We start from the raw sequence: 282,768 nt of genomic DNA on the forward strand, positions 1-282,768 counted from the left end.
AAAAAAGAAAGAAAAAAAAGAAAAGAAAAAGAAAAAAAAAAAGAGCCTGTACCTCTCGGTCATCTCAGAGGCTGTTATCTCCCCCAAAAAGAAAGAACTGAGGATGGAAAAAGTCTTGTGTCATGCAAAGAACTCCTGCCTAGCAGGGTTTAGTCCCCAGAGTTCTGGGCTTTGGCCCTTTATCCAAACACATGCCAGAAGACGTGTAACACATCAAACTAACAGGTTTGGTTCACGTCAGAAACACTAGTTTACAATCTTCCAGTGAAGCATTTCCTTTCTAGGGGGTAGAAAAAACTGGAAGAACACAAATCACTCCTTAAGTATTAGTGAAGTGACTTCATGCATTTGTGCTTAAATCTTGAAAGAGGCTGCAATTTCAGGATGCTTTATGCCTTCTCATGATGTGCAAGGCCTTCCCATCCAGCCCCGTGGCCAACTCTTGCCACTTCCACCTCCCCTCCGTGCTCCACGGGCTCCTCCATCCAGAGGAGAATCTTCGGCCGTTCCCAGAAGACACCATATTCTTACCCAGCCTTGCCTTAACGTACACAGTTCTGCTCCCTCTGCCTGGAACACCCTCTTTTTCTTAGTTAATGCCCATCCCTCTTTTAAGACTCTTCTGTGAAGCCCTCTCCTGGCTCCCCACAGTCTGAATTAGATGCCCACCCCCCCCTCCACCAACATACTGTGGGTTCTCAGAGCAACCTGGCCTTGTGTCTTCTCGTGCATCATGTGCTCACCACAACTTTTTCCTTCTGAGCGGACAGCTAGACCACATTTCCCAGTCTCCATTGCAGCTAACTGTTGTCATCTGAGCTCTGGGAAATGAAGTATGAAGAGAAGTGATGCATACCATTTCTGTGAAGAGAAACTGTATCCTCTCTACAGTGTCTTTTTTTTCTCCACACACTGGCTAAAAGGAGAAAACTCTCTAGCCCTATAGGAAGACCAAAGTGCATGTGAAAGGAGTCTGGGTCCCTGCATAATCACAGAGAAAAGGATGCAACTAAAAACATCCACTCTGCACTGTAAGGGGAGAAATACACTTCCATTGTGTCAAGCCACTCAACTCCTGGGGTTGTTATAGCAGTCAGCCTACCCTCATACATCTTAGTAACTGTCCCACACTGCACTACAATTCCTTTGTCAGTGTCTGTGAGCTCCTGAGGGAAGGGATCCTGTACTGTTGGTCTCACTTCCAGCTCCCAACACAGTCCTTGGTACCCAGCAACTATCTGTGGGGAGAAGGTCAGGAGAGGGAACAAACTCATGACTGGATACTGTAGCACAGAAGAAAGTCTGCCCTGGGAACATTTTGATCCTTTGCTGTCAATTAACTGAGACCGGGATGAATCCACGTTGCCACTCTGCACCGCTCTCTTCAGCTGTAAAATGAAGTTAGCTACACCAGGAGTTCAATTTTAGTGAGCATCAGTATCACATGGAGGGCTTGTTAACACAAACACTGCCAGGCTCACACCCGGAGTCCCTGATTCAATTGTTCTCCAGTGTAAGTTCCCTAAAGATGAGGATATCGCCAGTCCGGGGGCCACATTTTGGGAACCACTTGCCTAGATGATCTCAGATGTCTTTTATCTCTAAAGTGAGGGACACAGTGATTTTCACCAGTGCTTGGAAAAGGCCAGGGTCAGGTGACCTCCAGTGTCCAAGCTTATGAGCCAAATCATGGATGATTTTTTTGCAGAGTTTTTTTGGTATTTAGAACTCATAGATTAGAAATATCCCATGTGTAGCCCACCATTTGCATTCACAAAGCAGAATACAACTCCCAGCTGATAGGACAATGATAGACTCCTAAAATTATTCAAATTTTATTTCATTTCATTATTTTGAGAGACAGTGCGTGTGCACACAAACAGGGGAGGGGCAGAGAGAGAGGGAGAGAGAGAATCTCCAGAAGGCACCATGCTGTCAGTGCAGAGCCCAGCTTGGGGCTTGATCTCTCAATCCGGGAGATCATGACCTGAGCTTTAATCGAGTCAGGCACTTAGCCAACTGAGCCACCCAGGTGCCCCAAATGATTCAAATCCTGCAGGTAAGAAACTGCAACTGGGATGCCAGATTACTGGGTCGGGCTTTCAAGCCCACTCTCCTTGACCTCTCCCCCACTTCACCCCTACTCTAGCTAAGGATAGGATGCTGGGAACATTTTCGAACAAAAAGAATACTGACAGGATGAAGCAAATAACCTGGACCCCACAGTAAGCCAAGTTTTCAATGCAGTAGATCTTTAAAATGCACTGTGAGTTAGGCAAGATAGCCCATGATCACCCAGTGTTCACCGTGTCCAGATATTTAAGGACCTAGCTCAGATCACCAGGAGGTAAAAATAATCAAATCTCAGACTCGATTGGGAAGACCTCCAACTCTTTTCCCACAGCACTTCCATTAAATGCACAAAACCAAATGCAGGCCACAATACATCGACACCAAGACTCCATAAAAACACTTAGTTATCGTACATTTATTTTTAACATAGCACCCCAGTTTCACATCATGTACATCTTCCAAAGTTGGAGATTTTTAACCTACTACGTTCTTCACAGACTTTCCAACAAGTGTGAAAAAGAGGCAGTAAGGTTAGTTTGAGTCTACAAGTCACAATCCAAATATAGGTTACCCTATATTTATTTATGCTTAAGACCAATATACTTTATGTTCCCAAGGCCTAGCAAATGAACAAAACTCTGGCTAAGTAAAATGCTAACACAACTTGTTAGCACATTATCATGAGGAGACAGAAGGCATCAAATATATATATACTCTGCTGTTACTCATTTTACTGTTCAATGTACCTGCAGTGACAAAACACACACTCTTACTGTCGAGATTAAAATAGACCATCAGCTCATTCTCTCTCCCGGCCCACTGTCGTGAAGACTAACACGGCTCTTCCTGTCTCTGGCTTTCTGGAACATATCTGTGCTGAAGACAAACAGAATGGCAGAATGCCGAAGAAAAGGGAACGCCCGGTTCCCAAGATGGGTACAGTTGAAGCCCTCACACAAGCTGCCTTAAAACAAAACGAAAACAACACAACTCGGCTGATCCAATCGCCATGCAATGGGGCTCTTGCATCAGCTGCACCATTCCGAGGGCAGAGCTCCAGAGCTCCGGGAAGGCCCTTTAGGGTCCAGTCCTGTCAGGCAACGGAGTACTGGAGTAGGCCGGAACTGGCCCCTGAATTTCCCTAGTGTCGAACTTGCCCTCGAATTCCAATTCAAGCCCTCTTAAAAGTCCCCGTCCTCTGGTCTCCAGAGTCATAAGCCCATTTTCTCCAGCTTCCCACAGCCGTGAACTTAGCTTAGAGCAAGACAGGAAAACTCACAAAACACAAAAACACTTTCCCATTATTAAGAACAGAGCAAGGTTTCTGTAAGTAGAACAAGTCCTCTCAACCGAAACCCCGCGATGCCTTTTAGAAAAGTTTCTTTCGTCATCGTGTATGTCGGCAAATGCAGAAAATAACTATATAAGCCTAACAGGAGCCGTGTGCCTGGGATGTCTTGCTCGCAGCAACACACTGGCTGTTCCAGGGAGCACTTGAAAGGCAACCTCTGAAGGCCGATCTTGGAGGAGGGCAGCAGCCCCCGGACTGACTATGCGCGGCTTTTGAAGTCCGGTCCCCCACGTCTGTTCTTTTGCTCTTGGAAGGGTCGCAAAACTAGATGCATTTCTCATTGCAAACAAGCAAAGCAGGGTGGCTCACAGAGCAAGACTCACACGCTCACTGCTGCCCACGGCCGAGCCGCTGGTACTGGCGAGCAGTAGCCCTTAGCCTGTGCCTAAAGACAAGATGCCGCCTCGGAATTCCAAAAACCCAAATCCCCACCCCTTACTAGGGAACTCGAACCACATCAAGTCATGATGCAAAAAAAGAACATAATAAAACACCCATAGCTAATGTGTAAATTCAAAAGATCCTTGGAAATCGGAGTTTTAAAAGAGTACACTTAAAAGGGAGTAAGCCGGTTGGAAAGGGAAACCAAAGTCACCTCTGTTCTACTTAACGAGAGGAGAAAAAGACCTTTCAACCGATACTACATTCTGTTCACATTCATAATGTTCAAACCACAACCTACTAAGCCCTACTTGTCAATAATATGGGAAGATCTGGTCGCTCTGATATTTGAAATTCTTTTTTTTCATACTTTTAAAATCACATTCCTTTGGTGATGTCTAGTCAGGAGGTGTGACTGAAGTTTGTGTTGAACAAATGTTTTTAGCTGTTAGGTGTTATACTGTAACTGAGACCTTTCCAACTACTGCTTAGGAGAAGACTTTTGTAAATGCCTGTCTTAATTGCAAGAAAAACATCCGTTCCAGGTTATTTTCTTATTGATCTTCTGAGTGCACATCTCTTATTACCATGGTTGTGAGATCGTTTAAGAAACAAATTATCATTTATAAACAGACTATAGAATCAAGTCACATATGAAGAGTGCTTTATGATAGTTCAGACATTGGTAGGAAATCAGAGGACAATTCTTGTTTTTTACTACTCCCCCTAAAATATGCTGAAATCGAACATTTGCAACCCACATAACTGAAGATACAGCGAAGAAAACTGTAACTTACTACATATTGAATTCATTTCAATCGCAGTAGTCTATTTTAAAAACAAACTCCCATAAGGAATACAGGAATGGAATCCATTCAGAGCAACAGCTGTCAAAAGTTCTGCCAAGAAACTCAGAGTAATTTATTGCATCATGAAAGGTGAGGTGTTCAGAAGAACAAATAGTTCAATCATACTCTTTCCCTTCAAATTTTATTTTTTGCTTCAATCTAAGAGAAATATCTAGATCTAAAACTCACTGAAACGTGTTTTCATACTTTAAAACTTACTAAGTAAATAAAATTCAACATGGTAAATAGAAGAAACCCTTCTAATCTATTTTTAGTATTGCTAGAGGCTGGAGGACTTGACTTAGAATCCCTAAGATCAGCTGGCATCCCAGCTCTGCCACTAGTTACCTCCTTCTATGGATTCTCGGGCTAGAAAGTGTGGCTTCCCCAAGAGTAAACTGCAGGAGACGGGTCCAAGTCCTCTCCGCTCAGACATCCCATCCTCCAATGAGAGTAAAATGGGCTTCCAGCCAAGATGTCTCCTCTCCCGATCAGGCCCGAAGCACCTAATATTTATAAAGTGGTTAGATCTTTCCAACTAAAGCGAATCCAAGTATCTGCCTTGATCACAACATGCACTTCCATTCCAGATATCCACCTTCTGCTTTGGCTTCATGTCTAATGGACAGGGAGGGGGCAAAAGCAGTAGGCCACATACAAGGCACATGAGGGTACCTGGAAGCCTGCTGTAAATTCCTGCTGCGCTTCCCGCTTTGGGGCACCAGGACCCTATGGAGGAGGACCACTCAACAAGCAGCTTATTAAACCTCCATGGACGGGGGGGCAACACCGACCTTCTGTCCATTGAATTCTGCCCAACGAGCAGGTCTAATTTGGGAGTGGTTTTATAGAAGAGGGCTAACGGTGACTTCACCAACTCAGCCTTCCTACAAGTCACATTAAAGGCTCACAGGAACATTAACAGGAGTTATAGTCCTACATTAAAAGTGCATATCCTAAGAAAACAGAGGAACAGAAGATGAGCACTAGTCGGGTAATCATAATAGTGTGTACTGGTTTTCTCTTTTAAAATCCACTTCTGAGCAACTAATAAACTGTGGTCACTGTTAAGTGCAGTCAAGAAAGCTGGGCGTAGACATTACTGATGTGGGCTTTAATGCGGCGCTCATCTTAAAATACGGGTGACGCTATGTGACTCACGGGGCTTTAACTGTCCAACGCGAGTTTGTTCCTTTAATGAAAACCAAGCCAAGTAAACAAAACCTGAACATCCTAATTTGTCTCACTGCGGCATGGACTGATCGGGGAAAAACATCTCAATATTTCTTAAATGTGGAATAGTGACTAACATTCTTTCATTTGTGTGCCTGCTCAATGGCTATGTGGCACTATCTTGAGTGAGTGTGTATGTCCTGGAAGATTATGAGATGAAGTGCCAATGTCAGTCTTTCCTGGATGGAACATAACAAACGGTAATCTTGCTGTCAAATGTGTGCAACGAGGACACTTGATAAAATTCCTTACAGCCCCCAGGTCTCAGAACATGGGAAAGGAGGTTATCTAAAAAATTTGCACCGCCCATTTATAATCTTAGGAAGGGTTTTAAATGACTCCAAACCCCTCCCCGAGGGGCAGAAAAGGCAACCAAAAGGGAAGGGAGAACAGAGAAATAGTTCAAGTTTTTTGATTTTCAAAATCAAATCAATTCCAAATCATCCTTTAATACACACAGAATAGAACCACCAACTTATTTTTCTTCGGGAAAACATCATCTGTTTGAGCCTTTCTCTTCTGTTATTAAGCTATTGATAAAGCTGGCAAGTAAAATAAGGAAGCATTAAATAAACACCCACTTATTCTAAGAGCCGTCAACCTACTGAAACCGGAGGCTTGATCCCACATACTGCAAACCCATCCTAAAGCACTTCAGAAAGGACCGTAGGCACACCCCACCCGTCTACTCTAAGAATGGGTAAATTAGTAAAATGCACAAGAGACGGTATTTCTTATAATCAGTCTCTCAAAGTGATGTTAAAGCAGGCATGCCCTGACCCCTGTGAGGGTCGATCGATACCCACTTTGAACTTGAGCTTTCAGGGGGAGCAGGTGATCAAAGTTTCTACACCATGCTGGCTTCTGCAATTTGAGCTCATGGTTTTACATCACACACGCTGGAGTCAGCTGGGCTCCGCTGGGCTGTACATAAACCAATCACTTCCCCAGGGTGCACTTCACACAGAACGAACAGTTGTACCCCCAGAGTGAAGATGGGGTTTCTTTCATTATTTCTTTGTACTCAATACAATCACAATTCAGGTTAAAATAACAGGGACAGAAATAACTCCCAGAGTTGTTGGAGTGCTGGTAACAACCAGTTCCCCTTATTCCCCAGGTTGAATACCTGGGTTCAAGCAACAAATATTTATCAGTCCAAACAATCTCTTCGGCCTTTTGCATCTGACGGGCGGTTTCCAAATACATGCATTTACAGGTATGTTATCCCATGCAGGATAAAAGTAGAGATCTGGCAACTATTTGTTCAATTTAAGCAGGTGAGGCAGTTAAAAAAGCAGATTGCTCTTGCACAAAAATTTACATGAAAGGACCGAGTTCTGTGAGCTGATGGCCTGGCTGGGCCAAGTTAAATAGATCACTGACAAAACTTACACTTTACAGAGGTGCAAAGACCCAATAAATCTCTGCCATCCAACGGAAAACAATAGTTATGTATTATTTATAGCTAGATATAATGTCAAAATGGCACTAAGAAGCAGTTTTGGCATATGGTGGCAGAGGGCACAGCGCCAGTCTAAATCTGATGCTCTTGTTTTAGTTTTTGTTTTTATTATCATCATGCCAAAGACTATCCAGTTGGAATCCCAATTATTCAGGAAACCAACCTACTGTATTTGATATACATACAAAAATAAAACAAGCATCCTGAAGGTACTAGGTTATGAGGTTTTATACAAATCATAAATTCTTTAAATAAATAATGCTCTAACGTGTTTTCATTTGCTAGAAGATTGGTTTTTGGTAAGGAGAAACATCTAACAACTTGAGGAAGTACTTAAGAATGTGAGATAAATTCCACTGATAATTATAATTTCAAGTGTGATAACTGGTTGTATTTTTTCCACCAGAGTAAAAGGTACAAGTGAACTACAAGAGAAAAGGAAATATGGATTATATTCTGCCGCTCACAGCTTTTCACACAGTCTTGGACATCTATGACAAGTAGTTGGGTTGAAACATTCAAAGGAAAGATCTTGGAAGAAAGAGTCGCCCACTGTTACTTGAATCTTGGGGATTACAACACAGTGACTGGACGAAGTTGTTCCAATTGGTTTTCCAATGCAATCCGTTCTTGATGAACCTCCTGATTTGTACAAAACAGAGAGAAGAAAACAAAAAGCAAAGGGGTCATTTCCTGGGTTCATCCCTACTTCATCAGATATTAAACAGAAACTCATAAGTAGACCCCAAAACACTGAAGTCCCACATGACTCAAGGACAAGTAGACTGTAAGGCATCATATTTAAAGCTGGTGATCAGACCAAGGCGGCTTCACAATTTGTCATCTCTCAACTCCCTTCTGAAGATGAGGAAGTGAAATTGACTGACACGACCCCCGCCTTAATCTCACCAGCAGTTTTAATAGGATTAGTGACTGGCAGAAGATGATGTTAAAAATCAACAGACAGGGGCGCCTGGGTGGCGCAGTCGGTTAAGCGTCCGACTTCAGCCAGGTCACGATCTCGCGGTCCGTGAGTTCGAGCCCCGCGTCAGGCTCTGGGCTGATGGCTCGGAGCCTGGAGCCTGTTTCCGATTCTGTGTCTCCCTCTCTCTCTGCCCCTCCCCCGTTCATGCTCTGTCTCTCTCTGTCCCAAAAATAAATTTAAAAAAAAAAAAAAAATCAACAGACAGACTGGGAGAGAGCAGAAAAGCAAAAGCAGACTGCTACTACTGAGAGGTAAGCCAGCAGGACCCAATTTCTAGCTTCAATCTCTCGTTCCTAATCCAGCACCACACTCCACAGGTCTGACGGATGAGCAAATGCACTGACTATCTGCCAAAATCTCATCTTGGCTCCTGCACAAAATACAACTTAAGGTGTGACTGCATGGCTAATGGCAGGGAGAAAGAAAGAGAGGATCATCCATCTGCTATTTGGGAATTCAAACTTTCAGCCCTAAAACAGATTTATTGGCAGGAAGAGAGGGGGACACGCAAAGGCATTCTTAAGTACAATCAGTCGAGATGGGAAAGACCTCTGTATAAAGGCTCAATTCTGAGATGCCCCAGAAGAACCAACATACTAACAGTCCAAACAGAACTCAACAAGCGTTTGTTCACCCTCCCCTCCTACCCAGCCATCCAACAGTTCTTTGAGTATCTATCTACTATGGGCCAGATTCTGCTCTAGGTATGATAGTACCAGCAAAGAACAAGACAGATCAGACCAATGCCCTCACAGGGCCTGCACTCAAATGGCTAGAGAAAGACAATAAAGAACAAGATACCTTCAAAAGGAAATAAATAAGATGACGTAATAGAGGAATCTGGAAGAAAGGTGGAGTGGGTGGTCAGGAAAGGCTTCACAGAGGTGACGCTATCTGACCAGAGACTTGAATGAACTGAGGGGTGAGCCATATGAAGACATGGGGGAAGGATCCTTAAGGAGACAAAATGGCAACTATAAAGGCCCCAAAGTGGGGCGGGACAAGTTTGCTGTGTTTGGTAACAGAAAGGCCTGTGTGACCAGAGGAGAGGGAGCAAGGAAGGCACTGGCAGGAGCTGTAGTCTGAGAATTAGGCAGAGACCTTGTGGACAGAGTAAAGAGCGTGGACATCATTCACAGTACAGGGGGATAGCACTGTGGGTTTTGAACCAGGGAATGCATGTGGCTTAACTTAGAATTCAAAATATTCACTCTGGCTACTGTGTAGATAGTGGATTGGACAGCAGGGCAAAAGCACAGGCAGGGAGTAGTTGCAAGGTTACTGCATGGACCGAGGTGAGAAATGAAATGGCTTTGATCAGGGTAGCAGCCATGAAGATGGGGAAAACTGGATGAATTCTGGATACATTTTGAATTTAGAACTGATAGGACTTGCTGATAATGTAGGAAAGAAGGAAGGGGATTTGGGATTGAGCAAGTGGGTAGCTAGTAGTGGTATTAATTGAGAACAAGATTAGATGAGAAATCGGCATTTCAAAGGGAAGGTTGGGAAGGAAGCGTCTGACATGTGTACTGGATGTATTAAGAGAAAATGGTGAGTAAGCAGTTGTGATAGTACTTCCAGGGTCAGAGGTAAGAGAAGGAGAGCTGGAGACATACATTTAGGATCACCAGCCTATGGATGATCTTCAAAGCCTTGAGACTGTATAATACCATCTAGCAAAAGAATACAGACAGGTTGAAGGTAAAGATGCAACTGAACACACATACCACACTCATTCCCTACTGGAACCCCACCAAGACAATAAAAAGAAGTTTTTGAAGTCACAGACGCACAAGAACAAGTGATACAAATAAAATTTGTAAGCTGGAAGGCCAACAGATGACTTAGCAAATCCAAGAAAAATAAATGTGGGCATTCCACGGCTGCATGGTGGGGTCCTTCCATAAGGTGACCCAAACACCCCTCTGTTCAAGGGATTCTGCATCTGTAAACTGAGTCAGTCCAGAATGGACTGAGAGGCTGGGACTAAAGCTCCATTTTGATGGTTCTTCAGATTTCTGTTCACTAGGGCTGGTACGTTTCCACTCCTACAAATCAAGTACAGAAAACTGAAATGCAAGCTAAGCATAGGCACAAAACAAGAAGCAACCTGATTTTACAAAGAAGAATCCCTGAAAGACTCAAACTGGCAGCACCAGACTCCTGCGTAGGTGCAAGTGAAGGGAGGAGGAGGACCGCCTATGTAAGTGCTGGTTCCAAGTCTGCTTCGCAAACAGTTAGCTCCCTACAGCGTTCCAGCTACCAGGCCAGAACCTTAAGATTTATTTCTTGCAAAGGGACAACATAAGGCCTCTTGACTAGCAGTACAAAGACCCAGTTGAGGACAAGATACTGGACTGGAACCAGGGAGAATAAATGAATGAATATCCAGGATACAGAGACCCAGAGCCCTCTCTCTCCAATGAACCAAGTCTTTCCCTCCATGTAGGAGACAAAAAAAAAGTCTCTTCTCTGGAAACTCCAATCAGATTAAACTGAAAGAGCCAATGATACTGCCTTAGGAGGCTCCCCAACTATGCAGCCCAACCAGACTGAAGACTGAAGCTCAAAGTTGACAAGCCTCACAACATGCTATGTGTTTCCAGTGAGCATTTTCATCCTCCTCCTAAATCTAAGCAAAGGACCATCAGATACTGAAGGAAAGCATCTAATGAGAAATAGCTAATAAAACAGAAAAGCAAGTATTCAGGAAGAAGAAAACTACTACCATTAATAGAAGATATTACAATAATGAAATGAAAATAGGATACCTTTATCTTTTTTTAACATTTATTTTTGAGAGACAGAGTGAAAGGAGAGGAGGGGCAGAGAGAGGGGGAGACACAGAATCCAAAGCAGGCTCCAGGCTCTGAGCTGTTGGCACAGAGCCCGGTGCAGGGCTTGAACCCACGAACCCCACGAACTGTGAGATCATAACCAGAGTAAAGTCGGATGCTTAACCAAGTGAGCCACCCAGGTGCCCCAAGAATAGGATACCTTTAAAGAGACAATCAGAGTATAAAAACTGAACTCTTGTTATTAAACAACAGACTGAATATTTAAAATTAAGTAAGTTTCCAGAAATGGACAAAGAGACAAAAATAAAGAAGAACAGAAAGAAAACAGATGAGAAAATATGAGAAAATTAGAGGACCAAGCTAAGAGTTCCAATGTCTGAAAAATACCAAGCGAGAAGAGAGAAAATGGACAGGGGAGTGGGATGAAAACACATGGAGGAAATGTGCAACAATAACAAAAACCAAGAAAACTCCCAGAACTGAAGAATATGGGTTTCCAAATCAAAAGGGCTTACCGAGTACAGAGAACAAGTAGACAAAAATCATCTACACTTTCAAAGCAAAGTAAGAGAGAAAAACAGCAAATAAAACACAAAACAAAAACAAGGTCACATACAAAGATTCATAAAACAGAGTGAAGTCTGACATTTTAAAAAATTATTTTTTATTACATGGCAAAAGTGACTTTTTTAGTGTACAGTTCTATAAATTTCAACACATGTATGTATTAGTGTAACTACCACCACAAACAGGGTACGTTACAGTTCCAACCAGAAAGCTCCCTGGTACTACTCCCTTATCTATAAACCCTCACCTTCATGCACAACCCCTGGCAACTACCAGTCTGTTTCCCAGCACCTATGGTTTTGTCTTTTCTTTTTTTTTTTTTTTTTTTTTTTTTAATTTTTTTTTTTCAACGTTTTTTATTTATTTTTGGGACAGAGAGAGACAGAGCATGAACAGGGGAGGGTCAGAGAGAGAGGGAGACACAGAATCGGAAACAGGCTCCAGGCTACGAGCCATCAGCCCAGAGCCTGACGCGGGGCTCGAACTCACGGACCGCGAGATCGTGACCTGGCTGAAGTCGGACGCTTAACCGACTGCGCCACCCAGGCGCCCCTGGTTTTGTCTTTTCAAGAATGTCAAATACAAGGGACCAAGCAGTGTATAACCTTGATACTGGCTTGTCTCACTCAGCATAATGTCTGAGCTTCACCCAACTTGTGGTGTGTGTCACTACTTTTTAATGCTGAGTACTACTTCGTTGTATGAATGTACCACACTTGATGCATTCATCCTTTGAAGTACATCTGGGCTGTTTCCAGGTTTGGGCCATCACATAAAACTGTTACGAACATTCGTGTACAGATTTTTGAGTGAACACAAGTTTTCAGTTCATTAAGGTGGATACCCAAGAGTAGAACTGTTGGGTCACATTGTCGGTGTATATATAACTTCATAAGAAACGTCCAAGGGTGCCTGGGTGGCTCAGTCGGTTAAGCATCTAACTTGGCTTGGGTCATGATCTCACGGTTCGTGGTTCGTGAGCTTGAGCCCTATATCAGGCTCTGCACTGACAGCTCAGAGTCTGGAGCTTGCTTTGAATTCTGTGTCTCCCTCTCTCTCTGCCCCTCCCCCACTTGTTCGCTCACTCTCTCTCAAAAATAAAAAAACATAAAAAAAAAAAAAAAGAAAAAGAAACTGCCAAATGATTTTTCAGAGTAGGGTACCATTTTGCATTCCCACCAGTGCATGAGAGTCCCAGTTGCCAGCACTTGGTATTGTCATGATTTTCTGTTTTAGCGATTCTAATATGTGTGTAGTGGTATGTGATCATGGTTTCAATTAGCGTTTCCCTACAGCTAATGACACTGAGTATCTTCTCATATGTTTATCTGCTATCCTTATATCCTCTTTGGTGAAGTGTCTGTTCAAGTCCTTTGCCCATTTTTAAGTTGAGTTTTTGTAGTTTTGAGAGCTGTTATTGAGTTTGGAGTTCTTCAGGTAATCTGGATACAACTCCTTTGTCAAGCATGTGGGTTGCAAATATTTTATCCCAGTCTGTAGTAGCTTGTCTCTTAACTCTCCTGACAGTCTTTAAGGCAGAGCACAAGTTTTTAATTTTGATGAAGTACAATTTATTAATATTTTTCTGTTCTAGATTATGTTTTTGGCATCATTTCTAATACCAGGTCATGAAGATTTTTCCCTATGTTTTCTTCCAAAAAATTTTATGTCTTTATGTTTTATGTTTCCACCCATAACCCACTTCATGTTCATCTTCGTAGAAGAACTGAAGTTTTGATCAAGGTTCGTTTTTTTCCCCAAAGGGAAAGGACCCATTGTTAGAAGACAATTGTTGAAAAGACTATCCCCTTTCTTAATGAATTGATTTTGCACCTTTGTCAAAGATTGAATGGCTATATTCATGTAGTCTACTTTATGACCCTCTAACCTGCTCCACTGATCTATGCATCAATCCCTCCACCAAGGCCATACTGTCTTGATTACCAAAGCCTGATACTAAAGTGATTCCTGGGGCATATGTGTGGCTCAGTCAGTTAAACATCCAACTTCAGCTCAGGTCATGATCTCATGGTTTGTGGGATCGAGCTCTATGTTGGGCTCTGCATTGACAGCAGAGAGCCCGCTTCAGATCCTCTGTCTCCCTCTCTCTCTCTCCCCCAAAAACACAAAAACATTAACAAGTGATTCCTCCAACTTTGCTCTTCTTTTCCAAATTTGCTTTAGCTATTCCAGTTTCTTGCTCCTTACATACAAAGTATAGGATTAGCTGATCTACACCTACAAAAAGTCCTGCTGACATTTTGATTGGCATTGTAGTGAATCTATAGATCACTTTGGAGAAAAATGACAGCACTACTCTGTTAAGTCTTCCAATCCACAAAAAGCAAATGTGTCTCTCCATTTATTTAGGTCTTGGCACTTTATAGTTTACAGTATTCAGATCCTATGTGTTTTTGATGAATTTGTACCTAAGTATTTCCTTTAGAGGAGGGGGGGGGCAAGATATTGTGAATGGTAGGGTTTTTCACATTTCTGTTGCCAATTATTTATTGCTTACGTATAAGAATATGATTGGTTTGTGTATGCTGACCTCGCATTCTGTAACCTTAAGAAACTCAATGAGACAATGAAAATTTAAAAACCAATTCAGTTTGCAATAGTGTCACAAAATATTGGGAATAAATTTCACAAAACACATGTAAATACCTGTACACTCAGAACTGCTAAGAAAAGTTTACAAGACGTAAATAATTAGAAAGATGTACTCTATCAGCAGATTGGCAGACTCAACACTGGATTTTGATCCTCTTTAAACTGATCTATATATTCAAACAAGTCTAATCATAATCCTAGCAGGCTATTTTGTAGCAAATGACATGCTGATTCTAAAACTTATATGAAACAAAGGGTCCAGAATATCCACAGGAATCTTGAAAAAGAAGAACAGGCTAAAAAAATACATGCTACCTGATTTTCTTACTCTAAAGCAACAGTGATCAAGATTGTGTGGTACTAGTATAAGAATCAACAAATAGATTAATGCAACAGAATAAGAACCTAGAAATAAATCTATATTTATATGGTCATGAGACTTTTTAACAAGGGAACCAAAGTCATCCACGGAGGAAAAGAAATGCTTTTCAACAAATGGTGCTAGATTAGATACTGACATGGGGAAAAATAAGCCTTGACCCTAATCTCAAACTATACACAAAACGTAATTCAAGGTATATAATAGACATTGGTGCAACTGCTAGGGAAAACACTATGAAAGTTTATCAAAAAATGCCAAAACTACCAGGAGTGACATCAGCATCATGGCTGTATAAGACATGTCCCCCTTGCAACAACAATTTGGCACTCATTCATGGCAAAGTGTCTTTGTGGGAACTGTGGGACCCAGCACCGTACACTAAGAGATCCAGGAGGAGTCTCACCCAGCCACGCATTGGGTAATAGGCACACATGTTTGTCTGCTTGGTCCCAGCTCTGGACCCTGAGCTGGCCCATGAGCCAGCTCTAACCCCTCTTAGCCACAGTCTGGGAGTCTCTGGAAAACTGTTTTAGACAATCACCCAGAGATGACAGAGCCTTTGTAGAAGTCTGATTTTCTAGCAGGTAAGTTCTAGAACAATGCTAGAGAAAAAAAGAGTTTGGATGCACTGGAGAGAAGGAACTGTTAGATTTTACTCACATCACCCTCCTCCACAGTTTGGGGCCAAGAGAGATCTTCTCAGCCCATGATTTCTCCCTTGGGGGAAATAGGTGTGTGAGTACACACCCAGTTTCCCCAGCTATGTGGAACACTGCCAAAGAGGCTCAATTCTCTCTTGCCCCATTCAGAGTACTGAATTGTGAACAACATGACTGGGAGATGGAAAGTAGCTGGGAGAATGGCAGATAGGACCCTCAAAAGGCACTAAAGGAAACACGGATCCTACAAAATGTGTTGTGGGATTCCATCAAGAAGCCCACCCATGAGTCTCTGGGGATCCTCCAACTGCCCATATGGTACTTCCCAGCACACCTCTAGCCTTACTGACACACATACCCCTATCCTATAGGCAGACCCCTGTTCACGCTCCCTAGGCAGCAAACTCTGGCAGGTGGCTAGCGAGCACATACAGAAAGGCTGTGCTGGCCCAAATCTGTGGGTCAGGGAGAGACCACAAAATTGAGCTTTAGCGCCACCTTTGAGAAAACAAAAGAGAGGCTGCTAGCACTTGACCTGGTGTTTTGTAGGATCAGGAGGAGACGGCATACAAGCTTAATAATTCTGCCACAAGAGGGAGCAAGAAATGTCAGGCAGATACATCCATAAAGGTCTAAGAAAGCCTCAGAATCCCTAGCAGGACTGATGAAACATATTTCTTTCCTGAAGGCAGTTCATAAAGACTGGAAGAAGGGACTGCTACTTCAAATATGAATACAGCAATGCAAAATTTCAAGGAACATGAAAAACCGAGGAAACCTGACACCACCAAAATATTGCAGCAATTTCCAGTAACCAATCCCAGAGACATGGAGATGTGTGGTTTACCTGATAAAGAATTTAAAATAGCTGTTTTAAGAAAACTCAGTGAGCTACAAGGAAACACAAAAAGACAAAATCAGGAAAACTACATTATACAAACAAAAGGAGAAGTTTAACAAAGAGAAATCATAAAAAAAGAACCAAACAGGAATTCTGGAGCTGAAGAATGAATGAAATGAACATTGCAATAGAGAGTAAAAACATCAGAATGGATCAAACAGAAAAAAGAATCTATGAGACTGAAGACAGAAACTTTAAAATTGTACAGTCAGAAGAGGAAAAAAAAAGAATCAACAAGAGTGAAGAAAGCAAACATTATAGGGTACCATCAAAAGAAATAACTTATGATTTGCTAGACTTCCAGAAGTTGAAAAGAGATGGGGACAGAAAGCTTACTTAAATAAATAAAGGCTGAGAACTTCCCCAAACTAGGGAGAGATATGGATCCAACTTCACAAAGCTCATAGATCACCAGACTCAAAGAGATCCTCTTCAAGACTCATTATGATAAAACTATCAAATATCAAAGAAAGACCATCTTAAAAGCAGCAAAAAATAAGAAGTCTGTAACTTACAAGTGAACCCACAAAAGGCTATCTCAGCAAGCACCTTACAGACAGGCCAGGCCAGAGTGGAAAGGAAAAAAACCTGCCAACCAAGAATACTCTATTTGGCAAAGTAATCCTTCAGAAATGAAGAAGAATTCAACACTTTCCCAGAAAAACAAAAGCTGAATGTGTTCATCAACACTAGACCAGTGTTGCCAAGAAAGGTAGAAAGGAGTCCTTCAAGCTGAAACGAAAGAATGCTAATCAGCAACATGAAAACATAAAAAAATTAAACATACTGGTAAAGATAAGAATAAAACTGGTAAGATTCAGAATATTCTAATGCTGTAATATGAAGGGGTTAACCACTTAACTCTATTACAAGGTAAAAGGACAAAAGAATTAAAAATATCTGTAGCTACTTACAAATCAATGTGATACATCATACATTAAACAAGAGGAAGGATAAAAACCATATGATTTTCTCAATAGATGCAAAAAACAGATTTGACAAAGGACAACATCCATTCATGATAAAAACTCCCAACAAAGTGGGTTTAGAGGGAACATACCTCAAAATAATAAAGGCGATATATGAAAAACCCACAGCTAACATCATACACAATGGTGACAAACTGAAAGCATTACCTCTAAGATCAGGAACAAGACAAGGATGTCTACTCTAGCCACTTTTATTCAACATAGTACTGGAAGTCTTAGCTGCATCACTCAGACAAAAAGAAATAAAAGGCATCCAAAGTGGTAAAAATGAAGCAAAACTGCCACTATTTGCAGATAAGTATACTATACATAGAAGACCCTAAAGACAACACCAAAAAAATGTTAGAATAAATGAATTCAGCAAATTTCAGAATACAAAATTGATATACAGAAATCTCTTGCATTTCTAAATATTAACAATGAAGTAGCAGAAAGAAAAATTAAGAAAACAACCCCACTGACATTTGCATAAGAATAAAATACCTAGGAATGAAATTAGCCAAAGAGGTGAAAAACCTATACTCTGAAAACTATAAGACACTGATGAAAGAAATTGAAGATGACAAAAATAAATGGAGGGATATTCCATGCTCATGGATTGGGTGAACAAATATTGCTAAAATGTCCAAACTACCCAAAGCAATCTACAGATTCAATGCAATCTCTATCAAAATACCAACAGCATTAAAAAAATTTTTTTTAACGTTTATTTATTTTTGAGAGAGAGAGACAGCGTGAGCAGGGGAGGGGCAAAGAAAGAGGAAGACATAGAATTTGAAGCAGGTTCCAGGCTTTGAGCTGTCAGTACACAGCCTGATGCGGGGTTCAAACTCACAAACCGCAAGATTATGACCTGAGCTGAAGCTGGACACTTAACTGACTAAGCCACCCAGGCGCCCCCCAACAGCATTTTTCAAAGAACTAGAACAAATAATCCAAAATTCACATGGAATCACAGAAGATCTTGACTAACAAAAGCAAACTTGACAAAGAAGAACAAAGCCGGGGGTATCACAATCCCAGATTTCAAGATACACTACAAAACTGTAGTAATCAAAACAGTATGGTACAGGCACAAAAGCAGACACATAGATCAATGACCAGAATAGAGAGCCCCGAAATAAACGCATGCTTATACAGTCAATTAATTTATGACAAAGGAGGCAAGAATATCCAATGGGAAAACGTCTCTTCAATAAATGATGTTGGGAAAACGGGACAGCTACATGCCAAAGAATGAAACTGGACCACTTTCTTACACTATACACAAAAATAAATAAAAAATGTACTAAGACCTCAATGTGGGACCTGAAACCATAAAATTCCTCAAAGAAAACATAGGCAGTAATCTCTTGGATATTAGCAAGATGATGCTAGCAACATTTATGGATATATCTCTGCAGACAAGGGAAACAAAAGCAAAAATAAACTATTAGGACTATATCAAAATAAAAAGCTTTTGCACAGCAAAGAAAACCATCAACAAGACAAAAAGGCAACCTACTGAGTAAGAGAGGATATTTGCAAATGATTTATCTGATGAGGGGTTAATATTCAAAATATATAAAGAACTTATACAACTCAATGCCAAACAAAACAAAATCCAATCCAATTAAAAAAATGGACAGAGGACCTAAATAGACATTTTTTAAAAAAAAGACATACAAATGACCATCAGACACATTAAAAGATGTTCAACACCACTAATCATCTGAGATAGGCAAGTCAAAACCACAATGAGATATCACCTTACACCTGTCAGAATGGCTACAATCAAAAAGAAAAAACAAGTGCTGCCGAAGACGTGAAGAAAAAGGAACGCTCACGCACTGTTAGTGAGAATGTAAACTGGTGCAGCCACTATGCAAAACAATATGAAGGTTCCTCAAAAAATGTAAAATTGTAAGTCAGAGAGAGACAAATACGGTTATGATTTTACTCTTATGTGGAATTTAAGAAATAAAATAGATGAATATAGGGGAAGGGAAGAAAAATAAAGTAAGACAAAAACAGAAAGGCAAACCATAAGAGACTCTTAAATATAGAGAACTGAGGGTTGCTAGAGGGGAAATGGGTGGAGGGATGGGCTAAATGGGTGATGGGCCTTAAGGAGGGCACTTGCTGGGATGAGCGCTGGGTGCTGTATGTAAGTGATGAAGCACTGGGTTCTACTCCTGAAACTAATATGACACTGTATGTTAACTAACTTGAATTTAAAATGAATGAATTAGGGGTGCCTGGGTGGCTCAGTCGGTTGAACAACCAACTTCAGCTCAGGTCATGACCTCATGGTTTTTGAGTTCGAGCCCCGCGTCAGGTTCTGTGCTGACAGCTTGGAGCCTGGAGCCTGCTTCGGATTCTGTGTCTCCTTCTCTCTCTGCCCCTCCCCCACTTGTGCTCTGTCTCTATCTCAGAAATAAATAAACATTAATTAATTAATTAATTAAAATGAATAAGAAATAGAACTACCATACAATCCAGTAATTCCAATATTCAATATTTACCCAAAGTAAATAAAAAACACTAATTTGAAAAGTTATATAAGCACCCCTAAGTTTACTGCAGCATTATTTACAATAGCCAAGATATAGAAGCAACTCAAATGTCCATTGATAGATGAATGGATAAAGATGTAAGATACACACACACACACACACACACACACACACACACACACACACAGGAATATTACACAGTCATAAAAAATGAATGAAATCCTGCCATTTGCAACATGGATGGACCTAGAGGGTATAATGCTAAGTGAAATAAGTCAGATAGAGAATGACAAATACCATATGATACTACTTATATGTGAAATCTAAAAAATAAAACAAATGAACAAACGAAAAAACAGATCCTTAAATACACAGAATAAACTGGTGATTGCCAGAGAGGAGGTGAGTAGAAGGATGGGCAAAATAGGTGAAATGGGTTAAGAGGTACAAAATTCCAGTTATAAAATAAATAAGTCATGGAGATGAAAAGTACAGCATAGGCAATACAGTCAATAATACTATAATAGCACGGTATGGGGCCAGATGGTGACTACACTTGTGGTGGTGAGTGCTGAGTAATATATAGAATTGTAAAATCACTATGCTATACACCTGAAACTAATATAACATTGTATGTCAGTTATACTTCAACAATAAAAAAATAAAAAGCAAATCAGTATCTTATGGGGAAGCAGAGTGCCAAAGGTGCTGGAGACTTGGTGTTACTCCTCCTCTGCTCTGTCCTGTGGTAACTAAGTGACCGGGGGCCAGTCACACAGATTTCAAGGGCCTTTCTATGCCCATCTGTCAAAGGAGGGTGTCCAGGCTCCCTTAAAGCTCTGAAATTCTGATTTAGAATGCTAAAAATCAGGACCTAAGACATTAATAGCCACAACTTTAGAGAGACTAGCATCCAGTTAATACTTTAAGAAAATAAAGTGAGATAGTAACTTTTAACATGAACCACAGGAAGAGTATCTCTATAATTAAGGCAATAAAAAAACTTTTTTTACAAAAATGCTACAGCTACAATAATTTGCTAATGGATACACAATATAAAAAGAAGTTGTGACATCAAAAATGCAAATGGGGAGAGTAAAAGGGTGGAGTCTTTATATGCAAGTTGTTAAGTTGTTATCAGCATAAAACAGACTGTTATAGCTGTGAGACGTTTTATATAAGCCTCACAGTCATTGCAAAGTGAAAACTTATAGTAAATTCACAAAGATAAATAGAAGACAATCCAAGCATACCAATGGAGAAAAATCATCAATTCACAAAAGAAGGCAGTAAGTGAGGAAAAAGGAACTAGGAAACAGCCAGAAAAAAAATAAGATGGCATTAGTAAGTCCTTACCTATCAATAATTACTTTTAATGTAAATGAATTAAATCCTCCAATCAAAAGGTATAAAGTGGCTAAAAAACAAACCCAACTATATGTTATCTACAAGAGACTCACTTCAGCTTTATGGTCACACACAAGGCTCAAAGTGAAGGGATGAGAAAGGGTAATTCATGCAAATGAAAAACCCAGAGAGCAGGGTGGCTATACTTAAATTAGACAAAACAGACTTTAAGCCAAAAACCGTAACAAGAGGCAAAGAAGGTCATTATTTAATGTTTAGGGGTTAATTCATCAAGAAAATATAACAATCGTAAATACATATGTATCCAACATCAGAGCACCTAAATATATTAAGCAAATAACAGATCTGAAGGGAGAAATCGATGCATATATCATCCAGACAGAAAATCAGTAAGGAAATGTTGAACTTGAGCTATACTTTAGACCAAATGGACCTAACAGACATATAAAGAACATTCTATCCAGCAGCAGCAGCAGCAGCAGCAGCAGCAGCAGCAGCAGCAGCAGCATACATATTCTTTTCAAGTGCCACTCTCCAGGATAGATCATGATAGGTCACAAAACAAGCCCTAGAAAACTTAAAAAGATTGAAATCATACGAAGTATTGTTTCTGATCACAATGTTATGAAACTAGAAATCAATTAACAGGAAGAAAGCTGGAAAATTCATAAATATGTGGAAATTAACACTCTTGAATAACCAATAGGTCAAAGAAGAAATCAAAAGTTATCTTGGGGCGCCTGGGTGGCGCAGTCGGTTAAGCGTCCGACTTCAGCCAGGTCACGATCTCGCGGTCTGTGAGTTCGAGCCCCGCGTCAGGCTCTGGGCTGATGGCTCAGAGCCTGGAGCCTGTTTCCGATTCTGTGTCTCCCTCTCTCTCTGCCCCTCCCCCGTTCATGCTCTGTCTCTCTCTGTCCCAAAAATAAATAAAAAACGTTGAAAAAAAAATTAAAAAAAAAAAAAAAAGTTATCTTGAAACAAATGAAAATGGAAATACAACATACCAAAAGAAATGACCAACAGATACATAAAAAGATGCCCAACATCAGCAATCACCAAGGAAATGTAAATCAAAACCACAATAGGAGATCCCCTCACACCTGTCAAAATGACTATTATCAAAAAGGTAAGAGATAAGTGTTGGCAAAAATGTGGAGAAAAGGGAATCCTTGTGCACTGTTGGTAGGACTGTAAATTGGCCACCATGGAAAAAACAGTATGGAGGTTCCTCAATATTAAAAGAACCATCATCTGATCCAGCAATCCCACTTCTGGGTATCCAAATGAAAAAAAAAAAAAATCAGGATTTCTAAGGGGTATCTGCATGTTCACCACAGCGTTATTTACAATAGGCAAGATATGGGAACATTAGGGTCTGTCTACAAATGAATGGATAAAGATGCAGTATATACATACAGTGGAGTCTTACTCAGCCATAAGAAAGAAGGAAACCCTACCCTTTGTGACAGAGATGGACCCTGTGGGCACTACACCAGGGGAAATAAGTCAGACAGAGAAAGGTAAATATTATATGATATCACCTGTGTGTGGAATGTAAAAGCCAAATTCATAGAAACAGAGAATAGAATGGCAGTTGCCAGGGACCTGGGGGAAATGGAGAGATGTTGATCAAGGGTGCAAACTTCCAATTGTAAGATGAGTAAGTTCTAGGGATCTAATGTACACACGATGACTACAATTAACACTACTGTATTACATACCTGAAAGTTGCCAAAAGAGTAAATCTTAAATGTTCTCACCACAGAAAAGAACTAATAATTATGTGAGGTGATAAAAGCATTAATTAACGATACCATGATAATCATATTTCAGTATGTCAATGTATCAAATCAACATGTTGTATACCTTAAAACTACACAGTGGTATATGTCAATTATATCTCAATAAAGCTGAAAAAAACCAGAACTACCATATGATCCAGCTTCTGGGTATATATCCAAAGGAGTTAAAATCAGTACCTTGAAGACACATCTGTACTCTCATGCTCATGGTAGCATTATTCACAGTAGCCAAGACATGGAAGGAACCTAAATGTCTACCAATGGACAAATGGATAAAGAAAATGTATATATGTACAATGGAATATTACTGAGCCTTAAAAAAGAAAGAAATTCAGCCATTTGCAACAACATAGATAAACCTGCAGGACATTATGGTAAGGGAAATAAGCCAGACACAGAAGGGCAAATGCTAACTGACACCATTCATATGAGCAATCTATAATAGTCAGACTCCGAAAAGGAGTGCAGAATGGTGGTGGTCAGGGACTGGGGGAAATGCAGAGACACTATTCAAAGGGTACAAAGTTTCAGTCATACAGGATGAGTAAAGCCTAGAGATCTATACAGCATAGTGCCTACAATTAATTATACTGTAGTGTATAATTAAAAATTTGCTAAGAGGGTAGATCTTACGTTAAACATTCTTATCACATACACAAAATAATAAGAGAGAAAGAGAGAGAGAGAGGAGGGAACTTGTAAAGGTGATGGATAGTTTTATGGCATAAATTGTAGTGATGGGTCCATGGATATATAATTATCTCCAAACTGTATGTATCATGTTGCATACATTAAATATTCACAGCTTTTGGTGTGTCAATCATACCTCAGTAGTTTAAATAATTGTCTTAAGACCTAAAAGTAAAAACTAAAACAATAAAGCCTTTAAGAGAAAACATAAGAGACTAGATTCATTATTTAGATGTAGGCAGTTTCCTTATATAGGAAAAAAATAACCAAAAAAAATGATAAATTAGACGTTATGGAAATTAAAAACTTATGTTCAGGAAAAGATACAGTTAAGAAAATGAATAAGCAAAACAAAGACTGCAAGAAAACATTTATAAAACAGATATCTGACAAAGGACTAGTAGTAACCAAGATAATATAAAAAGCATCTGCCTAGGGGCGCCTGGGTGGCTCAGTCGGTTGAGTGTCCAACTTTGGCTCAGGTCATAATCTCGCAGTTTGTGAGTTCGAGGCCTGCAGTGGGCTCTGCGCTGATGGCGCAGAGCCTGCTTCGGATCATCTGTCTCCCTCTCTCTCTGCCCCTCCCCCACTTCTTCTCTCCCTCTCACTCAAAAATAAACATTAAAAAAAATCTACCTACAACTCCACAAAAACAGTTTTTAAAATGGGCAAATACAGTACAACCTTGGGTTGCAAGTAACTTGTTCTACGAGTGTTCCTCAAAACGAGCAAACATTTCTAATAAATTTTAACTTGATAAATGAGCGATGTCTTGCAATACAACTAGTATGTGACGCCCAATGTCACATGATCAGAACTGAGCCAATGGTTCTTCTCTCTCTCTCTGGCTAGCTTGGTGTGGATTGTAGATGATCATCTCCCATCTTGGATGCTCAGATGTTCTGTCTTAGGCCACAGTGTTTGGCAGAAATCAGTGATTTTTCAGAACACTGGAAGGAGCCCACAACTGGCACTAGTGTATTTTTTGTCGCTTCAAAGCACCCATGGCCAGTCCTTTGCTTTTCCAGACAAGAGTAAGCTTAGGAATGCTCTGCTTCATTCTAGGTCAGGCTGCCTGCAGATACAGACCCTTTCCTCTGCTGCCTTCCTGTCAATTACATTAACTACAGTCTATGACAAGAGTTTATTAATACTGTACTGTAGTCAACATCTGTTAGTAATAGTAAAAGTCGTCCTACTCAATAACCCTCCTCTCTCTGGTCTCCCTCACACCAGCCATGAAGGTTTTCAAAGGTAAGTGAAGGTTAACTTCTTTATTTTTCTTTATATTTTGTGTTTTATTTATTATTTTGTATTATATTACAGTATTGCAATAATTTTTATATGAATATTTTTGTGTTGTGGAATAAATCATCTGAGTTTTCATTATTTCTTATGGGGAAATGTGCTCTGATATATAAGTGCTTTGGATCACAAGCATGTTTCCAGAACAAATTATGCTCACAAACCAAGGTTTTTACTGTATTTTGAAAAGACACTTTATAAAATAAAATACATGAAAGGTAAATAATTGCAATAAAAAAGTGCTCGGCAAAATTATGCATCAAGGAGACACAAAATAAAAACTACATAACCACAGGATCAAATAAAATTAAAAGAACAACACTGGGGCACCTGGGTGGCTCAGTTTGTTGAGAGTCCAACTCTGGATTTGAGCTCAGGTCATGATCCCAGGGTTGTGGGATCAAGCCCCGCATTGGGCTCAGCACTGAGTATTGAGCCTACTTAAGATTCTCTCCCTCTCTCCCTCTGCCCCCTCCCCCACTCGTGCTCGCTCGCTCTCTAAAAAGAAAAAGACCGCCACCAAATGTCAGCAAGGATGTGGAACAACGGGAACTCTCATGCTCTACATGGGACGAGTACAAAATGCTTCAACCACTTTGGGAAAAGCTCTATTAGTTTCTAATAAAACTAATCACATACACGTACCACATTACCTACTAATCCAAATCTTGGGGATTTCCTCGAGAGAAATGAGAATATATTTCCACACAAACACTCCAGAGTGTCATTTTCTTCAAAATAGCCAAAAACTGGAAACAGCTCAGGTGTCCATTAATAGGATAACTCATTAATAACTGATAACCAAATTGTGACACCATCACTGAATGGAATACTATCCATCAGTAAAAAGGAACGGACAAGCAATATAAATCAATCTCAAAAATGTAATACTAAGTGAAATAAGCTTTACACAAAAGTACACATTGGAGGACACCATTTATATAAAGTTACAGAATAAGCAACACTATGGCATAACAAAGTAAGAACTGTGTGAGTGGCAGGAATTGACTGGGAAGGAGCATGAGGCAGCCCCCTGGGGTAATGATAATGTTCTAAATCTCAATAGGGGTTTGGGTTCCGTAAGTATATGCATTTGTAAAAAACTGAGCAAATACACATTTAAGATTCCTGCATTCATTTCATGGAAAACTTACATCATCAGAAAAACCTGTAAAAATACTGAATTCTAGTTAATGATATGCATGTTGCAAGCTAGGGGATGCAAACAGATGTCTGCAATGTACTTAGAAATAACGTTAAAAACAGGGCCATCTGGGTGGCTCAGTCAGTTACGTGTCCGGCTCTTGATCGGCTCAGGTCATGATCTCATGGTTTGTGAGACTGAGCCCCACGTGGGGCTATGCAGAACCTCTCTCTCTCCCTCCTTCTCTGCCCCTCCCCTGCTCGTGCTCGCTCTCTCTCAAAATAAATAAACACTTAAAAAATGTTAGACATAAGATAGACTGAGGGAAAGAGGCGTAGATACATGATAAAACAAGTATACTAAAATGTTAAAAAGAGGTGGCTATGAAAGTATTTACCACAGGATTCTTCCAACTTTCCTGTAAGCTTGAAAATGTTCATAATAAAATACTGGGGCAAAGGGAAGAATAATACAACAGAAATCAAAGAAGGAAGAAATAGCAGAGAATGCTAAGGAAGAAACACCAGGAAGGGAAGGAATAGAAAGAACATGAGAAAAGTATTAAACCCCAAAACCAGTGAGAAAAGCAATGCCAGAGAAGGCAATAGTCCATTGTGTAGAATTCTTCTGAAAATTCAAGTAGTACTGAAACAGCCCATTGGATTTGGTCATAGGAGGGGTGTGAATGGAGGAGAGTGAAGCCACACTGAAGCGGAGAGAGAGAAAGCTGTTGGTGAGGAAGTAGAGTAAGAAGAAACCTAGCTGGGAAGGAGACCAGGGAGCTGGGGCTGCAGCTGGAGAAGGATGCGAGAAGACCAAGGACAATACTAGTGCGTGTGGATGTGGATGGCAACGACGCAGTAGAGAATCAGGGCACGTAGGAGGTAGAACCGTGTCCCCCAAAACGATATGCTTCAGTCCTAACCCCCAGCACCTGTAAATGTGACCTTATAGGACCTTTGTGGATGTGATTTAATTAAAATGAGGTTATGCTAAATTAGAGAAGGCCCTAATTCAAGGACTGGTGTCCCTATAAGAAGAGAACACAGTAAGAGGAGGAATTTGGACACAGATCCAGAGACAACGTCATGTGGCAGTAGAAACAGATATTGGAGTGATACATCTAGAAGCCAAGGAATGCCCAGGATTGCCAGCAACTACCAGAAGCTAGGAAGCAAGAAGGATTCTCCCCTAGAGCCTGCAGATAGAGCATGGCCCTGCTGACACCTGGACTTCAGACTTCGAGCCTCCAGAGTTGTGAGAAGTGATTTCTGTGACTTTAAGCCACCGAGTTTGTAGTACTTCGTTAGGACGGTGCTGGGAAACTAACACAGGAGAGATGAAGGGAAAAGAGCAAGTGGTGATAAGGACAGGGATCATGTCCTTGAGAAGGTGCCATGGAACCACTTCCAAAGTGCTCAGGGGAGGGGTTGGGCCTTTGATAGTTATCAGGGCCACCCTCTTCGGCCTAAAGAAGTATAGAATCATTCAGGGAGGATCTAAATGATCAAGGGTTTATCCAGAAGCTTTGGACAAAGAAGAATGCTTCAGACAGCCTTTGTAATAGATTTTCTGTCCGTTTAACGAACACACGATATGCAGCCTGCACATTCAAGTGACTAGTCTTCCTCTAAACATACGAGAATCAACCCATGAAACTTAAGTGCAGCGATTCTCTGCCTTCCAAAAGAAGTTTGAGAACAAAGATGAAAGTCTTACCAACAGGAACAGAAGTCAGTGCGCGGCCAAGGGGCAAAACAAAACCACCACACAGAAAGCTTGGTGATCCACATTCGGGAAGCCCCTTACCTTGAGCTGCTGCTGGAGTTCACTGTTCAACCGGGCCAGCACCGCGTTTGCCTCTTTATTTTTGCGGATAGCAGTTTGAATAGCCTTCTTCTGTTTGGAAGACTGTCTATAAAAAAGTACAAACAGTTCGGTGAACTAGAACCCAGAGGTCCAGACCCTTGTGGGTCCAAACACTCGGATTCATGGGAAGTGCTAAACGAACAAGGGACCAATGTCACAGGGCTCCAAAAATAAAATCATACATTCACAGACAGGCAGCAGGCAGGTGCACACCAAATGAAACAAATTTGTCGGGATCAATTATTTACACCTGAAGTAATTCCCATTTTATAACTTGAAGAAAAGCTGTGAATTGGACCTTTTCAAACCTCGCATTCCATTTATTCCCAGACAATTTAATAAGTATTTCTTCCTGACAAACCACATTAACTAGAATGCCCTTTTTGTGTAAGCATTAATGGCATTTAAAAGACCTGCAGGTGGCCCCTGTGGACAAGTCTGAAGGAGATGAATAGAAGAACATTCTCTTTAGCAAAAATCCTACATTAACTTAGCCAGCCTGTATAACTCTCCTTCATTTCTTCATTGTTAGGCATAAACGCTTGAGTGTATGTGAGCATGCTCACATGTGTGCATTCACCAGCACACATCTGTGGCACTGAGAAAAACAGAAATGTTTTAATACCAGTATCCCCAAATTAAGTCAATAGTAAATTCACAGAGCAGGTATAACTAGGGTGACCACATGTTCCACTCTGCCCACTACAGTCTCTGCTTACACTGCTTGTCTGGCCCTAATTATTCTTAGAACCCTCTTTCTCTTTCAAAGCTGTCTACAGTTGGGATGATAAATCAATGTGACTGCATAACCTATAGCCCTATATCCCACAGCAAAAAATACTGAATTCTCAGAGGAAAAAAAAAAAACCCAGACATATTTGTAATCAGTGAGAGGTGGATTCTAGGTGAGAGCAACTCAGCCAGAGTTGCTGGCTGTGGAGACAGTGACCACTGTGGAGATCTGATTAATATTCGCTAAGAATGTACACTATGGTACCCACTCTGCTACAATCTGCAGAAGGCATACTCCCTTCCCCAACAAGTTTAAAGATGAATTTTTTTCCATCCATAAATAGGCATGGAAGAGGCTTTAAAATCTACGTTTAGAAAGATAAGGATTGACCTTCCGGTTTCAGGACAACATAGAGTAGAAACACTTCTCTCTACCCACCAAGTACAGTTAAAATCCTGGACATGATATATAAAACAAACATAAGATTACTTGAAAAAGGGGCACCTGGGTGGCTCAGTCAGTTAAGCGTCTGACTCTTGATTTTGGCTCAGGTCATGATCTCACAGTTGTCAGATTGAACCCCACGTTGGGCTCTGCACTGACCACACAGAGCCTACTTGGGATTCTCTCTCTCTCCCTCTCCCTCTGCCCCTCCTTCTCTCTCCCTCTCTTTCTACTCCACCCTCTCCCCTCCCCCACCCCTCCCCCTCTCCCTCAAAATAAATAAACTTAAAAAAAAAAAAAAGATTACTCCAAAAAGTGAAGGCGGCAAACCAGCTAGGGAACTTGGTACCCAGGGAAATACATAGCAGTGAATTTCCTGAGTTTTCTTTTTTGCTTCATATATTCCAGACTAGATAGTGGAGAAGTCAGAAATCCATAAATGCCAATAAGGGCAGACATAAAAAAGCACCTTCCACCAAGCCCAAATGCTGCTCTCTCTAGTGAAATGACTTGGAAGGGGGCAGCCTAGCAAGACATAAATTAGGCAAAGTATCTCTCCTGGAGATAGATGCAAAATCTTTTAATAAAATATTAACAAATTGAATTTATCAATATATTTAAATACTATACATCATGACCAAGAGAGTTTTATTCCAGAGATGCAAGACTGATTTAATATTCAAAAGTCAATCAGTATAATCCACCATCCCGACAGTTGAAAGAAAAAACTCACATGATTGTATCAACCGATATAGAAAAAGCACCGGTTAAAACTCAATACCCATTTCAGGATAAAAACTCTCAGAAAACTGTGAATAGAGGCCAAACTGCTCAACTTGATGAAGAATTTCTACCAAAAAAGCCACAGCTAACATCATACATAATAAAAAACTGAATGCTTTCCCCCTAAGATGAAGAACAAAGCAAGGATTTCTACTCTCATTATTATTTTCAACACAGTGCTAGAAGTCCTAGCTAGCACAATAATTCAAGAAAAAGAAATAAAAGGCACACATATTGGAAAGAATGAAACTGTCACTATCTGCCGATGACATGATGACCTATATAGAAAATTCCACGGAATCTATAAAAAAAAATTCTCAGAACTATTATTTCAGCAAGAATAGAAGTGTGTTTGGAGGACAGAAGATTAACATACAAAAATCAATAGAGTTTTGATACAGTAACAATGAATACTTGGGGAAAAATACAGTATCACTTACAAAGATTCAAACAGAAATTCTTAGATATATCAAAACAGATACAAGATTTACATACTGACTTTATTCCACTGGATATTCTTTCCTGCTTTGTCAAAGTCTAGTTGGCCATATGTTTGTGGGTCCATTTCTGGGTTCTCTATTCTGTTCCATTGATCTGAGTATCTGTTTTTGTGCCATTACCATACTGTCTTGATGACTACAGCTTTGGAATACAGCTTGAAGTCCGGGATTGTGATGTCTCCTCCTTTGGTTTTCTTTTTCAAGATTGCTTTGGCTATTCTGGGTCTTTTCTGGTTCCATACAGATTTTAGGATTGTTTGTTCTAGCTCTGTGAAGAATGCTGGTGTTATTTTGATAAGTATTGCATTGAATATGTAGATTGCTTTGGGTAGTATTAACATTTTAATAATATTTGTTCTTCCTATCCAGGAGCATGGATCTTGCCATTCGCAACTATGTGGATGGAACTAGAGGGTATTATTGCTAAGCAAAATTGGTCAGAGAAAGACAAATATCATAGGACTTCACTCATATGAGGACTTCAAGATACAAAACAGATGAACATAAGGGAAGGGAAGCAAAAATCATATAAAAACAGGGAGGGGGACAAAACCTAAGAGACTCTTATGTCCAACCAAACATGGAGAACAAACAGAGGGTTATTGGAGGGGTTGTGGGAGGGGGGATGGGCTAAAATGGGTAAGGGGCATTAAGAAATATACTCCTGAAATCATTATGGGTCTATTTGCTAACTTGGATATAAATTAAATAAATAAAATGGTAAAAAAAAAAAAGATTTACATGCTGAAAACTATGCAACACTAATGAAAAATTAGAATCAAAATAAATACAGAAATATTTATCATGTTCATGGATTGGATGACTCAACATAGTAAAGATATCAACTTCTCCCCGGGTTGATACAAAGGTTACCACAATTCCTACTGAAATCTCAGCAAGATTTTTGTAGATCAATACAAAATTACTCTAAAACTTACATGGAAGGTCAGAGGAATCAGAATAGCTAAAACAATTCTAAAAAATCCTAATAAAGTGGGAGAAATAGACATTTTATTATAGAGCTATAGTAATCAAGTAAATAAGTAATGAAGACAGGAATCAGTACCGTGTGGTATTGACAAGAGGAAAGACACACAGATCAGCCAAACAGAACAGAGAACCCAGAAACAGATTCACTTTGGTACAACTTAGTTTTGACAGATGTGCAAATGTAAGTCAATGGAGCAAGTCTTTTCAACCAACAGTGCTGAAGCAGTTCAACATCCACAAGCCAAAAAAAAAAAAAAGGAAAAGAACCCTGACCTAATGGATCCAGCAAGTTAAATATAAAGTGTAAAATTGCAAAACTTTTAGAAGAAAACACACGAGAAAATCTTTAGGACCTAGGGCTTGGTGAAGAGTTTTAGATGCGACAAAAAAAGCACGACCCATACAAGAAAAAAAAAATCAATAAGCTGGACTTCTTCGAAATTTTAAGAGCTTTCACACTACAAAAGACTGTTAAAGAGGATGAAGTGACAAGCTACAGACTGAGAGAAAATATATTCAAAACACGTATCTGACCATATATATGTATTTAAAACACATAAGGAACTCTCAAATCTCAACAACAAAAAACAATTCAATTAGAAAAGGGGCAAAGGACTTCAAGAGACGTTACCAAAGAGGATATATGATGGCAAATACACACATGAAAAGACGCTCAACATCACTAGCCATTAGGGAAATGCAAATTAAGACCACAATAGGATAGAACTACACACCTATTTGAACAGCTAAAGTGAAAAAAAATAGTGACAATACCAAATGCTGGTGAGGATGTGGACACACTGCACCTGCCATACATTGCCGGTGGAAATGTAAAATGGTAGAGCCATTTTGGAAAACAGCGTGGCAGGTTCTTTAAAAACTAAACATATACTCAACACACAACCCAGCAGTCACATTCTTGGACATTTATACCAGAGAAATCAAAAGTTATGTACACATGAGAACCTGTACACAAGATGCTCATAGTAGCTTTATTTACAATTCTGAACAACTAGACACAACCAAAACGTCTCTCGCCAGGCAAATGGCTCAACAGACTGTAGTACATCCATACCACAGAATACAGCTTAGCAGTGTGGACTGAGATACATAACTTGGATGTCAAGGGACTGTGCCAAGTGAAAAAAAGCCAAACTCACAAGGTCACATGCTGTGCGATTCTATTTATATAATATTCTCAAAATGACAAAACTATAGATAGGGGAAACAGATCAGTCGTTGCCAGGGGTAAGGAATGGTGAGGAGGACGGGGTAGGTCTGACTTCTGTACCTTGATTACAGTGGTGGTTACAAGACTCTACACATGGGATTAAATGACACAGAACTACACATACATTGCCCCAATGCCAGTTTCCTGGTTTTGATATTATACTACAGTTGGGTAAAATGTTATCCATTAGGAGAAACTAGGCGAAAGAACACAGGACTGGGGCACCTGGATGGCTCAGTCGGTTAAGCATCTGAGCTTGGCTCAGGTCATGATCTCGTGGTTTGAGAGTTTGAGCCCCGCATCGGGCTTGCTGCTGTCAGCACAGAGCCTACTTCGGATCCTGTGTCCCCCTCTCTCTGCCCCTCACCTACTTGCACGTGCGTTCGCTCTGTCTTGCTCTCTCTCTCAAAAATAAAACATTAAAAAAGAAGAAAATAGATTAAAAAAGAAAGATACACAGGACTGCTCTGTACAGTTTTTGTAATTTCTTGTGAATCTGTAATTATTTCAAAATAAAAAGTTTAAAAAAAGATGTTGATCAGAACTTGATGTCCCTCCTTAAACTACCACATTATGTGTGCTCAGTTCCTAACAGTTTCCTCCTTCTTTGGGAACTGTCTCCATCTCCTCCCACCTCCTCCACTGGGATGGGCCCCTGGCAGGCAGTCATATTTGTCTTAAGAAAACCTTCACCTCTATTTTGACCCTTGAGTGGATGCTGGCCCATGCTGAGCTGACCAAATTTTCCCTCCAAAGGATCTGGGTTATAGCTAATAGTTCAGTTCAGCCTGGGCCCAGCACAGAGAGAAAGTAATCTCTGGAGTTGTAGGTGCTTGAGGAGTCTTCACAGATAAAAATGTCAAAAACACCCTAAGAAAATTGAAAGGAATGAGAAGGCACCCCAAAGGGTTTGCAATCTTCTCTTCCAACCCACTCCTAATCCTGCCGCGGATTTCTATGAGTCACCCCTATATCCTTATAATAAAGAGAATGGTTTTGCTACCTCAAGTTGCTTTTTATCATTTGCTACAAAGGAGGCCTAAATAACACCAAGATAGGATCAAGCCCAGAATACCTATGAAGAGGTCAGCAAAGCATTTAACTTGCCCCATCCTCTTAAGAGTTGCTTCTGCAGTTTGTCTCTTCAGGTTCTTGTAATATTTTCACTCACTGTTCCAGGCCAGGCTCTAACTGGCCTGGTTTCCACGGAGGAAAATGAAGGAGTAACAGTTAAGCAGACATTTACTTTGTCTGGTTCTACTGTGTGTCATGCTATCTATCAATTAAGAACTGCAGCACTGTGAGGCACTGTCCACTCAAGGTTTTGCGGCTGACTATCCTCCAAAACCTATTCCTGTGCCCTCTTGTTTGCAGTAGCCAGCCTATCATCTGCAGTTGAATGAGGTACACGCCATCCAACCAAAAAACTCTATTTCCCTGTCTCTACTGCAGGTAGGTAAGGCTATATGTCTAACTCTGGGCCAAAGGGATCAGAGAGAAGTGATGTGTGCCACTTCTGAGTCATGTCCTTAAAAGTAATCTCTTTTCTCTCCATTTTTCCTTTCTCCTCTCTGGGGCCCAGAATATGAACATGCTAGTGAGCCATCTGCAACCACAGGGATAAAGGGAACCCCCATGGGGATCTAGAACAAGAACACAGGAAGGCACCTGGGTTCCTGGGCAGAGCTACTCTATGCTTTGACTACTCACCATCTCAGATTTTTACACAGGAAAGAAGGCAATTTCTACGTTAGCTGAGTGGCTGTTACCTGGGTTTCAATCAAACAGCTGAATCAATATTTGAAAGAATATAAACTAGGGTCTCGTGATGAGAAAAATCTTCTTGGCCTCCAACCTGAGCCCTGATTTCTCCCAAGGAATTATGAGTACAGCTTCTAAGAAATGAAGTTGTATTGCCTTTTCTCTACTTGGAAATGGTAGATTTCATTAGGGATGACACTCATCAGCCCCACAGACATTCCAGTGCTGCCAAATATGAAGCAGGAAGAAAAACAGAATCCCAACCACATTGAGAGTGTCATGCAGGCAAGCAGACACTGCCACACTGGCTTCTGGGTATGCCCTGGGGTGGTCCAGGACGCTGTGGCCACTGGCACAGTTTCAGTCATAGTACTGTTACACAACATCCTCTCTCTCCAAACTGTTCAAACAATTCTATTTTCCCAAAGTTCATCTTTACTAGATAGGCGAGATGTGAGGCAAAACCAAGTAAACCAAAGTATTTCTTTAAAAAACCCATTTTTGTCCTTAGGAGCAGCTCATTAATGATGACACAATACAAGAGGTGTTTATTAGTTATAACCTGGACTCAGCAGCTTGCGTGGAGACAATATTTTATTTTTCTTTTGCCCTAAATGGAGTAGACGATGATATCTGAAGAAGAATTTGTTTCTTACAATAGGTCAGTGCTGATGTTGATTTCCCAAAGAGCTGATGACCACTTTCCAACTAGTCTTTTTTTTTTTTTTTTTTAGCCTTTCTTAACCAGGGTTCTGTTAGGTAATTAAGAAAATGATTTGTGACTCTCTTCTCATTTTTCCCCAAACAATACATAGTAAAGACCACTCCAGATGCATGAGAGAGATTAATTTCCTACAGACAAGAGATGTCTAAGCGCATGAGAATTTAATTCTTTCCCCAAAAAACCATGGGTGAATAAGAACTATACATCATGTTTCTGGCTGTCTCTCTCTCCAGGGCTTAAAAAATTATGAATGCTGGGGTGCTTGGGTGGCTCAGTCGGTTAAGTGTCTGACTCTTGGTTTCGGCTCAGGTCATGATCTCGTGGTTCATGAGTTCATTGGCTGTGTGCATTGTGAGTGCGTTGGGCTCTGCGTGGACAGTGAGGAACCTGCTTGGGACTCTCTCTGCTCCTCCTCTGCTCGTTCTCTCTCAAAATAAATAAATTAAAACAACTTTTTTCATAAAAATAAAATAAATTATGAATGCTAAGTTGCTTCTTATCACTCCAAAATAAACTGGTCTAGGAACTAAAACAAGCTGTATGAAATTCATCCCTGCCATTTACAGCACTATTTGTGTTGCTGGTGGCCAGGAGACTCTCTCAGCCTGACACCACATGTGTCATCTAACTAGTGAGAGAGTATCACAATGAGGGACAGTCCCTAAACAGGTAGATAAAAGAAAAAAGGATCTCCTTTCAACAAACGGTACGGGAACAACAGGATATCCACATGCAAAAGAATGAAGCTGGGGCCCTTCCTCACACTATACACAAACATGAACTCAAAATTAACCATGGATTTCGATGTAAGAGCTAAAACTACAAAATCTGTAGAAGCAAACACAGGAAAAAATCTTTATGAACTTGGGTTAGGCAATGGCTCCTAGCTATGACACTAAAAGCACAAGTAACAAAAGGAAGAAAAATAGATAAACTGGACATCATCAATATTACAAACTTTTGCACTGCAAAGGACACCTTGAAGAAAGTGAAAAGACAACCTACAGAATGGGAAAGAATACTTGCAAGTCATACATCTGACAAGGGACTTGTATCCAGAATAGGCCAAGAACCCATTACTCAGAATAAAAAAAAAATCTGAGGGGCGCCTGGGTGGCTCAGTCGGTTAAGCGGCCGACTTCGGCTCAGGTCATGATCTCGCGGTCCGTGAGTTCGAGCCCCGCGTCGGGCTCTGTGCTGACAGCTCAGAGCCTGGAGCCTGTTTCGGATTCTGTGTCTCCCTCTCTCTGACCCTCCCCCATTCATGCTCTGTCTCTCTCTGTCTCAAAAATAAACAAATGTTAAAAAAAAAAAAAAAAAATCTGAGCAAAAAAGGGCAAAGGATCTGAGTAGACATTTCACTGAAGAAGATACACAAATGGCCAATAAATATATGAAAAGATGTTCAACCTCATTAGGCAAGAGGGAAATGCAAATCAAAAGCACAATAAGATACCCCTTCACACCCACTACGATGGTTGTAAAAATTAAAAAAAAAAAAACAAAAACAGATAACAACAAGTGTTGGAAGAAACTGGAGAAACTGGAACTCTCGTTTGTTACCCGCCAAACTGTAAAATGCTGCAGTCACAGTGGAAAACAGTTTGGCAGGTCCTCAAAATACTAAATAGAGAGCTGCCATATGACCCAGAAATTCCACTCCTAAGTACATACTGCAGACAAATGAAAACGTAAGACCACACAAAAACTTGTACACAAAGAGTGTACCAGTGACGTTCTTTCTAGCTTCAAAGTGGCAACAACCCACATGTCCATCAAGTGAGAAATGGATAAATACAATGGGGTCTATCCATGTAACGGAACATTACTGAGCAATAAAAAAAGAAGTACCCATTTGTGCCACAACACAGATAAACCTTGGACACGCAATGGTAACTGGGAAAAAAGCCAGCCACAAAAGACCACATGTTGCATGATTCCATTTACATGACATGGCCAGAACAGGCAAATTTATAAAAAAAAAAAAAAAAAAAGAAAGTAGATTAGTGGTTGCCTGGGACGCAGGATGGGGAATGGAAAGTGACTGCTAACGGGAATGGAATTTCTTTTGGGGGCAATGAAAATGTTCTAAAATTAGATTGCGGCAACAGCTGCACAACTCTGTGGATATACTGAACACCACCGAACTGTACATGGAAAAGGGTGAATTGTATGCTATGTGAATTATACCTCAATAAAGCTGTTTAAAAAAACAGACGAAGGAAAAAAAATGAAAAAGATCTCTGCGTGAGAGCCCCACCAGCCACCGTCTGTGCGCTCTGGAAGATGCCGCGGCCACCCCTGACCGGCGGGAATGTGAAACAGAGACTAAAGCGGAAAGCTGGGGGAGCACTCGGAAGCGAGTTTAGCCATCTCTGTCCCTGACGGGGATCCGTCCCCTAGGCCTGAGGGTGACAGGAAGATGGTCGAGGCTGTCAGCGGCCAGTAAGGACAAAACACACTTCCTTTATGCACTGACACCGTTAGGAAATGATCCATTTGGAAAAACAGATACAGACACCATCCTGTGAAGAATAGTGCCACACAAATTCAGAACGGGGTTTGGGCTCCAAAGGCAAGTTGCACCCCCAGAGTCTGTTGCTTCTCCTTCCACAACAGCGGAAATGGGAGAAGCCCACAGCAGCCCCTGGGCTCTGCGAGGCCTCAAGAGCAGTGTCAGGGCACATCTTGAGCACTGACATTAGTGACCAGTCCAGCTCACTTGCAAAGTCATGCACAGCAGCAGGTTTCTGCCCTCAACACCTCACTCGATTTCACTAGTGGGAAACTGAGGCAAGTGACAGCCTTCCTTAAAGCCAAAGCCTTCTGGAGAAAAATGGTTTGTCCAAGAGCACTGTTCTCTCGGCTCCCGGCCATGTCCACAGGTGTGCCCCCCTCCCTCCAATGTCTGTTACAGCCAGTCACATGGGCATTTTGGATGCTCCACATGCAACCATTCTGTGCCGAGATGAGTGAAAACAGGCAATTTTCATGGGGACTGAGAAGAAATCACAAGCCACATCTACTGAAAGCTGGGTCTAAGGGTCATGAAGCTAACCATTCGCCCTGGGGCAACAGAAGACAGGTCAAGAGGGAAGACTGGCATCTCTATCACTGTCTTCCTCCTCGGAAAATGTGGGCCCCCATAAGAAGAGGGGTGGGAAGGAGACAAAGAGGAGGGAAGGAAGGAATCAAACCAAAATGCTACAGCTTTGTACTCGCTCGCCCCTTGGGGTGGTGGTCTCTTTCTAGGGGACTGGCAGGTTGTAACAGTACCACAGAGATGACTAAGACGAAATACAACCGTAAAATCACACTCTTCTATGGCCATGAATATAAATGTAAACATATTTACATTTACACGTGCGTGAAGATTTAAAAGGTAGTCTCCGACCTCACTGATCTGATGGACTTACTTTTGGACTGCCGCGTGGGGTTTCACAGTCGCTGCCGATGCTGGCCCGCCAACAGCGGTAGAAGTGTCTTGGTTTTCTGTAGCTGGGTTTTCAGGTCGGAATTTCCTTCGGATGGGCTTTGATGGAGGCTGAGAATACGGTATGTCCTGCGGATTAAATACAAAACAATAAAACCCAAAAGTTAAAAACCGAAATGCTCCCCCATTATGCCAAAGCCCCATGTTCCTCTAGGTCAGGCGTGTGCTCTGTTCCAACTCCACACCCGAGGATAAAAGGCAAATTCGTGGCTTGGCAAGAACTGGAGGGACACAGGCATCAGGTTCCACCCTCCCTCTCCTCCTCTTCTGAACGCTGTGTGCATCTCACACCACGAGGCCTTTTCTAACTGAAGACAAAGCTCACTCTTGCCTCACTTTGGGGCTTTGGGAATATGTTAGACGTTTTGAAGTTTGTGATGGTCTCAGTCATCTGCTCCTCATTCTTCCATTCCCAATTCCTACATGAAGTCAAGCTCAAGGTCCACAATGTCGTCTTCTAAATTTTTTAATGTTTATTCATTTTTTTGAGAGACAGAGACAGAGCACAAGTGGGGGAGGGGCAGAGAGCTAGAGGGAGACACAGAATCCGAAGCAGGATCGAGGCTCTCAGCACAGAGCCCAATGCGGGGCTCGAACCAGCGAACCGTGAGATCATGACCTGAGCTGAAGTCGATGCTTAACCGACTCAGCCACCCAGGTGCCCCAGCAAGAGCCACAATGTCTTCTGGGAGGAGACAGCCAGCCTGCTTCCTGGGAGGCCCCTCCTCACCCATGCTCCTGAGCCCAAGGCCAGTGTTCTGACCAGAGAAGGGTCTGAGAAAAATGGGACCAGTAAGAAGAGGATGAGGTGAACAGAGAACACAACGAGTGAGTGATGCCTACTGAGCAAAATGACCTGGGACTCAGAGACACGGAGGAGGGGGGTGAGGCTAAAGTGAAGACACCAGGACTCAAGAGGGCACCATGGCACACAAAGAGCAGACTGCCCTCCCCCAGAGGCACTCCCAGAGGCTCAGCAGCACGCAGGGTTCTGCTAAAGGCACCTGGCCCTCCCCACCAAACCGCCTGAACTTGCCAAAAGCAAGGCCGCCATATTTAACTGGGGTGTTGAAGAGGGAAGTGCAAACTGTCAGTGGCATCAAGGTCAGGCCCAAGAATCATCAGCACCCTAATCTTCACAAAGAACCCACATCCTAGGAAACCCGAATCATTAACATTCACCTCAGGACACAAAAACCATGAAAGAGATTTGCAAACAAAGACAAGAAGGGGCGGGGGGGGGGGGGGGGGGGGCGGGGCGGCTCATAATGCCATGACAGTAGCACCTTCCCCTTGGCCTTACTTACCTTCTTTGCTGGACTGCTCTCTGCAGCTTGGGAGGGGGCTCTGTTCAGCTGGGGGTGTAGTTCAGCCTCAGGCGCTTGCTCAGACTGTAGCAAAATATCACACAGAAGATAAAAATGCAGAAACATAACCACCTAAATATATAATGAAGAAAACTTAGAAAAAGTCGCTAAGTGGAAGTTGATTTAGACCAACTTACAGCCAAGCATGGTCAGGTCTTCAGATCCTTGAGAAAAAGTTCCCTACACCCTGTCATTCCCTCCCATGCTCCCTTCCAGCATTATTCAATCTTAAGAAAAGAAGTCACGGTTATGTCTGTAACTGGACATACATATTGCAAAACACTAATGCCTTATAAGTGCAAACAAAAAAAATTAGGATTATCAGAAAAAAAAGGCACTGGGAAAGGAGTCAAAATTTTAACCCAAGCACTAACAAAAACAATAACCATAATAATAATAAAAAAACACTTTAAAAATATTTTTTAAATGTATTAAATTCCTAAGAAAACCAGATAGGACTCTTTACCTTTAAAAAGGTAGGGATGGGAGAGCATGATGAAAGGAGTCAACAGAAGGGTTGAGGCCACGGAGTGGTATGGAATCAATGAATAAATGCACCAAGATTGGCAAGTAATGCTCCCAAAGCCCGTCAAGGCACAGCAGGTGCCAGAGAGCCAAGCAGCAGAGCACAGGAAGACGAGGCACCACTGCTGTGCCCCCATCTCCAGGAGGCTTGCTACATTCAGCTGCTATTAGCCGGCAATGCAAAGTGTTAACGTGCTGAGAAAAACCCTCCATGTAAACGAACTAACGGGACTTCGTGATAGTGACAACAGTCCTCTACCCACAAATTAAAATGCATTACAGGAACACACACTGCAGCACAACCATCAGCCTTAGTGTGTCCAGTCTGTCCCTAACCCGGCCTTCTGCAACCTCTTGCATGGCTTCTTCCTTCCTCTGCGTCCACTGAAACAGACAAGGGCACCAATACTTCCCCATTTATCAGATTCTTCCTGCCTCTTCCAGTTTTGTCACAGGCCTTTTGTCCAACACAGCACCCTTGACTATCTTTTTAAAACTCCCATCCCTGGCATTTGAAGAACCGCAAAGTCCTACGGATCATCATTATCTTTCTTTCCTGTTTTGATTCCTCTCATCCCTCACCTGTAGGATTTCTCAAGTCTCCGTCTTTGGTTCTCCCACCCTATACCTCCCACTGCCATTCATTCTTTCCCAGAGTAATCCCATCCGCTCCCACATTTGCACGGCCCTAGCCAGAAACCTCGGTTCCCAACCACCTCTGCACCTCTTTCAAACCCACTATGCAGGCTTTTGGTGCCTGATTTCTCGTTCCAAGTTTTGCTTATAGCCTTCTCCTTTCCATCAAGGATAACTGTATTGTTGTTGTCGATAGATATCTGAAACACCAAACACTGTGTCACACGGTTCTCTGGGTGTTCCGCAGGGATGAAAGCGTTTCCTCATCACAGCCCTAGGAAGTAGTCATTCCCCCCATCTTATTAGTGAAGAAACTGATGATCAAGAAGTTGAGGAACTCACCCAAGATCACACAAACAGCCGAGTCTGAACCCAGGCCTCAGGTTCCGATGCTGGGCTTGTGACGACTATGCAATACAGCCTCAGGTACTCTCGGGCCTGACTGGTAAGTCATTCAAGAAATATGTATTGAACAGCTACTGCAGGCAAGTCTTGTGCTAGAGCTGGTATTCAAGATAAATGATACCCAGACCTTTCTTACAAGGAGCTTGAAGTCTAATGGAAAAGGCACAGAAACGACTGGGCAAGCATGCTTCGGTGGAATTCCAGACTATGGTGAGGAAGTATGGGGGCTCCAGGCACACCCAGGCCTTGCGGGTCAACAAAGACTTGGGTGAGACCTGAGTCTCAGGGTGCTGCCAGCTACTGGGGCAATGCACGGGGATGGTAAGAAAGGAGGCTCCGGAACCCAGAACACCAGCTTAGCATGCCACGAGAACACCAGAGGCCTGTCCCCAAGACAGGAACTGTGAGAGAAGCAGGTGTAAGGCAAGCTCATTTTTAGCCATACCGGGTTTAAAACACCCAGGCAACATCTGAGCAAAGCCATCCGGGAGCCATTCCTTGTCAGGAGCACGGGGATTCCAAGCGTTCACCCGCCTTCCTTGGGTTCTGACAAATAATGTCCTGCTTCAACATCCGCGAGCCTGATGTCAGCTTCATTAAGGGGTGAGTGAGGGCCCAATAACCTCCCAAATGCAGGGCTTCCCGTGACCTGTGCAGAAGAACACAACTTGGACCTGAGGTCCCTTCTTGCCCTCCACCCGCAGATCTATTGCTTGGAACGTGAATGTCCTGGCCTCAAGCGAACGCACACAAGCCCCTGCAGGAGCGCAGGTACGCATTGGCACGTCCCTCCAGGGAAAAGGAGCCAGAGGCCAGTCTCCTCACCTTTCAACTGCTCAGGTCCCCTCCATTATCAGGCAAAGGAGTGCTCGCCCTAATGCTCCCTTTCCTGGGGAGATGAGCAGTCTCCCTCTTGTAGTAACATTGAGGGAAATGATAAATCGAACCCTCTTTTCAACAAAAATAAGGATTCTGAGCACAGCAAAAGGAGTAGAACGTCACTGTCACTGCCTCCACACTCTCTTAAACATCTCTAAAAACAGGAATGTTGTGGGAGTTGGGAAGGATGAAAGAACAGTTTTAAGCGTCTGACAATTTTTTCCATTCACGGGTTTACCTTCTGAAATTGTATACAAAGACTAGGTCTTCTAGCTCTACCACAGGGAACAAACCACTCCTGGGTGTCACGTCGGGCACAATCTAACCACCGATCTCCTTAGGAGGAACACCAAGAGGGCCCGTCACCACTCCATGACTGATTCTAAATGGGTCCATCTACTGAACATTCAGGGGAGTGAAATCTTGTGAGGAGCCTGGAACACGGGGATCAAGAAAGTCCTGGAAAGGCAGAGGTTCACCAGAGCCAGAAATTATCCCAGGAAAAGAGACGAGGAAAGAAAACAAGCTTTGTGATAAAAACAAACAAACAAAAACAAAGATGGGATTTAGAGGTACAAAAGCCCCTCTTCACAATAAACAATTTCACTTGCATTCAAGAAAACAGGGTAAGGCTTAGCAGCTGGAAAGCAGAACAAACCTGGAAGATTTCGTTGCTATTTCTTCAGACTTTTCTAAGGTAACAACTTGGAGAGAATGATAACCCATGAAAACAGGGGGACCTCAGCAGCTCCCCTTTTCCTGCACATATTGAAGAAAGTAGGGAACAACTCTATCAATATGGAAAATAGGCCCTTGTCTGAAAGTTTTGAAGGTCTGAACTGAAACCCAACGCCTGAATCTTGTAAAAGAGACAAGTATTTGGATTACAATTACTAGTACAAATGGCAGTCCTTCCCTCACGGTTCACTGTGTAACACGTACCCAGCCAGGATGTGGCAAGGCAGGAAAATGTACTTTTCGCCAAGAGCTCGCTGAAACTCAAGCTTAGGTTCCTTTTAAAAATATATATCTCATATTTTAATTTCGATACTGCCCTATCCACAAATGAGACATATATTTTCTTTCTCATCTTGCAATGAAAAGCCTGTTTAAGTCATGTGCACTTGGAAGGTACTGCCACTCAGGACATGGAGATCTGTTCTGGGGCTTTGCCCATTCCTATGGCGGATAGGACAGTATAGACCCTGCTCAGCTGGCCCCCCAGAAATGGACACAGGGCCAGGAAGGCTAAGCATTGTCCACCAGAAGTAGCATTTGTTTAGCTATTTAATTACACAGATATTTATTTTGTATACATCATGTATCACTTTCAAAATAACACTCATGTTCTACTTCTAGGGAACTAGACCTGAGACACCAGACAAACTGCTCCCAGAATAGGAGAGTTAAAGCCTTCTGATGTGCTCCTCCTTGGTTTCTCTCTCAGATCACTTGTTCTGGAAAAAGTCAGCCGCCATGTTGTGAGAACACTCAAGCAGTCTTAACAAGGGGCCCATGTAGCAAGGAATTAAGGCCTCCCACCGACAGCCATGTGGGAGAGCCATCTTAGAGGTAGATCTTCCAGCCCCAGTCGAGCCTTCAGTTAACTGCAGTCCTGGCTGACATCTTGACTGCAGCCTAATGAGACCCCATAAGCCAGAACCACCAGATTACTTTCTCCTTAATCTCTAACCCACAGAAACTACGAGACAATAAATGTCACCTGTTTTAGGCTCCAAAAACACCCATTCTCATAAGTCTGAAATGTGGAGTCTAGTAGGGAGGAATAAGGGTGAACAGTAGAGAAGAAGGAGAGCACTACAGCTGGAGAACAACAGTGCAGTGGATCGCACGTGGTCTTAGAGATCACTGTCCCAGATGGTCTAGTAGCTACTCAGCACCATTCCCCCACTTGCGTCGTCTTCCCTATGTTGCAGGGGTAGAAGCCTGGGAACAATATTTATAAAATCCCCTTTCAATAATGCTCCTTGTTGACTCTGAGAGTCACTCATGTTAAACCGAGAAGGTGAAAGAAAAGAAGCTGTGTTACTGCTCCTCTGGCAGTGGTGGAAAGAAAAGCATGGGGCTCAGCCGCCGGAAGATCTTGTAGTGGCCTCAGGCATTTCCCCACAAACCGTTACTTAGATGCTGCGGGCAGCCTGAGCATCTCCAGCTGTTTCCTTTAGTTCTTGCAAAGTCTTAAGGTTCAGAAAATTCTGGCCAACCTGACTGGTGGTCTTCCCTCATCTTTGCTCCTCTAGCAATCTAATTCTTTAAGTATCTAATTCCTTAAATGAAATCTCTTCCAGGGTGACATACCTAGAATGGTTTCTGTTTTCCCCACCAGATCTTGGCTGATACATCCATGTTGAGGATTTGGAGCTTATCCAGAGAGCCATAGGTGGAAGGGGGCATGGAAAGATTTTAAGTAGGGAAGTGATGAGACTAGATTTGCATTTTAGAAAGATTACTCTGAATTCAGTGAGTAAAATGGATTAAAAGGAACCCATCTTGGGGCAATTCACTTAAAAGCCCAAAAATGAAAACAAGACAAGAGATGACGGTCACTTAAAGCAATCTGGTGGGAGTGGGGATGGGCAGATTTGAGAGCTATTTAGCTTGAGATTGAATACATCCTTGGTGACTGATGGAATGTGATAACTCAAAGGAAAGAACAATGACACATGGGAGCCAGATTTTGATCTTCAACAGTGGATAATGGTTGAGAGAAAATAGTTTAAAGCGAGGAAAAGATAGATGGCAGCATAAAAGCTGAATAAAATTAAGCAGACTCATCACAAGCAGTGCTAGAACAACCCACCTATATCTTAAGGCAGTATCTCTCAAATAGGGGTTCCAGGGAACACCAGTTCTATCAGTTGCCTGGACGGGGATAGGAAAAGTTTTTCTGTAAGGAGCAAGGTAATAAATATTTTCAGTTGTACAGGCCATTTGGTCTCTGTGTCTCCAATGCAAATGTGCAACTCTGCTCTCCAGTGCTAAAGCAGCTAAAGACAACACAATGAATGGGTGTGACCCTGTTCCAATAAACTTTACAAAAACATGTGGGTGGGATACATTTAGCCTGTGGGCCAGTCTGTCAGCCCCTGGCAGAGAGGAAAAAGAATCTACAAAAAAGTTTAGGGAACACTGCACAGTCTCTCTCCCTCCTAGAAATTCACAGAGCACACTGCACATCACACACACTCTGAGATCCCATGAGGTAAAGGAAGCCACTGCTTTGGCTTACTTAACCCAGCAGTTCCCAAACTTATTGGGCTTCGACTTCTTATTCTCATGTAACTCCTATTAACATCCAGCGGAACTAACATTCTGTGGAACACACCTTGGGAAACAATGACCTACAGGTTGGGTTTTAGAGAACAAAGGAAAACTATTCCATTTGACCTCAAGGCCAAATGCCACATTCCACACCTAATCCTTTGAGAGGGGCATTCTGCCCCGCTGTGGTCGTCTTCGTTGTGGTCAGCAGGTCTAGCTCTGGGGCATTTCCCCAAGAGTGTAGAGGCAGGGTGAGGATGGGGTTGCTGCCTGGCAGGAAAGGCCCACCTTCATTTCTCCCTTCCTCCCGCCTTCCTCGCAACAGCAGCTCTGGCTGCTGCCAACTCCTTCTCTGTAGGAATTAATTTACTGGGCTTCCTTTAAAAGCTCCTGGACACAAACACAACAAAACCACTCCTTATAAGAGCTAAAGCAGATGAACACAACACTGATAAATTACCGGTTTGTTTAAAGTAGCTTAAAACAACATGTCCCAGATTCCTGCCTGGACCGGGCAGGCTAGCATTGCGAAGGTCCTACAGCTCCCATCTGAGTCCACGTGCTGACTCCACCTCCTACCTGGGCCGCTGCAAAAACTGTACTGGGTCTTTTTCTAGCCTTCAGTTTTTTCTCAGTCCAGTGTACCCCACACACACTGAGGAACTAATTTTGTGAAACACCTTCTCTCATCAAAACACTTTTTCCTAAAAGCCTTTCAATTGGTCTGTAAGGTCTATGGCATAGCACCACAGGCCTTAGGGACACTTGGCCAGTTAAAAGACCCTCCATCATCCGGCTCCAATTTACCTCTGCATCATAACTGCATTAGTTTGCCCATATGGAACCGGCTCCAGGCACGTAAGTATTACCTGAATCTTCAAACACACCAGAAATTTCTTCCCAACTCAATTCTGTTTGTTCTAGACCTTCTATGTCCAGTGGTTCCCAAATGTAGCTGCACAGGAGAATTATTAGGGAATTTTTTATAAATTACAGACTTTTAGATACTACTCCAGACTTCCCTAATTAGAATCTCCTAGGGGTGGAGCATTAGAAACTTCTTTTTTTTTTTTTAATTATTTTTTTAATGTTTATTTATTTTTGAGACAGAGAGAGACAGAGCATGAGCAGGGGAGGGGCAGAGAGAAAGGGAGACACAGAATCTGAAACAGGCTCCAGGCTCCGAGCCATCAGCACAGAGCCATCAGCACAGAGCCCGACGCGGGGCTCGAACTCATGAACTGTGAGATCATGACCTGAGCCGAAGTCGGACGCTTAACCGACTGAGCCACCCAGGCATCCCAGAAACTTCTATTTTAACAAGCTCCCTGGGTAATTTTTATGTAGCCAGCCCAGACCAACTGGGGACCATCGATGGCCCAAACTCTTCTAAGTCTCCAAGGTCCTAGTGTGAAAAAGGCCACAGGTGCTGCCTCAAAAACGAACTAGGCTAAAGTGTTTTCTTGTCCATTTACCATGAAGGAAATAGGGCTGTCTGCCATATGATTTCATAAATAAATAATGAAAGGTGGGCAAAATCTTCAGCAATAAGATTTTTACTTACTGCAAATTTGCAGGGTGCCTGGCTGGCTCACTTTGTGGAACATGCAACTCTTGATCTCAGGGTTATGAGTTTGAACCCCATGTTGGATGTAGAGATTACTTTAAAATAATAAAATCTTAAATAAATGTCAAATTTGCAACAAAACAAAATCGGGGGAAGGGGGAGAAAGGGAATTAGAGAAAGGTGATCGAGAGGCACCAACTTCCAGTTCTAAGAGAAGAGGGATGTGTTGCACAGCATGGTGACCACAGCTAATGCTGCTGTACGATGTATAGGAAGTTATTAAGAGAGTAAATCCTAAGAGGTCTCATCATAAGGAGAAAACTTCTTCCTTTCTTTTCTTCTTTGTTTTTATTTTATCTATATGAGAAGATGGATGTTAGCTGAACCTATTGTGGTAATCTTTCACAATATATGTTTATCAAACCATCACACTATACATCTTAAACTTACACAGTGATATTACTTCTCAATAAAACTGAGAAAATAAATCAAATCTTTTTAAAAAGTAGTCTAATTGCAGAATTCGTCGCTAAGGTGGGGTAATTGGCGAAGTTATTTTATAAGCTTTGTAATATTCATGCTACTGACAGATTAGAAAAAGAAACTCAAATTTCATTTATTCCCCAAGAATCCAGGCAGCTTCCAAGACTGGGAATCACAAAGGCAGCAGCTAAGTTCTAGGCAGATAAGCAGACGATTGTGCCATGGCCTCTAGGGAATCCCCAGCATCCCACTGGTATTCATTCGGTGCCTACCTTTCACTGGACCTCCATCTCTGCTAGGTAAGGGCACATTAGAAAAGCCACATGGTCACACCCAGAAATAGAAGATGCAGAACCAGTGGCCAGGAGCACACTGGCCACAGCAAACCCCGTCATTCCACAATCGGTTTCAGAGAGAGGGTCCAAAAAACTGAATTTCTCTGCAAGAATGATTACTAAAATCCACAACCCCAGCCACCTATAAGAGACAGAAATGGGGCTGATGCATACGCATGTGGAAGGCAGGATCTGTGCTTTGCTTCACTATCCTTCTCCCAGTGCCTAAGCAGAGTGGCAGCACACAGCAGGTCCTCGGATCAATGTGTGGAATGAGCTAGTAATGAACTCAATACTGTTTTGTGTTCCACTGGACAAGTCAAGAATTCATCCTACAGTAACTGGAGCCATGGAGCACATCGGTTACAGGGCAGAGGCTTTGGAATCGATCCAGGGTTTGCACTTGCTGGTTATATAACCCCCCGGGCATGCACTTAACCTCTCTGGGCCACAGTTTCTTCATCTGCACTAGGGGATAATCCACCTAACTCCTAGCATTTGTAAGATTAAGCAAAATAGCTATCTAGAGTGCTAAGCACAGTAACATAATAACTGCTCAGTAATGGCAGCTACTATCATAATTAAGAGTAAATATACAATTGGTTTCCCACTCAAAGATTCCGCAACCTGCAAATAGCAGCCAATTCAACATAAAGGACTCTTACTCTCTTGCCAAAAGATGAAAACTTACACTGAGAAAGTGCTGACTCCAGTTTAGATTATACACAGATCCCATAGAGCAGGCTACCCACAATCCAAATTTGTGCCACTGGATGTTGCTGCTACCAATAGTGAAGGGAAGAAGTTTTTAAAAATAAAAGCCTTTACAGATTTCATGGCTGCTTCAGCACAGACATCTCGGGCAGCTTACACTGAACATCTCTGGTGGCCCCTAGAGCTGGCCAACCCAACACCAGGGACACACCCAGATGAACACTGACAGAGGAGCTCAGGGACAACTACTCTAGAAGTGGATAATCAGTAACCAGAATGGGCAACTAGTCCCTGGATACAGCAGTCACATAGCACAGTCTCTTGGGAATTTTTGGAATCCACTGGATTACAGACAACGCCATAAAACAGACTTACTGTTAGAACTAAAGGACCATGGGTGCTTTATTTTGGTCTAAAAGACAAATATCTTGACTACGCCTGGGGTTTCGGTCTTCTATTTCCAATTTCTAGTAATAGAACAGAAATCTGAGTCAAGTCTGAGCCTCACTCCCTATTCATCACACTCCTAAAGCCATATATGACAATGCGATCTGCAGAGTTGACAACACGGACCACATAGGTAAGGTGATCTACACGACAGGGTTCTCTTGAGATTCATGGTTCCCAATGACTAAGGGTGACAAAAGATGCCATATGCATACCTCTTGCCATACTAAACAGATGCTTACTTAAACGGGCAGCACCACCATCACAATTCAAAGGCGTCTAGATAGTAGGCCTTTAGAAATTCCTTTTGCTGGTTCCCCAGCCCTGACATAATAGGTCCGGGAAACAATACAAAAAGCATATAAAAATTCCAAAGTGCCTCAAAGCCCTAGCCTCACTTGATATTTTACCACACTTAAAATTTTGAATACCACTCCCAGTTCTACTGTTCTGTATTAGTAATCGAGTGTGTGAACCACTTCTCTTCTAACTAGTGAGAGCTCATAGTTAGATTGTGATTAATGTCCTCTTTTGGGTTGACATAGCTCTTCCTGCATGAGCTATGTCCATCAGAAGAAGGTGGCTTTTAAAAATTTCAATTAGAAATAGCTGGCGAGAGAGGGAACTATAAAAATTATATAAGAGTTAGGAGCCAGTCATAAAATAAACTCAGTATTGATGAGAATGTAGGAACTGGAACAGGCACACTGTTGATAGAGCATAAATCAGTACAAACACTTTATAAAACTGTTCAGCAGTACCCACGAAGGCTGAACATAGGCCTAACCTATGACCCAGCAATTCTACTGTAGGCATACATCCAAGAGAAATGAAAACATACATCCACTCAAAAACTTGTACGTGAATGTGCACAGCATTATTCATAAGTGCCAAAATCTGAACACTACCCAAATGTCCATCAACAGTAGAAAATAGTGATACCTTTGCACACATAATGGAATACTATACAGCAGTGATTTAAAATTACACACAACAATGTGAATGAATCACACATCTTTTAAGCCAAAGAAGCCTGACACAAGAGTATATACTGCATGGTTCCACTTATATAAGGTAAAAAATAGGTAAAACTGATCTATGCTGTTAGAAGTCAGAATAGCGGTAACCCTACAAAGGACTGGTAACTGGAAAAATAGCCTAAGATAGGCTTTCTGGGGTCCTAGTAATATTTTGTTTCTTGATTTGAATGCTGATTATACACATGTGTTCAGCTTGTGAAAATTCATTCAGCTGCACACTCAATGGGCACTTTTCAATATGCATGTTATACTTCAATAAAAAAGTTAAAAAATAAATCCAGTAGAGACAATTTCCTATAATGTCCTTAAAGTGCCACCTAGTGGCACAAGTTAAATGTAAAACAAGAGGGAAGCGCCATCTCTAGCGACTTCAAAAATATTGTCCCATTTCTAACAGCACATTTTACGACTGGGCTGAAACAGTGCCCTAGACTAAAAACAAACAAACAAACAGCTCTTGTCTGGCGCAGAGAATCCCTAATACAAGGATTCAGCAGCAAGTGACGCTGTCGACTATGCAGCGCGCTAGTACCAGCAAGCTGATGACACACGTCACCTCCCAACCCCACCTGTGATCAGTCACAGTGGGAGTATTTACAACACAGACTGTGGAGTAGAGATTTTTCTTTTTTTCAGAGAGAAGGCTTACCAACACATCAGGAGGTGATACCTACAGAACTTGCTGAACAGAACAGCGTATTCAGGAAGAGATGGGGGAAAAAAAGAAACTCTTTATCCTGTTTCTCCTGGACAGGCTCTTTCCTTCCCTCTTTCTCACCTTAAAGGTACACCCTTACTCTGGTTTCTTCTAGTGAGGACTGAGAAACATAAAGTTATGAAAGCCCATCCATAGCAAGTCTCCGAAGCTGCCAGATGAATAAAGAATATTTTCTCCAGGTTTTGCTAGTAAACTCTGAAAGAGCATCTTGGTTGATAAAAGTCCTCAAGGCAAAGCTGCAAACTATAAATATAGGCATCATGACCCTTGAGTTAGGAGATAGTGGGTTAAAAGGCTTATGAGGACCTGTCTTTGCATCGATTCTTCTCCTTCATGTTTCCATGATTTACAGAAAAAGGCAATGATCTAGATTTGGCCTGCAGGGTATAGTCTGCTGACCCCTGACCTAGGCAGAGGGCCAGCCCATGAGAGGTCACAGAAGTGGGCAAGAATGCCATTCTACTATAAGTGGTTTTGTAAGCCAGTTTAGCACTCATTCTGTGCTAAGGACTGGCCACTAATTTCTGGTTACCCTGAGTCTGTTTCTCCGTTTGCCAACTAGAACCTGCTTCTGCTTTGCTGGGCCTGGAGTGATAATAATCATAACGGCTACTTGTCAATGAGACCTGACTATATGCCAGGCACCACTCTGAGTGCTTCACGGATACGACCTCATTTAATCGTTTTAACAACCCTATGAAAGCAGACACTACCACTGTCTCCACTTTACACATGATGAAACTGAGACAGAGAGACTCAATAACTTGCCCAAAGATACACAGCCAGTAAGATGCAGAGATAAGATTTGAACCCGAGCCCATGTTCTTAACTACTCTGTCTACTGGCTCCCCGGGCCTGACTCCTAGTTGTCTTCCACTGTCCTTTCCTATTAACACCATAGCACATCTGGACACCCTTCCATCCTGCCCCACTTCCATACCCGCTCCTTCCCTGACACACAGCACAGAGGAATGCTTCTTGGTTTTTGTCACTGTGTGGTAAGGAGGACAGAGAAAAGAAATAAGGATTCCATTGTTTAGGAACCTAGAAACCAACCATAACTGACCCCCAGGGGAAAACTGGGCTAGCTTGTTAGTTCAAGGAAATATGGCACTCAGCTATCGCTTGACAATACAGCATGAGAAAATGGATTTAAAAGGATACATATACCCATCAGGAGAGACCATAAAATGGATGGTGTTAGGCATGACTGCCTTCAAACGGTGAGGAAAGATGAAGGAGTTACAGGATAAGAAGCCTATCGCAATTTTTGTGTCGTCATAGTACTCGGCAAAGCATGGGCCTACTGTAAGCATATTCCATCAACACCTGACGAACTGACTAGATGAACTCATGGCATCTCCAGAGGAATGATGCCAGCAAAGAAAGCTTTACACAACAATACCATGAGCACAATACAGTAAAGGGGGGGGGGGGGGGGCTAAGAAAGGACACAAGCTCCTAGAGGTGTGGTAAACCTAATTCGGTAAGAGGGTTCATAATATAAAGTGTATCCCTGATAAAGATAACTGTCAACTCAATTGTTAAGAAGAGATAGGTTAATGGGCGCCTGGCTGGTTCAGGTGGAAAAGCGTGCAACTCTCGGTCTCGGGGTTGTGAGTTCTAGCCCCATGTTGGGTGCAGAGATTACTAAAAGAAAGAAACTTTAAACAACAACAAAAAAAGAAAAGATAGGTTAAGAAAATAATTCTGAGATACGGTTGGATAGTATAGCACAGTAGGAGGAACCGGTACACTGAGGCAAGATAGCCAGGGTTAGAATCACCGCATTAATTCCTACTTGCTGTGCATACCTTGAAGAAATCCTCAAGTTCTGCACACCTTGGTTTACTTATCTGCAAAACGAGAACAGCAACAGACCCCATCACACACGGTTGTTATGAAGATTAAGTGAGTGAATGTCGAGCACTTAAAAGAGCATCTGACATATAGCCACTATATATAATTATTCATTATGCAGAAGTTCTGCCTTTTTGTTTCCTTTTAAAAAGCAGAATAAGCTACACTTGGCCTTTTGCTACCCCAAAAATAGTCCACTGACCAAAGTGTGAAGGCTATTTTGGCCAAGATAAATGTAAGTCTGCACTAAGAAAGGCACTTCAGCATTTTCACTGAGTGTATGGAAATACTTCATTTTTAGAAAATTATTCGAGGGTGCCTGGATGGCTCAGGTGGTTAAGCATCCAACTTTGGCTCAGGTCATGATCTCACGGTTTGTGGGTTCACGCCCCACATCAGGCTCTGTGCTGACAGCTCAGAGCCTGGAGCCTGCTTCGGATTCTGTGTCTCCCTCTCTCTCTGCCCCTCCCCCGCTTGTGCTTTGTCTCTGTCTCAAAAATAAAATAAAATCACTTTCTAAAAAACTTAAAAAAAAGAAAAAAGAAAATTATTCGTGGGCATGGAGAGTGGAGACTCTCACTAACTTTTGCTTAGCAAATCTATAGTTAATTTTTGTGATGTGCAATGAGTGATTTTTCTCTCTCTCTAAACATTTATCATTAAATTTCTAGTACGTCCTCAGAAACCCTTCCCAGCTCCACTCTTCACAATAGCTACCTAGCTCTGTCACTCACTAGCTGTGAGGCTCCAAGGAACTCGCTTTCACTTTCTGAATCTCAACTTCTTATGCTGTAAAATTACATGCAAGGACAGATGTGAGTGCATGAGCATAAAAAGTGTTAAAATTAAAAAAGACTTAGGGGCGCCTGGGTGGCTCAGTCGGTTGAGCATCCGACTTTAGCTCAGGTCATGATCTCACAGTTTGTGAGTTCAAGCCCCGTGCCAGGCTCTCAGAGCCTGGAGCCTGCTTCAGATTCTGTGTCTCCCTCTCTCTCTGCTCCTCCCCCGCTCATGCTCTTTCTCTGTCTCTAAAAAAATAAATGTTTAAAAAAAAAAAAAAGACTCAGACACACTCAGAAGCAAGGTCAAGATCCCTATGGGGCCAAATCACAAAGCGGTTGGCCAGGCTGAGTGTTCGGAAGCAGGTAGAGGCAACTGAGAGCTCACAGGTATTTAAATGTCCTCTATGAGGCAAAGGACTGGCGCCAAGTTCATTTCCTGAAGCCAGAGGCTAAGGTGGCGCTTTGCTACCTGTAAAGCTGCAAAACCAGGATGAAGTCTGCGAAGGTGCTCCGTACTGCCTCCTTAGGAAAGGGAGCGGAAGCACATATAGCATCGCAGCCTGGTCTCAGGCTAAGCCACCGCCTGGTGCCATCTGCACCATCTCTGACATCTGCACCAGACGCAAGTGCTGAGCATCGAGTATAAGAACTGGCCTTACACTGGAGGCCCACGAGTGCAGGACCACGGGGTGTGGTTGGCCAACGAACTGCTGGACGCCAATGAACTGCTGGACGGGGAGGAGCTCCAAGAACTGAGAATGAAATTTAAATTTAAACTCCAATTCAAAATAAGACTGCTAAACAAATTTCCAAAAGCATGAAGAAAAAACCCAATAGTAAGAAGAAGAGCCGAAAGAGAGAAAGAGAAAGAGAAAGAGAGAGAGAGAGAGAGAGAGAGAGAGAGAGACAGAGGGAGGGAGGGAGGGGATGAATTTGCCTCTTGACAAAAAAGAAAACAAATCAAGTAGAAAATAACTTCAAAATAATCATGCTTAAATCCTTTCCCAGTTAAAAGTAGAAAATGCATCCTTAAAAAAACCAGACAAGTATGAAACAGAAATTGGGAGAAGTGAAACAAGAACAGATATAAATAAGAATGGACTATAAAACTTGGAATCATACACAGTTACACAAAAGAATGATTAATTTGGAAGATGAAGGTTTCATCCAGGGCCTAGAGGGATCATGACATAAAAAGATAAAAGAGACATTACTAGAAATAAAAGGTGTATTGACAGACAAAGAAACCTAGCTAACCGGACTTCAAGAAGAAAACAGAGTAAGCATAGAATCATAACCTGCAGTGATATGACTAAGAATATTCCAAATTTGAATACATGGTTTTCCAGATGGAAAATGCACACAAAGAGTCACCTGGAATAAATAAATTTAAATCTATGCTTAGACACATCACAGTGAAATTAACACAGAATATTGAAAATAAAGTTTTAAAAGCCATCCTAGAGAAAAAACAGTCAATCCAAAGGAAACAATAGATTAACAGAATTCTCAGCAGCAATAACAATAAACACCAGAAAAGGAGGAGGTAATACATTCAAAACACTGAAGGAAAATGAACTTCAACCTGGAATTCTGCACAATGCAAAATTATCATTTAAGAGAAAGGGCAATTAGAGTATACTCTCCAGAGAACATGGATAAAAAAAAAATTGAAGGTGGGGGGAAAAAAGAAAAAGAAAAAACTACTACAAGCTAGATTTCAGCAAACAGTTTATTTGAAGCTCACAACTATATGATTATGCAGTATTACTTGTCTTAAAAGTTCTGACAGCATGGTGTGTAAAAGTAGCTTCCAAGAGTCATTTGATTCTGATATAGCTTTGAGTGACTTCTTCAAATTCTAGTTGTCCTTTAAGAATGTTTTTCCCTTTTTCCTAAACCTCAATTGAAAGAGAAACTCTTTAAAAGAAAACCTACATAATTTTCCCACCAAAAACAGCTATCTAAACTATTAGCAATTACTTAGCAGTTTACCTCCACATGCTTAGCAGTAAACACTTGACATTTTAAGTTTATTTATTTTGAGACAGCAAGCGAACGCGAGTACATGTGGGCAGGGGTGGGGCAGAGAGAGAGAGAGAGAGAGAGAGCGCGCGAGCAAGCGAGAGAGAATCCCAAGCAGGCTCTGCACTGCCAGCACAGAGGCTCGAACTCACAAACCATGACATCATGCATGACCTGAGCCAAAATCAAGGGTCAGATGCTCAACTGACTGAACCACCCAGGCACCCCAATACCTGACAGTTTAGAGTGAAATGTCTGGAGACCTTCACAGACACCCTAATTCACACATTTACCACTCATGTAGAGTCTCCCCCAAAAGAGAGAATGTATTTCTATAAACAAGTTATCATAAGGTGAGATAGGTAAATTATAAATGAATTACTTAAGTGACCCCTTTAGACCCTCAATAAGCGTAGAGATTCACTGAGGAGTTAAAAACCTCAAAAGCCCACTGGGAAGAGAACACGGACCAGTAACGCTGAGAAAAGAATTCAAAATCCAACCATGGCAAAGGTGATCCAGAGGTGTTCCAGCTTACCCTGAGAAGGCAGAACACCTTATTATCAAAGGACCACTAAATATTTTTATGTGGTACAATCAGGAAACATTTCTGTATTCAGCTGCTGTCCCTCTTACCCAGTATTTTCCGTGTAATCATTTTAATAGATGTCTAATATCCTATTAAGCAGATATATAACCCTGAACCAGAGGCGTCTTCTTGAACATTTATGTTGTCTGTATTGGTTTTTATTTTTATTAATACTAAAATAAATGTCATCATAGAACTTTTCCTTTCTTTTGAACTAGTTAACAGGATAAATGTTGATGGCATTTGTTGATAGCTGGCAAAACGATGCATGCTCTTTTAAACAGGGGGGATTTATCCTTAATCTTTCCTCCACTATCACAATGTGAGTACTTCATCACTATTTCTCTTCTCCTTGAACTTATCACTATGGCAATTTCCTTTGCCTTTCTAATTTCTCATTCAATGCCAACTGTTTTGATAATAGCTTTCAAATTCCCTTTAATAAATCCCTATTAAGAGGACCTGCAGAACTCTCGAGATTCCATCAACAGAGGCTGGTTTAAACCACAACTGTGTCTTCATGTTACACCATCCTGGAGCTCTGGCTGGCAATTTGAGTAATCTATAAACCAATCCTACAAACAGGGAACATACAGCAAAATGTACTGTGCCAAAGTTAATACAGGGGAAAAAAGCACCTTACGCAAAACAGAGTCATTCTACGGGGATACTCAACCTTGATAAATTCAAAACAACACTACCTACAGCGAGAGATAAATTTATGAGAATCTGATTTTAATTTCAAAGAAAGCCTTTTATTTTTAACTAGAGGCCACAAAAAACCAATTTCAAGTTTCAATGATGTTGCTATTGTTTTCCTTTCTCTATTTCATTCATCGCAACTCTCCTCTTCATCATTTCCTTCCTTCTGCCATCTTTGGGTTTAGCTTGCTCTCCTTTTTCTCATTTCTTATAGTGTAAAGTTACCTTATTGATTTTCGATCCCTCTTTTTAATGTAAGTGGTTATAGCTATAAATTTCCTCCAGAGTACTATTAGTACTATTATTCCTGCATCTCATAGGTTTTGGCAGGTTTTCCTTTTCATTCATCTCAAGGTGTTTTCTAACTTCACTTACAATTTCTTCTTTAACCCACTGGTTTTTTAAGAGCATGTTGCCTAATTTCTACATGTTAGTGAATCTTCCAGTGTTACTTCTGTTATTGAGTTCTAGTTTCATTCCCCCGTGGTCACTTACTATGATTTCACTCTCCTTAAATTTATTGAGACTTGTTTTGTGGCCTAACATATGGTCTATCCTGGAGCATGTTCCATGTGCACTTGAGGAAAATGTGTACTGTGCTGTTGTTGGGTGGAGCATTCTATAGATAGATGTCTGTTAGGTCTAGTTGACTTACAGCATTATTCAAATCTTCTATTTCTTTTTTTAAAATTTTTTTAACATTTATTTTTGAGAGAGACAGACAAAGCATGAGCAGGGGAGGGTCAGAGAGAGAGGGAGACACAGAATCCGAAGCAGGCTCCAGGCTCTGAGCTGTCAGCACAGAGCCCGACACGGGGATTGAACCCGCCAACTGTGACATCATGACCTGAGCCGAAGTCAGACGCTTAACCGACTGTGCCACGCAGGTGCCCCTCAAGTCCTCTATTTCCTTACTGGTCTTCCATCTAGTTGTTCTATCCATTATTAGAAGTGAGATTGTATAGAACTATGTGTAACTCCCTTTAATTCTGTTGGGTTTTGCTTTGTATATTTGAGGGGCTCTGTCATTAGGTGTGTATATTCTTCTAAATTTTTTGCCATCTTAATGGAGTGACCCTTTTTTATCAATATGTAATGTCCTTCTAGGTCTCATAACAGTTTTTTATCTTTAAGTCTATTTAGTCTGAAGTGACTACAGCCACCCGGGCTCTCTTTTGGTTACTATTTGCACGAAGTATCTTTTTCCATTCTTCCATTTTCAACCTATGTGTATCACTGGATCTAAATGAAGTCTCTGGTAGACAGCATATAGATGAATTATTTTTTAAATCCATCTCCTTCTGCCTTTTATTTGGAGATTTTTATCCATTTAAAGTAATTACTAATAAGGAAAGATTTACTTTTGCCATTTGCTGTTTGTTTTCTATGTCTTACACCTGTTTGGTCCCTCAGTTCCTCCATCACTTCTCTTTTTATGATTAACTGATTTTTTTTCTAGTATACCATTTTTATTACCTTCTCACTTTCATACTTTTTTATATGTTTTAGGTTTTTTTTCCTAAGGATTAATGTCTTAACTTTATAACAATCAAGTTTGAATTAATAGCAACTTAGTGTCAAAAGTATACCAACACTCTACTCCTTTATAGCCCTGCTGCCCCTTATATTATTATTGTCACAAATTATATCTTTATATATGTGGGCCCATTGACATAGATCTGTAATTATTGTTTTAAGCACTTTTCTTTTAACTCGCAAGGAAAAAAGACGAGCTACAAATCAACACTACTGGGTTTTCTATTCACCAATGTAGCTACCTTCACCATTCTTCATTTCTTTTTATGGCTTCGAGGTACTGTCTAGTGTCCTTTCATTTCAGCCTGGAGGACTCTTCAGTATTCATTATAGGGCAGGTCTACTAGTCACAAACTCCTTGAGTTTTTGCCTATCTGGGAATGTCTGTCTATAATGACATTGTCTGGGGAGCGGGGGTTATAAAGTGCCTCCCCCAGGCCACCTGATGCCATCAGATCAGGGTTAGGAGACCCCTTTGGTCTCTGCTGAAACCATGTTTGCCAGCTAGAAAAGTATCAACCCAGGCTGTCTGGCGAGGGACAAGAGACCAAACTCCGAGATCGGTCTCTGATGACACCAGAGGGAGGGGCACCCATGGTGTCTGGCTGGGGTAGGGCAGGTATTGTCAAAAAGGTTTCTATCTAGCTTGGCTACCCCTTTCCCAGTCCTTTGGCTAGACAGTAGACTTTTCTCAAGGCTTTGTTTTCTTTTGGTCTACACTTGTTGGCAATTCCAGGCTACAGGCTTCTCTAGTACCCAGTGCAGGACACATGGGAGACTTTTTTCTTTAACTCAGGCAACTCACACCACCATGCCATTCCTCAAGTCCTAAGGCCCTCAACCAGTCCACTTTCCTGTTTACATCTTTCAAAGTCCTCTGTTTATTACGTCCAGGGCCTTCCATTGTATTCAGCAGTGTGGGCAAGCAGGGAGAAATTAGTCTAAACTATCTTGTCCTCAATTGCGTTTTATGATGTTCCGACTATATTTGCAACAAAATTTTTCTTGGACAAAGGAATACAACCAGAATCTAAGACCTTAAGAATGAGAAGGATCTATCTACTTTAATCTTCACATTTTACAGAAGAGGCAATGGTAGGTCTGTGAGACGAATGTGCTTACTCCCACAAGGCTACCAAGCTACAGAGTAGTCAGGCAAAGAATAAGACCACAGACATATTCATGCAGTGTTCTACAGCTTTCACTATGTCCTTCCATCATCACAGATGAAGAGAAATCCTGGGCCTAGATCTTTTCTTAATTACAGAAATACTCATTAACATACTGTGATTTTCACCTCATCTGCAGCGTGCACCCTAAGACGGAACAGAGTAACACTCTGAAAGAAAGTGAAAGTGGCATCTTAGGTGATAGGCTTGTAAATTCAGAATAATTACTAAGTTTCTAATACATGAATACATAGAAAAATACCTCTTGACATATACTAAACTTATATATTGATGAGTAAAAATGATGATGCTATAATCTTTGAAAGCTCACAAATATGCTTTATCTAAATAGCCAATATATTAAGGTGATTCGATGACTAACGTACATTGTATGAGATCATGTGCATGTATTATAGCAAAAGATCTTGTGATATTTGATGCATGCCCACTGAGTTTTAACTTGATAAAGAAAAAAGCCATGAGGGGCGCCTGGGTGGCTCAGTCGGTTAAGTGTCCAACTCTTGGTTTCGGTTCAGGTCATGATCTCATGGTTTGTGAGTTTGATTCCCACATCCAGCTCCTCGCTGACTGTGCAGAGCCTGGTTGGGATTCTCTCTCTCTCTCTCCCTCTCTCTTTGCCCCTCCCCTGCTCATTCTCATTCTCATTCTCTCTCTCTTTCTTTCTCTCTATCTCAAAATAAATAAACTTCAAAGAAAAAAAGAACTCAGGGCATACCAGCAACAAATCCCCTAGATTCTCAACTTCTTCCTTGAACATTCCTTCTCTTGCCTTAATTCGGTGTTTCTCAATCCTGGCTGCACTTCAGAACCATGTGGGGAGCTTCTTAAAACTCCCAATGCCTGAGCCTCCTCCCTGGGGGTGGGACCCAGACATCAGTAGGTTTAAAGCTCACCCAGATGATTTCACTGTGCATAAGGGTGAGTACCCCTGGACTGACACCCTATGTTCTCCCTTCAGGGACTGCTCCTCCAACAGAACTCTCTTGTCAGGGGGCCTTTCTTCTCCCCTAGCTCTGGTACCACCGGGACTCAAGTGGGCAGGCCGCTGGTCCTCATTCCCACCTCTAAACACTAAATCTCTCTCCCCCAAAATCTAGCTTTCTACATTTCAGACAGTTCCTCAAACAAATGGGGATCTCTTGCATGCGTGTTTCTTTGCATTTGCTTTTTCTCTACAGTAATAGTCTGCATCCTTCGGCCATCAGAAAAGCAAAGTTCTCATTTAAAACTCACTTCACTGGTCATCTCAGCCCTTCCACGAAGCCCTCTCGGTCTAAGCTTAAGAGTATTGATCAAATGCTTCCTTCACAGTGCATCCATTCTGCAGTGCTATTTTAGTATTCATTACATTGCCAACGAGAAGCACCTGCCGTTGTAAGAAATTCGTAGTATAAACAGGAAAATTGTGAGCACGTTAGTCTACAAAGAGCCCCAATTCATCAAATGTGGTGCTAATATAAAACTGGAAAGATTACCCCATGTACCAAAAAACCTCTTTTCTTTAGAAAGATTACTGCCATAAGAAATGTAGCATGGCATCAATACTATGAAACAGATTTAATTATTGGAGTACCAATCAGGCCCTTAGCAGAGAAGCAACCTACAGGGCAAGCCACTCCGCAGATGGCATTTTATTCAGTTTCTATGCAAAGCATGAGGTACCAAGTTTAACTCTCATTTTAACGCTGCTCCATATGAAACAGTTCACTCTAATTGCTGTTTAGTCATTTATGTTATGAATCAGTCTTTTAAAAAATTAATAAATAAACGTGTCACCTCCTCTGAGCAGAGCCAAAATACCATGCCCTGTCTCTAGCCCGTCCCCAGGAAAACACAGAACACAAACCATTTGATTCTTTATATAGTCACATGGTCCCTCTTGATCTTACCTATAGTACGAAAAATAAAAAGATCTGTTTCTTTGAATTTATTCCTTTTCTTAACTCCAGAGCCCCATTTGTATAACTTAATCCACATGTTCATATCATGATGGTGCTTAGTAGAAATAGGAGCCAGCGAAACTGCATTTTATGCTAAAAACCTATACCTTCTCCCTCTCACTTGACAAAAGACACACTTTTAGTGTATGTAGAAATGATCTATATATACCTTTGTGGGCACAGTTGCAAACATACAAGCGCTTTTCTCTTACATACTTAAAACCTCAAAGGGCATCACTGGCCACGAAGTTTTTTAAACAGTGTTCCTTTTTAGGGAACAGAATGTTTTCGTGTTTATTATAATCTAGTCTTGCCCATTTATCAAGTTAAATAATATGAAATTTTTAAATCAAAACCTTTCTATCTTATAAAATCTCTTCTCAGAGCTACCAATAAATAAAAGATTTAAAATATAACCAAGCTTCCTTGTTTTCTCCCCTAGGTACTACAGTTTAAGCCTCATAAAAATGAGTCTGTAGTTAAGTACTGTATATATATTTTTTCCCAAAATCAAGCCAATTGTCCATATATAACAAGGAACACTCAAAAAATGTGTTTAACAGAGCAAAAGACAAATTCAGAGTGCTTAAGATTTGCTGTAATAAAGCTTGCTGCGAAGTGGTAAAAATGACCTCATGAGAGAGTAAGCAAGAAGGAACAGAAAAGCAAATAAGAAAACACAACAAAGTGAAAACATGACAATCTGAAACCCGAAGCTAATGTGTAGTAAACTTTATTTTGCATTTTCAATTCCTCTAGGGAAAACTATTCACCTAAGTATAAAAATTTAACTTCAATCACATAATATAGAGAGGAGGTGACAGATTAAAGAGGTTTGGAAATGTTCTTACCACTACTCTAAGGCTGGTGTATGTTTCCTAACAACCAAGCCCTCAGGATATTGATAAGTATTTTATAAATAAAGAGGTGAATGGTCACAATCACTAGGAAATCGCAAGCTTTACCAAATTTGACCAGGTTTCTTTACTGTAGAATTTCAAACCCTTCAATGAGCCCATTCGCACCGCGAACCTCCCTAAGCGGGTACCGAGGCCACATCCTGCAAATCTGTCTTACCACAGAGCCCTATGAACGTCTCCCAGAAGACTACTTTATCACAAGCAGTTCGGGAAAGACTAGAATATACAGGTGCCCCATCCAAGTGGTTAGGGGACTCTCTCCCAGGGCCATTAGGAATTTGACACTGCACAAAGACTAAATACAATCATGTGTTCAGTACCCAGGATTTCCTCTGTTGAATGTGTGTGTCCCACTTACAGAGGAGGACAGGGGGAGAGCAGGGGGAGGTCAGTAGCGAAGGGATTTTCTGCCTGCATTTCTTACACACCTGTTTCTGCAGTCTGAAATCTCCATAGTTAGGCAGCTGAGTTGGAGGCCTGGGCTGAGCACTGCGCTTACTGTTTACCCTGAGATGGGAAATCTGGTAGACAAAGAAGCAGTCTCGTTCATTAACAGTGACTTGAGAATTCCCAGCCCCCCATCAGATCCTCAGTCACTAAGCCCCAAGGCAGGCAGGAAGCCCACTCAAGCAGGTCAGGTGAGGCCCGATGATAGCAGCAACACATTTCACAACCGGGAAATAACTGCTGTCACATGTGCGGTAGAAGATAAGGAGGTTGGTCACAAAAGCCCTTTCAGACAAGTCTTCCACACATTCATCCAGGCGGCTCCCAAGCCCCAGTTTGAAACCAGCAGCTGGTGGGTAACCGCCTCCAGAATGCCCACTCTTCTGTTTTGACAAAGTGCCGGTTTGCTATTGGTGCCAATCAGGAGCTTGATCTCATCTACGTCCTCCACAGGAAGACGGGGTGAAGGCCTTACCTGCCAATGCAACAGATCACCGTCTTACTGTATACGTACACATCGGCTTCAAGGATGGGGAGGACAGGGACGTTTAGGAGATGGACTCTGACCGGGGAGCTGACTCTACCTATTCACTAACTATGTCACCTTAGCTGACTTGCTTAACCCCTGTATGTTTCAATTTCCTCACCTGTATAAAAATAAAGCATATTAGCACCTACTTCATAGGAGTTTTGTGAAGATTAAATAATGCGCTGAGAGCACTTAGCACAATAGGTGCTCGATAAACGGAACTAATAATTTAAATGAGCAGAAATTGTAAGCAGGGAAAAGCTCGGAATGGAACTAAAGCTTGCTATTAGATCTAAATGAGTATTTGTTGGCTGATTAATCAACAGGTCTTAGAGCCAATCCTGGAGCGTTGGAAAGGGGGTTCTCATTCGTTTCTATGTGAGTCAGGAAGAACAGGGCTTTTTATTACCCTTCAGACTGAGGCAGGAAAGCAGGACCTCACTGTATTTGCACCTCAAGGTTGAGTGGATGCTAAAGATGATCTAATTCTCTAAAAGAAGGACACGCAAATGTTAAAAGTGGCTTCAGAGACTCAGCGAATCCTAAGATGTGGCATACGGAAAGATATGCTCTGGGCAGCATTTTCTGCCGAAAGTTAGAGAGGGCCTTTAAAGGCAGAAAGTTTCTTCAGCAGCAGTTAACAAAAAGGAAGGACCCGTGGTGCCCTTTACCGCATTCCGCAGATTTGCTGCTTCCTTCTCATTTCCAATTCTACGAGCAGTGTTGATGAATAAGGCCATAGCAGCACATAAAAATAAGGCAGAATGAATTCACAGGCGAAACAGATTTTGGTGACACACTCTCCCAACTCCTGATGTTTCAGCTTATTATTCCAAAGGAAGATACCAACCTAACGAAAGCACTGTAGGCTCAAACCACAGCTCTAACACCACGGTGATGGCCATTTATTTTTAGTTTATGCAGAATTCACACAGCTCCTAAAACATGATGAAAATATACACACCCAGACTGTACATACTATACAGAAAAACCATGTCCCCCACCCCCAAAGCCAAAGGTGAACCAATACACATTTGTTTGGTTGCCTATTGAGGGAACTTCCACTTTTCTACATGAGGTTGAGGGACTGGCTAGATAAGAAGAAATTCAACCGCTCTCTCCTCTCTTTGTCCAGATGTCATCTTGGGAATGTGACCAGCCAGTTCTGTGGCTATCAACCCTTGCCAAGGAAGCACAGTGATAGGACCACTTCCCTAGTACCGAACAGTTCACAGAAATCAACTTCTGTCTCCTACCTGTGATGGACAAGGTCTTGGAGGGAGCGCAGGCGGCGGAGGTAACAATCCTGACTTAGTAGCTGAAAAGAAAAACACATACTGTTAAGAATTCCCAAACACAAAACAAATACCCCTCCACTTCTTAACTAGGAATAGCAATTGCAGTTAACATGTTTAAGTTATTAAAATCCATCTGAAGGCTTAATTTAAAAAAAAGCACATGCTATTTCTAATCCCTTTTTCATGTGGATCCTACCTTCTCCAAATCCAATTATTTATATAGGCTGTTGCGATTAAGACCATATAAAACAGTAAGGAAAAGACACCTTTTGATCAAAGCACTGGAACCCAGCACGGGAAAGGCGGTCAATCCCTCATTATTCTGATGTTAATTATTTAGTTTCAAATCATCTAGGCCCTTAGGTTTCTCTAACATGTCTCCCTCTCTCCCGGCCATTACACTGCTCATTAGCTCAGCAAGGAGGCTACAGAAACGAAGGGAGCCAGAGTTCCCGTGATGCAGCTCTACTGCCCTGTAAACGAGTAGGTCTGACAGCAGCAGGGGACGCTGGAAGAGACGGACTAAAATGATGTTTACAGACCCTTCAAAGATCTCAATTGCCTTTTCTCTCCCTGATCCTTATTAGCAGAAATAAGAAAATCTGTTTCTAAAATAATCTGGCCCCATTTGAAGGATGTTTTGAACGGAAGTTTCAGTCTAATTTTTTTTTAATTTTGTGAGATCTAGAGAAAATTTGAGTTAAGCCAAGAATGTCTGAATTATAACTTAACAATGAAAATAAACATCTGCTAGTGAATTATAAATCAAGTCCATAATCACACACAAGAAATAACTTTATTATCACACACTGGCAAGTTAAACCATATTCTTTACAAACTCCTTTAAAAAGCACACTGTGTTCTATATAACCGTACACAGCTTATTGGCAATTCTATATGTGTGCTAATATTTGGACAATTTTCTGTGACTTAAAAATAAATCATAGCAATGTGCCAAGAACATAAAAGTTTTTTGTAAATCACTTTTGATCTGACCTAGCTAGACCAGACATGCCCAAAGATGGAGTTTGGGGCTTTCCACAAAGGTAACTTAAGAGTAATTTCACAGAGATTTGCATTCTGAGCCAGGGCAGAGATATGGTACAACCATGTGGGTCCACCAATGACCTCTCTCAATCTGTCTCTCATTAAAATTTATGAAACACATCAGCGGGTCAAAACTCCAGTGGTGGTAAGACCTTGGACAGTCTTCAATAACAAAGCGTGTAGCAGCAGAAAAACAAAAGCCTCAGGAATTATCCATCTCAGGGTCCCAACTCTAAAGGTCCTCAGGATTGGGCCTTTAAATTACCAGTTTCTTTTAAAACAAAACTTGAAAAATCTACACGTGCTTTTAAAGGAAAAGCCTTGCACCAGAACAAACTGTGTGTTAAAAATCACCCTTTATTAACAAAAGAGGCCTAAGAATCGATAAGCCGCTTAATTAAACTTCTGCTTCCAGCCAAGAGGGAGTAACAAAGACCAGATTTATCCTCCCATTTGAAACAGCCAAAAACAAACACGTTTTTTATATGAAACAACAGTTTTCAACACTAGAACAAAACACAGAAAACGACAGTTTTCAAGACACTAGGAAACCAAGCAACAAAAGACAGTGATCCCTGAGAGGCAGGAAACCAAGCAGGTGAGTTGTGGGTCTCACTGTTCCCGCTTAGTGTACTCGGATACAGGACCTACACATCATATTCAGGTCTGGTGCAGTTCATTTGTGCTATTTTTTAATTAAAAAAACAAATGCCCTATCTTTAAAAAAGATGGTATGAGGGTGTTTCTGCATATACTTTTGGATAAAATCGTATCACCTACAAACATGAACAGTAATTCTGTTGCCTCTTTTCAGTACCTTTACCTATTTTGTGTTTTTTATCTTACCTGGCAAGAACATCTACTATAAAGTTGACTTGTAATGATCATATGGGCATTCTTACCTTCTTTTGATCTCAAAGGTAAGGCTGTCACTATTTCACCATTAGTATGGTACTTTCCATAGGTTTCTTGTAGAAATGCTACAACGAATTATGAAAATTCCCACCTGTTGAGATTTTTTTATAATTTGTTGATGATTTTTAACCAAAGTTGCATCTCCATCCACTGAGATGATGGTATGATTTTTCCCCTGATAATTAGTTAATATGATAAATTACATTATACATGTTTAAATGCGAAAGCACCCTTGCCAACCTACGATAATCCCAACTTGGTCAGGTTTTTAGATCTGCTAGATTTAGTTGGCTAATATTGTGCTTAGGATTTTTGCCAACCATATTCATAAATGAGACTGTGATCAGTAAGTCTCCTTTCTCATGTAGTTGTCTGTTAGGCCTGATTCAGCCAGAAAATGTTCCCCATGTGTGCTCGGGAACAGGCTGTGTAAGATTGAAGATTGTTTTTGTTGCTAATGTTGGATGTCAGGTACAACTTGCCAGCAGAACTATCTGGGCCTGAAGTTTTGTTTGAAACAAGATTTTTAATGATTTCATTTCTTTAATTGTTACAGGATTATTCAGACTTTATAATTCTTAAGTCAGTTTTGAGAAATTTTATTTTTCTAGACATTTATTGTCTAAATGCTCATATTTATTGCCATAAAGGAACTCTTACGCCCTCCTCTACTCATCTTTTTTTTAACGTTTTATTTATTTTTGAGACAGAGAGAGACAGAGCATGAACGGGGGAGGGGCAGAGAGAGAGGGAGACACAGAATCGGAAGCAGGCTCCAGGCTCTGAGCCATCAGCCCAGAGCCCGACGCGGGGCTCGAACTCACGGACCGCGAGATCATGACCTGAGCTGAAGTCGGACGCTTAACCGACTGAGCCACCCAGGCGCCCCAACTCATCTTAATCTCCGTGCACCTAACTTTTGTTTTTGATTCCTCATACTATTTGTATCATCACTCTACTTTCCCTTCACTGAGCTCACTTGACATTTGACCATTTTATTACTCTTTAAAAAAAAAAAAAAAAACTTGGGGCACCTGGGTGGCTCAGTCGGTTAAGCGTCTGACTTTGGCTCAGGTCATGATCTCGCAGTTTGTGAGTTCAAGCCCCGTGTCGGGCTCTGTGCTGACAGCTCAGAGCCTGGAGCCTGCTTCAGATTCTGTGTCTCCCTCCCCCTCTGCCCCTCCCCCTCCCCCACTCTCTCTGTCTCTCAATAATAAATAAACGTTAAAAAAATTAAAAAAAAACTTTCCTGAGCCTCTGTATTGCCTGCCTTCTTTGTTTCATTAATGTCTGTTCATCTTGCATTTTCTTTCTTTAGGCTTATCCTATTGTTCTTTTTCTAGCGTAAAAACAGTTGCCGAGCTCAATTTCCAGTGTTTCTTCTTTTCTAACATAAGCATTTAGCGTTACAAATTTTCTTCCAAGAATCACAGGTTTTTGATATGTTCTCATTCAGTTTTACAACTTTCCTAATTTCCATTACAATCTCTTTTATGATAGTACCTTCCGTTTGAAATTCATCCTTTAGAATTTCTTTCATTGAGCGTCTGTTAGTAGCAAGCTTACTCCGTTTGTGGGACTGAAAGTCTTTACTTCACCCTCATTCTTAAGAGATTATTTCCCTGGGTCTAGATTCTAGATAGACAGCTACTTTCTCACAGCACATTAAAAATAACATTTCGCGGTCTTCCGGCCTCCATTGCTGCTGCTGAGGAGTCAGGTGTCCATAGAATCGTTTTTTGCTAAGTAGTCGGTCTTCTCTGCTTGTGGTGCTCTGCAGTACTGAACCTGACGCTGAGTCTGCCTAGTTCTTCATCTTCTTTTTCTTTCAACACCTACTGAGCTTCACTGGAATTTCTAAACCATGTGGCATCCCGTTCATTCTGGGAAACTCTGAGTGATTCCTCAAATACTGTCTTTCTGCCAGTTTCTCTACCTCTCCTTCTGGAGCTCTTTGTCTAAACTGTGCTGTGTTCTGGATAATTTTCTAATATCTACTGTTCCATTGACCAATTCCCTCTTCAGCTGCGCTTAATGTCCTGTTAATCCTGTCTTTAGGTTTATTTCAATGACTGTTTCATTTCTAGTTCTATTTGATCTTTTTTCAAAGGGGTTTTTTTCATTTTTATAATTTCTTGGCTATGTACTCATTTTCTCCATCTCCTTTTTTCCCCAAATTATTAAACATATTTATGTAACAGTGTGTGTCTGATAATCCCACAATCTGAGGCCCTTGTATTTGCTACTATTTTGCTGCTCCTGCTATCTATTTCTCCTACTGGTCTATTTCCTAGAGTGCCTGGCAACCTTTGACTCTAAATGCATATCCCTTGAAACTCTACCTGAAGAAATACTTTGGGCTCTGTGTGGAAAGTGGGTTCCTTCTCTACCATCTGCCAGAACCAGAAACTTGAAGGCACTTACCAACTTGGGATCACTTTAAACTATAATCTTGGCCTGATACTGTGTAAGATTCCTAGTTTCTTTACTATCCTGAAATTTATTAAATGCCCCATATAAGACTTTTGAGTATAGATAGTAGCTTGAATATGTACAACTAATCTCACTCTTACCTCATTAACAGTGAAAAGAACTGTTTAAACTTTCTTGTTTAAATTTGAAACTAGGAAAAGAGATGAGTGGCTGATGCCTAAATCAGCAGTAGAGAAAGCAGAGACTAATCAATTTGTACCACACAAGCCCTTCAGTTTTCAAGAATCAGTGACATCAAACTCCTCAGGAAGTAGGGGTAAAATGAAGAAAGCAATAAAAAATAAACAAAATTAACTAACAGTTGAATCCTACTTCCTACCCTTTAGAAGGGCATACCTTCACAATACCCTTGAAGATCAGGTTCCAGCTATACCTCATGCAGCTTTTGGCTTCAGCATCCCTGCTCCTGTGGTCCCCTCTACCTGTAGTATCCATGCCCTACCCCTACTTCACCTTAATAGCTCAGAATATAGTAGGTATCCAACAAATATCTATTTGAACTAATCTAAGAACTACAGGACCATGATCCATCAGAGCAGTTAGATCCTAAGATATTTCTCCCACATTCTGCATATTTGCAGCATGTTTCCCACTCCAGCAAAAGGCTAGAAATATTTTTCTTCTCCAGGGAGGACACCTGGCCGAGATGAAGGCATGAAGCCATACTGAAAACAGGGGGATCTAATAAATATATGAATTCTGGATGCTGAGACTTCCAACCCAATTCCTCTCTGCTCTCAAACTTCTGTATCCAGAGACTGAAAGAAGTGCTCCAGGGAACTGGACCAGCCAAGAAGGAAGATCTAGATACCAACATTCAGAGATCTCCAACAAGTCATATCATTCTACCATGAAACCCAAAGGTGGCAAGTCCTATCCATTTACCCGTATAGTCCAATGAGCTTTTTCACCACCTTTATTTTGTCTTTAAGTTTATTTATTTTGAGAGAGAGGGAGAAAGAGAGAATCCCAAGTAGGCTCCACATTGGCAGTGCAGAGCCCGATGTGGGGTTCAATCCCACAAATCGTGAGATCATGACCTGGGCCAAAACCAAGTGTCAGACACTTAACCAACTGAGCCACCCAGACACCCCTACCCCTTTTCTTAAATAGAAACAGATGATGAAGTATTATCAGATAGCTGCAGAAAATTTCTAATCTAAGAGCAGTAAGAATAGAAAAAGTTAATCTAAAGAGACAGAGTAGATCTATATTAGGAGAAAAAATTTAATGTATATTAGTATCATCATAACAATCATTCAGTTTATTCCAGAAATATTTAAACATTTACTATGTGTCAGGCATTGTTCAGAGTGCTGGGAAAACATCAGTGAAAAAAAAACAGGAAAAAAGGCCTACCCTCATGAATCTTTATTCTACTGAGAAGACAGATAATGGGGTGGAAGTAAGGAATGAAATTTCTAAGAGTCATTAGGGAAATCCTCAGTAAAAGGTAAGAGAGATTATTTGCAAAGACGAAATACTCAGATGCTATTGAAAAAAAAAAACCAGTCAAATAATTAAAAAGAGCACCTGGAAATTAAAAACGTGAGAGCAGAAATGGAAAGCTTAATAGAAAGGTTCAAAGATAATATAAGGATATCTTAAAGAAAGTAGGATAACATCCAAATAAAAGTTCCACAAAAAGAGAGTAAATAGCTGGCATAAAAAGAGACACTCAGATCAATGGAACAGAATAGAGAACCCAGAAATGGACCCACAAACGTATGGCCAACTAATCTTTGACAAAGCAGGAAAGAATATCCAATGGAATAAAGACAGTCACTTTAGCAAGTGGTGCTTGGAAAACTGGACAGCAACATGCAGAAAAATGAACCTGGACCACTTTCTTACACCATACACAAAAATAAACTCAAAATGGATGAAAGACCTAAAGGTAAGACAAGAAGCCATCAAAATTCTCAAGGAGAAAGCAGGCAAAATCCTCTTTGATCTTGGCCGCAGCAACTTCTTACTCAAGACGTCTCTGGAGGCAAGGGAAACAAAAGCAAAAATGAACTACTGGGACCTCATCAAAATAAAAAGCTTCTGCACAGTGAAGGAAACCATCAGCAAAACTAAAAGGCAACTGACAGAATGGGAGAAGATATTTGCAAATGACATACCGGATAAAGGGTTAGTATCCAAAATCTACAAAGAACTTATCAAACTCAACACCCAAAAAAACAAATAGTCCAGTGAAGAAATGGGCAAAAGACATGAATAGACACTTCTCCAAAGAAGACATCCAGATGGCCAACCGACACAGGAAAAAAGGCTCAACATCACTCATCATCAGGGAAATACAAATCAAAACCACATTGAGATACCACCTTACACCTGTCAGAATGGCTAACATTAACAACGCAGGCAACAACAGATGTTGGCAAGGATGAGGAGAAGAGAATCTCTTTTGCATTGCTGGTGGGAATGCAAACTGGTGTAGCCACTCTGGAACACAGCACGGAGGTGCCTCAAAAAATTAAAAATAGAACTACCCTACGACCCAGGAATTGCACTACTAGGTATTTATCCAAGGGATACAGGTGTGCTGTTTCGAAGGGGCACATGCACCCTCATGTTTATAGCAGTACTATCGACAATAGCCAAAGTATGGAAAGAGCTCAAATGTCCATCGATGGATGAACAGATAAAGAAGTTGTGAGATATATATATATATACACACATACACACACAATGGAGTATTACTTGGCAATCAAAAGGAATGAAACCTTGCCATTTGCAACTATGTGGATGGAACTAGAGGGCATTATGTGAAACAAAATTAGTCAAAGACAAGTATCATATGACTTCACTCATATGAGAACTTTAAGACACAGAACAGATGAACATAAGGGAAGGGAAGGAAAAATAATATAAAAACAGGGAGGGGGACAAAACATAAGAGACAAATATGGAGAATAAACAGAGGGCTCCTGGGGGGGTTGTGGGAGGGGGGATGGACTAAACGGGTAAAGGGAATTAAGGAATCTACTCCTGAAATCATTGTTGCACTATATGCTAACTAATTTGGATGTAAATTTAAAAAATAAAATTAAAAGAAAGAGAGAGAGAGAGAGAGAGAGTAAATAGCAGGAAAAAAAAATCACCTAGTCCAAGAAAACTTCCTAGAAATGAAGAATACGAGTTTCTAAATTAAAAGAGCCCAGAGTGCCCAGGACAACAGAAGAAAACAGACCCAGGGCAAGGCACATGGATATGAAATTTCAAAATAAAAGATTCTACAAGTTTCCTGCAGGGGGTGGAAGAGGAGGGGAGGCTGCATCCAAAGGATCAAGAGTCCAAAAGGTTTTAGACTTTTAAGATACCACTGGAAGCTAGAATTCATTGGAACAATGCCATGAAAATTCTGAAGAAAACTGATTTCCATCTGATGGCTTTCCCCAAAAGAGCAGCCTGCATGATGGTTCAAGTAAAGGTATTTTTAGACATTCAGGGTCTTATATTGAGCTCCATGCACCCTTTCCAAGAAACTACTCAAGGATGTGTTCTACCAAAGCAAGAGAGTAAACCAAGAAAGAGCAAAAGATGAGAACAGGATAAAAGAGATCCAACATGGGAGAAAGAAGAAAATCCTTGGATGACACAGATGGGGGATGCCATGATGAAAACTAAGTATGAGGCACAGAAGACAATCACTCTACATTTCTTCAAACAGATGAAACTAATACCTGTGTCAGAATTTCATAAAAGGAACTTTAGAAAATTGAGAGAGTCTGCAGTTGATTCAGGGCCAAGTACATTGAAAAGAAACAAGTTGATTATTCACTCCAAAGCCAACAAAAATCTGTCCAAGTAAGAAAAGTCAGTAATTTACTATATGGCTTACATAGCCATAATACTACCCTAAATACTACTGATCTAACCAAAATTCTAATATAACTGTACTGGGAAGGTGAAAGAGGAGAAAGATGCTAGAAAGGGAAGGCAGTAGATGATGACTAAAACTGGAAAGTCAACAAGAGGTTATACAAATATGTTATTTTGCAGTGTGAATACCAAAAGAATATAAAAAACTCTGTAGCAGAGTATATTCTCTCAAGTCTTGAGATTCATCAATAGCCTTGGAGGTACTTCCCAGACTTCAGTGTGTCCCCTCAATTCAGCACGGAGCCCTGGGCCTTCCCTTCCACCATATCAGGATACCAGCTGAGATTATTCACTTTTCCAGCTTTTTCCCTCTCTTTCCAGAAGTCATGTCCACTGACCCTCGATCAAGAGAAGGTGAAACTAAGAGCACCCACTCACTTTACTTCACTCCAGATTTGGAGTATCAATAAGAAATCTCAAGATTTGCCTACTTGCACACACAACTTCTAGAAGGAGGCAGGCAGAGTCAAGAGTGCGCCCAAAGCCTCGGGTTTCCCCTTAGCTGCCACTCTTTCAAAAAAAAAAAAAAAAAAAAGGCATGAGCTCCTGCATCTTTGCCTATTTGGTTCCTGCTGAAAAATCTCTTCTTCATGTTTATGACCGTGTTCATTTCCTTTAACAATAAGTGATATTAATCTAGGTTCATTGTACCAATTTTAAATCCAGTTCATCTTTTTATCTCCCACAGCACCTAAACACACTGCCTTGTGCATAGTAAGTATTCACATGGTGCATGAATAACTGAAACTGAATTTAGTAAAATAATCTCCTCTTATAATAGTTTCAGTCCATTCATGACCTTAAATTGGATTCAAGTATTTTATCCAGCATGTCCTAATCAATTTTAAAGAGAGAAAATGTATACCTTCATGCAAAGTGAAACTGGAAAAATACTTTGGCTGAGTAATCTAGCACACACATGCAAAAGATGACAACGTACCTGTTAAGAGTAACACCTGCTTGCCCGGAAGGGAAGAGAAGGAAAGAAGAGGGGAGGAGAACACTTTTGATGCATACATTAAAAGCTACCATCCTCATGAAGCAACTGCAGGTTTATTCCTAAAATCTCACAGTTAACAGGTCGAACACCAGGTATCAGCAAGGCTCTGTCAAATCAAAAATTTTTTATAAGTTGGGGGGTGCCTGGCTGGCTCCGTCAGTTAAGCGTCCAACTCTTGATTTGGACTCTGGTCATGATCTCGCAGTCGTGGGATTGAGACCCACACCAGGCTCTGCGCTGGGCATGGAGACTGCTTAAGATTTTCTCTCTCCTTCTCCCTCTGCCCCTCTCCAGCTTGTGCGTGCTCTCTCCATCTCCCCCCAAAAAATAATTTTTGCATGTGTAATCAGAAAAAAAAATGATACCCAAATCCTGAAAACAAGATTTAAAAGTTCATAAAAGAAACTGCTATTTAATCCTAAACTCAAAAAACACATTAATAATTTCTGGTGTTTATTAATTTATTGAAAGATGTGCATTTTCTAACACTGATCTGCTGAATCTCAGGTTTCTAGTGTCTTCATCCCAAACTCTAACCTCTAAAATTCATCCTTTTATTATGCTAAGAAATTCCCAGACAGGGGCACCTGGGTGGCTCAGGTGGTTAAGTGTCTGACTTTGGCTCAGGTCACTATCTTGCAGTTCGTGAGTTCGAGACCCACTTGGGGCTCTGCGCTGATGGCTCAGAGCCTGGAGCCTGCTTCGGATTCTGTGTCTCACTCTCTCTCTCTGCCCTCCCCTGCTCACGCTCTGTGTCTCTCTCTTAAAAAGAAAAAAAGAAAAAGAAATTTCCAGACAAAATATTATTCATATATGTTACTATCTATATACTAATTTCCTTCAGATTTTTACAAAGCCCCAAATCAATGACTTAATGAAAACGTGTTCCAAATTACTAAGTGCAAATAAAGCAGATGTGGCGTTGGATAGCTGCAAGGAACAGAAAGTCAATTCTTCAGGGGAGTGAAACTTGGAATAAGTTCAGCTGTGAAAAGGCCTCCCATCCCCCCAAACTAGGAATATTTTATGAAGAAAATAAAAGCATTCAAATGCCAAAGAAAAAGAAAACACTTAAAGGATGGAAAATGTTGAAAGGAGTCTACCAGTGGGACCAACACTTTTAAGTATCAATCAAGTAGAGTTAGCCATAAGCAAAGCTTCAAGGATTTCATCAGGAAGGACCATTCCTCTTCTTGGAGTCCATTAAAATGGCTATTTCTTTGTAATAGACAATGTACTTCCTTTCCTTTCTAATCATAAAAGCACGTGTGAGTCTATGCCTATCTCCTAATCACCCAGTTACACACAGTGATGGGTTCGTAGGTCACACACACCTATGAGTATGACCAAATATTTGCCAGGAGTACTCTTCCAACAAAATAGCTGCCTCGATCCACTGACGAGGCCCCATTTCCCCCTGAACACACAAGCTTATTAAATTCTCTATTCAACACAATTATCTTTCACCAATTCAAAGACAGGAATTTACACATGACTTGGAATTTTTCAACAGGGAAAATATTAATGACTGAGTTGGTTAAAAAGTAATGAGGTCAAATTCAATTCTTCCACTTTGCAGATGAGAAAATTAAGGACCAGAGAAGTAAAAGGCCATCATGAAGGCTACTATGATGCAGCAATCAGTATCACATTTTGAACCCATAGGATAGGTAATGGTAAAGAGCACAAAGGTCACTGGGATAGGGGATAAACAGCTGGACAAGTGTTACTGTATATCCAGGGAACAAGCACGTCAGAAAGTTGTAAAGTAAGAAAAGTACCGCAACTTCAAGGAACTAAAAGGATGCTTCTGAATATGCAATATACCACAAACTCAGATAAATGTTAGACACGATCTAAAAATGTGTCACTGTAGCAAATATTTAGCCTCCTGAGTCATGTGATTACCTCTACACAAGACTACATATGACTCCCTTGCTTTAAAAAATATTCAGGGGCACCTGGGTGGGTGAGTCGGTTGAGTGTCTGACTCAGGATTTCAGCTCGGGTCATAACGCATGGTTAGTGGGATCGATCCCCACACTGGGCTCTGGACTGAGCTTGGAGCCTGCTTGAGATGCTCTCTCCCTCTCCTTTTGCCCCTCCCCCACTTTCACGTGCACGCACATGCTCTAAAATAAAAAATATTCAGTGGAGTACTGTCATAAGGACATACAGATCAATAAAGAAAATGCAGAGTCCACAAACAAACCCTTATATTTACAGTCAAATGATTTTAAACAAAGGAGCCAAGGCAATTCAATAGGGAGAGATTTTCAGCAAATAGTGCTGGATATCCACGTACGGACAAATGAACTTCTACCCTTACCTCATATTACATACAAAAATTAAATCAAAATGAATCAGAGATAGAAGCGCTAACACTGTAACATTTTTAGGAAGGATGAGTAGAAATGCTTCAAGACCTGGGGTGAGGCAAAGATTCCTTAGATATAGGACACCAAAAGCATAATCTGAACAGGACAAAATTGATAAATTGTACTTTACTGAAATGTACAACATTTTTGCTTCAAAATATACCATTAAGAAAATGCAAAGACAAGTCACAAAATGAGAAAATGTATTTGCAAATCATGTATCTAATAAATGGCTTGTATGCAGAATATACAAAGAACTCCAGAATACAGAATTCAACAAGAAGAAGACAAACACCCAATTTAAAAATGGATAAATGATTTTAGCAGACATTTCACCAAAGAAGATATAGGAATCATTAGTAAGCACATGGAAAGATGCTCAACATCGTTAGTCATCGGGGAAAAAGAAATCAAGAAATCAAAACCAAATGAAATACCACTTCCCATCTACTGAGATAGCTATAATTTTAAAAAATAGTAAGGTATTGGTGAAAATGTGAAGAAACAATAACTCTCGTACACCGGCTGGTGGAAATGTAAAATGGTATGGCCACTTTAAAAAATAGTTTAGCAGTTTCTTAAATTCACCATACACCAAGTAATTCCACTTGTAGGTACTATGCCAAGAGAAATGAAAACATATGTTCCCACAAAGACTTGCATGCAAGTGTTCATGGCAGCCTTATTCATAAAAGGTAAAAAGTATAAACTCAAATGTCCATCAAACTGAAGAATGGATAGACAAAATGTGGTATATCCATACAACGGAAAACTGTTCCACAATAAAAAAAATGAAATACTGATACATGCTACAACTTCGATGAACCTCAAAAACATCATACAAAATACAGAAAGCTAGACACAAAAGACCCCATAGTGTTATGATTTTATTTATATGAAATGTCCAGAAAAGGCAAGTCTATGGAAACTGGAGGTAGATTACCGGTTATCTGGGGCTGGGCATGGGTATTGACTGTAAACATGCATGAGGAATATTACTGGGGTGCTGAAAAGATTCTAAAACTGGAGTATAGTAACATCACAATTTGATAAATTTACCGGAAATCATGGAGCTGTACACTGTAAAACAGATGAACTTTATGGTCTGAAAATTACATCTCAATAGTTTTTTTAAAGCTAAGGGTGGGGGAAAAAAGTATAATTAATCATATGGGAGAGAGAACATAAACAAAATGGGCCATAGTTGACCACTGTTGAGACCAGGGATTCAGTACACTATTCCTTTCCTTTTTTATATATATTTAAAGTTGTTAGGATGCCTAGGTGGTTCTGTTGGTTAAGGTCAGACTCTTGCTTTCAGCTTAGGTCATGATCTGAGAAATCATGTGAAATTGGGCCCCATGTTGGATTCTGTGCTGAGAGTGCAGAGCCTGCTTGGGATTCTCTCTCTCCCTCTCTGCCCTTCACCCCCACCCCCACCACCACACGCACGCTCTCTCTCTCAAATAAATTTTAAAAAATAAAGTTGTTGATACTATATATGAGATATAAGATCTCCAAGTATTTATGAAGGCAAAACTTTTCTTTCCTGTCTAGCTAAACAACCTCAGGAAATTGGCCCAACACTGTAAATCACATAAAAGAAAACACAGGAAAATACTATTAGTTTCTTGCATATAGTGGGCACCATATCTATTCTTCAATGTATCTCTTAACTTTAGGTGTATTATTACCTATAGAAAAATAATAAGGTGTGCTACCCAAATTAAATTAATATAGACTGCTTTCTCTGACACCAAATCTGCTACAACAAAGACCTGAACAAAGAGAATTCTGATGAAGAACAAAGCAATTACATTTCTGGATCTCAGCATCACTGCCTATAGTATGTGAGAGTTGGCCAAGATAACATTTAAGTTCTCTTTTAGCATTGACACTTTCTGATTCCAGAATTTGTTTGCCAGTTTTTTCCAGTAACTCCTTCTTACACCATGGGGTATGTGATACAGGTTAACTAGGTCCCAGATGAAAACACAGGAAGAGTTACGCAACAAAAACGCATGAGAATTAACTAAGCGGTAAAGATCAAGTTTCATTTCTTGAAACTTTGTGACAAGGTGTGACAAGGTGTGACAAGGTGAAAAAGGCCTTATTCATTAGAGATACATACAATGTATATATGAAAGTATACAATATCTGGCACTTGATCTGGGGATGGGGATTTTCTACTTTTACATAAATTTGAAGTTTTCCTTAATACAGTTTTTAACAGAGTAACCAGTATACAGAATATATACAAAAGAATGACAAAATTACCAGTACTGACAGGGATATATCTCCAAGAAATAATGACTTGCCTAAAAGCATTGGGGAAATATGTACAGTGTGATACCAATTATTTTAATGACAAAAAACATTAAATTGATATTATGAGTGGACTAGAAAATGTCAGAGGGATAGCGGGCTTGGTGGAGATGAGGTTAAGGAACAGATCTGTCTGCACTGTACACAGAACAAAAAATGTGTCTATTACTCAAATGAGTTTTATAAGCATTTTAACGTATATTTATTTTTGAGAGACAGATGGCAGGCAGGGGAGGGGCAGAGAGCGAGGAAGACACAAAATCTGAAGCAGGCTCCAGGCTCTGAGCTGTCAGCCCAGAGCCCGATGCGGAGCTTGAACCCACAGACCACGAAATCATGACCTGAGCCGAAGCCAGACACTTAACTGACTGAGCCACACAGGCGCCTCAATAAGCATTTTAAAAATAAAGGTCATACCTTTATCCGCATCCTCCAGGTATTCTAGTCCTGTTCTTTCCCACAGTCCCTTGTTCAAGCACTCAGCCAGCCAGGGAAAGCTGTAAAACCAGAGAGTCGATAGAAAAGAGAATGCATCCTGCCTAATTGCAGCACTAGCTGCCCCCTCACCTTGGCAAGCCTTTGTAAACCCTCTACAGGCACAAATCACAGCACTATGCTAGTAGAGAAACTTTCACATAACTATTGGAAAAGAAAAAAAAAACCTATATATAGCGGAAGGAACAGGAAACAGGAAAAAGAAGGACCAAGTGACACTATAGTGCAGCCAACACCTTTTACCTATCAACTACTGAGAAGTTCAAAAGGAAACCTTAATGCTGTCACTACAAATTCTTTCTTTTTAAGTTTACTTATTTTGGGGGGGGGGGGCAAGAGAAAGACAGGGAGAGAATCCCAAGCAGGCTCCATGCCACCAGCACAGAGCCCAATGGAGGGCTCGAACTCATGAACCATGAGAGCTCGAACTCACGAACCATGAGATCATGACCTGAACCAAAATCAAGAGTTGGATGCTTAACCAAATGAGCCACCCAGGTGCCCCTGTCACTACAAACTCTGAGTGTTACTTCTAATTTTTTTAAATGTTTTATTCATTTTTGAAAGGAGAGAGAGAGAGAGAGAGAGAGAGAGAGAGAGAGAGAGAGAGACCCATGAGTGGAGGAGGGAGAGGGGCAGAGAGAGAGGAAGCAACAGAATACAAAGCAGGCTCCAGGCTCTGCGCTGTCAGCACAGAGCCTGACGCGGGACTCGAACCCATGGACCATGAGATAATGACCTGAGCCAAAGTCAGATGCTTCACTAACTGAGCCAGTCAGAGAAAAAGTACAATTGTATGCAAGCAGCCAGTTAATGATTCTTTAAATGTTTTCCAAACACTAAAAGGGATTTCCTCCATAATTTGTGGTAGCTGCAGGATTGCTTAAGCATTTAAAAGTCCAATAATGAGTATGCTGCCAAACTCATCATCTAAGTCAAGGATGTGTCCAGACAACTAAGAGACCAGTTAACAAGGTTACAAGATAGATCAATATGTAAAAACCCATTATATTTTGGGGCACGTAAGTGGCTCAGTCAGTTAAGCATCCGACTTAGGCTCAGGTCATGATCTCACGGTTTGTAAGTTCAAGCCCCACACTGAGCTCCACAGTGGGCTTCACGCTGACAGTATGGAGTCTGCTTGGGATTCTCGCTCTCTCCTGTTCTCTCCCTGCCCCTTCACCACCTGCACATGCTCTCTCTCTCTCTCTCAAAATAAATAAACTTAAAAAAATTATATTTCTATACACCAGCAATGAAGACTGAAAAAATGAAATTAAGAAAACAATTCCCTTTAAACTAACATCAAAATAAACAAAATACTTAACAATAAATTTTTTAAGTGTGAAACTTATATGTGAAAACTACAAAATACTGTTGAAAGAAATTAAAGACTTACATAAATGGAAATATATCCTGTGCTCATGAACTGTTAAGACTTAATACTGTTAAGATGGAAAACATCATGTTGTAGACCATAAATGTGTACAATTTTTGTCAATTACTCTCATTATAAAGTTGGGGGAAAATATTGTTGAGACAGCAATACTAACCAAACTGATCTACAGAGTCAATGCAATCCCTACCAGATGCCCAGCTGCCTTTAATATAAATTGACAACCTGATCATAAATTTCATATGGAAATGCAAGGAACCCAGAATAACCAAAACAATCTTGAAAAAGAATAAAGTGGGCAGATTCACATGTCCCAATTGCAAAACTTACTACAATTCTGCAACAATCAAGACAGTATGGTGCTAGCTTAATGGAATAGAATTGAGAATCCAGAAATAAACCTTTATGGTCATGATCAGTTGATTTTTCAACAAGGGTGCCAGGAAAATTAAACAGGTAATTAATAGTTTTCTCAACAAATGGTACTGGAACAACTGGGTAGCCACATGCAAAAAAACAAAAAACAAAAAACAAAATTTGAACCCCTGCCTCATACCACATACAAAAAATCAACTCAAAATTGATCAGAGACCTAAATGTAAAAGTGAAAAATATCAAACTCTTAGAAGAAAAGAGTATTTGTGACCTTGAATTAAGCAATGATTTCTAAGATATGATACCAAAAGCACAAATGACAAAAGAAAAAATAAACTGGACTTCATCAAAATTAAAAGTTTCTGCACTTCAAAGGATACCATCAAAAGGTTGAAAGGACAACCCACAAACTGAGAAAATATTTGTAAATCATATATCTGAAAAGGGACTTGTATCCAGAATATATAAAGAACACTTACAAACTCAACAATAAGAAGACAAACAGCCCAATTTAAAAATGCGCAAAGATTTTGAAGAGACATTTCCCTAAAAATGGCGCAAATATGGCCAATAAGCACATGAAAAGATGTTCATCATTAGTCGTTAGAAAAATGCAAATAAAGGGGTGCCTGGCTGGCTCAGTCGGTAGAGCATCTGACTCTTGATCTTGTGATCATGGGTTCAAGCCCCATGTTGGGTATAGAGATTACTTTAAAATAATAGTAAAAAAAAAATGGAAATCAAAACCATGATAAGATAAAATTTCATGATGGCTAAAATAAAAACGACAGGCAATAACAAGAGCTTCAAGAATAAACTGCGGTCCTCACAGATTGCTAGTGAGATGGTAAACTGGTGCAACTACTTCGGTAGTTCCTTGAGATGTCCAACTTACAGTTACCATACAACCCAGAAAGTTCACTCCCATGGATATCCATGAACTGATAAATGAATAAAATGTGCCATATTCATGGAATATAATATTATTCATCCATAAAAGGAATGAAGTTGTCCTATATGCTACAACATGCATGAACCTCGCAACCATTATATTAAATGAAAGAAGCCAGTTACAAAAGACCATATATTGCGTGATGCCACTAATATGGAATGTCCAGAACAGGCAAATTCATACAAACGGAAAGTATGTTAGAGGATGCCAAAAGCTGGGGAAAGAGGAAAGGGGAATGAAAAGGGGCTCCTAGTGAGCATGGGGTTTCTTTTTAGAGTGAGGAAAATGTTCTAAAACTGGATAATGCTGGTGGTTGCACAACAGTGTAAATCTACTACAAGCCACTGAATTGTATACTTTAAAAAGGGAGAATCTTAGGGGTGCCTGGGTGGCTCAGTCGGTTAAGCATTGAACTTTGGCTCAGGTCATGATCTCACTGTTTGTGAATTTGAGCCCTGCGTCGGGCTCTGTGCTGACAGCCCAGAGCCTGTAGCCTGCTTTGGATTCTGTGTCTTCCTCTTTCTCTGCCCCTCCCCTGCTCACGCGCTGTCTCTGCCTCTCTCTCAAAATAAAAAATATTTAAAAAAACTTTTTTAAAAAGGCGAATTTTATAGTGTGTGGATTTTATCTCAATAAAGCTTTGATTAAAAAAAATTGTCCAGACTGCCAAACTGAACCATTAAGCTGGATGTGTACTGCAGACCCAAAAGTTTGGGGGTGGGGCAGGAATCCCATACTCCTACTAGATTTTAAAAGAGAACCAAGGAGCACTCACATGAATGATACAATAAGGAAATCTATAAGGTCAAAGCTGTCTGTGTGAGCAAATTCATCCTTTGGAGAACTTGAACGGTTAAGTTGGTAAGACATATTGTATCTCTTCTTCCCAAGATGTTTACCTATTTCTCAAGTTGCAGAAAAATGTATTTGTTTGTAGGAAACCCCAGACAGACTCTTCTCAGATTGCCAACTAAAAAATACACCCCCATTCCAAGGTAAGAGAGAGCCATTATCACACTTTGCCCATCCGTAGATCTCACAATGGAGGCTAGAGGAAGTCCTCTAAAACTATTCCTCACTATTGGAAAGGCACTCAAAAGGAATCTGAAGAACCTATCAGAACCTTAAAGAATGACCTAAAATGCTTCTGTTATTTCAGGTGCATTCTAGGAAGTGGCAACAGATTGGTCATAAAAATACCCTGGATAGAGAATAGTAGGCAAGTTTGAGACAGGTAAACTCAGCCAGGAAGGACATTTCTGGTGCTCTCAGGTACCATCTGGTCACTGTGACTACGGAGTGAAAAGTAAAATTTTTAAATTATCGGGGTGCCTAGGTGGCTCAGTTAGTTGGACAGTCAGAAGTCCAACTTCAGCTCAGATCATGATCTTACGGTTCAGTTCATGAGTTTAAGCCCTGCATCGGGGCTTGCTGCTGTCAGTGCAGAGCCTGCTTTGGATCTTCTATCCCCCTCTCTCTCTGTGCCTCCTCCACTCATAACGCTCTCTCAAAAATAAATAAAACATTAAAAATAATAACATCTATATATGAGGCAAAATTTAAAAGATACAAGTGCAAAGGGGCACGTAGGTGGCTCAGTCAGTTAAGCATCCAACTCTTGATCTTGGCTCAGGTCACGATCTCACAGTTCTTGAGTTCAAGCCCCACATCAGGCTCTGTGCTGATATCGTGAAGCCTGGTTGGGATTCTTTCTCTCCTTCCTTCTGCCCCTCCCCCACTTCTTCTTGCTTGCTCTCTCTCTCTCTCACTTAAAAACCAAGATACAAGTGGGTATTCAATGAAAAGTGAGTTTCTCTCTCACTTCTGTTCCCAGTCATCCCATTCTCTTCCCCAGAGGCAACCACTGTTACCACTTTTCTAAGTATCCTTCCGGAAACTGTCTATACATTTAAAAAGAACATACATATTCTGCACTGTGCCTTCTTCACTTAGATAGGTCTCCACTTAGTACACATACCTTATTCTTTTTAACTGCTTCGTAAGTATTCATAATATGGATGTACTATAACTTCCTAGCCCTGGAATGGATTTTTATTATCAGGATGTCTAAAGCAGAGATAAAACATTAGCAACCCATGGGTAGTATCTACCCATGGATGTGTTTTGTTCAGCCATCACAATGGTTTGAACACGTGGATCTCAATGTATTTGACCATACGGGATGTAGTGGAAAGAGCTGTCCACCAACATCCACTCTCCTCTTTTATAGTAAGAGGGATGTCAGCGGGAAATGGCTACCCTACCAGGAGCTACACTGCCCAGCTGCCTGCAGCCAGCTATCTCCACAGGACTAGCTTTCCCCAGTTAAAAGTTGAGTGGAAGTGATGAAGGTTTCTGGTCTGCAGCTTTAAAGGGATAGCTGTGTTTCCTACACACAGTCCCTGCCCCTCCTGCCAGGCTGACGCCCAATGACTGGAAGAGGGCTCTCCGTGGCCTGAAGGGGGTTCACCAGCACCGTCCTCTGGTTGCAAGCTTTAGGCATGGCTTTGGAGCAGGTCACTGTTGAGAGTGGAAGGAGGGTAGTGGAACAAAAGATACCCCTGTTATGAAAAATATTTGCTTTATGAAAACAACTGTTTCGATGAGCAACAGGAGGTTAGGTTCTAAAAAGTACCACCTTCGCAGTGTGGTTTTTCTTACAGGAATTTCAGTAATAAAATGTTTTGTGGCTATAAGCATAGAACTATAAAATCTAAACATCACTGAACAAGTCCCAGGTTTGACTACATCTAGGTTTTGTACACTTGCATCACCACAGAGACTTTCTTACACGTTTTTATTTTCTCTCAAACACAGCAGCTGTTCAAGCCTTGAGAGGATGGCTCCGCAACCTGGATCAGCTATTACAAAGGTGATCTGATCTCTCTTTTACACACGGCATTCGTGTCATACCAATGCCTGCCTATGAAAGCATACACCTTTAGGTCTAATACCAGCACCTACCTATCTAGAGCCCTGGGAGAATCTAGACTCCTGTGAATATAAGTTGAGACTGTTTTACAGGTATCAAAGTAAAGCCAATTGTCCCTGACTGCCAAGTGGCCTTGTTCATTTTTATAGATGTACATTCTATACCAGCCCTTTGCGGGGCACCTGGCTGGCTCAGTCGGTAGAGCATGCGACTCTTGATCTCCAGGTTGTGAGTGCGAACCTGATGTTGGGTGTAGAGATTACTTTAAAAAAATAAAATATTCAAATCAGCCCTTTGTTATCCTTCCCCATATCATGTTACCTATCTGCATAAATGTGAAGGCATTAATGCCACCCTCTTCTAAGCTCTTCCCTTAAATCCCACCCAAATCCGACACCGAGTCTGTGGGCTCTCCTCCCTTTGGTAGCTACAGTCTTTTATTCTATATCCTTCTCCTCCCTTTATATAAACATCAGCCCTCCTATGTAACAACCACCTCATCACTTTCTTCACTTCCCTCTTTCATTCCTGCTTCTTGGCATCATCTCTCCATCCTGTTTCTTCTCCACACAGTCAGTCCACCGTAGGCCACTCTGACTCAGCAATCTAGCCTCACTTCCCCTGTTTTTCACAATCCTGTGTTTCTACCACAGCAGGCGACTGGGGCTCGGTCCCTCTGTGAGCCCACCAAGGAACTATCCCACGGGAGATCAAGGGAGTCAGGGGACTTTATCCTCAGACTCCCTTTCCTCAATGATCTTCTGTGCAAATGAGTGCGTATGGATCAAACGTGCTGCTATTAGGATCATGTTTATCATCTCACCAAAACCCTACAACTCTGCGGACAGTTGGCCCTATTTTACAGATTAAAAATCTGAAATGCAGAAAGATTAAGCCACTTGCTGAAAATTAAACAGTTAATAAGCAGCTGAGCTGGACTCCAAATCCAGCCTCGTCTCTTCCATTCTATGATGCAATGTCGGAAGAGCCACAGCACATCCATTCCCCAGCACGGTCGGCACTCGTGGGCTTGCACAGCCAGAGAGATGCTTGCACGCTTCCAGCCTCTCCTCCCAAGGAAAACGTATTAAGATAGCTGCCCAGATTGTTTTAATCTTCTTGCATGCATAGGAAAACCTTCTAGGTCATAATCCACCAGCCATGTGAAATTTTTATAGCATCATCATCCGTGGCTACTCCCACCTCAAATACCAGTTACTATGAAATTATGCCAGAATTTGGATCAAAGTATGGGGGAAAATGCAAGGCAAATTTTTATCTGATGAACTCATGGCAGAGAATCAAATTTCATAGAGAGTTCCAGACTCTAGTATATTAAAAAACAATCTGTAACTTTACTGTGAGGAGACTACTTTATTAGAACAACTAAAACATGCTGAGCTTTGCTGGGACACAGGGGTCATGCTAATGTGTGAGCCAAAGAGAGTCTTTTCTTGCTTTAGTAGAAAATATAATCATCTGCAAATCACTAGCATCTGAGGCTGGCTTGATTTAAAATGCACACAGATATAGAAAAAGTTCCAGGAAATCACTGAATTTATAGCTTGCCTACATTAGTCACCGGAACGGCCCTCGCTGCTCCCAAAATAACACTTGGGAAGGCGCTGCATCCTAGCACCTTCACTAAAGCCAAGGCATGGTTCTCATCTGCTGCTCTATAAGTTCCCTAGGAGGACTTCTCCCCCTTCCCAGGGAGCCAGGCAAGCAGACAGGGCCCTCCAACCTCCCTCACCACCCTCCCAGCTGTACAGTGGCTGCCTCAAGGAAGTCCCAGCCCCAGAAGGCCCCCAGCAGGCTACCTAGAGGAGCCCTGGTCTTAATCCCCTCCACCAACCAGCTAACCATCAGTCAGATTTAGAAAGCAGAGCCCCCTTAGCATTAAACCCTCCAGGACACAGGATCTTCACCACACGGGTAAGACACAGGAGAAGATTCTGGCCGGGTGTTGGTCACCAAGGATCTTTCACAAAAGAACCGCGTAAGCGTTGGGGAAATAACAGACAGTAATCCCATATATAAATTACCATAATGCAGCAGAGAACAAGACCCCAGCCATGCACACTCAGTGGGCTATGTGGGGTTAAAGTATTTTAATCCTCTTGGTACAGAATTTCTTAATTCCTGGTCCATAGCAAGTGTGGGCAAGGCTCCAGACACATGGGAGATCTATCTGCCTAGAACTGCTTTCCCTCCCAGGAATACCATAGCAACACGAAGACCTTCCCAGGATGGGAAACGGCCAGGTCTGCTCGTCCCGTGAACTCACAAAGACCTCTGTGGCAGACACACATCCACGGACTCCCACAGGAAAAGGAAAGACTGGGGTGCAGAGGGGCACTTCACCTGGCACACTGGGCTGGAAGACTTTATTCAGATCCAAGGAGGAGGCTCTGGAGTGGGTTTTCTGTGGCCGCGGTGGCGGGGTGGGAGGGTCCTCGCCCCTTTTCATGGCCTCTTCTATGGAGGTGCTAGAGTAAGATCTGCAGCAAAATAAGGAGAGGTCGGAAGGGAGACAGCAAAGCTTTAGTCTCTGAAGTAGGGTTGGAATGGAAACACCCACTACAAAGGACTGACCAGTTCCCATCTCGAAGCAACAATGAATTCTACTGTCCCTTGGGTGCCAGTATCCGCAGTAACTGCCCACACCCAACCCGTGAATCAGAAACTTTTTTCACCTCTTTGTTCATATTATATCTTAGACCTAAATTTACCCAAAGGAAAAGCTAAATTCAAACCAGTTTCTACTGGTACTGTTAATAAGAATAACATGTAAACCTTCTGCTTAGGTACTTCCATATTGTAACAGAAGGGCTTCATGGGTTAACAGACTGCAGAAGTTACCTCCTGTTTACATGCAAACGTGATGACAGGCACATATGGAAGTGGGACAGATAACCTGAGAGTAAGTATCCGATGCTCAGGGGAATATGCCACAAGTGAAATTCAGGAAAGGAAAACACACATCAGTCAGATGGAGGGGTCGAGGCTGTCTCACCATGACAAAGACCAGTTTGGGGGTAAAACTTTCAAAGCAAAAGCATCCTCTTAACCTTCTCCCTCCCTCGGTAACAAGTCAGTAGCTAACTAACTAGGCAACTTCTGAGACTGTAACTCCAATAATGACATTTAAAGAAATAGGAAATAAATAACTTGCCAAGGGTTGCATAGCTAGAAAGTTACATAGGTTCGATTCAAACTCCAATCTCTTTCTAAATTCCATTTTTAAAATATTCTGATACTGCCTATGAGCCAGGAAAGAAATCTCTTGGTAGCAGCGGCTAAACTACTTAGAGACGTAATTATTTTCTAAATTAATTCAACTCAGTCTATTGCTTAGAAATAGCTTTGTGGATGAGTTCCCAATATGATTTTCTAAAAAGCGGATGTGTATATCCGTTCTGCTCAGCTTCTCGGCTAAGTTCATGTCAAAGAAGAAAATGACCTTTGAGTCAGAGATAGGTTCTAGGGACAAATTAACCTCAGGAAACTGCTATCAGTATTTAGCTATTAGAGAGGCATTTATAAAATCAGAATCTATCTATTACTATTAAGCAATTTCAATTCTTGGTAAAGCTGGTTTGGGCATAGCAAGATTTTACCTTCCTGAATCATTCCCTCAGGGGTTTCCTTGTGGTGGCTGAAGAGTTTTGTTTGTCAAGCAAGGTTGCAATCTTTAATAAAACCACCATAATGGCATGTGACGTGCTCTGGGGTGGTCCCTGTAAAATAAGTGGCATGACGGGCAAGGCAAAGGCATGTAGGAACCAGCACGAAGAACGCTCTAGTACTTTCAACCAGAGTCAGAGGAAATCGATAAGAAAGAACATTTTCAAATGGGAACTCTTGATTTGAAAAGGAAATGGGAGACTCCTGCTAGAAATTAAAAGAACTTTCAAGTATTTGACTTCGGCTCAGGTCATGATCTCACAGTTCTTGAGTTCAAGCCCCGCATCAGGCTCTGTGCGGACAGCTTAGAGCCTGGAGCCTGCTTCGGTTTTTGTGTCTCCCTCTCTCTCTGCCCCACCCCTGCTCATACTCTGTGTCTCTCAAAAAATGAATAAATGGTAAAAAAATAAAAAGATTTAGGGGCGCCTGGATGGCTCAGTCGATTGGGCGACTGACTTCACTCAGGTCATTATCTCACAGATTGTGAGTTCGAGCCCCATGTCAGGCTCTGTGCTAACAGCTCAGAGCCTGGAGTCTGCATCAGATTCTACGTCTCCCTCTCTCTCTGCCCCTCTCCCGCTCACGTTCTGTCTTTCTCCTTTAAAAATAAACATTAAAAAAAATTAAAGAAAAAAAAAAGAACTTTCTACGCCAGACAGAGCTTTAGTGACGTTTTTCAGTCAAGAAAGAAAAAATAATATGTGTGCGTGTGTACACTAACACATATATATAGTTAGGCACACCATCCCGTCCCACATACCTCATTCCATTTTATTCCCATATGTAACCTGTATACTTGTATTTCCATATGGAAAGTTAACTGAGTATCAAATAAGTGATACTGGAAAACTAGGACTACAACCAATTTCAATTAAATGTGCAGGGAATCAACACAATAATGAATATAAGTAATGTCAGAATGGGGATTTTCCCTCTTCCCCTCACATTTCTACAAAGTTTTATTATTCTAAAAAGGAAAATAAAAATAATTTGACTCTCTCAGTCTCAGTAAAGACCCAGTGGGTTGTAGTGAAAATAAAAAGGTCCAAATTAGACCAGGAGACCAATCCTTAAAAGAACATATAAAATTTGGCCATAGAGGGGTGCCTGGGTGGCTCAGTCAGTTGAGCATCCGACTTCAGCTCAGGTCATGATCTCACAGTTGGTGGGTTCAATCTCAGTGTCGGGCTCTGTGCTGACAGCTCAGAGCCTGGAGCCTGCTTCGGATTCTGTGTCTCCCTCTCTCTCTGCCCTCCCCCACTCACTCTGTCTCTGTCTCTCTCTCTCTCAAAAATAGATAAACATTAAAAAATAAAATGAAATAAAAAATAAAATAAAATTTGGCAGAGATATTAATAATAGAATATGTGACTATGAAGTTTTGTACTTTCACTCGCTTTGAGAAAAAGAGGAAGTCAACAGAAGAAAAATGTGAGGCTCAAATTATAGTTAATATAGCACACCTAAGCAGCTTCCTGCAAGTCAAAGGTTTTTCCTACTATGAGGTCAGATAAATGTTACTATTCCTACATCCTAAAGTCAGTACAGACTAATTTGCAAAAGAGCCATTCATCCTTAAAAAAACAACAACAACAACAAAGGATGAGTAAATGTGGCAGCCACAGAGAAAAACGGTGACTGTATCTTTTCTTCTGGCCAAAAAGAATTCCTGTATCTATTGTTTCAAAAAACATGACTATAGGTATCTGTACCTTCTATAAACAAGAAAACAAATCCCCAATATAGAAAATCCAGATATACAAGTTAGACTAAGGGATAACTCTCAGATTTACACAAAGACGAGATTTCCTTAAATGTCGGTATTTCAAGCATATAAAGTATTATCAGATTTAATTTCACTTTTTCAGGGACGTGTCTAAGTAGCCAAAGGAAGAAAAAAGTCACTAAGAGCCAAAGCAAACATTGGAAGCCACAAACGTACTGTCCTATCTTCCACTGTATTCCTACCACTGAAAAGTGCTCCCAATACCATCTCCCCTCTCTGATGTTCTATTCATGTTCATGTATTTCTCCTCCATCTGCCATTCTGATGTCCAATGCCGCAACTCTGCCTTCCTGGCTCTCCCTCTTCTACCAATCTAAAAACTGTGACTCCAAAAAGAGGCTCTAAGATAGGATAAAACAGACCATAAGCACCGCTTACCCGAAGCTTCAAGCCTCATTTTAAAATGACTGTGAGTATTTGTTTTTCCTACTCTAGATTTTATCCCTCAGGTGTCTGTTTGGTGTCGACCTTGTCACAACAGTAAATTTCAGGGTTAGTCACCTCTTAACCACTTTTCCTTCTCTGCAAAGCCACTGCCCTCTATTCCTTATCATCCTGCAACAAGGGGGCCACGTCACACAAGCCACTTCTTGTCAGTCGACCAGCCAGCAGCAGCCACCACATTCTACCACTAAGAGACACAGAAATTAAGAGTCTCCCAGCAGCACTGCAAGCTCCGATCAGGCCCCTCATGACAAAGGAACTCACCCATTGTCTAAGCTGCAAATCTAAAGGAAAAGGAGATCGTGGGTTGGGCTTTGGGTTGTGGGACTTTATTTCTAGTCAAAGAAAGGGTACGAAGGGCATTAAAGCAGAAATTAAACGAACACTACCTGGATCTTGGTCTTGCTTTGAGGCTGTTGGAATCCTTAGAAGTGGCTGAAACAAAGACCGGTTGTTGTTTACTTGGCTTTCATTTCTGCAGTTGAACAGGTTTATAAGCAATACCTGGGCTACTAGAGAACATATATCTCAACAGGTAAATATGAGGTGCAGGCATCCCTGTGGAGAACTTAACCGCCTCCACATCTTCATTATTTTCTCATTTCATTTCTAAAGCTAAAGGCACAGTTCAAAGGAAAGAAAATCCAACATTTTTCTTCCTTCTGTCAGAGCACTAAGGAGCTATTCTCAAATCTACGCTGATGAATAAATTCCAACCTAAAAAGACAACCCTCTCATGGGGTTATCTACTTATATGAGGGGTTCTGATGTGTGGTTTCCTTGGTCTATCATGATAGCCTAGTAACTGATTTTGAACCAGGCTCCCCTGAAGGCTAGGAAGAACTCTATCAGGTTACATATTTTAAGAATTTCTTAAGAGACACTGCCAGAGTAGCATGACCACAAGAAATCAAAGCTCCCACAAGCTAAGTTGAAACGAGCAACACAGCTTTTCCTACAAGAAAATATTCTTGTGTCCTATGTCCCTGTGACCAAATCACACAGACGATAGTACGGAATGAAATCATTAAGATATTTTACCAACCATATGAGACTTTTCCTTATCAAATTTAAATCATTAACAACTTGCTCACTATCAACACCCATGGACCCTAACTTTCCCATCACAAGTTGTTGGGAATAATTAGAAACATTTACAAAAACATTGATCCTTTTTTATATTTTCAGTACCCTATGGAAGACAACTTTAGAAACCACCAGTTATGCTAAGGTTTTGCAAACACTGCAAATCTTTCATCATAAAATCTCATAAAAATTCATAGAAAAAGTGCTACTAACTAGGAACAAGGAGAATATCGTTTGTATATTGTTTGCAGAAATTCTTCCAGAGAGAAAATGTCTCAATGCATCATCCCACCTTTTTTTACATTGCTCTAAAGATAAAAACCCTCCTTGGTATGAAGGAGCCTAGATTTATGATGGTCGTTAAAATCTATGAGTTAGATAAGCAGGAGAGAAAGAGGAGTTAAAAATGCTAACAAGGCACAAAGCAAAGAAGCAATATGTATTCCCTTAGATATGGTCAGCTGTAGAAAAGACACATTTCTCTCAAAACAAGCATTGTGGCTTGTTGTAGTGAGAACACAGGCATGTTTCAACTTCAACCCATCGAAATGCTCTCGGAGCTCTGGAAAGCACTGGACGCCTGAGGAGTCTGAGCCCTGTCTTGCCCATTATCACGCACCCCCACCCACATGTACATGGAAAACTACCTCTTCCCACCCCACAAACTCCAGGCAGCAGAGGAAAGCGGCCTAAGGGGAGCTGCTCCTGCAGCCAAGCAGGCCGCCTTGGGGCTGAGTGGACAGTGCGACCAGACTCACCACAAATCTGGGGGCCGTCCTCCGGGCAGGCTGCCCACAGCTGGCTCTGACCCCTCTTCTCCCTCAGGCTACACTACTTTCCAGAAATAGTGTGGGCCCGGGGACACCTGGGCAGCTCAGTCGCTTAAGCATCTGACTCCTGATTTAACCCTAGGTCATGATCAAGCCCTGCTGTCAGTGCAGAGCCTGCTCGGGATTCTCTCTCTCCCCCTCTCTCTCTCTTCCCCTCGTCTGCTCTCTCTCTCAAAAATAAATAAACATTAGAAAAAGAGAAATATGTGGGTTGGGAAAGTCTTAGTCATTTTAAAATAAAAGTCTGGTTCCCCAAACCAGACTGTAGTGACCGTTAAATTCCTTTGTCAAGTGCCATTATCTCTTTCTCCTAGGTAAGAATGGGTGTGGAAGGGTGAACCCTGCTGGTGAGAGATAGACACACAGACAGATGGGGTGAGGGGTATGGATAAGCAGTGGGGACGAGGACAGGAGTCCTAAGGCCTACGTGTTCCTCCTGGACACAATACCAACTGTTGCATCTCTGAACCTCAGTTTCCTCACCTACAGAATGAAGAAAATAAAAATGCAGCCCCTTTCTCCTGGGGAGAGAGAAGGCAAAGGTACTTGGAAAACAATCTATTTTTGAACTGTAAAATATTACTGTTGTAGAGTGCTAATTTTTCAAGCTGAGAAATCTGGATTCTAAATGTAGTTCCCTCTAGGACAGCAAAGGAGGTGCAGGTGGGAACAGGTAATGAAAGGAGAAAATTGCTCTACCCCATAAGGCCATGGGGTGAGAGCTAGTAAACGGGGAAGCTGCTAGAATCACTAACAGCTGTCTGAAGACTACAGTGTGGGGACAAACAGGCCTAATCCACTCAGCATAGCCTAGAGACATCAAGAAAAAGATCACCATTGTGCAGCTTGCTCTGAGGAATGAGGCTGCAGTATGTTAGCTAAGAAATCTACTTTCAGCAATGAAAAGGATAAGGGCATATTAAAAAACCACGTGACAAGGAATACCCCCCCCCCCCGCCTTCCCTGACAGCAGTCCTACCACAACATCCTCCTCCTCACCATTACTATTATCATTATTATCAACACTACCAGCCACTGTGGAAGAACAGGGCAGGGAGAGACTTCTCCTGCCACCTGCAACAATATACCACAGGCAGGGCTTGGTGAGTCCCCACAGGTTTCAGATCACAAAAAGCTGGAGAACACTATTCCGGTTCAGTCGTCCATCAGCTTCCAAGCTCCTGAAAGTCAGACTGAGCATTTGGGGCATATGAGCATCTGCAAAAATGGCAAGGTCGTGTTGTACTGGAATCCAGGCCGAAGCCAGCAGGTAGGTCATAGCTTCTCATTTAGCTAGGAAGAGGGAAGAAGGACAACTTCCCAGAACATTGCAGGCATGTCATCGTTCCAGAAGATTGAAAGAGGATAAAAAGGCAAGCCTAAAGTTTAATTCTCTAAAAAGCAGCAACTCAACTGAGGTGAACTGCCCGTGTGGCATGGACAACCACCACCTTGAAATTCTACAGCGTCTCGCACTGGAAATTCAAACATTCCCCAGGAAAGGGGGTATTAAATACGTTTCAGATGAGGGATTCCCTCATATCCACTCCAGATAGGGCAGCAGTGGGAAAAATGAATCAGAAACCACATAGCATGTTCCTAGGCAGAATGTGAAACAAATTCAGATGTACTTCACGCACTGTCGCACACCCTGATAGGATTTGTCTGGTGACTCCGTGCCCCATTCAATAAAGAAATCTTAAAAATGACATCTACAGTTCAGGCTCCAGAGAACACATGATGCTCATGGAAAAAATAGGAAGTTATGAGCCTCAAAGACTGTTGGAAAAGCACCAATTTAACTCTCCAAAATCAAATAGCTTTTATTAATACTGTCAACACGAAGTTTACAAAACCTGAGGTACATCCACTCTGGCTCCAGAAATTAAAGCTGGAAAGAACCTACCTCACGCATTTGTCCTAAAATGGGTTTAGAGGGCAAGCGTAAAGTTTAATTCTCTAACAGGCCAGCCAGCCATTTGTCTTTACACAAACTGAGCATCTCTCTTTCTGACGAAAGAACCCAAATCAGTTTCAAAAGCCCAAACTAGGCTTGAGAATTCCTACCACTTTGGGAGTCATGGTTGATCTATAAACTCAGTTTTCTATTTCTTTTTTATTTTTTTTTTTGATGTTTTATTTTATTTTTGAGAGAGAGACAGAATGTGAGTGGGAGGGGGGGCAGAGAGCAAGGGAGACACAGAATCCGGAGCAGGCTCCAGGCTCTGAGCTGTCAGCACAGAGCCCGAAGCAGGGCTTGAACCCACAAACCGTGAGATCATGACGTGAGCCAAAGTCAGATGCTTAACTGACTCAGCCACCCAGGTGCCCCAACAATTTTCTATTTCTTAATATCATCTTCTAGAGGCAAAGGTTCCAAAAATAGGCTACACACCGGAACTGCCTGGCAGACGATCTAAAAACACAGATTCTTAGACCTCTTCACTAAAATCAATCATATATTCTCATTTGTATTCATTCTCACTCTCTCCCCTCCTCCTCCTCTCTCCCCCACTCCCTTCTCTCCCTCCATCCCTCTTTTTATTAATTTGTTAAATATTTATCATTTTTGAGAGAGAGAGACAGAGTACGAGTGGGGGAGAGGCAGAGAGAGAGGGAGACAAAGAATCCGAAGCAGGCTCCAGGCTCTGAGCTGTCAGCACAAAGCCCAATGTGGGGCTCAAACTCACAAACTGTGAGATCATGACCTGACCTGAAGTTGGACGCCCAACCAACTGAGCCACCCAGGCGCCCCTATCCCTCTCTCTTTTAAACCTCAAATGAACTTGGTGTCTGGGGAAAACTGTACTATAGCATAAGCCTCAATGTTCTATCGACTCCTTTGTTCCAACTTTAAACAAATAAGCTTGGGATGATAGCTAACTAACCCAAACAAACATGATTTACTTATTAAATATTATGAGAGAGAACAATAAGAATGCAGCAACCTCTTTCATGTCCTCATAACCGCAGCTCCAAATAGTAACGCCCTCCCTAGCCAGTTTGTTTTTAACTAGGTTCATCTTAGTTCAGTGATGGCTCCCATCAAGAGAGCTGAGGACACAGGCCTGGCCATCTCCCTGGTTCACAGACCCAGTGCTGACTCTCCAAGAACGTGGGCAAACACACCTTTTCTTTTTCTCCTTGGAATCTCCTCCATGTAGAAGCACATTTACTTACTTGCCTTCCTGGTGGTGAATTTTCATGAAAACATTGGAGATTTCTGCTTTGGAAATGGAGAAGTTCAACTGTGGGCCTCCACTTGATCTACCTCATTAGCTCCTTACTCCACAGAAACCACAATGGCTTACTGAAATCTTCTCAACTCCAAGTCTTTCCAATTTTACAGTAAAAGTAACAATGAGACTCTAACTTCAAACTGAGTGCTCCTATTGGTGAAACCTAAATTCAGAACTTAAAAATAAAAAACCGGGGTGCCTGGGTGGCTCAGTCGGTTAAGCGTCCGACTTCGGCTCAGGTCATGATCTCACGGTCCGTGAGTTCGAGCCCCGCGTCGGGCTCTGTGCTGATGGCTCAGAGCCTGAAGCCTGTTTCAGATTCTGTGTCTCCCTATCTCTCTGACCCTCCCCCGTTCATGCTCTGTCTCTCTCTGTCTCAAAAATAAATAAACATTAAAAAAAATTTTTTTTAATAAATAAATAAACAGATAAATAAATAAATAAAATTTAAAAACCACCCTCTTTTCAGGTATAAAAAGCAACCAAAGGTTTCATTACAATAAAACCCAAGGCAAATATTTAGAGAGAAACATACACAACCATCAATTTTCTACTCACTGACACTGTTAGGTTTTTTAAATTAGAAAACAATTACACAAAAATGTATTAAAATTGTTTTCTCCTACCTGGATCCTCAGACACGTCCTTTGGTAAGGCTTCATCCGCAGTACTTTTCAAACCTAGACGTATTTTGTTTTTAAGGAACAAGAGAAAGGAGGAGAAAAGAAAACAAAACTGTAAAATTTTATTTCTTAGGCACATTATATTAAAGCAAAGAATCCCTAGTCATCACTTATGAAAATGGTGTTACAAACCTCTGTAAGTTGCTACAGCACCCAAACAATAGAGACCCCTTGAAGTAGGGAAATAGGTTCTCATCCCACAAAGAACATAGCCGAATTACCAACTTTCAACCGAGCGCGCCTCTAGTGGCTAGGAGGAGTATTACCAGGAAGCGCCAGAAATCTCCTCCTTTCATTCTTGACATCCAGACCAATGACATCAGAATCTCTCCAGGAGTGAGATGCGGGCTTTAGTACTTTCAGACCCGTCATTCCAACGCACAATCAAGGCTAAGACCCACTAGGAAAGAACGTGATCAGAGTACACACTGCTACAAAAAATGTCTAGTTCTGCCTGCCTCTCCTGAGCAAAGATTTAAATAGAGAGCAAGCGATCATTGCTTCCTAATGGAAAACTTACTTTTCATGTTTAACTCCTGTACAAGGTTGCATCGGTGGCAGGTCTCGACAACAAAACTTGAAATAGCTTCACTGATTTTTAGTCCCTTCTGATAAGCCTCTCATTCATGGGTAGTAAATCAGTATCAGCTAATAAAAGGAATACTAGCCTGAGACTCAGAAAATCTTTATTCTTACCTCCACTCTTTTTATTATTAAGCAAATGACTCCTACTGCCTGAATTTCAGTTTACTCATCTCTAAATTTTAGGTGATAAAACATACTAGCCTCTGTTTGGCTTTGTGAGAACTGAGTAAGGCAGTAAATGAGGAAGGACCTGGTAGATTATAAAGCATTATATGGAGTGGTGGGAGTGGGGAGAGGTCCTCCTGTTCTAAATATTCCCAGGCCAACTCATCTCTGTGCTTAATGGTAGCGCTAACATGGAAAACTGAGCTGCGCTGCTTCTCACTCGCCCGGTAAGATAGACAAATTACCGCTGGCTTCCCGACACAGCTTCACATCCACAAAGTAACAGAAGATAAATCCAAAGGACAGAAACTCTCTCCAGAAAGATAACTTCCTCAAGGATTAGACCTGTATACAAATGTGCGTTTGTACTGATGTTCTGGGATCACCTCTGCCAACCCAAGATGTTACGCTCTCAATTCTTTCAGCTTCCAGTCATTTCCTAATCAGTATGACCAAATTCCAAGTAAAGGGTCAGGACAGGTGAGTAAGGGGCCAATGAGTTGAGGGGCTTTGGAAGTTCCTGTTACCACATGCTCCCGAAATCAGCCATTCCAAGAGAAGTGGATGAAGAAACACAGGTAGAATGTCCCTGAAGGAAGAAAACTCATTCTTTTCATACCTTGTTTGTCATCACTAGTCACATCTTGAGTTGGGACAGGAAAGTCAGCCATGTCTTTAACAGATAGCTTCTTGGAAAAGAAAAGTAAATACATTATACAAGTTGAAATGGAAATTACATTATGTGTACATATGATGAAATTGCTTTAAAAGCTACACATCTTGCCAATATTTTGGCTTCAGTAAACCCTGACATTTAATACTTTTTTATTTTGGGGGGTTCCTAGGGAGGTATAAGTTAATTTGTATTGAAGGTTTACATGTGGGGCGCCTGGCTGGCTCAGTCAGTAGAGCCCATGACTCTTGATCTCAGGGTTTTGAGTTTGAGCCCCACCCTGCGTGAAGAGATTATTTTTTTTTAATTTTTTAAAGAAATTTACATGTGCAGAGGAAAAAAATGATTCAGATTTAGGCAGATGTATAGAATGCACATTAAATCTGAACCCGGTTTGGGATTCAGCCAGAGAACTGTGTAGCATTTGCCCATTCTGTCCAAAAACAAACCTGCACTTTCTGTACTGTTTCACTTGTCAAGGAATAAGGTAATTTTATTGATGACCAGAACAAAATTTTCTCCTAACTCACTTAGGGGAAGTCTTCAGTAATACTAATGAGATAGAATACCCAAATTGATCAAGTACTGATTCCTTTAAATTTTTGTTTAAAATCTACTTGCTATGAATTTATTTCTTACAAAGTCTAAATATGCACTCTGTGACCTTAGATAAGATTACAGAATAATATTTATTAGTATTTACTATATATAAACAAATTCTGGAAAGATACATAAAAATCGAAGGGTGACTCAGTAGATGGGGAACAGAATGGGAGGAAGACTTGTCACTATCTGCCTTTTGATATTCTTTTTATTTTAAACATATTCAGAAAAATCAAATAAAACTTATAGGAAGCAGAGTAAATCTTGGAGCAATCTGGTGCTCCAGAAGGTTCACTGGTTTGCCTTTCAGAATCTGAACAACCCCAGTGAGATAAGCAATACTTGTGTTTTTCAACTGCTTTAAAGAATGCAGTTCAGTGCTGCTTGGCGGTAACCTGATCTAGGATTTAACAATCCTCAGGCAGGTCATTCTTGGCATTACCATGAAGCCTCCAGATAGAATTTCCTATTCAAAGTCTACTGTCTCCAACAGAACAGAGAATGTATCTTAACAGTGCCTTTCTTTCATTTTCTTCTCCCACCTGGATTATAAACTAGATACCTAGGTAGAAGAAAATGATTTAGGAGTAGAACATATAAAAAGTTCTCCAAAACAACCACCTTTGAAAGAAATTTTTAAAGCCTAAAGAAATGGAAAGACATCCCATGCTCACAGGTCAGAAGACTCGATATTGTTAAGATGGCAATACTCCCCAAATTCATCTACAGATTCAGTGCAATCCTTCTTCGCTTTTTTGCAGAATTTGAACAGCTTGTCCTAAATTTCATACAGAAATGCAAGGGACCCAAAAGAGCAAAAATATTCTTTAAAAGGAAGAACAACAAAAGAAGAAAACTGAAAGACTGAGACTTCTCAATTTCCAAACTTAACACAAAGTTACAGTCATCAAGACAGTGTGGTACTAGCATTACGACATCCATGTAGCTCAATGGAACAGAACCGAGAATCCATAAATAAACCCTCACATTTGTCAACTGATTTTCAACAAAGGTACAAAACAATTGGGGGCGGGGGAGTTGTCTTTTTAATAAGTGATGCGAAAAGAATATACAAAAGAATGAAGGTGGACCTCTTCCTCACGGCATATGCAATAATGAACTCGGACTGGATCACGAACCTGAATGTGAGACCTAGAACTATACAACTCCTGGAAGGCCACATATAGGACTAAGTCTTTGTGAGCTTCTGCTAGGCAGTGGTTTCTTAGCTAGGACACCAAAAGCACAAGCAACAAAAGAAAAAAACAAACAAACTGGACCTCATTAAAATAAAAAACACTTGTGTTGCAGAGGACACTCTCAAGAAAAGAAAAAAAACAAAGAAATACTACCTCACACCTGTCAGAATAGCTAACATTAACAACTCAGGAAAACAACCGATGTTGGCGAGGATGCAGAAAAAGGCAAACCCTTTTGTACTGCTGGTGGGAAGACACACAGGTAGGTGTCACCACTCTGGAAAACAGGATGAAGGTTCCTCAAAAAATTATAAATAGAACTACCCTACCACCCATCAATTGCACTACTAAGTATTTATCCAAAGGATATAAAAATGCTGATTCGAAGGGGCACATGCACCCCAATGTTTAAAGCAGCGTTTTCAACAACAGCCAAAGTATGGAAAGAGCCCAAATGTCCATTGACAGATGAATGGATAAAGAAGATGTGGTTTATATATACAATGGAATACTACTCAGCAATGAAAAAGAATGAAATCTTGCCATTTGCAACAACGTGGATGGAACTAGAGGGTATTATGCTAAGTGAAATAAATAAGTCAGGCAGAGAAAAACAAGTATCATAGGACTTCACTCATCTGTGGAATTTGAGAAACAAAATAGATGACCATAGGGGAAGGGAAGGAAAAATAAGATAAAAACAGAGAGGGAGGCAAACCATAAGAGACTCTAAAATACAGAGAACAAACTAAAGGTTGCTGGAGGGGTGGGGGTGTGTTAAATGAATGAAGGCACTGTTGGGATGAGAGCACTGGGTGTCGTAGGTAAGAGATGAATCACTGGGTTCTACTCCTGAAACCAATACTACACTATATGTTAACTAACTTGAATTTAAAAAAAGAAAGAAAGAAAGAACAACCAAAGACAGAAAATACTTGCCAATTATGTATCTAATAAGGGACCTACATTCAGAATGTACAAACACAACTCAATAATAACCAAATTTATAAATGGACAAAGGATCTGAATAGACATTTCACCAAGGAAGATATACAAATAACTAATAAGCACAAGAAAAGATGCTCAGCATCAGTAGTCATCAGGAAATTTAAACCAAAAGCACGAAAAATCAATACCACTTCACTCCCACTAAGGTGGCAAAAATAAAAAAGGCAATAAAAAGCGTTAGCAGGGACATAGAGCAATAGGACGCCTCACACATTACTGGTAGATGAATGTAAAATACCGTAGGTGCTTGGGAAAGCATTTTGGCAGTATCTCAAAAAGTTGAACACAAGTTACAATATGACACACAGTTCCACTCCTAGGTAAGCACCCAAGGGAACTCCAAACATCACGTTCACACAAAAATTGGTCCATGAATGTTCACAGTAGCATTTTTTCCTCACAGCCCCAAGGTGGAAACAAGCCAAACGTCCATGAGCTGAAGAATGGACAAACGTGGCAGATCCACACGATGGACTACTACTCAGCAATGAAAAGGAATGAAGCGCTGATACACGCTACGACATGAACTTTAAAACATACTACAAGAGGGGCGCCTGGGTGGCTCGGTCGGTTAAGCAGCCGACTTCGGCTCAGGTCACGATCTTGTGGTCCATGAGTTGGAGCCCCGCGTCAGGCTCTGTGCTGACAGCTCAGAGCCTGGAGCCTGTTTCAGATTCTGTGTCTCCCTCTCTCTCTGCTCCTCCCCTGTTCATGCTCTGTCTCTCTCTGTCTCAAAAATAAATTAAAAAAAAACTTAAAAAAAATAATAATAATAAAATAAAACATACTACAGGAAAGAAGGCAGTACCAGAAAAACCAGATATTGTATGACTCTATATGAAATGTCCACAACAGGCAAACTCAGAGACAGAAAAGAGATTACTCATTACCAAAGGCTGGGGGAGGAGGGAATAGTGAGTGACTGCTAATGAGTATGGGCTTTCTTTTCTGAGGTGATGAAAAATGTTCTAAAATTAGACTGTACTGATGGCTGCACAACTCTGTTAATACAGTAAAAACCATCGGATTGTACAGTTTAGATAAGTATATTATGTGAACTGTATTTTAGTAAAGCTGCTTAGAAGAGAAAAATCCAGTAATCTAAGAAGCACTGCTATGGGGTGCCTGGGTGGCTCAGTCGATTAAGCATCCAACTTTCACTCAGGTCATCATCTTGCAGTCCATGGGTTCGAAGCCCACGTCGGGCTCCGTGCTGACAGTCTGGAGCCTGCTTGAGATTCTGCCTGTCCCTCCCTCTCTCTCTCTCTCTCTCTCTGCCCCTCCCCCCTCACACTTTTTCTATCTCTCAAAAATAAAAAAAAATTAATAATAATAATAAAATAAAACTTTAAGAAGCATACTAAAGAGGACTTTATCTGAAATTTATCTTTAATTCCTGAAGGAAACGAGTACATGGTTACAGCTCTGCTGTTTGGAGATCTGATCTGTACTACTGAGCAAACTTCTCACGACCTGAATCAGTTACAGCTTTCTCCATGGCACCAACACCTGTATGGACCCATTCCTCACAGGGCTAGTCCCAAGAGCTATTTAAATCCCACGCATGCATTCATGAGAGATTAAAAAAACTGGTAGAAAGAACAATGAATGAAATAGAAGAAACTGGAATATTTAATCATTAGCTACTTAAATTTGACGTATACTTCTTGAATGGCCAAAGCATCTATTAACCTCATTACTTTGGCCGTGAATTCTGTATATTACGTCATTATCTAAAAGCACTCCACTCTGGAATATAACGATTTTGTTGGGAAAGAGTTTTTGTTGTTGTTGGTTTGCTCTCGTTTGGACACGGCAAAGCAAAGACTTTTTAATCACCCCCACCCCCACCAAAAGAGCCAGTTAAAGTATAGAAAAGTATGTAACATAAAACTAGCTGCACATCACGTCCATAAAGTTGAACATCAAAAATGTCATCAAGGACATCAGAGTGTGTGTGAAAGCATCTGCATTTATAGACTTCACAGCTAACTGTATATTTGCTCCTTTCCTTTTAGAAAGATGATAAATGACTACGTGGGGGAAAGCAACACGAGCCAGTAATTAATTTCTCTAAAACACAGCATTATTTCTGTTGGAAGGGCAGAGACCACCTGAGTGCATTCTAGAAATAATAAGAGCTTACGACATTTTTTAATAAAACACCTAACAACCTCATAAGTTTACACAAGCAGGGGGACCCATAGCCAACAAACAAAAGCAAGGCAACTACACAAGCCTCCGGACACTGCCAGCAGCCCCCGAGTTCACAGACGCCGTGAAAAGTGGCTAACTAGTCTACTTGCTTCTCCGTCATATGCATTCTGCAAAATAAGAAATGTAAAAAGCTAAAACTCTTCAAATGCACATCTATCACTCCTGATACCACTTTATACCTTTTTCCCTCGAGTAGAGATCTGTTGAGGAAAGTAACAGAGGCCATGACTTGAATAAAGAGTAGCAGAGAGGCCAAGAGAGGTGTTATCAGAGGAAGCACTGCAGAAGCAGGCCAGTTCCCTCACAGAGGAGCAGAGGATGCCAATGCAGCACAGATTTTTGCCTGAGAGCCCCACGGAAAAGAAGAAATAATCACACACAGTTGCAAGAAATTAAACAAATGGTCCTGCATCCTGCCTCTGACTTCCATCATCTTGCAACACTTTTAACCGGGGTCTGAGGACGATAGCAGCCTATGAATAAACCTCCATTTATTACACATTTCCAGAGTTGTTTTTTTTAGGATGGGAACAGATGTCATAAGCTGTCATCACAGCAATCATAATGGCGATGATGATGATGATGATGAAGACTGTGCTGATATTAACAATAACAACGATGACTCCTACTTATTGATGCATACCTAAGGACCACTATGCATGTGGCTAGGCCCCAACAACATCAAGGCCCAACATTGTAGGAATTCTACAGGTTTCTCTTGAGATAATCCAAACCAGTCTTCATTTGGTCTAAACGCTAAAAACTCTGAGGGAGAAGGTAGCTTTAAATGTGACTTGGGGTCCTTTTACACAGTTCTCAAACTTCCTCTCAAAACTGTTCTGGTCCGTTAGATCTTGTTCATACTCAACTACTAAAAATACAACTTTACAATGTTTACTTCAAAATTAAAGCTTGGGTGACTCAGTCAGTTAAGCGTCCGACTTCAGCTCAGGTCATGATTTCATGGTTCGTGGGTTCGAGCCCCATGTCGGGCTCTGTGCTGACAGCTCAGAGCCTGGACCCTGCTTTGGATTCTGTGTCTCCCTCTCTCTCTGCTCCTCCCCCACTCACTCATGCTCTCTTTCTCAAAAATAAATAAACATCAAAATTAAAGCTTGGTTAAAATAAACAACTTGGCTCGCATTCTTCTGGCTTAGTTTTTCTATACCTAAATTTCACCCCTAGAAGGTCAAGAGATTACTTTGCTTATTTCACTAAATCTAGTTCTAGGGAGAAAAGAAAACAAATAATTATAAGCTATATCTGGTGTCTAGATTTGAAAGGTTGAGCCTCAACGTAAGTACACAGCATGATGAGAAAATGTTATGAAAGTGGATTTTCAGGAGTTTATAAAGAACATACGCTTATGGATTTAATTCCACACACACCCTTATTTATTAACATATGAGGACCTTTTACCTCCATCCGATTCAAGTCACGGGGTTGTTGGTTTGCAGGCATTGACTCAGAATAAGAATCAAATAATGCACACTCCCGCTTGGGCTTAGGAAAAGCTAAGAAAAAGCAAAAAGAATACATAAGAACATATACTATATTCATAGCAGGCATTGTTTCTTATCAGCTTTTCCGTGCCTGTTAAATATTACAATAAATCAGCCAGCACTGACATACTAGTTATGGCACTAATCACGAGGAGGTAGTATTTTAAGTTCCTTACATATACAACATACTATTTCTGCCTCCCCATTTTACATGTGATGCATCTGAGGAGCAGGGAAGCTAAGCAACTTACTCAAGGTCATATAGCTGGTAAATGGAAGAGCAGGAACTTGAACTGCCAGCAGTCCTGCTGGAAGGTACATGCTTTTAGCATTTACGTTGTAACATAGCAGTGACCCTCGCTATCACAATACTGAAGTTTTAACTATGCTACCAGCACAATTTTTAAATGGCACCAACTATGGGGAGAGTCAACGCTATAAACATTAACTATGGAAATACTTCATTTTAGCTATTGTTGTTGGAAATAGACAAGATCTTGCAATGACAGGTGCCCCAGAAGACTTTCTAAAATATCCATTTCTTTCGTTTAGCAGAATAACAAAAATAAGAGCACAAGTTCTTGCTGAGTTACAAGGAAAGAAGAATCACATTATGGGCTTCTTCGAACACAGAACAGTGACAGAGGCTGTTAGGTTAGCTGGAGAGCTGAGTGGATCGTGCTACTTGGTAAACTGATACTCAACACACCAATTCTGGAAAGCAGATTCTGTTTCACCACTTTGTCACCAAGTAATTAGGAAGGAAATGTCTCAACCAGAAAATTGGTCAATATCCCAAGGAGGAAAAGAAGATCATGGCAGACAATGGCCAGAAGCTACAAATTTGTCAAGACCAGCTGTTAAGAAATCAAAATTTTAATGCTGTGTTTAAAAAAATTTTTGACTCAAACATCAAAATGGATTGACATTGTTTTTAATCCTTTCTCACCCTCCCACCTCCACCAGCGTCTGAAATGCCAACTTCCCTCTGCAGTAAAGTACTGGCCATGACTAACAGCTACTCAACTTGTACAGTTGAGTACAAGCACCTTAAATTGTTCATTTTCTTACTCTGGTTTGAATTTCACTGATATCAGGTAGGGCAAACCGTGGGCCCTGGCGATTTGTCTGACTAAACTAGGGGGTCTCATTTCCTTGGTAAAAACTCAGCAAAACAACTTTCCAAGTACCATTCTGCTATCTGGCCACAAGAGCAGGTTTAACCAAGATGAGATTTCTGTTTCTAGCTTACCAATCAGTGATCTGAGTAGAATTACACGACTAAAGCTTTATCATGAGCGGGTCTTGCTATGTAAAAAGGTAACGCTTTCAAAAACTACAAATGCCATCATTAACTACTAAATCTCTTTCTAGCCTGTCCCTATCTCTCCAACTCCACTTGTCACCTCCCTAGTGACAGGCCCTGGGGTCCTGGCTGGACTGCTCCAGTAACCTGGTCTTTCAGTTTGCACCCTTGCTCCTCAAAACCTGCTCTCCAGTCAGCAACCAGCACGATCATTTCCAACAGCAAATCTGATTGGGGCACTTCCCTGCTTAAAACCCATCAACGTCATTGCCAGTGATTTGTTCCCTACCTGCCCTTTCAGCCTCATCCTCAGCCCCTCCAGGCCCGACTCCTTGCACTCCAGCCACTGTGGCCTCAAGTCTCCATGCCTCCGACGCTCCAAGCCGCCTCTCAGGGCCTGTGCAGTAGATCTGTTGTCCCCTCTGCCCACAGCCTACTCTTCCCCCTCCTTCACCTACACAGCCCTTAGCTCACCCTTCACATGTCAGCTCAAATATTTAAGGAAGCCTTCCCTGAGGTGACGCACCCTCTTGCTGCAGCTGAACTTCCCCTTCACAGCACCTACCACTGCCTCCAATTTACAAGTATGTGAGTTTATTTAACATCGATCCTCTAACTGCCAGCAAGTTCCATGACAGTAGGAACACTCTTCTGAATGCAGCATTCTGACCACAAAGAATAACACAGTGCCTCTCACATAATTATTTTTAACAAACTCTACAGTAAAAATCTATACCAGAATCCACCCAGTCACCCAGACAGGAAAATATCAAAAGGCCCACGGGTAAGCTATCAAATAACCAACTTTTCCTTCCAACGGTGCCCTTTCATTTTCACTGTTAGGGAAAAACTCAGACACAACAGTTTGTTTCATTATTTTACTGAAAACAAGCTTGTGTAATTGTAAATGCATGATGGTATCAACCAAATTTATACTCTTCACCAACCTTGTTGAAAACTGGATTACATTTTTGTAAAAGACTGAATGTAGGCTAATCAGAAAAAAAGTTGGAACAGGAACTAAGCTTTTAAAAAAGCCAGGTGGGATGGGGCCCCTGGGTGGCTCAGTCGGTTGGGCGGCCAGCTACAGCTCAGATCATGATATTGCGGTCTGTGAGTTCGAGCCCCACGTCGAGCTCTGTGTTGACAGCTCAGAGCCTGGAGCTTGCTTCAGATTCTGTGTCTCCCTCTCTCTCTGCCCCTTCGCCGCTTGCTGTCTGTCTCTTTCTCTTTCTCTTTCTCTCTCTCTCTCTCAAAAATAATAAACATTAAAAAGAAACAGGTGGGATACCATAAAAATGAACCACCAAAATGAACAGAATCCCTCATATTTTGCAAAGTCTAAAAGCACAGAGAAAACCTAGACAGTTCTGGCCATTTTCTTGAGCTGTATATAAAGATAAGCATGAGTGATAAAGCATTAAAAAGTTAACTGCTAAAACCCTCAGGGTTTGCCTAAAATATACCATCACTGAGCCTGATGAGGCTTTAAGAGATCTCTCAGGTTTTTTGTTAGAACTATATAATTATTATTTATGATTAATCCCACAAGCCCTGGAAATGATGTGAAGTCTTTGTTTAATTAAAGGGTATGTCATGGATTCCTCAGTTGTTGCTGTATAAATATGTGTTGACAGCCTCCACCAAAGACCAGGAACAAACAAGGGGCTTCATTCCAAACGAAAGGAAGGTGCCTCTTGACTGGCACTCTATTTTACAGACTCCACCCCCCCCCCCATAAGCAAGACAAAAGCAGTCATTTGCAGCAATAAAGGAATCAAAATGCTACTTGACTTCCGTTAACACATTTTTTGCTCAGGGCTTTCAGATTTTTTTAATTTTTATTAGTGATTCCCACCACCAGGGCAGGAGGGTTCCCGTTTCTTCACATCCTCACCAGCACCTGTTGTTTGCTGAGTTGTTAATTTTAGCCACTCGGGGGAGAGGGGAAAATGGGAGATGGGCATGGAGGAGGGCACTTGTTGGGATGAGCACTGGCTGTGGTATGTAAGCGATGAGTCACGGGAATCTACCCCTGAAACCAAGAGCACACTGTATACACTGTATGTTACCCAACTTGACAATTAATTAATTAATTAAAGGTGGGCCAAACAATAAATAAAATAAAATAAAATAAAATAAAATAAAATAAAATAAAATAAAATATTTTTGTACCTGGGGGTAGGGGGGCGAGGTAAAAAAAATTTTTTTATTAGTGACTTTTGAAACAGTCTGTGAAACACTTGGTTATCTACAAAGTGACTTGTCAAACAAGGAGTCCCGACACCTGGCATAGGTTCCATGGCCAGAGGGCATCACAACAATACAACAGCATTAATCAAGACCCAAAAACAGAAAGCTAAGTGTGGGCACGGGAGATAAAGCTACCCAGGACTCTCCCCAGGGCTGACAATAGGCAACAGTGATGTATTAAATATAACTAAATAGCCCTGGAGCAGACCTTGGCCCTCTGGTTAGCTGTTCACATTAGAGAGAGACAAAGTCCCATGTGGCCCTGCTCTCAGGAGAAGGGGCTCCTGGATGACCCTGTACTGACTTGGTTATGAAACTTGTGCAGTTGCCGAGATTGTTAGTGCTTCTTTGCCTCAATCCAAAAGAAACAAAGAGAAAAAGGAAAAGAGAGAGAGAGAGAGAGAGAGACACCAAAGAGGAAATGGAGCAGCGTGTCACGGTGCCCAGCTGCAAACTAGTTCCTGGGGACCCATGAGGGTCTCCCCCAGCCTGGAAGGAAGGGTATACGGCCTGCTGCGGTCAGAAAGCAGCTGCTATTAGCAAAGTCTAAGCTCTTAAATGAGTAGTAGTCTCTACTCTTTGAACGCTCCCGTGCATACATTTTATGAGGCATTTGGGAAAGATCCCAGAATAATGGGTCACTCTTCCCCCACATGTTTACGTGCCATTGGCACCAGCCACATACTTGCTCTCTTCCCTTTGGTTGGGCCTTGACCCCCTCACTACCAAATACAGAAAATGACAAACTTTTTATTTAAAAGTCAGAGAACCCAAGACTGACTTAGATTAGTCATTGGCCACTTTGAATATAGTGTTGTTATGAGGGGACAAGACATGATAATCTAGGGCCTTTACTAGATCTAACCACAAAATTTACACTCTATTAATGACTAATCACAGTTTCTTTAGACATTGCTCCTTCCTGCCAATAATCATCCATGACTAGCTCTCATGTGTTTAAGAGACCTTCCCTAAAGAAAGGTTACTGACAGTACCAGTTGTTTCTGGACCCTTTCAATGGAAGCTATACTTCTCTGAGTAACAGAAATTGTATCATTGCCCACTGCCTTTGAAAAGGGCAAGAGACACTTAATTTTCCAGTCTTCCAAAAGAATGGATAAAAATGTTAGACTCACCATGACTCTTTCTTATCAAAAGGGTTTGGGGGTAATAGCTTTATTAAGGAGAAAGACAAAGAGCTCTATTCCAACCTTGTGGTGTGGTGGGATTTTCTATCTTTATCTGATTGCAGCTACATGGGTATATGCAGATGTAAAACTTCATCAAGAGTACATTGAGATTACGGCACTCGGCACATTTCATGGCATGTAATTTTTAACTTCTTCATTAGGTATAAGAGTTCTATTCCATTGCCCCAAGCCACTTGGGGACACTGGGGTGTACCTAAAGATGCCAAATCAGAACTTGGCTCTACAGGAAGATGTTCCTGTTCATTTTGTATCAGCTGAGAGGTTTAGTGCTTGCCTACTCGGTAATTTTCACAAAAGGGTAAGGGACTGATTCAAATCCACCCAGAGAGCACCAGAATAGGAGTAACAGATAACTCACACTTTACCCACATCCTCCCTATTACTCATATTATAAGATGTGAGAGTCTAATATCAGTTAAAGGACAGTTACTTTAGATACAAAGGACTCTGCAAAGTACCTGGATACCACCTTAAGGCACAAAAGGTTCTTATAACGTCTGGATGGAAAATGCCCAAGGTTTAGGATTTATGACGAGGCCTTACCTGCTTGCAGGTACTCTGTCTGCAGAGTTGGAGGCAGGCCCTCTGGCAGCGGGTAGCCGTTTTTCCGGGCCACAATGAGATGAAACGCAGCACAGAACTCAGGCAGGGTCAGGGCTCCATCACAGTCAGCATCACTCAGTTCCCTAAATACAACATGTCACAAGTACCTAACACGGGGCTTAGAGGAAAAGTTACTCAGCCTCGTACATGCAAACACAACTCCCAAGGTCGCTGGGGGTGGCCCTGCAAAGTCCCCAAACTCCTATGAAATCTCAGGGGGCACTTGGAGGACAAATGCTGATCAAGAGCGCTGGCACCAGTGGCCCTTTGTAAACAAGACTTTACACTCCTTGGGTTCTGCGGGAGGTCTGTTTTACAACACCGAGCACATGAGACAAGACACTAGAGCACGAAAAGGAAAATGAGGCCAGTTGGTTGAGAGTCGTTCGATAACCGGGCAGCATGAAGAGCTCCAGACCCGGTGCCCACAGTAGTCGAAGGAAGGGCTGACCTCGGCCTGTGTCGTTGTCCCAGACGTTATACACGTACCCGGGCCCACAAATAAGCACTTGGGTTTCCAGCTTTAAGGAAAAACCTTAAAGTTTTCAAGTCACATAAATGTTGTACCAAAAAATTTGCTTGAGAATTCCCTCCTGGGAAAATACAAGTAAGTTCAATAAACACTGGTTAAATTAGGTTTTCAGATAAAACTAGCAACTTGGGAAGGCTGGAAGCAGATAAGACAGCAAGGCAGAAAGGAAGAGTCTTGAAAAGGCTTATCTCTGCTTCAGTCATTGTTTCCCACTGAAAGGCACAGACCTATTTACTCAGCCCAAAACAAACCCATTTGCCAAAGTAAGACACCATAAGCTCAACTAGTCTCGTAGATGTACAGAGATGCCATATTTGTGCTGGGACAAGTAAAGAGATAGGATATAAACCTGCGCTGGCAAGGTGTCACTATTCCAAACAAGTACAGAAGGTAAGCTCCCTAACTTTCCTTTGGACCATTCACAGCCTCCTCCCCTCAAATATTTAGAATGAGCCAGCCCTGAAGGAGCAGCCCCCACCCCCACCCCAGGTGAGAAGTCAGGGAACTGTTTCAAACGCTGGGTGGAGAGAATACCATTCAGCTTTTGCAGATATGTTTCAACAAAAAGATAGGAGGCCTCATGCCAATAATGTTAAAACTGGGAATTCTGCCAAAAACAGAGTGTATTCTTTTCAAAATGATAATTTCTTTTTTTCCCCTAGCTTTAAAATCTAATATAAGGCTTGTCGTAAAAAAGAAAAATTATGCTAGAATATACCGCTGAAGAACCTAAATCCAGCTCAGGATCCCAGATACATTGGCATGCACAAATGTTATTGTAATAGTTTTCCAATAAAACGCACAAAACACGACCGGCAATTTTAAGTCCTACCACGATTTCTATAAATCCTCATGAAAAAAGTCTTACATAAATATTCCAGTGTTTTAATTATATATCTACAGCAGCACGGTCTCCCACCCAGGCTTGAGGAAGAAGAGCCCACACACAGCTGGGAGTTTAGACAGGCAGCAAGCGTTTTCGTCCACGCAAACCGGCCATCTGGACCGTCCCCACACGGCCCTTCCGGAGCCCGGCTGCGGCCTGCGTGGCAGCAAGGTGCAGGGCACACCACAGCCGCACATCTGAATGGGGGCCCAGCTGATACACACCAGCCAAATTTGTGAAGCTCGGAGGCAGCTAGAAGAGCCAAATTTGACTTAATTCCAAAACATTTGTGGGCCTTCTGTTCACCTGGCCTCAGAAGATATCATTAAGAATAGCTTTTCGAGATCCTCTGGTTACTTGCATCATATTGAACAGAAACATCCAGAAATACAATTCACGAGACGGAAATGCTCATGGGCCCACACAATTGTTTAGACAGGAAAGGCATCTAGAGGAGGATAATTGGGAAATTCATTTTTAAATAACAGCTAATAGTTACAATGCAGACTATGTGCCAGACACTGATCATTATGCTTCTCATACAAGTTAATCTTCACAGCAACAAAAATCTTAAGTTCCATTCACTCTCTAAGTCTGTTGAAAAAAAACATGCAAGGATAAAGAAGACATGGTATATAAATGATGGAATATTACTCGGCAATCGAAAAGAATGAAATCTTGCCATTTGCAACAACGTTGATGGAATTAGTGTGTTATGCTAAGCAAAACTAGTCAGAGAAAGATAAATATCCTGTGACTTCACTCATATGTGGAATTTAAGTTACAAAACAGATGCACATAAGGAAAAGGAAGCAAAAATAATATAAAAACAGGGAGGGGGACAAAACAGAAGAGACTCTAAAATACAGAGAACTGAGGGTTGCTGGAAGGGTTCTGGATGGGGAGATGGGCTAAATGGGCAAGAGGCATTAGGGAGGGTACTTGTTGGGATGAGCAGTGGGTGTTATGCATAGGGGATGAATCACTGGGTTCTACTCCTGAAATTATTACTGCACTATGTGCTAACTAACTTGGATGTAAATTAAAATAAATAAATAAGTAAGTAAATAAATAGGAATGGGAATTGGTGAAACACCCCAAGGGAAGATGCTCTTTAAAATAAATTCATTTAGGGGCGCCTGGGTGGCTCAGTCGGTTGAGCGTCCGACTTCAGCTCAGGTCACGATCTCACAGTCTGTGAGTTCGAGCCCCGCGTCGGGCTCCGGGCTGACAGCTCGGAGCCTGGAGCCTGGAGTCTGCTTCGGATTCTGTGTCTCCCTCTCTCTCTGCCCCTCCCCCGTTCATGCTCTCTCTCTGTCTCAAAAATAAATAAACGTTAAAAATAATTTTTTTTTAAATAAAATAAATTCATTTAAAAAATACATAAAAATAAAAAATAAAAAATATTCAAAAGATAAGACTTTCCAAATGCAAAAGTAGAAACTAAGGGATGGGTATGTAATGACAGTATGATACTATATGGCATTAATTGTACTTACCATATGTAGGAGAGTTCTGGAATGGAAAGCTTTGATTTGGTGAAGAAGTTCTTGGCCACAGAACCTGCCAAGAAAGCCACTGTTTAAATAAATCATTAATTACTCATCTAGAGCAGCTTTTATAGTTACATGTAAATGAATCACCACTGTTTCATTCAGCAATTCCTACCATATAACAACAAACATAACACTTATTCATCAAAGCAACTATAAATCATATGACTAAAAACAACATATTAACAGCTTTTAAAAGAACATATAAATTAGGGGCGCCCTGGTCGCTCAGTTTGTTAAGTGTCCGGCTCTCGATTTCAGCTCAGGTCAGAATCTCACAGTTCATGAGATGGAGCCCTGTGTCGGTCTCTGCACTGACAGCGCAAAGCCTGCTTGGGATACTTCCTCTCTCTCTTTCTCTCCTCTCCTCTCCTCTTCTCTCTCTCCCCGCTCCACCCTCCCTCTCAAAATAAATAAACTTAAAAAAAATAAAACAGAGCAAAAAGAAGAAAATTAACACCATTAATCTCATCACACAAAGATAAAACAGACATTTTGGTAAAGACTTTGGTGAGATTTAAGATCTCTTGGTGGCTCTTTGAGAAACTTCCAGGAACCTCTTGCTACTTTCTTTATTCATCACAAATTTACCAGTATCAGTTGAAATCGGGTAATTCCATTTTACATGTTATACTGCTCCAGGTCCCAACTGCACTTAATGTTAGACGCATCCTTATTGAGACAGAAATTTTTATGGTTTCAGCTCTCAGACCAGTTTCAAAATTCAAAGGCCTCAATTCTAACACAAAGAACAGTTAAATCAAAGCCTCAAGCTCTAAGCCAATAAAGTCAAAAGTCCTTGGCAATCTCAAGGCTTCTAATTGGCCTTAAAACAATGGATTATAGGGGCGCCTGGGTGGCGCAGTCGGTTAAGCGTCCGACTTCAGCCAGGTCACGATCTCACGGTCTGTGAGTTCGAGCCCCGCATCAGGCTCTGGGCTGATGGCTCAGAGCCTGGAGCCTGTTTCCGATTCTGTGTCTCCCTCTCTCTCTGCCCCTCCCCCGTTCATGCTCTGTCTCTCTCTGTCCCAAAAATAAATAAACGTTGAAAAAAAAAATTTTTAAAAACAATGGATTATAATGTACCCTAAAGCAGACTTATTTTCCTTTGATAGATTATTATGGATCAAAGGCAAAGTGCCCTACTAACCAATGAGCTTTCTCCCCAAAAGCATCCTGGAAATAATGCTGACATAGGATTGTTGGCCATCGACGTAGCCACCTTGTGTCAAACATTTGCAAGAAATGTCTTGAAAGCCTATTTACCAGCTATTTTATAGATATAAAGACATTCTCCCCTCAACTCATTCTTCTTTTTCCCCCTTAAAATCCTTTCTTCAAATCACACTAGGTCCAAACCCAAACAAGAGACTTGGCCTGGCCTTCAGACAGTACAGAGGGTGTTCTGCCATGGTGTCCCGAAGAGATTAGGTAGGGCCCACCGGGAAGCTGACAGCTAACAAGTTCAGTTGTGCCCTGGCTGCCGCCTGCCAGAGGAGGAAACTGATGAGAGCCCACGTGCTCCCTTCTTTTGGTGCTAAGAGAAGTTCCATCAGTGAACCAGAACCCTCACCCCAGCCCCACTCCCAGCCAACTTAGAAACCCCAAGCCAGCTTCCTTTCCTTGCCCTTTCCAGCCATTTTCAGACCTGCTGTGAAGCCTGATATGGCGCAAAAGAGAGAGAGGTGAGGCTTTAAAAAGCTGTCAGCAACCAAACATCAAAATGTGGATTCAGACTTTTTACTGCAAGGAGTCTCTAAGCCCAGTTAAAACACACACACACACACACACACACACACACACACACACACACACAGCTATATATAGCATTGATATATCAGTGATAAAATGTTAACATACTGAATAGATACACACCTTTAAAAAATAAAGACCAATAACACAATGTAAAAACAGGTAGAGCTATGACAGTTCACAGAAATAGAATCTAATTGGCTCTTTTTTTTTTTTTTTTAAGTAAACTCTACCCCAAGATGGGGCTTGAACTCACGGCCCCAAGATCAAGTCACACACTCTACCAACTAAGCCAGCCAGGCATCCCAATTGACTCTTAACCATATTTTTAAAAATTCAATATTCTTCATAAGAGTTCTATAAATTTGAACCAAACACAGGATTTCTTGTCTATCAAATGGAGGGAAAATACAAAAGTAGGTAAACATGTTGTGATAACAAGACTGGGAAAACGAGCATCTTGTACGATGTTGGTGCAATGACAACATGGCACAAGCCTAATGAAGGAGTGTTTTCCAATGTCTAGTAAAATCACACTATCCAAAGATACACTGACAAAAATAACAAAAATGAAGAAAGACATGTGCAGAGGGCTATTCACAATGGAAATATGTATCATAGCAAAAGACTACAAATAATCCCAAAAGAGGACCAGTTAAATAAATGATTGCATATCACACAATCTAATAGTACACGACTATAAAAGGGGATGGGAAATATCTCTACATGCAACTATGGAATAATCAGCAGGACATAGAGTTAAGTGGAACAAGCAAGGTGGAGAGAAGTACAAATACTATGCTATCATTTAACAAAAGATGAGAGATAAGAATATACACATACACGTACATATATGAATTTGCTTTTACTCTTAAAAACAGATAAACCATTAAAAAGGGAGCAAGAAAGGAAGAGAGGGGATAGGAACAGAAGCTAGACTTTGTTCATCATTTTTGTAGATTCAAATTCAGAACTGTGTAAAAATTTTATATAAGTATAAAACTAAATTTCAAAAAGCACAATCCCTAAAAACTGAAATCAAAACAATTAAAACTGGGGGCGTCTGGGTGGCTCAGTTGGTTAAGCATCCAACTTCAGCTCAGGTCATGATCTCGTGGCTCCTGAGTTGAAGCCCCGTGGCGGGCTCTGTGCTGACAGCTCAGAGCCTGGAGCCTGTTTCAGATTCTGTGTCTCCCTCTCTCTCTGCCCCTCCCCTGCTTGCACTCTCTCTCTCTCTCTCTCAAAAATAAACATTAAAAAGCATTTTTTTAACAATTAAAACTGGAAAGAACAAAGTTGGAGAACTCCCACTTCCTAATTTCCAAACCTACTACAATACTCAAGACAGTGTGGTATTGGCTTTAGACTAGACAGTGGAAATCAGTGGAAAAAAAATTAACATCCAGAAACAAACCCTCACATTCATGGTAAACTAAATTTTGACTAGGATGCTAAAATAATTAAATCATGGAAAGAATCTCCCCCCCCCCCCAAAAAAAAATGGTGCCGGGACAACTGGATATCAACATGCAAAAGAATCTGAATTGAATTGAAATTTGAATACCTACCTCATATCATACACAAAAACACAAAAACTAACTCAAAATGGATCAAAGACCTAAAGATAAGAGATAAAACTCTAATGTAACAGAGATATATAAACTCTCTAATATGAGATAAAATTCTAACAATACACCTTCTTAGAAGAAATATAAATTTTCATGACCTTGGATTAGGCAACGATCTCTTAGTTATGGCACCAAAAGCACAATCAACAACAACAAAAAATAGATAAGCTGGATATCAACAGAATTAAAAACGTATGTGCTTCAAAAGACACCACTAGGAAAATAAAAAGCCAAGCCATTGATTGGGAAAAAATATTTCCAAATCAAGTCTGATAAGGAAAATGTATCGAGAATACAGGCATACCCCATTTTATTATGCTTCATTTTACTGCACTTGGCAAATACTGCATTTTTTACAAATTGAAGGTTTGTGGCATCCTTGTGTTGAGCAAGCCTATTGGTACCATTTTTCCAAAAGCCTTTGCTCGCTTCGGGTCTCTATCACATTTTGGTAATTCTTGCAATATTTCAAATTTTTGCATTATTATATTTGTTACGGTGATCCGTGATCAGTGATTACAACTCACAGAAAGCTCACAAGATGGTTAGCATATTACAGCAATAAATTATTTTTAATTAAAATATGTATATTGGGTTTTTTTTAGATAACATGCTATTGCACACTTAACAGACTACAGTATACCGTAAATATAACTTTTATATGCACTGGGAAACCAAAAAATTTATTTGACTTGCTTTATTGCAATATCCACTTTACAGCAGTGGTCTGGAACCAAACCCTCAATATTTCCGAGGTATACCTATACGGAGGAACTCCTACCATTCAGTATTTATTTAAAATGGCAAAGGATGTGAATAGACATTTCCCCCAAACAAGATCTACAAAGGGCCAATAAGAACATGAAAAGATGTTCAATGCCACTATTCATCTGGGAAATACTAATCATAACCACAAAGAGATACTACTTCACATCCACTAGTGAGACAGGAGGGAGGAAGACAAGTTGACCAAAGCAAAGCCATTGTGGTTTTAGGCTGACCCTTAACCTAAAAGTCAGCAGGTAATAAAGAGAGTCACAAGATCTGACTCCTGGGAGACCATAAGACCCTACTCCCTCTGGCAGTAAAAGCCACAAAGGCCAGACATTCCTAAAATTGCTCCCTGTGGGTAATTTCACAACCGTAAGACAATGGAAAAACTAACCACTCAGTGTAAATGATAAACCCAAAGCTAAAGAGTAAGCCCCTTCTTATATAGTCAACTAATTTAAAAACACATAAAACACTTTCTTAGATGCAAAGGCAGGGGGGGTCCTCTTCCTCACCTGAGAGAAGAGACAGCTATTTTGTCTGTGAAGTAGCTCCTTTCTTACTTCTATACTTAATAAATTTGTGTCTCTTTCTCTAAACAGCCCGCTCCTGAATTCACTCTTTCTCGCCCAAAGCCAAGAGACCCTCATGGCAAGGGGCCTGAGGCCCTCCCTCTTGGAGTCTCAGCCCATCTGGCATGACTAGGATGGCTGTAATCAAAAGACAAACAATAAGTGTCGGTGAGGATGTGGAGTAACCGGAACCCTCACATGCTGCTGGTGGCAACGCAAAACGATGCAGGCACCGTGCAACACAGTCTGACTGGTCTTCCGATGATTAAACACAGTTACCATATGGTCCAGCAATTCCACCCCAGGCTATACATTTAAGAGAAATCAAAACATACATCCACACACCAAAAAAGTGCACACAAATGTTCACAGCAGCATTATTCTTAATCGCCAAGAAGTGGAAACAACCCAAATCAAATGCCCGTCAACTGATGAATAAATAAAATGTAGTATATCTACACAGTGGAAATTATTCAGCCATAAACAGCAGTGAAGTTCAATGAAGTTCTAGCACACAGTACAACCTGGATAAACCTTAAAAATATTATGCTAAGTGAAAGAAGTCACACACAAAAGACCACACATTATATGATTTCATTTATAGGAAAAGCCCAAAATAGGCAAAACTATAGAGAGAAAAAGTAGTTTAGTCATTATGGAGGGCTGGGAGGGAGAGAAGGAGTGGGGAATAATTGCTAATAAGCAGGTGGTTTGTTGGGAGGTAATGAAAGCGTTCTAAATTTAGATTGTGAATATATTCTGTAAACACTAAAACCACCGAACTGTACACTTTACAGGAGTGAATTTTATGGTATGCTAATCTCAATAAAGTTGATTTTTAAAAGAGGCATCACCTAGCTGCAATATATGAACCCCTCTGACCTTGAACAAATTCAACCATTTTTAAGGCACTGGTGAGACAACCAGGGAAACAGAGACTTGGGGACATTAAGGAAACATGTTTTGCATTTTTTTTAATGTGTGCCCATGAATTGCAGTTATGTTTTTAAAAGAGGTCTTTCTTATCATTCAAGATACATCCTGAAACATTTTCAAATGAAAGGATCTGGTAATGGCTTCAAACTCATCTGCGCTGACAGAGTATATATAGACAAAACAAAATCACTGGTGCTATGTAAGAGGTACATAGGGATTCATTATACTAGCCACCCTAGCTGTATCCGTACTTGAAATTCTGCAAAATAAAAAGGTTAAAAGAAAATAAAAACACTCCTAAGAGCTACCATCTGTATTTGTCTAATTATTCACATACATTGTGAAGAAAGTCACTTAAGCAGCGGGTAAGGTCAGCAAATGGTCAATGTGGGTTTCTGCTTATTTTTTTTTTAAGTCATGTTGTCAACATTAATCTGCTCTATCTACAATATTGTGCTTTCAATAAAACTTTTACCAACCAATCAGAAATGATGTCTGAATTTGTACAAGTATATTTCAATTACACACCTTATTTCTCGAGAGAAAATTAGTCCACATTCAGTATGTCAGGTTACAATTAGGGAGGGCATACTGTTATTCTTCAAAATTGAACTATAAAAAAAAGTTTTATGAATTTTTCTTCCAGGCTCTACTATTTCACTGTTTGTTTAGTCTTCAGCCCAGTAAAACATAGGCACACAGGAATTAAACCAATTTGTCTCAATTTGAATTTTACAGGAGAAATCAATGGGAATACATATTTTGAAGACAACCCAGAAGAACAGGCATGTGGACATAAAACTGCTGGCCAATTTTCCTCCTGTATTTTAATTTTTCTCAGAAAATCCCGAGGAAAAAGACTTGAGCCAAAGGAAACAAGCATGAATTTGGACTTCTAAAGCATACATGACATAAAGAGACTTGTGACGCTAACTCTTTAGAAGGCCATGCTACATCTTGGCTCTAATATGAAGAAGCAATTAAAGGTGTCACCTTGGTGCCACAGTCTATCATTTCAAGAAGTGCCCCAGCTAATAAGGCACAGGTCTAGACCAGGTTCCCCCAAATTCCATTTAACCTCTTCGAAACAGAAATGTAACTTTCTAAATGTCATTGCCAAGTATTTTTCTGCATGGCTTATAGTTGATAAGAAATTCAATCTTAGAGGAAAACAAACTGGAATCACAAAAGGCTGTCACATTCGTTTTGTGTGGACTCTTTCTCAAGATGTGTACTGTTAGGTGTGTGAGACAATGATCTGGGACCCAGGTCTTCACCCATCAGACTCCATTACCTGAAATGAAGGAGCTCGGGTCAGGCTGAAGGGATCGGAACTGATTGACATAGTACTCGCGCTGTTCTTCTGTTATCCTCCAGGGTTCATCTGGGTAATTACTGTTGTTATCCTGCGGTTCTCTCTCCACGGAAAAGGACTTTATAAAAAATAAATATGCAAATGTTCAGAGAATTTGTCTTTAGTGAGATGAAGTAGAAATATTAAACGTCAGTAAAAGTTACGCATTATACTTATTTTTTCCTCAAGAGAATAAACACCTTGTAACTAGGACATAATGAGAACATAAACTTCTGAGGGGCAGACAGCATGCTTTATACATTTCTTTGTACACCTCAAAGTTGTTAACAGGACTGAGCATGAAATACTGAGTACTTGGTGAGGGACAAAAGTTTTTCCAATGTGATGAAGAGAGAGTAAAAAGGATGATCATTCTTTTCTTTTTAATTTTTTTTAATGTTTTATTTATTTTTTGACAGCGAGACACAGAGTGTGAGTGGGGGAGGGGCAGAGAGAGAGGGAGACACAGGATCTGAAGCAGGCTCCAGGCTCTGAGCTGTCAGCACAGAGCCCGATGTGGGGCTCGAACCCACGAGCTGTGAGATCATGACCTGAGCCGAATGAAGTCTGACGCTTCACCGACGAGCCACCCAGGTGCCCCAAAAGGATGATCATTCTTACCTTCAAATATTCACCACATTTTTACCCTTTCAGATTAGCTGAGTAGACAGCAAAATAATCTAGATTCCTTTTAAGCCATTTTTAAAAATCTACAAAAGCTATAACCACGTCATCTTTTTTCTGAGGCATTCCCGCTGTATAAATCTGGGAATCCAAAGGTCCAATTCCAATGCCACCTCCGCAGGTCCTACTCGAGTGGCAAGTGAGGATCACAGAACCTCTCGTTCTACATTTGTGAACTGGGAATAATGCTCCGAAACGGAACTAGGTAGAGAACAACCGCTCCTGACCACAGCAAACAGGATGACACAACCAGGGGTGCATCCGACCTGCCACTAGGGGGCACGCAAGGCAAATTTGAGGATTTAAGGATACCGACAACCGGAAAAGTAGTTCAGGAGAACACAAGACTGTAAGAGGCAATGAGGAAAGAAGCACAAGTGGTTCCATCCTTCCCACCCACCCTAAGGCTAAGGAGCTACTTGCCAAGGGCCACCTCCATGGAACCAAGAGGTGAACACGAGCAACGTGAGCCTTAAGGACAAAAGCAGACTAGGAAAGAAGAGATATTACTGCTAATAAAGCCGCCTGCTTCTGAACACACTATCAAGAAATTAATCATTAGGAGAGCATTCTACTCACTATCCCTAGAAAAGACATCCAACCATCTCTGCACCCTTCCTCCCACCCCAACACACACACCCCCACCCCAGCAAGTAATTCTTCCCAGGGACACCCAGCTCTCCTCTCCTCTGGGGCCTCTCAGAGAGGAAATGAGATTATAAAATGTTGAGCTGTGATATAACCTTGAGATGTCATCTTTAAAGTTTTCATTTAACAGGTGTATTTCCACTAAATGTAAATCAAACCATTTTTAAATGCCCCCCGAAGCCACTGATCATTAGTTAATACCTTAAATTCATAGAATGCTTTCGAATTTACCAAGGACTATACACACCTATCTCATCTGAGCATCTCAAAACCTTTGAAAGGTAGACATAGCAGGTATTATTATCCTTTTGCCAGATGAAGGAATGAAGACTCAAAGAACTCAAGGGATGAACGCATATCCTTCATTATTTTCCATCAGCATCAATGCATTACTGCAGTCAGCAAGTAACTGCCCTCCACTTTATCTATTGTTCAAAATCAGCCTACTCCATATCAGGACTTTTCTAAATTGGGCTGCTTCCAAATTGTTTTCAGAAACCCCTAACATCCTGGTAATAATATAAATAAAGCAAGAAAGGCCACAATTCAGTCTAAGCACCCAGTGGACCACACAATTTTCCAAAACACTCCCACCAAATTCAAGTGCTCCACACTAGCACTTTCTGAACATGCCCATATGACCAGGTTCCAGGGGCAAAACCCAAGGTAGAGGGCGTCGGCATGCAACGGATTGGGTTCCTGGCCAAATTATAATGTGTAGAGCTCCCGGGAACGCTGCCCTTCTGGGTAGCACTGAAAGAAACAGCTGGAGTAAAGCTATCTATCTGAAAAGCTGGGCACGGACCGGACACAAGAACAGATGTTTACGAGTGAACAATTAAGCGGACAGAGATGGTTCACGAACCCGGCAGGACACGGTTGGAGAGCTCTACCCACTGCCACCCTGCAAAGGAAGGCACAGAAATCTCTGTGCTGGGTGTTGGCCGCTGCATTCCTTGATTCTGACACAGAAGCTACTATTTCCCTACCATACACTCCTTTCCGCCTAGAACTGAAGCTGCCGTATCCAGTTGTTGTTATGTGAGCCCACGTTTGTTCTTTCTCCAATCCCAGGACCACCTGCTCACTCTATTTCCTCTCCCACATTATCTCACTCCTGACTGGCATCAGTAGCCTCTTAGCAGGTGTCAAGTCTATTCTGCCAGCAGGAAGCAGGAACAGACAGGAGAAGTGATGATTCCTCTGCTCAAAAGCATACAGAGGCGACTTGTTGCCTAATTTAAAAAATGTACCTCCTCCACGCAGCCTTCAGGGTCCTTACAATTCCTCCTCCTCCTTGCTCACTCTCAGCAGGCATCTGCTCACTCTTCGTAGGTCAGATGTGTACCTTCTTCCCAGCCCATCCTTTCTCTGATCTCAGCCTATTATCCCCAGCCTCTGAGCCTATTACTCAAGTCCCAGTGCCCCCAAGGGCCCGCCAATGTACCTGCCAGGCCCACAGCTACTGCAGACGGCACTGCCCATCCCCCAGCTCTGACACAAAGGCGGGCCTGGCGGTTATGTGTGCACCATGACACCCAGCTCACACCTGCTCTTGCCCAACTGAGTCCAAGGAAACAGGGGTGGGCACACAGTTTCTGGCCTCTGGGATGCTGTTGCATAGAAAGCTCTACTCCAGCAAGGAAAACTTCAGCCGTATGCTCATTACTGGGGGTGTGGATAAGAAATATGAAGATCAACAAGCACAGAAAGCAGACCCTGAGCAGATACAGAGAGGCCATGAGGCACAGTGACAGCCAGAACCAGCAGAAGCAGAACCCGTGAAGTAGAGAAGTACGAAAAAGAAAAGGAGGTGAGGATGGCGGTTGGCAGCCAAAAGATAAGCGGATAGTGAAGAAAACTCAAGGAGACTAGGGCAAGTCCCGTTAATGGCAAAACAAGCACAAATAACCAAGAACTCCCACTCCTCAGGACCAGTGGGCCACTCCCTGTCTCTCATTTCTTAGATTCGTGAGAACTCCAACCCTCCTCCAGTTTAAGAAGACTTAAGCGGGCAAGGAGAGTTCCTGTTCCCTCAAACCAAGAAGGCCTCACAACAAAGAGAGAGGGCATATGAACACTGTATAACCCGTGCAGAACACAGTGTGGCCCTCCTCCTGGCTTGCACTAAATGTGTTCACCTACCCCCATTCTCTTTCCCCTTGCTTCCCACTGCATGGTTTTAACTGATTTAATAAACCAAGTAATTAGCCATCTTTAAAAATATGAATTCTTGTAAGTGCCACACAGTGTGAACACTTCAAGTGCTCTTGAATATCATCACTCGGGTTTCAACCTGGAGGACCACAACCGTATCATGTACTCCTTTATTCTATGTACAGTCATTAGCAGGTACATCACAGATACCAAAGAGCAGTGTGAGATCCACTGACTGATGCACTCTAGTAAGTTCAGGTCTATGTCTTATATTAAAAGAGGTGCAGAAATACTACTCTGTGCTGTGCTTAATGAAAGAAAACCTAGGAGTCTATTTCATACTTAAAGTTTCAGATCTATCAAAAGAAGTCCATGTCTATCTTCCTGTAGTTCGTCCATGGTCTCTGATCTCTACGGGGAGTTCTCACGTTCCATATCCATTAAGTGAGTGCTTCAGGGACAGGTGAAGGTATACGGAAGGGGTAGATGACATTCCACATATTCTTAGGCTGAAACAGTCTAAAAGAAAGCTGATCTACAAGAAGCAAAATGATTTGAACTTTGCTGCAGGAGGTGATCTACTCATTCATTCATTCAACAGATACCTGCTGATCATTAAGTATATTTCAGACACTAGAGATTCTGGCTACCCTGTTGGGCCAACAGATTCTTTTTTTTCAAGGAAGGCTAGAGTTTAACCAGGGAGAAAGACAAACAGGCAATCTCAAAAACAGTGAAGGGTAGTCTAGAACTTTTCTACTCAAAGTACAGTCTCCAGACCACCCACATCAACATCACCTGAGGACTTACTAGAAACAGAGAACCTTGGGCTCTACCCTACATCTGGTGAATCATAAAGTTCCAGAGTGGGACCCAGGAATCTGTGGTGTAACAAGCCCTCTAGATGATATGAAGCACACTCAAGTTTGAGAAGCCAGGCCATAGAACAAGCAGGGCAAGACAAACAAAAGGAATAGCATTTGTCAAAACTCCAAAAAGTGAGAGAAGATGGCCATCTTCTGAAATTAGCTCAGTGGGCTACATGTAGAGAGAAAAGGTTGCTGGTACAAAGCGTATGTTAGTGGAGTTGCCTCAAGGTGCTCCAGACAGCAAGCAAGGCCCAGATCATGAAGGCCCAGGTTGAGAGGTACAGACTGTATCTAGAAGGCAATAGGAAGCCACAGATAAGTATTAAACAGGGCAATGAAATAATCAGATGTCAGTTACAGAAAGATCACTTCAGTGAGGAGAATGGAAGGGGAAACACTAAAGGCAGGAAGACAAGTTAAGGCCACATGAGCAACCCTGGCCAGAGGTCAAGATGAGCCAGAGTTAGGGAGAGGATGAGAGGAGTCAGGGAGGAAAAAGCCATACGGCCATGACCAGAGGAAGGCCCACTCCAGCAGTGAGATGGCAGCTAAGGACCCCTCTGTCAGCGGCTCGAGGGCCATCTTGCTGCAGGACCCAGATATCTGCACGTAACATCTCCAAACGAACCCACAAGTCAAGTGAAACAATGGGCACAACTTGACAAAGGTCTGAGAAGTCAGCCACCTAAGAGAGAATGTCGAACTGCAAAGGCTGGAGGCACGGAGAAATGGGGGTGGATAAGCTACGGAGCCTCGGGCTCCCAAGCAGAAGCCAGAACCAGGCAAAGCTCCACTCATGCACGCACCCTAGGAGGCCTCTCCCAGTTCAACTCCAGCGGTTCTGTTGGCTGGGTGGAGATATTTGCGAGTTGGTGCCAATTTTGAGCTCTGCCAGCGTTTTTAAGAAAAAATAAAAGGAGAGAGAAACCTTCCACATCTGTCTGCTTAAGCCACATACATATGGTCCATTATGCAGTTTCTCTAGACACAGGAGAATTAGATTTGCTTGTATTTAAAACATTCAAACCCTTAGTTTCGTTTCAAGTGAAATGCAAATATTTGGCACTACAAGTTATTATCTCCGGGGAAAACAGGCTGTTTATAATGAAAGAGACTTCAAAAGACTCATTAAAAAGTAATACTATTAATAAAATCCCAAAAGGTGACATTTACCCCTGAAGTATCTTAAAAATCAAGCACAGTTGAATAACATGAATTGCAAGGAGGCATTACAGGGAGAATTTACAAAGGGCGTGTATATTGTTTCAACCACATAACATTTCTGTTTAGAATATAATCTCACCCTGGAGGCATCCTGTAAGTGCTGACCAAGAGTCCAGCCATTTTTCACCTGAGGATGCAATGATCTCATGCCAGTGTCCTTCTGGTACCTCGGTAAACAAACCATCTGGAGTAGCAAAAGCTCATACAAAGCCCACAGTGAATATGTGAGAACACCTCACCCATAGTGCAACCACTGATCAAAACACGATTTCATGAGCAAAGATGTGAGAAGACTCAATCACTCAATCACCCCTAATGAGAAACAATGGCTAACAGGCTGGTGAGACCAGACGATAGCCCGAGTGAATACTGATCTGCCTAAGGAAAGATCACGGCCACTGATCAGCCACGGGGCTGAGGCAAAAGAAGAGTCAGAGAGGCAAATGACAGCCACGCTGATAGGTGGGATCATTTACACCACACGAGGCCTGGTACAGAAGTATCAGTGAGTGGCTGTGGTTGCCCACCCCACAATGACATGTTCTACCACACCCCCTGCAGTGAGCTGCAGCCACGTGACTGACTTCTAGCCAATGCAATGTGAGCACCAGTGACCTGCGCCATTTCCACATACGGTTAGCACCCTGTGGCACTCTATGCTAGTCCACAAGGGCCGCTGCATGGGGGATGGCACAGCGAAAGGACAGAAGGAGCACTGCTGCCTGAATCACCATGGGGAAGAAAGCTGCCTACCAATCTGTTAGAGGAGTGAGAAATACACCGACGCACTGAAATCATTAAAATGTGGGGCATATTTGCATAGCAGCTGTTAGTTGAACTATCCTTCAAGCAAGGCCCAGAGAAAAGGCAGGCCTGCCCCGTCTCAGTGGCACAGCCATTCCTGCACCGACGATGGAAGGATGAGGCTTTGTTTTGTAATCTGACCACCTAAAGACAGGAGACAATTCTGAGCCCACACAACTTTATAACTTGTCCCCGTAGATGACCTATAGGGACAGCAAGAGTGTGGATGCAGCCATCTTTCTATGTCTGGTTAATAAGAATTTATCTTTTGTGGGTTTGAAGGAGGCTCCCAGGGAAGATGTACAGAGTAAAAAGAAGAGAGAGGTAGGGTAAAGCTGTGGGAAAACTATTAAATGAGGAACAAAGTAAAGGAGATGGAACTCAACAATTTTGTTTCGAACATTCAACCGGTTCCCCTGTATGATTACCCTACAATCCTATTTATATTCTGTCTCCCACCCCGCTCTCACTATAATAAAAGGTCGATGAGGGTGGGAAAATTGGTCTATTCTGATCACTGCTATATCGCCAGCACCTAGAAAAGTACCTATGCTCAATAAATGTCTATTCAATGAGTGAACAAGTAACTGGACAAATGGTCAATTCCAATCCAGAGACAGAAAGGTTAACCTGAGCTCTCTCTCCTATGATGATGAGAGCCGAACTTTATATGCATTTACCAAATAATGTCACCTAACAGTGTAAAGGCTGGGCCCTCTCCCTGACCTATGAAATGAGAAGGAAAAAAATTCTCTTTTTTTCTTTTTCTTTTGAGATAGTTATAGATTCACAGGAAGTTGCAATAAATAACTTCTGGTTCTGCCTATAGAGACGTTAGTTAAAATTAAATCCTAACAGAGCAATTTAACCTTATCAGTTTCTTCATGCAAATAAATCCATAAAGATGCAAAACTCGCTCAGGGATCTAATTTCAACAGCTTAGGAGGTTGATTGCTAAAGTGTAGGAATCTGAATCTAATGAGCAACACAGAGTTGCTGCTTATTAAGATAAACTAAATTTTAAAAGTAATCACCATAGACATAGTGCTTTGCTAATTAGGTGCCAGGCATTATAAGCATCCAATACATGTGACCTGTTTTCATCTTCACAAGACCCTGTGAAGTGGATTCTGTTATTTCCATATTGCAGAACAGGAAACTGAGGATTAGGGAAGGGAAGTGACTTACCAAGATCACACATATATATTAAAATGGTAAAGCCAGAACATGAGCAAAGTTGTCTGTACTCTTTCTTAATCAGCAAGCCCTATGGCTCTCCCTGTCTTATCCATCTATCCTGTAACAACATACCATTTCCTTTTAAGAAACACCCTTACGGGGGGCGCTGGGTGGCTCGGTCGGTTGAGCATCCAACCTCAGTTCAGGTCAAGATCTCACAGTTCATGAGTTCAAGCCCCACATTGGGCTCCCTGCTGTCAGTGTGGAGCCTGCTTCAGATCCTATCTCCCTCTCTCTCTGCCCCTCCCCCACTAGTACTCACTCACTCTCTCTCAAAAATAATAAACATTTTAAAAATCAACCTCACTACTCTGAAAAATATAAAACACTGACAAAAGAAATTCAAGATGATGCAAAAAAATGGAAAAATATTCCATGCTCATGGGAAGAACAAATACTGCTAAAATGTCTATACTACCCAAAGCAACCTACAGATTTAATGCAATCCCTATCGAAATGCCAACAGCATTTTCTGCAGAGCTACAAAAAAACAATCCTAAAATTTGTATGGAGCCACAAAGACCCTGACTAGTCAAAGCAATCTCGAAAAAGAAAACTGGAGGTATCATAATTCCAGACTTCAAGTTATATTACAAAGCAGGAATAAGTAAAACAGTATGGTAATAACATAAACATAGACAAATGATCAATGGAATAGAATAGAAAATCCAGAAATAAACCCGTAATTAGATGGTCAATTAGTCTTTTACAAAGGAGGAATGAATATACAATGGGAAAAAGACAGACAGTCTCCTCAACAAATGGTGTTGAAAAAACCGGACAGCTACATGCAAAAGAATGAACTCAACCATTTTCTTTCACCATACACAAAAACAAACTAAAATGGATTCAAGACTTAAAACGTGAGACCTGAAACCACAAAAATCCTAGAACAGAACACAGGCAGTAACTTCTCTGACAGCAGCCACAGTATTTTTCTAGACAGGTCTCCTGAGGCAAGGGAAATAAAAGCAAAAGTAAACTACCATGACTACATCAAAATAAAAAGTTTCTGCACAGCAAAGGAAACCATCAACAAAACCAAAAGGCAACCTACAGAATGGGAGAAAATATTTGCAAATGATATATCCAATGAGGGGTTAATGTTCAAAATATATAAAGAACTTCTACAACTCAAAACCCAAAGAACAAATAACTCAATTAAAAAATGGGCAGAAGACATGAATAGAAAAGACATTTCTCCAAAGAAGACATCCAGATGGCCAACAGACACATGATAAGATGCTCAACATCACTCATCATCTGGGAAATACAAATCAAAACCACAATGAGATATCACCTCACACCTGTCAGAATGACTAAAATCAAGAAGACAAAAAACAAGAGTTGGAGAGGATGTGGAGAAAAAAGGAACCCTCCTGCACTATTGGTGAGAATGCAAACTAGCACAGTCACTGTGGAAAACAGTATGGAGGTTCCTCAAAAAAATTAAAAATAGAACTACCCTACAACCAAGAAATCACACTACTGGGTATTTACCCCCCAAAATACAAAAACACTAATTCAAAATGATACATGCATCCCTATGTTTATCGCAGTGTTACTGATAATAGCCAAATTATCAAAGCAGCCTGAGTGTCCATCGATACGTGAATGGGAAAAGATGTGGGGTGTGTGTGTGTGTGTGTGTGTGTGTGTGTGTGTGTGTATGTGTGTGTGTACATATGTGTGTATGCAAACAATGGAATATTGCTCAGCCATAAAAAGGAATGAGGGGCACCTGTGCGGCTCAGTCAGTTAAGCGTCCAACTTCAGCTCAGGTCATGATCTCATGGTTCGTGGGTTCAAGCCCTGCATTGGGCTCTGTGCTGACAGCTGAGAGCCTGGAGCCTGCTTCAGATTCTCTGTCTTCCTCTCTCTCTGCCCCTCTCCTGCTTGCACTCTCTCAAAAATGAATAAACGTAAAAAAAGTTTTTTTAAAGGAATGAAATCTTGCCATCCACAACAACATGGATACAGCTAAAGAGTATAATGCAAAACAAATTAAGTCAGTCAGAGAAAAACAAATACCATGTAATCTCACTCATATGTGGAATTTCTAGATTTTTTTTAACGTTTATTTATTTTAAGAGAGTGCAAGCGGGGGAGGGACAGAGAGAATCCCAAGCAGGCTTCACACAGTGTAGAGCCCGATGCAGGTCTTGAACCCATGAACTGTGAGATCATGACCTGAGCTAAAACCAAGAGTTGTACACTTGACCAACAGAGCCACCCAGGCATGCTCACATGTGGAATTTAAGAAACAAAACAAACAAGCAAAGGAAAACAAAAATAAAGACAAACCAAGAAACAGAGTCTTAACTATAGAGAACTAACTGATGGTTACCAGAGAGAAGGTGGGTATAGGTGTGGGTGAAATAGGTGATGGGAATTAAAGAGTATACTCACCATGAGGAAAAAAATAAAATAAAGGAACACGCTCACTGCAATGCCAAAAATCAATGCAGCAATTCTGCAGACTGAGGATCTGAGCATGGGATATGAATATCCTATACTTACATGTCCCTCCCATTATCTAGTTTAGTTGTAGATTTTGGCCCATAAGCTATTAATTATACAGAGAGAGCACCGTCTTATTTCTGACATGCCTATAAGCATCTGGCATGTTTTCACATCAGGAAAGAATCCTGTAGATAGCCATACAATACAGGTATTCAATCATTTATTTCACTGTGATTTTAGTACGTGGCACTAACACTATTTTTGATTAACCTAAGAAATGCTTATGAATAATCACGGTCTCCAATTCTTCCATCAGGAGCCAAGATCTGCTGTTCCAGAAGGCCATTTTTCCTTGGGATTTTGCTCTCTGGAAAAGGCCAGGAGAAAGTGAAAAATCAGCAGTAAGAGGACACTTTGACAAGGCTGCGGACTTCAGTACCAGTGCATTAACGTGCCCAGCCCAATCCTTGTTAGGTCCAGTTAGGCCCAATCCAGTTAGGTCAAGGACACCTACCTCCTCCACTATGTCCTCCCTTAATACTCAAGGCAGTCTGAGGTCAGATGGGAAACAGATGTCCCAAGATCTAGGGCTCAATTCAAGGACTGCTTTAGACAATGAGGCTACAGATTGGAGGTGCAAAAAGAGTGCAGATTCTGGAGGAAGAAAGACTTGGGCTCAAATCTGGGATGGTCACTTACTCACCATGAGACGTGGGCCACTTAATTTCTGAACCTTCAGCTCCCCACCTAAAAGATAGTGGCATGGCTCACAGGGCTCCGCCTACCCACCAGCCTCATCTCCCTCCCACTCCAGGCTCTGGCCACACTGGCCTTCTTTCTTCCGGGTCTTGGACTGTGTCTCCTCGGTGGGCTGTATACACGGTGGACTGGCTCACTCAATGCCCACACCATCTCCTCTTAGCAAAGCTATGCACTGCAGACACTGGCTAGGTAAAAGTACATTATCCAAATACCTTTGCTGTTAGAATTACAGATGGGACTTAGGTTCCACTAAACATGCCCATGGAAGGCTAATTCAAAACAAGTCACGTGGTCAAACAGGCAGGGAACAAAGCATTCACTTGGCGGGCCTGGGTCAGACTCAGCGTGGAGCTGCAGCTAAAAGCTATGGCAGCAACTGCCCAGGTCTGCAGCTTCCTGACGGTGAGAAAGGCAAAGCTCCCTCAGCCGTCCAGCCATCCAGTCCTGCTGTGCAGTTTGAGGAATTGTTCCTGCATGCTCAGAACAGAGTCGGAATCTTCAGCCCTTCCAAAGATCTGGTAGGCTTTCCACTCCCTTATCAGAAACCCCTATTTGCCTAAGCTAGCCAGAGTAGACTCTGCTGTCCATAAGGAAGAAACGCACGACCTTAGCCTAGAGGCTTCCCACTCAGCCAGGAGCCCCTCTCCACACCTCCCGGCACCATCCTCCCTTAGCCTGGTTACCTCCTTGTCACCCTTCACAGCTCAGCTCAAGCAGCACTTCTTTGGGGAAGCCTTCCCTCACTTCCTAGCCCTAGGTGGGATTTCTCCGTCACATGCCAGGAAGTCCTCCCTTGCCTCTAGGCAACGCCCATTATACGTGCAGTGGCGGGACCATTTGATTCACATCCATCTGCCCTGCTTGACTGCAAGTCCCCTGAGAGCAGGGACCATGTTTGTAGTCTGCGGGGTACCCCTGGCATGGTGCCTGACCCACATAAGCCACTTAGTATTACTGAGTGGACGAGTACAGGACATAATCTTGCAAGTAGTCTACCTTGCAAGACTGTTGGGAGAACTGGAATGACACACACAAGGGAAGGGGCCAGCACGGCTTCAGGACCAAATAAACACTCGGTTTGGTGGAGACACTCATTGAGATAGGCAACTAGGGGGACGACACCAGCTGCTCACCTGAGATTGGGGGAATAGCAAAGGGCCCGGGGCGGAAATGGTGCCACTGTAAATGAGCCTTCCGTATTTACACCCTAGTATATACTAACTGAGACGAAGGGGTCCTGGAGAATATACCAGAAACAAACACCCCTCTCCTTTCCAGCTTTAAAAGCTACTATCTGGGACCACGAGTTCAATTGGTTGTTTACATCTGAGAGGGTAAATCAGAGGTGCTCCTGTCTACCAAATCATTGTGGGCCCTAGCTACTACCAGGAAAGTTCTGGATACCATGATGCCCATATCTGCGGGGAAAAGCAATGCTGACCCCACAAATAAAATGTGCTCATTTACTTTCATCTAGTCTAGCTGACCTGTTGAGCACTATATGGAAGCTAAAATACCAGGTCTATCATTTTTACCCTCTGTCCACCCTGTCTCCAAGCATGGCTTCTGCAAGGCCTTAAGGCAGCACCCCAATGAATCCTACTATTTACTGAATTTTCCTTTTCCCATAAACATCCTTCAGTTTCAATGTCACGTGCCCTGTTCTCATACCCTGGAATCACCTCTTTCAATGATCCAGTATCTCTTTACTATTCTTATCTTGTAACACAAAACATTTTTCATGTAGAAGTGCCTCCCAGCAAAGAAACCGAGCAACTACTATCACTTTAATTGTTAAGAAGCATAGGTAGATGGCGAGCACCTAAAGAATATAATAAGAGACAGCTAAAAAAAATTTAGGCTAAAAAAAGTAAATTTCAGTATCAATTGAAATTAAAGGTTTAAAAAATAAGGCCTAGAAAATCTGAAAAAGAATTAGAAGTGGGTGAAGGAAATAAGAAGGAAGGAGGCTTGATGAGATGAAAAACAGGACCTCTTTGCGATAATAGTGACTAATCGGGTGTCTAGGGGGTCCTAGGGAGACTCAGTGAAGTAGAACACATCAAACTTTTTCACCCCTTGGGACATGGCAAATCTCCAGCTAGGGTTTGAAATCAAATGTGGAATGTGTCTGATAAAACAAGATGTCAAGAATAAGGCACTTACATTCCTGTAAAATTTATCAAACCAGTTCTTCCTGTTATACAGAAAGGCGAACACACATACACTCTTTCCCACCCTCTTCCTCCTCCTCCCTCTCTTCCCTCAAGCCCTCCTATTTCAGCCAGAGGAAGAGAATTTAGCCAATTTAGCAATGGCAAGAGGTCAACACACACACAATATATTACCATTCAACATCCCGAACAACAGAAGATTTTCCTAGCCTAATGTTTACCCATAAACTAAGTAATTCTACTTTCTGCCCTAAAGATTATAAACAAGAAACTCCTGTTGCTGGAGGGCCTAAGGTGCTCCAGAACCAAGAGAAGCTGGGGTCCCCAACCTCCTACAAGGGCCTTCGGTGCCCAGACCTCCCCTCAACCACACAAGAAGCAATTTTCCACATACACTGCAGCCTCTCACTCGCCCAAAGGAAGACACCAGCTTCTGGTTTCAGACTGGTAGGAATGACAAACCAGTAAAGAACACACCGATAACTCAAAAAAGGGGCATACGATATGAAGCAATTCACTGAAAAGGAAACACAAATGACTCATAAACGTAAGATACTCCACTTCACTAATAAAGAGAAATGTTAATTACAAGTACAGTGAGATCTCATTTTTTACCCATTTTTCACCAGACTGGCAAAGATGCATCAGATTTTTAGCACATTGTGTTAGCATGGGTATGGGAAAATAAACATTTTTGTATATTGGTGGTAAATGTGTGAATTGGTAGTCTCCAATTTGAAAATCTCTATAAAAAATAAAAATGTGTAGACATTTCACTCAATTATTCCATTTCTAAGAACTGGCCCTATGTATTGCAAACATGTATTGCAAGTCTGACTGCAAGCTCCAGATGTTGATCAGAAGGAGCTGATCGTGGCTCAGTCAGTTAAGTGTCCACCTTTGGCTCCGGTCATGATCTCATGGTTTGTGAGTTTAAGCACCACATCGTGCTCTGTGCTGACAGCTTGGAGCCTGGAGCCTGCTTCAGATTCTGTGTCTCCCTCTCTCTCTGCTCCTACCCCATTCGTGCTCTGACTCTCTCTCTCTCAAGAATAAAATTTTTTTTTAATTTAAAAAAAAAATAAGCTGATCCATAAATGATTTATGGAAGACGCACACTATACAATACTATGCATTTAAAAAAACCAAAAAGGAGTACTTTATGTACTGCTATAGAATGCTACTAAAGCTCATCACTAAGTAAAACATGCAAGTGCATAACAGATGTATACTGTATGCTACCATACATGCAAGAAGGTGCAACTCCATGTTTTGTACCTGTTATATATAATTACATAAGAACACCTATATTCACTTGCATATGCATAAAATCATCCTAGAATGATACAAAAGAAATTTGTCATATTCGCTGCCTCTGGGATAGGGAACTGGATGGCCAGTGGAGGGGACGGGAGGGACACTTTTCACTCTACACCCTTTTGTATCTTTTTAATTTTTGACATTTTTTTTTAACTTTTAATTGCCCTGAAGAACAAGGGTATTTAAAAGCTCACAACCCACGATCCAAAACAAAACCAAAACCAAAACCAAAACCAAAACCAAAACCAAAACCAAAACCAAAACCAAAACCAAAACCAAAACCAGTGTGGTGTTTGCCGTATAACCTGAAACAGGCAAGTAGCACCGTAGCGTGCTTTCGCCGCAGCCCAGGGAAGAGGGCATCGTCGGTGGCTGCTCAGCTCTAGCCACTTGGGAGAACAGCCGCGTGGCTCTCTTCAGTGGCTCGTCAGCCCACTGGTTTGACTGCAAGATGTGGAGAAGAAAAAACGGCAAGAACTAAACGTGGAGTGGCATTATGCTGAAGTACACACAGGGGCACTTTGCAGGGGACAGAGTCACAGCTATCAGATAAGGGGAGAGGGGGAAGATTCCAAGTTAAGGAAGGAAAAAAAATGGCCCAGGCTCCACTAAAACAAAGCAAAACAACATAAAAACCAACCCCCCACCAGGCCAAATGACCCTGAAAGAGCCCCCCCACGGCCCGACCTGTCACGTAGGCCACTTCCCTGGGACAAGCACTAGGTAAGAAAACCAGAGTGGCTGAGACAGTACTGCGTGAGGCCCACTTGCTGACCTGCTTCTTTCTTCTCACACTCAGAGCACCGACGTGCTCGTGACTTGCCTCTACGCCACCTCATTCAATCCCATCCCAATCTTGCAGCCACAGCCTCTACTCCTCATCACCCCCACCCCCAGCGTCCTAGTCCCAACCATCCATAAAATACCCTTGACACCACAGAAAGTCCTCCCACTGCAGGGACAGTCTCCCAGAAAGTCTAGCTCTGCCTGTTCTCATCCAAACTCCTACAGTGAACAACTCACTCGCAGTGGCTACCAATTGTCTTCTGACTTCTGCCAACACTGCTCCAACAGAGCCTCGGGGTGTTCATTTCTTTCAGCATCCTTTACACACTTCTTTTCCACTTACAACCATTCCGAATAAACGCGAGGAGCAGAGAGAATCTGCTTCTGGACCTAAGTACCTACAATTAAGTCCATAGCAGGATGGGGAGGGCATGGCAAGAAACTGAAATTGAGCGAGAATGAGGGGGGTAAAGGAGACAACTAAGTTCAATAAACGTTTTCAACTCACAGACTTTTAGATTAAAACGATGGCTGCTTAGCAAGGTCTGACAATGTCTGCCTACTCATTAGAAAACTTCCACCACAAATAAAGCCAAAACCTCCAAGTGAAATGGCAGGGTGATAAAGTTCTCTAAATTCTATCACTATTTTGTCTTTGAAGTAATAAAGACATGTGAGCATTGAGAATTTACCCCAGAAGACTGTTACATTCACCCCTTCAAAAAGAGAATAAAATATTACAGCATGCATATTTAGGTGCAAAAAGTGAATATGTTTTGATTTAAAATAAAAGATAAAATTTTTTCTAGTGAGATCTGCCTGGAAGTATATTTGATCTACCAAACCTGTATTCCCAAAGTCAGGTAAAAATACATTGCATATATTTAATATATATGTAAATATATACACATACAAATACACATATACATGAATACCTATATTTATTTATGTGTGCCTAAAATATTCCTGGAATGACACAAAAGAAAAGCTGCCTCTGGAATGTGAAACCAACAAAGACTGAAGGCCCATCCCTCTGGCCGAGCTTCACAGATAAAGGAGATGAGTAATGAGCTATTTTTTAAGAATGAAAAAATGGAAACTTCACATGTACAAGAAATATTAGAAAATTCTCAAACTTAATGTTATCAATGGGAAAAAAAAGTATACATGAATGAAGGCAAAGGAGAAAACAAAGAAGGCAAAAGACAAGACGAAGAGTAAGGTTCCCACACAAAGGACACTGGCTATTAGGGAAACAACAGTAGCTCCCTTGTGGCCAGGGTGTGGAGGGAGAGAAGTGAACTACAGTGACTGAAAAGGTAACAAGTAGGTGTGAACAGCAGGACCCTGAGGGCCATGTTCAGAAGTAGGTGATATGCAGAGAGCAGTGGGCAGGTCTCAACCAAGGGAGTAGGGTGATCAGATATGTATTTTTAAGACTATTTTTATATGCAGTAAGCATAATGGATTTGAAGAGGCAAGAGTGGAAGCAAGGAGAAAGAGTTACAGGCTGACAGAACAGATTCAGTGACAGAGGAGGACGGCCTGAACCAAGGAGGTGCAGGGAAATGGACAGGTAAGAGAGGCATTTAGAAAGTGAAATGGCCAGGACCTGGTAACTAAGTGGGCAGGAGGGCAAGAGATGAGTCAAAGATAGCGACCAACATTCTGGCCTGTGCTGACAGATGGATGGAGACAGGAACGGAAGGGTGAAAGCTGGTTCTGTGGGAAAGACAGTGGGACATCTGAATGAAGACGTCTGGCAGATGGAGATATGTGGTCATAGGCTTCCATACGGCTAAAGAGGAACAGAGTAAGAAGCGCACCCAGGCATCACCAACATGTGAGGTGCCGGTGGAAGAAGAAGAATGGAAAAAGAAGATTAGTAAGAGGTAGTCACAGAAGCAGGAAGAAAACCAGGAGAAGATGGCATCATGGACACCAAACAATGAGAGCATATCAAGACAGTGGTTAATGTCAAAAGCTGCCAAGGGGTCAATGGAGCAAGAACTTAACCCAAAGCAGTTTCTGGCAACCACGGCAAAAACAGACGCAGTGGAGTACAGTGGGAGCAAAAGGGGCAATTCTAAATCCTACACCAGCAAATTACAAATGACTATAGTCTAGCTGCTTAGGAAACTTTGCGAAAAGTAAACCACAAAATGACCTATAAACACATAATAGATGAATCAGGAAAGAAGACTTAGTATTTCTTTACAAATCACTGTCAACCCTCCACAGATATAGAATAAGCTCAGTCTGAAATTTCAAGGGGAAAAACATCTCACCCTGAACAAAAAAAAAAAAAAAACCCGAATTCATAAAGTACTAAGCAAAAAAACTATTCATTCCAATATTTGGGTGCTGAATTTGGCATAAGCATCTCTAAAATGCCAAGCTCATGAGCTGCAACAGCACTGGCCCAGAGTCCCTAAAAACCTCCCCCAGTACCCATAGGCCGCCTCCCATCCTATCATGAGGAAGGATTCGAATATAAGGCGACAGAGGAAGCTAGAAGAAAGCAAGGTTGCCATCAGCACATTAACATGGCAATGTGAGGGGAATGAGTTATCCCAGTCTCAGCTGGCACCAGGCCCAATCCATATTAATCCCCTACCACCAAAACCCTTCTCTTCAGATCCCCTCATCAACAAGACTAATTCAGGTTGGCAATTTTCTTTCTGGGACGTAGAGTCTAGCCAAACTAAGTTGACAGCCATGAGGAAGAAACCTAGGAACAAAAGCAACAAAAACACATCAGCCATGAAAACCACAAACTGTGCTGTCTGGAGGAAGGCCCCTTGTTCTCATCTTAAACAGAAGGCAATGCTTCAAACAGGAGGGGGTGGGGCAGGGGCGGGGCTTCCACTGATGCCAAACAAACATTAAGAGAGTCAGACTGTCGCAGATTATTACAATGGACTGTTAAATCCATTCCAAGTCATTCATGTTATAGAAAAGAGAAGGAACTTACCCAAAGTCACACAGAGTTTGGCCAGTCCTGCACAAGAACCCATCTGGTTTCTTCCAGACGATACCTTAAGTCCTTCTAATGGCCAACTACTGGCAAATACTGTTGTTCAGCCCTGGCTCTCCTCAAAGCTCCAGAGCCATTATCTCCTACCATCTCTTTGACACCTCCTCTTGACTCTCTCAAAAGCTCAAATCCCAGCATCTAACACTGAGCTCATGATCTTTCCCCAGAACTCTCAAGGCCAGTTTTTCATCCAGGGCTTCTTAGCTTACCAGATGATATTACTATCCATCTGGTTCCTGAGCCAGACTAAGAAATCACGTTCTGTGTTTGAACTCCAACCCTATCACTTCCTAACTGTGACTTTGGGCAGATTACGTAAGGTCTTTAAATCTCAGGTTTTAGCATCGGAAACATGGGATGACATAGCAGACACCCAAGACTCCAGGATGGCGTCATCCATACCAGTGAAGGAGAAGCAGCTCATGGATGTCAACTTAGGAGAGCTGCCAAGCTGGATACTGATGCAGGATTTCACCCCCTGAAGGCACTGCTGGAGCGTTTCAAGAGATTACTACCAGTGTTACAAGTATGTCAATGTGAAGAAAGGGGCCATCGCTGGGATTTCTATGGTGCTGGCAGCTTATGTGCTTTTCAACTACTGTCACTGTTACAAGGAACTCCAACATGAGCAGCTAAGCAAGTACCACTGAAGAGGGCCCAGTGTCGAGGCACATTCTGCATTCCTGACCATGGCCTTTGCCTGGTACCCTTGACTCCTTTCATACTCTAATTGAGAATTAAAGAGGACTGGTACATGGGAAAAAATGGGATAACAGGAATCACCTCATAAGGCAGCTGTGAGCACTGAAGGGGATGTGGATAAAATGCTAAGCACTAGCAAAGAATGTTGTACACGCAGTTCCCTCTATATTCTTGCCTACTCCCCCATTCTCATCCCCTGACCTGGTTAACACCTACAAATCCTTCCCATTTCAACTCAAATGTGGCTTCCCACTAAAAGCCTTCCTTGATTGCCCCCTACCTGCTAAGGGTAGGACATAACTGCACCCCCACACTGTTTTTCAGCCTCAAAGCAGTGTAATTTCCATTCACAACACATATTATAATGACTTATTTACTTTGCAATGGTCTGATTATTGACCACCTCCTCCAACTGCCTAGAAGCTCTATGAGGGCAGGGACTGGGACTGTTCCACCTCCATAGGTATATAGTAAACATCAGTTGAACGAAGAAGCATGTCTATTAGCAGGAAACGTGGACCCAGAGATTAGAAGTCACAGGACACCAATCCAAATAAGAACACATGGCATCCTCCCTGCCAGGCGACTAGGTAGAAAGGAACTCGTGATCCCTATCTGACCACTGCAAAGGCCATGATTTCCTGCTTGTGTGAGCATCATTCTAACAGTTCAGGATTAGGACTCCACAGCACTAGGATAAACTCCACACAGACATGCACAGCACATCCTGTAGAACCTTTTAGATGAATCCCAGTCCCTCCAATGCCTTTCTTATTGTAAACCATCATTCCACAGCAGATGTGATTCTTATATTTAAAGACACATATTGTTGTACCACAGGACCTCTAAACACAACCAACTACTGCATCTGGGGCCCAGCTAAAGAAACAGCTCTTTGTTCCAGCTTGGAGGTGAAAGTGAGGTCTTCTGGACATAGGAGAGAATGGCATGTTAGCCCTCCAACATGGTACCAGTAAGGGATTTTCAAGCATAGTTCTTACTACACCCAATGCTTATTTATGTAGCAAGTTCGGAACATAGCCTCCCTATAGTATGGAACTCTAATGTAAAGTATTTTAAGCATAGATTTTGACACTGGGTCAAGGCCTGGTTTCAAATTCTGGTTCTTCCACTTACTGGCTATGAATAAAACTTTAGACCCATTACCTAACCTCTCTCAGGCACAGTTAACTCACCCACACTAATAGATATAACAGTACCTAGATCTTATAGTTGTAGGAAGCATTAAATATAAATACACAGCATATGGCTAAATTATTATCCTTAGGAAAGTTCTTTGTACAAAGACTACCACCTTAGAAGATAAAGTTTTGTCCATAACATGGTTCTAGGCCTAACAGAGTACCCATTCCCAGAGGGTATTCAGTGAACACCATGATCTTCCTTCAAAGGTCCTTAGTAATCCTTCTTCCTAAGTTGAACACTGACAAACCACCCAAAAGTAAACCCAGTTTTTTCGTAATTCCTCTCATGCAGACACATACACCAACATGCACACACCCTTTTTTTGAGAAAAGGACCTACCCAGCACAGGACTCAGAGATACTGCACAAGATAACAGTTGCAGATACAAAAAAACAAATGAGTTCTTTATCCAAAAGAAAACACTGGAGAAAGGGAAGCTGAAATTTTCTAAGCCAGGAGAAACGGAGACATCACTTGTGTTTCTGTCAGAATACTGCTATCTATTACATATAAGAAACAGTAGTTGCTGCCACACATCAAATAACTGTTCTCCAAAAGGCATGGACTAGGCACTGAGACAGAATGCCTAAGAACTACCCCTGCCTTCCAAAAGCCTGCAATGTAATTGGAGGCACAAAACAAAGGGCAACGGCTAAGTATGCACCAAATGAATAATAATAAAGAATAAGGCAAAAATAAGAAAGGCTGTTTTGGGGGGGAAAAACGTACTCCTGAGGGAGGTGCCTAAAGACTAAGTAGATACAGGTGGAAGGGCATTTTGACATACAAAAGACCAAGAACCAGCTTGGATTCGTCTAGAGACACCAAGAAAGTGTAGAAACACACGTTACAAAAAAGATCTAGGAAAATAGGGGTCCCTGGCTGGCCCGGTCAGTAAAGCAGGTGACTCTTGATCTTGGAGTCGTGAGCTCAAGCCCCACGTTGGGGGTAGAGCTTACTTTAAAAAAAAAAAAAGATTAATGAAAATATACAAGCAACAGAACAAGAAGTCCAATATTTGCCCAAGGGGGCAGTTTTATATCTTCCTTACAGAAAAAAAAAAAAAAAGGCAGCCCATCAAAAAGCCATGTCCCCAAAGTCTGCCACTGGAACAACCCCACATCACTTACCCGAATAAGGGAAGCCTGATGGCGAGGGGGTTTGGTTCCTGGGGCCCCCGATGAGGGTCCTTCAGGCTGGACAAGGGGCTGTCTAGCTTCATAAGGAGCTGAAAAAGCAGGAGGAAAAGTCAGCACAGCACAGCACAAAAAGATTCCACCCAAAAATTATGATGTCACACTCAAACTGAGACTGTCTGTTCTTCAGGGAAGAATCAGCAAAGGAATTAGAGTTTATGTACATAGGGCCACCTTGTACAAACAAACCTGGGTGCAATCGAAAGCCATTTAACTGATTCATAAAAAGACAGGAAAAGATTTGCATCATGTTGAGATTAGGAATAAATCTGAAGGGTGTAATGGTAAGAACCTAAATTGGAATAGAAAGCAATAACAATAGTCAGAGAAGTGCCATATTATAAATGCTCAAATTCTAAGTATCTGGTAAATTCTATATACACCTGCCGGTTTAAAAGTCTTGCATTCATCATCCATCTTCCAAAGAAACAAGAAAATAAGTTTGCATTTTGAACACTAAGAATCAATGTTACTATTTATTTTTCAAAAATAAATGGCAGAGTCTTCTTTTCCTTATTGGAAAGGATGTAAAATCAAGTAGAGAAAAATACAAAAAGGAATAAATGTATTTTATATTTATTATTTTATCTTTCAGTAACCAAACTAAAAATAATTTTGGTGACTTTAAGAAAAGTTTTTAAGCCACAAAAACAAAAGCCTTTTTCACTTTATTTCCCAAATATTTTATAATGACTGCCAATATGGTAGGAAAACAGTTAAACATAACCAGGTAGTATTCAGCTCCAACAGAAAAGAGAACTCATCACCCAAGATGAAGCCATTTTTGATTAACATTTCTGGTTGACAATTTGAGTTTTTGGAAGTATATCAAGAAGTAAAATGCTCGCTTCCTCTAGCTTCCTTATAAATAAGGTCCGGTAGAGGGTGCGGGGCAGCCTGTCACAGCACCACCCAGGGCAGACTCTGATCACCTGAAAATAAAGGGGGTGTAAGAACAGTACATCAGGAACAGCAAACCACTCTTGGGCTCACATCTGCTTTTTATATTTCCTCCAAGGGACTGGAACACAACATTATAACACAGTTAAAATACATTAAAACATCAAAAATCATTACCTGGCAAAGTATTAAGTAGATTTTCAGACCCTGCTAAGAATAAATAAGAATATAAAAAAACTGCAAAAGACACAAACCCAGGAATACATAATCCAAATGTTAAAAAAGAAGTCTCAGCCGGTAGGCAGGTGTCCTTCGAAGAAGGATTTTTAAGATCACTCCATTTTGACAGAACACTGAATATAACTATTAACGCCAGAAGGTTTGAACACAGTAAACTGCACCATGGTTGGGGTACTAGCGGTCATGAGCTTCCCCTGGGCAGCTGACCCTCCGTGCCTCTAATTCCCCTCAGAGGAAGGGAGCTTCTACTACACAGGAGGAGCACATATGCGAGGAGGCCACCTGGCCCGTGGCTCCAGCCCCTCACCTACAAGGGCCTTCCCTTGGAAGAGATGGACATATCTCATCAGTAAGGCTTGAACAAAGACTCAGCCACATGGGGCATCATTTTTGGAAAGGCCTGGCCTCAACGGCAGATCTTCTCTTCCTACTCCTATGGGAAGACTAGGATGGCCGTGCCTGCCCGTGACTGGAGAGGTGAGTGTACGAAGCCCATGTGGTCACAAATCTAAAACATGTGCTTCGATCAGCTCTGTCAGTATCAGAACTGATCATCAGACCATCATCAGTCTGACTCTCGTCCCATCCTCAGGTGGATCTCAACTCAGAAAGAGTTACTTACTGCCTCTACTCTCCTTCCTCCCAAATAAAACCTGGCAAATGCAACTCAATGCAAAAGAAATAATTCTCAGATCCCCTTACAAGAGGTTTCATAAGAACTAGAAGTTATCATCTTTCTCCAAAGGGAAGAACCCTAAAGATTTCATCACTCTGAGATTCAGTGTCAAACCAGAACAGGGATCACTAGCAAATGCACAGTAAAGACTCTACATCTGCCATCAACCCAATGAATGATATCCAGAAGGTGAATTTCAAGAACACTTAAGGGCATCAAAAACCAAACAGGTACCAGATCCTAAAAATACAAAGAAAATACTAGGCAACAGTTGAGCACCTACAATGTGCCAGGACCCGTGTTAGGCACAGAGGTTTATATAACACTCCTCATTTGATCCACAGGGCAAACCTCTGAGGCAGACGTTCTTCCACTTTACAGATAAGAAAAACCGAAACTCAGAAAAGCGAAATACCCATAGTCACACAGGCTAGAAATGCAGGCCCACCAAGTCTACCTTTAGACCCAGGAGACAGACATCACAGCCCATGCTCTTCAGAGAGTACATTCCTAGAATCAATACATCAGAATAAGATGTGTAAGAAAAGGCAGAACGGATATCTTGATACAGAGATAAGACATTAGGTATCAGAAGAAACAGGTAAGATTTGCAATAGTTGCCTCTGGAGATCAGAAATAAGTTGAGTGGGAAGGAGAAAAGTTGTTTTCACTACAGGCATTTAAATATTTTTTAACTATATGGTTGTATTACTGTGATTTCAACGGTTTTTAAATATGGGTAGCAGCATCTGCCTCCAAGGGTTGTGCTAAGAAGAAAATAACACACATCAAGATCTCTGCACGATGCCTGGCACACAAGTCTCACCCACGGGACATGAGCTACAGCTACATCCAGCAGAGGTTAGAATAGCAGGAGCCAGGAGAGAAGTTGAAGAGGGGCTCTGAATCAGACTGGTCTGGAGACACTCAGTCTGATTTAAAACATACTCACAAACATTCCCCACTAGCCAGGAATCATGGCAGAATCTTAGACAGGGAAATGACCCCAGAAAAATGTATTCCTAGAAAATTATTCCACCGGCAAAACTCCTTTCTGAAAAGGCATAAATTAAGAATAATTCTAGAATGCTGGGCACCAGAGTCACTGCGATTTAACAGGTTTTAGATATGCCACTATGTAGATCAAAAGGAAAACAGAGTACAGAAACAGGAAAGGGAATCCTTGGTTTGTCAGATGGGTTGATGACATGGTGAAGACAACAGAGAGTTAAAAAAAACAGATGGAAAAGAGCGTGAAGGCCTTAAGAAAAACTGAGTTCTGAAAACATGGGAAGAAAGAGAACGAAGACATGTGGGATTCTCTTACTTCCTGACCTGAGGATATAGGACAGAAAAGGAAGCAAACAGGCCAAGAAAATCCTCTGGGGGAGAATCTACAGACATTATACAAATAGGAGTGAACAAGCTGTGAAGTGAATATTATCAATTAGAAGCAAAAATCACAAGATTGAACCAAGTTGCAGATAGAAAAACTCTCCCTTCCTTTGACTTAGACAGATGGAGAAGTCTAAATGGTAGTACCTGTAAATGTTTTATTTCTGAATGACCTTGTTCACAACTACAGGGACCTAACAGACTCCTAATCAATGGCTAGAGCCAAAAAACTCAAACTCTTTGAGAAACAGGCAACTGACTGTTCACTCAGACTCCTCTCTATGGGTGTGCTGTGCAAAGAAGAACCCTCTGAAATGGTAGCTCGTCAAGTTTAAGGTTCATGATATAGGAGAAAAACCAGCAAGGGGTAACTTAGAAAACAATGTTCCAAGAATAAAAGAGTGACCACAAGGAAATGTCTTCATATCTGATATAATGTCTACAGTTAAAAAACACTGAAGAAAAGGAAACCACTGAGAGTACCAAATGCTGGCAAGGAACACTGAACTCTCATACATCGCCAGTGGGTATATACAGCCACTCTGTAAAACTCTTTGGCAGTTTCTTACACCCCTTCCCTAAGGTACAGAAATTCTACTCCTAGGTGCCAGGGAAATGACAATACATGTCACAAAAAGATTCACAAACAAATGTTCGTTGTATCCTTACTCATGACAGCCAAACACTGGAAACAAACCAAATGTCCATCAACAGGAGAATGGATCATCAAATTGTGGTACATTCACACAATGAAACACAACTGAGTAATAAAAAGAAGCAAACTGAGACACACAACAATAAGGATGAACCTCAACCACTAATGCCAAGGGAAAGACAGCAGACACATAAGAGGAGTTGTTCAATATGATTCCATTTATATTAAGTTCTAAAAGAGGCAAAACTAATCTAAGGTGATAAAAATCAAAACAGTCCTCACATTGGAGGCCAGGGAGTGACTGGAAAGGGGCATCTGTAGGGTGATTGAAATGTTTGTTTGTTTGTTTGTTTGTTTGTTAGAGAAAGTGCACACAGAAGTCAGGGAGAGGGTCGGAGGGAGACAGAAAATCTTAAGCAGCCTCCACACTCAGCACAGGACCCAATGTGGGGCTCAGTCCCAAGACCCTGGGATCATGACCTGAGCCAAAATCAAGAGTCGGGACGCTCAACTGACTGAGCCACCCAGGCGCCCCGGAAATGTTCTATTCTTGATCAAAGTGGTGGCTACATGGATGCAGCCATTTGTCAAAACTCAACTTGGGAGATTTTTAAATATGTGCATTTTATCATTTAGAAAAAATAAGTAAGAATGAAGGCATGGACAACCTTGACATAGGCTGCTAAGAGTCAAGGAAGACGGAGAGAAGCAGGTTGTTTCCTTGCCAATGGGGGGAATGGAAGCCCAATTGGAATGAGGAAAGAATGGGGCAAGAAGTAGAGACAGTGAATACAGACAAGTTTTTAAAGGAATAGCCAAATAGATATAGATAGATAGATAGATAGATAGATAGATATAGATTATAGATATAGATATAACAAAGAACCTGGTAATAGGCTGACTCAGTAGAACAAAAAATGACTCATGTGTGAATTAAAAACCAAAAAACAGGCACCACGCTGGGCATAAAACTCCAATGTCCAAGCCCAAAAAACATTAAGAATCAAAAAAAGAGCTCCGCTTCTAAAACTAGGGAAATCAGGCAGGAGAGGCTAAAAGCAAAGTGAAGAATTCTCAACCCTATTTTGTTTCAGACCCCAATGGGACATTCGAGTTTAAGGAGAGTGATTTTTTGTTACTATCCCTGAACAGCATCATCTTGCATTTGCATAGGACTTAATTTCCAATCAGACTTTGTGTTTTCGCTAATCCTCACAACACCCCAATAGAATAGTGTTACCCCATTTTAAAAGAGGAGAAGAAATCACGGTTCAGGGCAGTTCAGTGTCTTGCCCAAGGTCACATAGCTAGTCACATAAACCCACACCTTCTGATTCCCATCAAAAAATTTTTTCATTATGCCACACCGGCTCCTCTCTGCAATATTACAGCCTCTCTATAGCCTAGCACACATTTTTATCTGTGTCCCTCTAGAACTCACCGCTATTTTCAACGCAGCAAAACCCTGCAGAAACTGGGTCATTTTCAAACACAGCCCACAAAATACAAGAGGAGGGTGATGAATAACCGATTCTAGAATACCTTTAATTGGTCCTATCTTAAACTACGAGCCAGAGCCCCAGGAGGACAAGGCACTGCCGTGAGTGCACGCAGCCTTAAGCACTGCAGGCTAGGCAGCCAACTCGGAACAACTAACGTACCTTACAGCTAACGCGGCCAGCACGGCGTTAAGTGTGAGCAAGCAGGCGACCCCACAACTGGGCACGCCACATGCTCTCAGCAAAATGCTTCCCCTACCATTTCCCTTATTCTTCTCAACCGCAAGAGCGAGATATTTTCATTTATGTGATCTGTCTTTAAAGGTTGAATCAACTCTTTTGCTTTTGCAGAGTTATATTTTTAAGTAGTTTCAGAAAAGCCGTTGTTATATAAACATGTTTGGAATGTCTGCTGAAAGGAACAATTCCAGGACAATATAAACCTTCGACATGCGATGTTCCCAGGTAATGAAATCTATATACGAAGGATTAAATCATCTAAATCAATTACAAGTCGAAACTGGTTTGTTTCAGATAGGACACAAGGCACCACAAGAATACATTTCATTTTATTTTTTTAGAAAGCCTTGCTTGAGAGTACAAAATTAAATTGAGCCATGTTTCCAAAGACAGAGGTAATTAAGTCAGGAGATTCAGCAGCTGGTGGCGTTGCTGCCTGATAGATTAAGGAGTCTCTAGGACACTGTCTGGGACAGCTGGACAAGATCGCCTCTTACCTGGATGCATCTGCTCCGTGTTGCTCCGCAGTTTGCCGTAGGCATGGCTCAAGGGCACCCTCTGGTAATGAGGCGGGGAAGAAGGAGGGGAGGCGAGGGGTGACATCGTGGGAGACTGTGTTTCCTGCTTCAAAGGAACCAGAGCAGAGTTCAGAGGCAGTCACTTGAGAAGCCTGGTGCTTTGAACGGCAGTTACGAAGTATAATGCAACTCTACCGCCGGTGAGACGGCTGATTTCACAAATGGGAGGAAATGTTTTCTCAAAAACACGGTTTGGTTAAAACGCAGTGTCTGAGGATTCAAGTCTCCCAGAGAACAAAGTCTCGCCAGCACTCAGTTACCTAAATTACTAAAACTAGCATGAAATGCTTTCCGTTATTCCACTAGTATTTTCCTTTGGAAAATGGAAAACAATGATCACATGAAATAGCATTCACACTCCCCAAATGTGATCTCTTCGTGGATAAATTCAATTTTCATGTGTTTATAATAAAGGCTCCTATTTCCTGGATTTACACTTACCAAGTCTTCCAGCAAATGTGGGTATTAAAAATACACACTTAAAATGCTTAATGCTAAATGTTGCTGGGGCTTACTGTACCAGAGTAAAATGCCAGCTTTTTCTTTTTCACACTAGGGGATAATGAAACAATTCATCATGGGCAAACCACTCCTAAACAGGAGGATGGAGGCTTAATAAGCTACAGTTCAAATCTCAGTTAAAATGTGAATTTTATGTAAGAGTCTGGCAAAGCAAACAACCTTACTCTGCTACTGTATTTCCTCCTTTTCAATGCTACCAATAAACTGGTAACTTTGGAGTACCCAAGTAACAAGGAAACAGTACTTTTAATCAACATGCAGACTATATAGGTACTGTTAGTCTAAAAAAAAAAGGCAATCTGAGTTACTGATCAAATACTCTTCTTCAAGAAAAAGAAAAGAATATTTGAAGTGACCTCACACCAACAGATGGGATGGGCAGAGTACAAACCTACCCTCAGGTGAAAGGATGTGTCCTCAATCACGCAGCCAGGGATGGGCCTAGAAAGTCCCCAGAGTATCAACCATCTTGGGACAGCAGACCCTCATTCCTCTCCAAATGCTGGTAGGAAAACATGCCAGAGTACTGACTGAAGCTTCCTATACCCCTTTACATATATATCCCTAAAGAACTCATTTAAAATGTATCAAAATTATGACATCAACATTACACTGAGTTATTTAACAAGACATGCTATACCTCACTTGGCTATAAATATAAAACTTCTGCAGCAACACCTCATATATCCAGCATTATCATGGTGAGCCATATAGTTTTTCAACTTAATCCTTTGTTACACATTGCATTTAAAAAACGTTTTGACTCATCTTCCTAAAATATGACAAATTTCTTGGTCTTATAGAAGATACTATATTCAATGTAATTTGACTTTTCTGCATGATTCAGTATCTTTATTAGAAGTATGAGCTGTACCTTGGTGCCCCCAGGGTTCACTAATGCATAAATAAGACTATTTACCTCTTTCTTGATAGGCATACTTTTCTGAAATTTTATACTTTCATCTCTACCAATCACCACCTAACTATTGCAATTAGTGCTCTAATTTTTAAAGCCTCTCCTCCCTACTCTTGTCCCTAACCTGCTAAATGTGAAATGGCAGCATTTCCCAAGTTGGCATCCCAAACAAGCCCCACAAGGAAGGATTCTCTGGAGAAACAAGTTTAGTAAACACAAATCTCCATGTCTCTTCACAGGGGGACTTGTCAGGGCCTTGAATTTGCTAATGAGCACTTATGAGTCTCCAAGCCTCAGAATGTAGTCTTTCACCCAAGGATATGAAGCAGCACTCTCCAAATATATTTAACCACAGAAACCTTTTCTCCAAACTTTTTTGTGAAGAGAGGATCTATTAAAAAGTCCTAGGGGCGCTTGGCTGGCTCAGTCAGTAGAGCATGTGACTTGATCTGAGGGTCTTGAGTTAAAGTCCCACCACGTTGGACTTAGACTTTACTTTAAAAAAAAAAAAATCCTAGAAGTTCCATTTCAAAGAACCCATTTAGAAATACTGGTTAGAGAAATCAAATAAGTGTATTAAATCATACCCTTGGGGCACCCAGGTGGCTCAGTCAGTTAGGCCTCTGACTTCGGCTCAGGTCATGATCTCACAGTTCAAGAGTTCGAGCCCCGTATTGGGCTGTGCTGACAGCTCAGAGCCTGGAGCCTGCTTCGGATTCTGTGTCTCCCTCTCTCTCCGCCCTTCCCCCACTCACACTCTGACTCTCTCAAAAATAAACAAACATTTAAAAATAAAAAATAGGGGCGCCTGGGTGGCGCAGTCGGTTGAGCGTCCGACTTCAGCCAGGTCACGATCTCGCGGTCCGTGAGTTCGAGCCCCGCGTCGGGCTCTGGGCTGATGGCTCGGAGCCTGGAGCCTGTTTCCGATTCTGTGTCTCCCTCTCTCTCTGCCCCTCCCCCGTTCATGCTCTGTCTCTCTCTGTCCCAAAAATAAATAAAAAACGTTGAAAAAAAAAAATTTAAAAAAAAAAATAAATAAAAAAAAAATAAAAATAAAAAATAAAAATCAGTGGCCTCACTCTGGACACAATCTACATTCAAGTAAGCTCTAAAGGGCGAATGGGTGGCTATACTTCAGCTTTTTCTTGCTACAAGGAAACTTCACTGGCTTCCTTCCAAGTCTATAATTGTATCCCAGATGGTGAGATTTGCTAGAAGCCTGACAGTAGATATGAAGCACGGCTATGTGAGGTTTCACTGTCAGAATCAAATGGACACCCCTGATCAGACTGTTTACCTGTTTATCCTCATCGTCCATTCTTTTGAAGGCATTTTTTTCTGTGATTAAATATGGAATCTGAACCTTAGTTCCATGCAGTTCAGTCGGGTTCCCAAATCGGATCTCAGCATCGGTCTTTGACATCAGAAAGCGAGGCAGCGGCAGTTCTTTAGGACCAGAATCAGAGAAGCTCAAGTGAGACTTTTTTAAAACTGTGAAAAGCGGAACTCAATGGCCAAAAGATGAATCACTTTTGAGGAAAAATTCCAGAGCACTAAATATAGATTAAATTTTTATTTTGACACAGTGAAGACTCCTATAATAATGTCATGATAGAAAAATGCTTCAGTTTTACCAAGCAATTCTGGCTTAACATTTTTAAATGCTGTCAAATCATCACGGAACATATTCAGGTTTTGGACTGATCTCCTACCTCAGCCTTTAGTCCGGCACCAGCTAAAAGGCTCTGATACTGTATGAACACGATATGTGGCAAATGAAACAGGCAAAACCCATATAACACACATTATATGCCAGATACTATATTAACATCTGCAAATATTACGTCATTCAATCCTCACAACTCAAGACTATCATTAGCCTTCCTTTTATTTTTTTTTAATTTTTTAATGTTTGCTTATTTTTAAGAGAGAGTCAGAGCATGCATGACGACAGGGCAGAGAGAGAGGGAGACACAGAATCTGAAGCAGACTCCAGGCTCTGAGCTGTCAGCGCAAAGCCTGACACGGTGCTCGAACTCATGGACCACAAGATCATGACCTGAGCCAAAGTCAGACACTTAATTGACTGAGCCACTGAGGCGCCCCCTGGGTGACAGTTTTTCACCCTATGTAATTCCTTAAGGAATTTTCACGCTCGATCTTCAATTGTCTTTTCATAATGGAATAAGGAAAATACTTTAAGTTACAGCGATCAGTCCGTTCAGCCAGATTCTACTGTCAAAACCATTAGCCACACTCACAATGCTACAAAGAGTTCAAACCCAACAGTCTGGAATATTTACTTATCTTTCAAATATCTGATAAAACTATTCTGAAACAGAAATGATGCTTTGGCACACTTCTAGTTCCCAGTGCGGCAAATCACACACAATCACACAACACAAAGGACTCCAAAAATGGGGATAATATTATGGATTATGCATAATGATTTGCATCTGTATCCATTGTTCAGGATAATACTCATCACTGTGCCTCCGCACTTCCATCAGCGCTCCATTCCAAACACAGCTGCACTTCCAATGATTGATGCTGTGCTAAAGCCAGAAAACATCTTAGCAACACAACCAAGTATCCCAGCTCCCCAGGCAAAGAAGGCCCCTGGTTCTCTAATATCCACATTGTGTTTATTTTTAGTTGCTATGTCCACATTTGATTCAAAGAAGTAGGCAATATGACAAATCCCTGCATGATCAATCAGCCAAAAGGCCCAAGAGACATAAATAGAATAAGCAATCTGGAAAATTAAACCGGGACTCTCCTCTAAAAAGAGGATGGCCACCATTTTTAACATTTTAACGTTTCCCAACCTCGGCAGCTCTCCAGTACTCAAGGCAGGAATGGACTTTAAAAGAAAAAAGGCAAAAGAAGAGAAAACATAGATTCTTAGTAAGTCAAATATAAACTAATCCCATGGTTCTCTTCTCAGAAAGGGATTTCTTTCAGTTCGGTCTGCAAAAGGGATCTAAAAAGAAGGAACAAGCTCACATAAAATAATCTGCACCCTGATTGCCCATGAAAGGAGGAATTACTTCCAAACACTACTTGAGGGAGAAGAGAAGGAAAAGCCCACATGTGTAAACCCCCGACCAGTGTTTCACTGGTGTTCAACAGATAATTCCAGGAACGAGAGAATACAAACACGAGATGATGAGTATCAACTATTATACAAGGACTCCCAGATACCCTTTAGGACCCTGTCACCTCACACACTGTCCTCCTTCCCTGGCTATGGCATTTCTCCAGAACTATTCACCTGGCAAAGATCCTCTCTCCTCCAAACAGCCACCAAACAGCAAAACACAAAATACAGCTGAATTTCTCCTGTACTTTCTTCGCTTATGTGGTTTTAAACAATACTCACTTAACAGATTGTCACCATACATAATAATCACCATATCACTGAAAATCTTAATGAAGGTGCTATCTCCCTTACACTGCTCCAAGCTTTCAAAAACTGCAAAGTAAAACTGTAGTCTGTAAATAAATACTCAGTCTAAATGCTTTCTAGTCATATGGACACCATATTTAATAGTGAAACTTTATTTGAAAGCTAATCAATAAAGTATCTGCTATCCAGTGATTTATGTCAAGTAATCACAAGAGAAGAGCCATTTGTAGTAGTAGTTGGTTAGAATCTTTTCTCCCAAATGGAATTCAATTAACACAAGGAAATAAATAAAGAGTTCAAATTAAAGGTTTATAGGGGCCAAGGAGACAATGAGTGCAGCCATCCAAGGCAGTAATTTGTTTCATAATGCTACCTTAGGTTGTAGTCTTTGAACACAGAAACACTTTGTATATTAAATGACTATCTTTCCCTTCCACAAAGAAAACTATGCTTCTAAAGATATGACCCTCTAAAAAGTAGGGGAAAATCCTTTCATTTTCCATGTCTGATGGAGACAGGAATGTAAGAAATACTTCCATTTCCTCAATTAGAAGAAATGTGAACATAAAAAAGAAAACATAAATCCAATACCAAATGGTAAATGGCACTGGGGAGAGGTGGGACTGAGCATAGAACTCTGTCCTGTCTAAAATGGTGGCGGCTGTTTACTCTCCTTCAATACCATCCACTAGATATAACGCCAGCCACATCATTGTAAATTGTATAGTAACTAAAATTTTTTTAAGTGAAGAAACCAGTCACAAATATTGTATGATTTCACTTATTTGAGGGATCGGCAGACAAATGTATAGAGGCAGAAAGTAGAATGGGGGTAGCCTGTGACTGGGGAGAGGGGGAATGCAGAGCTGTTTAACAGGTATGAAGTGGGGCACCTAGGTGGCTCAGTCGGTTAAGCATCCGACTTCGGATCAGGTCACGATCTCGCAGTATGTGAGTTCGAGCCCCGCGTCGGGCTCTGTGCTGACTGCATAGAGCCTGGAGCCTGTTTCAGATTCTGTGTCTCCCTCTCTCTCTGACCCTCCCCCGTTCATGATCTGTCTCTCTCTGTCTCAAAAATAAATAAATGTTAAAAAAAATTAAAAAAAAAAAACAGGTATGAAGTTTCATATTTCTATTATTTTATTTGTTTATGTATTTATGTATTTATTTATTTAGACCAAGAGCACACAGGGGAGGGGCAGAAAGAGACCAAGAGAGAGAATCCCAAGCAGGCTCTGCGCTGTCAGCACAGAGCCCAATGCAGGGCTCAATCTTACGAACCTTGAGATCATGACCTGAGCCAAAATCAAGAGTCTGACGTTTAACTGACTGGGTCACCCAGGCACCCCATGGAGTTTCATACTTCTAAGATGAAAAGAGTTCTGGAGATGGATGGTGGAGATGGTTGCACACTAATATGAATGTACTGAACTGTACAATTAAAAAATGGTTAAGGCATGGCACTTGGCTAGTTCTGTCAGTAAAACACGCAACTCGTGATCTCAGGGTCAGGAGTTAGAGCCCCACAATGGGCACAGAGATTACTTTAAAAGAATAGTTAAGGGGCACCTGGGTGGCTAAGTTGGTTAAGCGTCAGATTTCAGCTCAGGTCATGATCTCACAGTTGATGGGTTCGAGCCCCACATAGGGCTCTGTGCTGACAGCTCAGAGCCTGGAGCCTGCTTGGGATTATGTGTCTCCCTCGCTCTCTGCCCCTCCTCTGCTCGCACTCTGTCTCTCTCTGTCTCTCAAAAATAAATAAAAATGTTAAACAAATTTTTAAAAATAAATAAATACTAGTTAAGATAAAAATAAACTTTATGGTAAACTTCATGTCATGTATATGTTATCAAAATTTTTCAAAACTTTTTCAAATAAAAAAGGAAATGGGTAAAATTAATTTTAATAATTATTTGAACCCAATATCATTACAATATATAATCAAGATAAAAAATATTAATGACTTCTTCCTTGCCAATTTGTATGCCTTTTCTTTTTGTTGTCTGATCGCTGAAATAGTTTACATTCTTTTTTTCAGACTAAGTTTTTTTTCAAACTCCCAGGTGTATTTTACCTGCACTGCACACCTTGATTCAGACACACCACATTTCAAGTGCTCAGAAGCCACACTAGTATGGCTACTGGCAATGCTACTGGAACAGCTCAGTTCCAGTTGACAGGTGACATGAAGGAATGTGACCAGAAACCTGGATTTTACTAAGAAATACCACACAATGTTAAATGTTAACACAACCAATTCATTTCTTTTTAAATTATGTAAGGAGTATTTGTATGGAGGGATAATTTTTATAAATCTTAAGTGTACTATTTGAAGAGTTCTGACAAACACATACATTAAGCACATAACACCCAAATTAAGATAGGACATTTCCATCATACAGAATTTTCCTTCCCATCCATTTCTAGTTAATCCCCTCTCCTTGTCCCACTCTGCAACCCCTATTCTAATCTCTAAATCCACAGACTACCTTCGCCATTACAGAACTCCACATAATGGAATCATTCAGTAATAATCCTTGAGACTTAGATTCCTTCACAACATTTTGTAAGAATCATCCAATGTAATGTATGTAGACAGAGCTTATTCTTTTTCATTGCTATGGAGTAATCCATTTTTATGAACATATTGAAATTTTTAAAATCCATCTAGGCTGTTTCCAGTTTCGGGCCATTATGAATATAAATGTTACAAACATTCTTATAAATGGCTTTTGATGAACATGAATTCATTTATCTTGGGGATAAACCTATGAGCTGTATATTCCATGAGTTAAGAATGCGTTTTACATTTTTTAATGAAAAACATCAAAAGAAAAATAGGGTGCCTGGGTGGCTCAGTCGGTTAAGCGTCCGACTTCGGCTCAGGTCACGATGTCACAGTTTGTGAGTTCAAACCCTACATCAGGCTCACTGTTGATGGTGCAGAGCCTGCTTGGTATTCTCTCTCTCTCCCTGTCTGTGTCCCTTCTGTGTGCGTGCTCTCTCTCCCTCTCAAGATAAATAAATAAACTTAAAAAAAAAAAGAAAATAAAAATAGCTTGTGATGTGAAAATTGTATGAAATTTAAATTTCAGTGTCCATAAATAAAGATTTATTGGAACACAGCCATTCTTGTTTGTTTACATAGTGTCCATATCCGCTTTCGTAGTTCAAGGGCAGAGTCTGTAGTGAATATAATCAAGATAATCAAGTTGCAGCAAAGGCCATATGATTCACAGAGTCTAAAATATCCACCACCTAGCCCTTTACAGGAGAAGTTTGATCCTAGTCTTACACAATGCCTACAGTTAAAGTAAAATGTAGTCTTACTAAAACAATAAAGTTTCATTTAATGGAAAAATACTTTACACTGCTTGCATATTTAAATTTTAAATAATTTCTATTAAATTAAAATTTTAATTTCTCAGTCAACACTAACCAGATTTCAAGTCCTCAACAGCCAGCCAAATGTGGCTAACAAGTACTATATTAACACAGTTTCGACGCTTTTCCAAAATTTTAACATTACCTGATCTTATGCCCGCAACAACCCTGTAAGGCAGGTACTACTGGGACACCCCTTCCCCAGGTGAGCCACGTGAAGCTCAAAGAGGTTAGGAGGGCACCACTTTGTATGAGGGCACACAAAGAAAAAGTGATGGTCCAACCATTCAAAATCCAGCAGTCTATTGGGGCCTCTGGGTGGCGCAGTCGGTTAAGCGTCCGACTTCAGCTCAGGTCATGATCTCACGGTCTGTGAGTTCGAGCCCCACGTTGGGCTCTGGGCTGATGGCTCAGAGCCTGGAGCCTGCTTCCGATTCTGTGTCTCCCTCTCTCTCTGCCCCTCCCCTGTTCATGCTCTGTCTCTCTCTGAGTCTCAAAAATAAATAAATGTTAAAAAAAAAAAAAAAAAAAAATCCAGCAGTCTATTGCTGTGACCCACCCTCAGCCACTAGGCTCTACTGTCATGCTAAAAATCAAAACGTTCTTTCTACTGCAGGTTTGAACACTCAACATAAAACTGCGCCATTTCGGAGCTGGAAAATGGTCTAGAGAAAACCTGCTGGAAAATCCACATCTCACAGGTGGAGAACTAAGCCCAGGAACGTCTCAGACATGCAGCAATATGGTGACAGGACCATAGCGTAACACTCCTGCCTGCAGGGGCTCCCTCCTCTTGTAATTTTTGGAGGGGTCATGGCGAATCAATTACATTTACTCATCATCAATGTCATCAAAGGGCATTTAATCAAAACAACCATCGTAGAATTGAGTACATTTCATTTTATAAGTAACTCACTCTTTTGTCCTAATTCTTTCTCCTTTCACTACAGACTGTGCCAGACTGCCACTAGATCAATAACCAGTCTGGGGAACACAGCCTAGAGGCTATGTGAGCCACATTATCGCACTATTAGCATTCGGAGACTCCCAGAGGGGCTGTAGAAAGAAATCACGGGGTCTGTCATCTTGGTTAAGAAAAAAAATTCCATCTTTATTCTCCCTACCCTAACCAAAAATTTGCATTTCTTTCAATTATGAATGTAGGCAACAAAGCGCTGTAGTATCATTAGCAGCACCTGTAACTTTGCCACCCACCGAAATCAGATATTTATATATCACATTACACTTGTTGTAGACATCTTCAAGTACTGTTTACGCTCCTCACTACTTTGAAAGTATGGTAGTTATTTAGGTCACTCTTAGGTCTCTTATTTAATACATTAACGAAGTAGTATGGATATTGCTATATAACATTCTTAAGTATCTTAGTTTTAATTTCAATATAATTGGTTTCCTTTGGACTCCTACGTCTTTGTATGTATTTAGAACATTATTCCAAGAAGGAGTGTCAGGCTGCCAAAGGAGCCCATGACACAAAACAGGTTACAAAACCTCCTCTAAAAAGCCCTACCTATACCTTCTCTCAGTCCTCACACCCCCCACGGCCAGTCCTCAGAAAGAAGGAAGGGACAGTTCCCAGGGCAAGTGTCCACCATGTGGTTTCCTCATCAGGAATTCTCCAATGGTCCTCAATTTCACCCCCTGCTTCTCTCCTCCTAAATTATCCTAAGGTTTCACCATTTGTTTAACCAGCAAAATAGGGTGAGGCTAGAGAGATGCCTAGTGCCAACATTTAAGGAGGTGCTCACTCTCAGGATCGTGTAAATGCAGAATCAGCACTTGTATGGCCCAGAGTGTGACTTTCCCCTTAAAGTTATGTGCCCTGGGTGCCCCTGGCCTCACTCCAACTCAGGTCCCGATATAACCAAAACTATAAACACAGTTTAAGCAAAGCTCTTGAAAATGCTCTATTCGGTTTTCATTAGAACTCGCTCTCGGGGCGCCTGGGTGGCTCAGTCGGTTAAGCGGCCGACTTCGGCTCAGGTCACGATCTCGCGGTCCGTGAGTTCGAGCCCCGCGTCGGGCTCTGTGTTGACAGCTCAGAGCCTGGAGCCTGTTTCAGATTCTGTGTCTCCCTCTCTCTGACCCTCCCCTGTTCATGCTCTGTCTCTCTCTGTCTCAAAAATAAATAAAAACGTTAAAAAAAATTAAAAAAAAAAAGAACTTGCTCTCAACCCCAGCTCCACATAAGAATCACATGGGGGAGCTCTTAAAAATCCCCACGTTCAGGCTGCACTCCAGGGCTAATTAAATGAGAATTTCTGGAAGTGGCCCCAGGCACCTGTATTTTTTAGTTTGCACTTAAAGCTCTCCAGCAATTCTCAAGTGCAAACAAGGCTGGGAACCACAGCCTGAGAAAGAGGACTTCTTTAGAAATCCCTTAGGAGTTCTGGGTGAACCTGAAGTCCAAATGTTTTTTGTTTGTTTGTTTTTTAAATATTTTTTTAACGTTTATTTATTTTTGAGACAGAGCATGAACAGGTGAGGGTCAGAGAGAGAGGGAGACACAGAATCTGAAACAGGCTCCAGGCTCTGAGCTGTCAGCACAGAGCCCGACACGGGGCTTGAACTCACGGACTGTGAGATCATGACCTGAGCCGAAGTCGGATGCTTAACCGACCAAGCCACCCAGGCGCCCCTGAAATCCAAATGTTTGAGATTAAAAAGTGACAGATGATTAACACTCGGTCCTCATTCATCAGCATTCATCTCTTCATTCATTCAACAAACATGCCTTGAGTGTCCACAGTGGTACACAGAGCAGGGGCTACCAGATCCTCCTCCCTTCCCTTTAGGTAAGCTTGCAGACTAGTGAGGAAGACAGAAATTAGACAAACCTATAAAGGAGTATTTACAAACTGATGAAAGTGCCATAAAGGAGCAGATGCTGAAAGTAAAGTAGGGAGGGGACAGTCACACAGAAGCATCATCTAACAGGATTAACCCATCCAAGGATTACCTAACTCCCTAGGGACATGTACTTTTGTTTTGACTTACTGTTTACTCTTCATTAGGCATCTTACAACACTGAAAGGATCGATATTAACTCATAGAAAACTGTTAGCTAACTAACCTTGTCTAATAGCAATGCAGGTGAATTTCATCCCAGAACAGAGTCTAATAGCCAAGTCACAGTTTTATTGCTCTATAGGGCATTCATCAATTTTATATGTAATTTAGCAATCTTATTCCAGCATTCTTTCCTTCCAGGACTATAAATACTTCTGACTCTCCTGTACTTTCCTGAGCCAGCTTTACTCTATGCTGGTTCCTTCATTAATGAATTAATTTGACAGAACCTACTCTAGACAGGATGGTGGGGACAGTGCACAAATCCCGAACGATGAAGAGGAAGAGCTAGCCATGGAAAAGAGAGGGGGAAAGAAACAGACTGCGGGGAATCCAAAACCTCGAGACAACATGGTCTTTCTTGCAGCGGGAAAGAGATGGCCCAGAAATGGCTAGAAGGCCAGGGAGGCTGGGGGCAAGAAAGAGAACACAAGGCGGGGCAGGTTTAAGATGAGGACGGAGGAGGAGGCAGAGACCAGATCACTCAGGGCCCTACAGATCAGTGCAGTGACTGAATTTAGTATGTACAATAAGCCAACCAGGGGAGGATTTCAAGGAGGAGGACAAAATGATCTGATGGATATTGCGATATTGCCTACTGCCGTATAGGCAAAGAGGCTGGAATAGAGAAGAGAGGAGGCCAAGAAATCAATGACAAAACCACTGTGGTATCCAGGTGAGTGGCTGAAGGTGGCCCAGTCTAGTAGGATAGAGAGATGGAGGGAGAAGGCAATAAGACTGGAGCCACACTGCCAGGACTGCTGACAGATTACACTGTGGACCGAGGCAAAGGGTGGAATCAAGGATGACTTCTAGGCTCCTGGCTTGAGCAACTGTAGATGGTGGTGGCTTTGACCAAAATGGGCAAGGCTACAGGTTAGAGGTTAACACACACATACACACAGACTCATGTAATTCATGAAGTAAGAACGGACTCATAACTCCCTGAGTGTCATGAGGCTACTACAGCCTTTCCGATCAGGTTCTCACAGAGCATCCTCTTTGGCCTTCAAGGTTTGTGTCATCAAACATTAAGTGAATGGATTTCAAGCAACAACTTGGAAAATTCTAACTGGCAGCTCAAAGTTTGGCCTAATCTTGCCCTCATTCTTACTTAACATATGCTGACTGTAAATAACATTTATTTAATAAATCTTTAAGTGAAGGAAGAAAATTCAAAATTAACTGAGTATAAACTGTCAGAGGCAAAAGGCAGCATCAGGATTTATAAGGTACAACTGAGAAAGCCTTACACTTAAGAAAAAGCGTTAATCCTTGACACATGTGATAATTTAGACACTCCTTCCCCCCTCTCTCCTCCTAGGAAATTAAGCTGTAGATGTAGGCACAAATCCCGTAAAAGACCGGTCTAACTTAAAATAAACAACAAAAGTGTCAGAAATTTATTCTTGTATACAAAAAGCAGCTTTAGCTTTTCCAGCAGATAAAAGTTGGAAGACACAACAATAAAGCTTAATGACCATTTACAGTGGAATGGAAATTTTCAGTGTCTACCACAAGTCCAAATACAATGTGATGTGACTCTAATCATAGCAAGTGACTTATAGCAGTGACTGCTCAGCCTTGTAGTCATAAATACCAAACTTGCCACTGAAATAACACTCCATCAAAAAACCTATTTTGGGGTGCCTGGGTGGCTCAATCAGTTGAGCATCCAGCTCTTGATTTCAGCTCAGGTCATGACCCCAAGGTTGTAGGATCGAGGTCCAAGCTGGGCTCCATGCTGTGTAGAGCCTGCTAAAGATTCCCTCTGCCCCTCTCCCCACTCTCTCAAAAAAATAAATGAGTAATGAATAAATAAAACAATTTTTTAAATCTATTTTAAGAAACCAAATTATGTAATACCGAGGGATGCCTTTTGGGGTCAGATTTTTTCCCCACTCAGAAAATACTCTGTGATTCCAGATTGTAATCAGCACCTTAATAAAGAGAATAATCAAGAAGAGGCTACTATGCATAGTAATGAAGAGCACGGCAACTGGAGACTGAGATTCTGGCTCCAAACTCTACTAACCTGAAGGCTTTAGGCAAATTACTCAAGGCCCCCTAAACTTCAACTTCAATAATCATCTGTAAGATGAGGGTAAAAAGAGTGCCACAGTAGAGACTTCCAGTGTTCATCCACAGAAAGTTCTCTCCTTGCGGGTACAGGGGACAACTGCATGCCCCACCTCCCCACCCCCCCCCACCCCCCACTGCCCCAGTCTACCCTGCAGTTCAGTGGATCCACGTGACAAGTTCTGGCCAATGCACTGTGAGCAGCAGTAACATGAGTCACATCCAGGACAAAGCATTTAAATTGCTAGGGTGAGAAACTATTTCTCTGTTGCTTGGGGGGGGGCACAAGATCAAGCAGCCAGGATCACAGAGGCACCACATGGAGGGCAGCTGCCCTAGAGGGTCACCATGACCCACTGCAAAGCAGGAAGCGAACCTTCATTTTGTTAAGGCACGGGGATTCCAGCGGAATTGGTTTCACAGTTTCTCGTACAGAACGTAAACACAAACACCTAATTTAGTAGGATGCTGGGAGGACTAAATGAGTTGGTACCTGGCACACACTAAACCTTTAAGAAAGATTAGCAGGATGATTGTGACTCTCTGATGGTTAGCGCAAAAGGACTTTGTTTCCCATAGTCAAGCCATCAGAATCTTCTCAGAGTTGTTCTACAAGGTTCCTGAACTCACTTTTACTTTTACAAGGCTTCACAGGACACATGTGGACAGTGGAGTGGTTTTTATCTCAAAATGAGGAAAAGGAAAAAGTTCCTGCATGGCTATGTGAGCATATGGAAGTAACTTGTATCAGAGGACGTCAGCATAACCCTGGAATAATCACCCTCTTCATAGGTACTTATAAACCCAATACTGAGACAGTATAAATCATGCTAAGAGTTTGGGGCTTTGCTTTTTGTTTAAGTTGTGGAGAGTACTCAAACACTCAGTGGGTTGGGGGCAAGGATGGCAAGATAAGAAAATTTTAAACCAAAACTTTGAGAAGCTAAGTTCATTCTGCCAAAATTTTGGTAGCTCCATAGTACTTAATAATGATTAGAACGGTTATTTAGGAATTGGGGGATTAAAGGGCGCCTAGGCGGCTCAATCTGTTGGGTGTCTGACTTCGGCTCAGGTCATGATCTTGTGGTTCATGGGTTTCAGCCCTGTGTCAGGCTCTGTGCTGACAGCTCGGAAACTGGAACCTGCTTTGGATTCTGTGTCTCCCTCTCTCTCTGCCCCTCTCCTGCTCATGCTCTGTCTCTCTCAAAAATAAACATTTAAAAAAATTTTTTTAAAGGATGATCATATACAATATGACTGGCAGGGACAGGAAAGAAAAAGGGACAGCTCCATTCATACTCTCCCAGGTACTTGTGCCCTTGTCCCTAAAAGAACTTCAAATGACACTGCATATTCCTCAAGAGGAAAATTAAACTACATGTTACTATTTTGCCACAGGCTCTAGAATTCCTGTCCTGATCTCCTTCTGCTAAAGAACAAAATCTATTTCAGCTTTAATTCAGTTAAAAGGAATGAATCTCAGGTCACTCTCTTATTTTTTTCCTAAAGAAACAAAAAGAAAGTAAGACACCCACTACATTTTCTTACTTCATTTAACAGACACCTTGTTAGAAGCAAGGAGAAATTCCATAAATGCTTATACAACAGGCCTTAAGCCCACTAAAAATGGTTCTCATAAACAAGACACCTGTTGTGGACAATCAAACGTAAAAATGGGAGATACTTACCACATTTAATACTCTCTATCCGTACAGGAAGGCCAGACTGTGCTGCAGCAATCAATTTTAAGGCAATGTAAAACTGTGTTGGACCAAAATAACCAACCCGCTTTGCACCACACAGTTCTGTGATCTGAAAACAGACAAGAAAAACCAGGCTGAAAACCCCATTTCATAACAGGAAAATGAGACAAGATATATTATGAAATCCCAAGGATTTCACAGCATAGCTAACCAAAAACTCCCTGGAGAACCTATGTGTACACACTGGCTGGGGGGGGGGGGGGGGGTCTTGCAGTTCACAGGAAGATTTTCAGGTCAGATCATTAAATTCTACCTACTCATGATATTTCAGGACTCAGTGATTATTCCTCCTCTTTCAAAGAGAAAAAGAAAGGTGACAAAGGATGGCTGTTACTGTTCTTACAAAAGAGAGTGACTTGTTTCCGGGGGCAGGTACTAATGTCCAAAGTCTAGAAGAGCACTGGAGTGAAAAGAGAACACGTTAGTCATTACCACTACTTGTGGATTATCCCAGCTGATCAAAACTAAAAGTGAATTAATTATTCTTAAAGTTTTCAGGCAACAGTATTTCCTAAGCATTAAAATTACAATCAAGAGTGCTCACTTCAGAGAAACAAAAGAGAGGGGGCTATGAGCACAAATATCTTCAAGATCCTGCAATCTTTAATTTGCAGACCTTAAACTAACACATACCCTATTTGGTAGTTTAAAGATAACAAATATTCAGTAACTTTTTAAAGTTATTTCAAAGTAATAGATACTCAAAAACTCAAATAATAGTAAGTGGGGTGAAGATCTAAAAAGCACCCCCCACTTCCTATGGTCCAGAGGAAACCATTATATTCTTTTGGAAATGTTCTATGCATATATGTATATGTATATATACATATGTACATATATATACATATGTATATATATGTATATGTATACATGAATACATATATATACATATACATACATATATGTATGTATACATGCATATACATATATACGTGTATATATATGTACATATGTATATAAATGTTTGTATATATAGCACACACCTGTGTTTTTCCTCTTGTATATCCAATACTTGATACAAACAGAATACCACATACTATTAGCAACTTGTTTTTCATTTAGCATTATCCCTTGAAAATCTTTTCTATCAGCACAGTTAAAATCACATCCTTTTAACAACTACATGATATTCTGCTATAAATATACACCGTGGTTTCTTTTTTTAGTTAGTCCTTATGGATGGGCTTTTAGATTTCCAAACTATAAACAGCCACTAATTAATCTTAAGAAAATTCCTATGAAAATTCAACTCGGATGTCAGCAAAAAAAGGGGGTTATGAGGGCTTCCAAAAATTCTCTCTTCCATCAAAGCAGTGAGAAAACCGACAAAGAAAATGGACAGAACTCTGGAAATTAACCAAAGGCTTGCCGTTAGCCAGGGAGCATTTATTCAAGAAAAGCTGCTGGATTTCAGGAAGAACACTGAGCTTTGTGGTATTTAACTGGCCTTACACCCATGCCCCCGCCCCAACTGCGGGCATTTGCACTGTGGTTGCAGGCATCCCAAGCCTGGAGTCACAGCGAGACAGCCTAGCAGCCACAGCAGGGGGCAGGACAGGGCTGGGCTTCTTGAACGTACAGATTAGTGTTTTTCTTTCTCTCTCTTGGTCTTCCCTCCTTCTGATACTTCTAGTATTTCTCACAGCAGGTGGTCTACCTCTCCTAGCCCTAGACTAAGGAACTGGGGTTGCGGGAACAGAATCCTACCTTCTTGGCTGGACCCACCAGGAACAGAGCTTTCGGAGGAGAGGTGGGAAGCGGGTCGTGGCTCAAATACTGCAGATTCACTGTTCTTACCAAGATTTAGCAAATTTTCTTCAATGTTTCTCCATTTGCTGTATGTCCTCAGATCCATTTCCAAAGACTTCAAATGATTTTTTTTTTAATTTTTTTTGTTACCAGCTAAAAGGTTGTTCCACTAGAGAGAGGGTCTGCTGTGCTTCTCCGGCTGCCATTCCAAAAGTCTCAATTCCCCCCCCCCCAACCCCACCCCCACTCATTCTTAAATGTTAAAGCAATAGGATGTTATGGTAAGGAGAACAGCCCTTGGAGTAAATGAGTTGGTTGTGAATCCTGGCCAGGGGACCTAATTAGCTGTTTGCATAACCTAAAGCAAACTACTTAACTCTCACGCCTCGATATCCCCATAAGTGTAGTAAGTGTAAAGAGAAATAACGTGCTTACCTCATGAGAGCTAAATTGGCAGTGCTGACAATAGTGTCCAATCAATCACAACTGTCTGATTTATGGATCTACTTGTCGTATTTTGTTCCCAGTCCGGCTGCATATTTGAATAACCTGAGGAGCTTTTGAAAAATACAGATAGCTAGGCCCTAGCCCCCCAAAGATTCTGCTTTACCTGGTCATTGGTGTGGCCCAGGCATGGGTATTTTTGCAAAGCTCTCAAGGTAATTCTAATGTGCAGCCAAGTTTGAGAATCACAGCTCTTTGAGTGCTCTCATTCTCTTTCCACGCTTCAGTTACCATCCAAACGATCACCAAATCACGTTCTCCAAACCTAACACCCCTCGCACTTTCCAAAACCCTAACACAGATACCCAATGCCATCTCAGACATACCATAAATAAGCCGCGCTCATTTGCCCCTCTCCACTTATCCTGGCATCTGCTAACTAATCTTCTGGCAGCCCTCACCTCAGTTGCTGACGTCAGCTATTCCAAATCCTAATTCAGAAACTTCTATTCAGTGGTAACCATATCCAGTTGACCCTACCACCAACCCATGTCCCTAACCAACGCTATCTTCTCCTCTGCCACAGCCTTAATCCTTCCCAGTGTCCCATCTGGCTCTCATGACAGATTTTTTTAAAATAGAATTCACAGACTTAACCATACAGGGACAGATTTAACTTTTTTCTAAATTTATCCCATTAGTTGGTGTTCTCGCAACAAAAGGAGCAGGCACTAATACGGAGAGAGGTGAAGAACCTGAGTGTGACTTTCAGGAAAAAGTTGAGTTTTCCTCAAGTGAACAAGTAGACATCATTACTAATTATCAGAATTTGTTTGTAGAAATATTGCTCTTTGAAACTTAAACTTTTTTGTACTACTTTGTATATTTAGCTTTTTACTGAAATATAATATTCATATAGAAAAGCATAACAGACATACAGAAAAGCATACCAATCCTAAGTGTATAGTGTATGGGGAGAGCAGCTTTCACAAATGGAACACAACTATGTAACTAGCACCCAGAATCAAGAAATAAAACATCACAAGCCTTCTAGAAGGCCCCCTTTGCGGCTCCTTTCAACTGCCACACACATGCCATTTTCCTAACTTCTAAATCCACAGATTATATAAAGTTCAGAAAAAGGCAAGACTAAATAGTCAAAGAGTATGTACCCTCGTGTCTGGCTTCTTTGTTCAATGTTGTTTGTGACAGTCTTCCAAGTGGTTGAGTGAAATTACGGTTCAGTCATTTTAGTTGCTATTCAACACTTGTGTGGATATATCACAAATTATTGATCCTTCTGTCACTGGACATCTGGATGGCTTCCACTTTGGGTTTATTCTGAATCGTGCTGCTATAATATTCTTGCACATATCTTGTCAAGACATGTAGACTGGAATACATTGCTGTGAAATACATTTCTCTATAGGTTTCTAAGAGTGGTAATTGCTGGCTTACCAGATATGTGTTATGTTCAGCATTAGCAGGTATGGCCACACTGCTTCACGTCCTAGCCAACACATGGTCTTTTTAGGCTTTCTCATTTTCACCATTCTAATGGGAGTGTAGTAGTATCTCGTTGTAGTTTTACTTTGCATTTTTTCTGAGAACTAGGAAGTTTATTATCACCTTTTCGTGGGATCATAGGTATTATGGTTCAGATACCAATTTCAAACTGTGGAGGGGGAGGTATCCCACACAGCACCAAGTAATTCTCCAGACATCCCCTGGGTGTCCTACAATTCAACTCAACTCTGACACGATTACCCAGAGTCAGCATCAGATTCCACAGATTAAGGGCTCAGTCCTATAAAACTACCCCTTGCTCCCCACCCCCTGCCCCCTCCACCCACTTCAGACACTGAGTCGAAAGCCCAGGTTGTTACCAACTGGCTATTAATCAGATTCCCATGACCCCCTCCTCAGATTCGGTTAATTTGCTGAAGCAGTTCACCAAACTCAAAGAAACATTTTACTCAGTAGATTAACAGTTTATTATAAAAAGGATATAACCCAGAAACAGCCAAACAGAAGAAATGAATAGGGCAAGGCATGGGGAGGGTGCAGAGCTCCTATGATCCCTTGGAGCACTCCACTTTCCCCAAATCCCCCTGTGCTCACCAACCCAGAAAGTCTCTGAAGCCTGTCCTTTTGCAGTTTTTATGAAGGCTTCATTACATAAGCATGGGTGATTAAATCACTGACCACTGCTGATGGATTCAACCTCCAGCCCCCTCCCCACCTGGAGGTTTGTTGGGGGCAGGTATCAAAAGTTCCAAACCTCTAATCACAATGCTGGCTCCCTAGGCGTCCACCCCCATCTTGGATGCCTAAGGGCTTTCCCCAAAGTCACCTCATTAACATATCAAAAGACACGTTTACTATTCCAATCACAGGAAATTCCAAGGGTTTTAGGAGCTCTGCCTGGAACTGGGTTGAACACCAAATATATATTTGTTACTGTAAATCACAACATTACAACAAGCCCTGTGCATGTGACTCTCTACTAACATCAATGAAACAGGAAGATGTGTCTCGTTCGTCAGTTCATTCTCTGCCATATTGTCTATGCTTAATAAATAGAAGTGGAATAAATAAGTTTTCTGGCCCATACCCCCCTCAGTTCATCTTCCAGTTCTGCCGGGTCTTCCACAGTGTGTGCATATTCCCCCTTCTGCCAGCTGGCAATACTGTTCTCATGCTACAGCATGAGACCCATCAGCCTGGAATTCCACCCTCGTCAGGATAATATTCTATCTCCTTAGGGGCATTAAAGTCCCTTCACAACCTGGCCCTGAGCCATATCTCTAGTTTCCTCTCTGAACACAACGAAGGGATGGATGGATGGATGGATGGATGGATGGATGGATGGATGGATGCGCATGCACACGCACACACACACACTCTGTAGCTTCATTCCATTCCTCCCACTGTCACTGACATATCTTGTACTTTTACGTCTCGGTATCTATGCACATGGTGCAGAAGGTGGTAAACTAAACAGACTTAAAGCCAAAGTTGGCTTCCAACACAGAAAACTAATTAGTTTTATGACTTTGGGTAAATTCCCGAAACCTAATTTCCTCATATGTAAAACAGAGACATTGCCTCCCTCATAGGACTATTGTGAAGAAAAAAATGAAATAGTGTACTAAATGAACCTAATACAATGCTTAACCATATTCAATAACTGTTGGGTCCCATCCCTTTTACATGAAACGGGAACTTTTTTTAATGTTTATTTTTCAGAGAGAGAGAGAGCACGCGTGCGAGTGAGAGCGTGAGCAAGAGAGAGAGTGCACAGGGAGCCCAATGCAGGGTTCAAACCCACAAACCGTGAGATGGGGACCTGAGCCAAAATCAAGAGTCAGCCCTTGGGCACCTGGGTGGCTCAGTCGGTTAAGCATCTGACTTTGGCTCAGGTCATGATCTCACGCTCTGTGAGTGTGAGCCCCGCCCCGCATTGGGCTCTGTGCTGAGAGCTCAGAGTTGGATTCTGTGTCTCCCTCTCTCTCTGCTCCTTCCCAGCTCACTTGCTCTAGCCCTCCCTGCCTCCCTCTCTCTCAAAAATAACATAAAAAATTAAAAAAAAAAAAAGAGCATTTATCTGGCTGAGCCATCCAGCCACTGCACTGCCTCCATTCTTAAATGCCACTTCTCTGTAGCTCCTTCCCAAATCCCCAGGTATAGTTTATTTTCTCTGCGTATTCTGACTCTTCATCTATAAATGCCCATCACATGATATACTGTCTTGGATTTGCATCCAAATAAAAGGGGGGATTGGAGTAAGTAGAGCATATGGGTGCAACAAGAAAGCTCCAAAGTTGACAGCTGTTGAAGTTGGGTGATGGGTTCATGGGGGTTCATTCTCCTACTCGGTACTTAATGTGTATGTTTGAAATCCTCCACATTCAAGCTTTTTCATGTCCATTTCAGCACTTATCATATTATAATTATCTGTTTCTCTCTGCCTCCCATTAAAATGTCTTCTCTCCAAAGGCAAGGGGTAACTTCCATTCAGCTCCTAGCACAAGGATAGGCATCCAAGATTCGGTCAAAAATTTCTCAATCAAGTGAATGAACCAAACCTCACAAATAAAAAGTAACTGAGTTGTACATCTCTTACTGTGAATAAATAAATTACACATCTTCAGGTACAGGCTTGTCTACACATGGGAAAAAAACACCAACATCATCAATGTAGGTTCCAGCATCAATATAACTACCTTGCAGTATAATCCCTAAGAAATTATAATTCCTGACAGGTGAACAATTTAACAACTACTATTTCTGTCAGCATTAATTTATTATCAAGTTAACCTTCAGTTATTCCTTTGCCATAACTAATACACAGAATTGAAAAGCTCTTAACTAAAGGTAAATAAAACTGCTGGTAAACCTCCATATGGTCCTTTGAGACCAACACCCAAAATCTGACATTAGTCAACTGCTTTATTTGCCTTGGAAAGTGTCCTTTGGTCTCATGTACCATTAGAATCACTGCTTTGTAACAAACGTGGAATATACAGACATAAGTGAGGTAAGCCCATCGAGGTCACTTTTCTTGCTCTTTGTACACCAACCCTCATGTCAAGAACTTTCTAAAATATTCAAGCCACAAGAAGATAAAGTAATTATAAGCCTTTGAAACTTATGTATAGACCCTTGTAAGCCTGAGACCTCTCAATTCAAAAAGGAGGTTAATTTTGTAAGTTTTGTTTGTCAAGGTTCAAGATGTTCTCAGTCTAAATTAAATTCTCCGTGAAAGCTCTAAATTGTGGCTAGAAACATTTTAACACAAACTGAAGGAAATAAGGCGGTGCTTTATCCCAGATACTCAATTAGCAGGAGATATTTTATATAATTGCTCCTCCAAACAGTCCAAGTTGCCAAGCACTTCTCAAAATAAAGAAAAAATACAAAGATTCCACTCTTCTTTTTAAGTCTAAACTCCAAATCCGTAACACTCTCGGCTGGATCCATCTCAGTTTACACGTTGTGCAAGTTCGTGACACAGAACAAGAACCTATGGACTAGTATTTGTTTTCTCAGGTGGAAGGCCAAAGATGGGGGGGGGGGGGGGAAGGAACGGATGAAATCAACTTCCTTACAGCTTACAGATGTACACTAAACTGTGGGGGTGCTGGATACAAATCAGAGAAATACACCATTTGGGAGGAACCTGGACAAAGTTCTGGAAGAAGATTGAAGGCCACTAAAATAGCTTACTTCCTACCTAATTCTGAAAGATTAAGTGACTGTGCTGAGTAATCAGTCCACACATGTTCCAGTTTGCCTGAAATAATACTTTCTTTCCTAGTTGAAATGTAATAAATTTTCAGAACTGTTCAAAGGTTGGAATAAGCTTCTCTCTTTCAAGTATTTTTAAAGACTTAAAAACCTTAGAAAGATTTAAAATTGTAAAAAGCCTTGTTGGGAGGGGTTGAAAGAATTCTGCAAAAGCACCAGTGGACCCTTATTTTCTATTCTTTCTCTGCTGTAGCTGCCAAGTTCAAATTCTTTGCTCACACATCAACTGCTTCAAGTCCTTCCCCTAGACTAGTGCAATTTCACACACCATCCTCCACACTCCCTCTATCATCTTATCAAAACAAGATCACCCCCCTTCTCAAAGGGACTTCCAGGGTTCCCTGCTTCTTTTCCTGTAAAATCATACTGCTGAGCATGGCTTTTGAGGCCTTCCCATCTGACCCAAACTACCTTTCCAACAACCCCATGTCTTTCTCCTCCCCACCCTGCATCTAAAGCTTCAGCCACTCCAGACACCAACCAGTCTCTCAACACATAAGAGCCATTCAGGCCTCCGGGCACCTGCTGTGCCCCCTGCCTGGACGCTGGAGGTCTCCCCCACTTCATTACCCACAAGGCTCATTCTTCAGAGCACCTCAGGACCAACCGTATGTTTGCAACCTTAATTCCATATGGCATGTTTTCTGCATTCCCATAACCCTTTTCACTAGCTTTCTACCACATCACTAGTCTTGCAATATACCAAAATCTGTATTTTGGTCACTGTGTCCACTGTACCCCAATTCCTTCCCCTGCCCCCCAACTGCCCAGCACAAGGCAACAGTGTATCTTTATCATTTGTACCCCCAGACTCATACTTTACAATGCTTGCTATTTCTCACTTGCTCAATGAATGTTTGCTAAATTCATTCATTTTCACAGCCTATAGTAGCAGAATTGCTCTTCTTTTTCTCATCTCATAATTACTTTTACAAGTGGCTGCTAAATTGGCTTTAGTCATCTCACACCATATAGCCATAAGAGTTCCTGCAGGAATATAAGAGGATATTAACTTGTCTGTGCTCAGGTAGGAAGGACTGGTCAGGATTAAAGCACAAGGAAAGGCCTCCACCAGGCTTTATCCTGGCCCTCAGAGCCCAGAACATATCAGTAATGCTCCAGCCACTAGGTGCTCCATTGAACCACACTGCAGGCTTCTTCCTCCAAGCCTCCTGCTACTCAGCATGTGCCCAGGGGATGTCAGCCCCCATGTCACCCTCAAAAACAGAAATACAACTAGGGGTGCCTGGGTGGCTCAGTTGGTTAGGCCTCCACTCTTAATTTCAGCTCAGGTCATGATCTCATGGTTCATGCGATCGAGCCCTCATCGGGCTCTGCGCTGACAGTGGGGAGCCTGTTTGCGATTCTCTCTCCCTCTGTCTCGGATCCTTCCCCGTTTGCATGCGTGTGCTTTCTCTCTCTCTCCCTCCCTCTCTCAAAATAAAAAAATAAACATTTTTAAAGAAATATAGAGGACTATTTGAAGGACATGCTTTCAAGTTGTACCAGCTGAAGAGGCAGGTCAATTATCCTGAGTTTTCCTTTCCTGTCCATTTACACATTGGAAAAATCAAGAGGGACTTTCAGTGCAGAGGGACCTGGGTGAGCTGCCCAAGAAAATATGAACCCCCATATTTAATTACTCAACATCGGTACCATAGTACATGCTAAGGCAAACTACCACACTGTTAAAGAGAGGACATTCAGTGCTTAGGCATAATTTCAGACAGAAGAGCCCACTAATACCTGAAAGTAGCTAATAGTTAAAAATGTCCTGGGCATCTCCCCATTAAAAGCACTGTGCTCAGTGCCATGCTAGGAAGCAAGCAGCACTGAACAAAAATAACTTATTCTTTTCTCTCTCACTCTCTCATTCCCTCCCTCCCCCACCCCTACTTTATTATTCACCTCCCCAAAACAGAGATATTCTCCTACACCATCCCACCATCATCACCATACCTCAGGAAATCAACATTATCCCACAGCATATGGACCATACTCACATTCCCTCAGCTGTCCTATAAATGGCCTATAGAACTGAACTTTCTCTTTTATAACCAAGACTTACTGTTCTTGCATCACGTTTTTATATTATCTTTCCTTAATCTTTCCCTAATCTAGCACAATCCCCCTTGGTTACTCATGATACTGAATCCTTTCAAGAGTTCACAATGTTCCTGCAGAACGTTCCACGTTGTATATTTGTCTGTTTCCTTGTGATAATATTCACATCAAACATTCCTGGCAAGACCACCACAGAGGTGATACTGTGATACAGTAAGAGGTACACATCAGTGAGGAGCACGTCATGTCAGAACATCCCACCAATGATGGCCAAGCTTGGCCATTTGGTTAAGGTGGTGACAACCAGATCTCTCCATTGCAAAAACATGCTTTCACATAATACTTTCAGACTAAGTGACAAACGCTTCTGAATCCATTAAATACTAAGTCTAAGTAAGTCTAGCTAACTTACATCAACGTCTACAGAACTGGAATCCTAATTCAAAATCCCAACACAACATGGGGAGGATATGTAGTCCATGTGGTTTGTGTCATTACCTCCAGTTTATGCACAAATAAACACCACAACTTAAGTGAGATGTTCAAGGTCACAAGTTCAGAGCCAATACTCAAACCTACACATACATGCATCCAAAGCTCATGGTCTTCCCATTACATCAGGGGTTGGAAAACTAATGTTCACAAGCCAAATCTGGACCATTGCCTGGTTTTGTATGGCTCATGAGCTGAGAATGGTTTTTACAGATGAACATTTGCAATCAATTTGATGATCAGAAAACACTAACTTTGAGGGCGCCTGGGTTGCTCAGTTGGATGTTCGGCTCAGGCCATGATCTCACAGTTTGAGTTCAAGCCCTGCATCAGGCTTTCTGCTGTCGGCGCAGAGCCCGCTTCGGATACTCTGTCTCCCTCTCTGCCCCTCCCCTGCTTGCTCTCTCTCAAAAATAAACAAACATTAAAAAAAAAAAAAAAAAAGGAAACACTAACTTTGAATCTCATCAGGTAAAAGGTTATCCCCAAAACAAGAATCCCATGCCTCTTACTAGGAGACCTGTATTACCAAAGAAATTTTGTGGTGGGTTATTGTATTTTTAATTTTGTCAATAAAAAGTTTGTGGAAGTTTGCTTTGTCTCTTGTTATATAAATAAGTACCTAAATAATGTCCTCAATTTTGTCCCTTGGCCTACAAAGCCTAAAATATTTCCTACTAGGCCCTTTACAGTAGGGTTACCAACCCCTGCATATCAACACACTGCCTCCCTGAGCCATACTTTATATCCTTGCAGAAACCCTCAATAGCCATGCAGAAAAAGGGCATTTTCTTTAAATAACCAGCTACACTAAGTAAATGTCAGTTTAAAGACTGAACACTTCCATTACAAAAGAACACACATGTATTACGCCCCATTTTCTACCCATTTATATACATTTGTTCAAAATTTTCAGGAGCTTTTAAATAAGGGCTTCCTACATCACTACATACTTCCACAGCAACCGACTGGAGCACCTGGACGCCAGCTTTCAGTTATAACAAAACCTATGCAATAACTAACACCCCAAAGTTAAGAGTCTGCCCTTTTTTTCAGCTTTGAGGTAAAACCAACAAAAGAGTCATATATTTAAAGTGTACAATGTGATTCTTCAATATACATACACACTGTGCAAAGATTCCCCCAGAGATCATTAACACACTCATCACATGTTTACTTTTATGCATGAGAACACTTAAGTTCTACTCTCTCAGCAAATTTCCATTATACCATACAGCATTATGAACTATCGTCACCATGTTTTACATCAGATCCTCAGACCTCATTCATCTTATAACTGAAAATGTTTACCATTTTACCACCCTCTCCCCCTTACCTCCACTCCCTACCTGCCCCAGGCCCTGACAACCACCATTCTATTCTGTTTCTAGGAGTTCAACATCCCCCACCGCCCCCCCACTCCAGCTTCCACATTTAAGTGATACCATGTAGTATTTGTCTCTCTCTGTCTGGATTATTTCATTTCTTTGCTTTTTATTTTTAAAGGGGTAAAGGTATTATAAATCTTAATAACCATTCTTTAAAAATGTCCTTTATGCAGGGACACCTGGGTGGCTCGGTTGGTTGAGCATCCGGCTTCAGCTCAGATCATGATCTCATGGTCTGTGGGTTGAAGCTCCATGCCAGGGTCCACACTGACAATACAGGGCCTGCTTGGGATTCTCTCTCTGCCCCTCCCCCGTTCACACTCTCTCTCTAAAAAATAAAGAAACATTTAAAAAACTGTCCTTCTGCATTTGTGAACACATAATGATCCAGGTCCTCTAACATGGAAGCTCCTCCCAAGTTGCAAATCAATTTCGGAAGCTACATCATTGTTCAGATTCCCCAAGATGTCATTTAATTTAGGGCTAGAGAATCTATAATAAACTGTACACTGAATCCAGCCCAGATGCTAAAAACAGGCTATACTGGCAGAGGTGATGGCCCAGGCCTGGTGTGCCAGCATTCTTGGCCCAAGGCCCCAAATTCACCCCAGTAGTGGGGAAGACCCAACCTGCCACTCTCAGATGAAATCTGCACAGGGAAAAGACTCTGGGCAAAAAAATCAGGAACTTGTACATTGCTTGTGGAAACACAGGCTCGGATAACATCCAGAGACCATTTGGCAATATGCGTAAGAATTATAATCAACTTTTTCATCTAGGAATTCTACTTCTGAATTTATATTCCATTTTACACAAGCAAAATGACTTATGTACAAGGTCATTCAATACATATTGTCTAAGATACAGATTGGAAAACACACACCTAGAGGTCCCTCATCTAAAATATTAATCAGGGACACCTGGGTGGCTCGTCGGCTAAGCGTCCAACTTCAGCTTGGGTCATGATCTCACAGTTTGTGGGTTCGAGCCCCATATCAGGCTCTGTGCTGACAGCTCAGAGCCTGGAGCCTGCTTCGAATTCTGTGTCTCCCTCTCACTCTGCCCCTCCCCCATTCACACTCTGTCTCTCACTCTCAAAAAATTAATAAAACATTTAAAAAAATTAAAAATAAAATATTAACCAACTATGGTTCAACCACACAACAGAATTCTAGGCAACTCTAATAGATATCTGTCATATCTGTGATTACCCATCATCCTTTGAAAACTTTTCTCTATTTGGAGAAATTTCTCCTATTACAAGTCTCACCTCCCAACTTGAAAGCTGAGGATTGCAAACATGTGACCAAGTCTCCACTGATCAGACATATGCACACATGACACACTTTAGAAGTGAGAGATGTAAGGGAAGAGAGGCTGCTCAGAGCACCCGCCCTGCAGGTGGGAGGTGCGGTAAAGGCAAAGCTGGTTCCTGGCTCAGGACAACAATGGAAGCACTTGCAGTGGACTCAAGTCCCTGCTCTCTGCTGCTCCGCGCAGGCAGGAGCCCGGGCAGCTTCCACTTAATACTAGTGAGATGCGTGTCTTGGGGCCGTTTCTGGAAAGTCAGATGCTGGCCTGTTCCTCCAGCCCTCCAAACAATTCTAAATTACCTAAAATCCTAATCCCTCTTTGGCTTAACTATCTAGAGTGGATTCAGCTGTCTGCCACACCCACCCCTCCCCCCACCACACACACACACACACACACACACACACACACACACACACACACAAAACACGAACTAAAAAAAGAATGAGGAAGCTCCTTATATACTGACATGGAAAGATCATCAGGTTAAACTGTTGAAACAAAAAAAGCAAGGTGCACAATAGTAGGTATAGTAGATTATTTTTTAAGGGGGTTGACTGTAGATGCATTTACTTACATATTTATACACTACCTCTGGAAGTTGAAGCTAACAAACTTGGCTGCCAGCTGCCCTCAAGGGAAGGGAAGAGAATGGGTTGGCCAAGGCGCAGAGACAGGGAAGAGTTTGCTGTATTTCCTATTATACTTTTTGAATTTTGAATCATGTACATTATCCACTTAAAATGAATTTAGAAAAGTTGTGAGGAGTAAGAGACAAAGCCTAACCCTATGTCAGCAGATTATAGACATACCCCAAAACCATTCCCCTCCCACCTGCTCTAAATGTAATTTCAAACCAAAGTACCCAGCCAGACAAAGCAGCAATGGTCCTCACTCACTGAGCCCAGATTTAACACCCAAAAACAGTACTCTCTCCTCTAAGTTGCCAATATAGAACAATGCAGCAGCTTGCTTTACAGAAACGAGTTATCTTTGCCAAAGGGAGCTCTAACAGGGTGACGCAGGGGAAGGCACCTGACCTCCCATGGTCTCAAGTCTCATCTACTGGAATGAAGCAGTTGACTACATAGGACACAAGGCTTTTTCTAGACGCAAAAATTCTATAAAAAGGAACTCTAGGGGTGCCTGGGTGGCTTAGTCGGTTAAGCGCCTGACTTCGGCTCAGGTCATGATCTCGTGGTTCATGGGTTCAAGGCCCGCGTCGGGCCTGGAGCCTGCTTCAGATTCTGTCTCCATCTCTCTCTGCCCCTTAGCTACTCGGGCTCTGTCTCTCTCAAAAATAAACAAACATTTAAAAAAATTTTTTTAAAAAGGAACTCTATGGGTAAAAGCTAAAACTATAGTTAGAACCTTCCCCCCTGGTGTTTACCACTTGTACTTTGTATCACAGTTCTCAGTATACCTGCTACATCCCCCCTACAATGCCCAAGTCTCTTAAGGGTAAGTCCAGAATGTTTAAAATCATCCTTGCATTCCCCACAGCATCCATCCCATTGATTTCCCACTAAGAAGGCTTATAGAATAAATTAAATACATCTACTGAGTTTTAACTCTTCACTGCACTGAGAGATCCCCTACAAATGTTGTTTTGTACCACTGACTTGTGCCTTATATGAATACATCAACCTATTCAGAATTTTTTTTCAGATTTAAAGGACCACATATACCACCTGATCCCAGGATAGCAAGCACCTCAGGCGAGTTCAGGTAAATCATTGTGTAATCACCTGATTCCAAGCAAACAAAGCCAAAGAGAAATAGATACAACATATCCTCCCAGAACTTTGCATTTACTCAGTTTCTTGTTTGTTTTTGCAGAAAAGGGATCACTTTTGAATTAAAACGAAAAACTATGTTGAGTCACACATGAAACTAAAATGGTTCTTAAAGACAAGAACTAAAATTCTACACTCAAGCTACCTGCTTTGGCTTTTGCACAATAGATTGGCATTTATCAGTTGAACAAAGTGATTCAACAGATTTTATCAGGCACTGAGACTGTCTTTTGGAATGAGCAAAGATTATAGGTAGTGATGACATTTGATGACAATGATTTATCATGACTTTTGTAAACAAGGCCTTCTTTGGCAAGCCAGTGCCACAGCTTTTCAAGCTGTCCAACTGGCTGCACATGTGCAGGCACATATCTCAGGGTCAGGAATTCCTCAGGGTCGACACCTGCCTGGGGACAAAATGGGATCTAACACTTCAAGGGAAGCAGAAGGGAAGAGCACCAGGAGAGTGAACCACCCAGGTACAAAGGAAGCATCCTGTCAACCCCAAGAAGACAGTCACTAGGATGTAGGAGAAAAGTATAGGGAAAAAGAATGATAGAATCGACAGTAAGAACACTTACTGAGGGCTGATTGTGTGCCAGGCATTGACTTAAATGCCAGGAATCAATGAAATGAAGGAAACGCGCACACGCGCGCTCTTGACATTAGAACCAAACTAAAACGAAAAAGTGGCTCACATTAGAAAAGAAAATTCATTTTAGGATTCTGGCCCCGGTTTCTAGGCTCTGCATATCACAGAATTTTGTACAGCTACGGGCAGCAAAATCTCAGGTGAACACACATGCAACGCCAAGATTATATAAAGCTTTTACTGGTTCTGGCAATTCTGACTTATCTCAGCAGCCAAAGGATTCGCTTTTCAATTTGTTTATTGACATTTTTAGTGCTTTTCAAACATAAAATTACAGGTTGGGGTTAGCTGGTATTTTTGTAAGTTTGTTCATTTTAGTTCATTCGATAGATCTTTTATTTTATACCACTCATGCATGCACAGGCACACATATACTCACTCATACACACATTTCCTTTCCAAAGAAACTAGTGCCTAGTGCCTTAATGAGAGAAACAGAGCAAGCCAGGACACCTCATGTAAGTGGAGCACCCGTGTATTATACACAAATCCTTGAAATGCTTTGGGAGGGAATGAACGAATGGAAGTTCAGTCTCAGATCACATTAGAGTTCTTGCTCTCCAACCTAAACCCAGACAGATCGGAACCCTCCAGCACAGAGTTAAACTCATACCAGAAATAGCACTTTCTGGGGGCACCTGGGTGCCTCAGTCAGTTAAGCATCTGACTCTTGATCTCAGCTCAGGTCTTAATCTCAGGATCATGAGTACAAGCCCCACGTTGGGCTCCATGCTGGGCATAGAGCCTACTTAAAAAAAAGAAAATAAAGAAATAGCACTTTTTGATGGGGTAATCAATCTGACTTCATTAGTTGGGTTTCTTTGTCAAACTCCTAGTAAAGACCCTATCCAACAGTACAACAAATGCTCCTCTCCCCTCCCTGACATTCTGGCAGCCTCTGAGAAAGCTGGCCCCTCTCAAATCAGCCTATACTACAGGGCACTGAAACTGAGGCTGGCATCCTCCCTGTTCATGACTGTTCTCCCCACAGCAAGGCCTCATGACAACCAGCATACTAAGCCCCACAGCTTCCTCACAGCAAATGCAAGTGGATTCTTCGGCCCAACGAGCCAGAACCCAGCCCCAAATCCACTCTGCTACTGGTCCTACCGTGACCTAATGGACACATTATATTGACGAGACTAACCTCTTTCCATGACCAAATCCCTTTTTTTGCCCCAGCAATAAACGTCCATCCTCTTTCCCCTCTAGCTTAGCAAACACCCATCATTTAAGGGCTGACCTTGCTCTCAACTGTCTGTCCTTGTCCTGCACCTTACCCTCAGGTACCCCCTGACAGTTCCCTGATACCCAAATCCCCAAACTTTCCCCGATTTTAGGTCTTTGGTCACTGAGCTGTGCCCCCCAGGAGGGACATCCCTAGGACCCAGGTGTATCTCCTATCTTGTACCTTGAATCACCTGTAGACACTGTTCCATCAGCCCAAATAGACTTTGCATTGCCTGATCTTATACAAACCACCATCCCCCCTAAACTGGCACCCCCAGCACAAAGGATGAGCTGAGGTCTAGGTCCTGATTTCTTCCAAGACAATCTACCCCAAGAACAGTTCACTCTCACAAGCCATGCCTAGAGATCTGACAACTTAGACATATCTGGCACAGAACAGTCCCTACACTCAAAAGGTTTACACTCTGTTATGGGCTGAAAGTTTGTGCCCCCTCCCAAGGTGAAACCCTACCCATCAAAGGGATGGTATTAGGAGATAGGGCCTTTGGGGGGTTATTAGGATTAGATGAAATCATGAGGGTGGAGACCCCATGAATGGGATTTGTACCCTTATAGAATCACAAGACAGCTTGCTTCACTCTCTGCCATGTGAGGACACAGTAAGAAGCCAGCTGACTGCAACCCAGAAGAGGGCCTTCACCAGAACCTGACCATGCTGGCACCCTGATATTGGACTTCCAGCCTTTAAAACTGTCAGAAATAAATTTCTGTCATTTATAAGCCACTCAGTTTATGGTATTTTGTTACAGCAGCCTGAGCTAAGATATGATCTGATTGGGGTGTGTGTATACAAGAAGTTTGAAAAAAAGGATCCACATTTCTCAAGCACCTACTACATAGTCTCCAAGCATGACACTTTTCTATGTGTTATTTTTAATACTTAAACTAATCCTACATAAATGGTTTTGCAGATAGGCACTTCAAGATTCACAATGGTTATTAGAGAAATTCTGAAAAATGAGAAATGACCCGAATTGAAAGATCTTGCTGCCCAACAACTCATATTACAAATGTCACATAACTGAATTCACTGCACAAACAGGCAACCCCTTTATGTTCACTAAGATACCACTAAGTTACCGTTCATTCATTCATCCTGTTAGGTGGCACTCTGTGGCAGTCAATGCAGTCTCTCTGGGCCTACCAACTGAAAGACACACACTGTACCTTGACAACCAGAGATACATGCAAATTAGGGCCCACTTATCTTGTGGCCTTCCAAATGGCCATGGGCACACATCTGTGAGAAAGGGAGCAGGTGTAAAGGGTAAAGGCTCAGATTATTGTTTTCCACAAAACCTGTTTTCCACAAAGGAACAGATCACAAAGCTGATTTCATCATAACTGAGCTATAATTGAGTTAACCAGAGGACAGAATAGAAACCAATGCACATTTTGCCATTTTTCTTTCCGCTGCCCAACATCACAACACCTTGCCAATGTTTATAAAATTTTCTACCTGCCTTCAGCTAAATAAGTTAAAAATGTCGGATACTCACTTTCCTGATTTCTTCTCAATCAGGGAATGGGCACAAGACCTAAGCTTGGCTAGACACACCACAGGGCATTTGAATCAGTAACGAGTATGCAGAGGGGCAGAAAGAGTAGATCACTTGTTTTCTGAAAACAGAAGCAACGCCAGTTTCCAGGGGCGACAGAGGTGGCAAGCTCCACACCAGTCCAGGCAATGTGAAGTGTACCTGGAGGCATCCAATACTCAGTAGCTACAGTTCCAGCATCTTCACCAGACCAAATCTGTGGCATGATGCGGCTGTAGTTCTGCCAGTGCTGCCCCCTGTGCACTTTTCAAGCCTTTCCCCCATCTTTTCTTAGGAAAATACTGAGCTACCTAATAAACCCTTTAATGTGTAAGTTACCCACAGGTAATTTCTGTTACTAACACGAGTATGTTACTACGAGTCCTGGGTGTCATAGAGAACAGATCAAAGGTGAGCCTTGATTGGCCCAGAGCACCCGAACTCAGCTCTATCTATTATCTATTGCTGCATAACAACCCACCCCAAAATTTTAGTCCTTAAAACATTTATTTCTAAGTTCATAATTTGGGGGCCAACAATTTGGGCTGAGCTCAGCTAGGCAATTATATTGATGTGGACCAGACTCTGCTGATGTCAGGTGGGGCTCACTTAGGTTTCCACAGTCAGCTATCAGGTTGAGTGGGTGCCTCTGCTCTCCTCCCCACAGCCTCTCATCCTCCAGCAGGTATGCCTGGGCTCTTCCACAAGGTGGCAGAAAGAACTCCCAAGCAGCAAGAACTGAAGGTGAAATGCTTCTTCAGAGCAAGGCTCCAAATTTGCACAAGGTTCCCTTCTGCATTCTATGGTTAAAGCAAGTCACAAGGCCAACCAAGACTCTAAGGATGGAGACACAGACTTCACATCTTGATTTTTAAAAAAAATGCACAGTCCTGGGGGACTTTGCAATCTACCATACCTGACTGATAAACAGCACAATGGGGAAGCTGTCACAACAGTGATAACTCTAGGGGTTTCCATTTATTACAACTGCTCATATCCAGAATCTGTGCTCTCACTACCATTTCCATCAACCCACCACCAATGCCAGCCACTGAACCAACAATAGCTAACTAGAAGCAATAAACACATAGTGCTGAGTCTGCCAACTCCACAGCCTGTAAACAGTTGTGTAGAGGGCAGTCCTCTTGGGTCTCTCATACTGTAGGGCATGCTTAAGATCATGAACTGAAGTCCTGTGGCATCAGACACCAGCTCTCTGGCTTTGGGCCTTTCCTTCTACGAACCTGGCTTTCCTCCCCCAAAGCTCAAAATTAGCATTTTCTGCATATGAACAAATGGGTAGTTTGATCACTTCAAGCAGATGAGTTAAAATACCCCTATATTACAGAAAAACTTACTATAACTTCAAGAGAATCTAAAAAAGCTCTGCTCTGAATTTATTAGGATTTTGAAGAGGTTTAACCATATCCTCTTAAGTTGGCAAGAGCCACTTAAATTGGCAGACCCCACAAATGGAAACTCGATGTCTCCCTGACAACTGTTGAACTGAGACAGGAAAGGCTCCTATGAGAAGTCTCCATGGAAACCACCCAGTCCTTGCATCTACCATTTACCTTATTCTTTGGCTGGCATTCAAGCACATCAAATTAGCAATAAAAACGTAAGGAAGTTGGAAGGGCCTAAAGCAATGAAGACTGTCTATGTTTGGTACGGTGAGATTTTCCAGGAAAATGAAAGCATCAGTCCAAATGTCTCAGGACTCAGATTAAGAAGCCTCTGCATGCCCAACCCATTTTTTTAAATACTCTAAGAAGTTTTGAAACACAGTGTACTGGTTTCCCTAGGGCTGCCGTGACACAGTACCACAAGCTACATAGCTTAAAACAACAAAAAGTCATCATCTCACAGTTCTGGAGGCCAGAAGTCCAAAATTAAGGTATCGACAAGGTTACTTCCTTCGGAGAGCTCTAAGGGAAGATCCGTTCCATGCCTCTCTCCTACCACCTGGTAGCCCCAAGAGTTCCTTGGCCTGTAAATGCATCACTCCAGTCTTCATCTTCCCGTGGCGTTCTCCTTGTGTGGCTTAGGAGCCCACCCTGTTCCAGTATGATTTCGTCTTAACTTGACTGCATCTGCAAAGACCTATTTCCAAATAAGGCCACATTCCAAGGTACGGGGGGTTAGGACCTCAACCTATCTTTTTGCAGGGACACAAATCAACCCATAACATATAGCTTTTGTATAAAGTATTTGATTTTATTAACAAGTGCTTGTTAAAGCAAACTGACAGTTCCATTTAATTTACGGCTCAATCAAAATAGATGGTTCATACTTGGTCACACTGCCACACCTAGCTACTGAAATCTGAGCAAACGCAACCTTTACTCTGAACAGTCATGTGCCCAGCTCAAAACTGGAGTTTCTACTGCAGAAGAGAAGAAGGGAGTGACTATCAGTGGACAAACAGAACTCTCCATCACATAGCAAAAGAGCAAAAAAAAAAAATCATTCAGGAAAAACTAATCTAGTGTCCAGATATTCTGGCCCTTAGGTAAGAACACACTGCAAAAATGAGATCATAAAAGTTAACGGTGCTTGGAAATGACCTTGAAACTGAAATGGAGAAACTAGTATGTGTCTAAAAGAAAACCAGAGACAAAAGGCACACAAAGGGCATACAGAAAATAGATTCCTAAATTAGAAGCACTTGAGGAGAAAAGTCAATCATACACCTACATACAGGGACTCACATGGACCTATTTCAGAACAAAATTGGGTCAGAACTGTAGAACACCACCAAATACAAAAGTGCTACATTATTAATTATTTCTGATTCTTCTGACTCTGATCTTTGTAGATCCTACTGTATTTTTTTCTTCAATGCTTTTTTAAAAATTAAACTATTTTGAGATAATTGTAGATTCACACGCAGTTGTAAGAAATGATACAGAGAGGGGTGCCTGGGTGGCTCAGTCCGTTAAGCATCTGACTCCAGCTCAGGTGATGATCTCCCGGTTCGCAGGTTCGAGCCCCGTATCAGGCTCTGTGCTGACAGCGTGGAGCCTGCTTGGGATCCTCTCTCTCTCTCTGCCCCTTCCCTGCTCGCAGTCTCTCTAAATAAATAAACTTAAAAGATAAAAAATAAATAGAATCGCATAGTATGTAGCCATTTGGAATTGGCTTTTTTTCACTCAGCATAATTCTCTAGACATCCAAGTTGTTGCATCCACAGTTCATTCTCTTTTATTGCTCAGTATTCCACAGTATGGGTGTAGCAGTATGTTTAACCATTTCCTCATTGAAGGACACCTGTGTCATTTCCAGTTATGGGCTATTAAGAATAAAGCTGCTATAAACATTTGTGAACAGCTTTTGGGGTAAACATAAATCTTCATTTCTCTGGGATAAATGCCCACGAATGCAATTACTGGGTCATCTGGTAGAGTGTTTTTAAGAAACTGCCAAACTGTTTTCCAGAGGGGCTATATCACTGTACATTCTCATCAGCAAGCTATGAATGATCTCGTTTCTCAACAGCCTCATCAGCATTTGGTGATGTCACTATTTTTTATTTTAGCCATTTTGCTAGGTATGCAGTGATAGCTTATAGTGGCTTTCATTTGCATTTCCTTAACAGCTAATGATGTTGAACATCTTTTCGTGTGTTTGTCATCTGTATATCTATCCTTTTCGGTGAAATGTCCCTTCATGTCTTCTGCCCATTTTCTAACTGGACTGTTTGGTTTCTTACTGTTTGAGTTTTGAGAGTTCTTTATATATTATAGGTAGTCCTTTGTCAGATATGTGATATGCAAATATTTTCTCCACTCTGTAGCTTGTCTCTTAAAGTCTTTCTCAGAGTAAAAATTGTTAATTTTGATGAAATCTAATTCATCATTTTTTTCCTTTCATGGATCATACCTTTGGTGTCAAGTCTAAAAACTCTTTGTCTAGCCCTACGTCTTGAACACTTTCTATGGGTTTTTTTTTTATACTTTTATGTTTTATACTTAAGTTTGTGATCCATTTTATACTTAAGTTTGTGTGTGTATACACACACACACACACACACATACACACATGTATGATGAGAAAAGGGATAAGTGGAGTTAAAGGTCCTTCCATTGTCCAGAAGAAAGATAAAGATAAAGATTAATGGTAATTTTTATCAAAGCATCCCCTAAGCACCTCCTCTCAGACTGAGGAAGTAGAAAAACCTTATCTCCCCTCATTTCATTGCTTTTCAATCAAATCAAAGTAAAATCACTTACCCACTAGCATCACTGGGCAGCAAGATACTACATGTCTATAATAAATCCCTCCTTAAAATATCTCTAAGAGTACTCGCCAGTGCCAAACCATCCATCTCCATGCTTTCACTGCCAGGATGACAACCATCCTGGTGTGCCTCAGGCTGAGGAGGTTCCCAGGATGTGGGACTTCCAGTGCTAAAACTGAGAAAGTCCAGGCCGGTCACCCTACTTCCAGCTCCAATGGCCCATACTCATGAAACGGACTGAGTGCGGCATGAGTAGCTCTTCTCTTTTCCATTCACTTTTAGTGAACAGGTCACCAAGTGAAACTCATTAAAATCAAGCACACAGGCTCACCTACAGATGCCATCTTTTAAAATGCTCTTCAGATGAGGTTTTTGAAAGCACATAAACTCCTTGGCTCCTCAAAGGTACAGCATATCAAGAAGTTAGCTGAAACAGAACTCATGGATATTTTATCAGGCTCTGTTTCTGTTTTCTCACTTTCTAGACCCCAGTGTCCTACTAAAGAATACCAGTATGCAGCAGAGAAACAAAATCTATTTTAATCTAAGAGAATTGGGAAACTTCCAAAGAGCACTGACCTGAAAAATCTTGACACAGCAGAGGAAATCGATTTTCTACCAAAGCCATGCAGAGGATTAGACTCAGATTTAGGCCAATAAAAGATTTACATTCCTTCCAAGTCCCACTATAACATAATGCACAGATGAAAATATGCTCATGAGCTGACACAGCTAACACACATCACAAAGTCCAAAGTAGAAGTCAGCTCTTAAGATGCGAATCCCAAAGGTAAAAACACACACTATAGAAGTTGCATAAAATCTTCTGATGAACCATAACATAGTCTTTCAAATGAATTTTCATAATTACTTGGGGTTTTTTAATGTTTATCTTTGGGGGGACGCGCATATGCGCAAGCAGGGGAGGACCAGAGAGAGAGGAAGAGAGAGGATCCCAAGCAGGCTCTGCACTGTTAACGGAGAGCCTGATGAGGGGCTCAAACTTACAAACCAAACCGTGAGATCATGACCTGAGCAGAGGTCGGACGCTGAACTGACTGAGCCACCCGGGTGTCCCTAAATTTCCATAATTAGTTTTTATTCTCATCTTGGCCGCTTTCCAAAATGATTGCCCACAAAATTTCAGGATCGAAAAACAGCACCAGCCATGCATTTATGATAATCAAAAAAATTTTTAAATTGATAATAGGTATCTTAAAATTACAAAAGCTCTAGCTTCCCACCTTTCAAATATTAGACAACTCCACCTGCATGCAGCACACATGCAGACTTGACGCGATGCCTCATTTTTATTATAACCTGTATAAGTAATAGGGAGATCTCCCCTACACAGCTACACTTAGAACCAAGAGTAGTGCTGGTGACCAGCTTGACCTTGATTGACCTGAGCACCTGCACTGGGCAGTGTAACACGAGATGGCAGTTCTGCCCATCAGGTGACCACCTATTCTGGTTACAGTGACAATTAAAATTAAAGCTGCCTTTCACAGTGCTCTTCACTTTTGCAAATTTTCTTCCAAATCCTTAATTTTTTTCAATCTTCCTATGTCTAAGAAAGAAAATGTGACACATAGGATGTCAAGTCAATAGATAAAGTCGAGGAAAGCTATCGCTGTGTAAATGAAGCATGACATCGGGACAGTAGGCGTCAAGATCAAAAGGGAGCGAGCCAGCCTCCATGCAGAATTGGTCACATCCAAATGAACACAATTTCGAAAGAAAAAGGAAAATACTTAAAGGAAGCAAAAAGCTCTAAACCAATGCAATCAACAGTGGTTAAAAGTGATGGGCTGATTCCTGAGGTGGAAACGTTTTTGATTTCATGGTTGCACGATTAGACACAGTAAATCCATATACCTCTGCTCCCAGTCAAAGACGATCTTTTATTCCCCAAAGCCCAAACCAAATGAAATAAACAATAGTTAAACTGCTTGAGGACTCATTAATATCCTCAAGTTTCAGGAAAACCTAATTCGACCTTAGAGATGATAGAAAAACTCAGTTCTGAACTTTTTTCAACAAATCCCCTTTCCAAGAGCTACTAGAATTGATGGACACCAAACGTTAACTGGAAGGGGTTAGATACATGAAGGAGGAAAGGTTCCTGTGAGAAGTCTCCATGGAAACCACCCAGTCCTTGCATCTACAGTCTAGCTGATATTTTGGCTGTCATTCAAGCACACCAAATCAGCAATAAAAACATAAGGAAGTTGGAAAGGCTTTGGAAATGAAGAATTCAGTGTTTGGTACAGGGAGATTTTCCAGGGAAAAAAGAAAGCACCAGCAGTCTGAACATCTCAGGACTCAAGAGGCCACTGCTAGTTTAGCCCATTAAAAAAAGAATCCCCCAGAGGAGTGCACTTGTCATGATGAGCACCGGGTGATGTATAGAATTGCTGAATCACTATCCTGTACACTTGAAACTAACTGTATGCCGTATGTTAACTGGAATTACAATAAAAACTTTTAAAAATTCCACAAATGAAGTATTTGCAGCATAGCTTTTATAGTAAATATTTGATTTTGCCCATTCACTAAATATTTATAAAAGTAAAATTTATACCTCCACTTAATTTGGGTCTTTTAAAGTTTGAAATTCTGGTTTGGAATTTTAAAATACGAAAAGGAAATACAACTCATAATTTTGCGACTATGGGAAATAAGGATCCTACACATGTAGTAACCAGCCTCCCAGATGGCCTTCCAGTGACCGCCATGCCCTAGTATTCATGATTCCCTTGCGTAGCCCTCTCCCACATTATTTCAGGCCTCTCTGTGTGACAGATGCCACTGAATGTGGCAGAAGTGATGATATGGGACCTCTGAGTCAAGGACAAAAAAGATACCATGACTTCTTAAAACAAAGGCGGTGGCAGGGCACCTGGCTGGCTCCATCAGTAGAGCATGTGACTCCTGATCTCAGAATTGTAGGTTCAAGTCCCATGTTGGGCATAGAGCTTACTTAAAAAAAAAAAAAAAAAGATACTGTGATTTCTGTCTTGCTGTTTCTCTCCAATTCCTCACTCTGGGGAGGCCATCTTCTAGGTCATGAAGACACTCAAGCAGCCCCAAGGAGAGGCACAGGTGAGAAACTGAGGCCCTCTGCCAATAGCCATCACAGAAGATCTTCCATCTCTAATCAGGCCTTCGGATGATGGAGGCCTGGATGACAACTTGACTGCAACCTCAGAAGTGGATCATGAGCCAGAACCACCAGCTTAACTTCTGGATTCCTGAATCTCACAAACTGAGATAATAAATGTTTGTTGTTTTAAAGTGCTAAATTTGTAGGTGATTTATTACACAGCAATAGAAAGCTCATACGACACAAATTGTTATCATTCAGGCATTGCCTTTCTTTCCGTCGAAACCAATGCTACAGAGGTGGTATAGGACTGTGTAAGGGACAGGGCTCTGCAGGCATAAGTATCTGGGTCAAATCCCAGGGATTTAACCACGACTATCTACTGAATGCAGCCCATCATAGACCGGAAAACCTTTTCTTCTTAAACCTTTGTCATGGTAATATCTTATCCCCTGAAGACAAATTCTCAAATAAAAGTCAAAGTCGCCTGCAAAGTACTTTGCAGGACACAAACAAGAGCCAACAGAAAAGAATTCCCTTTTGACCTTTAATTTTTTTTTTTTTTAAAGATTTTCGAAGAACGACACTTAACTAGGAAACTACTTTATCAAATTGTGGTCAGAATATTAAGGTATGATAACTCTTCTAATCTGCACTCTATTAGCAAAGAGGTTCTGTATTTTTTATGCCACGGACTCTTTGGCAGACTGGTGAAGCCTTATGGATCCCTTTTAGGAATGATATTTTAAATGCAAAAAACACAGGATTACAAGGGAAGCCAATTATATTGAAGTAGTTATTAAAATACTGCACTAATTTGTGATATAAAAATACATATGCTCCTTTATTATGGCATTAAGTATCAAGAATGAGCCAAAATTCTAGTAACTGGAAAAATTTTGAAGGAGTGATTAGCATAAATGATATTGCAAGGTATTTGCAACAGCTGTGATGCATTATGAGGCTGACTGACGACACAGTCACAGATGGGCCTGATAGCACCATGATTTGTTGCCCACATTAATTGATGAAAATGCTAAATATCCATTATATATTAGTCAAAATAAAGATGCACTTTTCTTCTTCATTCAAGGTCAAGGTCCCTTTGAATTCTATTCACAGTTCCCTCGGAGATCTAAGAATCCGTGTTTAAAAATGAGTAATAACCTAAGACGTGAATCCTTCCCAGAGGGAAGCAAATTTTAAGATGTATGCAGACACCATTTAGAATGTTTTCTTTATGAACTACATAGACACAAAGGGTTGTAGTTTTTGTGATTTTTTTATGCTGCCAATACCTTGTACGCAGCACATAAAAAAGCAAATATTAATAGATAAATAACATCTACACCTGGAATAAAAGTAACCCATGTTCACTTTTATCCTGGACATTTTCTTGACAGAAATCCTGTTGTTAGACTTGGCTGACTGCCTAGAATTTTACTTGGACTAGCCCTTCACCATGAGAGAGAAAGCAAATTTTATACTTCCCTCAGATTTATCCTCCGCCTACCTCCTACACTTTTTGAGACTGTTCTCAGATTTCTTAATCAATATTGAAGCAAGTAAAATCTCCTGTGGCTATGAATTTTGGCACGCTTAATGGTATCCATGGAAACGTCCTAATTGAAAACATTCAGTTCCCATTGGATCATCTCATCCCATGAAGCATTTAAGAGAATTTAAATCCTCCCACATATTTGACACCCCATAAAGAGTCTTACAGTGCTAGGTAATACACATATGATAAGGGGGGAAACCTGTAATCTGAGCATACAAAATAATTCTAGGGACTTGCTTAGGGGCACTCAAAACTCTGACTAGGATGTGTTTGTATTAGCAAATTTAGCATTTTGTCTGTAATATAAACAGCACTCTGAAGTTAGGCAAAGATTATCAGAAATTTCCTTTTTTATCGCTTTAAAAACTGATCATTTAGGGGCGCCCAGCTGGCTCAGTTGGTAGAACACCAACTCCTGATCTCCAGGTCGTGAGTTTAAGCCCCACGTTGGGTGTAGAGATTACTGAAGAAAAAACTGACCTTTTTTTTTTTTTTAATTTATTTTAAGAGTGGGCGAGCAAGCAAGCAAGCAGGGCAGTGGCAGAGAGAAAGGGAGATAGAATTCCAAGCAGGCTCCACACCGTCAGTGCAGAGCCCGATGTGGGGCTGGATCCCACAAACTGTGCGATCATGACCTGAGACAAAATTGAGAGTCAGATGCTTAACCAACTGAGCCACCCAGGTACCCCAAAAACTGACCTTTTATTAACTTAAGCAATAGAAGATAAAGTGGTAGAAGCTGGGAGGCCACTTGGATTCTCACCTTTCCTCATAATTCAGTCTCACATCTTACTAAGTGGCCCACAATTTCGAGTTAGAATCAACGTCGTTTTTCCTATTTTAAAGGTCCAGTGCTACAAATAAGTAGTACAGGATCATAAAAAGATCCAGCTCAACTATGCTCTTGCCCAAGGCACATCTGTTTTGTGTTAAAATCAGTACTAGGGTAAAGAGGGTAGAGAATCCGATGTTGCCATTAAGAAAAGCTATTTTATCTTTTCATACCTCTTCCTCCTTATGTGTAAAATGGAGGTGAGGAGGTCGTGCCCCTCTTGTACCAAAAGCTTAGGAGGATTCCTGCAATTGAACCCAAGCCTTACCCTCACCAATTCTACATCCCAGTGACACTGCTCCTTCTAATGCTCTGGTGCTCACTCAGCATGAGTGGCTCAAGAAAAAAAAGAAAACACAAAGGCACAGAGAGAGCATGGATACCAGCCAAGGCTGACAGAGTTTCAATAACCTGGGATTAGAAAAGCTGTACAAATATATTTATTATCAAGATGTTTCAACTTGTTATTATTATCAGCTTACTTTTATGGAGTAAAAGGTCTTCTGTGCTCACACCAGATGGCCAGGAGAATGTTAGGAAATCATTTCCAAAGGATGTGCTCAGTAATCCAAAACAAGCCAAAAGTTGAACCTCCTGCTATTTGGACAATCCAACATCCACACAAAGAGCAGAGGAAATAAAGTGTTCCTTCTTTCATTCAAGTTTCTACCTTGATTGGGTTATAAATATGACAAAATAAAATAATATCACAATCCCAAGTATGTTTGCCAGTATCTTTTTTTTCTTTTTAAGTGTATTTATTTATTGAGAGAGAGAGAGAGAGCACACGCGCACAAATGCGAGCAGGGGAGGCACAGAGAGAGGGGGAGACAGAGAATCCCAAGCAGGCTCCATGTTGTCAGCACAGAGCCCAACTCGGGCAGGGCTCAATCTCATGAACTGTGAGATCACGACCTGAGCTCAATCAAGAGCCACCCAGGTGCCCCATGTTTGCCAATATCTAACTGAATTTAAAACGGAGGCTTTCGGGGCGCCTGGGTGGCTCAGTCGGTTAAGCGTCCGACCTCGGCTCAGGTCATGGTCTCACGGCTCGTGGGTTCGAGCCCCGCGTCGGGCTCTGGGCTGACAGCTCAGAGTCTGGACCCTGCTTCGGATTCTGTGTCTCCCTCTGTCTGCCCCTCCACTGCTTGCACTCTGTCTCTTGCATCGTCTCAAAAATAAATAAACATTTAAAAAAAAATTTTAAATAAAATAAAACAGAGGCTTTCATTTTATCACCAGCCTGTAAGAAGTGCAACTACCCCGAGACCACCATGATGTGAGAAGCCTAAATCATGTGGAGAGGGCCTGGAGGATGAGATACCACATGGAGAGATAGGGCCACAGACACGGAGGAACCTTTCCGAAGAGTAAAGAGGCAATCTTGGAAGTGAAACCTGCAGTACCAGCCACCCAACCAATGGCATCTAGAGCCCAGTTGAGACCTTCTGAAATCCCTGACCAACAAAACTCTGAGAATGGTTTCTGTAAGCCACCAAGTTCTGGGGTTGGTTTTCAGGCAGCAATATAGAACCAGACAGTCCATCAATCCCCTCTTGGAATGAGCTTTGGTACTGCCAGACAAGTAACAGTGAGGTGGCCTGATCATTCTTCACACAGGAGTAGAAAATCAGTGAGGGTCCTTCCAGCTGGCGCAGACCTCAGAGGCACTCATCCTTAATCCTCAGGCAGAAGTATCTACAGCAGGGCACCTGGGTGGCTCAGTTGGTTAAGTGCCCGACTCTCCGTTTCGGCTCAGGTCATGATCTCGTGGTTTCATGGGTTCTAGGCCCACATCAGGCTGTGCGCTGATGGTGCGGAGCCTGCTTGGGATTCTCTCCACCCCCCTCTTCCCCTCCCTTATTCACACTGTCTCTCTCTCAAGATAAATAAATAAACTTTTTAAAAAAATGTTTTAAGTTATCTACACCAAGAGGGGCGCCTGGGTGGCACAGTCCACTAAGCGTCTGACTCCTGATCTCAGCTCAGGTCATAATCTCATGGGTTCATGAGAATGAGCCCTGCATCAGATTCTGCGTTGACAGTGCGGAGCCTGATTGGGATTTTCTCTCTCCCTCTCTCTGCCCCTCCCCTTATCTCTCTCTCAAAATAAATAAACTTAAAAAAAAAAGTCATCTACAGCAAGAATGGGACTGCCTGACTTCTGCCCAATTCATCCCAATAGGAATCATTAAGGCCACAGGGACTCTAATGGTGAGGGGATACCTCATTCAATTTAAGATCTCCCATGAGCAGGAAGCTGAGGCAGGACTCTAAAGGAAGTGCTGACTCTTCAGAAAAATGACCACTTGCCTCTAGGAATCCTCCCCAACTGTGTGAACCACAGAGAAATCCAGTAAACTTTTGCAGGTACCTAATAATGAGTTATGGAATTTATCAATATGCTAATCTCAAGATCAAGACACAGGCTTGTCCTGGAGTCTCTCTTACATCTACAGCCCACACAATCCCAGGAATCTAACAGTCTCAAGGCCTTGTCAAATTTGTCAAGGAAATGAAACAGACACCCAACACCATACAGCAAAAGAATAGGTGGGTCATTTGGGCAATATTATTAAGTGAGTATTTTTAAATCTATAGCTGTTTCTTCAGTTCCAGCAAACTAGGACATGTGGCCATGCTATCTATATTCTACAGTGCTATTAAAATTAGTTATAATAAGGGGAGCCTGGGTGGCTCAGTCGGTTAAGTGTCTGACTTTGGCTCAGGTCATGATCTCACAGATGGTGAGTTCAAGTCCCCTGTCCGGCTCTGTGCTAACAGCCCAGAGCTTGGAGTCCACTTCAGGTTCTCTGTATCCCTCTCTCTCTGCCCCTCCCCCACTCATGCTCTGCCCCATGTCTGTGTGTCTGTCTCTCTCAAAAATAAACATTAAAAAAAATTAGTTATAGGGGTGCCTGGGTGGCTCAGTCGGTTAAGCGTCTGACTTCAGCTCAGGTCATGATCTCACAGTTCATGGGTTCAAGCCCCACATCAGGCTCTGTGCTGACAGCTCAGTGCCCGGAGCCTGATTCAGATTTTGTGTCTCCTTCTCTCTGCCCCTCCCCCACTGATGCTCTGTCTCTCTCAAAAACAAACATTAAACAAAATTTTTTTAGTTAGTGATAATAAATATTCCCAACACAGAATAATGACTGAGAGTGACTCCTCAAAGAACACTGACGAATGTTACTAAGAATAAGGAGCCCCCTTTATTCTGCAAAGCGTTTTACAGTTTCGTCCCAAAGCAGCCTTTGAAGTGAAGTTAGTTTTTTTATGTTCACTTTACAGACCAGAAAAAAGGACGCATGAAGACTGCAGTGAGAAAAAGTGCCTTTATGAACCCTGGGCCTCTAACACTGCTAGAATGTATCCCAATCTCTATGGATCTATACCTATCAAACCATGTACAAAAGCATAGATGATCAACTGGTAGATGGCCAAGACAGAAAACATAGAATGCGATTTAAACTCTGGTCTGCTATACTACAGGAATAATCTCATCTCTCCTTGCCCTTATCCAATCCAAAATACTTCAACCCCGGAGGTAAAAATTACCAAACCAATAATTATTTGTCAACTTTCAGAATAAAACTGCTCCCCTTATCAGGATTTAGAGTTACTATATATTAACTCATGCCAAAACACAGAAATTGCCCTATATTACATGGCAAATAATATTTTTATCATAGTCTTGATATGGGAGCAAAAGTTGAGTAATCTTATTCCAGATATAACAGAAAGCTGCTGTTTATACTAAATATTGTGATGACATATAAAATGAGGTTACCAGGAGCTAAGGGAGGGTGGAAATGGATAATTATTGTTTAAGAGGTACAGAGTTTCTGTTTGGGATGATGAAAAAGTTCTGGAAATGGAGAGTGGTGATGGTTGTACAACATTGCAAATGTACTTAATGCCAATGAATAGTACATTTAAAAATGGTTAAAATGGGGGGCGCCTGGGTGGCTCAGTCGGTTAAGCGTCCAACTTTGGCTCAGGTCATGATCTCGCGGTCCGTGAGTTCGAGCCCCGCATCGGGCTCTGTGCTGACAGCTCAGAGCCTGGAACCTGTTTCAGATTCTGTGACTCCCTCTCTCTGACCCTTCCCCGTTCATGCTCTGTCTCTCTCTGTCTCAAAAATAAATAAACGTTAAAAAAATAAAAAATAAAAAACATTTTAAAAAATGGTTAAAATGGTAAATTTTATGTGTTTCACTACAATAAAAAAAATTTTAAGGAAAAAAATTGCCCGCATGAGGAACTATTCTGGATCAAAGGAGACTAAACAGTCATGAATGGGTAAATCATGCATTAACATTTCAATGGTACAAGATGACTCAAGAAAAAGAAGTTAAAAACTTGGTTTCATGTTATGTACACATCAATCTGAATGGTTTCGAAAGCCTTTTCAGTCATAACATTTCAATCTAAACACTGTTGTAAGAGGCTTCCTGGTATTGATCACTCTGATATTTCATATCTAAAAAACACTTCAAACTTAGACAATACTTAACCAAATGATAAAAATTTAAATTACCAGTGAGGGACAATGAGACATCACATGCCTCCTAATGCCTTCATTACCTGAGAAGGACCCACTGTTTATGCAGGATCCCAACAAATATACATAACCTTAATCTAAACATGAGCTGGTTAGTGGCTACCAGCCAAACCCAAATTTGGTGCATTCTACAAAATAGTGTCATGAAATGTCATTTTACAAAATGTGAACGTCACAGAAGACAAAGAAAAAGGCTTGCAGGAACTATTCCAGATCAAAGGAGACCAAAGAGTCATGACAAATAAATTCAATACATGATGCTGGGGGGGGGGGGGGGGATCCTGATTCAGGAAAAGACAAAAAGATTCCATGAAGAACTTACTGGGGACAAGTGAGGACACTGGAATACAGACTGCAGAATAAAGTGCTATACTGATATTAAACTTACTGAATTTGAGTAATTGTATGTGCTTATGTTCAGTTTTTAAATTTTATACACCAGTGGATGGGGCACCTGGGTGGCTCAGTCAGTTAAGTGCCCAACTTCACTCAGGTTGTGGTCTCACAGTTCGTGAGTTCGAGCCCCACGTTGGGCTCTGTGCTGACAGCTCACAGCCTGGAGCCTGCTTCGGATTCTGTGTTTCCCTCTCTCTGCCCCTCACCTGCTCACTTTTTCTCTCTCTCAAAAATCAATGCTACAAAAAAATTTTTAATAAATAAATTTGACACATCAGTGGAAAACTATTAGTAACATTATCTTCACTAGATACTGTAAGTCTAAAAAGAGAGAACTGTTCATAAATGCTGTAATCTAGTTACTGAAAGTGTTTCTCACAGGAGTATGAGATAGCAATTCTGCAACTACTTTATATGTATACTAGAATTAAACAGGTAAATATTCAAGCTTAAACTATTAAAGCATATAAGAGCATGATGTATGAAACTTCACCTCAAATGACTTCATACAGGTAGATGATAAATAAATGCATGAATGGATGGATATAAAATACATAAACATACATGGAGGGAGAGAAAGAAAATAAGGCAAATGTGGCAAATGTTAAGTAAATCCAGGTAAAGGTTTTATAGGATTTCTTGGTACTAGTCTCACAACTTGTCTATCAGTTTGAAATTACTTCAAAATAAAAAGTTTAACCTGGGTCCTTGAATTATTACATGACAGAAAACCACCTACACAACCAGAAATACCCACACTGGGAAGGAAAACTTCTGTTGTGTTAAGCCTCTGAAAGTTGGGGTACACAAATGCTGGTGTTACACTAATACAACAGGGCTTTAATGTTAACTGATCTTTGTTTCTTTGAGGGCTCAGCTTTATTTTACTTAATCAAATGTTTATCACAAATATTCTAGGAAATGATATGAAATGGATATGGATCCACCAATGAATACTAAAAATTAACAGGCAAAAGTTTGAGGAGAAATAGGATATTCATATAGTCTCAAACCATCTCCCCCAAGATACTTTAGCTATGAGGGATACCCAGCAGACAGTAACATAAGGGACCAAAGTAAATATCACCATTAATAAGACCTATCTGGCACAAAAAGAGACACTCAGATCAATGGAGCAGAATAGAGAACCCAGAAATGGACCCACAAATGAATGGCGACTAATCTTTGACAAAGCAGGAAAGAATATCCAATGGAATAAAGACAGTCACTTCAGCAAGTGGTGCTGGGAAAACTGAACAGCGACATGCAGAAGAATGAACCTGGACCACTTTCTTACACCATACACAAAAATAAACTCAAAATGTTTGAAAGACCTAAATGTAAGACAGGAAGCCATCAAAATCCTCTAGGAGAAAGCAGACAAAAACCTCTTTGATCTTGGCCACAGCAACTTCTTAACTCAACACGTCTCTGGAGGCAAGGGAAACAAAAGCAAAAATGAACTACTGGGACCTCATCAAAATAAAAAGATTCTGCACAACAAAGGAAACCATCAGCAAAACTAAAAGGCAACTGACAGAATGGGAGAAGATATTTGCAAACAACATATCAGATAAAGGGTTAATATCCAAAATCTATAAAGAATTTATCAAACTCAACACCCAAAAAACAAATAATCCAGTGAAGAAATGGGCAAAAGACATGAATAGACACTACTCCAAAGAAGACATCCAGATGGCCGACACATGAAAAAAGGCTCAACATCACTCATCATCAGGGAAATACAAATCAAAACCACAATGAGATACCACCTCATACCTGTCAGAATGGCTAACATGAACAACTCAGGCAACAACAGATGTTGGCAAAGATGCAAAGAAAGAGGATCTCTTTTGCACTGCTGGTGGGAAGGCAAACTGGTGAGCCACTCTAGAAAACAGTATGGATGGGGCGCCTGGGTGGCTCAGTCGGTTAAGTGGCCAACTTCAGCTCAGGTCATGATCTCTCAGTCTGTGAGTTCAAGCCCCGCATCGGGCTCTGTGCTGACAGCTCAGAGCCTGGAGCCTGTTTCGGATTCTGTCTCCCTCTCTCTGACCCTCCCCTGTTCATGCTCTGTCTCTCCCTGTCTCAAAAATAAATAAAACATTAAAAAAAAAATTTTTTTTTAAATAAAATACAAAAGAAAACAGTATGGAGGTTCCTCAAAAAATTAAAAATAGAACTACTGTATGACCCAGCAATTGCATTACTAGGTATTTACCCAAGGGATACAGGTGTGCTGTTTCGAAGGGGCACATGCACCCCAATGTTTATAGCAGCACTATCAACAATAACCAAAGGATGGAAAGAGCCCAAAGGTCCATCGATGGATGAATGGATAAAGAAGATGTGGTATATATATATGTATGTATATATATATGTGTGTGTGTGTATATATATAATATATGATGCAGTATTACTAAGCAATCAAAAGGAATGAAATCTTGCCATTTGCAACTACGTGGATGGAACTAGAGGGTATTATGTTAAGCAAAATTAGTCAGAGAAAGACAAATATCATATGACTTCACTCATATGAGGACCTTAAGACATAGAACAGATGAACACAAGGGAAGGGAAGCAAAAATAATGTAAAAACAGGGACGGGGACAAAACATAAAAGACTCTTAAATATAGAGAACAAACAGAGGGTTTCTGGAGGGGTTGTGGGAGGGGGGATGGGCTAAACGGGTAAGGGGCATTAAGGAATCTACTCCTGAAATCATTGTTGCACTATATGCTAACTAACTTGGATGTAAATTTTAAAAAATAATAAAAAAAGATGTATCAACATTATGAACTCCATGATAGAATGCAATGAAAAGGATGAATTATTGTTTTTCTAGCAATCCTGCCAAAAATGCACAACTTTATTCCAATCATAAGAAAACATCAAACAAACCCAAATTAAAAACTATTCTACAAAATAGCTGATCAATACTCTTCAAAAGCGTCATGAAAGATTAAAAAGATTAGACAAGGCTAAGGAGACATAATTAAACGCAATATAGGATACTGAATAGTGTCCTAGAACAGAAATAGACCAGTGGAAAAATGATGAAATTTCAATAAGGTCTGTAGTGCAGTTAATAATAATGTAACGATGTTAATTTCCTGTTCTTGATCACTGTACTGATTATGTAAGATGTTAACATTTAGGTAGCAAGGTAAGGAATATAAGGGAACTCTTCTATTTTTGCATCTTTCTAAAAGTCATTTTCTGTAAGCTTATCTCTTGAGTGATTGAATGAATATTCCTACTAGATTGAACATACATGTTAAATTCCATTCCTACTCAAAATTCCACTAGAACAATAATACGGGGTTGTTGTTTTTTAAGTCTTAAACCTACAAAAACGAGAGAAAGGGAAAAAACAAAATTACAGTGGCTAGAAAACAGATGGACATATAGTGATAGCAGGAAGTGGAAACAAAGGAGGTCATTTCATACAACAGACTCTGGGAAAGGACCCAACTCCCTCTGAGATGTAAATAAAGCTAGAAGCAGGAAGATAACAGCATTTCAAACCTAAGACACCATTATTTAGGTAGTACTAAGAAAACACAGCCAAATAAGATAGGACACAATAGTATTACCACTTAGTGTTTATCTTAGAGCTCTTTTACACTTAGATTTTCATTTATCACTCACATATACATAGAAAGGTAAATAAGCAAAACTAGTTGTTCAAGGTTTTCCTAAAACTTCATATTCAGAACTGAACTTCTGTCAATCATTTTGACTAAGAGTGGTCATTGTCCATATTTTTCCATAATGCTGTCCTCTGTGCTATCAACGCCATTTGGCGATGGAGCATTTCTTTTAAAAAATACACAAAAAGAAACTGGAACCATTAGTACTCAGCTCTGAATTTTGTAAAGCTAGACTATTTTTGACTACTATTTTCAATTTGCTGCTAAACACTGAGGGAGCATCCAATTACCAACTCTCTCACGACCTCCACCTTCCATCCATTTGGATCCTAAGAGTTAAGAGTGTGTCACTCTGCACTCCAGTATTGTTTCCCTAGCCACTAACACCCAATCTGACAGGTTTTTTTTAACGTTTATTTATTTTTGAGACAGGGAGAGACAGAGTATGAACTGGGGAGGGTCAGAGAGAGGGAGACACAGAATCTGAAACAGGCTCCAGGCTCTGAGCTGTCAGCACAGAGCCCGACGCGGGGCTCGAACTCACGGACTGCGAGATCATGACCTGAGCCGAAGTCGGCCGCTTAACCGACTGAGCCACCCAGGCACCCCTCAGTCTGACAGCTTTGATGCAATGTAAGAAACCATTAATTGTGAGATGTCCTAATTTTAAGTACAGGAGGGGGGAATATGTGCCTCAAAAATAAATAAAACAAATCAAGACAGTGCTGTACTAACACAATGACAGAAATGCAGATCAATGGAATAGAATGAGTAGTCCAAACACAATCCCTTATATTTATGTTCAACTGATTTTGGACAAGGGTTCCAAAACCATTCAATGGGGGGAAAAATGATGTTACAACAACTTTGCAACAAATGATACAAAGACAACTGGATATCCATATACAAAAGAATGGAGCTGGACCCCTACCTCACACCAAATACAAGAATTAACTCAAAGTGGATCAAAGACCTAAATTTTTTAAAAGGTTAACTATAAAACTCTTAGAACATAGGAGTAAATCTTTGTGATCTTAGATTAGGCAATGGTTTCTTAAATATGACCCCAAAAACATAAATTATGAAAGCAAAAAGTAAATAGATTACATCAAAATAAAAAAAAAATCTATGCTTCAAAGGACACCATCAAGAAAGTGAAAAGACAACCCACAGAATGAGAGAAAAATTTTGCCAAGTCATTTATGTGATAGGGGACTTGTATAGAAAGAACTACTACAATTCAATATTTTATAAAGCCAAATAACCTAATCTAAAAATGGGCAAAGGATCTAAATAGACATTTCCCTGAAGAATTATAAAGGGCAAATAAGTACATGATAGCATCAACATCATTAGTCACCAGGGGAATACAAATTAAAACCACCATAAGATACCATTTCTTACCCACTAGGATGGCTATAATCGAAAAGACAGACACTAACAAATGTTGGTGAGGATGTGGAGAAATTGGAATTCTCATATATTGCTGATGGGAATGTAGAACAATGAAGCAGCTTTGGAAGAGTCTGGTAGTTCCTCAAAGGAACCAAGAGAAATAAAAGCATACATCCACATAAAAACTTGTACACAAATGTTCACAGCAGCATTATTCGTAATAAACAAAACGTAGAAACAACCCATATGTCCACCAACTAATGAATGGATAAATGAAATGTGGTATATACACACAACCAAATATTATTGAGCCATTAAAAGTACTGATACATGCTACAACATGAACACTGAAAACATTATGCTAAAAAAGCTAGTCACAGGGGGCGCCTGGGTGGCTCAGTCGGTTAAGCGGCCGACTTCGGCTCAGGTCATGATTTCACGCTCCGTGAGTTCAAGCCCCGCGTCGGGCTCTGTGCTGACAGCTCAGCGCCTGGAGCCTGTTTCGGATTCTGTGTCTCCCTCTCTCTGACCCTCCCCCGTTCATGCTCTGTCTCTCTCTGTCTCAAAAATAAATGTTAAAAAAAATTTAAAAAAAAAGCTAGTCACAGATGACCACATATTGTACCATTCCATTTATGTGAAATGTTCAGAACAGACAAAACCATACAGATAGAAAGTGGAGTTGTGGTTGCCTAGGGATAGGAGGACTGTAGCTGACTACTATTGGGTACCCTGTCTGGGGTTTCTTTTTGGGGTGATGAAAATATTCTGGAAATTTACAGTGAATACACTAAAAACTGAATTGTATACGTTAAACGGGTAAGTTGTATAGTATGTGAATTATATCTCAATAAAGCCATTAATTTTAAAAGTGAGAAAACAAGAGACAAAAGAGAAAACAAATTTAAAAAAATATAACTGCATGAGTGTTCCAAAGCTGATTATGTTAAGTATATCAAAATCCAACAGGATGTATGTAGAAAATGAAATCTTTATCGTATGTAGTATTTATTAAACTAGTGCAATCAGTTCAGGTGGCTTAGTTAGGATTATTAACGTATCAATGTTTATATGGTGGCTGAAAAGCCCAATAGTAGAAAGCAATATAGTTAAAAGTAAATAGAAATGGGGGGATTATAATTACTGACCTAGCAAAGAAAATACATTAACTAGTAAAGTGATAAAATCCATTACCCTCATTTGGGAAGGGTTAGGAGTATTTGTTACAATAAAAAACCAATATGGGTATAAAAAGAGCTGAAATTGAACATATGTGAGATATTCTATAGTACATGAAACTCGGCTTGTAAACACTGTAACATTTAGTAGAAAGGAGGAAAATATAATACCCAAAGAGAATTCAAATACATAAATTCAATCTGCTTTTATTACTCAGTGCAATCTCCCATTCTAGATGTAGAATAATATACAGTAGGGGTTGGCAAACTTTGTAAACACTTTAGGTTCTATGGGCTATAAACAGTCTCCGTTACAGCTATTCACCTTGGCCACTCTAGAGCAAAAGCACCCGAATATAATACAGAAACACACAAGTGTGGCTGTGTGCCAATAAAACTTTGTTTATGGAAGCTGAAATTTGAGTTTCAAATAATTTTCACATGTCATGAAATATTTTTTATTTTTGTCCAAACCATTTAAAAATGTAAAAACCATTCTTAGCTCATTGGCCGTACCAAAAAACAAAATGAAAAAAAAAAAATAGATGACAGGACAGATTTGGCCCACAGACTATTTTGCCATCCCCTGATAGAAGAATCTTTTCAGTATCAGAAACATTGTACAACAAACTGACAAAAAAGGAGCAACCAAGTCTTACACTGCACAACAATACCTACCAGAAACAAAAAGGCACACTAATAAGTATGCCTCATCTGGAAAATAGTGACAAAAACCATTAAGAATATCTATGGTAATTAAGTTAATTACACACAAAAATTTCTAAGAATATAGTATTGGATGCCCAGAAAGAACTCAAAAACTATTTCCAATATTATTAGCAAAAAGATACTCATGCTGACTCAGAGAGAGAAGACAAAGGCAATGATTCCATTTCTGCAGTAGTACAACACAGATCAGAATTAACAGTGATTACATTTAGGTCTAAAATTCCCTGCCATGGTATTTTCTCAAGAAAATCAAAAATTCTTAAGACTAAATTTTATTTCAGCACCAGGAAGCTGTTATTTACATATAAGACAAGTTTCTAGAAGAGAAGTGAGAACGACAAAATATTTGAGACTTACTGCTCTAAAAAACTACCCAAAGAAGGGGCGCCTGGGTGGCTCAGTCGGCTGAACGTCCAACTTTGGCTCAGGTCATGATCTCACAGTTCAAGAGTTTGAGCCCAACGTCGGGCTCTGTGCTGACAGCTCAGAGACCAGAGCCTGCTATAGATTCTGTCTCCCTCTCTCTCTCTCTCTGCCCCTCCCCGCTCATGCTCGCTTGCTCTCTCTCTCTCTCTCTCAGAAACAAATAAACATTAAAAAATTTCAAAAAAAAAAATTACCCAAAGGATTCCTCAAAGGAAAAATTAAGACTAGGGTCAAGATTCCATCCTTGGCTACACGTGTGAGGCCAATGCTAAAGCCAGCACCATGAAATGACCTTTACCAAGGATATGTTCCATCTTAGAACCCACAAAAAAAGTCAGTATTCGATAAACAGCTCAGGGCTCATCTATTGCACCTGACCACTTGCTACTTCTCAGTTTCTAAGTACAAGGCACTTTAGCAGAACCATGTGTTCAGGAACTGGAGAATTCTACTACTTGCCCCCAACCCAATCCTCTGTCACACACCCTGCAGCACCAACAGAAAGAGAAGCCATTTACTGATTACCATGAGAAGTACCTGCAAACACTGTATTTACTTGACCTGCAAAGGAAAGCTTCTAAGTCACAAACAGAGCAGCACTACCTGCCTTTTCCAGATAAAAGTGCATTTTGAGACAGAAAAGCAAATCGATACTCATTTTGATTTCACAACCTTAAACAATGGAATGCTGACAAAGCACCCTGCTATACATTCACCCAACCACCTGTCACCAGCATCACCCTGAAATACAAAGGGCTATTTTTATGTAGTACACTACAGAGATAGATAATATCCCATTGCCATGGCAACAAGTTTTCCAGAAGATATGCTAGCCCATGAAGAATGCAAAAGAGAACAAAGCTATTTCTTTGCACTTGCCTTTACTTTGCATATATGAGGAAGATTCCAAGTTTTTTTTTAAGGCCTTGGTTTGCTCAATAGGGCCTTAGTAAGTCTGAGCAATGTACAAAGAAATCCTGAGTGGACACATATACACACATAGCTAAATCCCTACAGGAATCTTATCCTTCAGGGAAAGAAAATGCCAAACTAATGCCAGGTCACATCTCCAAATGTTGTAATATACTTTCTACTCCCCTGAATTCATCTCTGGTCCTAGGGCAACCTTTCCCACCATGTGCAGCTACCTCTTAGCAGAATCTCCAAGAGGGTCACTCTGTTTCTGTATTTTTTCCCGGTGCCCTGAACAAGAACAAACACAGCAACCCATGGAAATGTCTCACTCTGATCAAAAAGCACACACATGCCCACATCTGATATCCAAATGCAAAGAGACAACCCTACAGTCTTCAAGGCTTCCCTAAAGAAGTGGAAAGCAGCAGCTCAGACGGACCGGTCGCTCCTGTCCAGTCCCCTCTTGTCCCCGCTGGAAGTATGCACAACCAAGCCCAGCTTGGCACAAATGGACTTCCCTCACCTCCCCCACACCAGCCATGCCCCATTCTCCCTAGGATCTAGGGCAGTCATTCCCAGTCCAGCTTGTAGCCCATGCCGGCTTTTCCTCCATTTATCCCCCAGAGCCACAACCCTTCTTCATCCACCAGACCAGGAGGCTGGTCTCTATAAGCTTCAACACCAAGGCTTCCCTGCCTCTGGCTCCCACTTGGGCACTGTAGCACATCAGACAGCTGGAAACAGAGTTAGTTATTTGTCCCTCAGCCCACCAGCTGCACGCCCCCTCCCACCCGGGGCCATAGTTCTGGCAATGGTTGCATTCTTCTGGACTACTGTTCCTTTAGAGGAACCACACCTTTCACAGCTCCAGCAACAACATTCCATTCCTTGGCCCCTTCTGATCTAGAGACAGCCATGGTTCCTGCTGCTGCTAACCTCTCCATGCCTCCACGTTCCTATATTCAGTAAAACCCTCTGAGCATCCCATTTCCTTCAGGGCCCTGAACAATACATAGCCTTACCCCAATTTCTGTTGGCTTCCTTGGCTTCGAAGTTTAATCGGACTTGACCCTAGACTGTGCCATGCTCTGCTTTACAATACTGAAGCTCCTTAGAAGTCCAAATCCCCTATTCACATCCATAGACTCACCCCTTTAAACAAGAATTCCAACATTTACACAGAATTGCTGTGAAAGCCATAGCCTCTCCATTGAGACATCATCAGGAAACCTCCCTTCTTTAATGTTTCTTTAGAGAGAACGTGCATGCACATGGGGGAGGAACAGAGAGAAAGGGAGAGAGAAAATCCTAAGCAGGCTCCTCACTGTCAGCACAGAGCCCGACTCGATTTCTCAAACCATGAGATCATGACCTGAGCTGAAATCAAGAGTCGGACGCTTAAGCGACTGAGCCACCCAGGCCCCCCTCCCTTTCTTTTTTAATTTGTCTCTTCAATAAAGACTGAATTTCAACACAAATAATTATGAAAAGTATTACCAGAAGTCACTTATCTTTGTGATCATGGGCAAGTTACTGAATCTCTGCGCCTCTATTTTGTTTTCTTCAAACTGGAGGCTGATAATACCTATCTTGTGGCTTGCTTGTGAGAAACAAGATGAGCATTCTACACGTTATAGAACAAGGTGAATTACATGGTAATCAGTAAATAAATGGTAGTGCCTACTATAATTATTATCACATATCTACAACCAGAGTAAATTTTGCCCCAAGGGACATTTGTCACTATCTGGGAACATGTTTGGTTGTAACAACTAGGGGAAGGGCAGATACTGGCATCTACTGGGTAGAGACCAAGGATGTTGCTGGACATTCTATAATGCACAGGACAGCCCCCACAGCAAAGAATAATCTGGCCCAAAGTGTCAACAGTGCCAAAGTGGAGAAACCTTGATATAGAACAAAGAATAAAGTAAAACAATCTAAGACATCCACATGTTAAATTTCATGCATTTTGCTTCCAGTGTCATCTCTCAGTAATAGGACTCTGAATTTACCAGAGTGCATAGCAAGGAAAAGAATTAAAACATTTTAAGACAATTTTACAGGAATCCTAAAAAAAACAAAAAAAAAAAAACAACAACAAAAAAAAAACCCAAAAAAAGCAAGCACACCAAACATCTGCAGGGGCAAAAACCTGTTCGTGTACAACATCATCTATTTTTCATAAGGCTGACCCTGAACTAAGGGATAAAAAAAGAAATTTTTGCATTACATATGTTCTTCTGAAGGCATCAGGGCAAACATTACACATTTAAGAAAGCCTGCTTTAAAAAAAAAAATTCTTAATTGCTGGCATTTATGGGATTTTCTTCAATTAGTCAGGAAATTAACACAGGTGAAACATTTAATTACCCCCCCGGAGGCTGAACAAAGTTATTTTTCTGTAAACCAAGAGCAAAGTGTTACAAATGAATTAAGTCAAAGCAAATGTTTACTACTAACCTAATATTAACAGCTTCTCCTGGTCCCGAATTAAATTATGAGGAAAGCTGAGTTTCTCCAGTCTGTTAAAATCACTTTTCCTCTCAGGTTCATGTTCTAGCCAGTCTCTGAAGTAGAGATAATAGTGGTAAATAACACAGACCCAAAAGCCAGCTGCCATGTGCTTCACAGGGGCTCCCTGGAATGAAGTGGAGTTGAGTGGGCCAGATAGAAAGGTCAGGAGCAGAGAGAGGGGAGCAGGGACTGCAGGGTGAGGGCCTAGAGGAAGCAGCTGAGCATTCATTCTCTCTGGGCTTCCTTCCCCCTGGCAGGGCTGCCTGGAGGGGGAGGGACCACCGCAGCCTTATGGAATCTCATTCCAGACCCAAACTTGCCAGCAGTGCTGCTGCCATTCTGACTCTGGAAACAATGAACTATGAAGAACTGAAATTCCTAGTGCAGACACCTCGCAACTCTTCTGAGCAAGGCTTCTTAATCGTTTTTTATGCCCCTACCCTTGGGTGGTCTGCATGGACCTCTTCTCAGAATGTTTTTAAATGCATAAAGTTAAACACTTAAAATAGATAGGATATAAAAGAAATATCCCGAAATTTAGCTATCAAAATATTAAAAAGCAAGCTTGTGGTAGTAATGCATGGGTTTAAATATGCATTACTACCTGTGATAACTGTAGTATGATAAAAAAAAAAAAAAAAGCCTATTTCTACAGGTGATGAAATCACAGGTACGACTACAACTGTGGTTTGTTGCCTGCACACACAATAGAAGGAAATGCCTGGTTTCAGTTAGGGGTTGGTACAAATAAAAATGTATACCTTTCCACATCTAAATCCACAGACCCCTGAAATGGGCCCAGGCCTGCTTTCGTGTATTCCAGGCAGGAGTGGGCATGCAGGGCGTTCATATGTGCTTTTCGGCTTTTTTTCCTGCCTCCTACTAGTTTAGAGGAAAAACAAATTGCCTAAAGACTAAAACTGACAATACATGACAAGGTAATATATTTGCCAGTTCTACTTGGCATAAGAAAATGAATTATGCATGTTTTTTAAAAAGATAAAGAAATTTTAAATGACTGGTTGGGCAAAAACATCCATATTTTCAGGCCCCCAAAAGCTGAACAGAGTAATTTTCTGCTTCAGAAAACTCTGGAAGGCAAGTGAGGTACAAAATTCCTAAGGTGACACATACCCCCAATAATTCTCACTTCCTGGTATCTATGCTTTTGAATTATCCTCTCCCCTTCAGTGTAGACAAAACCTGTGACTTGCTTCTAAACAAGAAACAAAAGTTGTCCACCAAAAGGCGATGAGGGATCACACTCCTCTAAGCCAACTGGAGAAAAAGACTCTCCTTAAAGAAGCCAACAGCCATATTATGAATTGCCTGTGGAAAGAGTCATGTGGCAGGGAACTGCAGGCGGCCTCTGGTAGTTGAAAGCTTCAGTCCTAAAATCACAAGGAACTGAATTCTACTAACAACTACATGAGCTTGGAAGATGTCCCCGAGCTCCACAAAGGAATGCCACCCAGTCAATGCCTTCATTTCAGCATGTGAAATCCTGAGCTGAGGACCCAATTAAGCCATGTCAGGACTCCTGACCAAAAGAAACAATGAGATAATAAATATGTGTTGTTTTAAGGTGCAATTCAAATTTATGCAAGGTCATTATAGAGCAATAGATAATTAATGCAGTAACCAATAGAGAGGATGACCAACCATCCCAATTTGGCTGCGACAGTCCAGCTTTGAAAACAGAGAGTCCCATGCCCCAGGAAACCCCTCAGTCCTGAGCAACCCAAGCTGGTTAGTTGCTGCTACGATCTGAATGTGTGTCCCCCACAAAATACATATATTGAAATCCTAATGCCCAATGTGATGGTATTAGGAGGTAGGGCCTTTGGGAGGTGCTTAGCTCATAAGGGTAGAGCCCTCATGAATGGGATTTAATGCCTTATCAAAGAGGCTCCAGAGAGATCCCTACCCCTTTCCACCATGCGAGGACACTGCAAGAAGGTGCCAGCCATGAACCAGGAAAGGGACCCCTCACCAGAAAGCAAACATGCTGGCACCTTGATCTTGGACTACCAGCCTCCAGAACTTTGGGCAACAAATTTCTGTGGTTTATAAACCACCCAATCCGTAGTATTTGTTTTGTTTTTTGCTTTTTTAAGATAAAGTCATATTTATTATAATAGTGTATGACATGTTGCAATCATATATGTTAGATGTTATTTCCCTCCTAGCAGTTTTGTTAAATAGCAGGCAGAGAAAACAAAACTGATCAACTGGTAACAGAGCTTTAAGTGAACAAGGTCTTGGATCATGCTATGTAAGCAATTCCATCTTCAGTTACAGATTTTTCATAGTTCTATAGTTTGTGTGATACTTGTTATAGCAGCCTAAATGGACTTAGTTGTCCACCAAAAGACCATGTACTCAAGAAAAGAATGATGTAGGGGCCCCTGGGGGGCTCAGTTGGTTAAGCGTCCAACTTCAGCTCAGGTCATGATCAGTTCATGAGTTAGAGCCCTGGATTGGGCTCTCTGCTGTCAGCACAGAGCCTGCTTCAGATTTTCCGCCCCCACCCCCTCTCTGCCCCTTCCCAGCTAGTGCTCTCTCTCTCTCTCAAAAATAAACAAACATTTAAAAAAAACTTAAAATCAAATCTTGGAAAAAAAAAAGGAAAAAAAGAACAGAATGATATAAATATAAAACCCTAGATACTTGCCTTTGCGAAACAATGAGAAATTTTGAAAAAAATCTGGAAAGGAGCCAAACCCTCTTTAAAAAGTTACTGACAATTAACGAAACAACTCAACATTTCCTGACGACCAATTTTCTATACCCTTAAAGTAGGACAGTCCCCAGTTATGCATGTGAAACTAGGCCAATATTCAAATCCATCTTACATTATTTTTTAAGTAATCTCTAACCCAACTCGAGGCTTGAACTCACAACCTCACCATCAAGAATCTCACGCTCCACCAACAGAACCAGCCCAGGCACCCCCATCTTGTATTTCTAGTCTTCACTTTGCTGCCTTTTCAATCTCCCTGTTGGTTTGTCCAATTATTCTAAATCAGTCTCAAACACGTTCTCTGCCACTAGCTCGATTGTATGGAACCATCATTCAGTCTTGCCATTTGACCAAAGACCACATATACCTTTCCTGCCCATATTAAACCTCTCCATGTTCCCTTCACCTGACCACTCCCAGGTTCCTACTTTAAAGATAAACACTATGAGGGGTACCTGGGTGGCTCAGTTGGCTGAACGTCCATCCAACTCTTGATTTCAGCTCAGGTCATGATCTCACAGTTTATGAGTTCAAGCCCCGAGTCAGGCTCTGTGCAGACAGCACAGAGCCTGCTTGGGATATTCTCTCTCTCTCTCTCTGCCCCTCCCCCACTCATGCGCGCGCATGCGCACGCACACACACACACTCAAAATAAACAAACGCTTTTTAAAAATAAAATAAAAAATGAGGCACCTGGGTGCCTAGATGGCTCAGTCAGTTGGGTGGCCAACTCAGCTCAGATCATGATCTCACCGTTCATGAGTTCGAGGCCCACGTCTGGCCCTGTGCTGACAGCTCACACCCTGGAGCCCATTTCAGATTCTGTGTCTCCCTCTCTCTTGGTCCCTCCCCTGCTCGCTCGTGTTCTCTCTCTCTCAAAAATAAACATTAAAAACAATGGAGCCTGGGTGGCTCAGTCGGCTAAGCGTCTGACTTTGGCTCAGGTCATGATCTCATGGCTCCTGAGTTCAAGCCCCGCGTCCGGTTCTGTGCTGACAGCTCAGAGCCTGGAGCCTGCTTCGGATTCTGTGTCTCGCTTTCTCTCTCTGTCCCTCCCCCAGTCACGCTCTGTCTCTCTCAAAAACAAACAAACATTAAAAAAATTTAAGAATATCAGTGTGTAGAGGGACCTGGGTGGCTCAGTCGGTTAAGCGCCCGACTTCAGCTCAGGTCATGATCTCACAGTCTGTGAGTTCAAGCCCCTCATTGGGCTCTGTGCGGACAGCTCAGAGCCTGAATCCTGCTTCAGATTCTGTGTCTCCCTCTCTCTCTGCCCCTCCCCTGCTCATGCTCTGTCTCTCTCTGTCTCAAAAATAAATAAAAACATTTTTTAAAATTTTTTAAAAAAGAATATCAGTGTGTATTTCACTGCCTATAAAGAAGCTTTTGATATTTGTATGCATTTAGTACAGTCCCCAAGTCATGTGCCATTCTATAGAAATTAAAATGCCACCTATTTTCCTTAGGCATAAAGGCCTCTACAGCACCATAATGATGAGTCATTGTAAGAATAAGTAATGAAGATTTTTAAAAAGGACACATAAACGAACTAGAGCTATATGTGTCCACAAAGATGAATCCCAAAAACCTAACAATGAGAGGAAAAGTGAGTTGCAGAAGGTTACAGAGTACGATGCTCCTAATTTTAAGTTGAAAAGCCATACAAAATATATTGTTTTAGTGACATACATACACACACACTATACACACACACGATATATACACATATAATAAAAGTATTAACATTTTTTTCAATTCATGCACACCAAATTCAGGACAACAGTAACCTCTGGGGCTGGGAGGGAGGAGAATGGGACCTGAGAAGGAGGTCACAGGAAACCTTCACACTAAATGAACTATTTTACTGATTTGTTGGGTAATCCTCTAAATTTTGCACTCTTCAAGTATTTTTTTAGAAAAGAGTCAACAAGCAACTATAATGCAAATGTCCCTCTTTTAACGAAACAATGGTTTGGCTCTGGAACTTCCTATATCTGCTGGCATTCTTTCTTTTTTACAAAAAAAGAATTACTATCTCAAACAGCATACATTCTTAGTTACTGTTTTAGTGTTCTGGCCTCTATCCCCTTCCAGTGTATGTTACAAAGGGATATGATATAAAGATGCAAAAATAGAAAACTGCTTTATTAGCATTTTTAAAAAATAGTTCTAGCAAATAGTCTAACAATGGGGAAAAGTTCACAAGAATTTGTCTTTTACCCTACAGTTTTCTTTAATGATTAAACAGTTGCTTCAATGAATTACAAGACAACCTTTAAATACGACTTCTTCCCAAAGCTGAGTCCATGCCCAGGAATTTTTTAAAAATCCCCTACTTCTAACAGCTTTGTTTTACTTGTTTACCTCAATCAAAGCTGCTTAAATAATCATTATTTATTGGCTTTTTTTCCAATGCAATGATTTCCCCTGGTATTACAGAATCAGCAGTGTTTTATGTCTAAGAGTTAACTATCAAGTCAGAGAAAGATAAATACCATATAATCTCATTTACATGTGGAATCTAAAACCAAGCAAACAAACCTGAATTCATAAATACAGAAGATGGGGGGAGGGGGTGGTGAAAGTGATCAAAAGGTACAAACTTCCAGTTATAAAACAAGTCATGGGGATGTAATGTACAAAATGGTGACTATAAATAATATGATATTGTATATTTGAAAGTTGCTAAGAGAGCATGTCATAAAAATTCTGATCACACACAAAAAAAATTTATAACTATGTGTGGTGACAGATCTAGATTTACTGTGGTGATCATTTCACAAAATATAAAAATATCGAATCATATTGTATACCTGAAACTTGCATTTTTATATAATATTTAATATATAATGTTACATGTTCATTATATCCCAATTTAAAAAATAGACTATTTCAAAACAAAAGAGTTAACTATCATTAAAATGAAAACAAATTATGACTACTTCAAATATGCACAGCATTCCCTGAGACTAACACATTATACTAACAGAAAGATATAAGCCTATATAGGGGTGCCTGGGTGGCTCAGTCAGTTGAGTGTCTGACTTCCAGCCCAGGTCATGATCTCACGGTTCATGGGTTCAAGCCCCTCATTAGGCTCTGTGTTGACAGCTCAGAGCCTGGACCCTGCTTTGGGTTCTGTGTCTCCCTCTCTGCCCCCGCCCCCCCCCCATACTCTGTCTCTGTCTCTCTCCCTCTCAAAAATACAGTAAACATTTAAAAATTGTTATAAATAAGTCTGTATAGTTTATTGAAGTCTATATATAGTTTATATAAGTTTATGTAAGTCTGTATAGTTTATATAAGTCTATATAGTTTAAATTCATCAAATACAATACTCGCTAGTTAAGGTAGATATTTTATTCCTAAAGGTTATATTTCCTTTTTTCTTTTTTTTTTTTTTTTGAAAGAGAGAACATGTGCGAGTGGAGGAGAGGGGCAGAAGAACAGGGGGAGAGAGAATCACAAGCAGGCTCCATGCCCAGTGCAGAGTCCAATGCACAGAGCCCAAGGCAGGGCTTGATCTCAGGACCCCAAGATCACAACCTGAGCTGAAATCAAGAGATGGACACGTAACTGACTAAACCACCCGGATGCCCCTCTTTTTTTTTTTTTTAGGTCAACTCTACACCCAATGTGGGGCTTGAACTCATCACCCCTAGATCAAGTCACATGCTCTACCAACTGAGCCAGCCAAGTGCCCCTCTAAAGGTTATATTTTAAAATGTCTCATAATCAAATAAACTGAAGAATAAAAAACATTTACGTTGGAATGTAAATTCCATGAAGACAGGGATTTGTGTTTGATTCATTGCTGTAACCTCAGAACCAAGAACTGTGAAGTTATGTGCAATCGATACTCAAATACATGTCAAACCTAAACCTGATTCCCACCACACTACCCTATACCTTCTAGTAAAATGCTGGCCTTTCAATACCAATAAAATACTTCCCAAGTGAGAAACCAATCACTCTAACATTTGTAGTTCTTTGTCTTAAAAACTGTTACTCAGATAGCCATATTTTCTTTTTCTAATTTTAAAGGGTTTTGTTCTAACATTTTTCAACTAGTACTGGAATCTGGCTTCTAAAATAAATCAGCACATGAATACAAATACTCTAAGGGTACCTGGGTGGCTCAGTCAGTTAAGCGTCCGACTTCATCTCAGGTCATGATCTCGCCATTTGTGAGTTGGAGCCCTGCATCGGGCTCTGTGCTGACAGCTCAGGGCCTGGAGCCTGCTTCGGAGTCTGTGTATCTCTCTCTGCCCCTCCCCCACTCATGTTCTGTCTTTGTCTCTCCTTCAAAAATAAATAAACATTTTTTTAAAAATTTAATAATACTCTAAAAGTAAAGACCAAAAGGCCTTTTTTTAAAATAGGCTACTATAATGCATTAAAATATAATTCAAGATGGCAAATAAGCATATGACATGATGCTCAACATCAGGTCATTAGGGAATTGCAAATTAAAACAACAATGAGATATCACGGCATTCCTACGGTCAAAATCAAAACCATTGATATCATTAAATGCTGGTGAGAATGTGGAGAAACATGAACTCTCATTCATTGCTGGGAGGAATTGCAAAATGGTACAGCCATTTCAGAAGATGGTTTGGCAGGTTCCCAAAAAACTAAAGATACTCTTACTGTATGATCCAGCAATCACACTCCTTGGTAATTACCCAAAGGAATTCAAAACTTGAAGTCCACACAAAAACCTGCACACAGATATTTATACCAAGTTAATCCATAACTGCCAAAACTTGAAAGCAACTAAGACATCTTCCAGTTGATGAATGGATAAACTGTGGTACATCCAGACAATGGAGTATTTATTCAGTACTAAAAAGAAATGAGCCATCAGGCTATGAAAAGACATGGAGGAATCTTAAATGCATATTATTAATGAAAGAGGCCAATCTGAAAAAATTACATACTGTGTTTTTCCAACTATATGACATTCTGAAAAATGTAAAACTATGGAGACAGTAAAAGTACCAGTGGCTGCCTGGGGTTGGGCATAAAAGGAAGGGATGACTAGGCAGAGCAAAGAGAATTTTTAGGGCAGTGAAACTATTCTGTACACACTCATGTCATTATACATTTGTCCAAACCCATACTATGTTCAACACCACAAGTGAACCATAATGTAAACTATGGACTCTAGTTGATTATTGATATGTCAATGTAGGCTCACCAACGGTAACAAATGTACTACTCTGGAGGGGAGTATTCCTAATGGGGGAGGCAGTATGTGTGTGTGGCCAGGGTGTATATGGAAACACTATGTACCTTTCCCTCAATTTTGCTATGAAACTAAAACCGTTCTAAAAAATTAAGTCTTAATAAATATATATTTTTAGTAATTTTTTTATGTTTATTTATTTTTGAGAGATAGAGAATGCAAGTGGGGTAGGGGCAGAGAGAGAGGAAGACAGAGAATCCAAAGCAGGTCCCCATACTGCCAGCACAAAATCCAACATGGGGCTCGAACCTGCAAACCGTGAGATCATGACCTGAGCTGAAGTCAGATGCTCAACCGACTGAGTCACCCAGGCACCCCAATAAATACATATATATATATATATATATATATATATTTTTTTTTTTTTTTTTTTTTTTTTTTTAAACACACAATGTACAACACCCAGAGCGAACCTTAATGCAAACGATGGACTTTGGGCAATAATGGTATCTCAATGTCGATTGTAACAAACATACCAACCTGGTGAGGGATGTTGATAATGGGGGAGGCTGTGCACGTGTGCTAGAAGGTGATATACGGGAATTCTCTGTGCCTTCCCCACAATTTTGCTGTGAACCTAAAACTGCTCTGAAAAAAAATAATTTATATATATATATATTTCAACAGAAAAAAAAAATCCCTAAGATAACTCACTTCCATGACAAGTAACAGGTATAGTTTATTTTTACTTTACAAAATTAAGTATTTAAAAAAAATTTAACACTTATTTTTGAGACACAGAGAGAGACAGAGTGTGAGCAGGGGAGGGGCAAAGAGAGGGGGAGACACAGAATAGGAAACAGGCTCCAGGCTCTGAGCTATCAGCACAGAGCCCAACGTGGGGCTCAAACTCAAGAACTGTGAGATCGTGACCTGAGCTGAAGTTGGACAATTAACCGACTAAGCCACCCAGGCGCCCAGTAAAAAATTAAGTATTTCTGAAAAACACTTACTCCGGGTAAGACTTACGCCCTGCCTGAAACATTATGGCAATTTTTTTAAGTTTATTTATTTTGAGAGAAAGAAGGAAAAAAAAAAAAAAACACTAGGCAGGGAGGGGCACAGAGAGGGAGAGACAGAATCCCAAGCAGGCTTCGAGCCATCAGTGCAGAAACTGACATGGGACTTGAACTCAGGAACCCATGAGATCATGACCTGAGATGAAATCAAGAGTCAGATGCTTAACCGCTTATCCAACTGAGCTACCCAGGCGCCCTTCATTATGGTAATCTTAATTGTATGCTTATTAAAAAAATAATAATCCAGGGGCGCCTGGGTGGCTCAGTCGGTTAAGCCTCCGACTTCAGCTCAGGTCACGATCTGACAGTATGTGAGTTCGAGCCCCGTGTCGGGCTCTGGGCTGATGGCTCAGAGCCTGGAGCCTGCTTCCGATTCTGGGTCTCCCTCTCTCTCTGCCCCTCCCCGGTTCATGCTCTGTCTCTCTCTGTCTCAAAAACAAATAAACGTTAAAAAAAAAATTAAAAATAAAAAAAAAATAATAATAATAATAATAATAATCTGGCTGTTACCATAGAAACTACCAGGGATGGTAGCACCATGATTTGAGCAGTTATACCTGTTGGTCCACTTAATTCTGAACTTACAAGTTCCTGTTTAAGGGAAAGGCTAAAAACGTCCACATTTGTTTTAAAGAATGGCTAATACACTCATGGGGAAATGCAAATTGAGTTAAATGGAGCACACACGAGCGCACACACACATCAAGATATGACATGCCATGCCACACCCCACCCCACCCCACCCCACCAAAATGGTTGGTAAAAATTAGGTGGCTACTGGCTGCTAGCTTTGTTTGAATCTCTCTGATTACATTTCCCTGTCCAGGATGCCTTTGATGTTAATTTTCACCTGTATGAAGAATACTGGATAATTGCAATTGTTAGGTTAATGGGGAAGATGTATTTTGTTTTGCTGAGCTGAATAAGAGAGCTTAAAGCTCTGAGAAATTTACTGCAAGAAAACTTCTAGGCCTCTCCCCCTTTGCCAATATCTGAAACAGTCTTCTGCAAGCAGAAGACATCAAGAATATAACCTCATGGGGCGCCTGGGTGGCTCAGTCAGATAAATATCTGACTTCAGCTCGGGTCATGATCTCACGGTTCGTGGGTTCAAGCCCCACATCGGGCTCTGTGCTGACACTTCAGAGCCTGGAGACTGCTTGGGATTCTGCGCCTCCCTCCCTCTCTCTCTGTCCCTCACCCGTTGGCATTCATTAGATCTCTCTCTCAAGAACAAATAAACATTAAAAAATTTTTTTAAAAAAAGAATATAACCTCGTTCATGCAAAAGCACTGTGCCTTGGGTTCTTTCTAAATCATATATACCTCAAGGGAACATGGATTCTAACACCAGGAAAGCCTCCTCCCCAATTCCTTAGGAGTGGTAAACCAACTCATTCACATTTAACATGCCCACCTTCTTTTACCACATTCCATGTATTACTGACTACAAAATAAGCCTTAACAGATGCCCAGCTGTCATTTATTTGCTGTATGGACTCAATCACTTATTCCTTTTTCAGTTAAGAAGCTGTAACAGCATTTAATATATTTATATGCTTGGGAATATTCTGAGGGCCACAAGTAATGGCCATGGTTTGTGTTTTAATACACTTTTTGTCTACCTAGTTCAGCTCAACCATGGAATGGTAACTGCAAAACTTTCTGCATATCAAGGACTTTTTTTTAAGGTTTTTTGGTTGTTTTTTTTTTGAGACAGAGAGAGGGAGAGAGAGAATCCAAAGCAGACTCCATGCTGTCAGTCCGGAGCCTGACACGAGGCTCGAACTCACAGTAAGATCATGACCTGAGCCAAAACCAAGGGTCCAATACTCAACCAACTGAACCACCCAGGTGCCCCTAATCAAGAACTTCTTTAAGGCATAAACAGCCATGCTAAGTTCTATGAATACTAATTACATTTTCAGAAATCCCCTCTAAAAGGTCAAAGATTACAGAATGGCTAAAGTTATGCTCACAAACATATAGGCATATGTATGCTCCAGTAGTATAAAGCACAAAACAAACCTTACAAACACAGTGATATTGCAAGTGAACCATAAAACCCTCACTAATCCTGTGGAACTAGATTCTAAAATACCACTCCCCACTCTAAATATTCAATCGATGTTAACTTTCATACTAACTACTGCTTTTAAGAAAAGCTTCGTTTCCATGCACCCTAATGTTTATAGCAGCATTCTTTACAACAGCCAAGATATGGAAGCAGCCCAAGTGTCCCTCAATTGATGAATGGATAAAGAAGATGTGAGATACAGATATAACGTACTGTCATAAAAAGGAATGAAATCTTTCCATTTGAGAGTATAATGCTAAGTGAAATAAGTGAAAGAAAAATACCATATGATTTCACTCATATGTGGAATTTAAGAAACAAAACAAATGAGCAAAGGGGAAAAGGAGAGAGAAATCAAGAAACAGACTCTAAATTATAGAAAACAAACAGAGGGGAGGGGGTTGGGGGATGGGGTGAAATAGGTGATGGGGATTAAGGAGTGCACTTGTCCTGATGAGCACAGGGTGATGTATGGAAGTGTTGAATTACTATATTGTACACATGAAACTAATTTAACGCTGTATGTTAATTACTGGAATTAAAAACTTAAAAAAAATAATTTTAAAAGCTTCAATTCATGTTTGAGGCTTCATATTAAAGAATCTTACTGTGAAAACCTGGTGACATCAAAAGATAATGCTTACCAAGTAGTCCTTCTCCAAGCAAAGCACAAAATAAAGCATCTGCTGTGGACTATCCCCTCCTCCTTTTCCAGGTATAGAGCAGTCAAAAGGAGATAGCTATGATACACATTACTTTCCAGTTCTATTTCAAGTCCAAGTAGTAAGATGGGAAACTACAGCTGTCCCCCATGGTGGACATCTGGGGTCCATCTCTAGCCCTAAACAGTAAGCTTGGCTTTGCCTTGACAAACGTCCTCTTGCAGCCCTTTGTCCCTGCTCTGCAACTTATTAAGGCTTTCCAGTTTAATACCAAAATTCAGAAATACGTTAATAAGCAAATACATATAGATGGGTATACGTTTACATGTATAGAGGGCGAACAACATTCAGTTCTGGGCCCCCTGCTCTACATACATACATACATACATACATACATACATACATACACACACACACACACACACACACACACACACACACACACACACACTTCAAGTTCAAATCCCAGCAAGGCACCCCGGGCGCCTACCCCTTTCCACTCACCCAGCAGAGGGAAAAGCAGGAGCAGCGAGCAGAGGTTAAACCAAACACCAGCCAAAACAAACACCACTTCCAGAACAAGGCAAACTTTGGGTCTGGGCGGCTGCAGAGCCCCAGCAATGGCCGGGGGAGGGGAAGGAGTGTCAGTCTGTCTCAGGAGAAGAAGACGGGGAGCGCACCCAGCACTCCTGAGCTGAGGAGGAGGCTGGTGTGTTCCCCGGGGGACAAGGGCGTCGCCACCATCCCCGACTTCGACCTGGCCGAGGCGTCCAGGTCCCTGGGCAGCCCCATCGCCCCACCCCGCCCCCTTGTCCCCACAGAAATGGTCCCCACAGACCGTCAGTGGCAAGATGAGCGGGGACTTACCTGGTGCAACGTCTCGGCGGGCAGCTGTGACGCCCGGAATAGGTCGGCCACAGGGCCCGCGGCTGCGGTGGCCGCGCTGGGGACGGCTCTGGCGGTCTCAGGGGGCCCGGACCCGGGGCCCCCGCCTGCGGCGCCGGCGGCGGCGCAACGCGCGAAGAGCTCGGAGTAGCACTGCTGCTCGCCCTCGCTCAGCAGCAGAGGCGGCCCAGAGCCGCAGCCCCCGCCCGCCGCCGCCTCCATGGGGCCTGGAAGGGAGTCCGGGGGAGCACCGTCACCGGCTAAGTAACCGCCGCCTTCGCCTCAGTCTCCGCCGCCTCGGTCTCGGTCTCGGCCTTGGCCGCCGCCGCCGCCGCCGCCGCCGCCACCGCCCCCACGCCCCGCAGCTGCCGCGCCGCCGTTTCCTCCCGGCGCGCGCCGGCCCCGCCCCCGGACTTGAATGTTGTGCCTCCGCCGCGCGGCACATGGAGACAGGCGCGGGACGGACCAATCGCAGCCTGGGATCGCACCCCGGCCCCGCCCCCGCCGTCCGCCCCGCCCCGCGCCCCGCCAGGTAACTAACTCCGCGGGCCGCCCTCCTCGCAGCCGGTCACCTGCCCCGCCCGCACTCCCCAGGCCTGGAGGGCGGGGGCCAGTCCCAGGCGCGCCCACCCAGCCTGGGAGAGGTGCCTTTGGCTCTCCGCCCCGGCTGGGAAGGGAGGCATCTAGACCCACCTGGAGTATGGCGCTTTTCAGGGGGCGGAGAAAACTGTGATTTCTCCCTAGAATGCTGGAGCAGGTGCGGCGCCCTTCGCAGAAAAGGGAGAAGGCATTAGAAATTAAGATTCCCTTTTTTTCATAGCAGCGGTGCTTGAGTCCTGAAAAGCTAGAGGACAGAGATCTCCATCCGAACTGGATCCCAGTGACTCCCCATGGTGTTCACGGTGATGAGGTTAGGCCACTTTCTCAGGCATGGCTCAAACCTGGAGTTGAGTCTTAAAAAGGAATAGCATCAGTTAGTATTAAATACTAGAGCAATAAGAGTAAAAAGGGTCTTGGGAAGAATTGTATATATGTATATATATATATATATACACACAAATGTATATATAATATACATATACATAATATGCATATACTATATGCATATATTTTTGTATACATATGTATACATATGTATACGTATATGTGTGTATATATATGTGTGTGTGTGTATAAAGCCGCACTGGGAAACACTAACCCAAAGAAAAAAAAAATGAGTCCAGCGTTAAGCACTAATAAAAAATATATTTTAGAATTTACTAAAGAGGTATTTAAAACTTTCACCCCAAATAATTTTAATTAAAAACAAAAAACGATCTCAAGAGGGGCGCCTGAGTGACTCCGTCAGTTAAGCCTCTGACTTCCACTCAGGTAATGATCTCACGGGTCCGAGTTCAAGCCGCATTGGGCTCTCTGCTGTCAGCGCAGAGCCCGCTTTGGATCCTCTGTCCCCCACTCTTCTCTCTGCCCCTCCCCTGCTGACTTTCTCTCTCTCTCTCTTTCTCTCTCTCTCTCAAAATAAATAAACTTTAAAAAATACCGATCTCAAGAAATAGTACTCATGATAACAAATATACTTTGATATTTTGGTCAACTAAAACAAGGAGAAAGGACAGGAAGATGGGAAAAAATCAGCAGATGGCAAAGGGGGGAGAATACATAAGAAAAATTATGGGGGGCACCTGGCTGGCTTAGTTGGTAGAACATAGAACTTTTGTTGATCTTGGTGTCATGAGTCCAAGCCCCACGTTGGGAGTAGAGCTTACTTAAATAAATGGGTTTTTTAAATGAGAAGAAAAATTATATCAATTCATAAGTGATTGCCAAAGTAAGATTTTCCTTTTGGAATCTAAAGAAATGAAATAGAGAAGAGGATCCACTCCAAAAGGAGGAAGTTCTTATCTCTTCACTAAGATTTCCTTATACCACATTTTGCTTTAGACCTGCCAGGAGATAAGAGAGCAGCAAACTTGTGGACAAGGGTATAGAAAGGGTAGGTAAGTAAGGAGCAGCAAAAACTAATAATTTACATGGGGAATTTCCATTTCAAAATCTCACCACCACTGTATTTTCCACAACCGTAATGTGAGGTATAATAATACCTGACATTCATATAGTGCAAAGCTACATTATCTCCTTTAAGCCTCACGGTAACTCTCTGAGGTAGGTTGGGAAAACATTTTCATCTTCATTTTGCAGATGAGAAAATGGATACAGAGATGGTGTGATTTACCACTGAATACTAGATTCGGAGCTGCTCTTCATTACTCAACTCAGTTGAATAAATTTGACAGATATTCATCAGCACCACAGATCCTGCAGAAATGCCTGGAAAGTCTTACATCTGTGCCTATCCATCAAACAACACTTACTGGTAGAACAGGAAGTATTAACTGTATCCCTGCTGGAGTATTGTGAGTGATTAAAAAAAAAAAAATACAACATGTGTTCCTTTCAAGGAGTCTGCTGCTTCCCTGGAAAAGAGAAAACTAACACAACAAATAAAAACAATAAAAGACAATATATAATTAAGTGCTAAATCGTGTATCCCAGGCTAAGTGCCGTGAGACTTTAAAGAGAGAAAATCGAGGAGCCAGAGCCCAGCCAAGGAAGATTTGATGAAGAGGGCGCCCAGAGGGATGTTGACGAATCGGTGGGACTGGGGAAGATGAAAGGACGGACCAAGAGGGAGGCTCGCAGGAGAGGGAGGAGCCCCAGAGGACTGGCGCCCGGAAAGAGACGGGTGTTTGGGCCCACGGCTGGGTCGGCCAGCGGGGGGCAGCCGCTCTGGGGCTCCGGGATGCCCGCGGAAAGCTGCTCCACAGAGGACCAGAGGCACAGCCAGAAGTGACCCGACAGCAGTAACGTTTAAACCCAGGACGCGGGAGGGGGGAAATGGCATTTTTTAAATGTTTTAATAGCTAAGGAATGCCAAGTACTGTACTTTATATCTGCAACAGATTTTTGAATAAAAGAAATAGTTATCAAACTTCAGAGTAAACACAGATAAGAAACACTCATATCCCTTAAAGGCTGACTGTAAACAAGGACGTTTTAGAAGAGAATTTCTTTACAGTTTGTTCAGTTCTAAACTTACTTGTTTGGGGTCCATCCTGGCTAGAAAAGCCAGAGTGATAATATCGTTGACCCTAAAAAAGGCAGGTGCTAGGGGTGCCCACCCCTGCGCTGTTGAAAATCCATGTATAACTTTTGACTCTCCAGAAACTTAACTAATAGCCTACCGTGGACCAGAAGCCTGACCGAGAGCAAACACAGTTGATAAACATATATTTCCTATACGTATATGTATTGTATATTTGTATACATGTATATGTATATCTCACATATGTATATGAATTACATATCATATTCTTACAATAACCTACAGAAAAGAAAGTGTTATTAAGAAAATGATGAGAATACATTTACAATACTGTGCTGTATTTATGGGGAAAAAAATCCACATACAAGTGGACCCTTGCAGTTCAAACCTGTGTTGTTCAAGGGTCAACTCTATATTCAGGAATAGCCAAGAGATAGTCTTTAAGTTTTGGTTTTTTCCTTTTAAATCCAGCATCGGTGCCGTGCATGCAGATGGCAACTGAACAAACTCAGAACGAGGTACTAGTTACCTGTAGGGAAGAGGTTTTGTGTGTGTGTTTTTAAGTAGGCTCCAGCCCAACCTGGGGCTTGAACCCAGGACCCTGAGATGGTGAGTCACAGGATTTACTGACTGAGCCAGCCAGGTACCACTGTAGGAAAGAGTTTTCTAAAGCAGGGGTTGGAAAACTAGGACCAGTTACTTGGTTTTGGATGTCTCACAAGCTAAGAATGGGTTGTACTTTTTTTTTTTTTATCTTAAGTAAACTCTATGCTATACATGGGGCTCGAACCCACGACCTCATGATCAAGAGTTGCTTGCTCTGGGCGCCTGGGTGGCTCAGTCAGTTAAACGTCTGACTTTGGCTCAGGTCATGATCTCACAGTCTGTGAGTTCAAGCCCCGAGTCGGGCTCTGTGCTGACAGCTAGGAGCCTGAGGACTGCTTCGGATTCTGTGTCTCCCTCTCTCTCTCTCTGCCCCTCCCCAACTCATGTGCTGTCTCTCAAAAATAAATAAACATTAAAAAAATTACAAAAAAAAAAAAAGAGTTGCCTGCTCTACCGACTGAGCCAGCCAGGAACCCCATGTTGTACATTTTTTAATGGTTGAAAAATAGTGCTTTCTGTATACTGAATATTTCAGGACATGTGAAAATTATATGAAGTTCACATTTCGGTATTCATAAGCGAAGTTTTACTGGAACACAGCCAGGCCCATTCATTTATGTGTTGTCTATGGCTGTTTTCAAACTAAAATGGCAGAGTTGAGTCATTGCCTAAGGTCTCCAGACCTTTACAGGAAAAAAATTGCTGATTCCTGTTTTAAAATATGGAAATGTAATATTTTATTTTCTTTTCCTTTGTTTTTTGATTTTTGAGACCTGATATTTTCTTATACCTACGGCCAATTTACAGGTTACCTGGGCAGGGGAGATATATAGACTTCTAATTGGCTTCTCTGAACTTCAGAACTTTCATGAGTGATACTGAGCTTCTTGAGATTGTATTTCAAAGATTGTGAGCTTTAAAAATTGCTTAGTGAAAAAAAAAAAATTGCTTAGTGAGGGAATGACCAATGTAAACACTAAATAATCACTTGGATTCCCCCCCCCCCCCCCCCCCCCCCCCCCCCCCCCCCCCGCTGGAAGTGAAGAAAGGTCTTTGACAGTGTGAGAGGGAATCCTATTCCCCTGGCCGCATTTTTTCCTGAGAAAGTTTCCTCTCTACTCCCCAGGAGGGAGTATGATGAAGTAACCTTGGCACTTTTCCCAGCTCCTCTCATTTACTCTTCTCTAAGGAAGAAGTGGTGGAAGGGAGAAGAAATTGATCATTCCTGATTTGTAACAATGTCTCTCTCTGTTCCTGTCTCTCTGTCTTTATCTCCCTCTATCTCTCTGTTTCTCTCCCCCCCCTTTCAACCTCTCTCCCCTCCACCAACACCCTTGAATTCTGTGGCCCTCAGAGAGGACTCCACTCTACCCCTGATTTCACATGGCCCCTATTTTGGGGCCACTCTCTTTTCCCACCTGCAGGACCTGATGGGCTTAAGACAGCAGTGTCCTTGCGGCTTCCCAGGTATAGGTCTGTTTTGTAGACTCTCTCAAAGGTGGAGAAGGATGGAGACAGGGCAAGTAAGAAGCCTGATTGTCACCACAAAACAGTCTGAATTTCCAATCCAATTCCAGCAACAGTAAAGCTGATGTGGGCCACATGGACCTCACCCAATTCATTCTACACTCCTAGAAAAAGAGAGCAGTTGGGGGTACTCAGCCCCCTGTATGCTTTGCCATCTACTAATGACAATGAAATCTTGCAAGTTATTGTCTCCCACAAACTAGTTTTGAACATTGATGAAATTATATCCTATATCCACCCTTATGTGTATGTGGCGGGGGGCAGGGGGGTTGAAATGTGCCCTCTTCCTTCCTGTACCAACTCGATCCTCTGAAGAAAAGCTTGACAAATTGAGAAGGTGGATGTTCTCAAGCAACAAACAGCCTGTTCTTAGTAGCCCTGTTAGCCTCTTAGGTAAGCAGTCTGCCTCTCTCCATGGTAGCCCTGAGAATGGCTGAACAGAAACATTAAAAAGCTTGCTGTGCGCTGAGCAAGTCCAATAATTATGTCAGACAAACTGCAGCCAACAGTTCTGACTACTTGTTAACAACAGCAAGCTGTCTAACCTTGAGAAGGCAGCTTCCTGCTTGGTTTCCCTGAACAGGATTTTGGATAATAATTATCCTAGCCATATATTTTTATGGTACTTTTTAAAATCACCCATAGTACTCAAACATACTGTCAGAACTTTCTTCTAGGCTTGAAGGAATAAGTAAAAAATCTTACTTTAGTTCTTCAGCACTTCGGTCATCACAGATTTGAGCAAGGATTATTACTGATGAGACTGATAGCATTCTGAAAATAAAATTTTCAGAAGCTATTCAGGTTTCTGAACAATAGAGCGTTCATAAAATGAGTCTCGGCAGGCTAACTACTGAAACAAACAACCTGAAAAGTCTCGGTGGGTTAACATAATAATGATTTGCGTCTTGCTCCAGTCACAGTCCAACAAGGGTCTGTGCAGATGGTTCTCTTCATGTTCATTCAAGCACAATATCTAGAAAGTCCTCTACCCCATGCAATCTCACAGTCTTCCACTAGATGCTCTGCATCTAGCAGTTATAAAAATAAAGAGAGAGCTCAACAGAGCTGGAAAGAGAGCATGGAAGATTGCGTGCACAGGGGTTTTATGGGCCAAGGCCAGAGGTATCCCATATCACTTCTCCCTGCTTTCCATTGGTTACAACTGAATCATGTGACTGCAGCAAACTGCAAGGGAGCCTGGGAAATGTAGTCAACATATATAGCCAGGAAGAAGAAATGTGTTTGGGGGACATCTACCCAGATTCTGACATAATAACATATAAAAATTTCAAACCTATTGTAGACACTATTGGTTCACTGCCAACATTCCCATCACCAGGCAATGCACCTATCAGGGAGTGTTGTCTGTTAATGGCTCACAGCTGCTCCCTTCTTTGGAAACTTCCCCTCTGCCAATCTGGAACCACCTCAGGGAGGTTATACCTCCACACCCCCCACGGACCAACCCGTAGCCAATGGCTGAGTGGCAGAAGTATAAAAGGCCAGCCCTTTGCTCCAAGGTGAGACCACCTCTGTGGTACAAATTATGCTCCATAGTGCCTGTGGGATCAGACTGAAGCAAGTCTTCAGCTGAGACTGATTCCTTGCTTCCCTCCTTCTCCAGTCCCACTCTGCTTCCTTCACTGCCCTTCTCCTTAGAGCTGTCCCTCAATGAGGCACTTACACAAGAATCCCCATCTCAGTTTCTGCACCCAGAGAACCCAACCTGAGACAGTATTTTACATCAGAGAGTAATATGACTCACATCTCATGGGAAAAAGCATGTGCATCACAAGTTAATCTGTAAATATATAAGTGCTCTCAGTGGAATATGTATAGTCTTATCCTCCATAAACAAAGACCACTTTTCCAGCACAGCAAACAGACTCCTTTTATGGTGAATATGGATTATGGCCTCATTCTTCATTGTTGTTTCCTGCCCTTTCTACTTTGACTAAGTTGATGTGACTACTGGATCATCTAGGATCTGAGTCTCAACATTTCAAGGCCAGAATGTGTTTATCACTTCATTGGAGGTATTGCATCCCATAGGTGAGAGTGGGTACATAAACCACAATTCCAGCTAACTGATTTACATCCATAGCGATATCTGTTCTGTGAAGCATAATTCCCCTTCTCTCTGGAGATAAATTTTAAATAAGAAAACGGTTTCTCAAATATAGAACCATAGAAACCAACAAAGGAAATAAAGACAATGAGCCTGAAACAAGCTTTCTCACAGTCAAAGATGTTTCCAAGTAGCATTTTGAGGACAAGGAGCACATCTTAATCATCTGGTGCTCAATAAATAATTGAATTCAATCAAGGGAGAAATCAGAATTACCCAGAAAGTACTAGAATTATGATGAAAAAGTATCTTTGTAAGATTTCCTCCATGAGAGGCTTCTGTTTCCTTTGCCACTAATTCCCCTCTTAGTTTAAACCTACTTTTGGGGCACCTGGGTGGCTCAGTCGGTTAAGCGTCCGACTTTGGCTCATGATCTTGCAGTTCGTGAGTTCAAGCCCTGCGTCGGGCTCTGTGCTGACAGCTCAGAGCCTGGAGCCTGTTTCAGATTCTGTGTCTCCCTCTCTCTCTCTGACCCTCCCCCGTTCACGTTCTGTCTCAAAAATAAATAAACGTTAAAAATTTTTTTTTAAAAAGAGCAAAATGTTTAAAAAAATAAAAAATAAAAAAATAAACCTACTTTCTTTTTTTTATTTATTTAAATTTTAGTTTGAGGGTTGATGGGGGGTGGGAGGGAGGGGAGGGTGAGTGATGGGTATTGAGGAGGGCACCTTTTGAGATGAGCACTGGGTGTTGTATGGAAACCAATTTGACAATAAATTTCATATTAAAAAATAAAAAATAAATAAACATAAAAAGATAAATTTTAGTTAACATACAGTGCAATATTGGTCTCGGAAATAGAATCCAGTGGTTCCTCACTTACATACAACACCCAGTGCTCATCACAAGCTCCATTCTTAGTACCCATCACCCATCTAGCCCATCTCCCACCCACCTCCCTCCATCAATTCTCAGTTTGTTCTCTATCGTTAAGTCTCTTGTGGTTTGTTTTCCTCTCCTCTCTTACCCCACTTCCCATGTGTTCATCTGTCTTTTTTCTTTTTTTTAATGTTTATTTATTTTGGAGAGAGAGAGAGCGAGAGCGAGAGAGAGAGAGACAGAGAGCACAGGTGGGGGAGGGGCACAGGGAGAGGGAGGCACAGAATCCCAAGCAGACTCCAGGCTCCAGGCTCTGAGCTGTCAGCACAGAGCCCGATGTGGGGCTCAAACCCACGAACTGCAAGATGACCTGAGCTGAAGTCGGATGCTTAACTGACTGAGCCATTCAGGCACCCCACATCTGTCTTGTTTCTTAAATTCCACATATGAGTGAAATCATATGCTATTTCTCTTTCTCTGATTGACTTATCTTATTCTAGCTCCATCCACATCATTGCAAATGGCAAGATTTCATTCTTTTTGAAGGTAAACCTAATTTCATAACATGATTTTATTCTCAACTTCATGTCTTATTTACATTTTAACTCATTTCTTTAGCTCTCTTCTCTATGAGTTCCAGTCAGCCACCAAAAACTTGTATTTTAGTTTAGCTATTTCCTGATGACTTCTGCATAAGTACCATAATCTCAATACTGGTTTCCAAAATAACAATGCAGATATGGTCGTGTCTTGGCAGTGTTCCTCTCTACATCTACTCTCATTGACAGATTATATCAGAATCTGGTGGAAAAGATGAGTTTTAAATGCAAGCAGCTGTCCAGACAGCATGATTTCAAGATGCTTAAGATATGAAATTGTATTAGCAATCTATTGCTGCATAATAGTAGCTTGACCAACAAACCTTTATTCCCTCACGATTTCTGCAGGTCAGGAATTCAGGAGTCACTTAAGTAAGTGGTTGTGGCTCAGAGTCTCTCAGGAGGTTGCAGCCAAGCTGTTGGCCAGGACTGGACCGTCTGAAGGCTGGACTGGAGCTGGGGGATCCATTTCCAAGATGGCACACTCACGTGGTTGTTGAGAGGAGGACTCAGTTCCACCTTATGTGGGCCTTTCCCCAGGGCTGCTGAGTAGTTCAGACCATGGCAGCTGGATTCCCCCAGAGATAGGGATCCAGGACAGAGTACTTCTGCAAGCACAGTGTCATGTACGACCCAGTCTTAGAAGTGACACACCACTTCCACCATTCTGTTCGTTAGAAGCAAGTCACCAAGTCCAACTCACATTCCCAAGAAGAGGGCACATGACCTCCAGCTCTTGAAAGGAATGTCAAAGAACTTGTGGACACATTTGACACCTACTACACAACTCTTCTTGGAACCATTTTTAACTACTCTCTTGTTCTTCACACAGGCCCTCTCAAATTTGCAAAGCACTTTTTAATATGGTTTCGAGTCCAAATTGATATCAATCTATTTATAAGCTCACAATGAGAACAGACAGGATTTTTTTTTAGTTAAAAAAAATGTTTATTTATTTATTCTGAGAGAATGAGACAGCATGCAGGGAAGGGGCAGAGACAGAGAGAGGGAGAGAGAGAATCCCAAGCAGGCTCCACACTGGCAGCTCAGAGCCTGATATGGGGCTCAAACTCATGAACCATGGGATCATGACCTGAGTTGAAACCAAGAATTGGACGCTTAACTGACTGAGCCACCCAGGTGTCCTGAGAACAGATGGGATTTTTTTTTAATTCATAGGCATCATTTTAGTTTATTAACTTTTTTTACAGTAATTTCAGAGTCACAGAAAACTGCGAAAATAGTAAAGAGTTTCTGTATACATCTCACTCAAATCACCCAAATGTTTCCACATTTGCTTTATCATTTCTCTCTCTATATATTTTTTCTTAATGATTTGAGAATTCATTGCAGATAGAATTTCCCTTTACCCTTGAATAATTCAGTGTACATTTCCTATAAAACGAGGATATTTTCTTGTATGACCACTGTACAATTATCAAAATCAGAAAAGTAGCTATCATCTAATCTACAAACTTTATTCAAACGTCACCAGTTGTCCCACTGATGTCCTTTAGAGGAAAAAGGGAAAATTTTGTTTTTCCTCATCCGGGATCTAGTCCAGGATCACAAGTTGCATTTAACTGTTGTCATGTCTCCCTGTTCTCCTTTATTCTGGAGCAGTTCCTCGGTCTTTGTCTTTCGTGACCCTGACTTTCGTGAGCACTTCCACTTATTATCTCAGTTTGGGATCAGATAGTATTCAATTTCCTTACAAACCTGCATCTTCATTCCTATGTAAGCTTAGTAGATCTCTCTAAGAAACACATAAAAAGAAGCACCGCTAAATATTTGTAGTCTATCAAAGTCTTGTGAGTCGACTGATAATTTTGAGAACTAATAAAGGGAAAGAATCAAATACTGATCTCGCCTTCCCTACTGAGCTGCACCACTGAGGGACCAAAAAGCAGATAAGGTAGAATTACAAAAGAAAGTAAAGAATTAAAGTGTCAATATTTTGCAAACCCTAAGTAGTAAGTAAGTTCAAACATTGATCATCAATCGCTAAACACACCCAACACAACCTGTAACATACATTTGCCAAGAAAGCAAAACTGAATTTCATCAGGTCTTTCTAATTCAGCACTGTCCGATAGAAACACTGTGCAATCGGGGCGCCTGGGTGGCGCAGTCGGTTAAGCGTCCGACTTCAGCCAGGTCACGATCTCGCGGTCCGTGGGTTCGAGCCCCGCGTCAGGCTCTGGGCTGATGGCTCGGAGCCTGGAGCCTGTTTCCGATTCTGTGTCTCCCTCTCTCTCTGCCCCTCCCCCGTTCATGCTCTGTCTCTCTCTCTGTCCCAAAAAAATAAATAAAAAACGTTGAAAAAAAAAAATTTAAAAAAGAAACACTGTGCAATCCACTACATATTTCAAATCTTCCAGTTGCCACATTAAGAGCAACTAAAAAGAAATAAGTGACATTAATATTACTAACATATTGGTTTAACCCAATATATCCCAAATGTCACCATGTCAACATGAAATCAGTATAAAAATTAGTAGCTTACATTCCTTTTTTTTGTAGTAAATCTTTGAAATCTGGTATGTAATTTATACTTATTGCACATCCCGGATTGGAATAGTGTTAAAGAAAATATTCAGACACTTGTTAAAGATGGTAAGGCAAACCTTACTCAAGAGGAGTTACTACAGTGGGGTTTTGCGATAAGGGAGAGAGATTGGGCTCAACTCTGAATGCAAGAAAGACAAATAGAGATTTATAGCCAAGGAGCAGAGTAAGGATCAGTGGATGGAAAATTACAAAGAGAAAATATCAAGGCTAGGGGGATTCTTGTAAGTTGGAGTCAACAAGATTCTTTTATTTATTTATTTATTTTTTTAATGTTTATTATTTTTTTTAACGTTTATTTTTGAGACAGAGAGAGACAGAGCATGAACGGGGGATGGTCAGAGACAGAGGGAGACACAGAATCTGAAACAGGCTCCAGGCTCTGAGCCATCAGCACAGAGCCTGACACGGGGCTTGAACTCACGAACCACGAGATCATGACCTGGGCCGAAGTCGGACGCTTAACCGACTGAACCACCCAGGCGCCCCAATGTTTATTTTATTTTTGAGAGACAGAGAGAGAGACAGAGTGTGAGCAAGGGAGAGCAGAAAGAGAGGGAGACACAGAATCCAAAGCAGACTCCAGGCTCTGAGCTGTCAGCACAGAGCCCGATGTAGGGCTCGAACCCACAAACCTTGAGATCATGATCTGAACTGAAGTCAGATGCTTAACCGACCGAGCCACCCAGGCACCCCATGATTCAACAGGACTCTTGATGAAGGTAGGCCAGGTGATAAGATTTTGAGGGTAGGGGATGAGAAATTGGATCAGACATCAAGAATGAGATATTTTCACGAAACCCACCCAACAAGATTCTTGCCGAAACAGGACTAAGCAGGCCAAGGACAAAGCCCAAAACCATAACCCAGTCGGAAAAAGGACTCAGAGGAGTCTGGCTCAAATTTGGTCAAGCAGAGAGTCCTTGTTACTAGTCACGTCTCAAGTGCTCAATAACCATACATGGTCAGTAGCTACCATACTGGACAGTGCTGCTCTAGACAGAGCTATCAATGTGCAGGAAACTCAGAAGACAGAGGAACATGTTAGATACCACCACAGAGAAGCAAGCAGCCAAAGCCAGAGAGTGGGATTCCCTACAAGACAGTTCGATTTCTTCAGCAAATAAATTGGAAGGGTGGGAAGGAGACGGAGGAGGAATCTCTACATGAAAAGAGATTTAAGATGCATATATGGACCCTGATTCAAACAAACTAAAACAAACGTATGGCACTTATGATGCAAATGGAAATTTGACCCCAGGCTGGATATTCTGTGATAGTAAGTAATTATTATTTAATCTTTTCAGATGTGTTAAATAGTGTTGTGGTTTTGCTTAAAGGAAAAGAGTCCTTATCTTTTAAAGACACACACTGAACTGTTTATGGATGAAATTATATTGTGTGTCAGATTCACTTCAAAATTATAAGGGGTATCCATTTATATGAAATATCCAGAGTAAGCATATCCTTAGAGACTGAAAGTGGATTAGTGTTTACCAGGACTGGAAAGACAGGGAAATGGGGAGTGACTGCTTAATGGGTATGGGGTTTCCTTTAGGAGGGAATTAGGTAGTCGTGATGGTTGCACAAGATTATGAATTACTACATGCCACTTAACTCTACAATTTAAAATGGTGGGAATGATCAATTTTATGTTAGATGAATATTACCACAATAAAAGAAAGAAAGCATTTGAAAGAAAAATAAAACTATAAAAAGGAGATTGTAGATGAAAGAATGAGTTAGAATTGATTATTGTTGAAAGTGGGTGATAGGTACATGGGGGTCACTTTATTATTCATTTTATGTTTGTGTATGTCTAAATTTCCCATAATTAAAAAATTTTAAAACAAATTCTTTCAGCCATAAGGGAAATTTGAATATGGACTGAGTATTCAACAATGTTAAAAGATATTGGTTTCTTTTTTTAAGTGTGATAATGACATAATGGTATAATGGTTATGGAAAAAAACACAACCCTATCATTGATGGATGCATTCTGTATTACCTACAGGTGAAACGACATGGTATCTTGAATTTGCACTAAAATACTCAGGCACAAAAGAAAACCATAGGAAGAGGTTAGTTTAAAACAAGAATTGGAAAATGTTAACTGAGCAATGGGTATGGAGGAAGGGGGATGATATCAATGTTTCTAATATTTTATGTTTGAAATTTTCCAAAATGAAAGATTTTAAAAGTATGTCAACCAGGAACATCTGATTGGCTCAGTTGGTAGAGCATGTGACTCTTGATCTTGGGGTCATGAGTTCAAGCCCCACGTTGGGTGTAGAGATTACTAAAAAAATAAAAATTGTTTTTTCATTTTATCTTACTTTTTATTTAAATTTTAGTTGGTTACCATACAGTGCAATATTGGTCTCAGGAGTATAATTCAGTGATTCATCTCTTACATACAACACCCGGTGCTCATCACAACAGGTGCCCTCCTTAATATGTACCATCCGTCTAGCCCATCTCCCACCCACCTCCCTCCATCAACCCTCAGTTGGCTCTCTATCCTTAAGAGTCTCTTATGCTTTATTTCCTTCTCTTTTCTTAACTGCCCCCCTTTTCCCATGTGTTCATAAGTTTTATTTCTTAAATTCCACATATGAGAAAAATTTTTAAATAAAAAAATTGAAGATAATAAAATAAAAGTATGTTAATTCATATTAGCACCGTTTGGCAGTCCCATTTTTCATTCCAGTATGTAAGCTCTCACCTGGACTCCTGTATCTATCTAAGTGGTTTTGAACCTTAGCACTAAACAGAAATGTTAAACAAAATAACAATATTAGCTCATGCTTTTCTCTTTGAAAATAGTGAAATATCTGGCAACTGTTCAGATTTTTTTCTTGTTTTAGCATGTGATGGCATGAGGAAGTCAACACGTCTGGCCTATAATGCCTGCCTTCCTTCTGCCCTGGAGCATGGAAGGGTATGTTCAGTTTGAAGAGGATGTTCATTTCTCATGTGGCATATTATCTTCACAAGATTCCACTCCTTAACTCAAGTGGGGGCCGGGAACAGGAGCATCCACTAACAAGCTGGATTTTTTTAGCTTCGGAACCTCTTGAGGCAATATGTATTTGCAAACGGTTTCCATATTACTACACATGCCAACTCAGTAACTATGAAAATAACAACATTAAAAAAAAAAGAGCTTATCACCTCCATAATTATTTCCATGTTGGAACCAGAGTACTGTACTTGCATTGATAGAAAAAGGCTTTAATGCACAATGAGGCTTTAATCCATGGCCTTGTGCAACAGAAAAATTGGAAACATTTTTGAGTTCATGAAATTCATTCTCAATTTTGACCTAAACCAGCTGTTTCATTTAATCCAACTGATATTTTTTTAAAAAAACACACAACTATTCTTGCAGGAGCCAGATCCCACCTAGGAAAGCCTCAACCGAGTTCTGGTCTTCTAGGAAAACACTAGCAGAGAACATTTACAAGCTTGTTAGGTCCTCAGGGATGGTTCTTAACAACTGGCTTAAAATACATATTGAGCCAAGTGTGTGAGAGTGTATCTAATCCATAGCATGACCCATTGGGATGATTATAATCAAAAAGAGAGACAATAACAAGTGTTGGTGAGGATGCAGAAACCAGAACCCTCATATACTGCTCATAAGGATGTAAAATGGAGCAGCCACTTTGGAAATAAGTCTGAGCTCCTCAAAAAATTCAACATGGAATTACCATAGGACCCAGCAATTCCACTCCTAGGTATATACCCGAGAGAAATGAAGACATACGTCCACATAAAACTTGTACACGAAGGTTTATAGCAACATGATTCACGGCATCAATAAACTGGAAACAACCCACCTATACCAACAAATGTGGTATAGGCACACAACTTCGACTCCACTCCAGTGTCTGGATTCAGGTCTGCGTGTCAAAGAATGACGTACTGATACATGCTACAGCATGGATGAACCTGGAAAACGTTATGCTAAGTGAAAGAAGCCAGACACACAGGCCTCGTATTATATGATTCTATTTATGTGAAATGTCTAGAATGGGCAAATAGACAGGATGGTTGCCTAGGGCTGGGTGGGGTGAAGTTGCAGAGAAATGGGGAGTGACTGTTCGTGGGTATGGGTTTCTTTTTGGGACGATGAAAATGTTCTGGAATCAGTAACGATATCTGCCCAACCTTGTGAATATGCTAAAACCTGCTGAATTATACACTTTATTTTTTTCAATGTTTATTTATTATTATTGAGAGAGAGACAGAGTGTGAGCAGGGGAGGAGCAGAGAGAGAGGGAGACACAGAATCTGAAGCAGGCTCCAGGCTCTGAGCTGTCCACACAGAGCCTGACGTGGGGCTCAAACCCACAACAGTGAGATCATGACCTGAGCCGGAGTCGGATGCTCGACCGACTGAGCCACTCAGGCGCCCCTGAATTACGCACCTTAAAAGGGTGAATTTTCTCTTATGTAGATCCTGAGAAACTTAACAGGAACCCATGGGGGAGGGGAAGGAAAAAAAAAAAAGAGAGGTTAGAGTGGGAGAGAGCCAAAGCATAAGAGACTCTTAAAAACTGAGAACAAACTAAGGGCTGATGGGGGGTGGGAGGGAGGGGAAGGTGGGTGATGGGTATTGAAGAGGGCATTTTTTGGGATGAGCACTGGGTGTTGTATGGAAACCAGTTTGAATAATAAATTTCATATATTTAAAAAATAAATAAAAGGGTGAATCTTATGGTATGTGAAATATGTCTCAATAAAAATGTGTTTAAAAATAATAGCATGTCACTATCGCCTCCCCATTATGAGCTCCTCACATACAATGAAGAACAGTGTGCACCTCCCCTTTGCCTAAATCATGCTTGGAATTTAACCCCCACCCCATACCAACCCACACTGACTCAAACAGGCAACACTTCACGCTGGGAGCTGCCCCTCTTTTGCACTTCATTACATCATGCAGATTCCATGATCACCTTGGACTATGTCAATTAAAAGCAAATGGAAAGGGGCGTCTGGTGGCTCAGTCGGTTAAGCATCCGACTTCAGCTCAGGTCATGATCTTATGGTTCGTGAGTTCATCACGTGGGGCTCTGTGCTGACAGCTCAGAGCCTGGAGCCTGCTTCGGATTCTGTGTCTCCTTCTCTCTCTGTTCCTCCCCGCTCGCACTCTGTCTCTCTCTCACTCTCAAAAATAAATAAAGATTTTAAAAAATTAAAATAAATAAAATAAGATAAAATAGAATGAAATAAAATAGAATAAAATGAAATAAAATAAAATAAAATAACAAATGGAAAGACGGCAGTGAGAGTGGTGGAGTTTAGTCTTCTCAAATGGTGCCCTTTCTAAATCTTGCCTCTCCCTGCCTCTGTCTTATGGAAGATCACAGTCTCCAACAGAAGTCTGTGGCTCTGGAGAGTAGGGCCATACGAGGCAGCTCCATTTGGGTGTCCAGTTGGAGAAGGCAAGTCTCTAGCCTTTTCCCAAGCTTCTGGGGACAGGCATTTCTCTTTCTCACCCTTGGGGGAGAAATAGTTTAATAACTCAGGCATGTCCCATGTGACACAGTGGGTATGTTTTGGATATGTTTCTGAAACTGTATAAACCAGATTTTCATAAGGCTAAATGAAATTTAAATAAATTCGGGACAGGCTTGAAAAATAAATTTATGCATCATCTTATTAAATGACTATCTCTGGGGTGCCTGGGTACCTCAGTCAGTTAAGCATCTGACTCTTAATTTCGGCTCAAGTCATGATCTCAGGGTTAGTGAGTTCAAGCCCCGTGTCAGGCTCTGCTCTGAGCATGAAGCCTGCTTGGGATTCTTTGTCTCTCTCCCTTTGCCCTTCACTGCCCCCCGCCCCACACTGTCTCTCAAAATAAAGAAAGTTAAAAAAAATTTTTCCCGTGATGAGATCTTCTAACATCTATTCTGTTTGCAACTTTCAAATATGCAATACAGTATTATTAACTGTAGTCACTATACTACATATTACATCCCCACGACTTATTTATTTTATAACTGGAAGTTTGTACCTTTTGACCTCCTCCACCAATTTCACCCCTACTTCCTCCCTGCACCTCCGGCAACAACCACCAATCTGTTCTCTGTATCTACTTTTCCCTCTCTTTCTCTCTTTTTAGATTTTTCCACATATAAGTGAGATCATACACTATTTTCCTCTTTTTTAAATTTTTTATTTTTTATTAAATATTTTACGTTTATTTATTTATTTTGAGAGAGAGGGGCAGAGAGAAAATCCCAAGCGAGCTTCGTGCTGTCAGCACAGAGCCTGACTCAGGGCTTGAATTCACAAACCATGAGATCATGACCTGAGTTGAAATCAAGAGTGGGATGCTTAACCAGTTGAGCCAGTCAGGCTCCCCTCTCTCTTTTTTTAACTAAATGAAAATTCCCCCTCAAATTATTTTATATAAGAATGAGCCAGAGTAGGGGTGCTTGGGTGGGTCAGTTGGTTAGGTGTGTGACTTTGACCAGGGCATGATCTCGCAGTCCGTGAGTTCTAGCCCCACATCGGGTTCTGTGCTGATGGCTCAGAGCCTGGAGCCTGCTTGGGATTCTGTCTCCCTCTCTCTCTGCCCCTCCCCTGCTCATACACTGTCTCTCTCTCACACACACAAGAACAAATAAAAACATTAAAAATTTTTAATAAAAAAAGAATGAGACAGAGTATAAATACGTAAAATAATAACTACATTTTCAAAAATAACATCTTGCCTAAATTTCCATCAACAGATGAATGGGTAAAACAAAATGTAGCATATACATATAATGGAATATTATTCAGCCATAAAAAGGAAATGAATCCTGACATATGCTACAGTATAGGTAGGTCATCCATAAAATAAGTCAGACAGAGGTAAATACTGTATGACCTCACTTGTATGTGGGATCTAAAAACATCAAACTCATAGAAACAGACTAGAATGGCGGTCACCAAGAGTTGATGTGAGGGTGAAATGGGGACTTGTTGATCAAAGGGTACAAACTTTCAGTTATAAGATCAATAAGTTCTAGGGATTTAATGTACAGTATGGTGACTATAGTTAACAATACTGTATTGTAGGCTTGAAAGTAGCTAAGAGAGTAGATCTGGAAAGTTCCAACCTGTGTACTGTTGATATTCTGGTAAATCAAACTGTTGATGCCAATGGTTCTCCCTCCTACTCTCAAGGGTTTCCTGTTCCAACCACCTTCTTGGTCATCCTCCCTCCAACAAGTATCCTGTGAGAAGTATTGGCTGAGTGTGATACTCAGATCATTGGTGATTCCTGGAATCCATAAAAGGGATTCACTTACAGTTTAGGACTCTCAGAGAAAAAAAATTAAAACGATTGTGTACACATACATCTAATGAATTTGAATTTAAGATAAATTATGATTTTCACAGAAACTTCAATTATTACAACTTTAAAGTTTGTGCATTCACCATAAACACTCAAGTGACCAGCTAACATTCATTTGCCAAGCTGCATTTGAATTTAGCTAATATAATTTTTATGTCATTTGCATATTATCACTTACATTTGTCCAATTTGCATTTTTTGTTATAACCACAGTGCTTCATCCCAATTTGTAAAAATGGATCAGTGGTCCACTGAAGCATGAAAGCAGTTAAGAAAAAGTTATCTAGGAGCACCTGGGTGGCTCAGCCAGTTAAGTGTCTGACTCTTGATCTTGGCTCAGGTCATGATCTCACAGTTCATGAGTTCGAGCCCCACATCAGGCTCTGCACTGGTGGTGCGGAGCCTACTTGGGATTCTCTCCATCTCCCTCTCTCTCTGCCCCTTCCCTGCTCTCTTTCTCTCTCTCTCTCTCTCTCTCTCTCTCTCTCTGTAAAAATAAATAAATAACACTTTTTAAAAGTTGTCTAAATACTGCAGTGCAGAATAACTTCATAAATGCAAAAAGTGCACAGGAAATCAGTACAAACACAGAGCTGACTCTGTATTGCTGGAGCAGGAGAATCTGTGTAATGGGCAGACAAAAAAGAATCACAGTCATCATATGAAAATTAGATTTTGTCTCTAGATCCCTTTTGCCTGTTATGAAACTGTCAAATAGTGACTGGAAGCCACCAAAGCCTTGAATACTTTTCATAAACAAAGCACAATGACCTCTCTGGGAAACCAACTGAGATTTTCCAGAATAAGCTAAAAATTATGCTTTCCAGGATGCTAAAGGTTCAAGTTGTACTACTGCCAAGACATTTGTAAATCCACTCACAAACCCAATGGAAATGTTATGCTGTGAAGGAAAATGGAATGGCCTGTTGGCAAAATGCTCTGATCAAATGATGGTGCCGTACAGCCCCTAATATCAATGGCATTCTGTATAAACAAGCACTTACTATGGTGTTGATGTGAGCAGAGATTTCACCTTACAGCTACAGTACGTGTGCTCTCAGCATATGTAATGAGCATAGATGACTGGGAAGCGCACAGTTTTTTGTTGTTCTTTCTGAACAGCCATGTTACAAAAGCAATTTTTCATTGAGGGCAGAATTACTGTGGGAGCCAGTGCTGGGGTAGCACCAGCTCTGCCAGGGGCAACGCAGTCAGACTGGTGACAGGGGACAGAAAAATAGTTGAAACTGCCTCAAGACATAGAGCGTTTATATGGCTCACAGCCTAATTCAGGCAATCCCATCCATCACAAGTTGCTTTGCCTCCAGCCTTGCTCTCTGCCTACTGCTCTGTTAGCTTCATCTTCAGGGTCCATGGTGTCTCCCAGCTGCTCCCGCTGCACGTGATCTCGGGTTGAAGTGCAGCTTGACACTCTTCCAAGAGCCCCAACTAACATCTGCTTGAATCTCATTGGCTAAGTCTAACCGGATCACAAGCCCATTCATGGATCAGTGTCTTTGGCCAAAGGGGTGAACTGCTTTGACTGGTTGCACTTGAGTCACCATCCATTCCTGAAAATAAGGATGAATTCAACTGTCACCAAAGCACGGAGCCCACGATGCCAGAAAGGCTGGTCTTTCAAAAGAAAATCAGGGAATTATACCAAGCTAAGGTTGAAAGAAGGATGGTGGGGGGGTGATAATAGATGTTAACCGTAGCATGTGAATAACATGACATTTTTTCATGCTCCTTATTCACTCAGGACAGCCGAATGTCAGCAGTATGCTTCTTGATTCAGGATGGAAGTAATGTAACTAAACTGTCCCCACCCAGGACATGTGTTTTCAGTATGTGGGGAAACATAATAGACAGCATGTACAAGATGGCTTTTCCATACTGGAGCACATTAAATTTCAAGAAAAAGATGCCGATGTAAGCATAACACTCATAAAACCAGGGGAGACCATTTCTGCATATTCCAGTGCTTGCTGCTTTCCAAGGTGCAATTCAGTGATGCATTTAATACACTGGGTAGTCTGAGGTTATCACTTGAGATCCAACATACTGTGATTTCTAAAGTTTAGCATAAAATATTGAACTTTTTTGGGGCACCTGGGTGGCTCAGTCGGTTAAGCGGCCGACTTCGGCTCAGGTCATGATCTCGCGGTCCGTGAGTTCGAGCCCCACGTCGGGCTCTGTGCTGACAGCTCAGAGCCTGGAGCCTTTTTCAGATTCTGTGTCTCCCTCTCTCTGACCCTCCCCCGTTCATGCTCTGTCTCTCTCTGTCTCAAAAATAAATAAACGTTAAAAATAAAAATAAAAATAATATTGAACTTTTAAAAATCAGCCTCAATCATCAAGACTTTCACCCTCTCTCAACCTTTCATAAGTTTCTTCATTTGATGGAAAAAGAAATCACTGCTGTATCTGGGGGTATATTTTAGAATCAATGCACTTCTTGGCAAAGAAGGCAGATTGACCTCATACATGTATCTTGGGTCCCTCTTGAAACCCCACTAGAAAGGCTGAAAAGATATTTTATTTTATTTTAAATGTAATATAACATTTTATTTCTTTATTTATTTTTAATTTACATCCAAGTTAGTTAGCATATAGTGCAACAATGATTTCAGGAGTAGATTCCTTAGTGCCCCTTACCCGTTTAGTCCATCCCCCTTCCCACAACCCCTCTAGTAACCCTCTGTTTGTTCTCCATATGTAAGAGTCTCTTATGTTTTGTCCCCCTCCCTGTTTTTACATTATTTTTGCTCCCCTTCCCTTGTGTTCATCTGTTCTGTGTCTTAAAGTTCTCATATGAGTGAAGTCATATGATATTTGTCTTTCTCTGACTAATTTTGCTTAGCATAATACCCTCCAGTTCTATCCACGTAGTTGCAAATGGCAAGATTTCATTCTTTTTGATTGCCAAATAATACTTCATTGTATATATATATATACCACATATTCTTTATCCATTCATCCATCGATGGGCATTTGGACTCTTTCCATACTTTGGCTATTGTTGATAGTGCTGCTATAAACATTGGGATGCATGTGCCCCTTCGAAACGGCACCCCTGTATCCCTTGGATAAATACCTCGTGGTGCAATTGCTGGGTCATACAGTAGTTTTATTTTTAATTTTTTGAGGAACCTCCGTGCTGTGTTCCAGAGCGACTGCACCAGCTTGCATTCCCACCAGCAGCGCAAAAGAGATCCTCTTTCTTCGCATCCTCGCCAATATCTGTTGTTGCCTGAATTGTTCATGTTAGCCATTCTGACAGGTATGAGGTGGTATCTCATTGTGGTTTTGATTTGTATTTCCCTGATGATGAGTGATGTTGAGCCTTTTTTCATGTGTTGGTTGGCCATCTGGATGTCTTCTTTGGAGAAATGTCTATTCGTGTCTTTTGCCCATTTCTTCACTGCATTATTTGTTTTTTTGGGTGTTGAGTTTGATAAGTTCTTTATAGATTTTGGATACTAACCCTTTATCTGAGATGTCATTTGCAAATATCTTCTCCCATTCCGTCAGTTGCCTTTTAGTTTTGCTGATGGTTTCCTTCATTGTGCAGAAGCTTTTTATTGTGGTGAGGTCCCAGTAGTTCATTTTTGCTCTTGTTTCCCTTGCCTCTGGAGATGTGTTGAGTAAGAAGTTGCTGCAGCCGAGGTCAAAGAAGTTTTTGCCTGCTTTCTCCTCGAGGATTTTGATGGCTTCCTGTCTTACCTTTAGGTCTTTCATCCAGTTTGAGTTTATTTTTGTGTATGGTGTAAGAAAGTGGTCCAGGTTCATTTTTCTGCATGTTGCTGTCCAGTTTTCCCAGCACCACTTGCTGAAGAGACTGTCTTTATTCCATTGGATATTCTTTCCTGCTTTGTCAAAGATTAGTTGCCATATGTTTGTGGGTCCATTTCTGGGTTCTCTATTCTGTTCCATTGATCTGAGTGTTCTCGGGCCAGTACCATACTGTCTTGATGATTACAGCTTTGTAATACAGCTTGGAGTCCAGGATTGTGATGCTTCCTGCTTTGGTTTTCTTTTTCAAGATTGCTTTGTCTATTCGGGGTCTTTTCTTGTTCCATACAAATTTTAGGATTGTTTATTCTGGCTCTGTGAAGAATGCTGGCGTTACTTTGATATGGATTGCATTGAATATGTAGATTGCTTTGGGTAATATTGACATTTTAACAATATTTGTTCTTCCTACTCAGGAGCATGGAATATTTTTCCATTTTTTTGTGTCTTCTTTAATTTCTTTCATAAGCTTTCTATAGTTTTCAGTGTATAGATTTTTCCCCTCTTTGGTTAGATTTATTCCTAGGTATTTTATGGTTTTGGGTGCGTAAATGGGATCGATTCCTTGATTTCTCTTTCTGTCGCTTCATTGTTAGGGTATAGGAATGCAACCGATTTCTCTGCGTTGATTTTATATCCTGCAACTTTGCTGAATTCAGGAATCAGTTCCAGCAGTTTTTCGGTGGAATGTTTTGGGTTTTCCATATAGAGTATCTTGTCATCTGTGAAGAGTGAAAGTTTGACCTTCTCCTGGCCGATCTGGATGCCTTTTATTTCTTTGTGTTGTCTGATTGTGAAAGGAAATTTTTTAAGGCACAAACTTGCAAGGAAACCAAAAGCCCTAGAGAAGAGACAACAGAAAAGATCTGACAACAAACTTTTTAAAAATTTATGTGGGGAGGCGCCTGGGTGGCTCAGTCAGTTGGGCATCTGACTTCGGCTCAGGTCATGATCTCGCAGTTTGTGAGTTCAAGCCCCGTGTTGGGCTCTGTGCTGACAGCTCAGAGCCTGGAGCCTGCTTTGGGTTCTGTGTCTCCCTCTCTCTCTGCCCCTCCCCTGCTCACACTCTGTCTCTCTTTCTCTCAAAAATAAATAAACATTAAAAATTTTTTTTTTAATTTATTGTTGGGGCACTGGGTGCCTCACTTGGTTGAGGGTCCAGCTTCAGCTCAGGTCATGATCTCTTGGTTTGTGAGTCTGAGCCCCACATCGGGCTCACTACTGTCAGTGCAGAGCCTGCTTCAAATCCTCTGTCCTCCTCTCTCTCTGCCCCTCCCCCCAAAAAATAAATAAGTAAACATTTTTTAACAGTTTAGTGTTGGGGCTCTTGGGTGGCTCAGTCGGTTAAGTGTCCGACTTGGGCTCAGGTCATCTCCCCATTTGTGAGTTTGAGCCCTGCATCAGGCTCACTGCTGTCAGTGTAGATCCTGTTTCAAATCCTCTGTCCTTCTCTCTCTCTGCCCCTCCCCTGTGCCCTCTCTCTCTCTTTCTTTCAGAAATGAATAAGTAAATATATTTAAAGGTTTATTGTTGAAGTGTAGTTGATTTTTTATTTTTATTTTACTTTACTTTAATTTAATTAAATTTTTTTACTTTTGAGAGAGAGAGTGGTAGCGGGAAAGAGGGGCAGAGGGGCAGAGGGAAGGAGAGAGAGAGAGACAAAGAGACAGAGAATCTTAAGCAGGCTCTACACTCAGCACAGAGCCTGACTTGGGGCTCAATCCCACAGCCCTGGGATCATGACCTGAGCTGAAATCAAAAGTCAGATGCTCAGCTGACTGAGCCATCCAGGCGCCCCGAAGAATAGTTGATTTTTTTTAAACATCTTTATTACTGAAATGCAGTTAACATGACAACAAAATTCTGAAAGCTGTAAGGTGGATGGCCAAGTGGCATATGACATAATGAAGCAGAAAAGGCTAAGTGCCTGCAAAGTGGGAAACCAGTAACAGGTAAGCAGGTGCATGTCACAGACCCCCCAGGAAAGCTCAGGAACCAGAAGAAGAAGGCCTTCTGAAGGTGGGGTGCAGGGTGGAGCCAACAGCTGAGCGAGCGAAAATTCTTTTAAAGGAACAGCTAGATCCCAGATCTTCCCAAATACAGAATGAATGTGTGTGCATGTGGTATTTAAGAAACAAAATGAATGAGAAAGAGACAGACAGACAGACAGAGAGAAAGGCAAACCAAGAAACAGACTCTTAACTACACATAACAAAGTGATGGTTTCCAGAGGGGAGGTGGGTGGGTGGCGGATGGGGGAAATCGGTGATGGGAATTAAGGAGTACACCTGTTGTGATGAGTGCTGGGTAACGTACAGAATTGCTGAATCACTATATTGTACACTTGAAACTAATATTACACTGTTAACTAACTAGAATTAAAATAAAAACTTAAAAAAAGAAAGAATGAATGTGTGTAAAAAATTTACTTAATTTCTAATGAAGAGACCTGTGACATAGCAAAGCTTGTTCAAAGATCATTTGAGAAACTGAATATATACATATATACATATATATGTATAATATATATAAACATATATATAAACATATATATACATATATATATATATACAGACTCACATATATATACATATATATGTATATACATATTATATACATTATACATATGTATAATATACATATTATACATATGTATGTATAATATACATATTATACATATGTATATTATATGTATAATATATGTAATATGTATAATATATGTAATAATGTGTATATATACACTCAAGCAGGAAAAACATGCTGAAATAAGTTTATTTAGCAACAAAACTGCTAATTATCTATAGGACAATGAAACCATAACCTTTGGAGTTGTCATTTCTATTAGGAATCTCTAGTGAACAAAAATCTATAAGTTTCCATGTAAATTTACAGACTATGAACGCTAATTAATACAAATTAGCATGGCAAACAAAGGCATGTAGTCCCGGAGCAGGTTGGTTGGAGAGGGCTGCTGTATGACATTGAAAATGCAGTCATCTTTTTGCCTGGTTTATATGTTTTGGATCATTTTTCTTGATAAGAGAAATAAATATCTCTGAGAAGCCATAATTTGAATAATTACAAGCATTCTCCATATTATAATAGTAAAATAATTCTCATATGTAATTTTAACTTTTTCACTGTCCTAGCTCTTTCCCTAAGAACATCAGTTCTTTTTTTAAATAAAGCTTATTCGTTTATTTTGAGAGAGAGAGAGAGAAAGTAAGAAGGGGAGGGGCAGAGAGAGAGGGAGAGAGAGAATCCCAAGCAGGCTCTGTGCTGTCAGTGCAGAGCTCAACGCGGGGCTCGAACTCACGAACCATGAGATCTTGACCTGAGCCAAACACTTAACTGACTGAGCCCCTAGAACACTGTTTCTTAAAAGCAAATGTGTAAAACATAACCTAGGGTGTTTGTTTTTTTAAAAAAGGCAGATTCAGGCTCACCTAAGATTCTGACCATATTTTAAGAAAACTTGCCTTAGTACATAAATGTAATAGGTGGGCGGTCACAAGTGCAGATGTGTTTTGCCACTGGACAGGGTCAAGGAACTCAAACAAGACAAGCAGAATGCCTGTGAGGCTCACTGGATCCACCAACAATGACGCTCTAGACCTCTTCTCCACGTGTATCTCTAGGTCCTCAAAGTCCCACTACCTCTTTCTCGCTTCCTTTTCTCCTTCCGCAGTCCCTCGGCCTGCCCATCTCCTAAACCAGAGCAATCCTAATCCCATTCTCATAGGGGGTCATCTGTTTCTACCTCTTTTCTCTTTAGAAATCACTCTTTACGGGGACACCTGGGTGGCTCAGACGATTAAGCATCTGGCTTCTGCTCAGGTCATGATCAAGTTTGAGCCCCGTGTGGGGCCTTGCCCTGACACCAAGGAGCCTGCTTCGGATCCTCTGTCCCCCTCTCTCTCTGCCCCTCCCTGGCTTGTGCTCTTGTGAGCTCTCTCTCCGTCAAAAATAAATAAACATTAAAAAAAAGAAATCACTTTTTGTGAATAAACCTTATTCCCAACTCCTTTGAGGTTCTACACTCTGATTTACAAAAACCTTATCTTTCCTCAAAAACCCTGGCTCATGCAAATCAAAAGAATTGGTTTTTACCCTACGTCCAGTACCAGCTCTCCCAAAATACCATCAGAATAAACTGCTGAGCAAAACTGAGCTTACTGCTTATTGCAGAAGGGAGATCACCACCTGGACAGTCTTATAGCATCTCTGAAGGGCAAAGGCCAAATAAGGGCATATTTATGAGGTTTTTTTGGCAGGTCTGGTTTAAGGCTGGTCTTTTGATCCAAGGGCTTGATTAGGGTTGAGTATGGATCAGATCGAGGTAATAACCTGATACGGAAGTTTAGCCTTGATGGACACAATGAGGTGCGGGTTTCAATCAAGTTTTAGAGAACAGTGAGGTGTTCGATGCTATCTGTTGAGGTGTTGAGGAGTCTGACATTCCATTAAATCAAAGCTTTCCAAACTACACGATGGTTATTTAACACTTTTATCTTCCGAAGATAAAGAGTTTCCTGGGGTAGTTAAGTCCTGTTGATGAAAACATTGGAATAGTAAAGGCATATTAAGGTAGGTAGTAAACTGTGTGGGAATAGATTGCTTTCATTCTCAACCACAACCTCTGAAATGGGTTTCAGAGACTATTTTGGTGATTAAAAGCTAGACATTGGCTTTCTCTTTCCAGCTGTAAAAAGATCTTTAAAATCTTCAAGACAATGGCTGCCTCTGGTTTAATGTGGTAAGGTTCCGTTTTATAAAGTAACCCTAAAGCACATTAACATAACTCTAACTTTTCTCTTCCTACATAAATACGTTGAAGCCTCTTGAATTTTTAAAAACCAATCTCTCCGGATAACCTGGGGCCTCCCAGGGCATTCATCATTTTCTGTGATTCCCATTGTGTTGGGCTTGGGCGTCACACTCAGATCCCTGCTCCTGGCGGACAGGGAGGGAGGCCCCTTGTCACCTCTGTGTCCACAGTTCTGGGAACAGCTCCTGCACACAGGGGATGTGCACTTAGGCTGGGAGAACCGCATTAGTAAACTAGACAAGAGAGAGCAAAAAACAAGCAAGCACAAAAGCCCCAAACAAACAAAAGTAGTGCCGACCTCCAAGGTTTTTGAAATAGAGACCCACGGTCACTGTCGCTACTCTCCCTCCTCTATCCCTTCTGCCTCCCCTCCCCCCCGCACTGTTTTTGCTGAAAAGATGGATGACATCGTAACTACTCACTCAGTGGTCATTTCTCATTCCTTATCTTGCTCGCTTCCCCCTAGAATTCCACCTAGAATTGAGAAGAGGTTACCAGAGAGACTGCGGCTGCTTGGAATATAACACGTTCCCAGTTTCTCCTTCTCCGGCAGTTTCCACGGGTCTACGGTGGTTTGACCGCAAACGCGAACACGGACCTATTGTCAAATCAAGGATGAAGGATACTCTTGTTGGTTCATTGCTAATTCCAAGAAGCCTGTACTAATAGAACCTTGCTTCAAGGTGCATTTGGAGACGTTCTTGTTTTGTCCTTTCCTCCCACTCTTCATTTCTTATACAGCAATACAAAGTGTATATAGACTTTGTCAAAGCTCCCATCGTATAAACCCACATAAAGTGGGTTCATTAAACTTGTCGAGTAAGGGAGAGGTCCATGTTCACAAAGTTTCAGGGGCGACTTAAAAGAAGGAAGTTAGAGAAGCTACATGCATATGAGGCTTTGGAGGCTGGGCTCAGATGGTTGGAAAGCTGGTCTGGGCAAGGAATGAGGTGAGCATGTGTCAAAATCTGTAACCACACGAGTTGCTGGGCCTTGGAACACATGGGTTTGAATGGGCTGATGTTAAGACAGTTTGATCTTAAGCAGTTTTTGTTGCAAGTCTGTGGTTTGCCCTTTTGGAATAGACAGTTATGTTATCCATTATAGGACATGACGCTGTAACCATGTTCCAATATGACCTTGAAAGGACGTGCAGCCATCACTTTGTCCATTTCTAAGTTTTGCTTATTTTTTCCTTGACAAGAGTAAGAGCTATGCACTATCAGTCTGGGAGCAACGCAATAATGTACAGGGATGGCTACCTGTAGATCCAACCCCACGCCATTGGTGGCACAGTTCTCCGTTGAGAAGGATTTTCAAGCTGAGTCTAGGGTCTTAAAGAAAGAATCCCACGATCTCTTGCAACATTATTTCAGGGGGCTTCCTGTTCTGTAGAAATTAGAAAATTAAAAACTACATTTTCTGGGTTTCCCTGAGACTAGTTTCAGATGTGCTTTGGATTCTGCCAATCATATGTCCTCAAGGCAGCAGGACATGAGGCATCTCTGTGCAGGCATGGATCATGGCCCCAGACCCAAAGCTCCTCTGGCTGTGCCCTTCTGGACCATGGCTGAACTTGTCATCCTTGGACTCCATGAGCCAAACCAAAACCCTGCCATCAAATTCCCTTTGTTACTTAAGTGAATCCTACTTGAACTTCTGCTACTTGTAACCTTTCTCAAAAAGATATCCTGAGTGAGATACCTATTTGTATGTGAACTTTTGTATTCAGTTTTCGGCCCTCACCAAATCTACCCATAAATCCCAGATGAAAAGCACTGCTGTAAAGACCTCGTAATTTGTCATTTTACTCTGAGTGTGTCTACACAATACTGAAAATCTAGTAGAAAGCTTATAAAGTCCCTACCCATACACCTACAGTCAAGTGATCATGAATAATACCTTTGAAAGTTTCTGAAAAATATGAAGCCTTTTTCTCCTCCCTTGCTTTACCATACTACCTAAAATCCAATCTTTTTTCAATTAATTAACTTATGTGTTTATTCATTTTCATCCAAGTTAGTTAGCATATAGTGCAATAATGATTTTGGAGTAGATTCCTTAATGCCCCTTACCCATTTAGCCCATCCCTCCCCACAACCCCTCCAGCTACCCTCTGTTTGTTCTCTGTATTTAAGAGTCTCTTATGTTTTGTCACCCTCCCTGTTTTTATATTATGTTTGCTTCCCTTCCCTTATGTTCATCTGTTTTGTACCTTAAATTCCCCATATGAGTGAAATCATATGATATTTGTTTTTCTCGGACTAATTTTGCTTAGCATAATACCCTCTAGTTCCATCCACGTAGTTGCAAATGGCAAGATTTCATTCTTTTTGATTGCTGAGTAATACTCCATTATATATATATATATATATATATATATATATATATATATATCACATCTTCTTTATCCATTCATCCATCAATGAACACCTTAAATCCACTCTTAAAAATGTATTTCTCAGTGTTAAACTATGACATGGTACTTATTGGTTTTTTTCCTCAACAAATAGGTACTATATCCCTACTGTAGTGGGCCCTACAGTATATGAAGAAGACAGAAAAGATTCCTGTCCCTAAGGAGGCATAAGTCAAGTAGGGGAGAAAGACAAGTAAGTAGGCGGGTCTCTGATGTGCCTCCTACTTGTTATTTATTAATAACAAATTAATTAAAGATTGTTATTTATTAATACTAAATAAGAAATTTATTTACAAAATGTTCAGTTTGGCATTGTTTTCTAAAGCTAAACATATACCATCCTGTGACCCAAAAATCCCACTGCTGGATAGAGCCCAGAAAAGTGGCGCATAAGACTACCAAAAGACTTATATCAGAATGTTGAAAGCAGCTTTATTCATAATAACCAAAAACTGGAAACAGCCAAAAACCCAGCAACTGGATGGTGGATAAATGAAGTATAGTCTATTCATACAAATAGAAAAACTACACAGCAACAACAACAAAAACAAATGGGGCAAGTTCCTGTTACACTCAACTACATGGATGAATCTTGCAGGCCTAATGATACGTGAAAAAACCAGACACTAAAAAATACATACCATATGATTCTGTTTAAATGAAAGTCAAGAATGTATAACACTAACTGGTGGTGGCAGAACTCAGTAGAGTGGTGCCTCTGGTTTGGGGAATGGTGTTGAGTGGGAAGAGGGCATGAGGGAACCTTCTAGGTCACTACAAATATTCTATATATTGATCTGAGTGATGTCTACATATGGATTTACATACGTCAACATTCATTGATCCCTATACATAAAATTAGTGCATGTTATGCCCTTCATTGTGGTTTTGGTTACCTATTGCCACGTAATAAACCACCCCAACACTTTGTGGCTTCCAACGAAGTGGAACAACCTTTTTGACAACCTTTTATTACCACCCACAATGCTGTGGGTTGATCAGGAGGCTTCTCCTCGGGGGACTTCAGTCAGATAGTGGCCGAGGCTGGAGTCATCTGGAGGCTCCCCTGGGATCTGGGATACTGGGGTGACTGGACCTCCACGTAGTCTCAGGATTTCTCCTCTTCACATGGCCTCTCCACAGGGTCTCTTCAGTAGGGTAGCCACATACAGCCGCCATGGAGTATGCCACTCAGACCTCCCTTCAAGAGAGAACCTCTGTGAGGAGTAGTTAGCTAACAGCTTCTAGGGGTTATATATTCAATATCTACCACAACCTTCACATGGAGGCCTTGGACTCCCTGGGCCTTTCCTAGCCAACGATTGAGTGCATTGGGGTACTGCAGCTGGGCCCTTTCTGCCCACTGCAGAACATGTCTAATGCGTGATCTTTTCTCTGGGGCTCCCCATCAGGCTAGGCAAGGATTTCTCAGAGCTGCCCCACTTTCCACCTGATCTTCCTGTTTCCCTTGCTCCTTTCCCAACTGTCAGACCTGAAGCACAATCTGAAAGCTTTCTCGGCCAACCCCTGCTCTCTGTCCCTTTTCTCCTTCACTAGCATTTCCCTAATTGCTTCTTGGAGGGTCTGAACTGAGAGGGCTCCCAAAAACAAATATTCCAAGAGAAAGGAAGGAGAATCTGCCAGTGTTCCTAAAGCCAGGCCTAGAAATGGCCCAGGGCCACTTCTGCTATATTCTATTAGGGTTTTTTTTTTTTTTTAAGTTTATGTATTGAGAGAAAGAGAGAGAGACAGAGGCTCCATGGTGTCAGACACAGGGCTCAAACCCACAAACCATGAGATCATGACCTGAGCTGAAATCAGGAGTCAGATGCTTAACTGACTGAGCCACCCAGGCGCCCCTACCTTCCTATTGTTGAACTCAAGTCACAGACCAGTCAGATTCATTGTGGAAGGGGAATACCAGGGCTTGACTATTCGGATCATTTATGAAGACTGGCTACCACAACCGTGTATGTGTTATACCTCAATTTAAAAAAGCTTTTTAAAAAGTTTGTCATTTGGAGAGGCTTTGAGCTCTGGAGCTGGAGGCCGATTGTATACCAGGGAGACAGAGCATGAGGGAGAGAGACCTCTCAAGGACAGTGCCGCTGCCCATGTTTTGCTTCATATGTAGGCTTAACTGTGACCTAGATGTAATCCATTAACAGGGGCCATTCATCTGTCACCTCAGCCTTGTATACCTCCCGGTGGTGGAGGCAAGACCCACTAAGCACTGGCTGATTTGGGCTGACTTCGCCTGGGAGCTCTTGTCACGAAATTTTTCAGTTTAATCATTATTTGAGTTTAATATAGACAGTAATCTGATCTAAGTAAGTCATTACATTGCATCACATCTGGCAGTAGAAAAGCCAAACACGCTATTGTGCCTCCTTTAAAAAAAGAGAGAGAAGAAGACTCAAAAAAGACAACAATTTTTTTTCTTTCTTTTATTTGTATATATTGTATCTTACCAACAAATCCTTGTAGTCAAAGGACCAAGGAAAAGCTAGGGAAGGAAATTAAAGTTGAGGAAAGAAGGGCAGGTTTTACTGAAAACACCAAAGTGAGATTGAAGTTAAAACCCAGGGTCATCAGGTTCAGATAAATAATCCATAGAGAGGAACCAATTTAGAGCTCCAGTTGGGTTGGTAAAGTACCAGCCTGAAAGAGAAACTTTTGCACTGTAGGTTGTCCGGACAGACATTTTCTTGGACGATGGTGGAGTAGGAAGGGCTTTCACTATTGACTGATTGATTGATCGATGTTTTAAGTAATCTCAACACCCAGGGTGGGGCTTGAGCTCACAACCCCGAAATCAAGAGTCTCACACTCCTCCAACTGAGCCAGCCAGGCCACCCAGCTTTTATTTTTTTAAATTAAAGTACATACAATTGACACTAACATGCATAGATCTTAAGTATACAGTTCAGTGGGTTCTCACAATTATATACCGGTGTGACCACCACCCTAATAAAGACATAAAATATATCCTTCATCGCAGAACGTTTTCTTGTGCCTCTTTCCAACTGATCCCCGTTCAATCCCCAATCCCCTGCAAACACTTTCTGATTTTTAGTACTGTAGGTTAGTTTTGCTTGTTCTAGAATTTCATTTACATGGAATCCAACAGAATGACTTCTTTCATTCAACATAATGTTTTTGAGATTCATCTATATTACTGTATGTGTCCTATTTATTTCCTTTTTATTACTCAGTAGCATTCCATTGCATAAGTATACCATTATGTCATAATCCATTTTCCTGCTGATGGATATCTCAGTTTCCAGTTTGGGGCTTCAATGAATAAAGGTGCTACAAACAACTTTAAAAAATTTGTTTTAATGTTTATTTATTTTTGAAAGAGAGAGAGAGACAGAGTATGAACTGGGGAGGGTCAGAGAGAGGGAGACACAGCATCGGAAACAGGCTCCAGGCTCCGAGCTGTCAGCACAGAGCCCGGTGCAGGGCCTGAACCCACAAACCATGAGATCATGACCTGAGCTCAAGTCAGATGCTTTAGCCACCCAGGTGCCCCCAAAAACAACTTTTTGTACATTTGGTGGGGGGGGGGGGCAAATGTTTTCATGACTCATGAGAAAATACCTAAGAGTGCAATTCTTGGATCCTAGAGTAAATACGTGTTTAACCTTATAAGAAACTGACAAAAAGTTCTCCAAAGTTGTACCATTTTATAGTCCTAACAGCAGTTCGAGAAGATTCCAATTGTTCCACATCCTTGCCAATAGTTGGTGTTATCAGTCTTTTTTATTTTAGTCAGCGTAGTGATATCTCAATTAGGTTTTAATTCCATTTCTGTAATGAATACTGATGTTGAGCACCCATTTGTGTGCTTATGGGACATCCTTATATCTTCTTTGGTGAAGTGTCTGTTTTTAATGCTTTCTGTCTGCCTTTTTTTTTTTTTTTTTACTGTCTGCTTTATCCCCTTTAAAGAAGCAGTTATCCAAGTTTGCTGTCTGAAAGAGCCCTGTGATGAAACAGATCAATTCAAGAAGTACATTTAGCCACTATAGCTTTTTATACTGGTCCAGTTTCACTGTTAAAAAGCGAATACCTTTGCTCAAATAAATTGGTGTGACCTCTCCAAAGTAAAACGCTGACTCTAGTATTTTATTTCCAACTCTGAGGTGTATGTGTGTACTCTAAATAAACAGTTTCACCACAAGCAAGAGAACTGGAGGCTACGGTCTATTATAAATAAATTATGTTTTAAAAAACCAATCTATTTGCTTTAAATGAACTCTGGCCTTGGGGAACATTGCAAATCTTAAGCGTTTCTATTCCCACAAAATGAAGCTGAGGCAACAAGCATCTGTGTATAATCAATTGGTCTTAAAAGGCTTTAGAATGGTTGGCAGGAAGTAAAATGTAGGGTCTCATTAAAGGATGAAGAAGAAAACTTCATTTTCACCCACAAGAAAGTGTTTCAATAAAGAATCAGAATCTTACAGAAAGGAAGCCTTGGATTTCTGAGGCAGGTTTATTCCAGTGCATTTAACTTTAATGTTGGCTATCACGAGTAACACCAGATGTGTTTTTCTGCTGAAGGATGAATCAGCTTGAATGCTTGATTAGTCCATCTTTGTGGGTGAAAACTTATGTTTTTTAAGTTTATCTATTTTGAAAGAGAGAGTGCATGAGCCAGCAGGGGAAGGGCAGAGAAAGAATCCCAAGCAGGCTCTGCACCGTCAGCGCAGAGTCTGATGCGGGGCTCAATCTCACGAACCGTGAGATATGACCTGAACCGAAACCGAGAGTCGGACACTTAACCGACTGAGCCACCCAGGCTCCCCAGTAGGTGAAGACTTATTAATTGGTACTTTTATGTGCTGTAAGGAACTGACATTGCTGAATATAATCATAAATGTGATGGTAGACTGTGGTACATCAGTATCGGTCATATCTCATTCCGCTTAGAGTTGATGAACAAAGCTCTTTTTTTTTCCTGTATACCTATTGCATGATGCTTATATGACAACATTTGAAAGTGCTTTGATTTTTGTCTACTAGTCTTATATTCGATCTTGTCATTTTCTGTGCTTATGAGTACTGATACCAACTTGTTCCTGGCTTGCTTTATCTCGAGTAGCTTAGTCATATTATACTGAGTCACCTAGACCAATGCTTCTCAAACCTTAACGTATAAGGGAATCTCCTAGTGATCTTGTTCAAGCGCCGATTCTGATTCTGTAGGTCTGGGGTGGAGCCCAAGAGTCTGCATTTCTAATGAGCTCCTTTTCTGCTCGCCCAACTGATCTCACTTTAGTAGCAAGGGGCCACAAAATAATCACAACCTTGTCACTGTTCTGACTCACCTTCAAATGTAATTTACCATTACAAAGTTTTAGCTACACAAACATCATATGATGGCACATGATGTACTTTGCCTACCGAATTGCCGTCATCTCTCATTCCCCCAACCTCAGACACGTTCTGTTTGTTAATCAACTCCCGTTTTATTTGGGACAGTGAAACAACCTTGGTTATTCTACTCCCTTTGCTAAATATCCACTTTCTCAGGGTCCCTTGCGGCTAAAAGTGCCCACGTGACCCAACACTGACCAATGGGATGGAAGGGAAAATCTTCTAGAGGCTCCTGAGAAAGATTTTATTTTCCTGCTGAAAGAGACTGTGACACAAGGAAAGTCAGCTTCATCTCCTGATCTTGAAAGTAGGGAAACGCTTTTCCCCCTCTCTAAATCAAATTGAAGTTCAACAGCCAAGCATTTTGCTGACACGGGCTATGTTCGTTTCCTAGGGCTGCAGATAACAAATTATCACAAACTTGGTAGCTTCAAACAATAAGATTTATTCTCTCACAGCCTGGAGGCCAGAAGTCCAAAATCAATGCGTTGCCAAGGTTGGTTTCTCTCTCCTAGCTTCTGGAGGCTACAGACAATCCTTGGCTTGAAGATGCATCACTCCACTCTCTGCCTCCAGCCTCCTATGGCCTTCTGCTGTGTGCGTCTCTCAGTACGTCTTCTCCTTTTCTGTCTTTTGTGAGGATACCTGTCAATGGATTTAGACCCCACCGCAATCCACAATCATCTCATCTTGAGATCCTCACCTCAACCACATCTGCAAAGGCCCTTATTCCAAATAATGTCACCTTCTGAAGTTCTAAGTAGACATATCTTTTGAGGGGACTCTATTCAACCCACTATACAGGCCTAATCTGCCTTTTGGAGGGAGACCCTCCTTTAGCTTAGGCTTCAACCCTGGGGCTTGGGAAATCCATAGTCATAATCCAAGCTTTTATGTCCCTACCAAAGCAGGGGATTCCTCTAGTGGATCCATTCATTCCTTGCCAAGCTCAGATCTGGGGGTCCTTACAGTGACTCCTAAGGCACACCATGGTCCATCCTCGAGCACCCTTGTGGGCTCCCTGTCAGAGGAGGAAAACATCCCCACCACTGCCACCCTCACTCCTTGGTCTTCACAGCAGATCGGGCTAGGTAATTTGTGGGGCCCAGTGCAAAATGAAAATATAGGGACCCTTGTTCAAAAACCATGAAGAATTTCAAAAGAGTAACAGCAGGGCATTAAACCAAGCGCAGGGCCCTGTGTGACCACATGGGTCACTCACACATAAAGCCAGCCCTGTTTCCTGGTCTCCAAGAAGCCAACTATACCTTTGGGTTTGGCCAAATCCGTCAAAATTCTCCCTTCTATTCTCTGTCCCTCTGGGAAGATGAATGGAGCATAAAAGCTCTCACCTCCTTTTTGGGGCCTAGAGACTAGAGCTCAGAAAGCAAGTCCCAGCTGAATATAATAGACATAAGCAGAAGTGTTCTTCGTGGTCATCTTTCTGATGAGCCCACAGCATAACAAGAAGATGAGGTAGAATTCAGTATGCAAATTAATTTCTCAGTAACTGCTCTGTTACGAAAGTGGCTAAAAAAAATAGCTATCTTTACATGTTCTGAAACTCCTGGAAAACATTAGGGCGGGTCTAGAAGTGAAAACCAAAGAAACAATATAACCAAACGGAACAAAAAACAACCACCTACCCAAATATCACACCACCTGACCTTCTTAGTCCAATTACATGATTTTTTTTTACAAGTTCTTAAATATTCTATGGAATAGGGAAGTTACTAACCAAATACTTCTGGTTTGTTTTAAAAACTGTCACCAGGGGCGCCTGGGTGGCTCAGTCGGTTAAGCAGCTGACTTTGGCTCAGGTCATGATCTCAAGGTCCTTGGGTTCCAGCCCCGCGTAGGGCTCTGTGCTGACAGCTCAGAGCCTGGAGCCTGTTTCGGATTCTGTGTCTCCCTCTCTCTGACCCTCCCCCATTCATGCTCTGTCTCTCTCTGTCTCAAAAATAAATAAACTTAAAAAAATTAAAAAAAAAAAAAAAAAAAAAAAAACTGTCACCAAAGAAAATGTTAGCCTTGCAAAGCCAACCACCAGCTGAAATGCAAAATGAAATAAAAACTCAGCCATTTAGGGTATTAAAAATAAAAAATATGACTGTTTCCTGGGTTCTCCATTTTCATTTCTTTCAGGAACACAAGTATGAAAAACATTGTGACTGTTAAAAATTTTTGAGATGATTGATTTTCTGGATTTAAGTGTTGTTATAACTTTTAATGGGTACCTACTTCAAAGGAAATCGACAAAATTTTCATTTTTCCACCTGAGTAACTATTTCTACATTGATTATGTCACGTCAAGCTGAGTTTTGTTTCTGTGAGGGCCCCAGAGCTATAATTTCTGTGTTTAGAGTAAGTGATAGCCGATTTTTCCCCACATAGTTTGCTATGAAGTTTTAAGAATTTCAAGTTTGTTGTTTTACAAAGTAAATAAAATAAAATATACACAATTTGAAAACACGTTTGAATTAGTGTCTTAATATGCACAATCCTGCAATTGTAAAATTCAATGCAATAAAAGTAAGTTTTTATCCCATGAAAAATGCAAATGTAAATATTGATATGAAAAATAACTAATTCTATTTGTGATTACATTATCACTTGAGAAATATGTGTCAGTAGTAAATAAATGTATACATATATGAAAAATGCTTGATTTTACTAGTTTTATTTATTTTTTTAATTTTTAATGTTTATTTATTTTGAGAGAGAGAGAGAGACAGAGCCCAAGTGGGGGAGGAGAAGAGAGAGAAGGAGACACAGAATCTGAAGCAGGATTGAGGCTCTGAGCTGTCAGCACAGAGCCCGACGAGGGACTTGAACTCACAAACCGCAATATCATGACCTGAGCTGAAGTCAGATGCTTAGCCGACTGAGCCACCCAGGTGCTCCTACTAGTGATTTTATTTTTAAGTTTATGTATTTATTTGAGAGAGTGGGGGAACGGTACAGAGAGGGGGAGAGAGGGAGAATCTCAAGCAGGCTCCACACTATCAGCTTATCAGCACAGAGCCTGACAGGGGGCTCGGACCCACAAACTGTGAGATCATGACCGGAGCCAAAACCAAAAGTGGGATGCTTAACTGACTGAGCCACACAGGCACCCCATTTTACTAATGATTTGATTTGATTTGATTTGATTTGATTTGATTTTAAAAGAGAGACGGCGCAAGTGAGTGAGAGGCAGAGAGAAAGGGAGAGGGAGAATCCCACGAGGGGCAGGGAGGGGGGAGGAGAGAAAGAGAGAGAGAGAAGCAGGATTCACCCAGAGAGGGACTCATGTTTACCTGAAGCAGGACTTGAGCTCACCTGAAGCGGGGCTCAAACTCACAAACTGTGAGATCATGACCTGAGCCAAAGTCAGATGCTTAACCGACTGAGCCACCCAGGCTCCCTAGTGATTTTTAAATGTACATTTTTTTCACCTTTTTTTACCCTTTACTGACCTCTCCCTATTTCCTCCACCCCCTACACCCTGGCAACCACTTTTCTACTCTGTTTCTATGAATTTTTATTTTTTTAAATTTCACACAATACCATGTGGTGTCACTTTCTCTGGCTTATATCACTGAGCATAATGCCCTCAAGGTATATCTTGCTGTCATAAGTGGACAGCCTTTCCTTCTTTCTTATGGCTGAATAATATTTAATTGTGTGTATACACACCACATCTTCTTTATCCATTCATCCACTACTGGACGCTTAGGTTGTTTCCATATCTTGGCTGTTGTGAATAATGCTGCAGTGAACATAGGAGTGCAGATATCTCCTCAATATCTTGTTTAAACAAGCATTTCCTTTGGATTTGTACTCAGAAGTGGGATTGCCGATCATACAGTAGTTCTGCTTTTAGAAGAAACTTTCATTCTGTTTTTCGTTGTGGTTGCACCAATTTACATTCCCACCAGTCTATAAGAGTTCCCTTTTCTCCACACTCTCCCCAACACTTGTATTGTATTTAAAATTTTTTTAATTTTAAATGGTTTTCTTTATTTTTTGAGAGAGAGAAAGAGAGAGTAAGCGGGGGAGGGGCAGAGAGAGGGGGACAGAGGATCCATAGCGCGCTCTGCATTGACAGGCAGACAGCAGCGAGCCCTATGTGGGACTCCAACTTACGAACCGTGAGATCATGACCTGAGCCAAAGTCGGCCACTCAACCAACTAAGCCACCCAGGCGCCCCTGTATTCTATTCTTAAATGAACACTTTTAAACATTTAAATATTTTACATTTAATTTTTTAATGTTATTTGAGAGAGAGAGAGCACGCGCATGCACATGTGTGTGCACACGAGCGGGGCTGGGGGGTGGGTGGGGCAGAGGAAGAGAGAGAGTCCTGATGCAAGGCTCAGTCCCACAACCCTGGGATCATGACCTGAGCCAAAATCAAGAGTTGGATGCTCAAACGACTGAGCCACACAGGTGCCCAGAAAAATTTTATATTTAAATATCGTATTAACATATTCAAATGTTATATCTATATTTTTTCTTTTTTTTTTTTAAAGTAATTTCTATGCTCAACGGGGGGCTCGAGCTCATGACCCTGAGATCAAGAGTCGCATGCTATACCAACTGAGCCAGCCAGGTGCCCCTATATCTATATGTTTTAAAAAAATTTTTTTAAGTTTATATTTTATTTATTTATTTATTTTAATGTTTATTTTTGAGAGAGAGAGAGAAAGGGCAAGCAGGGGAGGGGCAGAGAGAAAGGGAGACAGAATGTGAAGCGGGCTCTATGCTGAGCATAGAGCTGGACGTGGGACTTGAACCCATGAACTGTGAGATCATGACCTGAGCCGAAACCAAGAGTCAGACACTTAACTGAGCCACCCAGGTGCCCTGCCATATCTATATATTTAAAAAATATTTATATTATATATAAAATATAAATATTTTAAATATTTAAATAAATACTTTTATTCTTTATTTTAGGTTTTAGCCTCGGTTTCTTTTTTTAATATAATTTATTGTCAAATTGGCTTCCATACTACACCCAGTGCTCACCCCAACAAGTGCCCTCCTCAATGCCGGTCATCCACTTTCCCCTCTCCCCCACCCCCTATCAACCCTCAGTTTGTTCTCTGTATTTAAGAGTCCCTTATGGTTCGCTTGCCTCCCTCTCTGTTTTTTTTTTTTTAATTTTTTTAATGTTTTTAGTTAGTTTTGAGACACAGAGAGACAGAGCATGAGCATGGGAGGGTCAGAAAGAGAGGTAGACACAGAATCTGAAGCAGGCTCCAGGCTCTGAGCTGTCAGCACAGAGCCTGATGAAGGGCTCAACCTCACGGACTGTGAGATCACGACCTGAGCTGAAGTCGGACGCTTAACCCACTGAGCCACCCAGGCGCCCCCTCCGTCTCTGTTTGTAACTATTTTTCCCCCTCCCCTTCCCCCATGGTCTTCTGTTAAGTTTCTCAAGATTCACATATGACTGAAAACATATGATACCTGTCTTTCCCTGACTTATTTCACTTAGCATAATACCTTCTAGTTCTCTCTCTCTCTCTCAAAATAGATAAATAAACTTTAAAAAGAAAAGAATAGGGGTGCCTGGGTGCCTCGGTCGGTTAAGCATCTGACTTCAGCTCAAGTCACGATCTCACAGTTTGTCGGTTTGAGCCCCTCGTTGGGCTCTGTGCTGACAGCTCAGAGCCCGGAGCCTGTTTCGGATTCTGTGTCTCCCACTCTCTCTGCCCCTCCCCCACTCACGCCCTGTTCTCTGTCTCTCAAAAAAATGAATAAACATTAAAAAAATTTTTAATTAAAAAAATACTTTGAAATAAATATTTTAAAATAAGCAATCTCTTGTCTTTTTGATGATAGCCATTCTAACAGATGTGAGGTGATATCTCATTGTGGTTTTAATTTGCATTTCCCCGATGATTAGTGAAATTGAGTACCTTTTTATATATCTGTTGGCCATTTGTATATGTCCTAAACATGTACATTAAAACAATTTATCCAAACATTTGTCAATCAAGAAGAGTCTGTAAAGCAGCCAAAGCACTAATCTGAGGTCTTAGGGATTGTAATCCGAAGGACACAGAGGGTCTCCAAATCACTGAAAGCATGCTCTGAACTGTAAATGCAGAGTCCAGGCTTCTAAAGGCAAAACACACAAGGTTACATAACACACATTTTGAAAGAATTATGACGGCAGAGTTTACACTATCTAATACATGATTGGCTATTTAGCTAACAGGTATTATATTATGTCTATTTCAGTCCAAAGTAGGAGGATGTGTTCCGGGAGTTGCAATTGGTAAAAGTCAAACGTTTATGGTGCTCTGAGAATTGAAACGAGAGGTGCATAGGCCCTACCTCCTCAATATCCTTTTGACCCTGTTTGAAATGACTCTCTTAGCAAAGCTTACTTCATTTTGAATCCTCTTTTATATTTCCCCTCTTTTGATACAGCTCTTTCTGATAGGAAAGCATTGATGATAATTTTTAAAACAATTTTTTAAAGTTTATTTATTTTGAGAGGGCACGTGAGGGGGGGAAGGGCAGAGAAACAGGGAGGGGCGGAGAGAAAGAATCCCAAGCCCCTTGTGACTCGGGGCGGGGGGCGGGGAGGGCTCGAACTCAGGAACCATGAGCTCGTGACCTGAGCCAAAATCAAGAGCCAGACGCTTCACCGACTGAACCACCCAGTACTCCTAATGATAATTTTTATGATCATGCAGTCCCATTTTGTTACCGGAGTGGTTCAGGTCCATCAGGTCTCCCAGCAGAGGGGAGTGTCACAAGTGATCGATATTTGATATGCTCAGCTAGGTGAGACTCTTACCCATATTGGAGTAACAAGGAGGTTTGAGGAAATAAGGTCTAGATGTCAGGTTCGCGTTTCTTTCAGCCAAAAAAGATAGATCTGATGAATGATCTTGAGGCTTTGAGCAACCATCACTTAGACATTTTGAGTAGAAGTATAACGATGGGAAATACATAGCATGAGCAATGTGAAAATAGCAAATAGGGCACAAATTAAAATGATAATCCAGCTAAAGTATCAGAAAACTTAACATTAAACCCTCCTGGGGGTAAAGCTTGAATGTCCCTTTAAGGATTTGGCTAGTTTGAATCACTTTGTGGGTTTTAATTCTACTTGTGAGGTGTTTATCCAAGCGGCAAGAGGTATTAGCTATGGCACAAATTCCTCTTTGGGCTGTAAGTAAATAATCTAAAGCAATCCTGTTGTCGAGGACCACCATAGCTAGGGAATCCGAAGATTTGGGGGAGCCCTGCCGGCTGTGGCAGTGGAGCAAGCTATTCTGTTTACAGTTTTGCTAAGATTTCTCATCATAACGTTTTTTTCGTTAAGTTTTCATTTAAATCCCAGTTAGTTAACATACAGGGTAATATTAGTTTCAGGTGTAGAATTCAGTGATTCATCACTTACATACAACACCCGGTGCTCATCACAACAAGCGCCCTCCTTAATCCCCATCACGTGTTTCCCCATCCCCCCCCCCTCCCCTCCAGCAACCCTGTTTGTTCTCTATGGTTAAGAGTCTGTTTTATGGTTTGCCTCTCTCTTTTCTTTTTCCCCTATGTTCACCTGTCTTGTTTCTTAAATTCCACAAATGAGAGAAATCATATGGTATTTGTCTTTCTCTGACTTATTTCATTTAGTATAATACTCTCTAGCCCTATCCATGTTATTGTAAATGACAAGATTTCATTCTTTTTTATGTCTAACATTCCACTGTATGTATATATACTATATCTTGTTTATCCATTTATCTGTCGATGGACATTTGGGCTCTTTCCATAATTTGGCTATTGTTGATAATGCTGCTATAAACATTGGGGTGCATGTGTCCCTTCGAATCAGTATTTTTGTGTCCTTTGGGAAAATACCTAGGGGTTCAATTGCTGGATTGTAGGGTAGTTCTAGTTTTAACTCTTTGAGGAATCTCCATACTGTTTTCCAGAGTGGCGACACCAGTTTACATTCGCACTAACAACTTTTTTTTTTTTAAGTAAGCTCTAGGCCCAATGTGGGGCTTGAACTCATCGCCCCAAGATCAAGTGTTGCATGCTTTACTCACTGAGCCAGCCAGGCACCCCTCTCATCATAATTTCTAATTCTGCTGGGCCTAATCCAAGCCATGAACCTATGATTCTAAAGTATAGGTTAAATTGATCTCCAGAATATCTGACAGGAAGGTCACAGCCTTGGCTGTGGCCACAGCACAGCCATTGTCTTCACACTCAGAAGGGTCCTCATCCAGGTAATCCTCTGTTATTGTTTTAATGTTTATTTATTTTTGAGAGAGAGCAAGCAAGCACGAGCAAGCATGGGAGAGAGAGAGAGGGAGACACAGAGTCTGAAGTAGGCTCCAGTCTCTGAGCAGTCAGCACAGAGCCCAATGTGGGTCTTGAACTTGAACTCGTGAACCATGAGATCATGACCTGAGCCAGTCATTCACCCCAATCCCCTATTATTGATAAGGCTTTCTACTTTCTTAAGTGAGGTGTTGGGGGTAAAATGGCTATAACCATTTTAAGTATAGTAAAAGGGGATGTTAGATGTTCCAGAAAGCATGTGGCAAGGCCTATCCAACTCTCAAGACATTCATAAGCCCAGGACTAGTGATCATATCCACAAATGAAATATATCTCTCTGGTACACAGAAGACTCCAGACCTGTTCTGAGGTTTTATGAATCCATTAATTGGGAGAGATGTGAGAATATATTGAAACCAGGTGTCAGTGAGGGGTAGCGTCCAGGGTTGAGAAGTGAGGTTCATTTGGCAGGCCCCTAGCAGCGTGGGAAGGCCGTGGCCACTCCACATGTCGGGTTTTGCCAGGAAGGTGGGGCAAATGGACTCACTCTTATTACTTTGGTTGCTTCGGGACCGGGAGGGGTGAGGATGAGAGGTAGGGAGGAAGAATGACATTGTAGGAGTATTACAAACAGATTGGGAGTTTTGTGTGGTAGGGTTAGAACATTTGCAGGCCTTATTGTTAAAAACACAGTAAGAGTTCTCAATTTGGGGAGTGTTAGGAAAAAGCAGGGGATAGGACATTGGGGATTGTAGATTTGGACTCGCTAAGCTATAGAAGATGGTGCTTTACTATGGCTAAGAGTATAAGTGGGTATATTTGTAAAAGTGGAAATAGGAATGACTAGGGGGTCAATTGTTTTTTGCAAAGTCTCCAATGGAAGAATGATGACAGGTCCAGCGGATAGGTTGCCAGATGAAGATAAGGATTGGGACAGCTGAACAATAATATTATCTTTCCAGGCAGGAGAGGAGATAGGGCAGGGACGAAAGCTGGTAGAATTACAAATTTCATAATGTTGAACATAGGTAAAGGCAGGGAGGGAACAACAATAGGTATAGAGGAACCTTTGAGATTATGGTTACCACCAACAAAGAAACCCTACTGAGTGTAAAACAGCCAAAATTATAAGAATTCCTACCCAGGGAAACAGTGGTCCAACGATCTCAGCAAGTTTAGGAATTACCATCAGATTTTGACAGTTAGGAAAGCATTATTGTACTAGCCTGGTCCTGACCCTTGGGAAGGCGGTCTACTCCGATCTTGTCCGCTTCTTCTTCTGGGATATAGTCAGTTTGAGGTCTCTGGTTGGTTTAGTAGTCAAACTGGATGTTGGAACCTTTTTTAAAGTGACAAACTGGGTGGCTCAGTTGGTTGAGCATCTGGCTCTTGATTTCAGCTCAGGTAATGATCCCAGGGTGGTGGGATCGAGTCCCATGTTGGGCGCTGTGCTGAGCATGGAGTCTGCTTAAGATTGTCTCTCTCCCTCTCTTTCTACCCCTCCCCTGTGCACATGTGCTCATACTTCGTCTCTCTCTCAAAAATAAATATTTTCAAAATAAGATTCTCTCTCTCCCTCTGCCTCTCTCCCCTGCTCATGCTCTCTCTCTAAAATTAATTAATTAAAAAATGAGAAACATGAGCCCATGAACCTTCTAATTTAGTGGCACAAGGATTGGCTAGCAATACATGGTATGGTCCCTCTCCAGCAAGGCTGGAGGGTGTCTTTGTGGAGGTTTCTCCCAAGTTGAAGGCTGTAATGTTCAATGTTTTTGTCTCCCAGGAGCATACGGTAGACAGACTGTTCGACCAAGTTCTCATTTCTTTGAAGGGCTTTATAGTAAAAGTCATCACATCACCTTTAAGTAAGCTGGGTTCATATGCCCCTTGAGGTTTTTTTCTGTTTTGTTTTTTTTAACAATTACTCATTTTTGAGAGACAGAGAGAGACCGAGCACGAGGAAAGGAGGGGCACAGAGAGAGGGAGACACAGAATCCGAAGCAGGCTCCAGGCTCTGAGCTGTCAGCACAGAGCCCGACGCGGGGCTCGAACTCACAAACCGCAATATCGTGACCTGAGCCGAAGTCAGACGCTCAACCAACTGAGCCACCCAGGTACCCCGAGGTTTGTTTGTTTTTTTTAATGTTTATTTATTTTCGTGAGAGAGAGAGTGGGGAAGGGGCAGAGAGAGAGGGAGAGAGAGGATCCAAAGCAGGCTCTGCACTGACAGCAGTGAGCCCAATGCAAGGCTCAAACTCACGAACCATGAGGTCATGACCTGAGCTGAAGTCGGACACTTAACCAACTGAGCTGCCCAGGTGCTCCTTGTTGTTGTTGTTTTTTTTTTTTTTTTAACGCAGGCTCTGTGCCTAATGTGGGGCTTGAACTCATGACCCTGAGATCAAGGGTCACATGCTCTACCGACTGAGCCAGCCAGGTGCCCCTAATATGCCCATTGATTTAATCTCATTGGCATTTCAGTAATGGTTTCAAAGGGTGATGGTTTCTGTCTCTTATAGGGAATGGATCTAAGATTCAACAGCACTAAGGAAACAGCTTTTGGCCATGGCAGATGAAAGATTCCATGAGTTTTACAGATTGGATTTTTGTAATACCACCGGCTCGTTCCACAAGGAGAGAGGATTGGGGGTGGTAGGTACAGGGAAATGTTGCAAAATTGAAGAAATGTGGCAAATGGCCTGTAATATTTGTTCTGTGAGATGAGTCCTTTGGTCATTGTGAAGTTCTGAGGGTGTTCCTCAATTTGGAATTACCTTCTCCAACGATATTTACCTACGGCTGAGACTGTACTATGACCAGGAAAGGCTTCTACCCAGTGAGAACACATACAAACCATTACTAAAACCTATTTGTATCTTTGCAATGGTGGTAGCTAGATAAAATCCAACTGCAGTATCTCAGAGGGCCCCGAGAAAGGGTAAGGAAAGACTGTCCTTTCATCACAGGGGACCTAAAGCCTGCTTTAGGCTTTACACAGTGACAGTGTGCAATAGTGACATCTGGGGAGAGAGCGAGAGGATTTCGTAAGATGTTAATCTCCTGGAGGATAGGTGCCAAGTATGATGAGAGCTCATTATAATAGAATTGGCAAGAGGGGTTGCTTGTTTTTGTGACATACATTTTAAAATGATGACTGAATTGCTTCTCGGCCTTTTGGCTAAGTGTAAAATGTATCAAGTGTAAAATGATGACCGACACCATTATATCAAGGCACATTCAGAGTTCCAGGAATTTCACACAATTTTTGGAACACTATATACCTATACAGCTGTAATATAAACAAGGTTTACTATTATTTCTTATTTGGCAATGCTTCTCATGCGACTTAACATATCAGATAAGCCTAAGTAGTTTAACATATCCTTTGGAATGTTCCAGAGACCCTCTGGAAAAAAAGAATCCTAAAGCTTCTTCCAGATCAAAAAGATTTTATTTAGAATTTGGTTTGGGGAAGTTCGTAAAAACTATCAAAATGTTTAGACACTGGCTAAATAGGATTACAGAAAATTATGAAATAATAGTTAATTATCCACTTAACCAAGGGGACAAAAGGATTTCAAGAACAGATATAGAGGATCATATAGCTGCAAAAGCCTTAGCTCTTTTTGAATAGAGAGGACTCCATTTTTCTAGGTAATCAAAGACCTGATAAAGCCACAATATAGAATCTTTGTTTCCCTGGAAAATTACATTAAAAGTAAAGAAATTTTATTTACAATTTCTTATTAAGAACCGACCAATAATTGAAGAAAATTTTGTTCTTCTAAGAGAAAAAAAAAAAACAAATTCTAATTTTGTACCAGTGTACTTTTGATATTAAAACTCATTTTTAAATAAATAAATTTTCATCTTAGCCAGCTTGATTACACATAAAATTCTTCTCCCAAGATTCCTTTTCTACAAACCTTCTACAACTTTCTATGTCCCTTTTAGTTTGTCCCTGTTCTCTTTCCCTTTCTGAAACAAACAGCTTTACTTTGGGACAAAATTACTTTCACTTCCCTCAACAAAGTGCATTTCATTTCCTCATACCTTTTTTTTTTAATTTTTTAAAGTTTATTTTTTTATTTTGAGAGACAGAGTGCGTGTGAGCAGGGGAGGGGCAGAGAGAGAAGGAGAGAGAGCATCCCAACCAGACTCCACGCTGTCAGAACAGAGCCTGATGCAGGGCTCGAACCCACAAACCATGAGATCATGACCTGAGCCAAAACCAAGAGTCTGATGCCTAATCGACTGAACCACCCAGGTGCCCCCTCATACTTTTTTTTTAATGAAAAATACACACCCTACTTTCCTTACCTACTTTCCATTTGGCCAATTTCTTTTATCCTTATTGTTTTTGGTAGTTTTATGTTCACATATACTAATTAGAATTTTTAGGGGCGCCTGGGTGGCGCAGTCGGTTAAGCGTCCGACTTCAGCCAGGTCACGATCTCGCGGTCCGTGAGTTCGAGCCCCGCGTCAGGCTCTGGGCTGATGGCTCGGAGCCTGGAGCCTGCTTCCGATTCTGTGTCTCCCTCTCTCTCTGCCCCTCCCCCGTTCATGCTCTGTCTCTCTCTGTCCCAAAAATAAATAAAAAAAAAAGTTGAAAAAAAAAATTTAAAAAGAAGAATTTTTAACCCTTAGAATCCTAAATTCCTAGTGAAAACTAAGAAGGATTTGTGGCTGGGCGACTTTATCAATACATTTTATAATTTCTAGAAATATAGACCCCCTTTATAGTAATTTTAATTTATTTCTTTGTGGCATAAAACCTGTTTATTAACAGACCTAAATTATTTTTTGTTTCTCTGTGAAAAAATTAAAAAGTCAACAGTAAATAAATTTCTGTTTAGGAATCAATGCCTCAGTATATTATCTTATTTAGGAATGATCTAGATAGCCAAAGAACATTCATTAACTAGTTTAACTTAGCATAAGTGTCTGGGTGTTTGGCTAAACTGACTTAGCAGGGTTCTTGCTAAAACTGGATTTTACAAGGAAGTGCCCAGATGGGCCTGAGAGAAGGTTCAGGAGCCCAACCAGAGTTTGGTCTAGCAAAGAATCTTTGTCACCATCACCACAAGATTGTTCCGGTTTATAGATGAGTACCTGCAGTCTTGGAGATTTTAAGAAACTTGCTCAAGATTTTCATGGATATTGGGGCACCTGGCTGGCTCAGTTGGAAGAACATGCGACTCTTGATTTTGAGGTCATGAGTTTGAGCCCCATGTTGGGTTAGAGATTACATAAACAAGCTTAAAAAAAAATTTCTTGGAGTACCTGGGTGGCTCAGTTGTTTGGGCGTCCATCTTCGGCTCAGGTCATGATCTTGCTGTCCGTGGGTTCGAGCCCCGCATCGGGCTCTGTGCTGACAGCTTGGAGCCCGGAGCCTGCTTCGGAATCTGTGTCTCCCTCTCTCTCTGTCCCTCCCCGCTCACACACTGTCTCTGTCTCTCTCTCAAAAATAAATAAACATTAAAAACATTTTAAAAAAATGTCTTGGATATACAAACATTGGAGAAATGTAAATAGAATATCAATGCGGGGTGGTTGAGTTCTTTAGCTCATAGAACAAAATTCAGATGAAATAGTGAGAAGTATAGTGAATACCTCATCACAAAATCTTTCTTGTATACTTCAAATACAACCACTTCTCACATCTCTACTGCTGCCACCCCAGTCCAAGCCACAGTCACGTTCACCTGGAGGGCCACAATATTCTGCTAACTATTCCCCTGATCCCACCCATGCTTCTCTACAGTCTGTGTTCCACATGTTTCCTACATATTTCAGCAATCTTATGTGCCTTTTATTCATTTGGCAGACAAGGAAACTTGCATAGATAATTCTAGTTCACCTCATCTCACAACCCCTTGGTCCTCCCAACCCCCAACCAAGGGGGAAAAAAACCCGAAAGTGCATGAGCCTAAGTTGAACCATTCCCCACCAATAGGACTTGGGCCTTGCTCAGGCCTGGATGGGAAAGTGAGCCTGACCATTGTCTCAACCACCTTCAAGAGTCTCACTCACTTTCTTTGCTCAATTCTCAGCCTGCCAGGTGGAGAAAAAAACGCTTCATTTTGTTTTTTGTTCCATAAATCTTGATTGTCTCTTTTGGGACAGGTGCTGTCCTATTTACAAGAGACAGGATGGTGACATAAATGGTCCTTGTATTTTGGAGCTTACATTCTAATGAGGGATACTGACAAAGCAAGAAAATAAACAAGTAGAGAGTTCACATAGTGCAATAAGCACTAGGAAGAAAGAGTGTTGTGTTAGATTAGAAAAGAATAGGGAGAAGGGGCACCTGGGTGGCTCAGTCGGTTGAGCGTTTGACTTTGGCTCAGGTCATGATCTCACAGCTCGTGAGTTCGAGCCCCGCGTCGGGCTCTGTGCTGACAGCTCAGAACCTGGAGCCTGCTTCGGATTCTGTGTCTCCCTCTCTCTCTGCCCCTAACCCACTGGCATTCTGTCTCTGTCTCTCTCAAAAATAAATAAACATTAAAAAAATTAAAAAAAAAAGAGAAAATAGGGAGGGGGCCAACTTAGACGGAGTGGTTGGCAAAGATCTCCCTGGGAAAATGACGTATAAGCTGTGACTCAAAGGAAGAGAAGGAGGGGTGGGGTTGGTGTATGGAGAGGCAGAAAGAGAACAGTTAAGTTCAAAGGCCCTGAGGTAGAACAAAAAAATTTGGCAAGTTCAGTAAACTGAAAGAAGAACAGAATGTTCTTGGTATGCAGTGTGCATGAAATGTGCCTGAGAGGTAGTCAGGAATCCGATTATGTAAGGCCTTAGTGACTATGATAATAAGTTTGTATTTTATTCAAGTTACAATGGGAAGGTATTCAAGACTTAAGTAAGAAAGAGATATAGTCAAATATCTCTAGATGGTGTGTGGGAAGAAAATTAGAATGGTTAAGGATGACAGTGGGAGACCAGGTAGGCACTCTGGTCAGGTATGTGATAATGGTGGTTGGGACTAGGCTGGAAGCCATCAAGATGGAAAGGATTGAAGGGATCTGAAGATATATTTTGAAGGTAGAATCAAAGGAAATTGCTAGAAAAAAATCCACTTTTTAAAAAAAATTTTTTTTTAAGTTTATTCATTTTTCAGAGAGAGAGAGACAGAGTATGAGCAGGGGAGGGGTAGAGAGAGAGGGAGACACAGAATCCGAAGTAGGCTCCAGTCTCCGAGCTGTCAGCACAGAGCCTGATGCGGGGCTTGAACTCACAAACTGTGAGATCATGACCTGAGCTGAAGTCGGACGCTGAACCGACTGCGCCACCCAGGCGCCCCGAAAAAATCCACTTTTATCAAATAGTAATAGACTCATTTGTTTCATTAATAATAAAAACCCATGAAATACCCCTAGGTCAAAATGGCAGAAAAATATATGTAAAGTGTATTCTAGAAAGAAAAATTATATTGCTCTTTGTGATTTAAATTTAAAGAAATTAAAAAAAAATTTTTAACTTTTTTTTTAACGTTTTTATTTATTTTTGAGACAGAGAGAGACAGAGCATGAATGGGGAGGGGCAAAGAGAGAGGGAGACACAGAATCGGAAGCAGGCTCCAGGCTCTGAGCCATCAGCCCAGAGCCCGACGCGGGGCTCGAACTCAGGGACCGCGAGATCGTGACCTGAGCTGAAGTCGGACGCTTAACCAACTGAGCCACCCAGGCTCCCCTAAAAAAATTTTTAATAAAGAAATTATTCTGAAGGGTTTAGATGAAATACGGTATAAAAATCTGTATGAACCCTTGTATAATTGCCATCAGATTTGGAAAGAGACATCATTCTAATTCCTCTGAAATGAGAAAAAAGTTATATTCAGGCACTTACAATTAGAAAACTGATGACTCACAAACAAAATCAGTCAAATGTTTGATCACTTCAAACATTTTTTCATTTAAAACATTTTTTTAAGTAGACTCTACCCCCACTCCCCCCCCCCAAAATGTGGGGCTCAAACTCACGGAGATCAAGAGTCCCATGCCCTACTGACTGAGCCAGCTATGCTCCTCCATTTAACACATTTTAAAGAAATTGCTGATGGATTAGATGTAGAAAGAATCACAAATGACTTCAAAGTTTCTGGTTAGACAATCAGTTGGTTGGTACTAACTTTTTTTTAAAAAGTTTATTTATTGGGGTACCTGAGTGGCTCAGTCAGTTTAACGGCCAACTTTGGCTCAGGTCACGATCTCACGGTTCCTGAGTTTGAGCCCCACATGGGGCTCACCGCTGTCAGCACAGAGCCTGCTTGCGATCTTCTGTCCCTCTCTCTTTCTTCCCTCCCCCTGCTTTCTCTCAAAAATAAATAAACATTAAAAAATTATATCTACAGGGGCGCCTGGGTGGCTCAGTTGGTTAAGCACCAACTTTGGCTCAGGCCATGATCTCGCGTTTTGTGAGTTTGAGCCCCACATCAGGCTCTGTGCTGACATCTCAGAGCCTGGAGCCTGCTTCAGATTCTGTGTCTCCCTCTGTCTCTGCTCCTTCCCCACTCGTGTTCTGTCTCTCTCTGCCTCTCAAAAATAAAAAAAAAAAAACATTAAAAAAATATATATCTACAAAAAAATGTTTATTTATGTGTTTTGAGAGAGAGAGAGAGCAGGGGAAGGGCAGAAAGGGAGAAAGAGAATCCCAAGTAGGCTCTGCACTGTCAGCACAGAGCCTGGCATGAGGCTTGATCCCACGAACCATGAGATTGTGACCTGAGCTGAAATCAAGAGTCGGCTGCTTAACCGACTGAGGCCCCCAGGTGCCCCCCCCCCACCCCAGTATTGACTTTTAATGAGATCAAGACAGCTGAACAGGACGTGAGGTAAAGGTTGTACACCGGGATTAAAAGTTCAGTTCTGGACATGGTAAGTTTCAGATGGGCTTAACCTTCTTGACTCTGGATAAGGTAAGCACAAGATGGTTCTCTGTGAAAATATATGTGACCTAAATTGGCACAACAACAAATTGGGAACCAATAAGAGGAGGGGGGAGAAGGAGGGAAATTTGTAAAAGACTTTCAGAAAATAAAACCACCCAGAACTGTTGTGGTTCTTAGAGTTTATCTGAAACTTTCAAATAAGACTATGAGGTAGGTACAGAATTATTGCTCTCCTATGTATGAGTAAACAAAAGGAAAGGAAGCTTAAGAAAACTCATCCAAACCACACAGCTAATAAGGGGAAAGAGTTAGTATTATATAAATTGTAATAATTTATGGTAAATGTAGGAAAAGATTACCTTATTTTTCTATGACCTTGTATCAAACAGTAAGTTATTGTCCCCAGCCAATCCTTCTATATTCTGGTTTGTCCCCAAACCAATCCTTCTATATTCTGGCTGATGATGCCAGGCCTTGGGACTCTGTAAACCACACATCTGCCAGCAAGGGGAGTGAGAGAGAAAGAGAGACAGAGACAAAAACAGAGATAGAGACAGAGACAGAGACTGTAAGGCTGGAAAAGGAGGAAGAGACTCGCCCTCCCTATCTGCTCCCTATAGCTTGGCAGCCGGAGTTCCTTCCTACAGGACCATCTGAATTCGCCTGGAAACTCTTCCAACATTTGCAGAACTAGCTTCATTGTTGCTGCCTCTCACTTCCAGAGATAGCAGCCCCGGTTAGCAGCACCCCTCCCCTGAAGTCTGGGTCCCTGTCCCCTCCTCTAAGTTTCTAAGTTGTTTTTTAAAACATATTTTATTTATTTATTTTAAGTAAACTCTACACCCAACATGGGGCTTGAACTCATGACCCTGAGATCAAGAGTCCCAGGCTCCACCAACTGAACCGGCCAGGCGCCCCTCTAAGTTTTAATAATTCCAACTTCTTCCTTTGTTCACTCAGCCATGACACCTTAGAGTGTCTTTACCGTTTCATAGTTAACATTTATGTTAAATGTTTTTTTTCAAATTCTAACCTATTATTTATTTTAGAATGGAAAATGGAATTATAGGATGTCCCTTTAACAGTGATTTTCCCAGGTTCTCTTAAAGCTAAAGAGATAATTACAAGTTTTCAAGAAAATGTATTGGATAAAAGCTTTTTTTGCCCAACTGATTTAACACGACTCAGTTTGGATTCCAAAGGAGAGCCCTCTTCCAGAGACAGGTTTTTCCCTCCAGAACTTATTTATTTTGCATGAGTTCTTTGTACCCTTTGACCAACACCTCCCTGTGTCCCCGTCCTCCTAGCCCCTGGCAACGACCCTTTTGCTCTCCGCTTCTACATGTTTGGCTGTTTTAGATTGCACATATAAGTCAGACCATGCAGTCTTTTGTTTAAACAACCAGTGTGGTTTCTGTCTCCTAAAAGACCCTGGTTGACACGGGCTTGAAAAATGATCATTACCAGCCAATGTCACTTATGAATACAGATGCTAAATCTTAAATAAGATTTTAGTAAACTCAGAAGGAAAACCGGTTAGAGGAACAGCCTGTGGGCGTGAAATGGATCATCCTGCTGATGCAGGCCTAATTGGCTAACCCGTTGATTTTGATACATTCTTATGGAGAACCACCTATAGGCAAGATGCCATCAGGAACAGGCCACAAGACTGGGAGAAAATGTTTGCAAATCATATGTCAGATGAAGAATTTGTATCTAGAATATATAAATAACTCCTACAACTCAGTAGTAAGAAGCGAAATAACCCAATTTAAAAACGGGCAGAGGATCTGAATAGACATTTCAGCAAAGAAGATAAATGAATGACCAATAAGCACATGAAAAGATGCTTAACCTCATTAGGGAAGTTGAAATTAAAACCACAGGGATATATCACTTCAACCCATAAAAATGGGTGTAATCAAAAAGACAGACAATAACAAGGATTGGCGAGATTGCGGAGAAACTGGAACCCTCATAGAATCCTGGTGGGAGTGTAAAATGGTGCAGCTGCTTTGGAAAATAATATGGCAGTTGATTAAAACGTTAAACATAAATGTACCATATGACCCACCGATTCCATTGCTATGTGAATACCCAATAGAAATTAAAATATGTCTATACCAAGACTTGCATTTGACTATTCATAGCAGCATTTTTTTAAAGATTTTCTTTTTAAGTAATCCCTGCACCCAACATAGAGCTCAAACTCACAACCCCGAGATAGAATTGCACACTCTAACGACCGAACCAGCCAGGCACTCCTATTTACCAGTTTTTAAAATACTCATTTAATTTTCTAACATGCACTAAAGATGACCAACGAGTTTTTCAGTGTTATATTTTTTTCAAGTAATCATGATGAATTTATTAATTGATGAATGTATGATGTGTTTAGTTTCTATTCTTTTTTTAAGTTTATTTATCTTGAGAGGGAGAAAGAGAGTGGGGAAAGGAACAGAGAGAGAGAGAGGGAGAGAGAGAATCCCAAGCAGGCTCCATGCTATCAGTGCAGAGCCCAATGAGGGGCTCAAACCCACGCACCATGAGATCATGACTTGAGCCGAAACCAAGAGTCTGAAAACACTCAATGGACTGAGCCACCCAGGCACCCCTGGTTTCTATTCTTAATAGCTTTCAAGTTGATACATACGCATGTAAAATACAGAAGAGAAGAAAAAAGTCATCCATAATCATATGCACAGAGGCAACCACTTAACATTTTGATTCATTTCCTTCCAGTCTTTTTTCTATGCGTATAGTTTTATTGGGTGTGAACATACTAGATTCCAAATACTTTAGCATTTATTCAACACAAATATGAACACTGCCTCATGCCAGTAGCACTAGAGAAAGGGCTAAAGACCGGTTTCTGGCCTTCTAAGAGCTCAGCACAGTGGTCCTGTTAGCTTGACAACAGCACAGTCATTTTCCCATGAATCCTGTGATCCAGGAGTCTGCACCCTAGCAAGGAAGAAAATATACAACTAACTATAATTCAAGGTAAAAACTATTCAGTGGCATGAAATGAAAATCATATGGGAGTTGAGAGGAAGGAGAGATGACTTCTACTGACCATGTCTCCTTCCCATGACACTGCCTTCCCAAGTGGAGCCACCTCTGCTCTGCGGCCGGCATCCCTTAAGATGTTACTATGATTATCCAGAAAAGAAACGAAGGACTCTAGATCAGTTCTTCCCCTTAGCCATATGTAAGATCACCTGCGGTGCTTTTAAAGCTCTTAGGGTGCACCACAAAACCAATTATGTCAAATTCTGAGCGGGGGAGAGACCCAAGCTTCAGCATTTAAAAAAAACTCCCAGGATGAGGGGCGCCTGGGTGGCTCAGTCCGTTGAGCGTCCAACTCTTGATTTCAGCTCAGGTCATGAGCTCACGGTTTGTGGGTTTGAGTTCCACGTCGTCGGGTTCTGTGCTGACAGCAAGGTGCCTGCTTGGGATTCTCTCTCCCTCTGCCCCTTACCCCCCTCCCCTGCCCTGCTTGCGCGCTCTCTCTCTCTCTCTCTCAAAATAAATAAATAAACATTTACAAAAAACTTCCCCAGATGATTCTCCAGATGCAAAGCCCTATGCCAAAGCCCTATGCCAAATTCCGTGCAGTGCTGTAGAAAAATATAAAATACATACCTGTATATGAAGGCACTTTTCTCTTTAATAACAGGCTGCTGTTACATAAAGTTATTTTCCTTGTGCATTTCTGTCCATTCAAGCAATTAAAGAGAAATACTTTAGCCATCGGAATTCATAACTATGTGTACCTTATTAATTGCCCACTCTGACAGAACAAGTTCAAAGCTATCAAAAAGTTAATGATTTATCCTTCCCCCTATTGCAGAAAGATGACTCCTTGATTACAAGTGTTTATTTTGAAAGCAAAGGATTGATACCTGCTATAAAGAACGATTCCTGGGGCGCCTGGGTGGCTCAGTAGGTTGAGCGTCTGACTTCGGCTCAGGTCATGATCTCACAGCTCATGAGTTCTAGCCCCGAGTCGGGCTCTGTGCTGACAGCTCAGAGCCTGGAGCCTGCTTCCGATTCTGTGTCTCCCTCTCTCTCTGCCCCAACCCACTCACATTCTGTCTCTGTCTCTCTCAAAAATAAACATTAAAAAAATTTTTTTTAAAAAAAAGAACGATTCCTATCTCCATTCCCTTCATCTAGAAGCCTAAAATTGTAGCCACCTTTTAAAAATGGTTTTATTGTGAAATAATTTCAAACTTACAGAAAAGTTGCAAAAACAGTACAAAGAAATCCCATATTCACCCCAATTGATCCATTGTTAACATTTTACCACATTTCCTTTATGATTGTCTCGATAGATAGATAGATAGTAGTAGATGGTAGATTGATGTAGATAGAAAACAAAATTCTTGACCCTTCGTAGAATAAATTTATCGTGTCCCTATTCCCCCTAAATACGTCAAAGTGTATTTCCCAATAATAAAAAACATTCTCTCATATAACCACAGTTCAATCACAAGAATCGGGAAATTTACTATTGATACAATACTATTATCCAATCTACAGTTCAGATTCACATTTTCTCCACTGTCGCCATAATGTCCTTTCAAGCCCTTTGTTTCCAGTCCAGGACCCAGTCCAGGAGTACTCTGCGTGGCATTTAGCTGTCCTCTCTCTCCAGTCAGTTCCTCGGCCTCCTTTGCCTTTCGTGACATTGATAGTTGTAAAGAGGACAGGCCAGTTATGTTATGGAAGGTCCCTCAATCTAGGTTCGTCCGATGTTTTCATATGATCAGATAGAGTTTTGTATTTTGGGATGGGGATGCCACATAAAAGATCTTGTGTCCTCCTCGGGTACGACACGGGGTCAGCTTGTCCCGTTACTGGTGAGGGTAACGTGGATCACCTGGAGAAGGGGGTGTCTCGTGTCTGCCAGGCTTCTCTGCTGTGAAGTTACTGATTTTCCCTTTCTAATGTCATTTTTGGGGACTTGCCGGGCCAGGACTAAGATGTGGTGAGTGAGGCACCTGAGGCACAAGACGCGAGGAGACACCCACTCTCAGAGGCATGTGAGCGTTAGCCCAGGCCCTGCTAGGGAGATACTATTCTCCCGTTATGAAAACATCTTCTCACGTTAGCAATTCATCTGCCGTTTCTCCTCAGGTTCAGGAGGAAATCTTGCAATCTTAACGTTATTACGTCATATTTGAAAATTAAAATTGAAGTCAAATTCTGACATCAAATTTAGTCTACACGAGAAGAGGAAGCAGGAAGCACAATCTAGGTGGGTGAGGATAAAAACACCAAAAGCCAAAGCAGGTCGGAAAGAGTATGCTGGGCAAGATGTCACTGGTGCTCAGAGCAGTGAGCATGACTCCGGATCCCTGTGCGGGCCTCCTCACTGGACACCTAAGTGCATCTCTGTCCCCTTTCAGCCCAACTCAACGCAGAAACTTGAAGCGCCATCCTGGCGATGGTCATGCTCTCCCACTGAAAGGTAAGGGCTCACCAGCTCGCCCCGTCCACCTTTCTGACCTCTTCTCCCACCTGTGCCGGAGCTCGCTCGAGGTGCCGCTCTTTGCACGCTCCCTCCACTTGGCCTCAGGGACTTTGCGCTAGCTCCCTGGCCAGGGACACTGTGTCTCAGATAGCCACGTGGCTCCCTCCGTCCCCTCATCCAGATCTCTGCTCAACCTCCTGAGAGATGCCTTCTCTGACCACCCCCAGGGTCCCTCCCTGCTCACGCCCACTCCCTAGCTCCCTCCCCCACTTGACTCCTCTCCAGAGCACATGCAGCCACCTGACGCACGAACGTGTTTCTCTGTTTTAGCTAGTTCAGCCTGCTGCAAGGTGGGCTCCACCAGGGGACAGATTTTTGCCAGTTTTGCTCACTTCTGGATCCCCAGGGCCTAGAATATGCCTGGCATGGAAGAGCTCAGTGAATATGTGTGTGTGTGCGTGCGAGAGAGAGAGAGAGAGAGAGAGACCGAGAGTGAGAAAGGAGATCCCAGAAGGCTGACGTGGGTTGGACCCTCTAACAGGATGTTTAGCGTGAAGCCAATGAGGCTTAAGGAAAGTTCCAGCAACGTGTTTACAGGGCCCTGTGTTTACATTTGCAAAACCAAAATGCATGAGCTGAAATCAGTTAAAAACACGGTCTCCTTCCATTCCAGTGTCCCTCCTGTCACACTTCCTGTGATGGCTTTGTCCTGCCTCAACGTAGCTAAGCTGGAGCTATGTTCTCTTCCCTAGATGGTTCCAAGTTCGCACTGGCCACTAGAGACATTTTGTGGGTGGCCGGTGTTAACTAGCAGTCACATTTTTTTTTTTTTAAACACTTTGGCTCTTTTGCTTATTCTTTTTTTTTTTAATTTTTTTTAATTTTTTAATTTTTTTTTATTTTTGAGACAGAGAGAGACAGAGCATGAGCAGGGGAGGGGCAGAGAGAGAGGGAGACACAGAATCTGAAGCAGGCTCCAGGCTCCGAGATGTCAGCAGAGAGCCCGATGCGGGGCTCAAACTCACAGACTGTGAGATCATGACCTGAGCTGAAGTCGGATGCTCAACCAACTGAGCCACCCAGGCGCCCCAAGTAGTCACATTTTTGAAGGTCTGAAGGTCCAGGGTGCCAGGCACTGTGGCAGCTTGCATGCAGTGTCACTGATCTGACGCCCACTTAGCTGGGCCTGGGCAGCGCTCAGGCCCACAGCACCTTCTGTCGTCACCAGATGCCCTCCTACTTTCAGCTCTTTTTCCCACCTGCTGGTCCAGATGTCCTTATAGAAACTTCAGGTTCGACCACAGACACAGCGGCAACCGCCTCCACAGCCTTGTCACCCGGCTCCCAGAGCTGCCAAAGATCTGACCCTATAACGTGTCCCTTACTGTATATCATCCATGGCAGTTCCCCTTCCTCCATGAACCCTGACTGATAACACTTCCCATCATGCTTAGTGGCACTGGAACGGCCACAGGCATTTGGGGGCCCAGCTAAGGGGAAGTTGAGTTGGAGACATATTTTGCTAGGATTTGGAGAGACGTACTTACTTGGTTTATAATTGCTTCCATGAATGGTTAGGTCACTGATAGCCACCCCAAGTGGGACTGGCTCCCAGGATACTCCCATGGCCCACTGCAGAGGGCCCAGAGGGCATATGGTGATGTGATCATCTTAGAGCACCTGGCACCAGAAGTACATGGGTAGTGGAGAAGAAACAAGATTTAAAAAGTCCAAAGCCAGGGACATCTGGCTGGCTCAGTCGGGAGAGCATGTGACTCTTGCTCTCAGGGTTGTGAGTTCAAGCCCCATGTTAGGTATGGAGCCTACTTTTAAAAAAAGTTAAAAAAAAGATAAAATGTCCAGAGCCAGAAGCATGTCTGTGGAAAGTTCTTCCAATCATATCATGTGATTCTTTTTTTCAGATTTTTGTGATGTTTCTGGTATCTGTCGGCTTTTTAACATTTGTAATTTGCTATGATTTCTTCTCTCATTCCAAACAATTATTCACTTGTGTACCTGATGTTATGCTATTACGTCTGTATTACTGTTCTTTAAGAGGGCCCCCAAACGGCTTTGTCTTCGGGATCCGTGAGACCTGGATCATCCCCTACTTTTATTTATATATGTAGCTGGAGTAGTTAGCTTTTATCCCAGAGGCAATCAGGAACCATCATAGGACTGTGGCAAAAGAATGGGATAACCAGATCTGTATCAAGCAGTGGTAGGCTGGAGCAGGGTCCTATTGGCCTATGAGAACTAACCATTAAATTTTCAGGATTTTAAAAAAAAAATTTTTTTTTAATGTTTATTTATTTTTGACAGAGAGAGAGAGATAGAGCATGAGCAGGGGAGGGGCAGAGAGAGAGGGAGACACAGAATCCGAAACGGGCTCCAGGCTCTGAGCTGTCAGTACAGAGCCCAACGCGGGGCTCGAACTCACAGCCCGCCAGATCATGACCTGAGCTGAAGTCGGAAGCTCAACCGACCAAGCCACCCAGGCGCCCCTAAAACTTCAGAATTTTTACAAAGCACTCGATGTCATATCAGTAGCTTAAAATCAGCAGCAGCTACTGTGGGTATATTTATGCCACAGGAATTGGCAAATGCTACAAATCGGGCCTTCCTCCACCCCCACCCACAGAGAGCTGGTTGTTAAACATACACCAATGCACCACTGGCACCAAGTGATCTCCTTGGCCGTGTATCTTTATGAGAAAATATACCTGTAATTAATTTACTCTCAAGTGTAGTTGATAGAGACCGGGGTTGGGGCAGAAGAAAGGAAAGAAGGCATCACGGAGGAGAAGTACTTAAGAGCTTTGAGTACCTAAAGAAGAAAAAAAAAAAAACAAGAAGGATGGGACACCCGCGAGACAAACAAAACTGCACCCACCCCCAACTTCGCCTACGATTAATGCTGCTGATGGATTCTGTGGGGTGTGGGTTATCACCGCAGCTGGAGTTTTGAGTGTGTGTGTTGCATGCCGTGTTTTAGCCACTTGGGGCAGCACTGATTTCGACTTATGCAATTTAATATTCTAAACTGGACTTAGAATCACATTAGAATGTCATTGTCTTCGCCTCTGGGAGGATTTCAAAATGTATACTCAAATAAATTTCAAGATAAATATTTTTACTGATACTCTAAAATTACGCAGACCATATTTCATCTAGTCTAACGTGTCATGATTATAAAACACACCACTATTTCATATATATAACTAAGAAAAATTGCTGCCAACTATACTGTGAAGTGCCACTGACCATTAGATGAAACCTGGTGACAAAATGTAAGTCTCAGAATCAGTGAAATATGAAATAGCCCTTGGGGATCTCTTAGGCTAAAAGTGTTGTTTGAGAAATGAAGAAATCCTAGCCTTGGAAGGGCAAACTATCTACTTAAGGTTACATACAGGCCTAGTTAGTGACATAATTGGAGATGGCACCCAGTTATCCCTCTACCTAGGTCAGAGCTCATAGTGCTAGTTTCCTGCATCAGAGACAGTGCTAGCCGTCAGTCTGGAGGTCCCTTCCAACTCTGAGAAGATGATATGCAAAAACGTGCAAGTATAGAACAGAATGATAGCCTTTTCTAAAACGGCTTCTGTATCAAGCATTGGTTCCTAGTATAGATTTCCAGGGTCTATAATAGTGCCTAGCTGATATATTGATTGACACATTGCAGGCTCTCAAAAAATATTAGATGGGTATTTCTGGCTCGACGACTATCTCTGGTGACTTTGGACCATGTACTTCATTTCTCCGGAGTCTGCCTCTTCCTTCATAAAATTGATATAGTAATATCCATCTCTTAGGTGCATAGTAAGGGTCAAGTGAGGTGGGTATATAAGTATGCCTGGCACAGTAGCTGGCCAGTGGTGGGAACATCTCAAGCTAGCGTTGTTAGGTCCAAAGTTATTTAAATGTCAGCACATAGGGACGCCTGGCTGGCTTAGTCAGTAGAGCATGCGACTCTTGATCTCGAGGTTGTAAGTTCGAGCCCCACGCTGGGTGTAGAGATTACCTTAAAAAAAAATAAAAATTTTAAATAAATAAAGTTTAAAAAAAATATATCAACACTTAAGCCACTCAGAAAAACCAATATTCCTATGGAGTCCAGTGCTCTAGACTTGCGTGGTCCAATATGGTAGCCACCGGGCACATGTGACTATTTAAATGTGTAAATTAAAATTAAAAACTCATTTCCTCAGTCACCTCGGCCACATTTCAAGGGTTCAATACCCCCATGTGGCTAGTGGCTGATGTACGGGACAGCACAGATACAGAACATTTCCGTCACCGCAGAAAGTTCTGTCAGACTGTGCTGCTCTGCGCTAACAAGTGTATACAACACAGCACACGGTTTTTTTCTCAACCCAAGTCGGGATCGGCCCTAATTTTTTATACCGCACCTCACTTGATTAATGTATTTGTGCGCCCTCCTGTGGCTAGAGATGAAAACTAGCCTGTGAGGTGGAGCAGCACATTTGTAAAAGAGAGAGTTTGGAAAGCTTTAGTAATCTTGACCGCTACAAAGAAAAGGGACGTAAAACAGCGCCTGCACTTTGAGATCTCTAGAGACTACTAAAGAAAATCTGTTCGAGAAGGTCTGATCGTGTAATAATATTGGTCTTAAATCTCAGTATTTCGTGAACACTTGTGATATGGACACTGTGTTGAAACAAAGGACAGTACTATAAATCCGTTTAAAAGTGAGGGGAGACAAGCAGGATTATTCCATGAATGATCCCAAGAACTCTGTACGTGGCAGCTGGCAAGTAACTGAAACCTAAGGTTCCTCCTGTGTGGATGGTGGGGGAGGTGCGGTGGGGAGGGTGGAGGCCTGGGGGTGCTAAACCGAGCCTCCTCGCTTCCCAGTGGATGAAGGAGACGCCTGTTTCTGGGAGCCGGCAGGTGGTCCTTCCTGGCACTCCCTTATACAGCTGGCACCTGGGCTCAGCCTGCTTAGCGTCTGATCCCCAAAGTTTATTCCCCACCTCCTCATCGGCCCTGCCAGAGTGTTCTCACGCTTGCACAATCAAAAGGGAGAACCGAGGCTGCCGTGGGGTAGGGCCTCTCCTGGAACAGTGAGCCCCGCCCAAGCTCCCTCTCCACTGCCCCGGGTTCCAGCCTCACCACTGAATCTCCTGGTGTGGGGAAAAAAAAAAAAAAAAAAGCGCTAAATTCTTTATAGAGGTTTATTTTCTCTTTCCTTCTTCTTTTTAAATTTTTGAAATGGTAATCTCTACACCCAACGTAGGGCTCAAACTCACCACCCCAAGATCAAGGGTCACAGGCTCTACTGACTGAGCCAGCCAGGAACTCCAAGGTTTGTTTTTTTCCGAAGACAACATTAATATATCATTTCCATCCAAAAAACAAAAACAAAAATCAGAGAGCTTCTGGGTTGGTGAACAGGAGGAAGTGCTGTGAGGGTTGCTCTCTGAGAGGGAGCATGGAAACCCAACGTCCCTTTCCCCATACCTTGCCCTACACACCTCTTCCATCTGGTTGTTCCTGAGTTATATCCTTTCATAACAAAGCTGGAATCTATAACAGGTTTTTCCTATACTCAACTAACAGTTCCAGGTTATAGAAAAGCATGGAAAACTCTCTAATTCATTGTATGAGAACACTACAACCCTTAAATCCAATCTTGAAGAATATAGTGGGGGGCGGGGGGGAGAGGGAAGAACCAAGGCACTAGATGAAAAGCTATAAATAAAATTATAGCAGATGAGATTCAATTTGACGTTCATAGAATCATTCACCATGACTACGTGGGATTTAGCCCAGGAATGCAAATTTGTGTTGTTGTTTTTCAAATAATTTTATCATAAACTAAGTAAAACCTTATCGATTACACAAATCAGAAAATACAGAGAAGTATAAAAAGAAAATACAGATCATCTGGAATTCTGTCACCCAAAGTGAATCACTTACCAATATAGCTAAACATAAGGTTGCGCTACACATTGTGGTATTTCTCCTTACACGCTAGTTTACATAGCTTTAACAGACACGCAGCAGGCCTTGCGCGTGCCAAAAAGCAGCTGCCTCCCGGGCTTGGGCCACGCAGTGAGGCGCCGCTTCCGGGTCCCTCCACTACACTGAGCATGCTCAGTGGAGAGCGTTGCGTTGAAC

General features: G+C 41.5%; 1 protein-coding gene, 1 non-coding gene and 1 pseudogene across 7 annotated transcripts; 2 read left to right on the top strand and 1 right to left on the bottom strand.

Annotated features, from left to right (window-relative positions):
• Window positions 1–2,468: 2,468 nt before the first annotated feature.
• Window positions 2,469–219,226, bottom strand: REPS2 (RALBP1 associated Eps domain containing 2). 6 transcript variants are annotated; one of them, XM_081792500.1, is made up of 19 exons: window positions 218,804–219,224; window positions 162,602–162,725; window positions 150,249–150,397; window positions 147,433–147,559; window positions 141,265–141,362; window positions 120,000–120,138; window positions 112,993–113,056; window positions 110,016–110,158; window positions 104,620–104,714; window positions 98,120–98,189; window positions 96,694–96,747; window positions 91,302–91,347; window positions 87,360–87,496; window positions 64,755–64,816; window positions 62,951–63,043; window positions 39,888–39,971; window positions 38,504–38,649; window positions 27,862–27,967; window positions 2,469–7,993 (listed from the first exon to the last, which is right to left on the bottom strand). In XM_081792500.1, exons 1-19 carry the CDS (start codon window positions 219,041–219,043, stop codon window positions 7,925–7,927), a joined length of 2,046 nt encoding a protein of 681 aa, XP_081648626.1. In that variant the 5' UTR covers window positions 219,044–219,224; the 3' UTR covers window positions 2,469–7,924. The 6 variants fall into 6 exon arrangements, 5 of the variants coding, with proteins under 5 accessions (XP_081648626.1, XP_081648628.1, XP_081648627.1 ...); XM_081792502.1 differs by lacking the exon at window positions 62,951–63,043 and having other exon boundaries at window positions 147,433–147,556; window positions 218,804–219,223; XM_081792501.1 differs by lacking the exon at window positions 62,951–63,043 and having other exon boundaries at window positions 218,804–219,223.
• Window positions 81,739–81,811, top strand: TRNAK-CUU (transfer RNA lysine (anticodon CUU)). Its single transcript has one exon. It is a non-coding gene; the product is annotated as a tRNA-Lys (tRNA).
• On the top strand, window positions 138,613–138,876 carry LOC145714067 (ATP synthase F(0) complex subunit f, mitochondrial pseudogene; annotated as a pseudogene).
• Window positions 219,227–282,768: the final 63,542 nt, after the last annotated feature.

The sequence above is a fragment of the Panthera onca genome, chromosome X (assembly GCF_046562875.1).
Source record: "Panthera onca isolate mPanOnc1 chromosome X, mPanOnc1 haplotype 2, whole genome shotgun sequence".
Lineage (NCBI taxonomy): Eukaryota > Metazoa > Chordata > Mammalia > Carnivora > Felidae > Panthera > Panthera onca.

Excerpts from the sequence above, each read along its gene's own strand:
- REPS2 (XM_081792500.1), bottom strand. The coding sequence starts at position 219,043 with ATGGAGGCGGCGGCGGGCGGGGGCTGCGGCTCTGGGCCGCCTCTGCTG. Across the intron at positions 104,715-110,015 it reads GACAGAGTACCTGCAAGCAG|CTTTTCCTAAGCCCAAGCGG; the intron begins GTAAGGCCTCGT and ends GCTTTTTCTTAG. Across the intron at positions 91,348-96,693 it reads GGACGTGTCTGAGGATCCAG|CCACTTCTAAGGATTCCAAC; the intron begins GTAGGAGAAAAC and ends TCTTTGTTTCAG.